The sequence below is a fragment of the Ovis canadensis genome, chromosome 5 (genome assembly GCF_042477335.2).
Source record: "Ovis canadensis isolate MfBH-ARS-UI-01 breed Bighorn chromosome 5, ARS-UI_OviCan_v2, whole genome shotgun sequence".
NCBI classification, from domain to species: domain Eukaryota; kingdom Metazoa; phylum Chordata; class Mammalia; order Artiodactyla; family Bovidae; genus Ovis; species Ovis canadensis.
This window is the reverse complement of record NC_091249.1, coordinates 47,025,648-47,314,005: the sequence shown is the minus strand read 5'-3', so window position 1 is coordinate 47,314,005 and position 288,358 is coordinate 47,025,648. Positions and strand designations below refer to the sequence as shown.

The 288,358-nt window shown below is 40.6% G+C and overlaps 2 protein-coding genes, 2 long non-coding RNA genes and 1 pseudogene across 12 annotated transcripts in view; 3 read left to right on the top strand and 2 right to left on the bottom strand.

The window, feature by feature from the left end:
* TNFAIP8 (TNF alpha induced protein 8) overlaps nt 1-113,899 on the top strand; it is a 144,315-nt gene extending 30,416 nt beyond the window's left edge. Inside the window, exons 1-3 of one of the 8 annotated variants that reach the window (XM_069591705.1) lie at nt 38,693-38,829; nt 40,227-40,370; nt 112,177-113,899. In XM_069591705.1, coding sequence (XP_069447806.1) covers nt 40,358-40,370; nt 112,177-112,742 — 579 coding nt within the window. In that variant the 5' untranslated portion in view covers nt 38,693-38,829; nt 40,227-40,357 and the 3' untranslated portion in view covers nt 112,743-113,899. Of the gene's footprint in view, nt 1-32,212; nt 32,427-38,692; nt 38,830-39,919; nt 40,371-65,407; nt 67,926-112,176 lie in introns of those variants that run through there. The other 7 variants (XM_069591708.1, XM_070292416.1, XM_069591704.1 and 4 more) reach the window with 7 other exon arrangements.
* Nucleotides 113,900-124,067: 10,168 nt separating this feature from the next.
* On the top strand, nt 124,068-149,981 carry LOC138441159 (uncharacterized). 2 transcript variants are annotated; one of them, XR_011257269.1, is made up of 5 exons: nt 131,864-134,154; nt 134,237-134,451; nt 140,395-140,564; nt 147,399-147,547; nt 149,589-149,981. It is a non-coding gene; the product is annotated as an uncharacterized lncRNA (long non-coding RNA). The 2 variants fall into 2 exon arrangements; XR_011257270.1 differs by lacking the exons at nt 131,864-134,154; nt 134,237-134,451; nt 140,395-140,564 and adding an exon at nt 124,068-124,458.
* On the bottom strand, nt 148,541-159,830 carry LOC138441158 (uncharacterized). Its single transcript, XR_011257268.1, has 3 exons — nt 159,707-159,830; nt 158,282-158,372; nt 148,541-150,639 (listed from the first exon to the last, which is right to left on the bottom strand). It is a non-coding gene; the product is annotated as an uncharacterized lncRNA (long non-coding RNA).
* Nucleotides 159,642-267,486, top strand: HSD17B4 (hydroxysteroid 17-beta dehydrogenase 4). The gene is made up of 24 exons (XM_069591700.1): nt 159,642-160,097; nt 168,617-168,670; nt 179,118-179,225; nt 189,899-189,958; nt 191,796-191,817; nt 191,924-191,970; nt 193,460-193,544; nt 194,684-194,871; nt 203,793-203,884; nt 206,587-206,611; nt 208,105-208,233; nt 214,751-214,854; nt 219,549-219,785; nt 222,460-222,511; nt 228,542-228,613; nt 230,939-231,042; nt 232,838-232,903; nt 236,968-237,037; nt 237,691-237,797; nt 242,896-242,982; nt 245,503-245,589; nt 247,047-247,185; nt 256,251-256,378; nt 264,990-267,486. Exons 1-24 carry the CDS (start codon nt 160,040-160,042, stop codon nt 265,077-265,079), a joined length of 2,211 nt encoding a protein of 736 aa, XP_069447801.1. The 5' UTR covers nt 159,642-160,039; the 3' UTR covers nt 265,080-267,486.
* Nucleotides 267,487-280,480: 12,994 nt separating this feature from the next.
* On the bottom strand, nt 280,481-281,517 carry LOC138441156 (heterogeneous nuclear ribonucleoprotein A1-like; annotated as a pseudogene).
* Nucleotides 281,518-288,358: the final 6,841 nt, after the last annotated feature.

Here is a 288,358-nt window from a genome sequence, read left to right as displayed (position 1 = left end):
AAAAAAACTGAGATATTATTGATGTACTAGATGTACAGTATTATATAAGTTACAGGTGTACTTATATAGTGACTCACAATTTTTAAAGGTTCTAGTTCACTTAAGACTATTATTATATTTTGGGGCTATATTCCTATCAAGTCATTTGTAATAGCTCTTCCCTTTACCTCAGCAGGCCGTTGAGAAAAGCATGGTGACCACGTCATCAGAAAGGTGGTTTCATTTTTACAGCATGTTCTGTTTAAGTAAGCGTTACACATTTTAGAGAGGATAAAGTTAAAATAGGCTTTCCAGCGTCACAGGGAACCCTCCATCTTCGAAAAGTAGACCATCTAAAACCATGTCATTTGTAATAGTTATCACTAGCTAGATTTTTTTTGTACTTAAATCTTAGAAGCAATATCCCATTGCAGAGGCTGTCTGTTGTCAGACGTGGGTATAAGGATGAGTATTATTCTTCTTGTTTACTGTTCGCTTGTGCGTGTATGCGCACTTAGTCGCTTCACTCACATCGGACTCTGTGACCCTATGGACTGTAGCCTGCCAGACCCCACTGTCCATGAGATTCTCCAGGCAAGAATACTGGAGTGGGTTGTCATTTCCTTCTCCGGGGGATCTGCCTAACCCATGGGTCAAACCCGTGTCTCCTGTGTCTCCTGCATTGCAGGCAGATTCCTTACCCACCGAGCCACCTGGGAAGCCCACTGTATACTTGTACAAGGATCTGTTTTTAAACATAATATCAACATTCTGAAGATCGCTTTTTTGTTCTTATTTTATGATGAGAAAAGTTAAGGCCAAGGAAGCTGAATAACTTGCCTGAGATCAAGCAGCTAGTTAATGTTCAGGCTGGGACCACCTGAGACTCTATAGAGTGTGCTCTCATTGGTTTTATTCTCGTGGTTGTATTGGAACATAGTTTATGTCAGAGGCCTTTCTTCCACAAACCTCAGGCTAACCTGTGTGGTGCACTCCCTTAGTGGAGTGTTCGTGAGGTGGATGAGAAAGAGGACGAGGCATTCTTCTGGGGTGAGGCTATATATCCTCAGGGTACATGTTGATCCCTGTTATGACAGGGACCATCCTGGTGGCAGGTTTTAGGCTGCCTCATGCTAAAAATGTCACAAATGATTCCCGAGCTTTGATTTGAAAGTGCTGGAGACACTTGTCTGAAAGTCAGATCCCTGTATAACCATGATTATTATTTCTCACTTGTCTCTTGGCTTCCAGTCCATTCTTGAACTTGCCACCCAGTTGTGTTACTTCCATGTGTAAAAAAACCATCAATTAATAAACCTCATTGGCTATGGAGTAAAGTCTGAAATCTTTAGTGTTCAGAGCTCCTCATATTTTGCTTCACCCTGTCTTTCTACTTTCCCTCCCTTTCCCATCGGATACCCTATGCCCATGACATCTGGTATATTCCACAGTTTGTACTCCTTTGTGTATTGTTTTGTTCCTACTGACTATCCTTCCCTGATTCCCCCTTCTCTACTCGGCTAGCTCCTATTCAGCCTTCAAAGCCCCAGTGAAGCATCATCTCCTATGGGAAGCCTTCTCTGATTTTTCTCTCATCAGCAATAAGCTCTTCCTTCTCTGGATCTTCATGATACTTTCTACACACCTAAATTACATGTGATTTTTGTAGTTCTGTATGTGCCTCAGCTCCTTCAGGCTGGAGACCTGGTAGCCCCATCTTTGTGTCTTATCACCCACTTCTAAGTCTGGCATTTACTAGGCCCTCAGGGAATGTTGGTAGAACTAATTTTTCCGCAGAAATCTGATTTATACGTTTTAAAGACTTTTACCCAATGTCTTTATGTGGAAAAGAAATGGGAACTGGCCTGGAAGTATCAAGATAAGATACTTAAAATGGATCAGAAATACAGTCCTATTGCTTAAGGTAAAATGTATTCCAAGTATCAACCAGGATGCTAATATTTCCACTATGCCCTCTTCCCCCTTCCAGTGTCTCATCTAACTGTTTTTGTGGGGGAAGGTGTAGTCAAATGAGAGTCCAGGTACTGGACAGGGGTGAGAAAGATGTGCCTAGGAATTTTCCAGTTTATCATAAGAAAGAAGACACCACTTAGATGAAATAATTTGTAAGGTCCCATCAAGCTCTGAAATATTTTTCATTGTTTTGCTCTCCATCTTTTAGCAAATAAGGGAAAGGAAATTTTGGTTCATCACTGACTAGATATTTTGAATCATAGGACCATATGTGGTGACCTATTTGGGGTCAGACTTGCTAGGTCTTTGAACTTGACCTTCAAACCATCTGTTTGAACCATCCGTATGTACAGATCATTTGGTTCTCAGCTGTAGCTCGTGTGACTGCTTACTAGTATTTTATGGACAAGAAGATTCGTGTGCTTTCATGGTGATAATCCCAATAGATTTATATTTCAAGGGAGATAGGCTAGAAACATGGACTTTTTATGAGAGAAAATAATTTCTAGAAACTTGAACAGTTTTTTTCCCTCCTCTGCTTCTAGTATGTTTCCTGGTAGTCACTGGGTAAGTGTTACAAGCAAAAATTCACCTTTCTTTGGGAAGGATGAGCTGAAAATGATCTCTGTTTCCCTTGGAAAACTGGTTTGCAGAACTGTCAGATTACTCATCCATATTGAGTGGGAGAGCCATCTGGTTTTCCATGGTGCGTCCCCCTCCTTTTCCTCATCATCGTTTAGTGGACATTTTATGAGCTCACGTGGAGGGTGTTGCTCTCCTGACCATCATCTTTTCATCTGGGTTAGCTGGCTCAGTGCATTAATTTCCATTCTTAATTAACACTTTAGGCATATGAGCTAAGATGGTTCACCTACAAAAACAAATGAAAATGCCAAACTGCAAAGCAAAGCAGGTTTCCTATCATGTGCTGGGGAGAAAATAGCTCTGAACTTTTTCCCTGCCCTTCTTTTGCATCACCCTTGAAGGAGAGAGACTTCCTAGTTGGATTTCCCGCTTCTCGTTTCATATTTGATATTGTACATTATTATACTTTGAGCCATTAAAACTATGATTTCTGCCTGCATTCATTTGATTTTTATTATGTTTTAGAACGTTGCATGGGGAGATCTACCTGTCATGCCTGCCATATCCTACTCTGCTTCTCTTCTCTGAAAAAGACAGTTTCTGTGCCCTAGAGCCCTGCAAAGCAGAAACCACAAAAACGGGGAAAAGTGGGGAACTGGGGCCTGGTTTCTGGGTGAACTCCTTTAGGGGAACAGCTCTGCAGCCAGAGTAAACATTCCACTTGGGTAGAGATAACTACTTGGTTTTCCATTACCCACGCCAGTGAGGTCATAAAGAGTATGGTTACTTTAATGAGCGCCGTGTTTTGTTTAAAGTGTGTATTGCTTGGTAGAAAATGCTCAGAGTTCAGAATGCTCAGTTAATGTTTTGCTGCTGATAACAAGTTACGCAGAAAACACTTGGCCCCCTTCCTCCTCCCTCTGCCCTCTCTTGCCGTGCATAGAGTGAGGAAGGCTGTAGGGTGGGCTTGGGTAGATGGATGTGTTCTCGGGAGGGCCAGCACCACTATGTATCTTGACTCGAATCTCACAGCCCTCAAAGATAGGAGACAGGGCTTTCTCTCCCATTATCCTGCGGGTGCAAGAGAGTGAAGTAAATCCAAGAAGATGTATGTGTTGTGTTAGTGGCTCAGTCTTGTCTGACTCTGTGCTACCCCATGGACTGTAGCCTGCCAGGCTTCTCTGTCCATGGGATTCTCCAGGCAAGAATACTGGAGTGGGTTTCCATTTCCTTCTCCAGGGGATCTTCCCGATCCAGGGGTCAAACCCAGGTCTCCTGCATTACAGGCAGATTCTTTACCATTGAGACACAAAGGCAGAAGGCTCGGTGAATGCTTGCTTCAGAGAAAAAAAAATACTGAGAGGAAAAACAAGTTGAATTCAGTAGAAGGTCTGCGCAGGAACCAGAATAACCATGGGCAGAACAGGAAGCAATGGGAGGGAAGGGTGAGCCTGTTCCAGCCCTGGCACAGGCGTTCCTGAGAGGATCACCCTGCCCGTAAGTTCTAGCCCTTCACATTGTGTAAGTGAACCCAGTGGTGAGAAGCAAATAGAAAATAAGTTTCTATCACCTTGTGTAATAGTTTCCCACCATTGTTTGGGGGTGAAATAGTTCACCTAAGTAAATTTACTGGGTAAGTGGTTTCCACCTGTCAACATTTCAACCAGCAGGAATGGAAATATTCTCTACCTTTCTGCCCTCTGTCTTCTGAGTACAAACTGAGGAGAGACTGCCCTCCATATTTCTGCCTCCTGCAGGCTCTTTCTCAGACATGAATCCCATCCTGTCTCACCCAAGCTTCAAATGCTAGAAATTGGCCCCCCTACTTTCAGAATCAAGTTCAGACTCCTTCACTTAAATATGAAAGGCCTCATTAACTGGTTCTGGTCCAACTCTCAAGTCTTATTTCCTTCCGCCTTTCCAGAGGCATTCTGTACTTCAGCCATTCTCAACTATTTCTTACACTTATGTACGTTATGTGTGCCTAGTCACTCAGTCATGTCTGACTCTTTGCATCCCCATGGACTATAGCCCGCCAGGCTCCTCTGTCCGTGGGATTTCCCAGGTAAGAATACTGGAGTGGGTTGCTATTCCCTTCTCCAGGGGATCTTTCTGACCCAGGGATTGAACCCGGGTCTTCTGTACTGCAGGTAGATTCCTGTCTGAGCCACTAGGGAAGCCCTTCTTACAGTTAGTTGAATTTAAGCTTTCACACATATTGTTCTTTCTGCATGGAGTGCCCACCTGCCTCATTGATCTGCATTCCTGATGTGAGATGTTCCTAGGTGTATCCTCCTCCTCTCAGCCCCTGACTCCCCCACATAAATAGGATGATGCCCTTCTGGATTCCCCCAGGGTGTCTTATCACAGAATTCTCTACTGTACTGTAACTGTGGGCCTACTGGCCTGCCTCCCCAACGATGGTGATTACAGCATTTAGTGCTGCTGCTGCTGCTAAGTTGCTTCAGTCGTGTCCAACTCTGTGTGACCCCATAGATGGCAGCCCACCAGGTTCCCCCGTCCCTGGGATTCTCCAGGCAAGAACACTGGAGTGGGTTGCCATTTCCTTCTCCAATGCATGAAAGTGAAAAGCGAAAGTGAACTCGCTCAGTCGTGTCCAACTCTAGTGACCCCATGGACTGCAGCCTACCAGGCTCCTCCATCCATGGGATTTGAGCAGTTACTAAATATTAGGTGCTTTTCTAAGATTTTAATGTGTATTAACTTGTTTCATCTTTATAGCAACATTTTTCAATAGATGCTATTATTTTCTCTACTTTAAGAAGGAGTAAATTGAGTCACAGGACACTGTACAACTCACCCACGGTCTTGCTGCTACTGTTGATAGAAATAAGATCTTTTTAAAAGGCTTTTTAGCCATTTTATTTTAAACTGTTTTAGTTATAACATTTTTAAAAAATTAATTGATTTTTTATTTTTTGCTATGCTGGGTCTTTGTTGCTGCACGGGGGCTTTCTCTATTTGCATCTAGCGGGTGCTACTGTCTAGTCATGATTCATAGGCTGCTCATTGCGGTGGCTTCTCTTGATGCAGAGCACAGGCTTTAGAGCAGGGGCTCAGTAGTTGTGGCACAGGGGCCTAGCTGCTCCATGGCAGGCGGAATCTTCCTGGACCAGGGATTGAACCTGTATCCCCTGCATTGCAAGGCAGAGTCTTAACCACTGGACTACCAGGGAAGCCCTGAGGTAGGATTTGATCCCAAGCACATTGGCTCCGCAGCCTGAATCACTATACCCCCTGCCTGTCTGTAGTGGCTGCACCCCTCATTAGGGAATGCAGTGGGCATGCTGTGTTTAAGGCAATAAAGGAATGAGTGAATGCAGTTATGCGTTGAGCTTACAGAGGCCAGTTGGTCTAAAACGAAGATCTACCAGATTGTCATTTAAACATCTTCTGTTTAGCTTGACTGCCTCCTCTTTGTTGGTTGTCAGTTTTTGATGTGATCCCTGCTAATCTTACCTTCAGTCAGTTGAGTCACTCAGCCGTGTCTGACACTTTGCAACCCCATGGACTGCAGCACGCCAGGCCTCCCTCTCCATCACCGACTCCCAGAGTTTACTCCAACTCATGTCCATTGAGTCAGTGATGCCATCCAACTATCTCATCCTCTGTCATCCCCTTCTCCTCTGGCCTTCAATCTTTCCAAGCATCAGGGTCTTTTCAAATGAGTCAGCTCTTCGCATCAGGTGACCAAAGTATTGGAGTTTCAGCTTTAACATCAATCCTTCCAATGAATATTCAGGACTGATTTCCTTTAGGATGGACTGGTTGGATCTCCTTGCAGTCCAAAGGACTCTCAAGAGTCTTCTCCCACACCACAGTTCAAAAGCATCAATTCTTCTGCGCTCAGCTTTATAGTCCAACTCTCACATCCATACATGACTACTGGAAAAACCATTGCCTTGACTAGATGGACCTTTGTTGGCAAAGTAATGTCTCTGCTTTTTAATATGCTATCTAGGTTGGTCATACATTTTCTTCCAAGGAGTAAGCGTCTTTTATTTCATGCCTGCAGTCACCCTCTGCAGTGATTTTGGAGCCCCCAAAAATAAAAGTCTGTCACTGTTTCCACTGTTTCCCTATCTACTTGTCATGAAGTGATGGGACCAGATGCCATGATCTTCATTTTCTGAATGTTGAGCTTTAAGCCAACTTTTTCACTCTCCTCTTTCACTTTCATCAAGAGGCTTTTTAGTTCCTCTTCACTTTCTGCCATAAGGGTGGTGTCATCTGCATATCTGAGGTTATTGATATTTTTCCCAGCAATCTTGATTCTAGTTTGTGCTTCATCCAGCCCAGCATTGCTCATGATGTACTCTGCATATAAGTTAAATAAGCGGGGTGACAATATACAGCCTTGACATACTCCTTTTCCTATTTGGAACCAGTCTGTTGCTCCATGTCCAGTTCTAACTGTTGCTTCCTGACCTGCATACAGATTTCTCAGGAGGCAGGTCAGGTGGTCTGGTATTTCCATCTCTTTCAGAATTTTGCAGTTTGTTGTGATCCACACAGTCAAAGGCTTTGGCATAGTCAATAAAGCAGAAATAGATGTTTTTCTGGAACTCTCTTGCTTTTTCGATGATCCAGCGATGTTGGCAATTTGATCTCTGGTTCCTCTGCCTTTTCTAAAACCAGCTTGAACATCTGGAAGTTCATGGTTCACATATTGTTGAAGCCTGGCTTGGAGAATTTTGAGCATTACTTTACTAGCGTGTGAGATGAGTGCAATTGTGTGGCAGTTTGAGCCTTGTTTGGTGTTGCCTCTCTTAGGGATTGGAATGAAAACTGACCTCTCCAGTTCTTATTGTCTTATTGACCTTTTCCATTCTTATTGTTTTCCTGAATAGAACTGTATAGAACTGGCTAGGGAAAAGAGCTTGTGAGGAAAGGCTAGAATGATGACTGGTGCAGAAGACAGTGATGGCCTTTTGTAAACTTGTGGCCCTCCCTGACCCACAGGGAAACGCTTCATGGTGCAACCAAAGTCCCCAGAGCCTGAACTTCGGAATCCTTATCATTATCTGAGTACAGTGTGTAGTCAACACAGTTACCATCTTATTGGCGATGTTGTGAAATCAAAGACCCTGATTACAGGAACTCATTTTTCTGAGATGAAACTAACTTAACTATCCCTGTTTTCTTGTAATTTCCTTTCAATAAACTGATAGTATCCTTTTAGAAATTATTTTAAATGATCTTCTCTACCAATCTTGTAGCACACGTTTCCCTTTTGGGTGTTTCCACAAGCAAGACAACACATCTCTGTTTAATATAAATTGATTTAAGTGATACCTTTTCCTAACTTCTAACCCGGTGTTGGAAACTGTGCTGCACCAGAACAAAGAAGTCTGGAAGGAATGGGGAGGCGAATATTATCATTGAAAGAGTACATATTATTAAATCATTTACAAGTAAGTCAATGTAATGTGCCTTCCATCATGATATAAAGAGAAAAATAATGCCACATTGCTTAAAGGGAGGGGGCAGTAAACGTAAATCTTTACATTCCAAACTGTCACAACAGAGATGGAGGCATTTGAAATGTAAGTTCTGGCGCTGTGGGCCACTCAGGTACGGGCTCCCCCTGTGAGCAGAATTCAAGTAAGCTGATTTGCAAAAGAAAATGGAAGGTCTGAGGAAATATAGAGTATTTAAAATATTTTCTTGATCATCATTTTAGGAGTTCCTCCCCTCAAAAGTGAACTTAGTTTTCAAGTGGCCATTTTCTTAATTGATTAAATTGGGTAGGGGGAGAGTATACTTTGTAATCAGGGAATGAAATTTCTGAATGTTTGCTTTGCTTTATAACAAGTGTTAGCATAGTAAGATCTTAATCTCAAAAGATTTAGGTCCTTTATCTCAGAATGGTATTATCAATTCTTGTTTTTATGTTTTATTTTGCTTTTATTTATTTATTTTTTTCATTTCCCCTTTTTCTTTTCAGTTCTAATCTTGAAAATCGTTTGGAATAAATTTTTTTAAACTGTGAAACTTCTAATCTATTCTTTATGTGTTGTAAAGGATACCCACCTTATGTGAAAATATTCAGGTCATGGTAGCTCAGGCTTCTGCTGGACTGCTATTGGGTATTTCTTTGCCTTAGACCCAGGTAGGCCAGAGAATTATTGCCTTCCCCCCCAATCCCCGCCACCTTTAGTAATCCCAAGGATGGAGGACCTTAAGGTGAGAATCACTGCCGGGTTTCACCTTCTGAAGATCCTGCAGGGACCTAGCATACCTGTGCTCAGGACCGGTGCTGGTCCTTCCGGTTGCCATCCTCCCCTGGTGTTGCCTGTGGCCAGACTTGGCCTCCCACCCATGCACCCGCTGCTTTCTCCCTCAGAAAACACTTCCTCTGCTTCGCTGCTCTATCTTCCCAGAGGGCAAGACTTCCTCTGAGTTCCCAACCCTTTCCCCACCCCGACCCCCGCCCTCCCTGCCTCCACCAGTCTTCCAGCATGAAGGCCAAGCTAGAGCTTTTGGCAGTACTTGCCTCAGTGATCAGAAAGGAAGAAACATTGCTATGTGCTCAGGATTTCTTAGTGAACTTCTCTCCTCTTCGATCCTTGCTTTTCATTTCTTGTAAAATAAAAAATCTCCTGGGGGTGGTTTCCCCAAAAGGAATAACCTGTCGCAATGATTATCCAAACCACTGCTTTTTAGGAACCTGCAACTACTTATAGGTGGTTTGTTTTGTTTTTATTTGGAAATAATATGTGTTCCAGGAAACACCTCAAACCTTCAGAAAAAATGTAGAATAAAGTAAAATAAAACAAAGAAAACATCTTTTGCTTCCCTTGTGTTATAATTAGAAGTAATTTTCTAGAAAATTGTTATGCATGTTCAAGCATGTGTATTAATATGTACAGAAATAGTATTGTACCGCTCTGTTTCATGGATTCTAAGATGCCATTGCTTGTACAGCAGTTTCTCAGATGTTAAGACATGAAGAAATGTGCATTTTACAGTCAATAAGATACAGAATATTACTCTTAAAACTGAGACCTTTCTTTTTTCACACATATTCAATATCTCGAGCATCAGTCCATATCAGCATTTTTTAATGACATGGTATTCTACATTCCCAATCTATATTCAAATACACCTGTGCATACATGTGCTTGTGTGCTGAGTTGTGTCCGACTCTTTGCAACCCTATGGGCTGCAGCCTGTCAGGCTCTTCTGTCCATGGGATCCTCTAGGCAAGAATAATGGAGTGGGTTGCCATTTCTTCCTCCAGGGGATCTCCCTGACCCAGGGATTGAGCCTGTGTCTCCTGCACTGTAGGCAGATTCTTTACCACTAAGCCACCTGGGAAGCCCATTCAAATACATATTCCATATTTCAAATCCACAGCTGTATCATTATTTAAGAATTTTCTTATTGTTGAACATTCATGGTTTTATAGGTTTTCTATATCAGTTCTTATGGAAACATAGATTCTTTATTTTTATTTTTTTAATTAAATGAAAGAGTCTTGAAATTCTATAATGTTTTATAGTTTTCAAAAGTTTCACACACATGATTTCATATAATCCCATAATAACTATCCCTCCACCTTTATATTGCCCATCCCCTCTCCTCTCCCAACTGGTAACCACTAGCTCTCTATATCTGTGGCTCTGCTTCTTTTTTGTTTTATACGCTAGTTTGTGGTATCTTTCAGATTCCACATATAAATGGTATTATGCAGTGGAATATAGGTTTTTATATTCCAATTAATACTACAGTAAACCTCCTTGTTTATATGTCACTGTATTCAAGCAGTTGTAAGTTTCTCAAAGTAAATTGTTGGGTAGAAAGGTATGCACCTTCATTGTACTTTTTTTTTAGTGCAACTTTTATAAAAATTCTTTTAATAGCTTCTGTGTTTTCAGTGTGAGGAAGGAGTCAAACACCCTGAGGCATAGCTTCTGCTAGTGATCCCCTGTCAAGAAAACCTGGAAAGATGGATAGACACATCTAATTAAGCATCTATATTTATCCATTTATGGGCTTCCCTAGTGGCTCAGATGGTAAAGAATCAGGCTACAATGCAGGAGACCCAGGTTCAATCCCTGGGTCCTTGGAGAAGGGAATGGCTACCCTCTCCAGTATTCTCGCCTGGGAAATCCCATGAACAGAGCAGCCTGGCAGACCATAATCCATGCAGTCACAAAGAGTCAAACACAGACTGAGCAACTAACACTTTGACTTTTTTTTTTTCACTTTCACTGTAGTCTTTCATTCTGAGGTGCCTGTTTTTTCATTTTGAACAATTCTAATTGGAGATATGTTATAATGTAGTCCTTCCCCTATAACTCCTGCTTTTAAATTGTATTTCTTAACAATCAATTGTGAAGAAGACAATGGCACCCTACTCCAGTACTCTTGCCTGGAAAATCCCATGGACTGAGGAGCCTGGTGGGCTGCAGTCCATGGGGTCGCTAAGAGTCAAACACGACTGAGCGATTTCATTTTCACTTTTCACTTTCATGCATTGGAGAAGGAAATGGCAACCCACTCCAGTGTTCTTGCCTGGAGAATCCCAGGGACGGGGAAGCCTGGTGGGCTGCCGTCTATGGGGTCGCACAGAGTCGGACACGACTGAAGCAACTTAGCAGCAGCAGCAACAATCAATTGAATCAAGATATGATGTATTTGTGTGTGTGTGTGTGTGTGTGTTTATACGTATACATATGTAGATGCACTTCAAGACTTACTTGGAAATGATTCTTATTCTAATTTAATGATGAAAATGTAGTTGTTATTTTCCCACTGAAGCAGTCTTGCCACTAACCAGAGTTTTACAGCTACACTGTGTTTATCTAGCATCAGCTACTCCTCTCCTTTAGAGTCTGCACATGTAATTTAAAAACATTCATTTACTGAAGAGTACCTTCTCAAGGAAAAATCAAATCACAAACAGCACCTTGAGAAATGCTAATACCATTTCACTTAGAGTTAAAGCATTTAGAAGTTGATTCCAGCCACCTTAACTTACAGAGGAGGAAGCTCATGACTTAACACATGGTATCTTGGGCATCTTGCCCAACTGATAATTGACAGTAAAAAGAATATTATTAAGTGAATATGGCGGAGCTTGAAGGCATACTTGAGTCATGAAATGACAGCTTTGGTGCAGATGACAGCCTTCCCTCCTGTCCTGCTGACGTACTCACAAATATTCTACCTGCAAACATTTTTCAGGGTAATCTGCTTCATTTCTTAGGAGCTTGGCATTGGCGAGCCTGGCCCCTCACACTTGTTTCTCGCTTTCTGCTTAATTCATATAAATCTCCTGTATTTTTCTGTGTAGCACTCTTCCTCTACCTTAATTTTTTAGTTTCCTAGCTGGTGTGCAGTATATCATACAGGCTGCCCTCTCCTGACTTTTGGTGCCAGAAGGCTTCCAGTACATCAGAAGTGGCGTTGTGAGTAGGTCTTAAACAGTTGGCACTTAATGAATGTTGTTGATTGTCTTAGCTTGTTTTTGGTCTCTCTTAAGACTGTTCCAGTAGTGCACTGGCAGGGTTTCTGAGCCAGTGTATTCCTCTGTGCCCCTTAGAAGTTGACTTATTTTCTTTCCAGTGATTGATCATTTACCTAGTCATTTACCTAGTCAAAAGCAGTCTTGCACGTGTATAATAAAATTGTTAAAACTACTCTCTTGTTATTTGTCACCCGGTATGGAAGGAGACAGTTATTTACATTTTCAGTTGCTTTTTGTGAAACAAAGATCAAAGACCTCTTCTGCAGTTTCCTCTTCTGCTTAAACCACAACTTCCTTCCTCTGTATTAAAAGCCTTGGTAACATGCATTAGTATTAGACTTTCTCACCCTGAGTGGCAGATAATAATTTTGTTAGACCAAGATTACATGTGGCCACTTCATCTGTGGGTGCCCCTGTATTTCTGAATGGAAGCCATTGCAACATATTTAGAGGTCTATGAAAAAGTATATTTTGTTTTTATTTCTTTCAGGGAGAAAGACTTTATGGGGGTGTGTCTCACTAATTTTCAATCTTTTTCTGGTTATGGACCCTTCTGAGCATCTGATAAAATCTTGAGGTGGGTGAGGCTTGGTAGCTCAGGACAGCCATGGTTCATTTCAGAACTTCTCTGAAAGTGATTCCCTTTCAATTGTTGTTTAAATAATATGTTAACAAGATGACTCCTCAGGATAATGAAAAGATAACAGTAGAGGAATTATGGTCAGAGCAAGGGTGGGTAGTTCTACGCTCAGGGGCTCTTGGGGGTCTGCAGGCCTCAGGTTGGGAAGTTCTGCTCTCAGGCTTGATGGGAATTACTTTCTTAGATCCAAGAAACCTGGAGTGGGCGTGCGGCCATTACCTGAATTTCAGCTCATGCTTCCCAGGTGTGAGGCCCTGCCAGTCAAGTTGCTTCACTTCTTTTAAGTCACTGTTTTCCCACTGAAAGTGGAAAGAAATAAAACCAGGCACACAGGATGGTGGGAGGCCTAACAGGGATGCCATGAATAAAGCACCTGCCACGTTCAGCTGGTGGCTTTTCTTTTCTCTTTCTCCATCCATCTTTGGTTTCTTTTGTGGGGAGTTTTCTTCCCTAAGGAGATAGATTTCACAGAGTAACAGAAATCACTAGCTGTACTGAGGCTGCTATCAGAGCTCCAATGCCTTTGCAGAGGTTGGGAAATGGATGTCACTCTTCAACCTCCCACCCCACTTCCCCCTCCTCCCCCCAGGACCCCGCCACCAAAGACACCCCTGGGGGTGCTGCACCAAGACCAGAAAGACAGTGGGGCCATCCTCAGAGGACCCTGAGGGGAGGAGGGAGGGAGCACAGTGCTCACTGACCAAAATGGAACCTCTCTCTAGGGCAGTAACAACCATGGGAGACACTCTGATGGGGAAGGTAAGGCAGGACAGCGCCCCCAGAGGACTCCAGGACAGCTCTCCACAGTGGAGGGAAGGAAGGTCCCAGAAAGCTTGGAGAAGGTAGAGAGACAAACCTGGTCTGGGCCAAAGACTGGTCTTAAACCTGATGACTGCTCCGAGAGCAGGGCTTTGTCTTTCCCTTCCTTCTTGTCCTTCTCCTTTTCTTCAAGACCAAAAAACCCTATATTCCCAAATCTTAAATATTCCTAGCTTTGTTTGGTGTTCATGTTAAAGGGAATTAAAGGAGGAGAAGGGGGTGACAGCAGATGAAATAGTTGGATGGCATTACCGACTCAATGGACATGAGTTTGAGCACTCCAGGAGACAGTGAAGGATAGGGAAGGATACAGTGTGCTGCAGTCCATGGTGTGGCAAAGAATTAGACATGACTTAGCCACTGAACAAAGGAGGAAATGGCGGCATGGATCTTGAAAGATTAAATGAGTATGACCCTAATGCATGAACACTTTTATATCAATGTGAGGAGGAAATAAGGTGATTGGAAAAATGGAGTAAAATTAGTAAGGAATGCGGATGAAAGGACCTTGTGAGTGTTCATTCAAGAAGGAGGAATGAAGTTCAGGTTTGTGGAGTTTGAGTGTTCATCAGAGGAATAAAAATATCTGTTTGGAGGAGGAAATAGCAACCCACTCCAGTATTCTTGCCTGGAAAATCCCATGGACAGAGGAACCTGGTGGGCTACAGATCCTGATAGGAACAGAAAGAGTCGGACACAGTTGAGTGAGCACAAACAAACAACAAAAATAACCTACAGACTTGTGGTCCTTTTGAGGTTCAGCAGAATGCTACATCAATTGTTTCTCCAGGACAATTTAGAAGTATGGAACTGGCTTCCTCCTTGCAAAGTATTGATTGATTCTTCATCCATCATATCCTTGAACCACTTCTTCCCTCTTTGAATTCTCTTTCTTCTACATCCTTTGTATTTCTTTCTTTCTTTTCTGGACTCTTTTTGTTGTGCTTTTGCAAAATAGATTTAGCCTCATAGTATGGACTGTTGAACATAGCACTGAATGATAACCTTATAACTCGAAATTGGTGTAAACTGATTTCTTATCTAGAACATTTTCAGTGGGAACCCAGGCATTGGGTTTATCAAGGGGGGAATCGAAGTCCTAGATCTGTTTGCTTTGGGATGTTCAGTTCCGTTCAGTTCAGTCGCTCAGTCGTGTCTGACTCTTTGTGACCCCATGAATCGCAGCACGCCAGGCCTCCCTGTCCATCACCAACTCCTGGAGTTCACCCAAACTCATGTGCATAAAGTTGGTGATGCCATCCAGCCATTTCATCCTCTGTTGTCCCCTTCTCCTCCTGTCCCCAATCCTTCCCAGCATCAGGGTCTTTTCCAGTGAGTCAACTCTTCGAATGAGATGGCCCAAGTATTGGAGTCTCAGACTCAGCATCAGTCCTTCCAGTGAACACCCAGGACTGGTCTCCTTTAGGATGGACTGGTTGGATCTCCTTGCAGTCTAAGGGACTCTCAAGAGTCTTCTCCAACACCACAGTTCAAAAGCATCAATTCTTTGGCATTCAGCTTTCTTCACAGTCCAACTCTCACATCCATACATGACCACTGGAAAAATCATAACCTTGACTAGATGGACCTTTGTTGGCAAAGTAATGTGCTATCTAGGTTGGTCATAACTTTTCTTCCAAGGAGTAAGCATCTTTTAATTTCTTGGCTGCAGTCACCATCTGCAGTGATTTTGGAGCTCCCAAAATAAAGTCTGACACTGTTTCCACTGTTTCCCCATCTATTTCCCATGAAGTTTTGGGATGTTACTTTCTACTTACCTGATAGAGTTTGATAAGACCCAGGGTTGGAGGGCAAGTGGGCAAACATGGGAATTTTTCAAATACTATTTATACATTTCTCAAATACTATTTATAAGATTGCAAATTACAACTTTCTGGGGAACAGTCTGACGATATGTATCAAAATTTGAAATATGTATGCCTTTTGACCCTGCCATCCCACTCCTAGAAATTCATTTTTTTCCCCCTAGGAATCCATTCTTAGGTAACAGATAGACACATGCAGAAATATGTTAGGCTCAAATGTATTCTTATGATATCCACTACAATAGTATATGTAACAGAAAAGAATTGGAAGCAGCCTAAATGATGATTAACCAAACCTAGTTTAACTAAAGGGCTTCCCTGGTAGCTCAGGTGGTAGAGTATCTGCCTGCAATGCAGGAGACCTGGGTTTGATCCCTGGGTTGGGAAGATCCTCTGGACAAAGAAATGACAACCCACTCCAGTATTCTTGCCTGGAGAATCCCATGGACAGAGGAGCCTGGTGAGTTAGATTAGTTATGAAACTTCTACTTGGTCAACTAGTGTTGAGCCATGACAGGAAGAAAAAAAACCTATATATTCACTTTGGAAAATACTCATAATATATTACTGAATTCTAAACTAATGTGTATGATATGCTTTAGGTAAGAGTAAAGGCATTCAGGCAAGGAGTAGACATGCTTGTTTGGCATTTAAAATTTGGAAAGAGGGAGGTGGGTGAAACCCTTGAAGGTGGTCAAAGGAACAAACTTCCAATTATAAGATGAATAAATTCTGGGGATGTGAAGTACACATCATGGTGACTGTAGTTAACAATACTGTATTGTGTGTCTGAAGGTTGCTAAGAGACTAGATTTAAGAAGTTCCCACAATCAAAAAAAAAAAAGTGACTGTGTGAGGTGATGAATGCATTAAGTAACCTTATTGTGGTAATCATCTTGTAATCTGCGCATTTTTGAAATCAGTATGTTGTACATCTTAATGTAGTACAATGTATATATCAATTATATATCAGTAAAACTGAGGGAAAATTTTAGAAGGAAAAAACAAATGTTATCATCGATTCTAACTGGGGAAAGATTGGGAAGAATGCTATGGTTTGCCACAACAGCTTGAGCTAGAGTCTGTATTTGTTGCTGTTTGTTTGTTTTGTTTTTTAAGTTATTTGTTATTTGAGCCAGGCTTTGAAAACAGGGATCTGGATTCATATATCATGGCCCTGCTCTTTCCTAGAGTTGTGACTTTGACATTGTACTTAACCTCTCTTCCTCTGGGCCATGGAACTCATCATGGCTCTGACCTCATTTTGTGAGGATTAAAAATCAGATTAAAAAAAAAAAAAACTTAGTTCAACACTTGGCACGTGATATATAGTAAGTGTTCAGCCTACTGTAATTTTTATAAAGAAAATTACGGAAAGCTATTTCGTGGGAAGTGGTAGTTTGTTTTAGAAGCTTAAGTAATATTCTTAGGAACTAGAATGTAACCGCCAAAGGGGACAGATTTATTAACAGGGTAGAGTAAGAACTTGTCAGCTTTGTGAAATACAAATGTGAAAGAATATCAGAGGGCAGAGGGAACCTAAAGGCAAATGGGGTAAAGTTCTGTAAACACTAAATAGGATACAAATCTTTAAAGAGATGTTAAAGTTAATTGGAACAATCTGTACTTGGAAAAAAAAAACTATTCAATAAAAACCAGGATAAATACTTGTTTTGTCACTATAATCTTTGGCTTCAATATTAAAAGGGGTTAAATATGTTGAAAGGATATTATATAAGGTAAAAAATGGTTGACAGTACTCAGAAATTTTCCATAACAATTGGATAAGAAGTGAGAGCTTTGTATTCATCATTTTTATCATTGATAATTAGTTCAAGGCTGAGAATTTAGATTTGACTTTAAAGTTATTTAAAAGCTCCAAAGAAAATTATTTTCCACTTATTTTAGAAGTCCACTTAAAAAAAAAATTAGCCACAGTCTCAAAGGATTTTCATGAAAACCTGTGAGACCATTGGGAGTCTCAGAACGCTCAGCTTTTAAATTGTACCAGGCTTGGAGCGAATGTCATCTGGATTAAGGTGAGGTTGGAAGGCAAGCGGAGAGCAGGGAGATCATCACGGGCAGACCTGCCAGGGTGCCGAGGCTTCCTGAGGGATCTCATAGTAGGCACAGGTTTTACCATTTTGTTTTATTCCTTAGGTGTCCTACGATAGGGGAGGGTACATTTGCTGAAGTTTAACACACTGTAGAATATGGTAGCTGCCTTATTAACCTGTGGTTGATTAATAGAATTCTCAGCACCTTTAATAACTTCATTAAAGTACAGACAGTGTATGCTATTTTTCTTTTTTTCTTTTTTCCCAGTCTTACTGTGATATGATTGATATCTAAGACTGTGTAAATTTAAGGTGTTCAGTGTACTGATTTTATATATGTATGCATTGCAAAATGATTGCCACAATAAGCTTAGATAATGCATTCATCATGTCACATAGTTATAATTTTTTCCCCTGTGGTGAAAACTTTTAACATCCAATACAGTGTTGTTAAATTTAGCCACCATGCTGTATATTACATCACCATGACTCATTCGTCTTGTCACTGGAGATTTATACCCTTCGACTACCTGCACCTATTCCCTTCTCCACACCCTCCCCACCAGTCTGCTCTTTGTTTCTGAGTTTAGGGTTTTTTTTTGGAGTCTGTGCATAAGTGATGTCATGCAGTATTTGTCTTTGTCTGTCTGACTTATTTCATTAGCTTAATGCGCTTGAGTTTCTTTCACACTGCTTCAAATGGCAGGATTTTCTTTTTTACGTTTGAATCATTTTGTTCACCCATTCATCCACTTAGATTTTGACAATTGTAGATAATGCTGCAAACGTGGAGGTGTAGAGAGCTCTTCAAGATAATTTCATTTCCTTTGGGTATAGCTCAGAAGTGCATCATATAGTAGTCCTATTTTTAATTTTTTGAGAAACCGTCCTACTGTTTTCTGTAGTGGCTGCACCAGTTTATAGCCTGACTAACAGTGCACAAGGCTTCCCTTTTCTCCATATTCTGTCAGCAATATCTTGTCTTTTTGATGACAACCATTCTGATAGGTGAGAGGTAAATCTCTCATTGTGGTTTTGGTTTGCATTTTCCTGATGATTCATGATATTGAGCATTTTTTTTGTACCTGTTGGCCATCTAAATATCTCCTTTAGAAAAATGTTTATTCAATTCCTTTGCCCATTTAAAACTCAGATGATTGTTTTTATTAAGTTGCAGGGGTTATGTATGTACATATGTTTGTATATGAATCGAACTTATCAGATATATGGTTTGGAAACAGCAGACATTTTCTTCCATTCCATATGTTATCTCTTCATTTTGTTGATCATTTCTTTTGCTGTACAGAAGTTTTAAATTTGACATAGACCCACTCGTTTATTTTTGCTTTTTTGCTTGTGCTGTTGGTGTCATATCCATGAGATCATTTCTAAGGCCAATGTTAAGGAGATTTTATTTTATGTTTTTTTTTTTTCCTAGGAGTTTAAAGTTTTAAATCTTACATTTAATCCATTTTGTGAGTGGTGTCAGAGAGCAGTCTAGTTTTATTCTTTTGCATGTGATTATTCAATTTCCAGCACCATTTATTGGAGACACTGTCAAATTTAAAAGCTTTGTTATTGAATCTTTTTGGTGTCCTTGTCAAACATTAGTTGACTCTATGCATGAGTTCATTTCTGGGCTCTCTATTCTGTTCCATTGATCTATGTGTCTGTTTTTATGCCAGTACCATACTGTTTTGATTACTATAATTTTGTAATATATTTTGAAACCAGAAAGTGTGATGCCTCCAGCATTGCTTTGGCAATTTGATGTGTGTGAGTGAGTGAGTGTGTGTGTGTGTGTGTGTGTATTCCATATGAATTTTAGGATTGATTTTTCTTATTTCTGTAAAAAAAAAAAGCCACTGAAATCTTTATAGTGATTGCATTGAATCTATAGATGGCTTTGGATAATATGGACATTTTAACAGTTTTAATTCTTCCATTCTTAGTACAGGATATCTCACCATTTATTTGTGTCTTTAATTTCTTTCATCAATGACTTATAGTTTTCAGTGTAGAGTTCTCTCATTTCTTTGGTTAAGTTTATTTTTTGATGCTACAATGAATGTTTTCTTAAATTCTGTTTTGTGTAGTTCATTGTTAGTGTTTAGAAATGCAAGTGATTTTTGTATATTGACTGTGTATCCTGCAACTTTACTAAGTTTATTAGTTCTAACAGTCTTTCAGTGGAATCTTTAGGATTTTCTATATAAAGATCATGTTATCTACAAACAGAGACATGTATGCTTCTTTTAAATTCTGAGTTTGTATTTTATGAAGCAGCCTTAAGATGGAATGGTTTCACTTGGTACAAATAAATAGAACATGATCCTTGTGCTTAAGAGGTTTATACTCTGGGAAGACAAAAGCTAAAGCATGTGAAACATTTTCATACATCTAGCTTAGTTTGTAAACTAAGTGCTAACTTGTATAACATTGGTTGATTAATTTTTCAACAAATACGAGAGTGCTTAGTATGTGCTAGGTATTTGTATATCAGGTTGGGGTTAAAGTCTAGAACAAAATTTTGTTTTCTACACTGTAGAATGTGTTGTTGAGTTGCTAAGTTGTGTCCAACTCTTTGTGACTCCATGGACTATAGCCCACTAGGCTCCTCTGTCTATGGGATTTCCCAGGCAAGAATACTGGAGAGGGTTGCCATTTCCTTTCCCAAAGAATTCTTCCCAACCCACGGATCAAACCTGTGTCTCCTGCATTGGCAGCAGATTCTTTACCACTGAGCCACCAGGGGAGCCCACACTGTAGAATAATTATCATTAATATTATCCTAGAATAATAAAAATTACTCCATACTGTTGAATAATTTGGTCAAGTGCAATTAGCAGACACTTTAGTGGAGGCAGTGTAGCCTAGTGATTAAGAATGGCTTATGTCTGTTTTGTTCACCCATCAATCTCTAGCAAGTGGGACAGGAACTGTTTCATAGTAACCATTCAGTAATAGCTGTGGACTGAATTAATGCTCATAGCAATAGTCCATGCCCTTTGGGAATTTACAAACTAGTGGTAAAAGCAGTTTTTCCTAGGAGATACATCCTGTAGGATTTTTCTTTTTTCTTTCTCTCTCTCATGAACACAAGCAGGTTTCTCTGATGACTATTAGGTTGAAGCAAGTAACCTAACTCTGTTCTGCAGGACTTCTCATGTTCATTCCTCAAGAGCGTGCTGGCTGTGGCACACAGCATCTACTAAATTCATTTGAACATTAGAGTGTATGGTCCTGGCATCTTTGGGAGATGTAGCTTACGTGCATGCTCAGTCACTCAGTGGTGTCCGACTCTTTGTGACCCTATAGACTGTAGCCTGCCAGGCTCCTCTGTCCGTGGGATTTTCCAGGCAAGCATACTGGAAGGGATTGCCACTTCCTCCTGCAGGGGATCTTCCCATCGCAGGGATCAGATGCATCTCTGCATCTCCTGCATTGCAGGTGGATTCTTTACTGCTGAGCCATCCAGGATGAACCTGGGAGAGGTGGATTTGGCCATAAATGTCCTAGGAGGTTTAGAGAAGAAACAATGCCAGGAGTACAGGGAACTTAGCTCTTATACTGTCTGGTCTGTCTCCACACCCAAAACAGTGCTTGAAGCTGCTAAATAAATTTTGAGGGAGGAAGGAGAGTATGCCACATCCAAAGATGGGAGTGTCTCAATAAGGTAGTTTTGCCTTAGACGTCAATCCTGATATCTGTCTATGAATAGATGAATACAATAAAGGATTCGAAGTGAGGGAAATGGGTCTTGATTCAGACATGGAGAATGGGACTCTCAGTACCAGGTCACAAAGTTTGATATCACAGAGAGTGTTTTGGGGAGGTGCTGGAAGTTGGTCTGACTTAGAGTTTTCATTTTTTAATTTTAGTTTTTGAAATATTTGTTTGGCTGCTCCAGGTCTTAGCTGTAGCATGTGAGATACAGTTCCCTAACCAAGGATCAAACCCTGGCCCCCTGCATGGGGAGCACCAGTCCTAGCCACCGGACCACCAGGGAAGTCCCTAGAGTTTTGAGATTTTGTACTGAGAAATAGTGAGGAGAATTCTGGATGGTAGAAGCATTCAGAGGTGTGCCGAAGAGTTGGGGGTATCTCAAAGAGGGAACTCTTGCACATTTTTTAGCAGAAGAGAGAAAACTTGAAAGTTGCATTGAAAGGTCTGACATCTGTGTGCAAGATGGATTGCAGTTATGTGAGCTGGTGTAAGCCAGTTCAGAGGCACTTGCAAATCCAAGAGGGAGACATGAGAGAATCTTAGCACGAACAGTAGACTTTTAGGGAGAGACTTGAAAGAAGAATCAGTAAGCATGCTGAGTGTGAGGAGTCAAAGCTGAACTCCAGGGTTAATTCAAGGCAAGTTCAAAGACATGTACAATGTCCTGTGATTTTGTTGATGCAGTCTGGGATGAAACTGGATATCACACATCTTCTGTATCTGGGAAATTTTCTCCTATCCTAGGATTTCTAACCCAAATCAATGAGAACTTGAAACATTAATTACTGGTGGAGTTTAAGTCCAAGTTCGAGAACCATGGTGGGCAGGATTATGTGGCGGTTAAGACCAGGGGCTTTGATGCCCCAGAGAAATGTATCCAAGTCCTGGCTTGGCCTTGGATAAGTTTCTTAAACTGTATAAGCCTCAATAAATTTTTCTACCAAATGGAGACAGTACTAGCATCTCCTTTATAGTACTGTCAGGAGTCAGTGAGATAATGTGTATACAGCTCTTAGCAAAGTATTGTACATATCATAGATACTCAATACAAATTGCTGGTTAGTGTCCTTGCTGAACTGGCAGAAGAATCACTTTCATGTTTGTGTGCATGTGTCTACTTGCTGTTTTTCCAACTTAAAGAACAGCAGTCAGTCTGTCAGCCCAGCTGATAGGTTGGCACATGGTTGACCGGAAAGCCACAATCAGAGACCAGGCAGTTAGGGGAACAGTGCCTTCTGGGGGAGTGCCATGCCATTCTCTGCAAAAGTTGGAACTAAGCCTAGAGTTGAACATACTGAGGCTGGCAGAGGATGCAGAGGTATAAGTGAGGAAGAGAAGACTTGGGGTTGTTTGTGGCCGTGAAGCTTTTGTGCAGGGCTCCAACTTTGCTGTCAGCTCCAGGTAGGTCCCTGGTAATGTCATCTATTACAAGCATGATCCGACCAGAAAGGGCTTGATTTCAGTTCCCATGTGGGTTCTCTGAGTGTCTTTCCAGCCCACAGATTGTTTGCTTGTGTATTGTTTTTAATGAACTCTGCATTTCTCCAAGGCCAGTTTAGTGGTGCTCATTAAAGAGATGGCAACTCCAGAGTGTCTTCATTGTAGAGCTGGTGTTTTCACCCTGTGAGGACTTAGTTCTGTTTTTCCTGTCTGTGAAGCTTGGCTTCTAAATCACCCCATCTGTGTTTGAAGATACAGCATTAAGATTCAAGCAAGTCTTTTTGCTCTTGTTCCTGTCCAATCAAAATGGAAAAGAAGTTGTCAGATCAGGACTACAGTCAACCTTTTTCCATTTCCTCTACTGGTTTACTATAATTGTATAGATTCTAATACCAACATAAAAAAATACTCTTAATTTGGAGGAAGCTTCCCTGGTGGCTCAGAGGGCAAAGAGTTTGCCTGTAGCGTGGGAGACCCAGGTTCGATCCCTGGGTTGGGAAGATCCCCTGGAGAAGGAAATGGTAACCCACTCCAGTATTCTTGCCTGGAAAACCCCCTGGGTGGAGAAGCCTGGCAGGCTGCAGTCCATGGGGTCGCAAAGAGTTGGACACGACTGAGCAACTTCACAATAGTGCATCACAATGCATTTTTGTGTAGCCTTAAATTGGTTCAATGACTTCCTTGATATCATTGATAACTCTAGGGCAGATATCCTCACACTTGGCTGCATAATTTAGAATCTCCTGGCTTTCAAAGCTTCAGATGCTCACCACTCAGCCCAAATGAATTAAATCAAAATCTCACGTGGGGATGGGGGTGGGGGCAGGTGGGTAGGACTTGGAAATCACTATTTTTCAAAAGTCCTCAGATCCTTCCAATGTGTAGCCAAGAATCAGTGCTCTAGAACGGTGTCTCTCAACCAGGAAGAGTTTTGCGCCTGCTTCCCTGCTTCCCAAGGATCATTAGCAATGTCTGGATACACTTTTGATTGCCACAACTAGGGGAGGGATCTGCTTCTTGGTATCTACTGGGTAAAAACCAGAGATGCAGCTAAACAACATGCAATTCACAGACAGCTCTACTGTAACAAAAAATCATCACGCAGAAAATGTCAATAGTACCGAGGTTGGAAAACAGCGCTCTAGAATAATCCGGCTTAAGAAATGAGATATGTCAGAGCAGTGGATAAGGCCATTGTGATGAAAGCCTAGCATGAAGAAGTTTACATTTTTGGCCTCTCAGCAAGATGAGGGGAAGGGAGTGGCTTAGCAAATGCCTCTACTGTGCCTGCCGTACAGGGGTCTGATGGTGTGTTCCTGGCCTGTCCTTGTAGCTGGAACATCACCTGGGTCTGATTTTTTGGACAGGCTGTCTTCTTGTGGTTCTCTAAGTTTATTGCATTTGAATGACTTGGAAGAAAACTGAAGTTAGGAAAATTAAACCTATTTAAATTGGCCAAAATAAATAATTTTTAAGTAGGCTTTTGAATTGATTGTTTCTTACATATGAAGTTTTCTAAAATCAGAGAGGGAATCATTTGAAAGTGATTATACATGGGCTATAAGAAATATGATTTTATGTGCTATAGACCTTTATTTTCTCTTCTTTCCTTTTGATTGGATATGGGGAAGGTAGGAAAGGCACTTTTAATTTCAGTGCAGGTATCATTTGCTCTAATTCTGAGACACTCAGAAATACTTTTCTAGCAGTTTCTTTCATCTATATTTATTATATTGTATAATTAATTTAATGAACTTTATCTCCCTCTGCACATACCCAGTTTTCTAGAGCATAACACACATAAAAGATATTTGCCATAAAGAAGTTGAATTTTCCTGGGTACACTTGTCAAATTTAATTGAGGTGGTGAAATTCAATATTAAATATAAACATAATATACTGAATATACTCAAAACTGTGTTTCTAAAAACCTATGAAAATGATAGTTAAAGCTCTTGAAGTAGCTCTGAATTCATTGATCCTTATGCAAGTGGTCGACTACCAGTTTTTAAAAAATTTTTGTCTCTTTACAGAGATTTCAAGAGATTTTAAGTAGTACCTTTAGTGTTCTACATCAGCCTTTTGTACTAAAGTTAAATTCATGTTTATGAATCTGGAGTTATGTCTATAATAGTTTTCCAGTTTTTCTCTTCTTTGGGGTTGAGGGGCCCTTTAACTCCACGTAATGCAATCTATTCATTTACTAAACATTTCAGGGCCTATTAGACATTAATAAATAAAATAATTTTAAGATTGTTCAGTCTAGTTTATTGCAATTTGAGGCATTATGCCAATACTCTTGTGTGCTGGGTCGATTTTACACCTAGTGGTTGGAATGTTTTAAATTAAGACTAGAAGAATAACAACTCATGTAATATTTGGCATGAATACTCCAAATGTCTTTGTTGAAACCCCATATCCTGTTTCTTCACGAGTTTCAGCAATAACTCCATAATCTAAGGAATACTTTAATTTTAATCTAAACATTTTTTTTGTAGCTATGGTTTTAAATTAATTTATAATTGTAATTTTTAAAAAGTACTCTTTGGATAGCTAAACACTTATGTTTTTCTTCTGACTTTGGAGTTTTATTGAATGAAGTCTGTAAAAATTAATCCAAATTTATAGTATAGCACTTACTAAAAACTGGACTGCTATGAGAATCATGACAAGGCACTTAATGACAGTTGTATTTAATAGTAAATGGACCGCATTCTGCTGAGAGTCAGAGTGTGCATATGTGGTGGATGTGTGTGTTGAGGGGAGGATTGGGGGACAGGATGCGTTGGAGAATTAAATTAGTGCTTAAGGATTGAATGGATCAAGCCAAAGCTAGAGGGAGAAATCACCGAGAGCCATTCTGGTTTCTTGGAAACCAGGGCTATTGTGGGTAATTCGTACACCTATGGGTGTAACTTTTACTGCAGTATGTTTGCCTACAGCTTCATCATATTACAGAACAACTGGGTTGATTGGTAGCCCCTGTCTAGACATTTCCTAAAATGGAGACCTGTTTGTCAATACATAAAAAAGAATTGATTTGGTTTGGGAGTATGGGAATAAGAGAGTGGAGCAAGAATTAGTCATTTCCCAATGTTTGAAAGACATAAAAGAGGAATTAGACGTGTTCTTTGTGTCCTGAACATATGGAACCAGAACCAGCGGATTGACATACAGGAAAATAGCTTCTGGCTAAGTTCAGGGAGTGTCCAAAAATATCATGAACCATGGAATTGTGAAGTATAAGATGGTTAAGTGAAGAGGTATAGAAAGTCCCTTTCAATGGAGGTTGTGAGGAAGACCACAGATGGGAAGGGAAACAGGGGATTTCAGCTGTGGATTAGTAGTGGACTTTGGATAGGATGATCTTTAAGTCCCATTCCTGTCTAGCCATCCTGTGATTTTTAGGACATATTACCTCCCGTGAGTAATGAAAAATGAAGACACCTGGCATTTGAAGGGGAATTTCAGATTCAGGGTCCTATTATTAATGGCTTTTTCTCTCTACCTCATGCAAGTCCTCCTGCAACTAACCCCCTCTTATACAACATCCTTTTCTTTCTCCATATGGGAACAATCCTCATCAGTATCAGAATATGCCTTTTTGTCACTCATCTTAAAAAGCAGATGAAAGCAAATGATGCAGAGAAGAATGCACTTGTGCCAAAAATGTTAGCACATTGAGACTCAGAAAAACAAATGAAATGAAACTTCCTCAATCTGAAGTAACCTTCTAACTCTCACCCTACTTCTCTGCTCTGGGTTCCAGTGGAACTTTCCCATGGAAGTATCTCTGCACGTGATCTCCCCTTCTTACTGCCCTCTTCACTGTTCCCCTCCTCCAAAATTGCTTCTGTTAAGGTCAGCAGAGACCTCTTTTTTTTTGGCAGAGAGTAGATCACACCACATGGATTATGGGATCTTAGTTCCCCCAACCAGGGATGTATCCCATGTTCCCTGCATTGGAAATGCAAAGTCTTAACCACTGGACTACTAAGGAAGTTCCAGAAACCTCTGTTTTAATGAATCCTGTGGCCCCTTCTCCATCCCCTCCACCCTCAGGCTCAGCAGATTCAGCATCCTTCATCCCTCCCTCTTCCCAGAACACTTTCTAGACTTGGCTTCCAGGGCATCACAACCGCCTTTTCTCCTACCTCTTTAACTCCTCCTTCCAAGGGCCTTTTCTGTCCTCACACTCTCTGGGCAGTGCTTCTTTACCTGACGTGGGTAGAAAAATGAAGGAGGGGCCAGGTCTCACACAAGTCTGATTAACTTAGAATCTCTGGGGAAGACTCATGGGCATCATTTTTAAGAAAATTAATTTTGTTGAAATACAGTTGATTTTACAATGTTGTGTTAGTTTCAGCAAAGTGATTCAGTTTGGATTCGGAATCACTGCATGTTTGGAAAAGAAATGAACAGGACTGGCTGTTGGACTAGCTGTGGAATGATGAGGGGGTCAAGATGCCACCTAAGCTTTTAGCCAGAAAGCTCAGTATACAAATATGCTGACAGAGAAGGACAAAGTGAAGGTTTGGGTTAGAAGAATGGCTGTGGAATCAAGCCATTTTTTGGATTCTTTTCCATTATACATTATTATAAGATATTGAATATAGTTCCCTGTGCTATTCAATAGGTCCTTGTTAGTTATCTCTTTTATATATGTTGTTGTGCAGTTGCTCAGCCATGTCTAACACTTTGTGACCCCATGGACTGCAGCCCCCCAGGCTTCCCTGTCCTTCACCATCTCCTAGAGCTTGCTCAAACTCTTGTCCATTGAATCAGTGATGCCATCCAACCATCTCATCCTCTGTCATCCCCTTCTCATGCCCTCAATCTTTCCCAGCATCAGGGTCTTTTCCAGTGAGTCGGCTCTTCGCATTACATGGCCAGAGTATTGGAGCTTCAACTTCAGCATCAGTCCTTCCAATGAATATTGAGGGTTGATTTCCTTTACAATTGACTGGTTTGATCTCCTTGCTGTCCAAAGGACTCTTGAAAAGTTCGCCAGCACCACAGTTTGAAGGCATCAATTCTTTGGCATTCAGCCTTATTTATTGTCCAGCTCTCTTATCTGTACCTGACTACTGGAAAAATCATATCTTTGACTCTGTGGACCTTTGCTGGCAAAGAAATATCTCTACTTTTTAATACGCTGTCTTGGTTTGTCATAGCTTTTCTTCCAAGGAGCAAGCGTCTTTTAATTTCGTGGCTGCAGTCATCATCCACAGTGATTTTGGAGCCCAAGAAAATAAAGTCCATCACTGTTTCCATTGTTTCCCCATCTATTTGCCATGAAGTGATGGGACTGGATGCCATGATCTTTGTTTTTTGAATGTTGGGTTTTAAGCCAGCTTTTTCACTCTTCTCTTTCACCTTCATCAAGAGGCTCTTTAATTCCTTGTCACTTTCTGCCATAAGGTTAGTGCCATCTGTGTATCTGAGGTTATTGATATTTCTCCTGGCAATCTTGATTCCAGCTTGTGCTTCTTCCAGCCCATCATTTTGTATGATGTACTCTGCATGTATGTTAAATAAGCAGGGTGACAATATTCAGCCTTGACATACTCCTTTCCCAGTTTGGAACCAGTCTGTTGTTCCTTGTCCGGTTCTAACTGTTGCTTCTTGATTTGCATGCAGGTTTTGCAGGAGGCAGGTAAGGTGGGCTGGTAGTCCCATCTCCTCAAGAATTTCCCAGTTTGCTGTGATCTACACAGTCAAAGGCTTTAACATAGTCCATGAAGCAGAAATAGATGTTTTTCTAGAACTCTCTTGCTTTTTTGATGATCCAGCAGATGTTGGCCATTTGATCTCTGGTTCCTCTGCCATTTCTAAACATCTGGAAGTTCTCAGTTCACATACTGTTGAAGTATAGCTTGAAGGATTTTGAGCATTACTTTGCTAGCATGTGAAATAAGTGCAATTGTGTGGTAGTTTGAATATTCTTTGGCATTGCCCTTCTTTGGGATTTGGGGATGCAAAGTATGTAGTAGTGGGTATATTTTAATTCCAAACTCCTGATTTATCCCTGCCCCTCCTTTCCCCTTTGATAACCATAAGTTTGTTCTCATAAGTCTGTGAGTCTATTCCTGTTTTATAAGTTCATTTGTATCATTTTTAAAGTTCCACATATAAGTGATATCATATGAAATTTGTCTTTTCTATGTCTGACTTCACTTAGCATGATAAACTCTAAGTCTGTCCACATCGATTTAAATGGTATTATTTCATTCTTTTTAATGGCTGAGTAATATTCCATTGCATATATGTGCCACATTGTCTTTATAGGAATAGACGTCTTGATTCCATGGCCACTCTTTTAACCCAAACCTTCTCCTCCCTGGCTTTGTGCTTCTCTGTCAGCATATTTGTATACCGAGCTTTCAGGCTAAAAGCTTAGGTGGCATCTTGACGCCTCATCATTCCACAGCTAGTCCACCAGCCAGTCCTGTTCGTTTCTCTTCCAAACATGCAGATCTCACCTCTCTCCCCTTCCCCTGCCGCCACCGTTTCTCATCTTGATGGCCTCAGTGGCCTCCAATGCCTCCTGTGCTCTTGCTGCACTCCTCGCCCCCGTCTACTTCTCAGGTCATCTGAGTATTCTCAGAAAACCCAGCAGACTGTCACTGCCTTGCTCTAAACCCTCCTGTGCCTTCCCATCACAATCAGTGAAGTCCACCCTCCTTGCCCTGAGCTGTGGGGCTCCCTGACCTGGCCCCTGGCCCAACTCTCCCGTGTCATCTCTTACCATCCCCACTCCTCCTCTCCCGTTGGCCCACATTCCCTTGCTGCTTCCTCAGACTTTCCGAACTTGATCCTGCCTCAGAGCCCTTGTATCCACCCTTCCCTCTGCCTGGAAGGCCCTCCCCTTAGCCTGTTCCTTATCTCTTTCCCCTACTCTTCTCAGTTTTCTGCTCAGGCACCACCCCATCCAGAATGCTCCTCTCTCCCAGTCATTCTTCCCCTTGATTCTGGTTTGTTTTTCCCTCCCACAGGGAAGGAAAAACATTTATTTCTGCTTGAAATCCTGTTTTTCTGCCTAGGGTTTTGTCACCGCTCCACGCCCAGCACTGTAGGCAGTGCCTGTACATAGTAGATGGCCAGTAAATACTTTGGACGGAACAACAGAATGCCACCTGTGTAACTTCATGTTTTGTGACTTCTGTGGCCTTTGGCCCCTTTTCCAGCCCCTGATCAGATCCCATTGGCTTATGTCCAGGATCTCCTGCCCTGTTTATCTCAGAACCTTCTTTCTTCTGCCTCCTCCTGTTTTAGCCCCTGCCTGCTCACAGCCAACTCCAGAAATATCAAGGGTGGGGAAGAAGTGGAGCAGCATCTGGCATTTTGATGGTGGGTGCACAGCCACCGTTCACTTCCTTCTTGACTGCTCAGTGCAAATCACTACTGTTCTTGTTTTCTTCTTCTTTTTTTTTAATTGGAGGATAATTGCTTCACAATGTTGTGGTGGTCTCTGCCATACATCAACATGAATCATTCATGATTATATATACACAGTGAAGTAAGTCAGAAAGAGAAAAGCAAATATCACATATTAATGCATATATATGGAATCTAGAAAATTAATGCTGATGAACCTATTTACAGAGAAGAAATGGAGATGCAGGCATAGAGAATGGTCTGATGGACCCGCTGCTCCTATTTTCTATACGCAGTCCCCTCCTTGACAATCCACCCTCCTGATTTCTTTCTTTTCTGCCTCTGTCCCTTCTCAGTCTCCACTGCAGGCTCCTTCCTCTTCTTTGTCCATCCCTTAAATGTCAGTATTTCTTAGGGCTTTGTCTGGGTCCTCTGCTGTCCTCTCTTTTTTCTGGCCATGACATGCAGCATGTGAGACCTTAGTTTCCCAGCCAGGGATTGAACCCATGCCCCCAGCAGTGGAAGCGTGGGGTTTTGACCAGTGGACCACCAGGGAAGTCCCTCTGTGCCCTGCTTATTCCACTCTTTCCTTAGATGACCCCATCCATTCCTGGGATATCAGAATCTCTACCTGGTAATGACCATCAAAGGTATATTTCAAGCCTAGCCTAGACTTGTCTGTCCAGTTGTAAAGTGTTTATCAATACTTAGACATCTCACAGGCAACTCAAATGCGATAGGAAGTCAGCTGAACTTACCTTCTCTTTGCATTTTCCCCTTAGTAGTGATCTAAGTGACTATCTGGAAGCCTGGAAGGCATCCTCCTCTACGTCAGTCAATTGCCAATATTACCAGTTCTCCCACTCAATAGCTGTAGAATCTGTACACTGCCTGTCCCAGCCTACTGCCACCAACTGAGACCAGGGCGCCACTATCATTTCTTACCCAGATTCCTTCAAGGACACTTGACATGCCACATGCCCCCGCCTCCGCACCAGTCTGACTTCCTGTGCTCTTATTGGTCTTTACAAAATAGCCACCTGATTGTGCTGCTGCTGCTAAGTCACTTTAGTTGTGTCCGACTCTGTGACCCTGTAGACGGCAGCCCACCAGGCTCCGCCGTCCCTGGGATTCTCCAGGCAAGAACACTGGAGTGGGTTGCCATTTCCTTCTCCAATGCATGAAAGTGAAAAGTGAAAGTGAAGTCGCTCAGTCATGGCCGACTCTTCGAAACCCCATGGACTGCAGCCCACCAGGCTCCTCTGTCCATGGGATTTTCCAGGCGAGAGTACTGGAGTGGGGTGCCAGTGCATCCCCTGCTTAATGCCTAATTACGGTTTTGAGAAAGTCTAAATTTTTACGTAGGTCTTATAAGATCCTTAATAACCTGTTCTCAAACTGACCGTGGCTGTTAGAATATCTTGGAAGTAATTGTCTCCTTTCCTCCCTCCCGTCCTTCTGCCCATCCCCTCTCCCAGTCCTTCATTTACCTCCTCTGGCCCCTTTGTTTATCATTCATTCTGAGGGCTACTGGGGGCACAGGAAGGCCTCAATACATATGTATTGAATGAATGTGGGAAGACAGAGGCCCTGGATAATAACTGTCAGTGTCCTCAATCTCTGATTTAATTTGTCTTAAAATTTTTAAGGTTCCCAGAGTAAAAAAAAAATCTACTTTCATGTACAATCCCATGTATTTAGTTCCCTCAGCTCTGTGGCTTCCAGGGGATTATTAAAAACAGAACTAAAAGAAGTATGTGGGATTCTGCTAGTAAATCATTTTCAACGTATGCTCTTTGAGTGGCCGTTAAGTGCTGAGCTTAGAACCAAACAGGACAGGGAACCAAACCACCCCTGTGACCCAGGGGCCAGCAGGGAGGCACGCTGGCTGAATGGGCCTCTGCGGTGAACGTTTTTCACCTTGGGCATTCACAAACTGGCATCAAAATACCTGAGACTTGTTGGGACTTGTCTAAATCGTTTATTACATTTTCAAACCTGTTCGGGAAGAAAGCCTACGCGCCACAGCGTGTTTGGGGGCTTGCACAGTAAATCTTATTTAAAAGAAAGAGACAAAAATGTAATCATGTTTAACCTGTAATAATATAAGTGAGAGTGTTTGACTCAGTTGTAATGAATCTAAAGAAGAATGGGAAAGGCTTTTCCCTTAGAAGGTCCAGGTTGGCATTTCAGACTTCAGCCCCAGGGCTGGGAGCTCCTGGGCGAGGTTTCCAGGTCTTCATCCTGTCAGAGCACCTATCTCCAACTTCTTCGTTGTGAGGACCCGAGGGGCCTGACAAGTCAGTACTGAGTCAGAGGGATCAGCGAGAAAGGAATGACACACTTCCTGCCTGAAGTTCTAGGGAGTTTTGTTTTGTTGTTTTGTGTTTCTGTTTTACTCTGAAGATTCCCTAAAAAAGACAGAAGACTGCCCTGGCCATCTCTTGATCAGCGGCCTTTGTTATTTATAGGAAATCTACTCTGCTATACCTTCTTGTTACTAACAGGTTTGGGTGTTTTTGTTTAATAATTTTATTTATTTATTTATGGCTGTGCTGGGTCTTCATTGCTGCGCTGACGTTTCTCTAGTTGCAGTGTGCGGGCTTCTCATTGCAGTGACTTCTCTTGCTGTAGAGCACAGGGAGTGCACAGGCTTCGTTAGTTGTGGCATGCAGGCTCAGCAGTTGAGGCTTCTGGACTCTGGAGCTGAGGCTCAGCAGTTGAGGCTTCTGGACTCTGGAGCTGAGGCTCAGCAGTTGAGGCTTCTGGACTCTGGAGCTGAGGCTCAGCAGTTGAGGTGCATGGGCTTAGTCACTCCACGACCTGTGGGATCTCCCTAGATCAGGGATTGAACCTGTGTCTCCTGAACTGGCAGGTGGATTCTTTACCACTGAGCCACCAGGGACGCCCCCCTAACAGGTTTTTGAAAACCTTTTTCCCCTTATAACAAAAGCATCACATGGTAGTGTAGTATATTTATCAATTATAATTTGACAAAAAAGTGAAAAACGATAACAAAAAAGTTACTCTTTAACTTCAGCACTCAGAAAAAAATATTTTGTGACTATAACTCTGGGCTGGTTTCTGTATGCCTATAGTTTTCTCTATAAAAATTGCATAGTAGTTCATATGATTTCTTTTATATATTGCTTTGTAGCCTTTGTGAATAGTTCGCATGTTATTAATTACACTCTAAAATCATTTTTAAAGACTGTATTATGTGCCATTATATAGCTATGCCATAATTCACTTCACCAATCTCCCATGTGGATAAGTGAACTGTTTTTAATCTTTACCACTGTCATAACACCACACAACTGCCTTGCTTTTAGCAGCTGTCCACACTTGTCTCTGTTTCACTGGATGCGTTCCTGGAAGTGGTTCAAAGGACATGTGGAGTTTGAAGGTTTTGATCTTTATTGCCACTTTGCCTTCCAGACATTTGTCCTGCTTTCCATTCCCACCACGTAACAGAAACTTCTGACTGTGCTGTGTGTGGCCTCACCTCTGTGGGCCTTTCCCCGACTCCCAGCAACTTGTTCCTTGTGCATCCAACACTGGTGCCACCCTGGCCCCCTCTCCTCTCCCTGGCATGGGCCAAGCTTGTCCTGTCTCAGGCTGGAGTGCCTGTCTTCTTGCTGCTTTTCCTGTTGTTCTTCTGGCGCTTGGCCTCCAAGGCCACCTCTGCCAGCGCAGTCTCCATCAGAACTCCTGGTTCATTCCCATCCCGGCACCTCTTGAAATCTGCCCTTTAGTTATTCACGTCTTTATTGACTGCCACGTCTTCACTTGACTGCCACGTCTTCCTCCCACTGAATGTCAGTTCTTGTGTTTTATTTCCCACAATGAGCCTGGCCCCTAAGTCGGTACCTGACGTTCAGTAGGTTCTGGATAAATGTGAGTTGATTTTCTTGAATGAATGAAGCAATCTCCTTGTCACCTAGAAATGTGCAGTGTCATGGGACGATGAGACATGTATAACAGTGCCTCTCCCTTTGAGCAAAATGGGCTAAAGTTTGTAAGGAAGCTTCCAAGTCGCATAGGGAGACAGAGGAAGAGGAGCTGGCTTCAGGCATCGTGATGGGCTTCCTGGTGGCTCAGTGGTAACAAATCCACCTGCAGCAAAGGAGATGCAGGTTCAGTCCCTGGGTTGGGAAGATCCTCTGGAGGAGGAGATGGCAACCCATTCCACTATTCTTGCCTGGGAAATCCCATGGAAAGAGGAGCCTCGCAGGCTACAGTCAATGGGGTCACAAAGAGTTAGACCCGACTTATAGGCATCATAATGGCCTTGTGTGAACTGAGCCTTGGGAGACTGGCAGTATTTTGTAGTTGATGATGGTGGAATGGACCCCAGAGGCCAAGGAAAGTGGGTGAACAGGGGCCCAGAACTAGAACAGTGCTAGGCCTGATGGGGGCAGGGCTAGGGAGCATCTTGAATCCTTTGCTGACAGTGTGGACTCTGATCCATGAGCCAGCTGGGAAGTGCTGCACACTCTTCATTGGGGAATGACGTGGTAAAGTGAAGATTTTCAACTCAGTTCTAGGCACAGATGATGATGTGGTGTGAGAAGATGTGCCATGAGGGCAAGTAAGTAAAGGAGCAGGAAGCTGAGGCCTGAGATAGGATGGGGCTTTGGAGTTGAAATGAAGGAAGGCAGAGGCACTCTGCAAGGGTGGGGAGACATGAGAGCTTGGTGGCTGGAAGTGGGGGAGGGAGATCCGAGATGGCACTGAGGCTTCAAGTCTGAATGGCTGGTGGGAAGATGAGATATGCAGTGCAGCAGGGAAGCTCTTTGGAGACGAGTCATATGAATCTGGTTCTAGCCCATCCTTTTACTGTATCAGGGGGCATTTTCTGGATGAAACTAGCCCACGTGCCCTCCTTTGTCCTGAAAGACTTTGGGTGATGAGAGGCTAGAGGTGGGGAGACAGAAACGTAGCACAGGATAGGAAATTCTGGGCTCCTGTGGCCACCTCCTTGTCTGGAAGAATAGGACCACTTAGTGGGATGGGAATACAGGGCTCTCACATCTCTCCAGGGGTGAGAGGTGTGTGCCCGGCGATGTCTGCTCTTCAGTCACCATGTGGCAGGAGCTTGTTTGATGTCAGCCTGCCATTCAGTCACTTTGTTCAGTTGTGAGACTGAGGAGGATGGGGCGGAAGACAAGTGATGATTGCTGTCTGCCTGAGTGCGGGGCTCTGGGTACCAATGGGATAAGGCCCCAAACAGGGTGATCATCCTTCCCCTGCAAATGGTCAAAACTGGTGTGTGTATGTGTTTCCTGGGGGCCAAAAATCAAGGAGAAACCTTACTCAAGACAGGGTATAATTCCTGATGGCTCGCTAAACTGAAACATTTCTGAAAGTTGGGTTTTTGCTTTTAATACAGGTTTCAAAATAGCCACGTGGGTAAAACTACAAAATGACAAAGCTCACTGTCATCTAAAGGGGGATAGAAAGTATAACTGCTTTCATGGTCTTCTCTGGAAAGCTGTCTTTTTAAGAAAACATCTTCTGCCACCTTGAATGCACAGGTTTTAACAAAATCCAAATGAGAATGAGAGAAGCACAGATGGAAAGACAGCAGAACTTGGTGAATGAGAGACCGTCCAAAGCAAGAGAGGAATCAGCAATGACTGGGGGATGATGGGATCCATAGAGGTTAAAACAGAGAGGAAAATGATCAGGTTTGGTGACAGGAGGTTAGGAATTCAAATTGGGAAATACCGTGTGTTGGATATTCACTAGAAATTTATAGAGAAATTTACTCTACCATTGGAGAGTTTTTCTTGGCAAATTTAGAGTTTAATTAGTGGAGTATTTTATTATGAGGGCTCATGTTCAGTTTCACATGAAGGTTTGCAATGCAAGAATGCTATAAAATGTCAAGACTCTGTTTATACTCAGCTCAGCAGAAAATAAACCACGTTCAAGTGCCAGCATATTTATTGCAACAGGCACTCAGTGTTTCTGTGCTTCCTAAAGGCTGATTTAATGTTTTCGTTGGTGGTGTGAGTGTGAAGAGAGGTTTGAGCGTCCTAGGACAACAGACATAAATGCTCATTCTAGAGTGCTACGATCTGGCTGTTGACGTCACTGTACTGCAGCTAGTAGTGAGTTGTTTATTCATTTGTTTGCCTGCTTCTGAGTAACATTTTATAAAACTTATACTGGAAACTAAGAAATACTATGTGATAGAAAAATGTGCTTTCCCACACTTCTTTTTTATGCAGCCCCTTGTGGGGAGGCTGTGAAGGGCAATCAGTGTGAGGATGGACTTGAGAAATCTGCCCCCCAACCCTCCTGCCCTGCGGCCGGCACTGGCCCCCAGCAGCTCCAGTTCACATTGGTGAACTCACTGCTCTGCCTGTCCTTAAACGGTGGGCTGCCAAGTGTTCTCTTTATTTTCCAGACAGTCCCCTGTGTGTGCTCTCTGGTGAACCATATCACCCTTTCATGATATGATACGACAAGGAAAAAGCCAACCAATTTGGAATAAGAGATCCCGTGTACCCATGCTGGCCTTGCCCTGAGCAAGTATGTTACATTTATGGAGCTTGGTTTCCTCGGCTACAACCCAGGAATCATGGTGCCCACCTCCCAGGGTTTCAGGGAGAGTGAGCGAACACAGGGAAATCACACACGCTGCTCAGCATCTGGTAGGGTTTCTCTGCTCTCCTCCAGGCATGAAACACGTGCTCCTGTTGGCACAAGCCTTTTCAGGTAAGAGGTGACCATTTGCTGTCTCTGTGATAGCATTCAGAAAGTGCTTCTGGAGCACTTTACCAGACTCAGGCCCTGGAATAATCCCCCCTCAGCCTGCCTTCTTCCCTCGCCAATGACTCCTTCCTCCCAGAAGAGCTGAGGGACAAAGGGAATCAAGTTGAGTCAAAGAGCAGGCCCTGTTTGTGGCACTGGTTTTAGGGAGGCCATTGAGAGGGCTGCGATGGCAGGAAGAAGACTGAAAAGGGGGGTCTAGATAGGATTGACGGGAAGAGGGAAGGGTTGAATGAAAAGAAGATAGCAGTACTCTTGTCACCAGACCATGCCCTAGGGACTAGGGAGAAAATTGGAAATGCCAAAGCATGAAGGTCAAGGTGTTTCGCAGACATTTCCAGTTCTGTCCTGGAGACTATAGCATCTGTTGAAATAAACAAATGGTGCACATTTTCATGCAGCCATCAACTGCATTATCCTTGTGTTGATTTTGTCGAATGCACTGCTGATAAGGATGTGGGTAGCCATAGAGGAAGTGTCTTTCTTGGGGTGTGTAATAAGCAGTCAATGAAACTAGGCCAGAGAGAGCGCCTGTGTTTGGAGATGGTTCTGGGTCTCATGGCTTCTCTCTCGGTCCTGCCCCAGCTTGCAGGGCCTCGTCCAATAATCTGCTTAACCTCATTGAAATTGTGCTTGTCACCTGGTTTCTCTGGGCGTGGAGACAGTGAAATGATTGAAGTGATAGTGCCTTGCTGTGAGATGCCCAGATAACGTGGAGAGCGTGCACGCTCAAGAGAAGCTGGTGTTCTGAAAGCCACTGTTATGTGGTTGCAGATAGATGGAGGAGAAATACAAGATAAGACATACCCAGACTTCCCTAATGAAATGGCTTATGTACTGTCACTGCGAAGCTCCGGGGTGCGTCCATCACCAGCAATACCACTCACACTCCCGGGGTGGGGCCTGGGGGTGTTGGGGTGCTGAGCAGAACCTTGCTTCAGCTGCAGAGCTAAGCTTACCAGAAAGAGATAGAGAACCACGGCTGCATCTGAGCACCAGTCGCCTTTGTAAGGGATTGGACAGATTCCTCCGCTGCCAAGCTGTCGCGCTGTTTCTAGGGCTAGAAGTCGCAGCTGCTTCCTCTTTTCCTGTCTCAGAGCACAGATGATGCTCCGGCGTTGGGTATCTGTCACAACTGTCGATCCTTAAATCTGTCGAGAATGTCCTGATTTCCTAGTTACAAGTCCTAGGGAAGCATAGGAGAGTTGCCTTCATATCTCCAAAGGCAAGTGAAGTGGGTTAGATACTGTTCAGTTCAGTTCAGTTCAGTTGCTCAGTCATGTCTGACTCTTTGTGACCCCATGAATCGCAGCACACCAGGCCTCCACGTCCATCACCAACTCCCGGAGTTCACTCAGAATCACGTCCATCGAGTCCGTGATGCCATCCAGCCATCTCATCCTCTGTCGTCCCCTTCTCCTCCTGCCCCCAAACCCTCCCAGCATCAGAGTCTTTTCCAATGAGTCAACTCTTCCCATGAGGTGGCCAAAGTACTGGAGTTTCAGCTTTAGCATCATTCCCTCCAAAGAAATCCCAGGGCTGATCTCCTTCAGAATGAACTGGATGGATCTCCTAGCAGTCCAAGGGACTCTCAAGAGTCTTCTCCAACACCACAGTTCAAAAGCATCAATTCTTCAGCGCTGAGCCTTCTTCACAGTCCAACTCTCACATCCATACATGACCACTGGAAAAACCACAGCCTTGACTAGATGGATCTTTGTTGGCAAAGTAATGTCTCTGCTTTTCAATATGCTATCTAGGTTGGTCATAACTTTTCTTCCAAGGATTAAGCATCTTTTAATTTCCTGGCTACAATCACCATCTGCAGTGATTTTGGAACCCAAAAAAATAAAGTCTGATACTGTTTCTACTGTTTCCCCATCTATTTCCCATGAAGTGATGGGACTGGATGCCATGATCTTTGTTTTCTGAATGTTGAGCTTTAAGCCAACTTTTTCACTCTCCTCTTTCACTTTCATCATGAGGCTTTTTAGTTCCTCTTCCTTTCTGCCATAAAGGTGGTGTCATCTGCATATCTGAGGTTATTGATATTTCTCTCGGCAATCTTGATTCCAGCTTGTGTTTCTTCCAGCCCAGCGTTTCTCATGATGTACTCTGCATAGAAGTTAAGTAAGTAGGTTGACAATATACAGCCTTGACGTACTCTTTTTCCTATTTGGAACCAGTCTGTTGTTCCATGTCCAGTTCTAACTGTTGCTTTCTGACCTGCATACAGATTTCTCAAGAGGCAGGTCAAGTGGTCTGGTATTCCCATCTCTTTCAGAATTTTCCACAGTTTATTGTGATCCACACAGTCAAAGGCTTTGAGGACTGCTCTACGAGCTCCCTGTCTTTAGCTTCTGTCTATAATTTTTCTTTCTTACCAAAATTGTTCAGAAGGTGAAGTAACTTGCAAGTCTAAAAAACTAGGAAGTGGCTTGGCTGAAAATTGAACCTGACCTAGCAGACTGTTAAGCATTTGTCCATTGCATTCCACTCGGTATGGTTTCTGCTGTGTGCAGAAACAGACTCAAAGCAGAGTGTTATTGCTGCAGAAGATAAGAATAAAGTCAAGAAACTTACTATGGAGTTGAAGATAAGATAGATCACCATAGATCACATAAGGACAGCTATGAAAAGATCCCAGAAAGGAAGCTCAGGTGAGGTGCTGTGGGGATTAAAGGAAGAGGCTGAGATCCTAACACCCATTTGGGATCTTTAGGAAAAGGATTCACAGAGGAAGTGCATGTGAAGTGGGACTGGCCAAACCGTGCCTGGGGGGATGGATGAGGGAAGGACGTGTGGGTGATGATAACTGTCAAATGCCCAGATTAATAAATAAGCTTCTAAACAGACTATTAGAACGCACATGTGCCTGTATCTCTATGTATGTACCTGTGTGTATTGCATGGGCATGGATGCAGGCATACATACATTCTTTATAAAGACCTTATATTCTCTTCAAAAGCAAAAGGCTAACGATTTTAAGTAGCAAAGTTGTCTGAACTCTGTTCTCTAGCTCTCTTTAGAACCAGAACACCTTTAAGCAACACTTACTATTAATAGACATTCATGTTTCTACAGGCCAGGAAGAAATGAGTTTTTTAAAATTTTTTCTGGGCATCTATGATTAGGGCTGCTCCCTTTTTTTTTTTTTTTTTTTGAAGTATCTGCTCCTCTTTTCTTGCATGTGGAAACATTAGACTTCCTGTTTCTGCTTGATTTTGAAACTGTCTCCCGTCCTCCTATCACAGGTGATCCCTGTGTCCCCGTGCAGTCATAGTTTATGGGTAGCGAGTGCAGGCAGCACCCAGTCCGTCCCTGCTGTGGACATTAAGACCTCTCTGGATTCACAACAAAAAGCTACACAATGCATTCCGCTACAGGTGACGAAACCCGGCTTCCAGAATAACAAGCAGGACAACTTTTAAGTGACTGTTGTTGACCAGTGTCTTCCGTGCATTGGTTTGGTATGCTTATGGTTGGTTTTTTGAAAGGATGGGACAAATTCTTTGAATTATTCTCAGGGAAGACTGACTCCCTGAAGGCAGTACAGATGCTGTGGAAAAGACATCGGCAGGGTGGCTATGTGTGTTCCTCTGGTCTGTGTGACTGCTGAGACTCTGGGAAGCTGTTCTTCTGATTGATACGGGGGAAAATGCCGAAACTAGGTGAGTTAAAAGTGCCCAGACTAATTTGGTTGTAACACCTTTGTCGGAATTGATGACTAAGCACCATGGTGTTGCTGTCTACAGGGAAATAACCTTTGGTCACAGCTTTCAAGTGGTTGTGTTCAGAAAAATCACTGTTTTTCTTTTGCAAGAACTCTGAGTGTGGAGGAGCGTTAGGAGGCTGAGGGCTGTTTGAGGACTGTTGGTAGAAAAGATGGCTTCTGGAGTTTGCATGTAGACCGTTTTCATTTCTAAGTGGATGAAGGATTGAAATGCTTCAGAAATGGGGCTCTGAACTGATCAAGAACTTTGCACATGAAATTTCTCCTTCTCACAATTTCTGTGTGTTTGCTAACTCTCAGACGCCCCTGGATCCCAGTGATCTGATAGCGTCAGGAACACCTTGGAGAGACCTGCAAACCCAACGGTGTTTATTTGTGTTCTCCCATTATGTAGGGGTTTGTCAGAATATTGACACTGCCATTTCCTCTAACAGCCAATAAGCAATTTGAACTCACAAACAAGGCCTTTTGTACTTTAAAATACACCTTAGGCTTGTTTTTAGCCTTACTTAATACTTCCACAAGTAGATTTCATTTTATTTTGCAGGTAGATTGGAAAAATTTTCATGGATTGAAATACAGAAAGCATTTCAAAATAGCTTTAAAAGTTATATTGGTATTTACACACTCTTGTTCAAGTCTATACATCATATTTTGTCGAGGTTTATCTGAAGTTTTTTGGCTCAGAAGACTTCCTGGACCTTAAATTGAATACTAGGAAGGAATTCAAACTTGGAAGACATAGATGAATGTTAACGTATCTAGTGTCTTGACCCATGAATTAAACCTCTGGCAGCTATGCTATTTCATAGAGCCATGACTACTCCTGTTATATGGAGTGTGGTCACCTGCAGATCATATATGTAAAATGTACATTTGCCTTCCAGATGCCCAGAGCTGTGCATGTGATTCTCTGTCAACTATATATGTATATACACACATTCTATCCAATATATGAAAATAGTTATGCAACTGACTATATCACAGCGCATATATACAGTTGGAATCAGAGCCAGGCTTGGTTGGGAAAGTTTTGTGGGAGAAGTGAGGTTTTTTTTTTGGAGCCTGAGGCTGGGCTACGTAATGCATTAATACTTTGGCAGAAAGAAGCAGACGTAACAATTCCAAGGCTGGAGTTAAATGCACTCATGATTAAGCATGAACCATTTAGGAGCAGATTGTAAATTACCGGTTGAAAATAACCAAGCTAAAAGTGAAGAGGCGGCAAGGAGATAAGTGTGGAAAAGAACAGGAGGGGTGTGTGGGAGCTTCTGTAGCCAGTGTGGCTGGCAAATGTCAGTTTTGGATACCAGCACGCCAGACGATGCTGCCATCTAGTGGAACTGGCTGAAATCACTGCCTCCTCCTCACTCCCTGTTAAAAGCAATGTGGTAGGTATCTTGACCACAGAGAAACTCACTTTTCTTCCTCCTGGGGATTTTAGGTGAAGAATTTGAGAAAGGAGATGGATACCACTATGCTCCCTCAAACGGTATTAATTTTGACTCTAGAAAATGGAGCTGAGTACCAATATAAAGAATTTCCCATAGACAATTTTAAAAGCTGTGATCTCTTTTTAAGATTAATTTTCACAGCAGTAAAGTTGCTTTACAATGTTGTGTTAGTTTCTGGTGTGCAGCAAAGTGAATCAGCCATACATATACATATTCCCTCATTTTTGGATTTCCTTCCCATTTAGGTCGCCACAGAGCACTGAGTAGAGTTCCTTGTACTGCACAGTAGGTTCTCGTTAGTTATCTGTTTAACACGTGATGCGGCAGAGGCGGTGGTCTCGCTGAGAGTGGTGTGCATGGCCCTTCAGTTCAGAGCATGACATGCAGGAAGCAGCCCTTGAGAGGGTCTACAGCTGAGTGAAAGCGCACCCATGCAGCTCTGGGCTGCCTTGTTTCACGTGCAGGGGCGACAGAGGAGAGCCCTCCGATTGTAGACACCGCAGCCCACAGACCTCAGAGCTGGCACAGAGCTGTTCTCCTCCTCCCCTCCCTTCCAGCCATCTGTTCAGAAAAACTTAACTAAATTTATTTTCTGCATCAGGGACCCTTCCAGTTACCAGGCATACACCAGTGGACAAAGCAGAGAGAAATCCCTGCCCTTGGAGAACAGACATTCTCCCAGGAGAGACAGACAGTAAGATAAATAAGTTAAATACATAGTAGGTGGTGGGATACTATTAAGTGCTAAGGAAGAAAAAAAAATTAAGCTGAATAGGAGGATAAAGATTGGGGTGTGTGTACGATTTGCAATTGTGTGTCATCACAGAGAATGTGATATTTGACTCACTTGAAAGTTGTGAGGAAGGCTTATGGGTGAGTATCTTGGGGAAGAACATCCTAGCCAGAAGGCAAGCATATACAGAGGTCCTAATGGGCAGTGGGCACAGTATTCCAGAAACAGCTAGAGTGCTGATAAGGAAAAGGACAGGAGATAAAACAAAGAGATGGTGAAAGGCCAGATTCAGTGGCATGTTGTGGACAGTTAGGGGCTTCCCAGGTGGTGCAGGTGGTAAAGAGTCTGCCTACCAAAGCAGGAGATGCTGGTTGGGTCCCTGGGTCAGGAAGATCCTCTGGAGGAGGGCATGGCAACCCACTCCAGTATTCTTGCCTGGAAAATCCCATGGACAGAGGAGCCTGGAGGGCTTCAGTCCACAGGGTCACAAAGAGTTGGAGATGACTGAACCAACTTAGCACTCAGCACTCTGTGGACAATTATAATGAATTTTACTTTCACTAGGCATAAGATGAGAAGCTGCTTGATTTAGTCTAATATTTTCATTTTACAGATGAAATTTAGGACAAAGAAATCAAATCAAGTATCCGTGGCTATCCGGCATCATACTGCCAAAGCCAGGATGGGAACCTGTTTCCTAACACCCCTGCCTGCCGAGGTCAGGTGCACAAGCACACACAGGCCCAGACTTCCAAGTGCAGTGGTCTGCGAGGAAGCCAAGTGCTGTTGGCTCCTTGGGCAAGTGTTTGGTTGTTCTCACAGCATGAACTACCTACCTATAGAGGACCCACAGCAAACACAAGAAAGGATCAGGCCTCTTAACTCAGAAGAGTCCTCTGCTAAAAATGCCTGAGTGTAGAGAGAAATCCTTCAGATTTTCCCAGTGCTTAAACTCAAGAATCTACAATCTTGTAAAGCTTCTCTGTGTTCATTTCTAAGTAATTGGATAGAGTTAAGAGATGATTTCTGTATTCCCAAGTGTTTGATCCCAGTTCTCAGTATCACTGCTCACCATAAAAGTTAGTAAGATTGAATATCATATTACTTAAAATGAATTTGAAAACAGGATTACCCGCTGAAGAGAGAGCGAGAGGTTATCATCAAACATAGTCTGACTTGAACTAATTTTGCCTAGCATTCTTGCTTTGCTATGAGCTAATGCAAGCCTTTCCCCTCCCTCTTCTTCCGTCTCCTTCAGATCTCGTGACAGTTGTCCTCTGGATGCAGGCCAAGCCCTCTAATAGCGCTTTCTGATGAAGGTTGGGCCGGTGCTAAGTCTAGAGGAGAATGGCCTTGTACTGTTGTCTGCATCATCACACGTGGCTTGTGTCTTGTGCCCGGAACGTGAGGTCTTGCATAAGGTTGTGCCATCTTGTGGAGGCACTAATTCATCACTAACTCTGTCCCCCTTCTTTCATTTCTTTTCTTCTAAAACGAAGCTCCCATTACAGGTAGTGTGAAATTTACAGCACCATCTTATCCTGCATTTATGTTTGTTTGCATAGTGCTTTCTCTTTCACGTTGTCTCTTTTTGCCAAACATGGTATTTCATAACTTGTGTATGTTGTCTGTTAATGAGCATGCTCCTCATTCACTGCCTAGAATTTTATACCCGTTATGGTTCTTCTTGTGCAAAAAAGGAACCCTAGTTTAGACTGGCTCATAACAAAGTGGACTTTTTATTAGCTACATACTGGAATGAGATTTGATTTAGCAGTCCTGTGATGTCCAGAACCCACTATTTTTTTCCCCAATCTGCCTCCTGTGGTTGGGTCTCATCCTCAGCTGACTTCTTTCATGCTGGTTAAATGTCCTCAGCAATCCTAACTGCGTGCCCACAATCCACTGTCCAGAAGCAGAGAGAACTGGCTTTTGAAAACTCTATCAGAGTGACCTTTCCCAGAAGCCCCCAGCATATGTGTGATGTCTCACTGACCCAAACTCAGCCAGGTGCCCAATCTTAAACCAGTTTATCGACTAAGAAATGTCCTGTGTTGACTGGCTTTAGGCTTGGGTTGCCTAAACCAGTCTTTTTGTGGTGAGGGGGATGGGATCACTAGACTGGGTGGAAATGGTCAGGGCTGAACCTGAGAGCTGGGGGCTGGGGTCAGTTTCTCCCTCAAACAGTGTGCTGCTCCACAAGGATGGAGGGATGGAAGCCATGGCGAGTCGGCCACAGTGTCTCCTCCACGGGCTTCCTTTCACTGTGTTATTTTTTCCCTGTTGCTTCTTATTTGGTGACTGGCTGTGGTCTAATACAGCAAATGGAGCCCCGCGTATTGGCTTGCTGACCTCTTCCCCCACCCAATGACGAATGGATAGATGCTCTCAGGGAGAACAAGGACGCAAACTCCGTGAACCATAATAGCACTGCAGGTCAGAGAGGGACAGTCTCACCCCCAGACCTGGCCTGGTAAACGCTGAACAATGAGAATAGGAACAGAGAAAATTAATTACAGGCAGCCCTTCAACCTATAGTAATTATAGGCTCCCACAGGTCACTGGAGTCCAATATAAATTTTTTTTTAATCATTGTAATACACTTTTGTGCATCAATTACGCACCCATGAAAATATTTCATGAAAGCCCCTCAATGTTAATTACTGTTGTTACTATCTTTTAAATAGCTGCTTGATATTTCGTGATGTATATTTTGTTCATCTGCTCCTCCTTAGGGATGTTCTTTTGCCACTATAAACCATGTGTCAATACATGTTTGAATAAATATATTAATACTTAAATAAAAAAGCAGTGTAGTAAATCCATATGTTCCTGTAAAGAATACCCTTACACTTTTCAGATAGGAGCTTAATTATCATATTTTATTATTTTATCTATTTTAATTGATATTGCTGGGCTCTGGATAATGTAAAGACTTTGAAGCTGCACTCAAGTAAACAAAACAGGGCAATTGGTTGTAAGGAATTTCCTTTAGTTTACTCTAGATGAGAGCCCCAGGAGAATGGCTGTCTAGGGCAGGTTATGGGGCTGGGGCAACATTCAGAGGGCTCTTGAGAGAGTGAAAGTCATGGTGAGGTAGAGAAAACAGCACTTTTGTGATGAGTAAGTTGGATTAAAAGAAGTACCAGTTTGTCTTTGTAGATGAGCTCTGTGGCTAGGGTATAGCATTCTACTCTCCAACCAGCCAGTATTCCCTGCCATATCCCCAGGGGAATCTATGCACAGAGGGCCTATCAAAGCAGGGGAACCCCTTTATTACCAGAGAGCTTTGACCCAAACCCTAGTGATGACCTCGAACTAGGCTGCCCACATGGGTCACAGAAGTCAAGTCCAGGAACCCTGGGCTGGGCTGCAGAAGGACACGGAGGCTGCCTCGAGGGGCTGATCACAGACAGGACACCCTCATGGTGGAGGTCTCAGAGATCTACATTCTAGTCCTTTTTAAGATGCTTGTGTGATGAGCCTTTGGACTGGTCATATCAACTTACTGGGCCTAATTTCTCATTTGTGAAGAAGTTTGAGGAATGAGGAGATTTAGAGGCTATCACAGGCTTTTTTGAGCACTAGCTTTCTGATTCTTGGATTCAATGCCTGGGAAGTGTCATGTGGAACTGAGGTGAGTTTAGGGGTGAGGACCTAACTCCTCTTTGCCTGCACTTGCAGACAGACAAGGGATGGCACAGTTTCTGTATTACATGCAGTAAATGTCTTAAATAGCCACCGAGTGGCTTGGCTGGCTGAGCGCCGGGCGCGAATTGCTCCAAATTGAGTGTTGTTCGTTGGATCCTACAGATGCTGCGGTATAGCCACAGCTCACTGAATAGTGGGATTGTTCCCTATGCCAAGCCAGACTCGGATTTTGGCTGCCAGGCTTGTGTTCTGGGACATCCAGATGTCAGGGATCTTGTGGGAGCAGTGAGAACAGACGGTGACTCGTGGCAGATGCTTCTGTTCTAAGGTGATTTCAAAGCCATGGTCACGGGGCTTATCCTGGGATGAATGAGCCCCACTGGTGTTCCAGTCTCCTGTTTTGTTGAGAGTCTGATTGCAAGGGGTGCTGCACACTGTTGTGGTTTATTGATTTTTAGTGATCCTGTTACTCAGTAACCCCAGCATGCTTAAGTGTTAAGCCCTGAGCTCTGCCTTAGTAGGACAGGTAGTTTGTTTCTAACAGCACTATGTATAAACCGGTGGTCCCAAACTCAAATGTCTACAAGAACTAGGCAAGAAATATTAAGTAGTGCTTTATATGGGCTTCCCAGGTGGCATTAGTGCTAAATTCAGGAGACTATGAAACACAGATTTGATCCCTGGGTGGGGAAGATTCCCTGGAGAAGGGCATGGCAACCCACTCCAGTATTCTTGCCTGGAGAATCCCACGGACAGAGGAGCCTGGTGGGCTATAGTCCATGGGCTCTCACAGTGTCGGACATGACTAAAGTGACCTAGTACACATACACTCAGCTGGTAAAGAAGCCGCCTGCCATGTGGGAGATCTGAGTTCGATCCCTGGGTTGCGAAGATCCCCTGGAGAAGGGAAAGGCTATCCACTCCAGTACTGTGGCCTGGAGAATTCCATGGACCGTATAGTCCATGGGGTTGCAAAGAGTCGAGCACTACTGAGCTACTTTCGCTTTCACACACGCACTCACAGTGCTTTATATGAACAGCTGGAAATCTTGAGGCCTCTGGCAGACTTGCAGAGAACAGTTCTTATCTAAAGACATGAAAGTTCAGATGAAAAACTTACGTGACACAAGAAAACTGTGAGTTGGATTCAGTCCTAAGGCTACCAGTTTGTGATTCTTGGGCTATAGGCCACCTAGCTTCAGCTGTTGTTGATAGGTCTGCTGAGCTTCAGAGAGGCCAGATTTTCTTGATGTGAGCCTTGTGTATTTTTGTTTTTGTAGTAGACTTTACCTTTTTACCTTAGATTAGAAAACTAACTATTACTGGAGTAAAGTGGGCCACCATGATTTTTACCCACAAATTGCACATACTCCAAAAGAAACCATGTCCTCGATAAAAAGAATTTCTTTCATTCAGTAGCCTTGGGAGACTGAATCAATTTAGAGAAGCAGAGGTGGAAATCTCAGTCTAAACAATTCTGAATATTTTACCTCATTAGAAGGATTTGTATCACTAAAGGTAATGAACCCTAGGCATTTGAAAGTCCTACACCTGTCTGGCAAGTTGTCTGCTGGGTTTTACTCCTCTTTGCCTTTTCCTGGTATGAGGCAGGCAGGAGGTTAGTGAGCTGGGTGGGGTTGGGGGTGGGATCAACTTGCATTCACTCTTTTCCCAACCCTCCAAGCCTCCCCACACTCTTAATTTCTGCATTCCTGCTACCTGCCCTGTGAAGGAACAAAGAAATTGGTGAATTGCTTTGCTTTTTCTTTTGGCTACACCATGCAGCATGCAGAACTTCCCTGACCAGAGATCAAAGCCATGCCTGCAGGGAGGCACAGAGTATTAACCACTGGACCATCGGGGAAGTCTTTCATTTACTTTTAGATATTCGTCATCCACGGGCCTCTCCTCCAAGGGATGCTTGTATTTTTAAAAGAACTTGAATGGAGGAACAGAAAACAGGGCAATGTTTAGCGCAAAGTACCGCCTCTCTAATGAGAGTGTTTCCTGTAATGCTAAGAACATAATTTGAGGCTTGGGAGCCTCCCAGGCGTCTTAGAGGTAACATTTTCTGTTGCCCTGCTTCAGGTAAGACCTGCTGGGCTAGCATCAGCCACTGAGCCTGGAGAGTGAGGTTTGACTTCATTCTTTTTTATTTGTGTAATTGAAACTTGTGTGAGAGTCCATGCAAACTATTGCAAATGTGTTTTTGTAAGAGATTGATGGCACCCTGCTTCCCTGTGTCTGGTATTGGCCAGTGGGAGACTGTGACTTGAAATATTCCTTCAGCAAAACCACTGAAATCAAGTTGTGCTAAAACTGTGTTCTTCTGATAGTGTTTTCTCCTCAGAGTACTCTCCCGACTTACTCTTTTCAATGGGATTCCGTAAGTGAATAGTCCACCAATCCTTCCTCTACTGCCTTACGTGCGTGCGTGCATGCATGCTAAGTCACTTCAGTTGTGTCTGACTCTTTGTGACCCTGGGGACTTTAGCCCACCAGGCTCCTCTGTCCATGCGATTCTCCAGGCAAGAATACTGGAGTAAGTTGCCATGCCCTCCTCAAGGGCATCTTCCTGACCAGGGATCAAACCCACATCTCGTGTGTCTGCTGCGTTGACAGGTGGGTTCTTTACCAGGCGCCACCTGGGAAGCCTCTCCACTACCTTAACACCAGGTTATTCTGCAAGTCCTTGCAATGTGGCTTTTACCTCTAGTTCTGTTACTAAATGGTCTTTCTCAAAGATCCCGGTAACCAAGTGATTATCACGTCCATTGGTCTTCTCTTTAACCTTCCTTTCTGACCCTTTATTCTTGCCTCTGTAGACCATTACACATGTTGTTAGCTCTACCTGGAACTGTTCCTCCTTCTCTCTCCTAACCTCCCTTTCTTTGGCTAATTCTTCGACCTTCAGATCTTAGTTTAGAAATCACTTCTCTCAGGAAGCCTTCTTCGATGACTCCCTCCTGCAGGTCCAATTTAGGTATTTGTCCTTTGAATCTTCATAGCACCCATACTTCTGTGCTATTCACTTGTCCTCAGTTCAGGTCAGTTGCTCAGTCGTGTCCGACTCTCCCTGTCCATCACCATCTCCCGGAGTTCACCCAGACTCACGTGCATCGAGTCAGTGATGCCATCCAGCCATCTCATTCTCGATCGTCCCCTTCTCCTCCTGCCCCCAATCCCTCCCAGCATCAGAGTCTTTTCCAATGGGTCAACTCCTCGCATGAGGTGGCCAAAGTAGTGGAGTTTCAGCTTTAGCATCATTCCTTCCAAAGAAATCCCAGGGCTGATCTCCTTTAGAATGGACTGGTAGGATCTCCTTGCAGTGCAAGGGACTCTCAGAATCTTCTCCAACACCACAGTTCAAATGCATCAATTCTTCAGCACTCAGCTTTCTTCACAGTCAAACTCTCACATCCATATGTGACAACTGGAAAAACCATAGCCTTGACTAGACGGACCTTTGTTGACAAAGTAATGTCTCTGCTTTTGAATATGCTATCTAGGTTGGTCATAGCTTTTCTTCCAAGGAGCAAGGATCTTTTAATTTCATGGCTGCAGTCACCATCTGCAGTGATTTTAGAGCCTCTCAAAATAAACTCTGACACTGTTTCCACTGTTTTCCCACCTATTTCCCATGAAATGATGGGACCAGATGCCATGATCTTCGTTTTCTTTTTTTTGAAAAATACTTTGAAATGTATTTATAATCTGACAGGAAAATGAGGCACACTCACAGCATTAAACTTTTATCAACTTTCCCATTAAAGGCATTAACAAACTGGGAGAACTAGAGCTTCTATTTTTATAAGTCAGCAGGGCATAGGGAACAGCAAACACACTTGCTGGCTCTGACAAAGTCAGAGCCCACCAGCGACAGGATTCCAGAAGGCTGCCAGAACTGCCTGCCTCAAAAACCAGCACTGAGTAGAGGGGAGAAAGTTTTACTAAAAATTTGTAACCACAGACAATTCTCACATGGACTTTGAGTATGAATCGTCTGTGTGGTTGGTCCCCAAACCTCCACCTGAGAATTTTTAAGTCCTTGCTTTACAAATTGGTGATGATCCCAGGCTCTAAGGAGAAACAAATGCAAAATCTAGCAAAATTCACCTTCAGTTCACACCTCAAATAATTCCCACTAGTAAAGTCTCAAAAAATAATAATAGTACGGTTCAGTTCAGTTCAGTTGCTCAGTCGTGTCCGACTCTTTGGGACCCCATGAATCACAGCACGCCAGGCCTCCTTGTCCATCACCAACTCCCAGAATTCACTCAAACTCACGTCCATCAAGTCGGTGATGCCATCCAGCCATCTCATCCTCGGTCGTCCACTTCTCCTCCTGCCCGCAATCCCTCCCAGCATCAGAGTCTTTTCCAATGAGTCAACTCTTTGCATGAGGTGGCCAAAGTACTGGGGTTTCAGCTTCAGCATCATTCCTTCCAAAGAAATCCGAGGGGTGATCTCCTTTAGAATGGACTGGTTGGATCTCCTTGCAGTCCAAGGGACTCTCAAGAGTCTTCTCCAACACCACAGTTCAAAAGCATCAATTCTTCGGTGCCCAGCTTTCTTCACAGTTCAACTCTCACATCCATACATGACCACAGGAAAAACCATAGCCTTGACTAGACGGACCTTAGTTGGCAAAGTAATGTCTCTGCTTTTCAACATGCTATCTAGGTTGGTCATAACTTTCCTTCCAAGGAGTAAGCGTCTTTTAATTTCATGGCTGTAATCACCATCTGCAATGATTTTGGAGCCCCCCCCCCACCAAAAAAATAAAGTCTGACACTGTTTCCACTGTTTCCCCATCTATTTCCCATGAAGTGTAGGGTCAGATGCTATGATCTTCGTTTTCTGAATGTTGAGCTTTAAGCCAACTTTTTCACTCTCCTCTTTCACTTTCGTCAAGAGGCTTTTTAGTTCCTCTTCACTTTCTGCCATAAGGGTGGTGTCATCTGCATATCTGAGGTTATTGATATTTCTCCCGGCAATCTTGATTCCAGCTTGTGTTTCTTCCAGCCCAGTGTTTCTCATGATGTACTCTGCATATAAGTTAAATAAGCAGGGTGACAACATACAGCCTTGATGTACTCCTTTTCCTATTTGGAACCAATCTGTTGTTCCATGTCCATATCTAACTGTTACTTCCTGACCTGCATATAGGTTTCTCAAGAGGCAGGTCAGGTGGTCTGGTATTCCCATCTCTTTCAGAATTTTCCACAGTTAATTGTGATCCACACAGTCAAAGGCTTTGGCATAGTCAATAATGCAGAAATAGATGTTTTTCTAGAACTCTCTTTCTTTTTCGATGATCCAGCGGATGTTGGCAATTTGATCTCTGGTTCCTCTACCTTTTCTAAATCCAGCATGAACATCTGGAAGTTCACGGTTCACATATTGCTGAAGCCTATCTTGGGGAATTTTGAGCATTACTTCACTAGTGTGTGAGATGAGTGCAATTGTGCGGTAGTTTGAGCAATCTTTGGCATTGCCTTTCTTTGGGATTGGAATGAAAACTGACCTTTTCCAGTCCTGTGGCCACTGCTGAGTTTTCCAAATTTGCTGGCATATTGAGTGCAGCACTTTCACAGCATTATCTTTCAGGATTTGAAAGAGCTCACCTGGAATTCCATCACCTCCACTAGCTTTGTTCATAGTGATGCTTTCTAAGGCCCACTTGACTTCACATTCCAGGATGTCTGGCTCTAGGTCAGTGATCACACCATCATGATTATTTGGGTCATGAAGATCTTTTTCTGTACAGTTCCACCTCTTCTTAATATCTTCTGCTTCTGTTAGGTCCATACCATTTCTGTCCTTTATTGAGCCCATCTTTGCATGAAATGTTCCCTTGTTATCTCTCATTTTCTTGAAGAGATCTCTAGTCTTTCCCATTCTGTTGTTTTCCTCTATTTCTTTGCATTGATCCCTGAGGAAGGCTTTCTTATCTCTTGTTATTCTCTGGAACTCTGCATTCAGATGCTTATATCTTTCCTTTTCTCCTTTGCTTTTTGCCTCTCTTCTTTTCACAGCTATCTGTAAGGCCTCCCCAGACAGCCATTTTGCTTTTTTGCATTTCTTTTCCATGGGGATGGTCTTGATCCCTGTCTCCTGTATAAGGTCATGAACCTCATTCCATAGTTCATCAGGCACTCTATCTATCAGATCTAGTCCCTTAAATCTATTTCTCATTTCCACTGTATAATCATAAGGGATTTGATTTAGGTCATACCTGAATGGTCCAGTGGTTTTCCCTACTTTTTTCAATTTAAATCTGAATTTGGTAATAAGGAGTTCATGATCTGAGCCACAGTCAGCTCCTAGTCTTGTTTTTGCTGACTGTATAGAGCTTCTCCATCTTTGGCTGCAACGAATATAATCAATCTGATTTCGGTGTTGACCATCCATGTGTAGAGTCTTTTCTTGTGTTGTTGGAAGAGGGTGTTTGTTATGACCAGTGCGTTCTCTTGGCAAAATTCTATTAGCCTTTGCCCTGCTTCATTCCGTATCCCAAGGCCAAATTTGCCTGTTACTCCAGGTGTTTCTTGACTTCCTACTTTTGCATTCCAGTCCCCTATACTGAAAAGAACATCTTTAGGGGTGTTAGTTCTAAAAGGTCTTGTAGTTAGTTCTAAAATACTGTTGCCCTACTGTATTTTAATTAGTGTCCTGCCCTCTGTACTCCCCCCTCACTGTACTGTGGGCTCTGTGAGAGCAGGTACCATGGTGGTTTTATCTACACTGTTTACCTTATACCTAAACACAGTAGATGCTCAAAAAATATTTGTAGCATGAAGAACTGCAGAAATGAAGATGACATCTGAACAGCAAAGTCTGCAGCTTCCTATAGAATAGATGATAAGCCCCTGATTTTCTTTATCACCCTTTGGTTCTCCCTATGTCCCTGGACCTCCAATTAGAAGTTGTCAAGGAGTTGTTAGATGCCATCAGTAAAATATGACATCTGACCCTGAAGAAGAAGAGAGGTGTCAGGAAATCCTTACCATTCCCATTTAGCCACTCATGACCAGGCAGCAACTCTCTGTGTTGCTTATGGTGAACAAGTCAGGGCCACCTGTTGTTGAAACCAGTGGAAAGAATGAGTTTTAAGGATTCTGACCACCAGCAGAATGGGAAACACGTTTTTCAGGAGACCAGGCAAGTTGGTTGTGATGATATTATCATCAGCATGAAGGAAGAACTTAATGTCTGATTGGCAACTGTAGAGAAACACAGACTAAGAGAGGAACTGATAAGTATTGTGTAGATGGTATTGCGCTTTTCAGGTTATTTAAGAAGTTTTCAAGATCATTTTAACTATTTGCAATTTCATGTTACTGATTTTAGAACCCCGTGTCCCTCCTCTCAGTTCTGAAAACATTGTTCTACTATATTCAGAGCGTCACATCTGTGTGTAGATCTGTGTGTTGGGACAGGCTTTCTAGAGCAATTAAAAAGAATGTGAAATCTTGATCACATGTTTCTTCTTGTCTCTTAAAATCGGGTAAGAATTGTTGACCAGGTATAAAGACAATGAAAAAAGACAGATTTATGAGGGAAAGTTTAGTGAGAAAATGTAGGCTCTTATCTGTATTACAGAAGAGTGTGATTAACACTAGTCGATTTTTTAGAGAAAAAATAAAGTATGTTCCATACCCTTCGTTCCATGAAGAGGAGAGAGCCTATGCAACCTGTTGTAGAAATTGTGTCTTCAAAGGCTCTGAGGGCTGGAGGAGCAGCAGCGCTCCCCGAAGAGCCTTGGTCACCTGGGAAACTGGTCTGGTAGAACCCATCCCCACTGGGTGCTCAGACCTCAGACTCAGGTGTGTGAGTGGAGACACCTTCCCCACTATCACACCTGTTCCGCCTCTGGACTTCTTTGCTGTTCACATCTGGCTCCCTCTTCCTCCAAGTCAGGCAGGCTCTGAACCTCTGAATCATCTCTGCTTTCTGATCTCTCTGTATCTTTCTTCTTTGGGGGCATGTGGCCTATTTGCCTTGAATTATAATAATTTGTGCTCTGCTCATTCAGACACATCCTAGGATGGAGGAAAATAGCCTGGGATGAGGTCAGAGGACCCTCATTCCAGTCTCATTTCACATTCAGTCCCAGCTAAGTGACCTAGGGCCAGCTGCTTCCTTTCTCTGAGGATCTGTGTCCTCATGGTTGGATAGCATCACTGACTCAATGGACATGAACTTGGGCAGAGTCTGGGACATGGTGAGGGACAGGGAAGCCTGGCATGTTGCAGTCCAGGGGGTTGGGCAGACTATGGGAGATGGTTAGGGATAGGGAGGCCTGGCATGCTGCAGTCCGTGGGGTCGCAAAGAGTCAGACATGACTTGGCAAATGAACAACAACATCTTCATCAGAAGATTCCTTGCTTACAGGATTATTATGAGGATCAACAATGATGTATGCAGAAGCACTTCAAGAGCTAGAAAATCTCACCCTCCTGAGGTGCAGTAGGAGCAGAGATATGCTCTGTCAAGTGCATGGCATAATACCTAGCACATTGTAGGTGCTTGATAAACTACACTTATTAGCTAATGATATTAAGAAATAAGCTTCATTTAAACACATAAATTGCTTGCTACTAAACTGCATTGCTGGTTCCGAATGTGGGTCTATGGCCAAGGAGGATATACTCTCCTTCTTCTGGTCCAGCTAACAGGATATTTGGAACCACCAAGGTGCTGCCTTTTCATTCATGGGCGAGTTTGATCCATTAAGAAGATAGGTGACAAAATTAATTACATATTGTGCAACCATGGATCCCAAATTGGCCTTAGAAAAACGTAGCATGTTGTAAATGCAAACAGCCTCTGAGGGAAAGCATGTTCCTAAGAGGCTTGCTTAATAGAATGTTGATCGCCTGTGAGGAGTTCATGCCTTGAGTAAAAGAGGTGTCTGGAATTTCCATCTGACTTTATTAGTATATATATTCAGGTGGCCCAGTGCTGGATGTTAGTTCTTAAAGGAAACAGTGTTCTCACTCTGAAGAATTTAAGGCCGCTGCTCTTTGCGAGTGGGCAGCTTCTGCTTGTACCTTGCTGGCCCTGGAAATTCCATCACCTGAAGTGGAATTTTGTTCAATCCATCTTATTCGTGGCTCCAAGGACAACTGTGGTGGGTTTGATAGGGGGCTAGTGAGGTTGCCTCTGTAAAGATAAGAACAATTCATTAGTTGAAGCCTACACCCCAGTGGCTTCTACTGGGGCAGTTTGCATTTGCTCAGCACTCTCTGTTTATGAGAATGTTAAGAGGAAGTACATCCATTCTGTGCAGTTTGTAAAACAGAAGGCTTGCAGCTGTCAGAATTATTTTCTTCTTGGCTCCTTATCTGGTAGAGTTTTGGATTGTTGCAGATTAACAGCCTCAGTTCTCCAGATGCAATGCAAATTTTCTTGTTTTCTGTCTTTGAAGATAACAGATATTTATGTACACAGTTCCTTGTAACATACTTTCAGGATAAGGAGAAATTAGGCTTATTCCTATATGTTGTCATGATTCAATATTATGAAATGAGTAAATGATTGTTTTATTAGTTGTATAGTGCATTTATAGAATCCAACATATTCTATTCTCTAGAAAGGAAAAAAAAAAAAGCCCACAAGATACAATCTTCTGTTCCAAATAGCTTACAAATCTGCCTCAGAGACAACGAACAATGACTTTGTGTTAGAAGTTCACAGTGAAAGTTGAAGTTCACTGTGCGCTCCTACTGAAGCTTTATGGAGGGATTGAGACCCGAGCTAGGCTTTGGGGTAAAAAGAAAAGAAAAAAAAAAAAAACAGTGTAACAGAGCAGAAAAAGTAGACCTGAAGCCTTGTTCCAACAGCATGGCTGCACACGATGTCGTGATGTGTCTTAAGGTTTGTTTCCAGTAATTTCCAGTTACTGAGAACAAGTGTCAGAGTTTCTGAACGATTACTTGCTTTTCACATCATTCATATCTATCTGTCTCTGGGGGGCGGCACTCAGGATTTTGCCACCAACAGTGTCATTTACATGCACTTGCATCAGCAGTGCTTTCGTTGTGAGGGAGAGGTCAGTGTTCCAGCTGTGTCCTAGGGCACCTGGCTCACAGCCTGCTTAGCTCAGCTGCCTTCACGGGGCAGGGACTGTGGCAGGTACGAATTGTTGTATTTCTAGCCTCAGTGGGCATTTGAATTCTCAACCCGTGGTCTCATTTAAGGGAGACCAGCTTGAGTCTGTTAGATAATACTAGCTCGAGATGACAGACTAACAGCTGTGGGAGCAGCGGGGGAAAGGCCTCTTCAGGAAACATTTAGACGGTGGGACTTAGTGAGATGAGAAATAAGGGAACAGTAAAAAGAAAAAGAAAGAAGAGGGACTTCCACGGAGGTCCAGTGGTTAACACCTGCCAATGTTAAGATCCCACATGCCACGGGGCAATGAAGCCCAAGCTCCACAGCTGCTGAGCCTGTGTTCTCTAGAGCCTGGGCTCTGCAAGCAGAGAAGCTGCTGCAATGAGAAGTCCAAGCACCACAGCCAGAGTGCTGTACACTCGCCACAACTAAAGCAAGCCTGCGTGCTGCAGTGAAGACCCAGCACAGCCAAAAGCAAATAAATAAATGCTTTTTTCCAAAAAGAAAGAAGGGGCCACAATGCAGCATAAGTCACTGATAGTCATAAGTTTCTAGCTACCATTGTCTAAGTAAGCACAAATGTAATATTCTGAAGAAAACCAGGATGTTGGGAGCAGGGAAGGGATCTATCTATACCGTCAAGTATAAGGATTCTCCCTAGATGAGTATCCTTCCAAGATGAGCCTAAGGAACCTTCCAGGCAGACAGTTGCTGAGAGTAGCTAGAAACACATAGGTGGGAGCAAAGGTTCCCAACAGCTTCACTTGTGGAACCCACAGTGTCTCAGGAATTGTTTCATGTCATTCCCAGGACACAAGAGGTATCTAACAGTTTCACTTGTGACGTGTTAGGTCCCAATTACTTAATAAGTATTCATGTACTAATAACTTTGTAGGCATGTGAAAATACACATAAATTGAAATGTTCAGAAATAATATTTTTATTTCATTCTTTACCGGTTACTTACTGATGGAATGGGTGCATCTGTTGGGCCTTGCGTGTTTCAGTCAGGATCCAGTCAGGAGATAAACCACATGATAATCTGAGTAGGAACATGTGATATAAAGAAATGCTAGCTAGTGAAACAGTATGGCAGCTCCTAAAAACTTAAAAGTAGAATTACCATCTTCTTGTTTATTCAGTAAGTCATGCCTTGACTGTTTGCGACCCTATAGACTGTAGCCTGCCAGGCCCCTCTGTCCGTGAGATTTCCCAGGCAAGAATACTGCGGTGGGTTGCCATTTCCTTCTCCAGGGTATCTTCCCAATCCAGGGCTTGAACCCGCATCTCCTGCTTGGCAGACGGATTCTTTACCACTGAACTGCCGTTATGACCAAACAGTTTCCATTTCTGGATGTGTACCCAAGAGGATGGAAAGCAGAGACTTGAGCATGTATTTGTATACCCATGGTTATAGCAGCATTATTCACAATAGCCAAAAGGTAGAAGCAATCCAAGTGTCCATCGATGGTTGAAAGGAAGAAACAAATCATGGTATATACACACAATGGAGTATCATTCAGTTTTAAACACGAATGAAATTCTGACACTTGCTCCAACATGGATGGATCTTGAGGATATTAACTTAGTGAAATAAACCAGTCACAGAAAAGACAAATACTCTGTAATTCCATGTATATGGAGTACCTAGAGTAGTCAGATTCAGAAAGAAAGCATAGGATGATGATTGCCAAGGGCTGAGGAGAGGGGAGAAGGGGGAGTTAGTGTTTAATGAGTATAGAGTTTCCATTTTCAAGAGGAAAAGCATTCTGGAGATGGATGGTGGTGAGGCTGGAACAACAAAGTATGTGTACTTAATCCTATTGAACTGTATAGCTAAAAAGTGATCAAGATGGTGGTACTTTTATATGACGTGCATTTTACCATAATTGAAAATACTAATAAAAAAAGTTAAATAAATATTAATTTTGCTGAGGGCTGGCTGTTAGGAAGAGAACTCTAAAGAATAGGGGGATAGCAAATATAAAAAGCAGCCCCGTCCCGTGGGCTTGAAACAGGGCACCAAACCCAAACTTCCTCTCTCTCCTACTCTAGACCTTGGAGAGAAGGTGACTGGCCTTGGCTCCTTGAGTGGCAGAGAAGTCACAGCAGTGCTGTGCAGGTAGAACTTGCTGGAAATCCGTCCTCTAGGATGCTGAGGAAATCCGTTCATGGGGAGGTTTTTCACTGAAGGTGCTCTGCCACAAAACTCCCTAAGGGGGATGCCAGCAGAAGCTGCTGGAGGCTGGTTGTTGCTGACCACCATGTACAGCAGGAGCCAGGTTTTGCAGAAGGTGCCTGGATTACACGAACTGGGGGCTGGAGAAGTCATGCGTGCTTGTGGCAGCTTGCAGCCAGAGCACACCAGAACCAGGAAGCAAAAGCCCTTCTTCCTGTACTGTCTCTCCACGGCACTCCAGTGACAAAGCTTAGGATAGCACCAGCTGCAAAATAAAAAATCTCTAAAGCCTCATCTTTATTTTTTCAGAGCAGGTAAGGTGGCTCAGTGGTAAAGAATCCACCTGCCAATCCAGGAGATACAGGAGATGCAGGTTTGATCCCAGGGTCAGGAAGATCCCCTGATGGTGGAAATGGCAGCCCACTCCAGTATTCTTGCCTGGAGAATCCCATGGACAGAGGAGCCTGGTGGGCTACAGTCGATGGGATCGCAAACAGTCAGACAGGACTGAGCATGCACGCATGAATGAAAGGTGAATTGGAGCCATGAGACAATAAACTGATAACTGGCCACCTCATAACTTCTTAAAATCAAATTGGATCCACTACCCTCATTTCTTCTTTCATGTTACTTTTCAGATAATATTTGCTTTTTAGTATAGCAACTGCCAACAACCTAGCTTTGCACAGAAATGACATCAAAAGAAATGTATTACAGTCTAATGTTAGGCAATGAACTGGCTTGAACTAGTAGTTTATGCAGTGTCTGAGAGACATTGAATAATGCTATGTCTTCCTCAAAAATTTAAAGTATCCTGTAACACCCCTGTGAGTTTGCTGTAGTGCTCTCAGGCACCATGGCACAATTTGAAGATCTCAGGGCTAAAAACGTGAGACTCTTTAACCAACTCTGACCACATCACTCTCATATATGAGAATCTAAGGTACTAATTTGCTTAAGAATACAGAAGAGTCATGTGTAGTGTAAAAATTGTACAGGGTCAGTATTACTTCAGAAGATCTTTCAGGAAGTTACCAGATTGGAGACTTAACATACTGTCTTCCAGTAAGTATAGGACTTACAGTAAGCATTTCCTCTAGCATTGGAGCAGGTTCCTGTTTCTTTAGGACTGGATGAAATAGTTGCCTTGTCTTCCGAGGCTCTTTGACATGAAAAAATCCATAGCCTTAGCTACAGCATTCATCATCAGTATGCATAAGACGCTCAGTGTAAGAGGCAATGCTGAGACAAGGCTCAGGGAGGGAACAGCAAAGTCCTATCTCTGTCCCATGCTTACTCTGCAGCATAAAATCACTCACTGGTGGCTGATGGACCATTTAGATTGTTATTTCCTCTCTTCCTCTGTCTGTTTTGGGCTGATGGTACATAGTTGAAATTGAGAAAGTTGAATGCCATTCAAGAGGACTTTGCTGAATTCAATAGTAAAAATTCTATTGAGATAGTTATGTATGTATGCATGTATGTGAGTGAACTCAGTGAGACACTCAGTCGTGTTTGACTCTTTGTGACCTCATGGACTATAGAGTCCAAGGAATTCTCCAGGCCAGAATACTGGAGTGGGTAGCCTTTCACTTCTCCAGGGGATCTTCCCAACCAAAGGATCAACCCAGGTCTCTCACATTGCACGTGGATTCTTTACCAACTGAACCACAAGGGAAGAATGTTAAAAAGTTAGTGTTTTTTTAAAAAAAGCTTTTGGCTTCCTGATAGCTCAGATGGTAAAGAGTCTGCCTGCAATGCAGGAAACCCGAGTTCAATCCCTGGATCAGGAAGATTCCCTGGAGAAGGGAATGGCTACCCACTCTAGTATTCTTGCCTGGAGAATCCCATGGACAGAGGAGCCTGGCAGGCTACAGTCCATGGGGTCGCAAAGAGTTGGACACGACTGAGCGACTTTACTTTCACTTTTCTTTATGTTCTAGTAGAAACAGAAAAGTGAAAGTGTCAAGTTCCTCAGTTTACCATCTGAGCCACCAGGGAAGTCTAGAAAATGGGTGGACTTAATACGACCTTATATAGGTAGGTAGGCAGGCATACTGTTCATGCTATTGGTTTCCCAGAAGAATCATTCATTTTGGTGATGTTTAACAATTTTGTGAATCATAATTGATACATGTTTCTGTATAACTTTTCTTTAAAGAAAAGCTGAATAACTGAAGTTTGGTAAGCTGACCCATTCAAAAGGACAAACTTCTGATCCATGCCTTTCAGTGCTACCTGCAAAACAGCCTTCCCTTTTCCCCCGAAACACTGTTTGGATAAGTTCTGTTTTGGTTCACGTTTTCACCTCCTGCTAAGTTTGTAGGCTGAGTTTTAACCTTGGCTGCTTTCAGTGGGCAAGCCTGTCTAGCCCTGTAGCTTCATCTCCTGGTGTTTTCTGTCTCTTAAGCAGTGATGGGTTGGCAAAAATATTAACTTGACAGAGATTCTACCCATGTCAGAAACTCACTATTAAAAGCCGAGTATGACACCTTGGAGTGGATTAGACTTTCAAACAGATATCCGAACAGGAGTCTGTGGTCCAGATTCCACATATGAGCACTACTTCTGTTTTCTTGTGGATTTCAAATGTTGTTCAGAAACTCAAATAAAGTTCATAACTGCTTGTTGGGATCAAGCAGGGCCATTACCCTCCCTGTCTTGGCCGCCTTTTCTACCTCCTTAGAGTAGAGTGAACACACGGGAGAGAAAGAGATTGTCACTGCTGCTGCCTTAAGCAAAGCTGCTTACTTCTGAATTCTTCATGATAATCAATAGCAGATGTGTGGCCAGCCCTGGAAAGTTGCATAACTGTCTCACATTGCATTCAACTGCAATCGCTAGCCAACATGAGGGGGTCTCCATTAGGCAGTGGAAAAAGAAAATTTTTGTTTATCTTATCATAAAATTGTTTCCTTGATGTAAGTGGTAAAAGCAGTAGTTAGGGTGGAAGTAATTGGAATATCACTGCCCTTAAACATGAATTTCAGTTCATGATAAGAGGAACTTTCTAATGACTAGAGAGGAAGTAGGGCTTTGTTAAGGCTGTGAGTCTCTGTTAATAGAAGTAATCAAGGAGAGTCTGGATGAAGGCTTGCTGCCTGTGATGCGTCCAGGAGATGGCTTCACAGCCAGTAGAGGATTAGAATAAGTGACCTGTAAGTTTACTTCCCAGTCTGAGTTTCTGTGACTATGATCATTGATCATTTTTCCTCCTGTTCCTTTTCTGAAGATAAGTCAGGGATGTAATCACTGGACCACACACATTAAATCACCCACACCTATGTGGAACTTCTGTACAGTCAGCATTTAGGGCTTCCAAATGGATGCTCCACCACCTAAAATAATCTGGCCTTATTCATGAAAGTGACTAGGGGGATTTCATGATTTTCAGTGCTTCATCACATTTATGACTCATTTTTATTTTTACTACTTTGTGGAACAAGTGGCATTATTCCCATTTTACAGATGGGCAAACAGAAGCTCAGAGAGGCTAAATGGCTTGCAGATTTTAGAAGAAAAGTGATAGAAGAATGAAGAGAAAAATCAAATCCTATTGTCAGTGAGATAGTGCTTACTGGGTTTATGGTAATCAGGCCCAGGTCTCCCGAACTGAGTCTGGTTTTCTTTGCCCTGCTTCTGGCAGCCTTACATCCAAGGGAGTTTCGTTGGGGTCTTGACTGAACTTTTAATTAAAAAAAATAGTATTTGTAGTTTCATGTAGCTGAATAAATAGAAGCTATTAAACTTATGGCTTATTTAAAGCATTGAATATCAGGAATGGGATATTTTGATTTGAGGCTGTGATCTAAGCCTGTGAACAGACCCATCTGAGCATTCCACCCTAGAATCATGACCAACTCAAACTCTTTGAGAATCTCCCAGTACAGCAAACTTTGAATTACTCCTCTGCAAAATAAAGGTCTTGAATTTTACATGAGTAGTTTAATAGAGTGAGAAAGTCTGGATATAGAAGACAGGAGGCCTGGTCTGCATCTACTGTGGTCTCAAGAACATTATTACCTAGTTTTGTGACCTTGAGCAAATTGTATAGCCTCCCTTTCTTTAATTACATGTCTGTAAAATGAGTATGATGATCCAAGGGAGCTAATTGGGAAGTCTGCATAAAGCCTATGCAAGGCATAGTAAATGCAAGGCATCCTAGCTAAGTATTACAAAAGAAAGATCCAAAGTCATAAATTCTTCAGGTAATATTTTCAGACCTGATTTTGAGTGTGTGTGTGTTTCATCATCTGCTAAAAGTTTTTACTTTTCTCCTAAGAAAGATTTCTTAGGAGAAAAAGAAAAGCAAACAATGAGAGCCTAGGAGACAAGTGCCTCCCAGATGTACTGTTTTCTCCCTGTGTCTGCTCACCCCAGATGTCAGCACTTCTCATTTCCTCAGAATTATCCACTCACACCCAGAGCGGTAGTGAGCCTGGAGGATTTAAGGAAAAAGCCATAGGGAAGACTGAAAAGAGGGTTTACACAGAACAAACTTCTGACTCCCAGGCACGGCCCCTGGGAGGCAGCTTTTCCCCATCGTTTGACTCAGCACTCATTGTGAGCCTTCTTCCTTGACTCATAGCACTTCTGTCCTGCCTCCCAACCTCCCCTGCCTTATCCCAGTACCAGCAATGCGTAAGCAGGAGGTCACTTGAGGCTCAGGGCTTGGGCTCCTGAGAAGTTATGTGAGAGATTTCCACTGTCATTTGAGTGGCCCTTTCTCCACGTTTGGTAAATCAAACTTTCTTAAGGTATGAAGAGTGAGATCACTTGGGCTAGGCAGGGACTCCGGTGAGATACCCAATTAGCCCCACTCCTTTTGGAAGGTTAAGTGCAAGATGTCTAAGGAGGTTAAGAAGGATGCAGAGCCCGCAGTCACAACCAGATGAGGCCAAGAACACAGGTCCCTCTGTGAGGAGAGGGACTGAAAGCCAACTTTATATATAGAGCATGGAAGCCTGTAAAGACTCTCGAGGGAGTAGACATAAATAATACAAGAATAGATGAGGAAAGCTGCAAAGTCAAATAGGAGAAAGCCACTTTTTATACTAAGTAAACAACTCTTTTTCACCTCCCCCCTCACTGACTCAAATGTTGTTTGTATAGATTCAGCCTGTCAGCAAGGCAGAAATAAAAATATCTATAAAATTACCTTTTTTTTTTTTTTTGGTATGGAATTCTTAGACCTAGAAGCTCTAAGTGAAAGTCACTCACTTGTGTCCAACTCTTTGCGACCCCATGGATTATACAGTCCATGGAATTCTCCAGGCCAGAATGCTGTAGTACTAGCCATTCCCTTCTCCAGGGCTAGAAGCTATAGGTCTATACAAATTGACAGAGATGCTTAGTCTTTTTCGCTGCAGAGAACTTACCACATTCTCTAATGTGAGCAGAGTGTGGTTCATCCTGATTGAATTGTACCTTCTCTTCCCAATTCTGCTGGTCTTCTCTTCTAAGTCTGAACACTTGCTGACCTTCCCTGTTCTTGGCAGACATCTGGGCGGATGTAAGGAAAAGGCCCAAAGCCCAGGCATTTTTCCAACAGCTTTATTGATGCATAATTTAAAAGAAGATGTTTCTGCTGTTGTACGATAAAGTTCAGTTGAGAGGTGGTGTTAATATCTTCCTTAGAACCAAGGTCACTTGGAAGGGTGAACTCCAAGTCTGTGATCAAAATTACCAAAATTTGCCAGGAAGCTCCAGGTGAGCAGAGTTCTTTTACATCTGACTCATGTAAATATTTGGTAATGACTGATTGAAAAAAAAGAAAGACAAAAACTACCAGAATCTTGGCGGTGATGGTGTAGCTAAGTCCTGTCTGACTCTTGCCAGCCCAATGGACTGTAGCCCACCAGGCTCCTCTTTCCATGGGATCTCCCAGGAAGAACACTGGAATGGGTTGCCATTTCCTCCTCCAGAAGATCTTCCTGACTCAAGGATCTCAGATTCTTAGCTTGCATTTTAACTCAGGTGGTGTGCTAGTGGTAAAGAATCCACCTGCCAACCCAGGAGACTTAGGAGATGTGGGTTCGATCCCTGGGTTGGGAAGATCCCCTGGAGGAGGAAATGGCAACGCGCTTCAGTATTCTTGCCTGGAAATTTCTATGGACAGTGGAGCCTGGTTGGCTACAGTCCATGGGGCCGTAGAGAGTCAGACATGACTAAGCAACTAAGCTCTTACCTACACGAACGTAGGTAAGCTACTATTTTTAGGCTACTATACAGAGAGTGTTGTGGAAAAAATAAACATAGAAAGCTCTGGACAGTTTTTCTGATGATTTCATAGAACATGTACAAAATACAAAATTTTAACTGACATTCTGATGTTACATATTATACAGTTGTAGTTCAGAGGAGTGAAGTGAGAAGTCAGAAAGAGCTAATTAGAGGCAGACACTGAACTCATACCTTATTTTACTAATACAGTCAGCTGGTTTCTCCTTTTAGGTGGTTAAGGAAATTTAGATAAATTTGCAGTTAACCACAAAACAAAGGAATAAATGCTTCCAAATAGTAAAACAGAGGTCTATAAAACTTCTGAGAAGGACGCAGATGCTTTCACATGGGGAAGTCATAGACTATCTGGAAATTTGGATCCTAAAGAAGAGTGGTTTTGGAGGAAGATAGGACAAGATGGAGAGAGGCTAAGATACACTCACAAAATAAACCGAGCCTGCCTTGCACTGGAGCTAGATCGGGACTTTGTTCCTCAAGGTGACTGCTGGGCTACATTTAAATACAAAAGAAGTTTCTTGCCAGGTTTCTTGAGGACCCCAGTGAAAGTCAAAGATCAACCTAGCTGCTAAAATGATTCTAAATTGGATTAAGAGGCTGACACAGCAGCGCTTGAACTGTTCACTCAGCAGTTGTTCTCCTTGGCTAACCTGAGCAAAGCTGAGGGCCTTTTTGTGAACCCAGCGTAAAAACAAGTCGGACGTTAAGGACACGTACTTTAACACGCCGTGTGTGGTTTGAACGTAACTGGGCTTGCAGAAGGACCTTTTATAAATCACTCTTATGGGGGCACTTTCTGAAGGAAGAGGGTAAAAGTGAGCCCTTCCTGTGACTGGTGAGACCGGACTTTGGGTTGTGTGAATTTGCATAATCATCACCTTGAAAAGGTGTTGCGTCTTACTCCAATTATGGATGAATGGGAGCTATCTTTATGAAGTTCACAGCCCTGGTGAGATGCTGTTGGGCTCCTGGCAGACATCTGTGGAAGTCTGGGCTGCCATGGGGGAGGGCAAAGGACAGATGGTGTGTGTGGGGTGGGGTGGGGGGACTTCCAGAATGATTCCTTAGACAAGACAGGAAAGGTCGCTTCTGACTAGTGAGGGAGCGTGTCTCAGAATGACCTTCATGTCTCCTCGGTAAGTCTGAAGTTACAGAATGAAGTTACTAAGTTATTGCATGTTAGCAGCTCAGATGTGTGGCACAGGGGACCTTGGAATTAACTGGGACTTTCAGAAGGGTGCAGCCTGGTGAGGTCAGCTTCCGGAAGGCTCTACAATACTGATACTTTCCAGATGTTTCTCCTCTTTTCTCCTTTCTGACCGGCTATGTCTTCCTCTCATCATTCTGTCCTGTCCTTTCAGGGAATTGAGATGAAATACTGCCGGGGTGTCTTAGGTGTGATAGAATCACTCAGCAGTAGGAAGTGATTTAATATCTTATATTAATATTTATAATAGTCTTCACTGCTTGTGACTCGCATAAACACGTTTTTTTTTTCCTGTTCAAACCCAATATTGGAATAACACGCTAGAGTATCTTTTAGAAAAAATTGCTTTTAATGGTCCAGTAGTTTGTAATAATCTGTGTAGGAGTTTATGGTTTTCAAAGCACTTTTTGCTTATATTACCCTATTTAATCCCCAGCATAAATCTGAGGAGTAATTAATATTCTTTAAACTCTCTTTTTCCAGATGAGGAAAGGGAGGCCCAGAGAAGTTAAATAATTCACTCAAGGTCATACAAATAATAAATGGCAGAACTAAATCTTAATTCAGACTCTTTACATCTGTATCTTTTGTATATTCTTATCATTAAAGTTATATTTACTATAGAGCCTATTCACTAAATTTACTATAGAGCCTCTCTTTTGCCTGTATAAAACGAGGGAAATGATGGAAAGGAAAGCAGCTGGAAAATAAATTTATCAAAAGAATGTAACTTTTCTCACAGTTTCCTAATGGATCTTTCAGGTATGTTATTTGAGGACCTGTTGCCTTATATCTGTAGTAAAACTAGTGCTCTGCAAATTCCTCCATTAAGACAGGTATGTCGGCGGCAGCTCTTGTTCCCCCTTCTCCAAAGGAAAAACTAAGGCTTCGCAAAACTGTGACGTCTTCCTCTCAGCTGGTGGACCCGACCAGGGGGCAGAATTGAGATCTCCTCTAAGGACTCTCCAGCCTCTTTATTCTATCAGCGTTTCAGAAGCCTGAATACCTCCCCGCGCCCCCTCCCCCCACCCCCCACCCCGACCCCCGCCTTTGGCTTGTATTCTTCGGAGAGTGGTGCCCCCTCCGTCTGGAAATGGCTCTTTGGGGTAACTGCAGAGCACTTAGTGCACCCAGGTTGGGGTTTGAGTAAGGTCTGAGTAAGTCATGCGGGTTGTACTGAATGACTAAGCCTTCTGGTCTGCTTTTCCTGTGCAAAGGTAAGGGGCGGAGTTCCCGCCTACCCGCACCTTTCTTCAAAATGCCCCCATTCCTGGGCTTGTGCCCCAGGTCCTTCCAGCGTCGTGGACCAATATCCACGTTACTTTATTGCAAAAAAATAATGTACAAAACCCAGCAGCTTTAAAATCCTTCATTTTGGGCGTTTAAGACCCCAAGAAACAGAAAGTTAAATGGGCGTCGAAAAACGGAACCTAAAGGTGGAGGTGCATGTCTGACCGCGTCTGCATTTGTGATTTATGTAAAACAACAGAGCTGTGCCTTTCTTTTCTTCCCTGCATATCGATTTCCCAGGCGTGGCCCATCCTGGGTCCCGGCGGCCGGCGCCCCTCTGCCGGGCCCCGCCGCAGATCAGCCCCACCTGCGTGCGCCCAGCCACGAGCCGCCAGGTCGCCCGCCTGCGACGGGCTGGGGCGCGCGGCCCCGGGGGCGGACTCCCGCCGCCCAGCTGAGACGCGATTCGTCACTCTTGCAGAACTTTCCCCCTGAAAATCCCTGCACCAGAACCAGCCCTCCCGCCCCGCGGAGGTTTTGATTTTAGAAGCTTTCCTTCCTTTTTATTTTCTGTGTGCTGGTTTTGGCTGCCAGCTCGTGCGAGTACATGTCCGCGGTCGTCGCCCCTGCAGCCGCCTACCCGGACACCATGCACTTCGAGGCAGAAGAATCCAAGGAAGGTACGATTTGGATTCTGCGGAGGAATGGTAGGGCGGCGGGGTAGTGGAGCCAATACGAATTTAAAAGTGAGAGATGGGTACTTTGTCCGTTCTGACTGCGCCTTCGCTGCTGGTTTCAGGGCGACTGTGCCGAATACACTTCTCACCCCGCGGCCGGTCAAAGGGGAGGGAGGAAGAGTCCGACCTGGCTCTGCCAGCCCACTAAACTCTGCTTTCTAGATCTTTCTGGAAACGAAACAGCCACAGTATTGACTCCAAGAATGCGAAATGTACTTAGAAGAGCACTGCCTGCCCACAGTCGGGACAGTCGAAAGCTGGATCCCTTGGAAGAGCCCTAAGAGTCCAGGGTCCCTTCAAAAGGGATTTCAGAAATTGGAAACTTTGTGTGTTTCCGGTTAAAGGGGGAAGCTGCGTGCGGGGGAGAAGTGAAAGATCTTTGTTTGAGAAATAGGTTTGGTTTTTTTTGTTTTTTTTTTTTAATCCTTGCTGGCTTTTCAGCAGTGAATTTATTTTGTTGGGGGGCTTTAAGGGGGCTGAGAGATATGAGGGAGGGCTTGTGCAACTTGAAACTGAGAAGAGTTTTGTCTGTTTCTAACTTTGCCAAAGCAAAGGGTTTCCATTTACTCCTAACAGAGAGAGTGACAGGGCTGGAAAAGCTCCAACCAAAACACAATTATACGCTGGTGTTAGTTCGGGGAGTTTATTTGTGTGTGAGTGTGTGTACGCTTTGTTTCCTGAAACTTTATGTATACAAAAGTCCTCTTGTAAGTGAGGTAAAAGTGGGGGAAATGAGAGAGTAAGAGAGCAGCCTGTGCAAGATTGTGAAAGTTCTTTCTTTTTAAGTAGTCTCTTGGGAAACGGGTAAATTTCGAGTCAATCATAGCAGCTCAGGGAGCCTGAGGAGCAGAAAAGAACCCCATCGTTTCTCAGTTTGGTAGATACCAGTCAGGGAGAGCCCTGGAAATTTGTCCTCTTCTTTTCCTGATTCCCATCCCTAAAGTTAAGCCCTGTGTTTCAAGATGTGGTCTCTGTGGGCTGACATTTCCTTTATTGTGCTGTGTGAGGGAAGCAGTCAATAAAAAGCAGTCTTGTTTAATAGAAATATGGGACTGGTGTGAATGAGAAATGACACTCAGGTGCATTGCTTTTGAGCTTGATGTGGGAATTGGGGGGATTAATGTTTCTTTGCTGCTGTGGAGTCTGTACTGATGGAGCTTTGTGCTGTTGGAGGCTTTTCTTTTAAACAGCGATGTACAATTAGTCACAACTGGGGTTGAAGGCACATGAGCTGAGAGAAGCCAATAGTGAACTTTTATATGAATTACAAGTAGCACTTACATTGGTATTTTTCTCCCAGGCATGTTTTTTTTTTCTTTTTTTTTTTTTTTGGGGGGGGGGGGGCGAAAACAAAACAGTGAGGAGAAAGTGGAAAACCAGTATCCCAATGCTTTGGGATACATTCTTTCAGCCAGCACCCACATTCTTCTCTCCAGCCCAGCCCACCCATTGCAAGCCTAAAAACTGGAGGTGAAGAGGTGCCTTAATGCCCGCCTCCTTGTTCCTAACCTTTCCCTTCCCCTTGCCATCACTTACATTCTGCAAATCTGTAGCAAATTATCCTCCTTTTGTTATTTACTGAATGTTCAACATGTTTCTTTTTATATAATATGAGGTGCTTGAGTTTTAAATTGATGGCAGTTAGAATAGGATGTAGAATAACTCTTGAGGGAGATTAAACAAATACTTTATTAACAAATAGAATCATAGTAGCTTCTACCAGGAAATAAAGGACTAGTGTATATGTGTATATTTGTGTTTGTGTGTGTGTATGTGTGTCCTGGGCAGTTCTGACAAGATTGGTTATTGCCTGTGATCTAGAATCCTCTGTTTAGCTACCACCACTCAGAAAGGAGCAATGCTGTTTACTTTTATTTTTTACTTTTGATTTTTAAAATCAAAAGATTTTTTGATATGGACCATTATAAAGTCTTTATCAAATTTGTTACAATATTGCTTCTGTTTCATGTTTTGGTTTTTTGGCCCCAAGGCATGTGGGATCTTAGCTCCCAACCAGGGATCAAACCCTCACCCCCTGCATTTGGAGGTGGTCTTAACCACTGAACCACCAGGGAAGTCCCTCAGTGCTGTTCAAATAGCTCAGTTATCTTTATTGTCTATCCTTATTAATTCTGTCCCTTCGCCTTAGCTTTTTTTTTCTCTCCTTGTGGATTTATGTATCCCATCTAGTGTCAGATCACACAAGCTCTTTACAGTGTCTGCATTGCAAGCAAATTGCCTTCCAATGCTTCATGCATGATTTGCCATACTGGGAGATACTTTAAATCATTAGTCTGAACTGTAGTGAGAGACTAGCATATTTTGTTTAGGGTTGAATATGAAACAAAATATCAAGTTGAATTCAGAAATCCTTGGAGGCCAACATATTTGTGTATGTGAGTGAATGTAGAAGCAAATGACTGGGGATATTGTTCAGCCACCATAGCTTAGGACAAACTTGACTGTGTGCCAGGAGTGCTGAACTTCCATCCTCAGTCAAAAGCCACCTCCTAAAGAATCAATTTAATTTTTCCTGCTTACAAATGAATAGGTGATTGTGCTTGAGCATTAAACAGAGAAAAAGAACTCAGACCTTGCTCGATTAGAAGCTGAGTGAGTTTAAGATATCCTGGCATAATATGAATAGGAAAGAAAGGGAGGAAGAATAGGAGAGAAAGGGAGGAAGAAGCCTGCTTTATTGAACAGGGGAAGACTGTTGAAAAAAGAAGATCAACAGTTTCCCGTGGATGGGGCCTTCCTGAGGAGATGTGTTGATGCCCATATTTTTGGCATTTAATTGATTCCTGTTGAATAAATTACTTAATTATGAGGTAGGAGAAATGAATCGCAGTTAAGATCTCTGCAGATCTTTCTAGTGCTAGGCATCAAGGGGTCTGGGGCTCCTCTGGCTTGGTTATTGAAGCTTTGGTACCAAGCAATGAGGAAGCCACTATTAAGGAGTTGCTTTGGGACGGCAGAGCTGTGAGTGAGCTCGGCTCCTCCTCTCTTGCCCATAATAGTACTTCCCGCCACCACCTCCCCTAGTTCCCTCATGCCTCGTCAGGACTGCTATTTCACAAAGAAAACAGTGGCCATTAGACAACTCCCTCACTTCCTGCTTTCAGACTGACAGACTCACCTTTACCCACACCCATCCTCCCAGTGTCTGTGGAACAGGCGTGGTTCCTGCTGGAAGCAGTGGAAGGAAGCCTCCTTCCACTGTGGGCTCCTCACTGCATCGGTTGGCCTCACGTCTTTCCTGGCTCCTTCCCTTCTGTGTATAGATGGGCCCAAGCTCCCTACTTTGGGGCTGTTGGTACTTGATGGTCTTTCTGCCTGAAATTCTTCTCCCCACCTGACCCCCTTTCCCTGGTCAGGGTTTTGGGTTGGAGAGGCTCTTTCTGAGCCTCCGACTTAAAATCCCTCGCTGCAGTCTCAGAACACCTAACCTTTTTGTGGCCGATACCACATTGTTTAGCGTCTTTCTCTAGACCACGAGCTCTTGAGGGCAAGACGATGTCTGTTTTATTCCCCACTGGGTCTCCAAGACCTATGTAATGAGAGGTGATCATTCAGTATTTATAAAATGAATGAAAGATCTTCATTCTTTAGAGGTAATCCTCGGTACTTTGTTAATTTTAGGCATATATTTCTCTTATAAAATGAACCTGCTGCTTTTTTTTTTCTTTTTCTTTTTCACCTTTTGCCTGATGCCTACTTTCTCACTCTTCATCATCCTTCATCCACTGAAGTCTGTCTTTTTCTCCATTACTCCACTGAAATTGCCCAAATCACCAGTGACTTCCCAGGTGCTAAAACCACCAGTGACCTAGCATTCATATTTTTGTCCTGCTCTTACTTGACTTGGTTTTGCAGTGCTTGACACTAGAAGACCAGTGTCCTGGCAGTCCTAAACTCCTCCCTTAGTTCCTATGCCTCTGCACTCTCTAGCTGTTTCTTTCTAATCCCTTAGACTGCCAGTCTAGGCTTTTCTAAAAGTTACCTGTACAGCCAGCTGCCTGGTAAACACCATGCTTTTTTTTTTTTAAAGTGAAGTATAGCTGGTTTACAGTGCTGTGTTAGTTTCAGGTGTACAGCAAAATGATTCTATATGTGTGATATATATATATAATGCTACATTTAATATATTAATATATATTATATTAATATATTAATTTATATAATATAATATTCTCTTCCATTATAGTTTGTTGTAAGATATTGAATATAGCTCCCTGTGCTATACAGTAGAACCCTGTTGGTTATCTATTTTATATATAGTAGTTTGTACCGAGCTCCTAATTTCTCCCTCCCATCCCTTTTCCCCTTTGGTAACCACACGCTTGTTTTCTATGTCTGTGAGTCCCAGTAAACACCGTACTTTGACTGTCATATGGGTATGTCACATTCAACAGGTCTGCACTGAGCCTGGCATTTCCTGCTCTTCACAAATCTCACCCTCCTTTTGTGTCATCACTGAATGTCACAGGACTCTTTTTAGCCTCCAAACTGTAAATCTGCTAGTTGTCCTTAATCCCGCCCTCTTCTTCATCTTCAGCTTCCACCTGGCACTTCCTCCTCCTCGTTATCTGTTGAGTGCATCTCCTCTTCATTTTCCTGGACCCTGCGTTGCTTCAGGTCCTCAGTGTTTGTACCTTCATGAATACAATAACTACTCATCAAGGTTCTTGGTTGCAAGAAATGGAAATTGATTCCTGCTATCATGAAGAGGCATGGACAGAGGAGCCTGGTGGGCTGCAGTCCATGGGGTCGCTAAGAGTCGGACACGACTGAGCGACTTCACTTTCACTGTTCACCTTCATGCATTGGAGAAGGAAATGGCAGCCCACTCCAGTGTTCTTGCGTGGAGAATCCCAGGGACGGAGGAGCCTGGTGGGCTGCCATCTATGGGGTCGCACACAGTTGGACATGACTGAAGCGGCTTAGCAGCAACAGCATCATGAGGAATGGATTGAAATGAAGAATGTCTTGAAAGTATATTGGATGCGTTCACACATCCCCAGAAAGAATTAGCCTCTGAAAGATACATCAGGAAATGCAGCCAAGAATCTCCTGGTTAGGACCTCACGATGGCCTTGGCCTCCTGTGTATTTTTCAGTTCCGTCTCAGATGGGACTCCAGATGTGCCTGAATATTTAGTCATGCTCCACATTTAAAAATCTCAGAAATAAGCCAGCTGATGTGTCAGTGCGAGGTTGTGTCCTTGCCCTTGCTGCTTGTGGGAGAGATATCCTCTGGTTCCAGCTTTGCTACAACCACTTGCAAATGAGGGTTTCTTCAGAATTAGGAAGGGACTTCTGATGTGGATCACCAAAACAGCAACAGACATCTACCACTCCATGGGACTGGTCCATTCGACCCTAGCACTACCCTGCGTGTTTACTTCCTTGTTCCCTCAGCAAACGTTTCCTTTGTTGGGCTCACTCTCTTGCCCCTCCTCAAGTGGGTAGCGTGTCCAGCAGGACCCAGTCTGGAGTCGAGGCTCTTTCACGGCGTTCCCATAATACCCTGTACTTCCTGCAGCTGTTGGTTTCGTGTATTACAGCCATTAGTCTTCTTTTCCTTTGCCTACTCTGCACTATGAGTTGTTTTTTTTTTCTCTTCAGTAAGCAAGATTTGTACATGGTTAGTTTTTGCTTGACCTAGGACCTCTATTTAGGAGGACCTAAAAAGCATTGTCAAATTAATCAGTTTAAAAATGAGATTACATGACATGATGAAAGTTTTTAGAGCACTGCTTAGAGATCATCCAGCCTTGCTTTTATAGGAATAGTGCCTTCCAAACCTAGAGAACAAATCTATATAGTGTTTCTTAAATTCTCCACTAAAGTACTTTTAATGGCAGAGGCAAAACAAGCATGTGTCTTTAATCACGGGCATTGGGGCCCAAGATGGCTTGTGAGCATCTCAAATTGCCTTGAGGACCAAAGAAGTGATTTTGAAGCTAAAGTGTATTGAGTACTTTCCTGTGTCAGGCACAGTGCTAATTAAGCATCTGATTATGTATATTATCTCATTTGATACTTGTCTAATAACCCTTAGTTTTAGTTCTGCATAATGATTAAGAAAACTGAGGTTCAGAGAGGTTAAAAACCATGCCTGAAACCACAAAACCAGAAAAGGTAGAATCAAGATTTGAATGGAATCCCTCTATCCATAGACCCTGTGATGTGGTACTTCCAGGGCTCTCGCCCATCCTCTAGTAGTTTGGACACCCAGGAGAATGCTGTCTGTGAGTCCTGGGTCCACTTGTACCCCATTTCTGAGAAGACAGGAGTGGAGAGACCAGGTATCTTGGAGGAGAAAGAGAAGAGCGCAGGCACATGGGCAGGGAGTCTTGAGAGCATCCTTCTACCCCTGATGCAGGAGATCTAAGAACCCAGCAGGGCTGGGTGGGAGGTTCTGGAGCCTACACCAGCAAGAGAGACCAGAGTACCTATGGGAGAGGAGAAGGGACCTCACTTTCTGAACCAGAGGACAGCTTGAGAATGGAGAGCTTGGACTTCCCAGGTCACTGGGGATGTGTTATGTTATTACAATAGGGTGACTTTGTAGCATCCACTGTCTCCAGTTTCTTTAAAATCTGCTAGGTGTACAGATACATGTGAGTGAGTCTCAGCAGAGTTGCGTTCCACTCACTTATTTGTCATCTCTCCTGATAACATGTTAACTTGTTAGGCACATTCACAAGCATTTACACTCTCAATCGTAGCCCTCTTCAGTGTTAGTGTCACTTAACAGGTGCCTAACCTGTTCCTCAGTGCTTCTGCTGTGGTTTCTCCGCCCACCGGGTTGCCTTGAGTTCCTCTCACCAGAATCTGCCAGAGCTGGGGTCCCAATTCCTGGTGGGTTTTTAGGAAACCAGTCCGGATCACAAGCTTGCAGTCATACAACTGAGATCAGTCAAATGCCAGGACAATGTCTGAGCTTTGCCCCCCAGCACATGTGCTAGCCTTGTAAAACCTTCCGGGAACCTCATGGTCGGCATTGCCCCACCTCCCAGAAATTTTAACCCTTCAAAAAGTAGAGACTTCCACTACAAAGGAGGGGACCAATATCTGTCAGAGTATTGATCATAGAAAAGTTCGTTTGTTCCATGGTGGCGGTTTATTAATATCTTCTATCATCAAAAAGCTAAATGGTATCATATAAGCTGCCACACCCAGGGGTGCCTTCCCTGTTTTAACCTCACGTCCTGTGGCAGCTTATAAATCAAGTTCATTGCTAAGCATCACTTTACCAGTGTTCTTCCCCCTTTCCCCAGCCCTGCTTTGCCCAGAGAGTGATGAGTTCAGAGGTGAAGCTGTAGCTCAGCTCTGATGAAATCCATAGCCCTTGGTACAGCTGACCTTGATGTCATATATAATGTAGAGGGTGCAGCCCGTGCTTTAAAACACCGAACTTTGATGTGATTATGTTTCCTTTTATATAGTCATTAGCCTTGGAGTGCAGTGTGCTGACAAGGACTAAAAATGGCAAGTCCATTTAGAGATCCATGCCATACTGTCTCCTTACAGGGTACCTCACTGGTAACCTGGTGTTGCCTGACCCCCCACCTCAGCTCTGTAAGCGTAATTATCCTGGGGCCTTTTTCTTCCTCACTTCTGAAATTTTCATCAGACTGAATTTGCCTCACACCTTTCTTGTCCTTGCATGAGGATACCCTTGGGAGGACCAGGATAACATGGCTGATGAAGTTCCCCGCTCCTGGCAGTTGATAGATAATCCAGGAAGTAGCAAGAGAATGCAGTAGGGTGAGACAAAGTCTCAGGACCCAGTGATTTCAATTCAGAATAAGGCAGCGCATCATTTCATTAATAATGCAGAATAATCCTAGAGGTGCCACAAACCACTTATTTGCCAACATTTCCATCTGTGTGAGAAAGATGCTAACAACTTGGGAGACAGTGAGATAAACATGGCTGTATACTTCTCTTCATTCAGTACATTGTACTTAAAAAGATAGTATAAGCTGAAATTAAAAAAAAATCAAATCATTATATATATGTGTGTAATATTTAAGCTTTTTGTAATGAAATTGCCCCCTACAAATACAAGTAGAATCCCCATGACTGAGACTTAAAAGCAGCTCTGAAGGGCCTTCCGTCTAACTTCTTTATTTAGAGATGAGGAACCAAGGCCTAGAGAGGTGGTGTTTAGGTCCTTTCTGTCCACCTTGTGCCTGTTTGGCAAACGAGAAATTTCACAAGCCTAGGTTTTAGCATTGCGGATTTTTGCATGCAGTCTCCTGGAAGCAGGACAGCCTAATTTGTTTGTGGATGTCCTACACTGCCTTTTGGGGGAATTTGCCAAACCTAAATGGAATGGTTGAACACACAGAAATTTACGATGTCACCTTCTCTTATGTGTTCCTCAGGAAAGTGAAAGATGAGGAGGTACCGTAAAATAAAATTTCGCTCTGCAATAGAGCCTTCAAGATCCCTGGTTTTCAAAGTGGTATACTGAGTGAGAAGTGATTAAGAGTGAGCTTACTTGTTTTCATTCCTTTGAGAACATGGTTCAGGAAAATTAGCTCAATAGCTGCTGATGGGGCAGGGGTGTCCTTCCTTGGGGAGAAGGTTTGCATGTATGTGGCCGAGGAGTGGGTGGGTGTTTGGACACCAGACATGCAGTTGCTGGAGCAGGTGGGTGGCTCACAACCAAATTTTCCCCAGAGCCCTGGGAGCCCGGTGCAAGCTGGGGGTCAGAACACATTGTTTTCTGAGAAGCAGCTCAGTGTTCCCTCAGCCGTTGATCAAGATGCCTGAAAGACCAGTTGCTTGGATCTTTTTTCTTCCAGTTGTATTAAGATATAATTGACATGCAATGCTGTCTAAGTTTAAGGTGTATGGGATAATGATATGATGTACATATATCATGAAATGATTATCACAACGAATTTAGGGGAGATCCGTCATCTCATATAGGCTCAAAGTTAAAGAAAAAAATTGTATTTTTCCTTGTGATGAGAGCTCTTAGGATTCACTCTCTTAAAAACTTGTATGTATAGCCCATAGCAGTGTCAGTTATATTTATCACGTATCTTAAATCTTGTTCGAAGGGCTTCAGAACCTTGAGGGAGAGTTAGGTATGGAGCTGGTGTGTGTGATGAGTGAATCACTGCTGAGTGATTGCTCTGGGAAACTGTAATTCCTGTGTTGTTAGGTTGGTCCTTATGATATTTATGGTTCTGAAGATGTATGGGGATTTGTGTTTGTGTATATAGCACTGTCTGTGGACTTACATGGGAATACAGTCTCCAGCTTCATCGTGACAAACAAGATTTAACTGTATAAATAACTGGGAGTAAACTTCTTCCAAGGAAATGCGGAAGCAAAGAGGCCACTAAGCTGAGTGTCCTAGGTGACCACGTCAGCCTGAGGCCTGAAGCCTTCAAGACTTCATGTGCCCACACCAGGGTTGCCTGTCAGGAAGAGAATAAGCGATTTACGAACTTTGCTTCCATCGTGACCTGCCGTGTATCTAGCTGTCAGTTCAGCTGGCCCATGTATGTGTTTTCATGTGCACCCCCCCCTCCTCTAGGCTGAGGAGCTGGGGATCAGAGTCCCCAGAGCACAGGCTGTTCTGCTCACTATGGACAGTCCTGCTTCCTGGGTGCAGCCTCTCTCCCTCCATCACTGCCACCTTCTCTGGGCCTTGGATACTCACAGCAGCAAATGCTGGCTAAGTTAGTACTTCTTCTGTATGTGTAGAGAGCCCAGCCCTCAAAGAACTCCTGGTTCGGGCATCATATGCACCCCCGTGTGCATTCATAGTACAGAATGCATGATGGGGGTTTAGGCTGAGTGCGGGCCAGGGGATAATACAGTAGACCCTTTGAGAATCCAGAGACTGTTTTCAGCAGACATCACAGGCAGAGGTGCCTTCACAGAGGGGTTAGCTGGGACTTCAGTGCGGCCCTTTAGGGAAGATAGTGGAAAGAGGAGTGGAAGAAGGTTTAGAGCACCATGGAGTGGAGGGCTCATGGCAAGCCTTGGTGGGCCATGTTGCAGCAGTCCATGGCGCCAGCTGAGAAGCCAAGCTGCCCAGAGGGACACTCTGCAGCAGACAAGGCACTGGGCATCAGGAGACCAGTTCTCCTCCTGACTTTGCCCTTGGTTGTCTGTGCAACTCTCAGTCATGGATGAGTCTCTCTGAACTTCAGCCTTCCTCATTAGAAAAGTGCAGGCATTGACCGTAGACTGAAGCATGCTCTGTATAGTGAAGAACAGGGAAGCCCAGTGTGCTTCATTCCTCGGGGTTGCAGAATCAGACATGACTTAGTGACTGAACAGCAACAAATGCCCCATATACCATTTAGGAGACAAACAAGATTATTATAAGAAACTGTGGCATTTGAACTGGAACACGGCAGTTGCAAAGTAGTGTTTTAGGAATACTAAGTGGACGAGTATCGTATCTTTTTGCCTTTTCATACTGTTCATGGGATTCTCAAGGCAAGAATACTGAAGTGGTTCACCATTCCCTTTTACAGTGGACCATGTTTTGTCAGAACTCTCCACCATGACCTATCCGTCTTGGGTGGCCCTACATGGCGTGGCTCATAATTTCATTGAGTTAGACAAAGCTGTGGTCCATGTGATGAGAAAGTGAAGAAAAACTAGAGCTTCTTGTTGAAAGTGAAAGAAGAGAGTGGAAAAGTTGGCTTAAAACTCAACATTCAGAAAACTGAGATCATGGCATCCAGTCCCATCACTTCATGGGAAACAGTGGAAACAGTGACAGACTTTACTTTTGAGGGCTCCAAAATGACTGCAGATGGTAACTGCAGCTATGAAATTAAAAGATGCTTGCTCCTTGGAAGAAAAGTTATGAGCAACCTAGACAGCATATTAAAAAGCAGAGACATTACTTTGCCGACAAAGGTCCAACTAGTCAAAGCTATGGTTTTTCAAGTGGTCATGTATGGATGTGAGAGTTGGACTATAAAGAAAGCTGAGCACCAAAGAATTGACGCTTTTGAACTGTGGTGTTGGAGAAGACTCTTGAGAGTCCCTTGGACTGCAAGGAGATCCAAGCAGTCAATCCTAAAGGAAATCAGTCCTGAATATTCATTGGAAGGACTGATACTGAAGCTGAAGCTCCAATACTTTGGCCACCTGATGTGAAGAACCGACTCATTGGAAAAGACCCTGATGCTGGGCAAGATTGAAGGAAGCAGAAGGGGATGACAGAGGATGAGTTGGTTGGATGGCATCACTGACTCGATGGACGTGAGTTTGAGTAAGCTCCAGGAGTTGGTGATGGACAGGGAGGGCTGGCATGCTGCAGTCCATGGGGTCGCAAAGGATTGGACATGACTGAGTGGTTGAACTAAACTGAAGCAGACAAGAACCCTAGATTGGTCTGGAGGACCAACCGAACCAGGGTAAAGGAGCCCAGGCAGAAAAGTGTGTGCATCTTCGGTCAGAAGAGGAGAATAGGTTTCCCTGATGTGAGCTGTGAGGGAAAGATGGAAGAGAAAGGTGAGGGCTGGTCTGTGGACTTAGTCTCTGAGAATGCCCACTTTTGTAAGGGAAAGAGGTAGATGCATCCAGTAAAGGAAATAGAAATGGAGGCACTCGGTAAGTAGGAGGAAACCACAGAGAGAACAGGGCTTTAGAAGCCAGGGGAATGAGAGCCTCATGGAGGCGGTGGTCAGCCATGTCTGAGGAGAGGTGCTGTAGAGAATAGCTTTGCTGTTTTCTCCTTAGGCCTCAGTAAAAGCTGGGAGCCTGTGTTTGAAGAGCTCATCTGCTGAGAGCCCCTCACGAGTGTTCAATCAATATTTAGTGTATAAAGACACAACATAAAATTTACCATCTTCACCATTTTAAGTAGACGGTGGGAAGTGGGGGCAACCCAGGTGGCATAGTAGTAAAGAATCCACCTGCCAGTGCAGGAGATGCAGGAGACATGGGTTCGATCCTGAGTTGGAAAGATTCCCTGGAGTTGGAAATGGCAACCCAGTCCAGTATTCTTGCCTGGAAAATTCCACAGACAGAGAAGCCTGGCAGGTACAGTCCATGGGATCACAAAGAGACAGACATGACTGAGCACACGCACATATGGGGGCCAGGGGATGGCTGCCCCAGGTGTGAGCAGGTGGCCAAGCTCCCGAGAAAGGAAGACTTTGATTATCCAGGACCTTCCAGGTCCTAGTTGCCTGGAGATTCCTTCCTGATCTCTACCCCCTTCACCTCTGACCTCTCCTTGTGGCATTGCCCAAACTCAGCCCTGGTGCATGAGGCTAAGAAGTGAATATAGGTGTAAAATTTAATCCAGCTCTTTGTACTGCAGACTGTAACTGCAGCCGTGAAATTAAAAGATGCTTGCTTCTTGGAAGGAAAGCCGTGGCAAACCTAGATAGCATATTAAAAAGCAGAGACATTACTTTGCCAAGAAAGGTCTGTATAGTCAAAGCCATGGTTTTTCCAGTAGTCATGTATGGATGTGAGAGTTGGGCCATAAAGAAGGCTGATTGCTAAAGAATTGATGCTTTTGAATTGTGGTGCTGGAGAAAACTTTTGAGAGTCCTTTGGACAGCAGAGAGATCAAATCAGTTAATCCTAAAATAAATCAACCCTGGATATTCATTGGAAGGACTGATGCTCAAGCTGAAGCTCCAATCCTTTGGCCACCTGATGCAAAAAGCCAACTCATTGGAAAAGATCCTGATGCTGGGCAATATTGAAGGCAGGATGAGTAGGGGGCAACAGAGGATGAGATGGTTCGATAGCATCACTGACTCCAAGGACATGAGTTTGAGCAAAGTCATGGTGTTAGTGAAGGACAGGAGAGCCTGGTGTGCTGCAGTCCATGGGGTTGCAAAAAGTTGGAGATGACTTAGCAACTGAACAACAACAGCAGCAACCTACTCGGAAAATGTTTGGTCCAGTCTGAGAATTAGAGAGTTTTTCTCTCTTCCCTTTCACCTACCTTCACTTCCTGTCTGCCGAACTGTTTTCTTCCTGTAACAGGAACACAAGTCTTGGAAAACCACTGATGGTTCTGCCAGGGATACCCTAGATCTGACATGTGGTATGAAGCTATGAGGATTTTGGTCTTATACATGTTAAATAGGATTTGGGCCATGCTGGTAAACTGAACCACCCTGAGTAATTTTTAATTTCCCTTGAGGTCAGAACCAGTGAGGCAAGGCTTTTGTCGGTGATTAGACAGCTTCACCCAGGAGGTGCTGGATAAATAAGATTTCCCTGGTGGCTCCCTGCAATGCAAGAGTCCTGGGTTCGATCCCTGACTCAGGAAGATGCCCTGGAGAAGGGAATGGCAACCCACTCCAGTATTCTTGCCTGGAGAATCCCATGGACAGAAGAACCTGGCGGGCTACAGTCCATAGAGTCGCAAAGAGTCAGACACGACTGAGCGGCTAAGCACAGCACGTAATCACAGAGACAAAACCAACTGGGGCCTGCCTGTGATGTTTACCTGATTGAGAAGTACTATTTCCCGTTCTGTAAAAAGCAGTCAAGGATGGGCTCGCTCCAAGGAACATTTTCCTTTTGTAAAGTTATCTGATAAAAGTGCACGGACTGTTCTCCTTACTGTAAAGCGCATACAAAACCATTTTCACTTTGGGGTTTAATATCACACTAAGTCAGTTACGAAACAGCTAGAATGAAAATGCACCCCTCCCCAATATCACAAGCGTAAAAGCTGGACTCAGGTTATTCAGCAAAAGGAGATAATTTAAAAAGGAGTCTCTGTTTAAAAAAATAAATCTTTTAATTAAAAATTTAAAAAGAAAAAGACCCTTTCTCCAGAGAGTTTCTGGGAAGGTAGAATTCAGGGCCAGTTTCACCAATAAAAGGGAAGGAGAAGAACCACTGGGAAACCAGAGCAGTGAAGGAGGTCTAGGGAGTGGTGTTCTGGCAGGTTTTAACATTGCAGGGGAACAATGAGGAAGAAAGAGTGAGTGGGAGCGAGGGGGAGTGGCAGGAGGTGGCAAGCACGGGGTGGGACCCAGGCCTGATGCAGAGCCTTCAAGGAGAGAGAGAGGAAGGGAGGAGTAAGAAATAACTTTAAAATGGGGGGAAAAAAAGGTACTTCATGCAAAACCAGAGAGGTGAGCAGCAGTACAGGCAAGAGACCACTGTGCCTGAGGGGAGGCATTTCGGCAGTCTGTTTATTTTGTTTGCTGGTGCAGTTAACGGGGTATGAAAGGGTGCTGGTCTCCAAAGCACGGTGCAGACTTGGAGCCCCTGAAATAGTGGTGTTCGGAGGACACACAAGCTCCCCAGTTCATCTCAGGCAGGATCAACACTGGGGCCCATAAACAAGGACGTGACGTTGAGGAATGCCGATGCTTATCCACCAGCCAAATGGGGGCCTGTCAGAATCAAGGGCTGTGTTGTGCTGACTTGGATTCCTATGGACTTTCTTACTGGGTTATAAAAATGATTTCCTCAAAAAGCTTGCCAGTGGCAGATGATGAATTAGAAAAGCAGTAATGCCAGCCCTGGGGAGGCATGTCGACGCTGTGAGCTGTACTGTGCCATCCATTGGGTGGAAGGCCAGTGGGATGTTTAGTAAATGGCTGTTGGAGGAGCGGACAGCTGTCACCCTGTCTCTCAGTGAAGCTGCACCCAATTTTGGGGGGGTTCACTCATTAAAAAGTCTGATGGTTAGCAGGCTCACTGAAGAATTTCAGGACGAGGGTTTTTATGAGCTGAACCGCTATAAATTATTTGGCTCACTCGACCATTGGTCTGACTTGATCAAGGTGAGAACCCAAAAGTGTGTGGGCGGTTCCCTGGCATTCCTGTTGACGCTGTCCATCCCAGCATGCTCTGGGGCTGCCCTTCTGTGCCAACTCTTGGGGCGTGGGGGAGGGGAGGTGTTCCTCCTGCTTCTTGGCGGTGGAACTTCAGTGTGCTTGTCTCAACATGTATAAAGGTTAATCGGGTAAATGTAATTGCTGCTGAGAGAGGCAGCCTAGCTGAAGCCTGACATAGCCCTCAGAGTTGCTAGGGAAAGGGTCATTCTTATAGTCCTCGGTTGTTTTCCTCTCTTTCTCAAAGATGGATTTTTAATGTAACATTATGATACTAGAATCCCATGGACAGATCTTCCTTGATTCAGTCAGTAAAGAGTCTGCCTGCAGTGTGGGAAACCGGGGTTCAATGCCTGGGTTGGGAAGATCTCCTGGAGGAGGGTATGGGAACCCATTCCAGTATTCTTGCCTGGAGAATTCCACGGACAAAAGAACCCAGTGGGCTACAGTCCACAGGGTCACAAAGAGCCGAACATGACTGAGTGACTTTCACTTTCATGGTGTTAGAATGCCAGGGACAGAGGAGCCTGGAGGGCTACGGTCCATGTGGTTGCAGAGTCAAACACGACTGAGCAACTAACACTTTCATACTTTGACATGGTGTTACACCAGTGCATAAAGACATTCCTGATCTATATAGTTCAGTCCTTTGTATTTTTTCTTTAAAATTCTCAGGCGACCCTTCGTTTAAAATATAATTAAAATGAAATTAAAAGAAAGAAAGAATAAATTGATTCTGTTGCTTAGTTCTTGAGGCCTTCTGCGTCTTCAGGTTTTTCTGTGAATGAAGATATGGAATGTCATTTTGACTGTTCAGTCCAGAGGGGGAGTGGGAGAAAAAGTTATATTTGGTAGCAATACTGGAATATCACAGAAATTAACAGAAAATAGTCTCTTAGAGTAACATTGTTGTCTTTCTGTTCTGTTTTCATGTCCCCATCTATCCTTATTCAGTGAAATAGTCAAACCTGTTTTCACTGCATATCTTTTACAGCTTCAGTCAGCCAGATTTAAAAAATATATATATCTGATGCTGTTTTTTATTCCATGAATGACTCAATTGACTGAATGTAGCAGCTACTAAACTTGGCAGTTTGTTGCCATCGTCATGCCCCTGGACAGGAAGTGTTCAGTATAGATATGACTAACCAGTTTCCAGGCTTAAAAATAAAGTGGGGGATTTCTGGACAGAATAAGTTTTTGTCACCCAGTTCAACATGCCTGACAAATCTGAAGCTCACAGCAATGGCTTTGCTTTCTCACTTTTTCCAGGCCAGCACTTCACCTGACATTTTCTGTTATACAGATTGAAACTTACTTTATGGAGTTTGGTGGGTTTTGTTTTGTGTTAAATAAAGTAAGAGGACATTTGAAGAGTTGTGAGAATCAGCTACAGTCAGTATTCTCTCCTTGTTACTTCTTTTATTTTTAGCTTCTTTTAAATCATCACCCTCCTGAGATAGGTGATGGGGAAAAATAACCTTCATTTGCCTAGGTAGCAGCTTAAACTCAAAGCGTCAAGGATATGCCACAACGCTGTATCCTCAACACTTGTCTTCTTGAATATAAGGATCATTTGAAGCAGTACTTTTCCCCCCAAAGTTACTTCCAATCATTTTAGCGATTCTTAAGATTTCTTTTGTCAGGAAGAATTTATACTATTTTGACAGATCCCCAGAGGTTTTTCAGCATCTCTCTACCTACAGTTATTGTTTTAGGACTTCAAAGATAAACTTTATATTTTATTTTACCTTACTGTCTCCCTAAATAATGTCATTTTCCCTCTTAATACAAGTTTTTCTCTCCTTTCTTATTCTAAACAGCTGTTTAGTTTGTGTGTGTGTGTTTTTGGGGGGGGGCCTCTTAGGGATTTAAGTATAAAAACCATGTTTTATGGAAATGTTAAATTAGATACATTTATTAGATGAGAGTGTCTATAACAACAGCAAGGTATTTCTCTTAACTCTGTCCAAGTGTTTGTCTCTGAGCTTCTATTTGTTTTTCATATAAGAAACTCTGCCAGAGAATGATGATTTAAAATACAAAATGCATGCAAATATTTTTAGTTTGGGTTAGGGTGAGGTCAGTAATGATTCTTTGGGACAACTCAGATTTATTTGCCAAATTTAGAAATCCAAATCATAAATTTATAAAGAATGGGGTTATAGTTACTATATTTGAGCTGAATGTGGCTGTGACCCTGAAATGATACTTCTCCTATGCTCCTCCTTACCACCTCCTCTGTTTTCAAGAGTGAGGCAGGAAAGAGTAAGGTAGTCCCTGCTATGGCTTGGATTAGAACTTGATAAAAATCAAGTTTATTGAAAATATAGGCTCCTGTGCTCCAAATAACCTACACCTGTTCTAGCAAGATGTTTTCAGGGGAAAGAGGGAGCTGTGTATACAAGCTAAACTTTCACTGAATAAAATGATTCCCTGAGGTTTTTTTTTAACTTGAATATCTTGCCATTTATTGTTTGAATGTTGAATGCATAGAATTAGAACGTTGCAGGCACTGGCAGGGTGATGTTTTTTCTTTTTATTTTGTTTCTGGCATGTGCCCAATTTGCCTTGTCTATCTTTTCATGAAGCTGCTCAGTCTCTCTTCAAAAGAATAAGTAGAGTCTTCGTTTGTGTTTGTCACAGCAGGGTATTACTCATAAATTAGGCCTCTGCTGTGGTGATTCTCTGATTTGAAATGTTAATCTTCTCTATCTTTTTTTTGCGAAGACTACTCTGCCTTTGTAGCCTTGTTATGGCCAGACTCTTTTAGTATTTGTGATATTGGACATGTAGGCAAACGGAAAATGCTTGATAATGAAGCACAAGGGTAGACATCGTCTAGACGGTAAAATATCTTGCAGAACTTAAACCTCTGCTATTTCATGAGATTGATGGATCATCCAAACACTGATAATGAGCCATCATCTGGCCTTCCGTCTGATTTTTAGGTACAGCAGGGCACTGGGCTCTGTAGGTGATTTATCATCCATGGTGCCAGCTGTCAGCTGAGACCAAGATGGACATTCAGAATGTACTCTGCATATGAGGGGCATTTAAGAAGCCCAGTTAGGACCTTCTTTTTGCTGGTTCTTTTGAGGCCGTGGAGGTGATAACCAGTCTCTTAGCTAGCATTTTGAATCACAGTGGTCATGCTTAGGCTCAGCACAAAGCCATGATGGACTTTAACCAGCTCAGATCTGTCCAGGTTGATGGAGGATGTTACAGGCTAACTTACTACTTTATCAAAAAATGGAAAACTGGAGAGTTGTCTTTCAAATTTGGGTCAGTTGGGCTCTACTATCAGAGCATTTTTGGTACATCTTGTGGGGCAATGGAAAAGGGAGTGTTTTAGGCAACTCTTGTGTTTTAAACTGCAAGGAGATCCAACCAGTCCATTCTGAAGGAGATCAACCCTGGGATTTCTTTGGAAGGAATGATACTAAAGCTGAAACTCCAGTACTTTGGCCACCTCATGCGAAGAGTTGACTTATTGGAAAAGACTTTGATGCTGGGAGGGATTGGGGGCAGGAGGAGAAGGGGACGACCGAGGATGAGATGGCTGGATGGCATCACTGACTTGATGGACATGAGTCTGGGTGAACTCCGGGAGTTGGTGATGGACAGGGAGGCCTGGCGTGCTGCGATTCATGGGGTCGCAAAGAGTCGGACACGACTGAGCGACTGAACTGAACTGAACTGAACTGTGTTTGAAATGCCTTTTTTTTTTCTCTTAAACTAGTGTTTAGTTGTTGTTCGTTGTACCACAAAAACATCTCTCCATTTGAGTTCATTGGAATTGTTGATCTGTGGAGTTCTTCCTGAGTTCCAGCCATTGTAGCTTATTACTAGTTAGATTTTATTTAAAATAAAAAGAAATTTTAGAAGAAAGATTAGAGAAGAAAAAGATGTTGATTGAGGGACAGAGTAACAGTGGGTAGATCCAGATGTAAAACTCTTTGGGGCTCCATAAGGCCTTTTAACAACTAAAATCTTAGCTCTCACTTGTTTGGTTTATACCTGGCAGATAAGAAATGAACTTAATCAGACTTTGACAGCAAATTAAAAGGCCTCAGCCCTCTCTTTAATCGTGCACATACATGCTCGGAAGTTCTATCAACTAATGGATGATAAAAGTAAACTGCTAACCAGAATGATGTGAACTGTGCCTAAAAAGAAAATTTTGTCTCTAAAACCAGAAGGACCCCCAAAATGGCCACCACTTTGCCTTGAGCCCAAAGACAAAGGAATAGCTGTTACTAAGACTTGTACTGACCCAACACCAGCTTCCAACTAATGTTGCAGGCATCTTCGCAGCGATCCTTCATGATGGAAAAAAATACTATATTAAAATATTTCAGATTCTTTTTCCTCCATCAGAATGCAATGAGCTGTAAGTCAGCTCAAGAAAAGATGACCCAACCCCTGACCCCTTGGTACTTTAGAAGATGCCATTAAAATCTTGAAGACCCCAGGCATTATTGAGGCCAACATTTGGAATCTTAATCCAAGAGTTCTAAAACATCTTCTTTTTTTTCCTCTCCTTGGCCTGTATCTAAGATTGCTCTGTTTTGTGATAATACCAATTTAATGGAAGAAAAATATTCAAGATGCTAGACACTTGCTATTCAAGAATTAACTTTCTTTTCATTAGCTAGAGTCTCTAAACATGGTTTAAACATTCATTTAAACATGGTTTCTAAGTTTCAGGAGGAGGGGGATCAGTATGACATATGTTTATTATTATGATTCTGTATGATATAGTGGGGAAAGATTTCATTTTAATTCATCAACAGGAAAAATGTGGTAGTATTCATTTTGGGTGTTTGCTACAGAATGTGCCCAGCATTGGAATGTGGGTGGAGTTCTGGCATTTTTATATTTGTATGTTTCAGGGAATTAAAGGTACAGAGAAGCATTTGTCAGTTGCCTATATAAAGACTAACTATACAGCTGACAGCTTAAAAATACTGTATGGGATGACATTTCATGTCCAACAGTAGCATCTGTTTCCTTAATTCTGAGATTAACAGATGACATTAAAGATGGATGCTGAAAAGAGGAAAGGCCCTTCTTTTTGCCAAATTTGTTCACTCCTCTCACCATCCTTTTCAAGGCAAGAGTAGATTGAATGACATCAACTGAAAATTAACAAGAGATCAGTTCAAGGGGAAAACTGTTCAGGTAGGGCAGATTTACTTTTCAGATTTAGAAACAGACTCAAATTATATTCTCTAAAGGTTTGATTCATCTTTTTTCTAATCGTGTTATCTTTATAGACATCTACCCTGGTGGCTCAGATGGTAAAGCATCTGCCTACAATGTGGGAGACCTGGGTTCAATCCCTGGGTTGGGAATATCGCCTGGAGAAGGAAATGGCAACCCACTCCAGTATTCTTGCCTGGAGAATCCCATGGACGGAGGAGCCTAGCAGGCTATAGTTCATGGGGTCGCAAAGAGCTGGACATGACTGAGCGACTTCACTTTCACTTTTCACTTTACAGTATACATTGTCTCATGTCTTAGAGATAAATTCAACATAATTTTTCTAAGATATGTTCTATTTTTGCAGCAATGAGAATATTAGAAATCATATGAAGAAAAAAATCAATAAAGGTAGATTGCCACAAACATATAAAAGCAGTGTTTACTAAACTAATATTAAAAATATATAAAACACTGCTTCTATATGCCTGTGGAAATCCTTGTCCTGTGTCTCTTTACCAAGTTGAACCAAGTAGTGTGAACTGGTTTTTCCTGGGCATGTGTGACATCTGGAGTCATCCCGGAAGGTGCTCAGCCCCTTTGCCCACCCCAGAAACAAAGCCTAGACACTTGTAGCTGCCCCTTTCCCAGCTTGCTAGGCATACTCACTTCTCTTTAAAACCAAACCTGACCTAAATGACCCTGTTGCTGGGAAAGATTGAGGGCAGGAGGAGAAGGGGACGACAGAGGATGAGATGGCTGGATGACATCACTGACTCAATGGACATGGGTTTGGGTGGACTCCAGGAGTTGGTGATGGACAGGGAGGCCTGGCGTGCTGCGGTTCATGGGGTCTCAAAGAGTCAGACACAACTGAGCGACTGAACTGAACTGAACTGACCTAAATAGGATAGGTCTTACTTAATACACCCATAGTCACTGTTTTAAGTTCTTTATAATATCCTCAAATTTAAGAAAGAGCAACAGTATACAGTTATGTGTCCCTGTGTCTTTCACCACATTGGACAGTTTACCTGTTAGAACATGTTTCAGTTCATTTAGAAACTGGTTTGCCATTTCTTAAAAGTTCCTTCACAGCTCTCTCACTGGGGTTGTCAAGACAGGCGTCTGCTAAGAATCTAACCAGGTGTAAGTTAATGCCAGTAGCTCTCACCACAGAAGATAATGCAATACAGAAGACCCATCTCTGCCCTTGAGGAGCTTTCAGTCCAGAGGAGATATCAGACATGTGTATGAAGAAGTACATGCAAGGGGATGCCATGTTCGGGTTAGAGAGGTTCAGGAAGGGCTGTCTGTGGCTGGGATACCTGAGGCACCATTGTTGAGATGAGCAGCATTGATAGGAAGATTTGGACAGGACTGGATAGGATTTCTGGAACTACGGTGCCTGGACATCGGTGGTGGTACAGTACATGATTTTAGGAGGCCCGAGGCACAGAGCCAGCTAGTCTTCAGCAACTTTACAAGGCCATTAGTCCCTTCCAGCTCCCTTGGAATCCATTGCCTCATTCCCAGTGAAGGCCTATGTTTGGGGTTGTGTGACCTTTGCCTCCTTGCTCACACTGACTCATACTTTTTGTACCATGCAGGTAGACTAGGGGCTCCTGGCCTTTGGCAGTCAGCAATCTGGCTAGAAATGAAGAGTACTGGGGATTTTCTTCTCGTTGAAATAATTCTTAGGATTTAAAAAAATTTGAATGAGTTTTATGCTTATGGTGCATTTAGGGGAAGAGTACCACTTTTCATTCACATTGTTTTTATTGGTTCCTTTTAAAATAATTTTTAAAAAATAACATTTTAAGTAACCAGAGAGAAACAAAAATACAGATAGTAAGTGGAAAATAAAGGCAAGCATTAACATGGCTGGACTTGGAGGCCATTTTGCTAAGTGAAATAGATCAGAGAAAGACAAATACTATATAACATCACTTATACATAGAATCTAAAAAGTACAACAAATAGTGTATATAATGCAAAAGAAGCAGATTTACAGATATAGACAACAAACTAGTGGTTACTGATTAAGGGGACAATACAGAGGTGGGGAAGTGGCAGGTACAAACTGTTGGATATAAACAGGTTCAAGGATTTATTGTACAACATGGAGAATATAGCCAATATTTTATAACAACTGTAAATGGGAAGTAACCTTTTAAATAGTATAAAAATTATTTTAAATATTAAAAAAAAAAAACAAAGGCAAGTTGTGTTGGTAGTGCTCAAAGAATGAGCATTTAGATTGTTGCTCAGGTAAATACAGGATAGCTTCAGGGGTGAAGAGAGAGATTCTCAGCAAGTATGCTGTGGTGGAAGATGCAAGGCATTTTGAAGGAAAGGAGAGTCTAGAAGGTGGTGGGAGCCTGGAGAGGTGTTGGCAAGTCAGAACTAGGAAGCCTTCTTACTCAACCAGATTGCCAGCCAGGGGAACAGAGGGCTGAGACTGCACTCACTCTTGGAGTCACTCCCAGATCTGAAAAGTGACTCAGAAAGGTTTGAGTCCCTGAACCTCTAAAGCAAGGTGGTTAACTCACATGTCTTAGCTAATTTCCTGGCCCCTGTGGGCCTGTGACAGATGGTAAACTGAGCAAAACCTGTTTCTTACCCCCTTGTACCCTCTGCCCCCAGATGTTACAAGAAGGTCAGATTATTCTTGAGAAATGGGAAGTGTGAATCTTTAGGTCAGTGCTCCCAATTTTCACATCTTTTTACTAATTAGAAAAACAAAATTAAAGCATTATGAGGGCCCATTTTGGGGTTGATGAAAGTGTTCTGGAATTAGATAGCAGTGATTGTCACCTGTTGTGAATATAATTTTAAAAAGTCACAGAGCTTTACCCTTTTTAGATGGTTACAATGGTCATTTTTATGTGATATGAATTTTGTCTCAATTAAAAAAAAGTTATGGGGGTCCAACCAAAACATGTTGCCAGCCCAAAGTTTGTAAGCTCTGTTTTAAATGAAGGAATTACTCTCTGCTACTTTTAGCACAATTTAGAATCCCAATGTAAAGTACCTTCTCACAGGGGAGCCAGAGACCAGGAGGTAGAGGGTCCCGCTGTAAATTTGCATTAGCCTCTGGGCCTCTTTCTGTGCCTGTGGTCTCCATGGCTTCTTCCATCCCTGAAAGTAGGGCTGGCAGTAGACATGGGGAGAGGTGAGATGGCTTAAATTCTGAAGGACTGAGTGAGTGGGTGGAGAGGCAAAGCTTCACAAAGGTGGGGGCTGCTGAAGTGTTTCAGAGAAGTGATTTATTTTGTTATTTGGCAGCTAGTGGTAAAATTGATTGGTTATTTTATTTGCCAAAGTTTGTGTTACCCAAATATCTACCATTAGGGAAGTAATCCATCTCGCAGACAGCAAGTTAATGTACTTAGGGAAAGGTTTTTTAGTTCTTAAAAGAGATCGACTATAATGGCCTTTTATAGTTATTTTCTTAACTGAAAAATGAGTTTAATATACCAAGTATGACTCAACATAAAAGGATTATGATTATTTTAACAAAACTATTTGGCTTTATTATTTTTAACTCTTAAGTTAGACAGCTTCAATAAGTACAAAATAGAAAAGATTTTTGTGTTATAACCCTAACTTAATTTTCAGCTTTTTCTTTCTTAACAAACTAGCAAAGAAAGGTGGAGTTTCTGCCTTTTTAAATTTCTAGTTTCTTATGAATTTATCCTTAAAAAAATGCCCTTTATAGTCTTAAAAAAAAGCAGCATCTGTCCTTAAAACAGAATTGTCTTATCTCTGCAGAGTGTGGGTTATTCAGTAATTTTTACCAGTTTCAAATGTTATCAAAAGATGATTTTTTTTTTCTGGATGCCTGTCTCTAGTTATGAATTGACTCATTTAAAATAAACTTTTCCCAAAGGACTATATTGCAATATTTGTTCCTTAGGTAAATTTGGGCTGTGACATTTTAGGTATAATACCTAATTAAAATAATATAATTAATTTATAGTTTCTCGTGTTATATCTTATTTTAAAAACCAGTACTGTTTTCACATTCCTCCCTTGGCTTTCTTTTCCCCCAGAACAACCTAGGAATTTATTTTGACCCAGCAGATGCATTTTAAAGATTAATTGAACATTTATTATGGATAAGAATAAATAATTATAACCAACCCCAAAGATTTCACTTTCAGGGAAAATGGAAGGGAAAATAATTATGATTCAAAGCAGTTTGCAAAAACAAAGTTTTTGACAGGATTAGTCAATAAGCACTTCAAGGAAGAGGTGATATTTGGGAAGCATCATTGAGGAATGGATAGAATTTCACCCAAGGTGGCTCTCCCTTGTTTCCATCAAGTTTCTGCTCAAATGCCACCTTTCCATAAAGGCCTTCCCCAACTACCCTGGAGGAAATAACATAGTCTCTCCGCCACCCCTACTGTTTCCTCATCCTCCCCACCCCCACCAACACATACAATCCCCTTAATTTTTTCTGACCCCTGTCAGTGTTTGACATGTGTGTATATACACTTGTTAATTCGTGTCTTAGGGTCTGCCTCTACTAGCATCTGTGCTTCTTGAGAGCAGGCACTTTGGTGCTCAGTAAAACATGTGTCAAGTGAATGAATGAGTAACTGGCCGGGAGAAGGCTGTTCTGCTAAAAGTCTGTTTACTGTTAGAGCTCCAAACTGTATGGAAAATCCAAGTTCAACTTTTTCCCAGGATATTTATAAGTTTGGCACATTCGCCACCTCTCTGAGACCCAGCGAACACATTCTGTAGAAATTAGGGAGAGATTTTGATGCCTGTAACTAAATAGCAAGTGTTATGAACACAAATTCTTATTACTCTTAAATTTCCTACCTTTTTTCCCAAGCAAACTTTCCGTAAACATTCACTAACTACTCATAATTTAGGTTTAAATTATTTCTACTTTAAACTCTCACATGTCCTTTGGTTTCAGACGTACAGACTCTGCTGGGCAGAATTCTGATTTCTGAAAAGCCAGTAGGGATTCTATAGGTTGGCTCTGAAATGTAGTCACATTTCCTTCTTTCTTTTTCCCCTATTTTTTGACTGCACCATGAAGCATGCATGATCTTGTTTCAGTGGCAAGATCAAAGCCCTGCCCCTTGTAGTGGAAGCACTGTGTCTTAACCACTTACCTTAACCAGAGAAGTCCCTATTCGTATTGAAAAATGGCTCCAGAGCCTGGAAACTGAACATACCTGTGTGAAGATGGGCAGGGCAGGCCTGTGGTAACCCAGGAAGGATAGCTCCTTCTAAAGGCGGACAGCCACAGTTTACCTCAAGACCCACATGCTTGCCATGTGGGAATGTGGGCCCGTTTTGGTCAGGGCTTATGATTAGCCAAAAGAAAAGTCAGAAACACAGAATTTGAAGCTACATTTTTCAAGTTTTTAAATGACCCACTAATTCTAAGAATACAGTTACCATATGTGAAATAGATGACCAGTGCAAGCTTGATGCATGAAGCAGGGCACTCAAAGCTGGTGCTTTGGAACAACCCAGAGAGATAGGGTGGGGAGGGAGGTGGGAGGGGGGTTCAGGATGGAGGGACACACGTACACCCGTGGCTGATTCATGTCGATGTTTGGCAAAAACCACCACAATATTGTAAAGTAATTAACCTCCAGTTAAAGTAAATTATTTAATTAAGAAGAAAAAAGAATACGATACTATATGGGCCAAACAACAGGGTGTCTAGGTTGCAACCTCTATAAGGCATCCTAATCTAAATAAAGAAACAATGGAGGATACCTGAGCATTAGGAGCAGGGAAAGGATTAGAAAGAGGGGGTAGAAATCACTTCACAGAGAACCAAGTGCCACTCTGGAGGTAGCCAGCAGTAAGCACATTGCTTCTGTATACCACTAGGGTGGTTTTTTTTTTTTTTCCTCCTAGGTTATACCCTGTAATTTTAGAGCTTCAGTATATCTTGATATTTGGAATGAGATAATTTACTTTAAGACCCAGCAAATCTCATCTTACCATTTGCTTACCTTTAATGGAATCTAGCCTCTTAGGACTTGACATGGCTCTAAAATGCTTGACTAGCTTAACCTTATCAAACAGTTATTGGGGAAAGGTTTTGACAAGAATGTTGGGAGGCTGTGCCAAGAGGCATAGTTGAGAGATGCCCAAGCTGAGGGCAAAAGGTTACTGCTCCTAAAATACTCAAACAGATGGGTTTGGGATATTTTCATGAAAGATGCCAGAACATTTGCAGTACAGATTCAGTTAGCTAAATATGGTCACTTCGCCAAATAAAAGTGGCTGGTTATTCTGTATGTTTTGGCAAAAGACGAGAGAAAAGCAGTAGACCAAAAAACAAGAGAGAGAGAAAAGAAATGAAAATGCATATCTCTTATATAGATTATTCTTCTTTAAAACAAAAGGTATTTAACATCCCACAGTTGGGACTATGTTTTTGTCCATGGAGTATAAGAAAATCCACTTGTTAAGCTCTAGACACAAAAGAAGACTCTACACATGGACATCACCAGATGGTCAACATTGAAATCAGATTGATTATATTCTTTGTAGCCAGAGATGGAGGGGCTCTATACAGTCAGCAAAAACAAGACCAGGAGGTGGCTGTGGCTCAGATCAGAAACTCCTTATTGCCAAATTCAGACTGAAATTGAAGAAAGTGAAGAAAACCACTAGACCATTCAGCTATGACCTAAATCAAATCCCTTATGACTATACAGTAGAAGTGAGAAATAGGTTTAAGGGACTAGACCTGATGGACAGAGTGGCTGATGAACTGTGGACGGAGGCGTGTGACATTATACAGGAGACAGGAATCAAGACCATCCTGAAGAAAGAGAAATGCAAAAAAGCAAAATGGCTCTCTGAGGAGGCCTTACAAAAGCTGTGAAAAGAAGGGAAGTGAAAAGCAAAGGAGAAAAAAAAAAGATATACCCATTTGAATGCAGAGTTCCAAGAAATAGCAAGGATAGATAAGAAAGCCTTTCTCAGCAATCAATGCAAAGAAATAGAGGAAAGCAATAGAATGGGAAAGACTAGAGATCTCTTCAAGAAAATTAGAGATACCAAGGGAACATTTCATGTAAAGATGGGCCTGATAAAGGACAGAAATGGTATGGACCTAACAGAAGCAGAAAATATTAAGAAGGGGTAGCAAGAATACACAGAAGAACTGTACAAAAAGATCTTCATGACCCAGATAATCACAATGGTGTGATAACTCACCTAGAGCTAGACATCCTGGAATGTGAAATCAAGTGGGCCTTAGGAAGCATCACTAGGAACAAAGCTAGTGGAGGTGATGGAATTCCACTTGAGCTATTCAAATCCTAAAAGATGATGCTGTGAAAGTGCTGCACTCAGTATGCCAGCAAATTTGGAAAACTCAGCAGTGGCCACAGGACTGGAAAAGGTCAGTTTTCATCCCAATCCCAAAGAAAGGCAATGCCAAAGAATGCTCAAACTACTGCACAATTGCACTCATCTCACACACGAGTAAAGTAATGCTCAAAACTTCCAGATGTTCAAGCTGGTTTTAGAAAAGGCAGAGGAACCAGAGATCAAATTGCCAACATCTGCTGGATCATTGAAAAAGCAAGAGAGTTCCAGAAAAACATCTATTTCTGCATTATTGACTATGCCAAAGCCTTTGACTGTGTGGATCACAATAAACTGTGGAAAATTCTTCAAGAGACGGAAATACCAGACCACCTGACCTGCCTCTTGAGACACCTGTATGCAGGTCAGGAAGCAACAGTTAGAACTGGACATGGAACAACAGACTGGTTCCAAATAGGAAAAGGAGTACATCAAGGCTGTATATTGTCACCCTACTTATTTAACTTCTATGTAGAGTACGTCATGAGAAACACTGGGCTGGAAGAAACACAAGCTGGAATCAAGATTGCTGGGAGAAATATCAATAACCTCAGATATGCAGATGACACCACCCTTAAGGCAGAAAGTGAAAAAGAACTAAAAAGGCTCTTGATGAAAGTGAAAGAGGAGAGTGGAAAAGTTGGCTTAAAGCTCAACATTCAGAAATCGAAGATCATGGTATCTGATCTCATCACTTCATGGTAAATAGATGGGGAAACAGTGGCTGACTATTTTTCTGGGCTCCAAAATCACTGCAGATGGTGATTTCAGCCATGAAATTAAAAGACGCTTACTCCTTAGAAGGAAAGTTATGACCAACCTAGATAGCATATTAAAAAGCAGAGACATTACTTTGCCCACAGAGGTCTGTCTGTCAAGGCTATGGTTTTTCCAGTGGCCATGTATGGATGTGAGAGTTGGACTGTGAAGAAAGCTGAGCGCTGAAGAATTGATGCCTTTGAACTGTGGTGTTGGAGAAGACTCTTGAGAATCCCTTGGACTGCAAGGAGATCCAACCAGTCCATCCTAAAGGAGATCAGTCCTGGGTGTTGTTTGAAAGGACTGATGTTGAAGCTGAAACCCCAATACTTTGGCCAGCTGATGCAAAGAGCTGACTCATTTGAAAAGACCCTGATGCTGGGAAAGATTGAAAGCAGGAGGAGAAGGGGATGACAGAGGATGAGATGGTTGGATGGGCATCACCAACTCAGTGGACATGGGTTTGGGTGGACTCTGGGAGTTGGTGATGGACAGGGAGGCCTGCCGTGCTACAGTTCATGGGGTCACAAAGAGTCAGACACGACTGAGCGAGTGAACTGAACTGAACTGAGATAAGTGACGTGGAGTTGATTCCCTGATACGTCTTGATGAATTACTGGTAAAGATAGTGATAGGTTCCAGGGAGGCAGACAGGAGCAGTGGACTTTGTCTCACTCCATGGAAGCTGGAAGGCACGTGTTAAGCACGCTGAAGAAGAGAGAGATGCATAGACAGAATGGTCCCTTAGTTGTCAACGATCATGATCAAGTAAGCTAAGACAGAAAGTTAACTCTCCCACAAGGCAGAAAATAGATTGGAAGAGGGAACGTTTTATTCTTTCCTTTGGATTTAGATTACTTTGCCACTGTACTTTGGAAAAACTTGGAAGAGGTGGCATTTAAGCTGAGCCTTAAAGGACGAGCAGGACTTTTTCAGGAGTGAAACATGGTGGACACATCGTTTTGCTTTCCTTTTTTTTCCCCTCTCTCTTCTGATGTGTAAGACCTAGCCTCTATTTTTTTTCTTTTTTTTTTTTTTTAGTTTGAGGAATTGCTTTATCTTGGGGAGTAGATAAGCTCTAAGAAGTGAGATTATATAGCTGGCTCAGTTGCCTCACAGCATTTGATAGAAAACTCATGAAGAGTATACCTTCTCTTAATTTCGCTTTTCTTACAGAGCAGCCATGCACCATAATTGACTGCCGTGAACGCTAGCTCTGCCCCTCGCTAAATGCCCTTGGACAAGTCCCTTGACTATGGAGCCCCAATTCTCTCATCTGCTCCCTCAGGGTTACACAATAGTCAGAGGACCAAACCAGAACAAAGCCGTTCATGAACACATGGAAGTGTTATCCTGAAAGTATTTTGCAGACTATGGAGTGCCACGCAAATGTCAGCTGTAATTGGGCTGTCTGGTTGTCTGTGTTGTATAGCCAGGAGCAGTCTGAGGAGACCTGAAAGGGTGTGCTGATCACCATTTCCAGTTTTAGGGGTGGCTCCGTAGCTAAACTGCACTCTAGTGTGTTGGCATTTTAAGTCTGTCACTGGTTTTCGTAGCGCAGGAGTGAATATAAATATTCATGAGGAGCCAGGGCCTCTGGCAGGATGGGAGAGCTTAGGGGGTGGAAAAATATAGAACATCATGGGGCTTGTTTAGAGGACTTTCCTCTGTAATCTGGCAGAAGCTTGGCTTATATCAACAATGGAAAGGCTTCATGTCCTCAAGAAGGTATGTAAATAAACCCAGCTTAATTGAAAAATCTTTAAGAAAAACATAAAGTATCCTAATCCCATATAATAAATAAGGAAGGTTTCATTTAATTTAAAAAGAAAAAGAATAGCTTACTAAAGTCAGTTTGGTATAAACACTTGTAGGATATTTTTATTTAATTTCAAACTCATGTGAAGCCTAGTGATAGAGTTAGGTCCTGTTCAAGTTTTGATTAAAGTATCATATAAAGAGGGTAACTTTTCCGTTCTCTTTGAGGCCTGAATAGAGTAAGCTCTATTGTGAAAATATTTTCTCTGGATTCTGTGTGCAAACTCACATCTAGTTTGGGGTGAAAAAACATCTGTTCATATGCTTCCGTAGTGGCTCAGATGGTAAAGAATCTGCCTGTAATGTGGGAGACCAGAGTTCGATCCCTGGGTCAGGAAGATCCTTCTGGAGAAGGGCATGGCAATCCACTGCAGTATTCTTGCCTGGAGAATCCCATGGACAGAGGAGCCTGGCAAGCTACAATCCATGGGGTTGCAAAGAGTCGGACACGACTGAGGGACTTATACTCTCACTTTCACTTACAGCTGTTCATAGGCTATTTACAGCATGCCTTAATGGCCAAAGTATGTCTGTTGAAAATTATGAAGTATTATGTTGTAGAAGTACACCTCAGAATAGGGATCTTCCACCATTACCCTCCATCAGAACCATCCATCAGGGTGCTTCCTCCAAGTACAGCCACTTAGACTGCAGTCCTGAGGATTCTGATTCAGTAAGTCCAACAATGCATTTCTAGAAAGCTTCAGACCTTCTGATATTCATAGCCCTTGCCAAATAGATTGCTCCCAATTTCCTGCTGTATCTGTTCTTTCCCTACCAAAGCTTTCTCAGAAACTGAGTACCATTGTAGTAAATTTTCCTGGCCTTGACAACAAATTATACATAGTTTGAGTTTAAGGTTTCTCTAAACTGATTACCTAGTGGGATGAGATGGTGGTGGGGGGCACAGGGTGAGAGGGAGGTGCAAGGCAGAGGGGATATATATATACTTATAGCTGATTCACATTGTTGTTCAACAGAAACCAACACAACATTGTAAAGCAATTATCCTTCAATTAAAAATAAAAAAGTTTCTCTAAAACCCATAGGACCCACATGCCTCCTTGGGTTTCTCACATACGGGTACACTGCTGGGCAGACTTTTTCATTCCTAACTCTCTTGTTGAAATTCTGTAGGCCAGCTCTGGAATGCAGTCACATTTATTTCTGTTAAGTCAGAATCTTCTTTTTCTTCCAAGGCTGCCTCTTGGGTCAGTCTCTTCTTGTGAAACCTTCCTCAAAGCTAATTTCCTCCCATTCCAGCAAAATTATCATTTCTTCTCTTTGCTACCATTGCTTTCAGGATTCTGCTGAGCTGTGTAACCATCTGCTTCCTGCCTCCACTCCACCTTAGACTTGAGTGTCTGGGCAGAAAGGATAGGTTGTTTATCTCTGAAACTGCAGTATCTGATACATTATAAACACTCAGAAGTTTTGTTGAATGATTCACGTCTTTGGGTTAATGTCCTGTCATCTCTCCTCACTCCTGTTTCACAAGTCATGATCACAAGACTCTTCTCATCCCACACCAGCTGAATGTCAACAATACCTACCTACCTTAAGAATAGGGATAACAACATTAATGACAATAGTAATGATAGTTCACATCAATTGATGTTATTTTTTAACACCTGGTGCTCCCCCAAGCACTTTGTATGGATTATTCCCATTTAATCATCATAAAAACCTCCGGTATCCTCATTTTCATGTGGGGAAACTAAGGCACAGAGAAGTTAGGTAACTAGCCGCAGAGACCCAGCACTCACTCAATAGCCAAACTAGGCTTCTGACCCAGATAGTGAGCCTCTGAAGCCCAGGCTCACGGTCACCACCTTGCTTGTCTTTTTGCCTGACTGCCTGTCCTGCCTTCCCCTATTTACAGGAGACAATTATGAATCCATTCCAGAGGAATAGGAAGAACTCAAGTCCATTTGTTAGCCAATAATTTTCACTGATCTTAGCCTACAAATTTGTTAATGGGTCATCTGTGTAGTTTGAAAAACCTGAGTAAGTAAAGTTAAAATGTTCCTTTACTCCACTAATCCTCAAGACCTTTAATATTATTAATCCTTTTTTTGCAACTCAAATGGGACCCTTGTCCCTCATATACACTGTTTCCCAAACTTATCTAGCTAGAGGGAATTAGCCCGCACCCCTCACTTAAGACTCTTAACTTCTTGAAGAATTGGGTTTTTGTTTTTAACATAATTCAGAATAAAAGCTGGCTAGTGCTCATGTGGGGCTCCCAAGAAATTTCTCAGGTCCTAAATATTTGGGTAACCCTGACTTTTGACCCTTTCTTATTTAGCCTTGAGTGCCTTTAGTGCTTCAGTACTTAAGTAGTCTTTAGTGACCACTTACATTTACCTGCTGGAAGAGGCACAGATTTGTTGTCCGAGCGTACCTGCTAATAGTACCCTTTGCAGAGGGATCCCATTAGGATGATAAACTGCACAACTTCTCTCATCATAACCTCCCCCTGCCCCAGTTAAGTAAAGACCTGTTTCAACCTTACTACCTTCCCACCACTCACTGAAAGACTCTTATTGCTATCACGTGAATGGGAATAAAGGTAACAGCCATGTGCCTCTGGCCTCTCACCATTTTATGTCCTAGTTGTGCAAGGAATTAAAGAATTTCATAAATTGGAATTACTCGGTTTAGTCTCTCATCACTCAAAAATAGCATTAATAAGAATTACAAACCTGTAAGACTTCTTAATGCCTCTTGATGAGGGTGAAAGAGGAGAGTGACAAAGCTGGCTTAAAACTCAACATTCAAAAAACTAAGATCATGGGATTTGGTCCCATCACTTCATGGCAAATAGAAGGGGAAAAAGTGGAAGCAGTGACAAATTTTATTTTTTTGGATTCAAAAATCACTGTGGACAGTGACTGCAAATTAAAAGACACTTGCTCTTTGGAAGGAAAGCTATAACAAACCTAGACAGCATATTAAAAAGCAAAGATATCACTTTGCCGATGATAGAAGTCTGTATAGTCAAAGCTATGGTTTTCCTGGTAATCATATACGGATGTGAGAGTTGGAGTGTAAAGAAAGCTGAGCACTGAAGAATTGATGCTTTTGAATTGTGATTCTGGAGAAAACTCTTAGGAGTCCCCTGGGCAACAAGGAGATCAAACCAGTCGATTCTAAAGGAAATCAACCCTGAATACTTATTGGAAGAACTGATGCTGAAGCTGAAGCTCCAACACTTTGGCTACCTGACGTGAAAAACTGACTCATTAGAAAAGACCCTGATGCTGGGAAAGATTGAAGGCAAGAGAATAAAGGGGAGACAAAGGATGAGATGGTTAGATAGCATCACCAACTCAGTGGATATGAATTTGAGCAAACTCCGGGAGATAGTGAAGGAACAGAAGCCTGGCATGCTGCAATCCATGGGGTCGCCAAGAATCAGACACGCCTTAGTGACCAAACAACAACAAAAACCTCTTCACCCTGCTCAGTATCTGTCTATCCATATATGTGCTCATCTGTGCAGTGAAGACAGCAACTCTGAAAGGATAACAAAAGGATAGCTGTCTCTGGAAAGCAGTGGTCAGGGTCAGGACTGTTCAGTGGGTAGCAAAGCTGAAAGTGAGACTTCTCACTTTAAATATTTATATTATGTCTTTTGAGTAATGTAAGCATAGTATTTCTTTTAATTTCATTTTAAAATGTTTTGAAACTACTCTGGATTTTCCCTAGAAATACAGGTTATTTCAAACCCAGCTGGATTGATCTATTTTATTGAGTCCATTTCTTACCCCTGGAGAAGACCTGGTATCTTTTTTTATTTTTCTTTTATTTCATTTCACTTTATCAAATGTTATTAGGTCTTCCCATTCCCATACTTCAAGAGAGAGTTTTTTTGTTGTTGTTTTGTTTTTATGCTTGTATGGTGTAGCAGCACTCTTAAGAGAATAGGTTGGAGTTAGACATATCTGGGATCAAGTTCATCTCTTCCACTTACTGACTGTACGACCTTGAGAAAGCAACTTAATTTCTCTGGGCCTCATTTACTATATCTGTAAATGGGGATAATAACCTCCCCCTGAGATTGTTGTGAAGCTTCAGTAAGATAGTGCAGATTCTAGGCAGTTCTGGGGATAATGTGATATTAAGTTCAAAATACAGTGACTAGCCAGTGGGTTCTTGTGACTGTTAACCTCTCACTCTGAGTAGCCACAAAATCCACTTCTATTCCTGTAATCTCTGTTCTAATATTTACAAAACTGACATTCCATGGAATCCAACCATACCCCTTCATAAAGATATCATCAAACTTTCTTCCAACCCTGGTATTAGTGGATCTAGACGTGTTAGGCATATCTTGTCAGAGTTTATGCTTTCTAGAAAGCGATCAAGTCATCTCATGATTTATGGAGCAAATTAACTGGAAAAAACAAAACAATAACAAAAAAGCAGAGATGGAGTCTAATATGGAGTTAATGGTATTGAAACTTAGGAAATGACATTTTCAATTTCGAAATCATCACAAAATTAAGCCACAGGCATCAGAAACATACAGTTGAACCCAAAATCAAAATGAAAAGATTCCAGAATTAAAACAACAAAAACAGTTCAAGACCACACAGGGGAAAAGCTTCCCAGTGTTTTCTTCAGGACATAATTTCTCTTGTCCACAAATTTGGAAAATAGAAGATATAAGGAGAAACGAGTAGAAAGAACACAGTGTGTGCAAATATTGGATTTGAATTCCTGCTTCTCTACCTCAAGTGTATTAAATAAGGAAGCAAAACTCAGTGTGTGTTTGTGATCTGTAGTCATGAACCCAGAAGCACACTGCTGGAGTTTTCTGACTTTTAATGATAAAGAACCCACCAGCCAATGCAGGAGATATAAGAGACCCAGGTTCAGTTGCTGGGTTGGGAAAATCTCCTGGAAAAGGAAATGACAACCCACTCCAGTATTCTTGTCTGGAGAATCCTACAGACAGCGGAGCCTGGCAGGCTACAGTCCATTAGGTCACAAAGAGTCAGACACGACCGAATGACTTAGCACACACGCACAAATCTAACTTAAGCCAGACCACCTTGAAATGATGCCCTGCTTAGTAGATGAGAAAACTAAATTGCAGCCAAGTCTAAAACCCAGGACTCTTGACCTTGATCTTTTGTTTCCGTCCATGCTGTTCTCACCTGGCAGGAAGCTCTGCCTTTGCGTCTCTGGTTCTCTGGAAAGCTTTGGAAAGTCTGGGGGTGAAGCTGTGACTTCATGGAGTAATCTTGTTGTCTGCTGTGGGTTTTCACTTTGGCTTTATATTTGGCCCATTTCCTTTTAGATTTTACCCACTATCACACAGCTTTGTGAGGATGTTTGATACTGTTTGTCTGTTTTCCTCTCCTCAGGGTTTGATTCTGTTCTTCATGGGCCAGTTTTCCCTAGATAAAATATATTTGTGTTACCTATCAGAGTCCTGGTGGTACTGAAATCTACCTGAAAAAAAAGAGAGAGAGAAAGAAATTCCCTGATAAAGAAAAATTTAATATATGTTAGGTTTTTTAAATGTCATCATGGAAAAGATTCTATAATTCATTATTCACTTAAGTATGTGAAGTCTGTGTCTTCATACAGTCATCAGGCATTTTGCATTTCTAAGCATTTTGTATTTCCATATTGAGTCCAGGAGGAGTTGATTGATTTTCACCCAATGTCATTCAGTACTAGGGAGTGTCAGAAGGTATTTGAAGTTTAATTTGTTGGCTTCTTTGAGCACACCTGTGGAGGAAACTTCTGTGCCAGGTATTCTGTGAGATCCTCCTTTGTGGTCCATGTCCGTTTATCTTTGCAGCAACTCCAGGTGGTGGGGATCATTAATCCCATCTTGTAGATAGAGAAATTGAGTCTCAGTAATAGCCCTGTGCCTGCGTGCTCCATCACTCAGTTGTGTCCAATACTTTGCAGTCCCATGGACTGTAGCCTGCCAGGTTCCTCTGTCCACACGATTTTCCAGGCAAGAATATTGGAGTAGGTTGCCATTTCTTCCTCCGGGCAATTCACTATCCAGGGATTGAAGCCGCGTCTCCTCTGTCTGCCTGTAGTAGCAAGCAGGTTCTTTACCACTGAGCCACCTGGGAAGCCCATCGTATCCCTAAGCACTATGGCTTCATGGAACCGTTAGCTACAGAATATTGGACTTTTATTAATACACTCTTCCAGGACCCTGGAAAAATCAGTTGCCATAGAAAATGTGTATGAGTTCTCTCTAAAGAATGATATGTACTGCAGTTTTGTTTTGTTTTTACTTCACATGGTTTTGAGGGAAAAATTCTATTATGTGTTAAAGGGTATATTTTTAAGAAGATCAACTCATGACTCATACAAAAACAAAATAGACATGACAAAGATATTCCTTAACTCGTTCATTAATGAGGAATCAGTAAGCTCTGATGATCGTTTCAAAGGAGAATGCTATGTGCCACACAGGCAGACAAGAAAATGAGGAAGCAATTGCACCTCCAGTAGACAGAATTTATCTGTATCTCTGTGGCCAAGAGCCAACTGCAATACTACCAGACTTGCTTAAGAGCTGTGAATCAACTACGTGCAGAACAAGGAAAGGAATCTGCAAGGGGGTGCTTTACAATTTCCAGGACTCCATTAAAAGCCATCCAGTGATTTATTTTTTCTTTTGCCCTCCTTTAAAGTCACTGTCTTCCCTGACATTTGTCTTCTTTAATATGTTGCCTTTTAAAATGAGCACGTGCTTTTCTAAAAGGAGGAGACACAGAGTGAATGACTTAGCTTGTCCCTGTGATGAGGCACACCACTGGTTTTCAAGCACTTGGGGTCAGCAAAATGCATGCTCCCCCAAATTTGCATTCAACATCAGGTTAAGAACCTTAGAAGTACTGATTTTCCCAAGAGTACATTCTTCTGTGTTAGGGTTCCCGTCTGTGTGGCCTGAAGGTGATAAGGGATTAAGGTTCCTGGCACTCGTCTTTTCTGTCTGGATAAGACTGCCTCTGCTTGCTGCCGCGGTCATTGCTTCTGGCCCTTCCAGGCTCAGCCCCTCTCGCAGTCTGAATCTCTGCTGCTTCTGCTGGCTGTGGCCCTCTCCCCACCCCTCACTCTCTTTTTCTTTGTTTTGTTGTTGTTTCTTCTCCATCCTGTTGAATTTTCCACCCTGGAATGTTTGTGTGGAGGCTGGTGTCACAGATACATCACCAGGGACTCCACAATTCCTTTCTTTCCTCCTAGAGCGCTATCAAATCCTGATATAGGGGGTCAACTCTTAGCCATTTGCCCTCTTGTGAAGTGTTTACTGTTGGTTATGGCCACTTGTATATCCCCAAAGCAGTCTTTTTACTAAGCCCTATTTAGATTTGGAGTAATTCAAATGCAAGAGAGCTAAGGTTTTACACGTTAGTTTAAAGAACTTCTGTTAACAGACCACAGCAGCCAGACATGCTGTCCAAATTGTTTTCTTTTCCATCCTTCCTAATACTGGGCCCACTGGATCAAATTTTAACTAGGCAAGAATTAGTAATGACATATACATGCATCTGTAGTCACCATTTCAAAGTTCCAAGTATAACAAATTTCATGGGTAAAGAAATTATGTGTTTGCAGGTGAGGTTATGAAGAAAGTGACTTGAGTACTTCACTATATTAGCAATTTCTTAATTGGGATAACGTTATGTGTGTGTGTGTGCAGTCACTTCAGTCATGTCTGAATCTTTGTGACCTTGTGGACTACAGCCCACCAGGTTCCTCCGTCCATGGGATTCTCCAGGCAAGAACACTGGAGTGGGTTGCTGTCGCCTCCAGGGGATCTTCCCAACCCAGGGATCGAACCTGCATCCCTTGTGTCTCATGCACTGCGGGTGGACTCTTTACCACAGAGCCGCCTGGGAAGCCAATGTTACGGGTTTTGTGGTTGTTGTCCAGTCACTCACTCATGTCCGACTTTAGGTGACCTCGTGGATTGCAGCATGCCAGGCTTCCCTGTCCTTCACCATCTCCCAGAGCTTGCTCAAACTCATGTCCATTTAATTGGTGATGCCCTCCAACCGTGTTGTCCTCTGTCATATCCTTCTCCTCTTGTCTTCAATCTTTCCCAGCATCAGGGTTTTTTCTAATGAATTGGCTCTTCGCATCAGGTGGTCAAAGAATTGGAGCTTTAGCTTCAGCATCAGTCTCTCCAATGAATATTCAGGACTGATTCCCTTTAGAATGGACTGGTTGGATCTCCTTGCAGTCCAAGGGACTCTCAAGAGTCTTCTCCAACACCACAGTTCAAAAGCATCAGTTCTTAGCACTCAGCCTTCTTTATGGTCCAACTCTCACATCCATACATGACCACTGGAAAACCCATAGCTTTGACTAGATGGACCTTTGTCGGCAAAGTAATGTCTCTGCTTTTTAATATGCTGTCTAGGTTTGTCATAGCTTTTCTTCCAAGGAGCAAGCATCTTTTAACTTCATGGCTGCAGTCACCATCTGCAGTGATTTTGGAGCCCAAGAAAATAAAGTCTGTCACTGTCTCCATTGTTTCCCTATCTATTTGCCATGAAGTGATGGAACTGGAGTTGACTCATTGGGAAAGACTTTGATGCTGGGAGAGATTGGGGGCAGGAGGAGAAGGGGACGACAGAGGATGAGATGGCTGGATGGCATCACTGACTCGATGGACACGAGTCTGAGTGAACTCCGGGAGTTGGTGATGGACAGGGAGGCCTGGCGTGCTGCGATTCATGGGGTCGCAAAGAGTCAGACGTGACTGAGCAACTGAACTGAACTGAACTGAACTGATGGAACTGGATGCCATGATCTTAGTTTTTTGAATGTTATGGGTAACTGTTGTTAATTTCAGAAAACTATAGGTTTTCATTCATTAGTGTCATGAAAAGGTTTGGGTTTTTTTCCCCCTTCTGAGCACTTTTTTTTTCTTGTATAAAGGGGTCATTATAGTTTTGACACCAGTATTTATCTCCAAATTTATAATTGTTGATACTAAAACCAGTATTCCCTAAAAATCAGTTTGCCTTACAACAAACATTGCTGAAATAGACTATTTGATTAAGCTAAGAAAGGAGATGTAAAGACATAGAGGAGAGGCAGCGAGATAAGCAGATGTCAAATTGCAGTCACACCTATTTCTGTCAACTATCTTAAATAGTTTTGACGTTATGGTAATCCTTTATATATATATAAAGCATCATTTCTCATTAGTCAACAACATATATGTGTATTCTCAAACTCAAGTAAATCAGTGCTTCTAGCACTTTCTTCTTTGAGAACATTTATTCATATATCTCAGTTGCTTCCCAGGCACACCTTTGGTTCTATGTTTCATCACAGATCCAGACAGAGGGAAAGGTGGGTGTATGTTTAATCTTCCACTGTAGCTCAAGACAGAAACACTGTACCCTGCTTTTACACTAAATACTTGTATTATTGTCCTTCGAGGTTTTCTCATTGTACATATGTCTTTCCTCTTTATTTTTTAATGTTTACATTTTTAAACAATTATAATTAATCTGCAAAGTTATATTAGCTTCACATGTACAGTAGAGTGATATATATTGAATTACATATGTTCAGATTATTTTCCATTATAGATTGTTATGAGACAGTGAATATAGTTCTCTGTGCTGTTCAGTAGTAGCACATATATATTAGGGGCTTCCCAGCTGGCACAGTGGTAAAGAAGCCACCTGCCGATGCAGGAGATGCAAGAAACGTGAGTTCGATCCCTGGGTTTGGAAGACCCCCCGGAGGAGAAAATAGCAACCCACTGTACCATAGTGAAGTATTCTTGCAATGAAAAATTCCATGGACAGACTAGCCTGGAAGGCTGCAGTCCACGGGGTCACAAACAGTCAGCCATGACTGGGTGACAGAGCACACTCACACACGTATGTTTATCTCATATCCTAGTTCATTCTCTCCTGCATCCTCTCTGGTAGCCATAGGTTTATTTTCTATGACTGTGAGTCTATTTCTGTTTTGTAAATAAGTTCATTTATATAATTTTTTTAGACTCCACACATATGAATGATATCATATCACTTAGTATGATAATCTCTAGGTCCATCCATGTTGATGCAAATGGTAATACTCCTCTCTTTTTATGGTTGAGTAATATTCCATTGCGTACATGTACCTCATCTTTATCCGTTCATCTGTTAATGGATACTTAAGTTGCTAAATCTTGCTCTTCTAAAGAACTAGTTGATGACAATAAGAGAAACCACAGTCTGAGGTGCACTTCAAAAGAAGAAAACCACATATTTAACCAGGTGAAGAAGATATCTGTTTCTCTAGCTTAACAACAAGCACCCACATATGTATTTAGGGCTCTCATTTTTCAGGTCAGCATGTTTTCATGGAGAGGTATTTAAAGATAGTGAAGAGAGAGGGGCAGTTAACTTCTGCTTCTGTCAGACGCGTCAGGTCCCAGGCACTCTCGTTGGCCTAGAGGGGCAACGCAGTGAATACGATATACAACTTCTGCTCTCAAAGTGCGTAGATTCCAATAAAATAAGACAGACAATGAAAATGTAAGCAAATGATGAAGATTTCAGGAGCAAGGAAGTATGATGGTTAGCAGAGAATTTAAGTGAAGCATCGTTTTCAGATTTACATAAAAACCCTGGCCGCTGTGTGGGAAGAGATTGGGAAGGGGCTTGGATTGGGGCTGTGGTCCATGGAGACAGAGGGAAGTGAATAGAATTTAGAGAATTGGAGGAAGGTAGAATGGAAAGAACTTGGTACTGGACTAGGTAAGGGAGGGGATGGTATGGTGAACAACTCCCAGGTCTCTGACTTGAGCACATGGATGGAAGGGATGCTATTAATTAAGATAGTAAAGAGTGGGGGAGTAGCAATCTGGGGACAGGAAGGAATCAAGGATTCAGTTTTGGACATGGTACATTTGAGATGCCTGCACAATAGCCAAGGAAAAGAAAATCCTTGAGTGTGTTTGCAAAATGAGTCTGGAAAGGAGGTCAGGGCTGAGTTGCAACGGTGGAGTCATTGGCCTGTGGGTGATATCTGAAGCCCTGGAAGTGGATGAGATCACTCAGGGACGAGGATTGTGAAGCAGAAAAATGTGGTCCAGGACCAGCTGTGAGATACACCAGACATTGCATCGATCTAGTGGAGGATGTAGCACTGAGAAACAAGCCTGAGCAGGAGTGGCTAAAGGCAGTTAATTTGCAAGGGAAAAAAGCAATCATATTTCATGATCACAGACCACACAATCCTGGCCAGCAACTCTCAGCCGCAACTCCCAGCTGGCCCTGAAAAGGCCTTCACTAATGGAAAGAAATGTACTGCATGTGTGTCTTCCCCACGGAGCAGGGAGCAACAGCTTCATCCTCATTTTCAAAGATGACTGTACTGGATATAATCCAGAGGGTAAAATGCAAGTGTGAAGCTGCTGCTGTATTTCTGGAGCAGGGTTTGAAGTTCCTCTGAAACGAATGTGAAAGCCTCAGAGATCAACTTCTCTGTCCTGGTTCAGATTTGGTTCTCAGTAAATGAGGAACAATCTTGCTTCATGGGCAGCAGCCTTTCTCTTGCAAGAAGTTAAATGTGCTACACCAGAGAGTTATTATTGTCTTTATTTGCAATTAAATGGGACATTTAGGTTTAATTTTAAAAAGTAGCCTACTAGAGGTACAAACTTGCAAGTCCAGCCTTGGGAGGAGCACAAGAGAGTCTTTCGAACTCTCTCTCTCTCTCTGGTTTGGGTTATTTCAGAATGTATTGTATTGCCATTTCATAGGCATTGCAGTAAATTCCTGATGGGATGTTTCTAGACTGTGCCACATTCTAATCAATTAAAAACAGAATAGCTTTTCAAATTTATATAAAATAAATTGCTGAAATCCTAATTAGTTACTGTGTATCTGAAAGTTTGGGAGTATCCCTTCTTATATAGTGTATGGGCTTCCCTGGTAACTCAGACAGTAAAGAATCTGCCTGTAACGCAGGAGATCCAGATTTGATTCCTGGGTCAGGAAGATCCCCTGGGGAAGGGAATGGCAACCTATTCCAGTATTCTTGCCTGGAGAATCCCATGGACAGGGGAGCCTGGCAGGGTACAGTCATGGGGTTGCAAAGAGAAACAGAATAACCTTTCAACTTTATATAAAATAAATTCCTGAAATCCTAGTGTGTCTGAAAATTTGGGGGTATCCCTTCCTATGTAAATCAGGTTTATTATTTGTAGAGGTCTGTGTCTTAAGTTCAGTCATGGAAGATGGTCCTTGGTCTTATTAATTTGATAATACTAACTACATGAATGAGCTACATTCATTTTGACACAAATTCTTTAGTGTGAGGCCATGCACTCTTGCAAACCATTGAAAAGTAAGAATGAATAATGAACTACTACTTAAATGATCAAAGTGTTAAAAAGCCTGAAAACTTTCAACAAGCTGGCTATTCCTCGTGCCTTTTCACTTTCCATTTCTTTCTCAAAATCTATTTCAGTTCTGCAGTTTCAGTTCATGTTTCACGAGTTTAAACATTGACATTTGTGAGAGGACCATCTCTAGTTCCATCAAGATATTTTTTCAGGGTGTATGGCCGTGTAAAGTTCTGAATGACATCCTGGTAATTAGGTAACTCACAGCTACCTGCACTGTATACCATGAGCTACTTTTGGCCCTGATTTCAAATCTGACATGGCAGTTCCACATCGAGGGAGTTACTGCTTATAGACCTTCCCAGCCTGGACTTGGAAAGCAGCTACCTTTTTTGTTTTCTAATGTTGCTAACATGTTCAAGCTAGAAATAATTTCCTAATTATTTCTAATAATATCACTGATGCCCTGACTCATTCCTGCATATCTGTATTTTTAAGCTTTTCATCTTTCATTACAGAGTGACCGCTTTCCAACACTCGGGCACCTCGGAGAAGAGGGAGGGAGCGTGGTTGTAGTGAAGCAGCATGCACAAAGTGGGGGAGAATTCTGGAGAGGAGAAAAACTAAACTTGGTTTGGGGACTAAACATTTATTGAGCATATTCACTGACTGGCTGTAGAGAGCATCACAGTGTCTTATTAATACTTAATACATACAGCTCTAATTGTATGTTTAATCTCTGACCAGTTAAGTTAGGGTAATTCCAGAAGTGAACTCTAAGGATCTGCTTTCTCAAAGTGTGTTCTTCATGTGGCACATTTCATTGCTCATACCGAAGGGTTATTTCCTCAAATCATATAAAAATGTAAAGGGCACAGTGGCCATTCATTAGATATAGCAAGTGACAATGAGTTGTCCAGAGAATCTTTCTTTCCAACGCTCTGCTCTGGAGAGTTGACACTGAGTGTGGTTAGGATGATCAAACTGGTAGGTGCTGACCAGTGGCTCAGGAAATTTGACTTTTTGCAAATTTTGGACTACAGAGCAAGGTTTTCCTTTTGATTAGCCTCCAAATTGAATTTATCAATTTATTCAGTATCTTGGCTGTGTCACTTTTTTCCTTTTACATTTAAAAGGATTTCTTTAAATTGTTCCCAATTACTGTTGCTCGGAGAACAATTGTGGAGTTGACTTTATATTCCTTATGTGATTCTTATAAAATTTAAACTAGGGAAAAACTGCATAAAAACTTACTCCTCGTGAGACATACTATCTTTATAATCAGAGCCCTTTAACTTCCTTTTTAAAAATTGTAGCTTTTTAAAAATATTATTGGAGTATAGTTGATTGACAGCATTATATTAGTTTCTGGTGTACAGCAAAGTGATTCAGTTATACATATACATATATTAATTCTTTTTCATTTTTTTCCTGTATGGATTGTTACAGAATATTGAGTAGGGATCCCCGTGAGAGGGTACTTGGTGTGTAAGTCCTTAATCATGTACTTCATATATAGTACTGTGTGTGATAATCCAAAGTTCCTTATTCTTCTCCTACCCCCCTCTCCTGGAGCCCTTTAACTTCTAAACGAAGTATTGGCTATAAAGCAGGGGGTATAAGTAAAATACTTGAATTGCCAGAAAATCTTCAAGATTATGCATAGCCATCCATTAATTTCACCAGTGAGAACCTAATTCTGCCCCCCAAATGTAGGAAAATTATTTTAATTCCTTTCTGAACCCAGAGCTAACGTTTAGTAGGTGGGAGGCAAACCACAGAGTGGGAACATCAGAAGGAAAATACTCCTCCAGATGAGATTTTTAATTTGCTCCTCTCACTGATCTTCACTGAATTTTTATCTCCCCTCCCCTTTTTGTTTTCAGTGGCTACAGATGTCTTTAATTCCAAAAACCTGGCCGTTCAGGCACAGAAGAAGATCTTGGGCAAAATGGCATCCAAGTCCATTGCAACCACCCTCATCGACGACACAAGCAGTGAAGTGCTAGATGAGCTCTACAGGGTGACCAAGGAGTACACCCAGAACAAGAAGGAGGCAGAGAAAATCATCAAAAACCTCATCAAAACCGTCATCAAGCTGGCCATCCTTTACAGGAACAACCAGTTTAACCAAGACGAGCTGGCACTGATGGAGAAATTTAAGAAGAAAGTTCACCAGCTTGCAATGACGGTGGTCAGCTTCCACCAGGTGGACTTCACCTTTGACCGGAACGTGCTGTCCAAGCTGTTGAATGAGTGCAGAGAGATGCTGCACCAGGTCATCCAGCGTCACCTCACCGCCAAGTCACACGGACGGGTTAACAACGTCTTTGATCACTTCTCAGATTGTGATTTCTTGGCGGCCTTGTATAATCCCTTTGGAAATTTTAAACCCCACTTACAGAAATTGTGTGATGGTATCAACAAAATGTTGGATGAAGAGAACATATGAGCATGTGAGTTGAGGTTGTGACTGCTCATGATTTATTTGAAGATGGAGCACTGCTGATTTATGAAGGAAAAAAACAAGAAGAATGTTTTAAAAGATTACACATATTTCAGAAAGACTTTGCCCAATTCAGTTGTCAGACATTAATGGTAATGTTTTATGAGGCTTGTTTTATTTGAAGAAAAATGTATTGCCAAATATTCTGGTTAAAAGCTTCCCAACAGTTAACAGATCCTGGGAAAGATGTATGATTGCATGATGCAAATACAGAGTTATATAAAGAAAGATACATGTGGCTCCAAACCTCAAGACATCTTTTTTTTAGGGCAGTTGTTGTGTTGGTGGCACATTGGATATTTCTAACGTGTACAGAGTTGTGTATTTTGGTTCACCTTTATTCCTTACTGTGTATGTGTACCTCTTTTAAAAAGCCAAGAACCCTCTGTTACTGTCATTTCTCCTTTTGAAACAATTCCATTTTCAAGTTTACCTTTTGTTAAAGATTCTTTTGTTAAAGAGTTTCTAATTGACATTCAAAAATTCCATCTTAATTAAGAACTAAGACATTCAAGTATTAAGACAGTCAAATTGAACCCTCAGAAAAATAGAAAACTGATTCTCTGAAATCAATATTCTAGAAATCAGTTATATTTGACATTATGAATAATTTAGTCTAACGTAAGACTGTGCTTCCAGAATCCAGTCCTGTTTCTTAGTAGCAACAGTAATACTTCCTCAAACATGAAAATTCCCCAAAATGACATGCCATTTGCCTTGAAATGCTTGCTGAGGACTTAACTTGTATGTCATCTTGAAAATGTGCTGATGGAATCTCCATTTTTCATATCTATTTTAAATGTAAGAAACAAGAGAAAATGTAGATCATTCCTGATATTGGGACTATAAAAAGTAAGTGCTTCTAAGAATGATAAAACAATCTATACTTTAGTGATGAGCCCATCAGAATAATTTAATTTAGGAGGAGGAGAGGCAGAAGGGAAGAACGAATCTTGCTACAAGAACATGAGAATGAATGCATTTCAATGTTTAGTAAGGTTTGCTAGGTAAAGAAAGTGTTACTTTTTTATTTAACTGATAAGATTTTGCTGTTTTGTTATTTGCTGTTTTGATGAGTAAACCAAAGAATATTTGCATTCCAAGCAGTTTGTGTGTTGTTTGTATATAATTTTGTATGTATGAATGATAAAGTAAGCATTTGCTTATTTTGTGAAAAAGAAATAGAAACCTGCTGGCTAACTCTATCTCCTAGGAAATAACAGACTTGGTCACCAGCATTAAATATTTGCATTGTCGCTATGTGATTTAGTGTACTCCTTTGCCTTGAATTTGCCTTCCTCCCAGAATATTTATGTTAAAATAATAGGTTACCAGCAAAGATCCTACAACTAAAATTTACTATAGGATAAAGGAGGTGGTAGCTTTCTCTGGGACCCTCACGTGCTTGTCTGAGTCAAGCAACAGAGGAAAACAGTCTCTTCCTATTTGGTATTAAATCCTGACACCAAAATTTGAACTGAAATTACCCTCCTCCCTTCCCCGGGCCAGTAGGTGACCACTGTAAGTTATAGCAATGGCACAGTGATTGCAGAATTGGTCCCTCTAGCTTCAGAGACTGCTAAATAGCTTACAGATTTAGTTTAGCAGCCTTTCTTGACCAGCTCTGGGAAAACCAAGAATGTGTTATGTGGAAGCTCCTGACCTAGGGCATTCTGTGTTCTACCGGATTCCCTCAGCAGGGGCAGTGTGGAAAATGGAGTACCCAGGCAGCTGGCGGATGCTTCTTGCTCATCTCTAGCCATAAACAGGACCAACCAGAGAGCAACAACACCTAGGAATAAATTTAGATGAGTCTGGACACTTTGGGATCATAAATTTGTACCTTCAGGATGGCAGTCAGATGTGTGTGGGTTAGGGGACGAGCAGCCCTGAATTTTACATGGAAGGAAGGCAGTGAGGAGTATCTTGAAGCAGGGGAACCTGTTTGCTCCCCTGTTTCAGCATCATCTTCTGAGGGAACCCATCTCCTTACCCATCCTGTGCCTGGAAGGCATGACTCAGAAGGATCAGTGTCAGTTTTCATCAGCAAGTTCATTTCTGATGCAACAGGACTCCCTTTGTGCATGAGCTTATTTGAGCTGGAAAGCTGGAAAGAATGCAGATGTGCTTAGGATAGATAATTTTGAGCCAAGCTCATAGTCATTTTAGGGTCTTATGAAAAACTGAATATTTTTATTACATTTTGGAAAAAAATCATGAATTGTATTATAAAATAGATTTTTTAAAAATTCGTTCTGATGGCTTCTCTGCAAACTTTATGAGCTAGTTTATTAGGTGAGTGATAATGCTACTGTTAACAACTGACATTACAGAGTAGATATTATGTACCAGGCATAGTAACTCATTCAGTGCTCACCACAACCTTCACTGTTCTACAGATGAGGAAACTAAGGCAAGAGAAACTAGGGAATTTGCCTGAGGTCACATAGGTCTGGTGTCAAAACCAGTTTATATTAATAAAACCTTATTTTCATTTAATGATATAGGGAAAAAAAGTCCTAGAAACATCATTAGCTCAGAGACTAGTGGGCAGTGTCCTTCTGAAATGGATTTTAACATAGTAGCATTTAGAAGGTATTTAAATGATATAGACTGACCTGCTCTGGGTATGGTTTTATGCAAAGAAATCTTAATGAAGCTTTCAACGTGGCTCCTAATTTGGGGGCATTTCATGGTTCAAATTTGTGGTCCCTTCTGGAACTTCAAGGTGCTTCCAATTAACAATGACTTTGAACATTGACCCCTGCAGTATGGTATGCCTCCCCCCAAGGTGGTCTTTCTGCAGCTACACATGGCACTCTATGTGCACGCAACCAAGACAAACAAGTTCACCACCATATTCCCCAGAAAAGGTATGGCATTGATTTAAAACTTCAACATTATTTTCCAGGTTGAGAGACTGGAAACATTGGAGCAAGTAAGCCTAAAAATAGCCTTGTGTTTTTCTGGTTACTATATCTTTCATATAGAACTCAAAATTAGTGAAAAGAAGACCAAATGTTAGGAACTTTAATGGCACAGAAATAATGCTGCTTTTTTTGTCTCATAAACCAGTTCTTTTTTTAGATTTTTTTCTCCCACCACCATGTTACTGCTTAAAGAAAAGACAGAAAATTTAAACTTTCTAGTGGATTCCTCCCCATTGAAGGACTAAAATCGCATTTTTCTGTGCTCTGTACGTATCAATTGGATTCTTACTGAGCATTTTAATTTATCCTTGAGATACTTGATGAGAGCACCTAAGTTATAATTTATCATACAGATAAAAAATGTAAGATGAATGTGCCCATCCATATGATGAAATATTTGTAGTAAAAAGTTAAGTACTACTTAACTGCTAGGAAATTAAAATATCCTAATAAAAGCAAAATTAGTGTGTTAATAGTATTTATACTGTTTTTACATTTTTATCCAGTCTTGCATTTCCAAACTAGCATTATCTAAATAAGTTGAACTTTGCAGTGTTCAAAAAAATCACTGGTTTACTTGATCTATTGCATTGTGGGCATAAAGCTTCTATATTATTTGTTTGGCTCAAAGCAGGTTTTAGTACTCAGTGTTGTTTATGACATACAATTTTATTCTAGCTCTGAAATAATTTTCCTCGCTGTGATTCAATTTTAAGTCTTTATAGAAACCCCTTAATGAATCACTGAGTCACTAACTGGAAAAATGAGTTAACTTTTTGCTTGCAAAACAGGACAGTAGGAAAATATTTAGGAGCTTATAATCTCATATCACCATCATGGCAAACTATTGGAAATCCATTTTCTCTTTCACTGAGGTGTCCTGCTGGTTACTTGCATGTGCCCAGAGCCAGAAAGACAGGTTTCTCTCTGGGAGCTTCCCAAAATGGAAACATTTTTGTATAATATTGATTCATGTCTGTCTAGCCAAAGATGTATTTTCCATCTAGCAAGAGTCATCAGCCCCAAGTTATAGGGGTACAAGCTACTCCCAAGACATCCTGTCTGCTGAGCCCTGAAAAAGGATATAGACAAGTCAGCCAGCGTTCACAGTTAAGAGAAAAACATCTGTGCCTCGGAAAATATTCTTAAGTATAGAGCATTGTGCTCTGTGTCCACCAAATTTCCATGCAGTCTTTGTAAGGGTAGCCAGCCAGTGGATAAGGCCCCTCATCTTCCTTCATGGGTGGCTAAGGAAATTCTTTGCCTTCTCCACCAACACTGCATAACTGTATTTTTGCCTCGTGGAAATAATTGGCTGATCAGGCACTTGGGGTTTGTTCTTAACACAGGGAAAGAATATTTGATTTTTAAAAGTATGTGTTTGATTTGCAGAATGATCCAAAACAATATACTTCTTTGTACTTTGGTCTCTCCATTTAAAAGCTTACAGATGCATGAAGTCATTTGAAACTGCCTGATGTGAGGTATAAACACAAGACAGAGAAGTGAAAACTCTGAGTTTACCTACCTAAATGGTCACCATTATCTGGGATGATTGACATTTTATAAGAAGCTCAGGTTTCATTTTCCTGGAAGTGGGCTTTTATCAGCCTACCCTCACCCATCCTAAGTGACTTGTTAGCTCTCTTCTAAGACCACTTGTTTTCACTAAAGGGTAAATACTTGCCAAGCAAATTTGCAAATATTTATAAGACATCTAATGTCCTAGAGGAAGACTTGCTGATGATTAGATAAAAGGGCCAGGATTATTGCTGTTCCCCAATCGCATGGACTTTGTGCTCTCATGACTGAAGAGGCACGTTTTAACTTGCTAAAATAGTCACTGAACAACGTGCAGTGAAATCCGTGAGTAGAAACGTTCCGTAGTATTTTCAGACATTATGTGTCTGAGCTTGGCATCTTTTCCTCCTGGGGACTTCACTGTAGGGTGACCAGGGGAGCCCAGCAGCATCCAGAGGGCAAGTCTGGAGCAGTTGAAACCACTGTTCCCAGCTCCTTGTCTGCCAGGGAGCTCTCTTTCCTTATCTTTAAATTTTGGATGAAATCAACTACCTCATAGTTTCATTTTAAGGATAAAATTAAATAAAACACAAAGAGCTTTGAAACCTCCTAAAGACTATTCCTGTGTGAGGTATTGTTTACATAAGCTATGAAAATAAGCCTGGAGCCTAAAACAAAATATACAACTTCTGCAGCCTGAGAGAATTTTATTAAATCCAAGTCCTCTTTAAAAAATGTTTCTTGCTTTCAATTTAGGAAAATTGTTTTGAGTTGAATTATTAAAGTAATCATTTGTGACAGTTACTTATGTGTGATCTCTTAGCCAGTTAAATTCTGAATGTCTTCAATTATTTTATCATTCAGCGGTTTCAGTTACCTGGTGCTACGTAGCAAGCTACAGCAAAATGTAGTGTTTTAAAAAAACAATTTTGTTACGGCTCATGATTCTTTGGGTTAACTGGGCAGTTGTCTTTGATGGGATCTTGCATGGTTGCAGACAGCCAGTCGCTGAGACTGATATCTTGAGAGATTTGACTGTGCTGCTGGGCTGGCTGAGCCTTTCCTCTTCCTGAGCTCTCTAGTTACTATTACTCAGGACATGCTAACTGCAGGAGCAGAAGTTTCTAGGCCTTCTCAAGGTGTATACCCAGAACAGGCACAGTGTCACTTCTGCTTCATTCTGCTGGTTGAAGCAAGTTACAGGCTCTGTGTAGGGTCCTCGAGACTGCCATCAGGACTGCAGCTTCTCTAGAAGAAAAGAACTCAGAAATGCTATCATACTCACAGTTAAGATTTACTCCAGTGAAAGGGCACAAGTTAAAATCAGCAAAGGGAACAGGAGCAAAGAGCAGAGCCCAGGAGAAACCAAGTGCAAGCTTCCAGCTGCACTCTGCCAGTGGAGAACACAGATAACACTTAATTGTCTCAGTACCGATGTGTGATAACACGCACAAAGTGTGGCCAACCAGGGAGCTCACCTGAGCCTTGTCCAAGGTTTTTATTAAGGGTAGTCTCATAAGCATAGAATGTCCACATGATTGATCAGTTACTCGGTCTCCCTATCCTCCAGAGGTCAAACTGATACAGATGGGTTCAGAGTTCGAGATGTATACCATCAATCACACAGTTAACATGAACTATCTGGTTATGACTTAAGGCACTGGATATACACAGGGACTCTTATCAGAAAGAATTTGGCAAGGTCTTAGAGATTACCTCCCAGGAGATAGTCAGAGGTCAGTCCTCTCCTTAAAAAGTGCAGAATCTGACCATCTCAAGCCTGCTGAGTTATTCCTTTACTATGTATGGGCCCAAATCCAGTTTAGTCTAGGAAGGACCACAGAAGGGCACGGATTCTAGGATGAATGTGAATGATTCTAGAATGATTGTGAGAGCCATCTTTGAAGATTCAGTTTAGTTCAGTTCAGTTCAGTCGCTCAGTCATGTCCGATTCTTTGCGACCCCATGAATCGCAGCACGCCAGGCCTACCTGTCCATCACCAACTCCCAGAGTTCACCCAGACTCACGTCCATTGAGTCGGTGATGCCATCCATTCATCCCATCCTCTGTCGTCCCCTTTTCCTCCTGCCCCCAATCCCTCCCAGCATCGGAGTCTTTTCCAGTGAGTCAGCTCTTCGCATGAGGTGGGTACTGTATCATTATCTTCCCCCCATGGCTTTAACAGAGACAACAGAGTATGTAGGGAATCTGGATTTCTTCATGGAATAGTTTAACTGAAAACTAAATATTTACACATATATACACATTTATATACATTTTTATTTATATAGTTATATATATTTATACGTATATAAAATGAAATAATACAATGAAATGGGCTAAAGTTGTTGTCCATGTGAAAATGTGAGTCCCATCTATGCCTGATATAATCCTTTCAATTTAAGAAGTGATGATTGAACACCTATTAGGTGCCCAATGTCAGGCTGGGCTTTGGAACTACACAATAACTCCTGGTTCCTGTGCCTGAGGAGTTTACTGACTGATCCGGACACTGACAATGTACAAGTAAGTTACCAATTCCAGGGATGAAGAGGGGTCCAAGGATTTGTTAGCTTCACATAGGCTTTCTGGCTTTAACATTTTCAGTTTCTTGAGTGTTAAATGCATATCTTACAAGTAATAAGCTCAGAGACTTCCCTGGTGGTCCAGAGGTTAAGACTCTGCTTCCAATTCAGAGGGCATGGATTTGATCCCTGGTTGGGGTACTCAGATCCCCAATGCCATGGCGTTGCCAAAAAAACAAGTTTAAAAGCAATAAGTTCAAAGCAGTGGCAGATTTCTTTTTCAAAATCAATGGAATGTGTGTGTGTGTGTGTGTGTGTGTGTGTGTATAGCTAAAAGAAAAATGTTTACAGGCCATATTTTTTCATTCGAAATAAAAATGTTTGTAAATAAGTCCATGGCAAAATATTGATTACAAGCTATACTGAATGGAAGAATCTAAAAGAAAACTAAGAAGCAATGTTTTAATTAGTGCTTAATTAATTATTTTATTTCTTGGAAGTATCTGAGAAATAGCAATAGGAAAGACTTTTTTAACTTTATGGAGGTATTGTTGATTTAAAATATTGTGCTAATTTCTGCTATATTGAAAAGTCATTCAGTTATACGTATATTCTTTTTTCATATACTTTTCCACTGTTTCACCCGGGATATTGAATAGAGTTGTATTTTAGATTCCATGTATAAATGATTTCATGTGGCATTCATCTTTCTCTTTCTGACTTTGCTTAGTGTGATAATTTCTAAGTCCATCCATGTTGCTGCAAATGACATTATTTCATTCTTTTTATGGCTGAGAACTATTCCATGTGTGTGTGTGTGTGTGTATACATATACACCACAACTTATCCATTCATCTGTCTATGTACATTTAGTTTGTTTGAATGTCTCGGCTATTGTAAATAGTATTAGTATGAACATAGAGAAGGAAAGAATTTTTAAGTCTTTTTTTTTTTTTTTCCAGAAATAGATTGCAGCCCAACTTGCAAAGTTAAATAAACTCTGGTTTCATATCCTCATCTTCAGTGATGTATATCTCTGTCCCTTGAGGTCTCAGGCCAGGACACAGAAATATATGATTGAACTGACCCAGGGAGGATGACCCTTCCATGTTTCTTTCCAGCCACACCACTGAACCAGATCTCATGGGTCCTGCCCATCATTTGGTTCTGTCTGCTCTCTTATCACTGATCACTACCCTGAGATCCTTGAGTCTGGGAGAAGAAACATTGACAAACAGCACGTGATCTTACTGGCAAAGGAATGGAGCAGGCCCGGGAACACAGCCTGAGGATGAAGCCCTGGGTGGGGTTTAGACGCTGTTTGTGTTCCATCACCAGTGGTTTTCCTTGTGGCTCTACACAAGGTAGAGGTCTTTTCCTTTTCATTGGGTTACATTCAGAGAGTTGGTGTCCAAAGTCCTATTTGGGTAAATCACACTTCCCAATACTTGCTAATGTGACAGAATTTTTAAATTTCTCCTGATTACAAAATATGGTCTTGGAAGTTTTCGTTTGTTTTATCTATCCTTTAGAAAGATCCTGATGCTGAGAAAGATTGAAGGCAGGAGGAGAAGGGGACGACAGAGGATAAGATGGCTGGATGGCATCACTGACTCAATGGACATGGGTTTGGGTGGACTCCGGGAGTTGGTGATGGACAAGGAGGCCTGGCATGCTGCAGTTCATGGGGTCTCAAAAAGTCGGACACGACTGAGTGACTGAACTGAACTGATCTATCCTTTGACTAACCACACAAATTCAACCAAGAATGAATACTATGTAAACATGACCAATGGCTGAAAAACCTATCCTTTGTTTTGAACTATGTTCTAAAAGTTTGGCTTTTATTCATTAGCAGGCCAAGAAGGACAATGGCATCTCTAATATGCATTAAAGTCGAGTTTGCCACGCTCTCCTCTCCCAGACTTTAAAAGCAGCAATCTCACTGATGATACATTGGCTCCTGTTCCTTTTAGTGTCAGGGAAAGGAAAGCAGCCATCTTGGCGAGAGGCTCTCACTTCCTGGTCGCTGTCAGTAGAAAGCAAATTTGGAATCTGAGACAATCTAAACTTCCCAATCATGTTCCAATGGTGGTATCAATGCAGATGCTAACCCTAGGGGCTTACCTTTAATTATTCTGTTTGGTTCTCATATTTTTTATAATTAATTTTATTGGAGAATAGTTGCTGTACAGGTTCCCATAATATTTAAGAAAACCATTCTACACATATGTGAAGAGTATAGTTTTGTGAAAGGAACCTGAAATTCTAAATTGGTGTGAAAACCGTTATGCAAATCATACAAGAGAGAGAAGCCAGTGAGTCTGAACACATAGTTTGGTTGCTCTTTTCCCTCGCCATTTGAGGGTATTTTCTGTAGATGTACTTCCACGTGAGGATTGTATGTTTTCGTCTGACAGTGCTTGACACTAAGGTAGGAATTCGAGGGTCACAACCTTTCCTGAGGGGAGCAGCTTTTGCAAGTATGTATGGGAATAAACTGGGTAGGGTCAAAGACTTTTTAAATTTTTTTATCTTTTAAGCTTTTCATTTTAAATTAATTGTAGTCATAAAGCATTGTAAAGATAGTGCAGAGAGTCCTTTGTACCTTTTATGCAGCTTGGTCTATGGTGACCTGTTGTATAGGTGTAGTACAATTCCAAAACCAGGAATTGGCATTGGTACTAGATAGTGACTTTATTTAGTTTTCACTGAATACGGTTCATTTTTTCTGATCTGCATGCATGTGTGTATGTGTGTGTATAGAGTTCTATGTTGTTTTATCCCATGTACAGATTCCTATAACCACCATCATAATCAGGATACAGAACCACAAAAGAATTCTCCCATGCTACCTGCTCCAACTCATTAGTCTTGCTCTGTACTCATACCTGTTCCCATTCCATTCCCTGCCCATCCCTAATAACCAATCATCTGTTCTCCACCTCTAATTTTATCTCTTTGAGAATGTTATGTAAAAAAAATAAACTATTTGAGACGGACCTCTTTTTCACTAACATGTTGGACCCCTTGCATGTATCAGTAACTCATTCCCTTTATTGCTGAGTAGTATTCCATTATTTGGGTATATTAGAGTCTATTCAACCATCCACCCACTGGATGACTCCTGGGTTGATTTAAATTTTCATTCATGTCCTTTTGTCTTTATTTTGTTTCATTCTTTCCTCCTTCTTTACTTCCTCCTCCTCCTCTTCTCAGTAAACTTACTGAAGTATAACATACATGTGGAAAATTATAAGGGTACAGTGCTATAAATTTCCCACAAAGGGAACACAGCTGGTAAGCAGCACTCTGGCTAAGAAAAAGAACATTTTGGGAATTCTCTGGTGATCCAGTGGTTAAGACTCTGGGCTTTCACTGCCATGGGCCTGGGTTCAATCCCTGGTTGGGGAACTGTGATCCCACAAGCCATGTGATGTACGAGAACAAAACAAAACAAAAAACACAAGTGCTACCCAGAAGTGCCCCACCCAAGGCATCCAGTATTTTGACTTCTAGTACTAGATTAGTCTTGCCTATTTTTGAGCTTCATATAAATGGAATCATTCAGCACATACTCTTTCGTATCTGGCTTCTCTTGTAAGATTTATCAAGTATTCTCTTGAACCATTTCTAAGAATGACTGACTGCCAACTTTAGGAAGCAAATACCAATGTGGATACTCTCCAAGGTATGTCATAGTTATATATGGCCTAATGTCAGCTGCCAACCAGTAGCAGTTCTGATGTCTAACAAGCAGCAATGATGAGGATGATGCTGTGATCTAAGTAAGTTCTGGAATATGTACTACTGTGTACCAAACTCCTACCCTCTCCTCCTTCTTAGTCCATCTTTTCAAGGAAATAAGAGTCGCTTTTATGGAGGAATAGTTTTGGTAGGGGGAAGCAGATATTACCAAGGAGCAAGACTAATGAGTTGGACCAGGGATCATAGCCCTGAGCAGTGATGAACCATCATCATCAGCTTCTTGGTATCGCAAGAAGGGGCACCCTAAAGGTATCAGTCAGTCGCCTGATCTGTGCCTCCAACCCTCTCCCCCACATTTCCTCCCCTTTAACAGAACTGCTGCTGTGGTTATAATTTAAAAACCCTACATGCAAGTAAGAGTGGATCAGGGAAATGATGGAAGTTCTCACAGATGATAAAATTGTTCTTTGCTCCAGAAAAGAGGAAGTGGTTATTTCCGTCAAGATTAGTTCTTGAGGAGACAGAATGGCTATCTCTGAATTTAATCCTTTCCTGTATTCTTGTGAATTTTCTGTTCCTCTTGCAGATATCATCTATTGATCATCTTGGGATTCAGACTTTCCCACACTGAATATGATGCTGTCATGAAGCGTTTGCTGGGGCTAACATGCCAGGTGGCTCAGTGGTAAAGAATCCTCCTACCAGAGCAGGACACGTGGCTTCGATCCCTGGGTAAAGATCCCTTGAAGTAAGAAATGGCAACCCACTCCAGTATTCTTGCTTGGAAAATCCCATGGAAAGAGGAGCCTGATGGGCTATGGTCCATGGAGTCGCAAAGAGTCGGACATGACTGAGTGACTGAGTATGCACACACGCTTGCAACGTAACATAGCTGTTCTGTACTGTACTTTCTCACTCTGTTTTATACAAGAAGAACTAACACTGAAAAGATAAGAAAATTTCCCAGTGACTCAGTGGTAAGTGGTAGAGCCAGGTCTTGAACCCAGGACCAACACTGAGAGCCCTACTCTCTACACAGCCTGCAACAGCTCCCAGAAAATGGGTCTGTGGCTGAGTTGAATCGAGTGTTCAGTGGCAGAATGTTCTGTGATAGGTCAAAGAAAGTGGTTGTTAAAAAATTGCCTAAATCATCTTAGTCCTGTCCTTACCTATGTGAGGCTTGTTCGTGCGCATCCAAATTCAAATGCTGACAATTATTAGAAGTAACAACCAACGTATTATTGAAAGCAAGAAAATTGAGGTCCATGCTATCATATCCACAAATCAGATAACTGGGTTAAACATGTGGGTGACGGAGCCCACTTGCTGTGTAGGTTATTATTTTTTCCATCTTTTGTTACTTTCGTCTGTTAGGTCAAGATAATATTTTTTAAGTTAATTAATTTGTTTTCAGCTTATTTTGATTGGAGGATAATTATGATACTGTAAATTTTTTTTGCCATACATCAACATGAATTGGCCACAGGTATACATGTGTCCCCACTGTCCTGAACCCCCTCCCACCTCCTTCCCCACCCTATCCCTCTGGATCGTCCCCGAGCCCCGGCTTTGGGTGCGCTGCTTCACTCATTGAACTTGCACTCAACTATTTTACATATGGTAATATAGAAAATAATTGTAATACTTAAATAACCAGTGTAAAGCACTTGGGTAAAGAAGAGTGTTTAGCACCCTTGGGCTTGGTTCTTGTTAGCTGCCATTGTCGTCAGCATCACCATTTCCTGGAGAATGTGGACAAGGATGTGAAAGTGATGGGAGTGGTTTGGAGTGTGACCCGAGGCTGGGTTGCTGGGCTAAGATACCTCTGTAGTTAGTAACTGCCTTGTCTAAGAAGGCAGTTACTGCTAGTTGCCGAATCTTATATTTGAACAAGCTTCATCATCCAGGCTGTTTAATGAAGAAGGACTCTGATGCACACAATTTATTTAGGAGACTTGGTTAATCCTTGGGGCATTTAAAATGAACAATTTATATTTGAGAAAGATTCCTATTTGGAGATAAATATTAATACTCATTTTGAAAATATTCACTAGCTATTGTGTTGCACCTTTCTCTTTACTTTTGAAATATGATAACGTATTCAACCAAGCCTACGAGGGCTGTGCTAACAGTTCCATCCAACCAGAACCACATTCCGTCTTACCAGTCCGCCACTCCCTTCAACAACGACCCCTCTCATTCCTGGTGCTCTGCTGAGGCTGTATTCCCAGAGGCTCTCAGCTCTAAGAAAGGTGATTGGTTGGTTCCTTCTGCATCGTCCTTGTCCCTGGCTGTAGATTTGACTTAAATCTCATGTACCCTATATGTAAACCATATGGACACCATCTGAGAAGAGTCTTTCTTCTCTGTTAGCTTTTCAGCGCTAAGCTGAAACCTTCTGAGCCTGCTTTCCTCTGGCCCCTTCAGTCTCTGTTATGGCTCGTTTGTTCTAAATCCTGGAATTTCCAAGGTCATGACAAAGTGAGTGTGGGGGTGGTTGACACTTGTTACAGTACTCTGGATTCACAGGTATTGACTCTGGCAAAACTTCACTGTTGAGTGAGAGATGCTTTATGTTAACTGTTTAAATCTATACTTCGCCAGAACATGGGATCTCTGCCCATATGTTGGCAATGATTATCTGGCCAGGGTTTCAGGAATTGTTCTGACTTCTAACGTTATGTCTTGCTGTCATTCACTGGCCCAGAGTTGTGTTAAGAATACATGTAGTCAAGTCCCTGGGCTCATAAGGTATTAGGACCTATCGCCATCTAGGTTGTGATCATTTACATTCTGCCGCTCAGCCTCCATTCTCTTTCTGTTGTTAATGAATCTGTTAATGACCTCTGTAGGTCAGGAGTACCACCTGCCCCCAACTCTCTTTCCAGACACTGATGGCACCTCTGACGACAGCTGGGCACATGACCTGGGTCTGGCTGATCAGAACATGTCCTCCCTTTTGCATCAATGATTGATTCAAGGTTGATTATATAATACTCCTTTGCAATGAGGCTCAACTGTAAATCAGCCTAGCACCTTTGCTTGAGACACAGGTCAAGAATCACCCTTTCTCCTCACTGGACTTGAAACTGTGAGGCTATGAGTCTGGAGCTTCTGGCAACCAGTGTGCCTCCCTCAGAAGCAGACGGAGGGAGATGAAGTGAGCTGTGATGCTCTCATCTGAGGCAGTACTTCCAGTCACATCTGCAGTCGCCTCTTCCTGGACTTATTCAGTTTCAAGAGCTGATATATTTACTTTTATTTTATTTTATTTTTTTTTTGGTTAAGCCAGTTTGAGCCATTTCTTTTCTATAACTGAAAGAGTTCTGACTGATGCTAGATGATTGCTAGGTTGGTTTATATTCCATGTGGGAAATTCTTGCTATTTTAGAGAAGGGAGAGGGAACCTAAGAAACTTTAGTGCCGGAAATTTTGCCTAGAAACAAATCAGTGGGCACTGGGCCTGGTCAAGGGAGGCAGACCAGCTAGAATTCAGAATTACAGTCTGTCCTAAACTATCATGAGGATATACTAATTCAAATTAAAATATATTATTTTTAAGCATTTGTGATCATTTACAGTATTTTGGGGGCTGGTGGCTCAGTGGTAAAGAATCTTCCTGCCAATGCAGGAGATGTAGGTATGATCCCTGGGTAGGAAAGATCTCCTAGAGAAGGAAACGGCAACCTGCTCCAGTATTCTTCCCTGGAAAATCCCATGGACAGAGGAGCCTGGCAGGCTACAGTCAATGGGGTCACAAAGAGTCGGACACAACAGTTTCCTCATCTGTATAATGGGCATATCCAGAGTGCCTATCTCAAATAATCATTAAGGCACATCGAACAGAATGTCTAATACCTCCTCCATAAATATAAGCTATCACTATTAATAATGCTCTGAACTTTTTCTCTTGGGATTGTGTGATGCATCATCTTATGTCTCTGAACCAGAACTAAGAGTCAAAATAATGTAAACTAGAAGTACAAGCTCTCCAGAAAGAAGACATTAGGGTTTTTAAACATTCCTTAGGCTAACTAAGATTTGTTCGCCAGCTCTTCCAAGTTGGTAAGTAAAGGGAAATCTAAGCACTGGTTGTTTTCTTCTGTTTAGTGACGGACAAAGTTGTCTAATGATTGTTCCTCTTGCTCGGTTTAAGGCTGCTCTAAGTTGTCCACGACAGTCCTTCTTCCTGATGGAATTAAGAGTTCAGACCCAGCTTTACCTCCTGGGCACTTAAAAACACAATGAAAAACAAAACCAGAGCACAAATCAAAACCCTCGTCACATTCAATTTCTCTCCTTAGTACTAAGGGTAGGAACTCTTGTCTCCATTTTATAGGTGAGAAAATGACGTCTCAGAGAGGAGGGACTGTTGGGCACAGCTGGTACCTGGTGCAGCTGGGACGGTGGCTGCCCTCTTAGCCACCGCATGTGCCGCCCCTTGCCTACGGACTCTCCAGTCCAGCAGGGTGAAGTCCTCAGCCTCTGGCTCCTGAGCCCACATTTGTTCAGTGCAGGTCTGAGAGCATCAGCAGGCCTAGTGCCTAACAGTTAGTACCCCCATGGCCACCTGAAAGGCTGATAGTGGGATTTTCCAGTGGCAAACTACAGACTGTGGGGACAGAGCTGGATCACTCTAAGGAAAAAAGACGTCTTTCCTGGGAAGAATTGTTATATTCTCGTTACATCTGCCTGCTGCTCTGAAAATTTGGAGAAGATGTCTCACCATGGAAGGGCAATCATTCTTTCCTAGTGAACCACTCAATAATTGATTTGATTATACATGGTTAATATAGAAATCAGACGTAGGTAAAATGTACCTACTCTTTTTTTTTAATGCCGAAAAGGGGGAAATAGAGATGTTTTATTTGAAACAAATGGTTTATTTTACATGAATTTTTGTATAGATGACATGCCTTGTTCTATGATGAATTTATTTATAAGATGAATTTAAAGCAGTGGTAATGAACACTTTCCATCACCCTTACCATCTTTGAAGTGTCCCCTATCACAGTGATGGCTGTTATCTGAGGTCTGTTATTACTGTTAGATGTTATTATTGGCTTGCCTTGTCTCCCTGTGATGTGTGTGTGTGTGTGTGTGTGTGTGTGTGTGTATGGCGGGGGTGGGGGTGTCACTTGGTGACAGTAGAAATTAACAAAAGGCATGAGCAGAGACTGAAACAGCATTGACCAAATGAATGCTAGTGATCCTCATCAGACAGCAATGACCAGGGGTGTGTTCTCGAATAGTCAGGACCACCGCACTGCACAACACCAAAGGTTCCATTTGCAATAGATTCAGACATCCAAGGTTCCTTAGAAGCCAAAGGGGGACTGTGCTAAGATATGATGGAGAGGGAAGGGCTGAAATGTGGTGGAGGTGTGCATGTGTGGCTTCTTGGCTGCTCAGAGTTCATTCACTCTATTTCTAATAGCTTCTCACTTTAACTGGGAATCTACTCTCCTACTCCTAATGTAGATAGAGCAGTCAAAGCTTCATCTTCCCCTGACTGCAGAGACGGGCCGTGACAAGCCACTGGGACACACATTCCTTGGTTGAAGCTTCTGAGATAGAGTCTGACAGAGAGACTTAGCCTGAATACAGGCTGGCCTGCTCCTGAGAAATTTCTGAGCTTTTGGAGCCCAACTGTAAAACTGTTCTGATTTGAGCAAATCTAAAGCTAAGAACTGGACATGGAACAACAGACTGGTTCCAAATAGGAAAAGGAGTACATCAAGGCTATATATTGTCACCCTGCTTATTTAACTTCTATGCAGACTACATCATGAGAAATGCTGGGCTGGAAGAAACACAAGCTGGAATCAAGATTGCCGGGAGAAATATCAATAACCTCAGATATGCAGATGACACCACCCTTATGGCAGAAAGTGAAGAGGAACTAAAAAGCCTCTTGATGAAAGTGAAACAGGAGAGTGAAAAAGTTGGCTTAAAACTCAACCTTCAGAAAACAAAGATCATGGCATCCGGTCCCATCACTTCATGGGAAAGAGATGAGGAAACAGTGGAAACAGTGTCAGACTTTATTTTTGGGGGCTCCAAAATCACTGCAGATGGTGACTGCAGCCAAGAAATTAAAAGACGCTTACTCCTTGGAAGAAAAGTTATGACCAACCTAGACAGCATATTGAAAAGCAGAGACATTACTTTGCCAACAAAGGTCCGTCTAGTCAAGGCTATGGTTTTTCAAGTGGTCATGTGTGGATGTGAGAGTTGGTCTGTGAAGAAAGCTGAGTGCCGAAGAATTGATGGTTTTGAACTGTGGTGTTGGAGAAGACTCTTGAGAGTCCCTTGGACTGCAAGGAGATCCAACCAGTCCATTCTAAAGGAGATCAGCCCTGGGTGTTCTTTGGAAGGAATGATGCTGAAGCTGAAACTCCAGTACGTTGGCCACCTCATGCAGAGTTGACTCATTGGAAAAGACTCTGATGCTGGGAGGGATTGGGGGCAGGAGGAGAAGGGGACGACAGAGGATGAGATGGCTGGATGGCATCATGGACTCAATGGATGTGAGTTTGGTTGAACTCCGGGAGGTGGTGATGGACAGGGAGGCCTGGTGTGCTGCGATTCATGGGGTCGCAAAGAGTCGGACACGACTGAGGGACTGAACTGAACTGAACTGAAAGCTAGGAAGAAACATGGATAACAATGGCAGGAATACAAGTTTGTAATGAGATAGAGGCATAGATTTCTCTATAATAAATGAGCATTGTAGAAGAGGGACCAGTGTTCATAGCAGAAGAGTATTAGGGAGAAGAGTCTGGGGAACTGCATCATGAGAAGTTCTGGATCTGAAATCTGTTGGAAGATAACAAGATTCAAGATGCGATGTGTCTCCCAAGTTACAGTCAGCTCCAACAAGCATTTGAGATGGCTATGGCGCATGGCTGTGGCTGTATTCTCACTCCTTTAGCTTAGCTGAATGTTGTCGGGTCCAAAGATTCCACCAATGCTCTTTCTCCAGTCATCTAGGGTCATCTTCACTCTTTAAGGCATCTTGGTTATGGTTTTCCCATCTTTTCTCCCAGCACATCATAACTAGATTAAGCTTGGCCTCTGACAGTGTTTAGAAAAAAGAAACATTTCTATTTAGTACAACACTTTGAACTCTTTGGAGAAGTGTTATCATAGATCTGGTAGAAGAGTGAACTTTTGTGACAGTAATTTGATGATTTATTTTCAAAAAATTTTAAACCGCAGTTTGGAAAACTGCTCTATTGAATCTGTGTATCCATAAACATTAGTCAGTACTCAAGGAATAATATTTCTGTTGCCATACGTTACCTCCCATTGTATTTACTCCTCCTCCCTGTACTTTTTGCCTCACATTCTGCCTGCAGCATCTGACTAACTCTGCTGAAGGGAAACTATCTTACTCAGCTCTATTCATCATTTTTTTTTCCCCAGGCTGTGCTAACAATGAAAAAAAAAAAAAAATCCCCAAACACCCCATATGCTTAACTGAGTATGAATGTGCTGCCACTTATGGAGTTGAGTGTTTTAGAACTTCCCCAGGCGCAAAGGACTCAGAAACGATTGTGGATTATAACAGAAGATCTCTATTTATGTCATTCCAGGAAAGATGTGTTTTCCTAGGCTCTAAGTCTGACCTTTCTCTGCTTATTGAGTCCTTACTGTTGGCCTCTGAAAGTTATTCATTGACCACCTGTATCACCTAGTTATAGTGATAAGTTAATTCAAGGATTACTTGAATCACAGAACATGGCACGTATACTCAGAAACCAGATATCTGGGCTCAGGCAGAAAATTGGAGAGCAGAGGCAGGCACTGAAGGGCGCCTTCAGCATTAAGATAGGAACCTGTTTCAATTCTGTGTGACTCCGTATGGGGAGTGCTCCATGGAAAGTCAGCCTAGGATAGCACAGGAGAAGTAAGCTGCTTCCGCTTCTATTTCCCTTGTCTCTATAGAGGGATCTGAAGGCACTGGCCCTGTCTTTGGCCAGAAGAAAGTCTCTGGATTATTAGACCAGGAAAGAGGGTGAGGGAAATAGAAACAGTCAAACTTCTGTTTTCTCTAGAGCGCTAGAGCCTAGCTCTAAAAATACTGACTGAGATGCTTTTGTGGCTCTTTACTCCCTCTTGTGGTGAGGTGGTGCCACTGTTTTCTAGCTATCCTAGGGATTTTTGTTTCCACCTGAGGCAGAAATCATTCATCATTTAACATGAGAACATACTTAGGTTGGATGTAACTATCCAATAAGGCAATGAGCAGAGGTTCTGTGCTGCATGTGGGCACATCTCTCAGAGGGTTAAGGGATTCATCTGTTAAAAGTTTCAAGCATGTAGATTCACTGTTCCCACCGAGAGACGGTTTAACAAATACTTTTTCCACCAACTGTTGGATTAGTTGGGGGATTTTAGGATCTGAGGAAGGAAAAAAGCACCATATATCACCCTTCCATACCAACTGAGGTATAAATAGTATAAGATTGCCCTGCAAAAAAAAAAATGTAGAATCTGATTTCACATATACATTTCAGTGGTATTTTATTGATTTATATATAAAACGTCACAAATATATGTATTTTGCTATGAGTAGTGGTAAATATTCTTTACTTAAAATTTTCTACATTATTGTTTAACATTACATCCAAACTTTTAGCAAGCAGGTGCCTACTTTGTGAAACCGGATATTTAGTTCATCATCATTTCTGTACAGATTTGTAAGTAGATATATGTGATATAATATATGCAATAATACTGGAGTCATCTTACTCATTGGATATTTTGTCTTCTATTAATATACTTCATTTTGCAGCACGGGGAGGAGTGGAATAAATGGCACAGTGTAATTGGGAGGCCCATTTCTTAGAAACTTGAATGGGACGGGCAGTTGTACAAGAAAATGTACCAGAGGAGGATTCTATTTTTCCAGTAAAAATGAGCTGGCAGAAAATTTTACAGCACTGTACGTTGCTTTAGGATCATTCTCAATAGGGCCAAGAGCATTCATTGTGTTGCTCAGTAGTTCTTAGTACTTCGGTAAATTATGCTACAGAAAAACAAAAGCAGAGTCTTTGCAGCCACAAATTCTATAAAGGCATGGCTTTAACTGGCGTGGCTGCTTAGGCGTGCTCAAGTTAGCTCTAAACATTTATCTCCTCTGGTGTGGTAGGCAACCTCTAAGATAAAGTCACTCCCTTGTGTAATCTCTCCCTTTTGAGTGTGGACTGGACTTACTGATTTGCTTCCAATAAACTGAATGCCACAGAAGTAATGGGTTGTTATTTCTAAGATTAGATGACAAAAAGACTAGGCTTGCCAAGGCTTGGTAGCAACCAAGATGTCCTTTGATAGATGAAAAGGTAAATAAACAGTGGTACCTCCAGATAATGGAATATTATTTAGAGCTAAAAAGAAGTGAGCTATCAAGTAATGAAAAGACATGGAGGAAACTTAAATGCATATTTCTTAATGATAGGAACCAATAAAAGTTACCTGCTGTCTATGATATCCTGGAAAAGGAAAAAAACAATAGAGACAGTAAATGATCTGTGGTTTCCATGGGTTAAGGAGAGGGAGGGATGAACAGGGAGAGCCCAGAGGATTTTTAAGGCAGTGAAACTGTTCTGTGCAGTTCAGTAATGGAGGATACCTGTCAGTATACATTTGTCAAAACCAATAAAATGTATATCACCAAGACTGAACCCTAATGTAAAATATGGACTTTGGGTGATAAGGGTGTGTTAATGTAGGCTCATCAGTTGTAAGAAATATACCACTCTGGTGGGAGATGTCAATGGTGTGGGCGGTTGTACATGTATAGGGGAAGAGGGTGTATAAGAAACTCTGTACTTTGTGCTTAATTTTGCTGTGAACCCAAAACTGTTCTAAAAGATAAAGTCTGGTGTGTTTTTTGGTTTGTTTGTTTTTTAAAGAAACACCATGACTTCAGTTTAGATGCCTTTATTTGCTCACTCTGAGGGAGGCCAGCTGCTGAGCTGGGAGTAGCTTTATGGAGAGAGGCCCACATGGCAAGGAACTGATATCTCCAGCCAATAACCAGTAATGACCAGAGGTCTGCCAGTGGCCACAGCAGTGGGCTCAGAGTGGGTCCTCCCCAAATGGGCCTTGAGCTGACTGCCGCCAATCGAGACCTTGATCACAGCCTTGCGTAGGACGTTTTGAGAGGCTCTGAGTTGGAGGTACCCAATTAAACTATGTCCAGATTTCTGACTCATAGAAACTGAAGTAATCAATAAATATTTGTGAATTTTAACTGTTTAGGTTTTGTAGTAATACGTTGGGTAGCAACAGATAACCAATATATTTAAAAGGAATGAAATCAGAGTATGTTGTCTGATAGTAAGACATTCAGCTCAAAATCATCGACAAAAAGATTACTAGGAAATTCCCTTATATTTGGTATTGAAAAATACACCTGTAAAGAACTCATGCATCAAGAAAGAAAAGATCATAGAAACTAAAAAGCATGTTAATCTGGAAAATCTCAAAGTTTTCTAGGAGTAAAAAAGAAAGGTTTTTAGAAGGAAGAGAGAAGATTGTGGATTATAATGAGTCATGAAGTAGTCTAAACAAGACAGAGAAGACGACAGAAAGAAGCTCTGCGTGTCAAGAGAGAGATACAAGTGATGTGTTAGAGGTCACGTGACAGGAAAGGATTCTGCAATGTGAGTACTTGAGCCCAAAGGTAGAATGTTTGCATGTAAATTGCAGAACTGGTGGCTAATCACTTGTAACGAATATTTTCAGGGTATGACAATGGAAGGCAATCGCCAAAGCTGACTGGACAAAAACGTCACTGGAAGTGATGGCATTAAGCAGCTAGGCAGGGGGTGCTGGAGTCTCCAAGCAGAATGAAAGGAGATGAAGTGAAGAGTCGCACATCGGAACATAAGCCATGTGATGAACGAGAGGTTGTGAACAGGGAGGAGGAAGATTGAAACAGTGAGATACGACAGTGTATAGTAAGTCCCAATTGGCTCAGCTGTCATGGGAGTAGGTGCTGGAGATAAGCCAGGTTTCTTCTAAAAAACATTTCATCAGGTCATTCTACAAAGAAAGATGAAAATTGGCAGTAGCTCACTATATACTAAAAATGGTTTTCATAGTTTAGACAATGCCTAGAATTATCCGTTGCTTCCTACTGGAAGAAGCCAGCCAAGTTCTTACTCTTTTTCTATTTTTTACAATGAAGTATGCTGAAGCTGAAGCTCCAGTATTTTGGCCATCTGATGAGAATAGCTGACTTGTTGGAAAAGTCCCTGATGCTGGGAAAGACTGAGGGCAGAAGGAGAAGAGGGCATCAGAGGATGACATGGCTGAATGGCATCACCTATGCAAAGGTCATGAAATTGGGCAAACTTTGGGAAATGGTGAGGGACAGAGAGGCCTGGTGTGCTGCAGGCCATGGGGTTGCAAACAGTTGGACACAACTAGGCGACTGAACAACAACAATACAACAGTAGTTAACTTACAATCTTGTGTTAGTTTCAGGCACATAGCAAAGTGATTCAGTTACTCATTATCTTTCCTGTTTCAGATTCTGTTCCATTATATGTTATTACAGGATATTGTTCCCTGTGCTATACAGTAAGTCCTTATTGTTTATTTTACGTATAGTAGTATGTATCTGTTAATCTCAAATCCTAATTTATGTGCCTCTCATCCTCTTTGGTAACCATGTTTGTCTTCTATGTCTGTGAGTCTTGTAAATAAGTTCACTTATCGAGTTCTTACTTCCTATTTGGGTTTTCTTAGCCTCACAATCAGCTTTACTTATCTTGCCTCTTCTCAGTCTTCCCAGCTTCTCCCTAAGACATTCTGCTTGCTACATAATACACATGATAGCCTGTGGTTTCGCTAAGGGAGATACACACACTGTGATTCAGTTTGTGTCTGAAGAGTTCACAAGTTCCACAAATACGTGTTTAATTCAGAGTGATGAAACTGCCTGTAACTGAGTAGGTTTTAAGCTACACAACACATATGGGATTTTATGGAGCTCAAATTATTTTTAAAAGTTATTCATTTGTGTAATAACAAAAGTAGCTTTTCAGGTAAAAGACAGGTAAAGCCAGATCATTGTCATGATGACCCTTGATCATTGCCATGGTCTCAAACCACGCCCAGAATTAATCACTTAATCAGGTGGTATGATCTCAAGGGCTTTTTTTTCCCCCACGCATTTACATTCTTTTAAATGTACAGTGGGGACTGTGTAGTTTTGCACAGTGGATCATTTTACTCCCCTGCTTCTGAAGTGCTCCCCATTCTAACTAGAATAAAATCCATACTCCACACTGTGGCCTCCAAGGCTCCACACAAACAGGTCTCTGCCTCCCTCTGTGACCTCCTCTAGTGCCGGGAGGTATGAGGGTGCTCTTTGCACAGGGCCTTTGCATGAGCCGTTCATGCTGCTTGGAGAGCTCTGTTCCAATCCTTGCTTGACTGTTTCTTCTCAGTTTTCAAATCTCAGCTCTAAATTCAGCTCCTGGTAAGCCTTTCCTAGATGCTCTCTCTAAATCAGTACCTCCCTCTTTTGATTCTGTTACCTTGTTTCATTCCGGAAACAGAGTTCTACCTCTGGGCTTCCAATCCTCTCTTCACTATATGCTTGCTAAATTACTTCACCTTTTTGTGCTTTATGTTTCTCATCTAAAAAATGAGGATAATTATGTACCTACTTTTTAGGTTGTTATGAGTTAATATTTGTAAAATACTAAACAGTGCTTCGAACGTACTGAGCTCTGTTTGATAAATTGATAGCAGTTTTTCTTTAGCACTTGCAATGATAGGAAATTACTTACGTGTTATTTATCCTCTTTCTTCTCTAGAACATAAGATCTACTAAGTGCAGGGAACCTGTCCGTTCTGTTCTTAGGCCAAGAACAGTGCCTGACTCATGCACCCTTAATAAGACTGAATGCATGAATGTTCAGATCTTACCTCCCGCATAGGGTTCTGAGTGTGTGAGAGAAAAGTTTAAAATGGAAATCATGGTCCTGCTTTTATTGAAAACTTTTAACTTTTATACACTGACCACTGTAAAGTGTGATCACCATATCTTGCTCTGTTATACTAGAAATGGATGTAACTCCTCTAAACTCCACAGTAGGCTTAACCCAACTGCAATTCTCTCCTGTGTCTTACTTTTCCAAAGAGTGCAACAGAACAAAGACTGCCACCGTGTCCTGCCTGCTGTCCTTTGCACATGGTGGTGTGTCGCTCCAGGACCTTGCTTTACATGTGTAAGATACCCCATCATTGAACCATTGATGTCTTTGTTGCTGAAAAACAAACAAACAAAAAAACAAAACAAATAACAAAGAGTACAGCCTACAAAAAGTTAGTGTAGCAGCAGCCTCGCCCCCATGATGTTTAGGAAAACACTTGCAGCAGTCATCACAAGCAAAACTGACATTCCCAGATTCCAACAATTCCAATCCAAACCTTTATTGCAATTGCCAGCCAACTTATTTAAGATTATCTGCAGGGTGGAAGAAAGAGAAGAGCTTCTTGTCGGAGCTTGTCAGGTTACCAGTCATACTGTCCTGGCTGGCCAGGGTCTGTGAACCTAAACTCTGTTGGGAGAAATCTTCTATAGAGAGGTTGAAAAGTGAAAGTTGTTCAATTGTGTCTGACTCTTTGCGACCCCACGGACTGTAGCCCACCAGGCTCCCCTCTCCAAGGGATTCTCCAGGCAAGAATACTGGAGTGGGTTGCCATGCCCTCCTCCAGGGGATCTTCCCAACCTGGCTAGTTGTGCTTTCATGTGCTTCTCTAGCAGAAACCCAAGTTTTCTCCCACTGTGCTGCAGAGACCACGCTTCACAGGTACAGGAAGGCCGCATGGACATAAACTTTCCTACTCTGAAAGATGCATTAAAAAAAAGATTTCTTTCCTGTAGGTATTCTCTCTTTTTTTCCCTTGAAATTGTTTTCTTGCTGCATTAGGTCCACATTGGATCATCTACCCAAAAGTAGGAACCAAGGTAAAAGAAAAAAAAATTTGCAAAAAATCCATTCAGTTCAGTTGCTCAGTCGTGTCCAACTCTGCGACCCTGTGAATCGCAGCACTCCAGGCCTCCCTGTCCATCACCAACTCCCGGCGTTCACTCAGACTCATGTCTATCGAGTCAATGATGCCATCCAGCCATCTCATCCTCTGTCATCCCCGTCTTCTCCTGCCCCCAATCCCTCCCAGCATCAGAGTCTTTTGCAATGAGTCGACTCTTTGCATGAGGTGGCCAAAGTACTGGAGTTTCAGCTTTAGCATCATTCCTTCCAAAGAAATCCCAGGGCTGATCTCCTTCAGAATGGATTGGTTGGATCTCCTTGCAATCCATTAGACTGCTACATACTAAGTTGAGCTTGAGAAAAAGCCAGGTCTGAGGTGCTTTGTTCCTGGTGTTATTAATGGGTCTTTATTTAAAAAAACAAACAAACTATAATTGATTTACAATGTTGGATTAGTTTCAGGTGTACAACAAAGTGATTCAATTATATATATATATATATATATATATATATATATATATATATATATATATATATATATAAGGGTCTTTTCCCTTATGGGTTATTACAGAATACTGAGTATAGTTCTCTGTGCTATATAGCAGGTTCTTGTTGGGTATCTATTTTATATATAATAGTGTGTACAGGATAAATCAATGGGTCTTAAGTTCATGCACATTAAGGCTGACTTTATAGTTTAGGGTCCCTTAGAGAACTTGTGATTCCAGGGGGAAAAAAATTCTATCTCCATCCAAGACTTGATCTTGACTTACACAGTCTGAGTTCCTGGAAAGCCTGTGTTGGTTCCCAAGTGAATCTATTTTCATATTAAACTTGGCTACTGTGGTCTCTCAGCGTTAAATCACCCTGCACAGCTGCAGTCTCACACCAGCTGCAACTCCGTGACAGCTGACCAAATCTCCAGGAGGGCTAGCCAGTGAGGTCAAGGGCTCTGCAGCCAGGAGCTGTGTCCCAAGTGGTCTAGGGAAGATCCCATTTTCCTTGCAGATATTAGATGCCACCACTCACCCCTCTGATACCACTGCCATTGAACCTTGCCCACTGCCGCTAGAAGTAATACCAGTGCTGTTTCTACCACTTCTCACCAGAATGGAGTCTGTAGAGCTTGCCATTCTCTCCATCCCAATTCAAAGCCTTGGGAGGAAGTATCTGATTGGCAGAACTTGGAATATGTGCTATGCCTGCTTGCAAGGGAGGATGGGAAGGTATCTCTTATATTCAGCCTCTGAGGTGGGAAATGAGTGGAGGCATTCTCCAACAACAGGAAGCAGGTTCAGAGATTCAGCAGCAAAAGAGAGAAAAATACTGTTTCCCTATCTCTTCATGATCTTCCAGCTCTCCACACACCATCAGGACTAAGTTACAAAGCTTAATGTCTCCCTTGTAAGACTGAAAGTGTTAGTTGCTCACTTATGTCCTATCTTTGCAACCCCATGGACTGTAGCCTGCCAGGTTCCTCTGTCCATGGGATTCTCCAGGCAAGAATACTGGGGTGGGTTACCATGCTCTTCTCTGGGGGGGAATAGAAACTGGGTCTTCTGCATTGCAGGCAGATTCTTTAGCATTTGAGCCACCAGGGAAGCCCCTTTAGAAGAGTAATCCCTTAGAAAAGAGACAAATTTAGGAGGAGTTTGGATTCCTCTTAAGAAAAGACTAAGTACAGTTCTCACTGGGAAAGGGAGAAAGATTAAGAGGGTAGATAATAGGGGGTGTGGTTGGTGTGAGGTTTTCAAGTACCCAACACCCTTCCCTGCCCAGGGCCTGAAGAGGTGGGGGAGTGAAGAGGATAGACACACCAGACAGATATTGACTCTGAGAAGACACTGTTGTGCAAGTGACTCTGAATAATCAAGAAGTGACTATGCCAGAAGGTTAATTGCCTTGTTGATTTATTCAGTAGTGAGCGTAAGGTCCTATTCCTGTTTCCCTTGGCTCCTGGCTAGCACGGGAGAGATTCATTTTTGTTTGCTTTAAACATTTATTTGAATATTTAAAAAATTTGAAATAATTTTAGACTCACATAGAAGTTGCTAAAATAATTTCGAGAGTAAGAGATAATGCACAGCAGATTCTAGGAATACCTGAACACATGCCCTGATGTAAACAGGATTCAGAGGCTGCATAGACTGGAGCTGGGACTAAGTGCAGGTAGGCTGAGGATCACTGAGACTCCTTTGTTATGTTGAAGGAACTTTTATCTGCCACATGCTTTCTCAGTAGCTTGGGGGAGCAGCAGAGGCCAGCAGGACTTTAAGCACCACTCCTGCCCCTGCCAAACCTTTCTTGTATGATGTGACCTTTAGTCTAGAAAAGGGAGGAGGAAGAAATCCTGAAAGATTGCATTGACCCCCAAATAGACTGTTAACTTTAATTGGTAAATTTAAGTCCCTTCTTTTGCACGGGCTTCCCTGGTGGCTCAGCTGGTAAAGAATCTGCCTGCAGTGTGGGAGACCTGGGTTCGATCCTTGGGTTAGGAAGATCCCCTGGAGAAGGGAAAGGCTACCCACTCCAGTATTCTGGCCTGGAGAATTCCATGGACTGTATAGTTCACAACCACTCCCCCTCACCCCCATCCCAGCCAATGAATGAGGACTTGAGAACAAGAATTAGAATAGGGCACACCAATAAAGCAACCCTCTTTGGTACTGCATTATACACCTCACTCTGCAACTGGCCTAAGCCAGTGGGAGCGCGATAAGTGGAGTATTGGCTTCCCAGCAGTGGTTGAGAAAGCCTTCATTCTCAGTCTTGTTGCGGGCCTGAGGCTGAGCACATCTCCTGAAGATCATAGTGGGGTTGGTCTTGCACTTACATTTCTGAAAGTAAGAATAATGCACACAGCCTTTCTTTCTTTCTTTTGTTCTTTTTGAGGTGGCTGCTGCTTCTTCTTGTTGTTATTTTAAACAGAAGAACGGGGTTACTGGATTAAGCAAAAAAGACTGCAACACAAGACTGAAACAAATACCCAGCATGAAGATCTGGGCGCTTGCACCAGGTGGAGCCTGGTGAAGGAGGTGCTACTCAGCTCGCTAGGCTTCCTGGTGAGATTTCGTTTGAGGAGGTTTGGTGCTGCTCAGTTGTGGTAGCTATAGCCTTAAGCATGGAGACCACAGTTCACTGAGTTGTCACACTGGCTCACCCCTGACGGTAAGGGTGCATCCTGGTCCGAGTCTACATTCCAAATGCCCTAGACTTCCTTGTGTGCAATAAGCAAAGAGGCTCGCCATTGGCCTGATGCTAGGATAGGGTACCCCTGATACCCAACCCCCCTGAGAAGAGAGCTCCGCTTTCAGGCAAACCAGCCCCACTGCTTGGAGGCAGCACTGGGCAGGGTGATGTCCTGGCTTAAAGCCTATGAGTGAGCTTTCCTATAACAAGGGCTTTTTTATGTTTGAGTGCCAAGAAAGCTAGCCTTACTGCATTTTGGCGAGCAGCAGTATTAAAATAAAGGGTCAAAAGGCAGATGTGGACAAAGAGCAAGGGGCGGGCGTAGGAGCAAGCTTTCAGTGACAGGACTGCTCCTTGGAAATGTAGGCTTGAATTACAGAGCGGCTTTTCCTGTTCTGCTCAAGAGTTGAGACCAAACTCTCAGAGTTGTAGAGCCATCAGTGTCCACTCTGCAGCTCCAGTCATAGCTGCACTTCCCTTTCTGTAGGCAGTTTGCCCAAAATTGGAGTCATGTTCCCACCGAGAGCTCATATTCTCCTGCTATTCCTTATTCTGATGAGTGGCCCACCATAACCCAGATTCTTCAGCTAGAAATATGGGGGTTATTTCTGTCGGATTCTCAATACATCCAAGTCCAATTCATCAAAGGCCTATTGACTCCGTTTCCAAAAGTAGATAACTAATAAGAACCTACTGTATAACAGAGAGAACTCTACTCAATACTCCATAATGACTGGGAAAAGAAACTAAAAAAAAGAGTGGATATATGTATAACTGATTCACTTGCTATGCAGCAGAAACTAAAACAACATTGTAAATCAACTATACTCCAATAAAAGTTAATTTTTAAAAATCTCCAAATTACCCACTCATCAACATTTCCTCTGCATTACTTCTGGTCTCCATGATTTTTCTCAATAGATTTCTATCTGTTCCCCTTGTCCACCTACAAGCAATTCTCAATAATGAGACAGAGTGATTTTTCCACCATGTAGACATTTTTCTGGAGTAATCCTGCTTAAAATATTTTAAGCACAAAATTCAAACACCCAAATGTGTTCTGACTCTGCTCACTTTCATGCCCTTGGCCCCTACCCCAATCCAGCTAGTACTTCTGTTGCCTATATAGTGCTCAAAGTAGTTCTCAATGCCATATAGTATCCTTGTTGTTTATCCATTCTATTGATTATATAATATTTTATATCTACTAACCCCAAACTCCCAATTCATCCCTCCCCCAGCCCCCACCCTCTTTGCAACAACAAGTCTGTTCTCTATTTCTGTGAGTCTGTTTCTGTTTCATAGATAGCTTCATTTGTGTCACATGTTAGATTTCACATATGTGATATCATATTTTTTATGGCTGAGTAGTATTCCATTGGATATATATACCACATGTGTCTGTAAGATTATTGTTGTTGTTGTTTAGTCACTAAGTCATGTCTGACTCTTTTGTGACCCCATGGACTGTAGCCTGCCAGGCTCCTCTGTCCATGGGATTTTCCAGGCAAGAATACAGGAGTGGGTTGCCATTTCCTTCTCTAGGGGATCTTCCTGACCCAGGGAGTGAAACCACAGCTCCTGCTTGGCAAGTGGATTCTTTACCACAGAGCTACTTGGGGAGCCCAAGATTACTGTACTGTCAGATTTAAAATGTTTTTTTTTTTTTTAAATGTACTACTTGTGTGAAAAGTATTATAAATCTGTTTATATCGGTGTACCCAGTAAAGTGTTAGTTGGGTACCTAGGCTAACTTTGTTGGACGTATGAACAAATTGGACTTACAAACATGTAATTGAAATGGAAGTCATTCAACTGTAGGTGACTTAATGTAATTAACAATAGTAAGCATCTTTTCATGAGCCTGTTGGCTATCTGTATGTCTGTTTGGAGAAATATTTATTGAGTCTTTTTCCTGTTTTTCTTTTATTAAATATTGAACTGCTTGTATATTTTGCAAATGAATTCTTTGTTAGTAGTATCCTTTGAAAATATTTTCTCCAAGTCAGTAGATTGTCTTTTCATTTTGTTTATGATTTCCTTTGTTGTAAAACAACTTTTAAGTTTAATTAGGTTTCATTTGTTTGTTTTGTTTTTGTTTCTAAATATTGCTATAGGAGACAAATCCAAAAAAAGCATTACTGCAACTTATGTCAAAAATTGTTCTGCCTACGTTTTCCTCTAGGCGTTTATAGTATCCAATCCTTCATTTAGTTCTTTGATCCATTTTTAGTTTATTCTTGCACACAGTGTTAGACAATGTTCTAATTTCATTTTTTTACATGTAGCTGTCCAGTTTTCCCAGAACCACTTACCAAAGAGACTATCTTTTCTCCATTGTGTATTATTGCCTTATTCATCGTATATTAATTGACCATAGTGCATGAGTTCATCTCAGAGCTTTCTATCCTGATCTATTAATCTATATGTCTGTTTATATGCCAGCATCATATTGTTTTGATTGCTGTAGCTTTGTAGTATCATCTAAAGTTGAGGACCATGATTCCTCAAGCTCCATTCTTTCTCAGGATTGTTTTGGCTATTCTTTTGTGTCTTCATGCAAGTTAAAAAAATATATTTTTTGTTCCAGTTCTGTGAAAATATGCCATTGATAGTTTGATAGGGATTGCACTGAATCTGTAGACTGCCTTGGGTAGTATTGTTGCAGGAAGGCGGACCCCTTCCAGGGCCCGAAACTGGGCTCTTGTCTAACATCGGAAATGAATTGTCCGAGGAGACACATGGGCTGACAAAGCAAGAGACTTTATTGGGAAAGGGCACCCAGGTGGAGAGCAGTAGGGTAAGGGAACCCACGCTGCTCTGCAGCGTGGCTCACAATGTCAGGTTTTATGGTGATGGGATTAGTTTCCAGGAGGTCTCTGACCAATCATTCTAATTCAGAGTCTTTCCTGGTGGTGCACGCATCACTCAGCCAAGATGGATGCTAGAAAGAGGGATTCTGGGAAGTGGACGGACATGCAGTATCTCCTTTAGACCTTTCCCGAACTCTTCTGGTTGACGGTGGCTTATTAGTTCCGTATTCCTTATCAGGATCTCCTGTCATAAAACAGCTCATACAAATGGTTACTATGGTACCTGGCCAGGGTGGGCAGTTTCAATCAGTGTGCTTCCCCTAACAGTATGGTCATTTTAACAATATTGAATCTTTCAAATAAAAAACCAGGGTATATCTTTCTATCTGTTTGTGTGATCTTCAGTTTCTTTTATCGGCATCTTACAGTTTTTTTGAATATAGGTCTTTTGTTTCCTTAGGTTTATTCCTATTTATTATTTCTTTTTGATGTGATGGTAAATGAGACTGTTTCCTTAATTTCTCTTTCTGATACTTTGTTGTTTGTTGAGGTCCTTTAATGGACCGGAACCTGGTGGTCCAGAGTCAATGATGAGAAAGTGAAAGAAGGAGAGAGGCTAATATTTCCTGGGTTATGCAGCTGGCTTTTGTGTTCCAGGAAATCAGCCAGAAATAGAGAGATGGAGAGAGAGAGAAAGGAGAAAGACACGGGGACCAAAGCTCTGATGGAGCAAAGGTGTTTTAATCAGCATAGTGTGAGCATATATACTATCTTCAGTTCAGTTCATTTCAGTCGCTCAGTCATATCCAACTCTTTGCAACCCTATGAATCGCAGCACGCCAGGCCTCCCTGTCTATCACCATCTCCCGGAGTTCACTCAGACTCACGTCCATCAAGTCGGTGATGCCATCCAGCCATCTCATCCTCTGTCGTCCCCTTCTCCTGCCCTCAATCCCTCCCAGCATCAGAGACTTTTCCAATGAGTCAACTCTTCACATGAGGTGGCCAAAGTACTGGAGTTTCAGCTTCAGCATCATTCCCTCCAAAGAAATCCCAGGGCTGATCTCTTTTAGAATGGACTGGTTGGATCTCCTTGCAGTCCCAGGGACTCTCAAGAGTCCTCTCCAACACCACAGTTCGAAAGCATCAATTCTTCAGCACTCAGCTTTCTTCACAGTCCAACTCTCACATCCACACATGACCACTGGAAAAACCATAGCCTTGACTAGACGGACCTTAGTCGGCAAAGTAATGTCTCTGCTTTTCAATATGCTATCTAGGTTGGTCATAACTTTTCTTCCAAGGAGTAAGCGTCTTTTAATTTCATGGCTGCAGTCACCATCTGCAGTGATTTTGGAGCCCAAAAAAAGAAAGTCTGACACTGTTTCCACTGTTTCCCCATCTCTTTCCCATGAAGTGATGGGACCGGATGCCATGATCTTTGTTTTCTGAAGGTTGAGCTTTAAGCCAACTTTTTCACTCTCCTGTTTCACTTTCATCAAGAGGCTTTTTAGTTCACTTTCTGCCATAAGGGTGGTATCATCTGCATATCTGAGGTTATTGATATTTCTCCCAGCAATCTTGATTCCAGCTTGTGTTTCTTCCAGCCCAGCGTTTCTCATGATGTACTCTGCAAATAAGTTAAATAAGCAGGGTGACAACATTCAGCCTTGACGTACTCTTTTCCTATTTGGAACCAGTCTGTTATTCCATGTCCAGTTCTAACTGCTGCTTCCTGGCCTGCATACAGATTTCTCAAGAGGCAGGTTAGGTGGTCTGGTATTCCCATCTCTTTCAGAGTTTTCCACAGTTTATTGTGATGCACACAGTCAAAGGCTTTGGCATAGTCAATAATGCAGAAATAGATGTTTTTCTGGAACTCTCTTGCTTTTTCCATGATCCAGCAGATGTTGGCAATTTGATCTCTGGTTCCTCTGCCTTTTCTAAAACCAGCTGAACATCAGGAAGTTCACAGTTCACATATTGCTGAAGCCTGGCTTGGAGAATTTTGAGCATTACTTTATTAGCATGGGCAAAGGCACCCCACTCCAGTACTCTCGCCTGGAAAATCCCACGGACGGAGGAGCCTGGTAGGCTGCAATCCATGGGGTTGCTAAGAGTCGGACATGACGTAGCGATTTCACTTTCACTTTTCACTTTCATGCATTGGAGAAGGAAATGGCAACCTACTCCAGTATTCTTGCCTGGAGAATCCCAGGGATGGGGGAGCCCAGTGGGCTGCTGTCTATGGGGTTGCACAGAGTTGGACACGACTGAAGTGACTTAACAGCAGAGATGAGTGCAATTGTGCGGTAGTTTGAGCATTCTTTGGCATTGCCTTTCTTTGGGATTGGAATGAAAACTGACCTTTTCCAGTCCTGTGGCCACTGCTGAGTTTTCCAAATTTGCTGGCATATTGAGCACAGCACTTTTACAGCATCATCTTTCAGGATTTGAAATAGCTCAACTGGAATTCCATCACCTCCACTAGCTTTGTTTGTAGCGATGCTTTCCAAGGCCCACTTGACTTCACATTCCAGGATATCTGGCTCTAGATTAGTGATCACACCATCATGATTATCTGGGTCGTGAAGATCTTTTTTGTACAGTTCTTCTGTGTATTCTTGCCACCTCTTCTTAATATCTTCTGCTTCTGTTAGGTCCAGACCATTTCTGTCCTTTATCGAGCCCATCTTTGCATGAAATGTTCCCTTGGTATCTCTCATTTTCTTGAAGAGATCTCTAGTCTTTCCCATTCTGTTTTTTTCCTCTATTTCTTTGCACTGATTGCTGAAGAAGGCTTTCTTATCTCTTCTTACTATTCTCTGGAACTCTGCATTCAGATGCTTATATCTTTCCTTTTCTCCTTTGCTTTTTGCCTCTCTTCTTTTCACAGCTATTTGTAAGGCTTCCCCAGACAGCCATTTTGCTTTTTTGCATTTCTTTTCCATGGGGATGGTCTTGATCCTTGTCTCCTGTACAATGTCACGAACCTCATTCCATAGTTCATCAGGCACTCTATCTATCAGATCTAGGCCCTTAAATCTATTTCTCACTTCCACTGTATAATCTTAGAAGGTAGTTATTCTCAGCAAAAATAAAGATTAAAATTCCAGACTTACAAAACTTAAGGCGATCCATACTAAAGAGAGAGAGTTGTAAACAATCACTTTTACTGTATGGTTCATAAGAAGGAAGAGGGTACTTATCACCGTACTGGAAAACTAACGAAGGAAATGCCTGGATTCCTCAGCCCCAGGAGAGGCTTGCCTCTCCTCTTAATTTCTGAATATTCAGGAATTAATAAGGAACAGAGGATTCCTGACAGATACAAAACAGCACACAGGAAGCCTCCTGTTAAATGCTTCCTGACAATTGTTCGTTTTCAGTATATTAGTTTTGTATCCAGCAGCTTTATCAAGTTCATTGACGAGCTCTAGTAATTTTCTGGAAGTCTTTAGGATGTTCTATGTATAGAATCATTCCATCTGCAAACAGTGACAGTTTTACCTCTTCCAATTTTTAAAATTCCTTTTTCTTCTTTGATTGCTGTGGCTAAGATTCCCAAAACTATGTTGTATAAAAGTGGTAAGAATGGTCATTCTTGTCTTTTCCTGATCTTAGTGGAAATGCTTTCAGCTTTTCACTGTTGAATATGGTGTTAGCTATGGATTTGTCATATATGGCCTTTATTATGTTGAGGTAAAGTCACTTTTTCTCCCATTGTGAATTATTTTTTTTAATCATAAATAGATGTTGAATTTTATTAAAAGGTTTTTCTGCATCCATTGAGATGATCATACGGTTTTTATTCTTCAGTTTGTTAACATGATCTAGATCTATCACATTGAATTTGTTACCGAGCCCGAGTTCACTTTGTTTGCCACACTACAGGTTAATAAATTGGAGATGAGGTGTTGTGGCAAGAAATACAACTTTATTCAGAAAGCCAGAAGACTAAGAAGATGGCAGACTAATATCTCAAAATCATCTTATCGGGGTCTGGATGCCAGATTCTTATATAGAAGAAAGAGAGAGAGGAGGTAAGGAAGCAAAGTAAAAAGGTCATAAATCTTGCAAATATCTCCTGGAATGGCCATCCTTGGGGAGGGGATATGTTCATTTCTTCTTTTCAGGTGGGCAGGGTCAGACTGTCTCTCTTTGAGTTGAACAAAGCCTAGAGGGGTAGGATTGCCTGTGGCAAGCCCTTATCTATAGCTTCCTTTGTCGCTCAGCTGGTAAAGAATCCACCCGCAATGCAGGAGTCCTGGGTTTGATCCCTGGATTGCAAAGAACCCCTGGAGAAGGGAAAGGCTACCCACTCCAGTATTCTGGCCTGGAGAATTCCATGGACTGTATAGTCCATGGGGTTGGAAGGAGTCAGACACGATTGAGCAAGTTGAAGTGGGATAGCTATAGATAGTGATTATAATAACAAAAGCAGTGAAACATAAAAGTTAAAGTAAAAGAAATAGATCCAACAAGGAGTTAGAATTTGCACTTCCCTGTTACAGTTTGAGGATATTAAAAAATCCTTGCATCCCTGGAATAAATCCCACTTGATCATGGTACATGATCAACAGTATTATAGCCAATTAAATTATCACTTGATACTGAGGTTGAAATGAATATTTTTTCAAGTAAAAACTGTAAGAGTTTATCAATAGTAAACCCTGTCAGTAGTGAACTGTGTTCCCTCAAAATTCTTTGGTTGAAATCATATCCCCTAGTACCAAAGAATGTGGGTATATTTAGTGATAGTGAAACTGTTAACCTCAGATTGGGACTTGAACCCTTGTGCCAGGACTCAAACCCAACCAAAATGCTGCATGGGACTCTAGCCCATATGACCTGGACTCCAACCTGGCTGAAACGCAGTTTGGGACTCTAATCCACATGGAACTCAAACCCAGTCAAAACCCTTCTTGGGACTTGAATCCATGATCTTTTAACTAGAATCACTCACCTGATATCTGGATTTACAGAGGCTCAGGTTTTTGAGTCTCAGCACAGAAGTAATTCAGCAAGACACAAAGTAATAGGCAAGAACTGGATTTATTAATAAAGGATGCTTGTAAAAGATAATGAAGGAGGAAACAAACAGAACAGGCTCCATCTTGAAAGCAGGACTCCATCTTGGACCAGACTGTGGACTTTGAGTTATATGCTTACTATCTATGGAAATGACATACCAACTGGAAAACCAGATCCCCAGGATGGAAGAGCCCCAGGGCTCATACCTAGACCCTCAAACACCTAAAAGAATACACTAATTATCTGTGTAACCGAATAGAAAAATAAATTCTATTATGCTTATTGGGGTATGACCATAGGCCTATTGATAATTGCCCACTGTTAACTACCTAGGCTTAAGGCATGTGAATCAAGGGTTAACTTGGATTGTATCGATCTTTTCCTTTATTCAGACTAGTTTCAGAAAATTTAGGGAGGTGGGTTTGAGCACGTACACTTAGGGTATATAAGGTTTTCACAAAAACTGGTCAGGGTCCTTGGCTAAGAGGAGACTCTGCCTTGGGCCTGCTGGTGTAATAAACTGCACTCCGCTATCTGCATTGTCCTTCTGAGTGAGTTTGTTTCCCAGAATACATGGCTACAACATTTGGTACATTGGCCAGGAAACTCCTCACTTTGAGGAGACAAGTCCCGTTTGGGACTACTCCAAGGCCTTGCAGCTCGAATCTTCTAGAAGGGGGAAGGCACCTCGCCCTTCTGGAAGCATTCTGCTTCTCAATGCCCAGACCTTTCACGTTAGCAGGTGGTGGACGGCAGCAGGGGAACTGAGTGCTCAGGTGAGGAGGAACCCACCCAGCAGGGTGGAAGAGGGGCCTGATCACCACCCTGGGAGGGACTAGAAGGGGCATGGACCCACAGGAGCCTGGAATAGGCAGATGGTGGCGATTGCTTTGTACACAGGTTGACAAGTGTGTTAGGGCTTAGGAAGGAAATTTGTGAATGTCATTTAGGAGGTGGTGTCCACGCCATCTTGGGGAAAATTATTATTAAGCAGTCACCAGGGGATTCTTAAGAGAAGAAACTTGGTCTTTGTGTGCTCGTATTTTGCAGGCGTCCCATCTGCTGTGAAATTCTTGGTCCCCTCGGAACTGGCATGCTAGAAGGAGGGGATACACAAATGAGTACGACCTGGCTTTTCTGGATACGGCCTGGGATGTGGGATATTTAACCCATATGTGTTTTCATCCGCACCTGATCAAGGCCACCAAGGCAGAACGGACTTTAAAAGTTAAGGGAGAAACAGTCTTGGATCACGTGGTGTTCTGGTTTGGCCGTGCTGACCAGCAGGTGAAGACATGCCGATCCCCTTTCTCCCTCTGGGATCTGGCAGGTAAGGCTCTTCTCACCCCAATTAGGAAGGAGGTGGAATGGCAATTTAAGTGTCATTGATTGGAAATATCAAAAGTACATAGGGTACTGAGAACTTCACAGGCAGAAAGAAAAGGAAAAGTAGAAGAAGATCCAAGAAGGTAAGCAAGATGGGGGGAAGTGAATCTAAGGCAACTGTATTGCAGTGCATGATTAAAAATTTAAAGAAAGGGTGGAGGAGACTATGGGTAAAGATGATGCTAACCGCCTCCACATACTCTGTGAGGCCGAATGGCCCCTCTGGGAGTAGGATGGCCACCAGAGAGCACCATAAATAGTGGAAGCAATCTATAGAGTAGTCACAGGAGAGCCAGGACACCCGGATCAATATCCATACATTGACTCACGGCTAGGGTTAGCTCAAGACCCTCCTACTTGGACAAGGTTCTGTATCCAGAAGGGAAAGGGAAAAATATTAATGGCACAAAGACTGACTGATGATAAAAAAGGAAATTCCGCAGGATTTGGACAGGGATGACCTGACCCCTCCCCAATACTGGATAATGATGCACCCGCCTCCAAGTGCTCCACAAGGACCAGAGGCCGCCTTAATGCCCAATGCAGGGCCAGGTGAAGTCCTGCAGGAGCCACTGATCCTCCGGAAGCTCTCCCGGAGATCGTAGAGCCGCTGTTTCAGCAGGCTCCAATCCCAGCGATGGAGACCTCTGGTCAACGCCCCCAGGATTCCACCTCAGCTAGATCTCCTAGATTGTATCCATTCTCCTGGTGAGTACTGACAGGAAGGGGGAAGAAAACATAGGAATTAGATAGAGGCTGTGCTCCGCCAAGGAACAGCATAAAAGAACCCCACTGCAGATGCCCCTCAGAGAGCTACAACAGCCTCTGGTTCAGGACGCATGTGGGCACTACCATCAGCCCCCTGTAGCTTATTATTACCAGCCATTTTCCTCTACAGATATATTAAACTGGCAGAGACACACTCCACCACACTAGGGGGAGCCACAAGCCCTGATTAGGCTAATGGAGACTATTTTTCAAACCCACCGCCTTACATGGGATGACATAATCCAACTACCAGTCTCCCTTTTCGGCACTGAGGAAAGACATAGGATCCTGAGGCCAGAAAATGGTTAAGAGAAATGGCACCTGGGGGTACTGCAAACCTGCAGCGGTGGGCAGAACTAGCCACCCTCGATGAGAGGCCCAACTGGGACTGTAACACAGAGGAAGGGAGGGGCCACCTGGAGAGATATCAGGTGAGGCTATTTTACAAGGTCCCAAGAGGGGGGGCCCAAAAACCTATAAGTAGGCCAAAACCCTCTGCAGTGATTCAAAGGGAAAGCAAATCACTCTCTGAGTTCTACGAAAGACTGTGCAAGGCCTGTGGACTTTACACATCAATAGATACAGAGGCTGCTGGGTCTCAGATGGTGACAAAGGCCCCTTTGCGTCTCAAGCCTACCCCGAAAATGTCAGATGGGGGGACACCAAGTGACTCATGAATTTTTATACATCCTGAATGCCCAGTACCTTTGTTGGGAAGAGACTTCCTGTCTAAATTGGGGGCACAAGTGACCTTTCCCCACCACAAAAGAACCACTCTTTGAGTGGGCTCAACCACCTATTTACTCTTCCTCTCGGTAACCCCTCAGTATGAATAGAGGTTGCACAATCTCTCGGAAGGGAAACTGGATGGGCTAAACAGTTGAGACAGAGTTAACTCAACAATTCCCTGAGATCTGGGCAGAAGAAACCCCTCCTCCCCCACCCCCCAAAGTTTGCAAAACAAGTCCCACTGATAATAGAACTTAAACCTAGTACAATTACGTCAGCACTCGCCTTGGGCCTGCCAGGCCTTGCTAAGCTGTTTATTCTACATGACTGAAAAGGACAAGGTGGCTATGGGAGTATTGTCCCAGATTAAGGGGGCATGGGACAGACCCGTGGCTTATCTCCCAAAACAGCTGGACAATGTTGCTACTGGGTGGCTGGTATGCTTACAGGCAGTTGCTGCAGTTGCCTTACTGGTTCGGGAGGCAACCAAGCTGACTTTGGGCCAAGATTTGATCATGAAAGTCCCTCATGAGGTCAACACTCCTGCCAAGGGAACCCCATAAATGGCTGTTGACATCCTGGATTACTCAATATGAGGGACTGTTATGTGAAAACCCCCACGTTAGTATTGAAGCTTGTCAGGCCCTGAATCTGGCCCTGAATCTCTTTGTAAAGATGGACCCTCATATGATTGCAAGGAAATATGCCAGTAGACCTGACTTGAGAGACCAGCCAATCCCGGACCCAGATTTGGTCCTGTACACCAAAGGCACCAGCCTGGTGAAACAAGGACCACGACTGTCAGGATATGCAGCAGTCATGGAAGAAACCATCCTTGAGTCTAGCTCTCTGCCATCACACTGGTCCGCTCAACAGGCTGAACTATTTGCTCTAATCCGGGCCCTCCAGTGGTCAAAAGGTAAGAAGACAAACATTTACACAGACTCCAGGTATGCTTTTGCCACACTACATGTACACAGGGCTCTGTATAAGGAAAGAGGCCTTTTGACAGCTAGTGGAAAAGATATTAAAAGTAAGGAAGAAATTCTGACCCTATTAATTGCTGCCTGGGAACCAGAAAGGGTTGCAGTCATACATTGCCGAGGACATCAAAAAGAGGATACCCCCTGGGCTTGGCAAAACAGACTGGCAGATAAGACCACTAAACAAGCAGCCGAGGGCTTGAGGGTAACAAGTCAAGCCCCTAAAAAGCTCTTGTATTGGCGGAGCTGCCTGAGCTAATGCTGGACTCTCCAAAATACACTGAAGCCCAAAACCAACCAGGCAAAGAGGAAGGGGCCATCAAGACTGAAAAGGGATAGTGGGAATTGCCAAGTGGCAAATTATTGATGCCAGAGGAGCTGGCACCCACTCTGGTAAGCCAAACACACTAAGCGATCCACCTAGGCCATGATAAACTGGAAGAGCTGATTCGAAAATATTTCTTGGTTCCCCACCTCTCTTCCCTACACAGGACAAAATCTCAGAATTGCACTGCCTGTTCACAGGTCAATGCTGCCTCTCAGCACAGACAGAAACCTTCGGGGATTCAGCTAAAAGGCACGCTGCCCACTGAACACCTGGAAGTGCATTTCACTGAAATGAAACCTCACCGACACTACCCTTACCTGCTGGTCATGGTGGGTACTTTCTCCGGATGGGTAGAAGCTTTTCCTACCCGAACTGAAAAAGCACCAAAAGTAGCCTGGTGCCTGTTTAGGGAGATAGTTCCCAGAACTGGATTTCCTACCAGCATTGGATCAGACAATGGCCCGGCTTTTGTAGCTGATTTAGTACAACAAGTAAGCAAAACATTAAACATCAAGTGGAAATTATATACAGCATATAGGCCCCAGAGTTCTGGGATGGTGCAAAGACCCAACTGGACACTTAAAGAGACATTCTCCAAGTGGATCATAGAGACCGACTGCTCCAGGGTGGACTTGTTTCTGACGGCTCTGTTCACACTCAGGATGACCCCCTGGTCCCATGGCTATTCTCCATACAAAATTGTGTATGGGAGGCCCCCTCCCATAATAAAACAGGTGTTAACAAATTTGCCTCAGGTAAGGGGAGATGGAACAACTGGGTAAGGTAATAAATCAGGCAACTAAGTTTGTACAAGAAAGGGTGCCGTTCCCCCTAGGGGAACAGATTGACAAATTGGTGCCCGGGGATTTGTGTCATGGACTGGCAACACGACTCCTTGGCCTCACATTGGAAGGGTCCATATACTGTTGTTCCAACCACCCCTACGGCAGTTAAAGTTGCAGGTGTCACTCCCTGGATCCACCACATGAGGGTGAAGAGAACATACCACGCAGACCCAGAAAACGCTGAGTGGGCTGCACAGAGGAACCCCACTGACCCTCGAGAGACTAAGATCATCCTTAAGAAGAAGGAAAAGAAGATCCTGGACGAGCCCCTTCAGGATATGCCGCATAATCAACTCCTGCTGCTTGGCCTCATCAACGTGATTTTGAATTTAACTTTCGTTTCAACTCAGGACAATGTTTCCGTCTCATGGGCACATTCCTACGTGGACTTCCACAGCACCTGCAACGGCTGGCTAAGTGGGGCTATGCCTCTGTCTGTGATGGATGGACTTCCTTGGGTGTCACCGCTCCACCAAGGAGATTTTAAACCTGCTCTTTTCTGGGACAACAAAAAGAGACTTTCCTTTCTCTTGTCAATCATAATCTCTCCCTGCTCTCTTGGTGTAAGCCAGACCTACAGTCAATAGACTCGGGTCATGGGGTTACATTTGATGTAAACACCAGTTTCATAGGAGTAACAGAAGCCTATACCTCATAGTTAAAGAACAAAAAGGAAAAAAGCCCTCTGACTGGCAAGGCAGGACAGGCCTCTAGGTATGTTGAATAATTATACCAAGTCTGGGATGAATATTTTTGGATGACCCCAGAAAATAGTCAATTAATTACTCCTGCTGTCTATGGGGTCACACAGAGTCGGACACGACTGAAGCGACTTAGCAGCAGCAGCTGCTGCTATATGCTGGGAACAGAAAGAACAAAGGGTAGGGTTTGGTGACCTCCATTAGACTGAAAAGAACTAAAATATATGGGGTACCTATCCCCCGAACAATGTAAATGAACATTCGAGGTCACATACCACCCCAACCAGTCCATCCATTGGCCAGGCTCTGATTGGAAATATAACCCTGAAATTCCCTGGGTGGCATGCAATGAAACCCAATGGCTTTGTGGGCCTAAACTTTGGCCTTGGTTACCAATCGGCTGGGTAGGCTGCTGCACACTGGGATTCACTTTTGCCCATGGCAGCATAAAGCCTAACCTACAACAAGCCCTGGTAAATCTACCTTATTTACATGCTAGGTGGACGAGGTCTGTGTTTCAATGGTATGAGTATATTGCTGCCTTATTTGTACCTTCTATAGGGACAACAGATATTATGATTAAAGTAGAGGCCTTGACTAATTTCACAAAACAGGCCCTCCTAGATGGTGCTAAAGCCATCCAAGCCTTAAATGAAGAACAAATCCAAATGAGAAAAGTGGTAATTCAAAATATAATGGCTTTGGACATGCTTACAGCTGCTCAAGGAGGGACCTGTGCTATAATTAAAGTTGAATGTTGTGGCAATGTATCAGCTGCTTTAGATGACATGAAAAACCAGGTAAAAGCAATATCAAATGAATAGATTCCTTTCTGGACTTCGGTCCTATCCTGGGTGAAGGTGATTGGTGGAAAACTGTATTTACCATTGTTAGAATTGCCTTGATAGTTCTGCTTTGTGGACCCTGCATTTTACAATGTTTTATGTATGGATGTAAGAGTTGGACTGTGAAGAAGGCTGAGCGCCGAAGAATTGATGCTTTTGAACTGTGGTGTTGGAGAAGACTCTTGAGAGTCCCTTGGACTGCAAGGAGATCCAACAAGTCGATTCTGAAGGAGATCAGCCCTGGGATTTCTTTGGAAGGAATGATGCTAAAGCTGAAACTCCAGTATTCTGGCCACCTCATGCGAAGAGTTGACTCATTGAGAAAGACTCTGATGCTGGGAGGGATTGGGGGCAGGAGGAGAAGGGGACGACAGAGGATGAGATGGCCGAATGGCATCACTGACTCGATGGACGCGAGTCTGGGTGAACTCTGGGAGTTGGTGATGGACAGGGAGGCCTGGCGTGCTGCAATTCATGGGGTAGCAAAGAGTCGGACATGACTGAGCGATTGAACTGAACTGATGAACTTTGTAACCCAAAGGTTGGTGTCGTTCTCCCAAATTGGTGGTCGGAGAGCTAGGGTGCAATATATCCCTGTGAGTGATGCTCATACTATGAGATAAGAGCATCAAGAAAGGGAAATGAAGGAGGAAACAGACAGAACAGGCTCCATCTTGAAAGCAGGACTTCATCTTGGGCCAGACTGTGGACTTTGAGCTATATGCCCAGTATCTATGGAAACGACATACCAACTGGAAAACCAGACCCCCAGGATGGAAGAGCCCCAGGGCTCATACCTAGACCCTCAGACGCCTAAAAGAATACCCTAATTATCTGTGTAACTGAATAGACCACAAGCCTGTTGATAATTGTCCACTGTTAGCTACCAAGGCTTAAGGCATATGAATCACTCACAGGTTAACTTGGATTGTATCTTTCTTTCCCTTTGTTCAGACTAGTTTCAGAAAATTTGGGCAGGTGGGTTTGAGCACGTACACTTAGGGTATATAAGGTTTTCACAAAAACTGGTCTGGGGCTTTGGCTAAGAGGACACTCTGCCTTGGGCCCGCTGGTATAATAAACTGCACTCCACTATCTGCATTGTCCTTCTGAGTGAGTTTGGTTCCCAGAAACTGTGGCTACAACAATACAAGCAGCCTGGCCAGGAAGCTCTGCTTGAGGATTAAGTGGGCTACAATTTTATCGTCAAAGTAAAGTGAGGGAGGGGGAAAGAATCCTTTTCTTGAGCAGATGTCAGGCTTATATCACAAACCCTGCCTTCCTATCAGGCAGGAGAGTGTCTGACCCCATGAGGTTAAATTAGGATTGTCATAGTGCTTTGGGTTCCCTGGTGGCTCAGACAGTAAAGAATCTGCCTGTAATGCAGGAGACCAGGGTTCAGTCCCTGAATTGGGAAGATCCCCTGGAGAAGGGAATGGCAACTCACTCCAGTATTTTTGCCTAGAGAATTTTCTGGATAGATGAGCCTGGCAGGCTATGGAACAACAAAGAGTTGGACATGACTGAGCAAATAACACACAAATATTATAGTGCTTATTCAAATCAGTAGAAGCCTGTTGAAATTTTTCTTTCATCTTATGGCCTGGGGCATAGCTCATGCTTTTATTTACAAGTTTATAGTTAAGCAAGCCTGCTTCATTCCACAACATTTCAATCGATTTCTTGAGAGATCCTTAACTTACAGTGGTCTCCCCAAATTTCCTAAGTTTTCTTCTCTATCTGTAGTCCCTTACCGGGACTGTGTAACTATCCGGTACTGCCTGTATAACTATCCTTCCTATTCCTATCAATAGAGCCTTGAAAATGAAGATTAAGTTAAAATGAAGCTCTAAGAGTGGGCCTTAATCCAATGTCACTGGTGACTGTGTGAGAAGAAGAAATTTGGACATACAAAGGGACACCAGAAGTATCTGCTGCAAGAAAAGACCACATGAAGACACCATGAAAAGAGAGTTATCTGCAGCCACTAGGAAAGGCTTCAGAAGAAACCAAACCAATTGACAGTTCAGTCACTCAGTCATGTCCGACTCCCTGCAACCCCATGGATTGCAGCACGCCAGGGCTTCCCGGTCCATCACCAACTCCTAGAGCTTGCTCAAACTCATGTCCATCAAGTCGGTGATGCCATCCAACCATCTCATCCTCAACCAATTGACACCTTGACCTTAAACTTCCCACCTCTGCAACTGTGAGAAAGTAAATTCTATTTTTTTCAGCCATTAGTCTGTGGTATTTGTTATGGCAGCTCTAGCAAGCTAATGTAGCCTCTTGTACCAAGTACTGGGGACTTCCCTGGTGGTCCAGCGGCTAAGACTTTGTGCTCTCAATGCAGGGGGACTGGGTTCAACACCTGGTTGGGGAAATGGATCCCACATGCTGCAACTAACCATTAGTATGCCATAACTAAGAGTTTGTATTCCACAACTAAAGATCCTGAATGCTGCAATGAAGACCAAAGATCCTATGCACTACAACTAAGACCCAGTGCAGCCAAATTAAAAAAAGAAAAGTACTGATACTTTAACTCTCAAATATTTTCAAGTCAGAGCAAATGTATGAAATATTTCTGAAGTATGCTGACTAAAGTACAGTTGGCCCTTGAACAACACAGGGGTTAGGGGAACTGACCCTCTGTGTAGCTGAAAGTCCAAATATAATTTATAGCTGGTCCTTCATATCTGTGGTGCCACACCTCAGATCTTGTAATACTGTTGTATTTACTATTGATAAAAAATTCACCCATAAGTGTACTAGCACAGTTCAAACCCATGTTGTTCAAGGGTCAACTCTAGATAAGAATGGTCATGGGCCAGAGATCAGCTAAGGGTTTTGAGCTATTCTGTTCCCCATGGCAACTGTAAGGGTTGAAGGTATCAATATGTCATGCACATCTGTAACTCATTCGTGACACTTCATCTGGGAAGCTCTTTTCCAAAGGATAAATTCTAGGAAGAAGTAAAATGATCTCATAAGGAATGTCTGACATTCACAGGAGAGGTTTCTTTCTATAATATATATGCTCTGAGCCCCAGGCAGAGTTTCAGAACGGCTATCTAAAAAAAAAAAGTATTAAATGGAAGGACGCTACCTGATGACTTCTCACTGAGCCAAGCTCTAATTTCTCTTATCACAGTTACCTTCCAGCTATACTTTTTCTGCTTCTCCATTTGATTCCAGTGTGAGGACAGATCTGTGAGTATAGCCACATTCTCTCCTTTGGGTTTCTCTCTGAAAATACAAAGATTTTTATCTTATGTTTGCTCCTAGCTTTATAATTCTCTTTTTATATTTTATTTATTGTCACTATGTTTCGGACAGAGACAATGTGTTGAGAGTGAACAAACGGAGACATCTTAATCAGAAACTCGACATAGCCATTATTTAAAAGGGTTCAAATTCCTCTTTCCCTAAGATATTGGCTTATGAGACAGTACATGAGGATTCATGTGTTCGATTCAGCTATGTTAAGGTGCATGAAAATACCCCAAATGAAATTTCATGCTCGATAATTGGACAATATAGAAGAATATTTAGTAACTATTTAGAAAGCATTGTTTACACCTTGGCAAATAAAGATTAAAGTTTAATTTTCCTAGCAAAACAATGTTTCCTAAAATGTTAGTTCTGAAGCTTACTTTATCTTAGTATAAACTAGTGCTCTCATTCGGGGTTATCCTCACCCCACTCCAACTGAGGACATTTGGCAATCTAGAGACAATTTTTAGTTTTGTGACTTAGGGGGTGCTACTAGTGGGCAGAAGTCAGGGATGTTGCTAGACATTTTACAATCCATGGAATAACCCCACACAGCAAAAATTGTTGTTCAGTTGGTGAGCAGTGTCCGACTCTTTGTGACCCCATGGACTCCAGCATGCCAGCCTTCTCTGTCCTTCACTGTCTCCAAGAGTTTGCTCAAGCTCATGTCCATTGAGTGCATGATGCTATTTAATCATCTCATCCTCTGCTGCCCTCTTCTCCTTTTGCCTTCAACCTTCAATCTTTCCCAGCATTAGTGTCTTTTCCAATGACTTGGCTCTTTGCATCAGGTGGGCAAAGTATTGGAGCTTCAGCTTCAGCATTAGTCCTTCCAATTAACAAAAAATTATCTGTCCCCAAATTTCAATAGTGCTAATTGTACTTGCTTCCCTAGAGGTCCAGGGATTAGATTCCCAGAAATCGTTTATCTATTGGTGAGTGTGCCTTTACTTCTAAGGGCTATTTCTGAAAGCTATTACCAGAGAGGAGCCGCAATCTCGCCTACATCTAGGAAACACTTGCTGAGTGAATGACAAAACCATGGAGTAGAGGATAAATAAAGTGAGCAGAGTCAGCCATTTTACCAAACAGATCTTGCTGCTGCTGCTGCTAAGTCGCTTCAGTCTTGTCCGACTCTGTGCGACCCCATAGACGGCAGCCCACCAGGCTCCCCCGACCCTGGGATTCTCCAGGCAAGAACACCGGAGTGGGTTGCCATTTCCTCCTCTACTGCATGAAAGTGAAAAGTGAAAGTGAAGTCGCTCAGTCGTATCTGACTCTTAGGGACCCCATGGACTGCAGCCTACCAGGCTCCTCCGTCCATGGGATTTTCCAGGCAAGAGTACTGGAGTGGTTTGACATCTTACGAGCTCCCATTACTTCCTGCGGCAGAACTGGTCCTTTTCAGTCAAGTCTCCCGAGCAGGGCCGCGACTGGAGGAATATTGGACTACATTTCCCAGAGTTCCAAGGGATCTCGCGCAGGCGCGCTTGGAAAACTACGGCGTCCCTCTCCTCAGAAGCTGGCAGGTCGCTACCAGCCTGCCCCCGCCACTCCCTCAGTTTTACCTGCCTCGCAGTCTAAACTCCACTCTGCACTGCTTCTGCTAGTGTGTGTGTGTGCCACTGCAGACTAGACTTATGGCCTCGACGTTGAGGTTCAACGGGAGGGTGGTACTGGTTACTGGCGCGGGGGGAGGTGAGTACGTGAAGGCTGGAGGGCGGGTGTCCAGCTCACTGTCCTTCTGGGAAACCCCCCTACCCCCTTCCCCCCCCCCCCCTTTTTTTTTTCTTTTACCCTCTTTGGTCTGGGTTACGCACGCAGCTGTAGCTGCGGTCCCAGCATCTGGGCTGCGGGCCGCGGTGACTAGGCGGCTTGGGGAGCGAGCGATTGGACTCGGGGGTGGGGGCGGGGAGGAGGGGAGTGGGAGTGGGAGGACGGACAATGACTATTCTCGGGTCGCCAGATCTCCTGAGGGTGGAGAGGTGGGGCTGGCCAGCCTTGAGTGGGGACCCAGAAACTCCCGGTGCAGCTCTCCTCACCTCCTCCCACCCCCTCCCCGCGCCCCCTGGTCCCTCAGGGCTTTGGATCTGGAGAGGACAGAGGCCGGGCTGGGCTGCGGGTTGCAAAACTAGGTGAAAATTCATTCCAGCGCTCATCTGTGCATATAAATGGCAACTCTTCCTGTCAATAGACTCTCTAGGCCTCTGTCAAGTCTTTTAAACATGGCAGAAAAGCCATCTAGTGATTGGAATCACTCCCCACCCCTTGCCCCCAGTAGTAGAGATGTCAGCCCCTTGCCTTTGAAAAGTCAGTTGTCATTTCCTCTGACTTTTAAGCTCTTGAGAGGGCCTTCTTTTTAAAAAAGGCATCTGGTAAGAGTTCTCCTTTTGCTTATCAAGCCAAGCACAGTACTGTCAAGTCCACTGGAGTCTTGGCATGGAGTTGTAAACTCTAGCGACTGCTGGACTCAGGCAGGCGATAGAGGAGTAAAGTGAGTGTGGGGTGGGGCATTAGGAACTGGAGAGCGGAGGTCTTTCTGAAGTGGGCCCAACCTCCCTGTATTTCAGAAGCAACGTGAAGATTTGTTATGTGAAATAACTCCTATTTTTAAAGGACAAAAATTAAAACAAACTACTCATACCTACATGGATGCTTTGCAGTGAGATTTTACACTATTCCAAGTGTCCAGACTATTCCAGTCTGTCCAGTCAAAGTTACGGTTTTTCCAGTAGTCATGTATGAATGTGAGAATTGGACTATAAAAAAAGCTGAGTGCTGAAGGATTGATGCTTTTGAACTGTGGTGTTGGAGAAGACTCTGGAGAGTCCCTTGGACTGCATGGTGATCCAGCCAGTGAATCCTAAAGGAAATCAGTCCTGAATGTTCTTTGGAGACTGATGCTGAAGCTGAAACTCTAATACTTTGGCCACCTTATGCAAACTGATTAATTGGAAAAGACCCTGATACTGGGAAAGATTGAAAGTGGGAGGAGAAGGGGATGACAGAGGATGAGATGGTTGGATGGCATCACCGACTCAATGGACATGAGTTTGAGTAAACTCCAGGAGTTGGTGAGGGACAGGGAAGCCTGTCGTGCTGCAGTTCATGGGGTCTCAAAGAGTCTGACACAACTGAGTGACTGAATTGAAGTGAACTGAAGTGTAAGAGGCCCATACACTTTGATTATACCCACTGGTAGTGTCTTGGTACAAGACTTGTCTTGGTATAAGACTTGGTATAAGGCTTGGTATAAAGCCCAACTTGACGTTATGGGGCTTTGATTACCCACTGGTAATGTCTTATACCAAGAATGGACCTAATGCAGAATTAATTTAAATTATATATCAAAAGTCACAATGGAGTTCTGACAGTTGAAGTGAAGTCAGTCGCTCAGACATGTCCAACTCTTTGGGACCCCATGAACCAGGGCTTGCCAGGCTACTCTGTCCATGGGATTTCCCAGGCAAGAATACTGGAGTGGGTTTCCATTTCCTTCTCCAGGGTATCTTCCCCACTCAGGGATTAAAGCTGGGTCTCCTGCCTTGCAGGCAGACTCTTTACGCTCTGAGCCACCAGGGTTAAATCATACATATTTTCATATTTTCATTTATAAAATGGATTCTCATGCTTCCTTTTAGAAAATGTTTTTAGTATTAATTAGTGGCCAAATATTTTATATCCATAGCTATTTTCATTCTGAAATGATCATATGTTTTTGGGGAAAACATTTTATTTACAGTTAGTTTTTGTTGAAAATAAGTAATATACTCATGTTTTAAGCCATTTTTTGACAGTGAGTGATTCACAGTATGAAATAACCGTTGTATGCCAATACCCAGTATACACACACAAACACACACACGCACACACACATACACAATCTGTATTTGAAACATAGTATATGCAGTGCACTTTGAACTTTTCTATTCTATTTCATTAAGTAAATGCAGATTACAACTCACTAAATTGATTTCGTGAAGTATTAATGAGTTGTTCACATGGACCACAGCCTTGTCTAACTCAGTGAAACTGTGAGCCATACCATGTAGGGCCACCCAAGACGAACGGGTCATGGTGGAGAATTTTGATGAAACGTGGTCCACTGGAGAAGGAAATGGCAAACCGCTTCAGTATTCTTGCCTTGAGAACCCTATGAACAGTATGAAAAGGCAAAAAGATATGACACTGAAAGATGAATTCCCCAGGTTGGTAGGTGTCCAATATGCTACTGGAGAAGAGTGGAGAAATCACCGACTCGGTGGACATGAGTCTGAGCAAGCTCCTGGAGTTGGTGATGGACAGGGAAGCCTGGTGTGCTGAGTCCATGGGTCGCAAAGAGTCAGACACAACTGAGAGACCGAACTGAACTGAGTTGTTATTAGACAATGGTGGATTTAGCGCCTCTTGTTAATAAACTGATACATATTTTAAAGAACCTGGATTATGTTACAGTTATTAGCCATTAAATTTGAATACTGATCTGGAGCAAATACATGTGGGAAAGTTGAGAGTTACATTTGGGTGTCATTAGAAAAGGAAGACTGAGATCTGATTGCAGTCCCGTAACACAGACTGTTGCCCTTGAGGCCTTGGCGTTCTCCTTTAAGGATATGTATCTGTAGAACGGTGTCACTGCTGAACATCCCAGGAGGGTGGCTGTGAATGCTTGCCAGGCCTGTGTCTGGGAATTTGTCTGACTCCAACTCACTCGTATTCTGAAATGAAAAGAAATATCTTGGCACTATTCAGGTGTTGTTGTTTAGCTTGGAATGTTGAAGAGTTTATTGAGTGACTTGGAAGAAGTTTCAGAATTATCTGCTGCTGCTGCTGCTAAGTTGCTTCAGTCATGTCCAACTCTGTGTGACCCCATAGATGGCAGCCCACCAGGCTCCCCCGTCCCTGGGATTCTCCAGGCAAGAACACTGGGATGGGTTGCTATTTCCTTCTCCGATGCATGAAAGTGAAAAGTGCAAGTGAAGTCGCTCAGTCGTGTCCGACTCTTAGCGACCCCATGGACCGTGGCCCACCAGGCGTCTCTGTCCATAGGATTTTCCAGGCAAGGGTACTGGAGTGGGATGCCATTGCCTTCTCTGTCAGAATTGTCTAGCCAGTAAACAATTTTGCCACGATGGGTGGTGTAATAGGAAGTTGTATTTGTTAGCAGATGGTAGTAGCGGTTGCTGGGGATGGAAATGTGAGAGTGGTGGAACTGGGCAGTGGGAGAGGGAGTCTGGCCATTGTGAATTTGAGATGGTTATAAAATAGCAAGCTGTAGGCCTGGAGATAGTAAGAAGTGTGTGAGTAGTTGGAAATTCTGAAGTCAGGAGGGACTTTGAAGTTGTTTGACTTCCTTTGGGTAAACCTAGAAAGTGAAATAGTCCAGGAAGCTAGTCTCAGAGACTGTTAACTTGAAGCAGAGGGCAGTCAAACCCATTGAGAAGAGCACTGAGCAAGCACTGTGCAAAAAGATCAACTGATTTTTGACAGTGCGGAAGAAGTTAAGGTCAGAAGAGATGGGGAAGAGAGGATGGTTGACAGTGAATTTAGGTGCAGGAGAAAGTTAAGACAGGCTTTGAAAGAGGATTAAGAGAAAAATAGAGGCTCTTGAATTTAATTTTTTTGTGCATTTTGACTCTACAGTTGTGCTGGCCATTGTGGGAAATGCAAACGAATGACATAAATCTCATCCTTTAAGAAACTTCTAGTTTATTTGTGGAGACAGACTAACACATAAAGTATCTAAATGATGTTTATATAAGCATAGACACGCAGACATGGGAGGACACAGTGAATCTGTGAATGGACTAGCGGTGGTGTTAGAAACAAGAGAGAGAATTTAACTTTTAACTTGATGTACAGATTTGTGTACAGTTTGCTTGGGCCTTTATGATAAAAGTAGATTATTCACATACCTTTTCAGAGAACTGTATAGCTTGGTTTTGAGATAATACTCTGATTAACTGAGATCACTCGCTACTAGAGATGTGTCCCGTTCCTTTCATCTGATGATTTTCTACTTTGTTACCATTTTTTGCATTCTGGTCATGAGTATTGATTTCATTGAAAACCTCATGTTTAAATCTAGTGCTTCAACCTTGATCTGATAAAATATGAAGCGGCTTGATTTACTGTATTGGCTGGGTCCTTGCTCATCCATTTAGAGTAGATTACATTTTAAAGTAAATTATTTGCTGATCTTTTAGTTTTGGAAAAAATTTATAATTTGGGTTCTTTATAGAAGAGCTTGATAATTTAGCTGTCTCCTTTTGTTATCTATTTACTTATTATGAATTAATTTAAATTCAGCTCAGTTCAGTTGCTCAGTCGTGTCTGACTCTTTGCAACCCCATGAACTGCAGCATGCCAGGCCTCCCTGTCCATTACCAACTCCCGGAGGTTATCCAGACTCATGTTCACTGAGTCAGTGATGCCATCCACCCATCTCATGCTCTGTTGTCCCCTTCTCCTCCTGCTCTCAATCTTTCCCAGCATCAGGGTCTTTTCAAATGAGTCAGCTCTTTGCATCAGGTGGCCAAAATACGGGCGTTTCAGCTTCAATATCAGTCCTTCCAATGAAGGACTGATCTCTTTTAGGATGGACTGGTTGAATCTCCATGCAGTTCAAGGGACTCTCAAGAGTCTTCTCTAAACCACAGTTTAAAAGCATCAATTCTTTAGTGCTTAGCTTTCTTTATAGTGCAACTCTCACATCCATAACATGACTACTGGAAAAACCATAGCCTTGACTAAGTGGGCTTTTGTTGACAAAGTAATGTCTCTGCTTTTTAATATGCTGTCTGGATTGGTCATAACTTTCCTTCAAGGAGTAAGCATCTTTTAATTTCATGGCTGCAGTCACCATCTGCAGTGATTATGGAGCCCCAAAAAATAAAGTCTGACACTGTTTCCCATCTATTTGCCTTGAAGTGATGGTACTGGATGCCATGATCTTCGTTTTCTGAATGTTGAGGTTTAAGCTAGCTTTTTTACTCTCCTCTTTCAATTTCATCAAGAGGCTCTTTAGTTCTTCACTTTCTGCCATAAGGGTGATGTCATCTGCATATCTGAGGTTATTGATTATTTCTCACAGCAGTCTTGATTCCAGCTTGTGCTTCTTCCAGCCCAGTGATTCTCATGATGTACTCTGCAAATAAGTTAAATAAGCAGGGTGACAGTATACAGCCTTGATGTATTCTTTTTCTTATTTGGAACCAGTCTGTTGCTCCATGTCCAGTTCTAACTGTTGCTTCCTGACTTGCATACAGATTTCTCAAGAGGCAGGTCAGGTGGTCTGGTATTCCCATCTCTTTCAAAATTTCCACAGTTTATTGTTATCCACACAGTCAAAGGCTTTGACATGGTCAATAAAGCAGAAATATATGTTTTTCTGGAACTCTTGTTTTTCCATGATCCAGTGGATGTTGGCAATTTGGTTCCTCTGCCTTTTCTAAAACCAGCTTGAACATCTGGAAATTCATGGTTCACATATTGCTGAAGCCTGGCTTGGAAAATTTTGAGCATTACTTTACTAGTCTGTGAGATGAGTGCAGTTGTGCCATAGTTTGAGCATTCTTTGGCATTGCCTTTCTTTGGGATTGGAATGAACTGACCTTTTCCAGTCCTGTGGCCACTGTTGAATTTTCCAAATTTGCTGGCATATTGAGTGCAGCACTTTCACAGCATCATCCTTCAGGATTTGAAATAGCTCAAGTGGAATTCCATCACCTCCACTAGCTTTGTAGTGATGCTTCCTAAGGCCCACTTGATTTCACATTCCAGAATGTCTGGCTCTAGATGAGTGATCACACCATCATGATTATCTGGGTCGTGAAGATCTTTTTTGTACAGTTCTTCTGTGTATTCTTGCCACATCTTAATATCTTCTGCTTCCGTTAGGTCCATACCATTTCTGTCCTTTATCGAGCCCATCTTTGCATGAAATGTTCCCTTGGTATCTCTAATTTTCTTGAAAAGACCTCTAGTCTTTCCCATTCTGTTGTTTTCCTTTATTTCTTAGCATTGATTGCTGAAGAAGGCTTTCTTACCTCTTGTTGCTATTCTTTGGAACTCTGCATTCAGATGCTTATATCTTTCCTTTTCTCCTTTGCTTTTGGCCTCTCTTCTTTTCACAGCTATTTGTAAGGCCTCCTCAGACAGCCATTTTGCCCTTTTGCGTTTCTTTTCCATGGGGATGGTCTTGATCCATGTTTCCTGTACAGTGTCCTGAACCTTTGTCCATAGTTCATCAGGCACTCTGTCTATCAGATCTAGGCCCTTAAATCTATTTCTCACTTCCACTGTATAATCATAAAGGATTTGATTTAGGTCATACCTGAATGGTCTAGTGGTTTTCCCCACTTTTCTTTAATATAAGGCTGAATTTGGCAATGAGGAATTCATGCTCTTAACTGCAGTCAGTTCCTGGTCTTGTTTTTGCTGACTGTATAGAGCTTCTTCATCTTTGGCTGCAAAGAATATAATCAATCTGATTTTGGTGTTGACCATCTGGTGATGTCCACGTGTAGAGTCTTCTCTGGTGTTGTTGGAAGAGGGTGTTTGCTATGATAAGTGTGTTCTCTTGGCAAAACTCTATTAGACTTTGCCCTGCTTCATTCTGTACTCCAAGGCCAAATTTGCCTGTTACTCCAGGTGTTTCTTGACTTCCTACTTTTGCATTCCAGTCCCCTATAATGAAAAGGACATCTTTTTTGGGTGTTAGTTCTAAAAAATCTTATAGATCTTCATAGAACCGTTCAACTTCAGCTTCTTCAGTGTTACTGGTTGGGGCATAGACTTGGATTGCCGTGATATTGAATAGTTTGTCTTGGAAACAAACAGAGATCATTCTTCGTTTTTGAGATTGCATCCGAGTACTGCGTTTTGGACTCTTTTGTTGACCATGATGGCTACTGCATTTCTTCTAACAGATTCCTGCCCACAGTAGTAGATATAATGGTCATCTGAGTTAAATTCACCCATTCCAGTCCATTTTAGTTCGCTGATTCCTAGAATGTCGACGTTCACTTTTGCCATCTCCTGTTTGACCACTTCCAATTTGCCTTGATTCATGGACCTGACATTCCAGGTTCCTATGCAATATTGCTCTTTACAGCATTGGACCTTGCTTCTATCACCAGTCACATCCACAACTGGGTGTTGCTTTTGCTTTGGCTCCATCTCTTCATCCTTTCTGGAGTTATTTCTCCACTGATCTCCAGTAGCATATTGGGCACCTACCGACCTGGAGAGTTCATCTTTCAGTGTCCTATCATTTTGCCTTTTCATACTGTTCATGGGGTTCTCAAGGCAAGATAAACTACCAGTAAGTTTATCAGTTCAGTTTTTAAAAATGTGTACATGTTTAAATGATTTAAAAAATACATAAGTAAGCTTTCCACTCCTTGTTGCTAATCACACAATTCTGGTTCTCAGAGGTGAACCACTAATTCCCAGTTTCTTATAGTCTTCCAAAGATATTCTCTGCCTATAAAGGTTACATAGGTATGTATCCATTTTTGGATGTATAAATTTATACCCTATAGCTTTGAATCTGAATTAAGTATTTTGTGTGTGTATGTGGTGATTATATAGTCAAGGATCAAAGCAGAATGTAAAAACTGTTAGATTTTGAAACAGGAAAGGACTCAGTAGAAGCAGTTGGCTTTTGTAAAACTGCTCCATTAGTGGAGCCACTATCTCTGAGGCTGCCCTTGGAATTGCCACCACCCAAATAGTCACTGGTCTAGGAACCTAGAGAATGGAAGTTGCCATCCAGAGATTAGGGAGCTTGATCTAGAAGCTGCCAGTATATCCAGTTAATACCTAGGAAGCTTCAAGAAATTGGCTTCCTAACCAGCAGCACTGGCCAATTGTCACAGTACAGTGACTTCTGCCTAATTTCCTCCTTCCAAATTTCATTTCACGTGTGTTTTCGTGCACATGCATTTAATGGTGGAACATAGATCGCATCTAGCATCCTAGAAGCTAGGTAGAATATAGGAAATGGTAGGTAAAATGAGTGTAAAGTATAGTTTTAAGTTTTCCCACTCCTAAAATTAGAAATAGGTACAGTAGAGGCTGATAGTACCAGTGAAGCCCACTCTTGTAATTAATTGCACATCAGTTACTTTTATAGGGATTGGATTGAGTAGACCAAAAAAATTATTCTAACATTTGCTCAACTTTATGATTTTTTTTTTCTTTTTCTTCAATAGGATTGGGCCGAGCCTATGCCCTGGCTTTTGCAGAAAGAGGTGCATCAGTTGTTGGTAAGTTGATAGATTTTTCTTTTCATTAATACCTAGGAACTAAAATACAGTCTTCACAAGACAGATACCTTTGTATTTACATCAAATAATTTGTCAAGGTCAAAGTTTATCACCAATTTTTTTTCTTCTGCCAGCAAAATCTTTTCCCCATTGAGGCTGATTTTGTAACTTACTTTTTATTTATTTTTTTGTAACTTACTTTTTAAAGTAAACTAGAATTTGCAACTCAGTAGAATTGAGAAAGATAAGCAGGCTTTCATTATAAAATTCTTGAATTTGGTATATTGTGGGCTGTAATTTTTTCTTGCAGCAGACTGGTAGAAGATGAATCCCTATAAGTGTAAATATATTGGTAAGGAAAGAAATAGTGCATTTTCATAACTGGAAGTTTGAAATCAGGAAATCCAAAATATGTTTTTTTTTGTTTGTTTTTTAATTTCTTTCATCAAAATTTTTCAAATGGGAGCTTTTATAACAGTTTAAAAAATTTTAATTGAAGGGGCATTTACATGAGTTTTACTGTGGGGATTAAGCTGGAGGATGGGGTATTTGAGAACACACTAAATGTGGGGGGTTTTAGTAATCTCAGTGGTTTGCCTGGTGTGCTTGGCAGTTGGTGTGGACGTAGGAGTGGGTTTGTCTACAGCCACGTCTTTGTGGGGAGTAACTAAATGGATCTTCGCTGCCAGGTAGGTATGTAGGGCAGTTGTATGCCCCAATATTTATTCATATCTTTCCTGGGCTTTGGCCTCCCAATCACAGTTTTCCTACATCTTACTAGGGAATACAGAGAGAGAAATTTCTCCCAATTTGTTTATGGAGACATGTGTAACAGACTTAACAAGCAGCCAGGTTTTCTAAACCAAGAAGACCTACGTGGGATATTGAATATACTCTTCTCCCTCAGTGTGTATGTGTAGTTTATCTTTATGGAAGTTACACAGAGATCTTGGATGTTGTTTAAGGTCATAACCACAGTGTGTTAATCCAGTCTGCTTCTTGTGGCAAGAACACGTCAACACATTTTGACATTGTGATATTTTGTCAGGGGTGTATCGTTCAGACCTTTTTTTTTTTTTTGCCAGATTGTCCCAAGAATGTGTCATGTCAGGGCCTGTTTTTCTTTACTTTCTTTACAAAGATATTGCTATTAATTTATTAATATTTTTACTCATAACTTTTTATTTACATCTTTGCACTCAGTCATAAATGCTAGGGTCTCTTTTTATCTTTTGTATCTCCTAAAGGACCTAGAATATTGCCTTTTATAAAGAAAGGACTATTCATTGGTTCTTTTACTGTTGTAGCCGTTTTTTGGGGATGGGGTGGGGTGGGGAGTGGTTGGTGTGACTTTGAGATTGGTTGAGTAAATTTCCACTTTTTTGTTTGTGGCTGAGTTATAATCTTAGTTTATAAATTTGTTTTGTAAAAGCTTTTGCAGCAATATGTGTGTGTGTGTGTGTGGATCAGAATTCCTATATTTATTACTTTTGAATTTGTTGAACTCAGGTTGGACTTTTTCGGTTCTAAGGAAATGATAAACAGGGATGGTGTGTCTCTTGTCATTGACCCAGGGATGGTATTGCAGCAGGTGCTTGTTAAAGTCCAAAAAGGTAGAAAGTTCATGTTTTTGGAAAATTATTTACCAAACTTGGCTGGAGAGCCAGATATAGTTTAGTTTATGTGAAAGTGCAGAACTTTTCTACCACTTGTTGGCCTGTGAGCTGGCTGTGGATTCTCTAGGCTACCAATGGTTTTCGTTCTTCTAACCACCACTACCCTGTGCTTTAACTTTTTAAAACATAGATGCCCTGCTTCCAGATTGCTTTATGTGCACTGCCATTTCTCCTGAGTTAATTTTGTTCTGCTCAGCACAAAATTCCTCTGTGTACCTTACCCGAGGAAGCAAAAAAAAAGGAAACAGGAGTAAGCACATTTAGGATTTATGACAGAGTAGCTTGTTTGTGGTAAGATTACTGATCAGTTAATCTTATGACTAGCTCAGAGGCCAGTAAGAAGTAAAGCCGGAAGACATGGAGTAGCTTGTTTCTCACGTGAGAGAGCTTTTGCTTGGTTATGCTGAGTTAACAAACAAATCTCATTGATTTATCAGAATAAAGGATAGTTTCACACTTACCTGATGGTTCACCTCTGGTCAGTTGTCTTTCTGCTCTGTGTGTCTTACTAATTTCAGGATCTCAGCTGAAGGAGTGACTCTCATCATGGCTGTTCCCCATGGTGGTGCTTAAAGCTTCTGTTTAGAAGTGGCATGGCACTTCTACTCACATTTCACTGGCCAAAGGAAATCACCTGGCCAAGCCCAAAGTTAAGGGTAAATTTTGAGTATATTTGGAAGGTAGGTATGGCAGGATTTGGTTATTTGCTGATGTGGGTTGAAAAGGAGAGAGAATAGAGTGAGATAGAAAAGACTGGAGGAGGGCCAGATTCCCAGAGAGGGGACATTCCTGTAGACTTTCAGATGAGGCTAGTAAGTAGACAGTGGGACATAGGACTCTATAGCTGGGGGGAACATTGAAGCTATATAAATCTATTTTCAGTTCCCAGGTGGTATTTAAAGCCAGGAGACTAGATCAGATGACCCAGGTGGTGAGTGCAGATAGACAGGAGATGGAGTCCCAGGAGGACTCAGTCGCTCACTTTCAATTTCTTCTTCCTTTAAAGACACCCTTGGTGCCATCTGGTTGAGACAGATTCAGTCCCTTAAATTAAGGGGACCTCATTTAAGATACTGCTTTCTAAACTGTTACCACATTTTGGAGGCCTTCAAATATTTAGATACATTTATGGCCATGGGAACTGAACTGATGTAGCTCAGTCAATAAAGGATCTGCCTGCAGTGCAGGAGACCCGGGTTTGATCCCTGGGTTGGGAAAATCACCTGGAGAAGGAAATGGCAACCCACTCCAGTATCCTTGGCTGGAAATCTCATGGACAGAGAAGCCTGGTGGGCTGCAGTCCATGGGTCGCAGAGTCGGACACGACTGAGCGACTAATGCTTAATGCTAATGGCCATGGGAAATAGATGGGCAAACAGTGGAAACAGTGTCAGACTTTATTTTTTTGGGCTCCAAAATCACTGCAGATGGTGACTGCAGCCATGAAATTAAAAGACGCTTACTCCTTGGAAGAAAAGTTATGACCAACCTAGATAGCATATTTAAAAGCAGAGACGTTACTTTGCCAACAAAGGTCTGTCTAGTCAAGCCTATGGTTTTTCCAGTAGTCATGTATGAGAGTTGGACTGTGAAGAAAGCTGAGTGCTGAAGAATTGATGCTTTTGAACTGTGGTGTTGGAGAGGACTCTTGAGAGTCCCTTGGACTGCGAGGAGATCCAACCAGTCCATTCTGAAGGAGGTCAGCCCTGAGATTTCTTTGGAAGGAATGATGCTAAAGCTGAAACTCCAGTGCTTTGGCCACCTCATGCAGAGTTGGAAAAGACTCTGATGCTGGGAGGGATTGGGGGCAGGAGAAGAAGGGGATGACAGAGAATGAGATGTCTGGATGGCATCACTGACTTGATGGACTTGAGTCTGAGTGAACTCCTGGAGTTGGTGATGGACAGGGAGTCCTGGCGTGCTATGATGGCCATTCTGGAAAAGACTCCTGATAAACTAGGGTGATGGTATCTTTCTGCCAAACGATGAAAATATAACGGCAACTCTGTGTTTTGCACTTTTTCTTTGACTGTCCGGAAGCTTAAGGGTAAACCTGACACTGTCCTCAGCTAGGTAACCACCATTAGCCCATGCTTTGAGTAGGCTTCTCTTTCTCTGATGTGACATCTTCTTAATTTTTCCATTTTTTAATAGTCCTTGCATGTGCCTTTTATATTTAGGCACTTTAAATACTTTCTGGTAGCAATCAAGACAGAAACAGAATACAGGAGGAAATCCCCATTGGGCCCACTGTATCAATGAAATGATTCTTAATGCTGTTGTTTGCTATCAGAAACTTTTCAGAACGGGAGGAAAGGCATCAACATAGAAAACAGAAATGCCTGGAAGGACATCTGAAAAATGGTTAATAGCAGTTACCTCTGGAATAGGACACAGGTTAGAAGGGGCTTTTTGAATTTGTAGGGTTTGAATTTCTTAAAAGCATTAAAATAAATAACCTCTCCAAAAAATAAGTACACTTGTAGTATAATATTGCCTTTGTCATCTTTTTATACACTTCTCAGATTACTCATTGTAAAGCATGTCATGTGCAAAATCAGTGCATATAAAAATTATTTCTATTTTATAGATTTGGAAGCACCATTTTACTTTGGAAATAAAAGTAGTTTATAGATATGTCACTAAGTCATAGATATGACTTAGCTGGTGTCAAATCCTTGGATTGAATAAATATATGAACAGGAATATGTGTAAGCACGGTTATGGAGCACTCTTCAGATACAAAGCATTATTAACATTATTACTCCTGATAATTCAGTGGGAACTTAGAAATTGCTATATAAGCAATTTCCCAGAGAGGAGGAACTACTTATAGTAAAGTGAAACAGTAAAGTGTGGTCAGACTTTAAGGGATCTTGAAAGTTAGGCAGTGAATGATAGGATTCTACTGCAGATTTTCAGTGGGGGAATGACTTAGTTTAAGGCTGTTGTAGGGCCATTACCCAGCAACTGGCTGCTAGCAGCCTGGAATGATTAAGATTGGAGGGAAAAGGCCACTGGGGAGGCACTTACAGTAGTCTGGGCATGAAATGATAGAACAGGAAAGACATGGCAATAATTGGCTCCTCAGAAGAACTGGAAACTCCTCAGCACACAAACTATCTACCTTCCAAGCTCCAAGCACCAAGCCCAGTGCTGGCTACAGAGTGTGAATAGAGTGACTATTTGAAGAATCATAATGAAATGGATGTCAAGCCTTGATAGCTTTGTGGAGTGTACTGTTCAGAAATGGGAGAAAAGAGAGAATACCTGGGAAATGACTTAGCCAGCAAAGTGCTGCTGAGAGGGTGGGACAGTTTGCGGAAGATGATGATAAGTTTGATTTGCATTTTTTTTCCCCGACACACTAAAAGTGATATATGTTGCCTCAGCTGGTTTAGCAGTCCTGATATCAGGAGACCCAAAACATGTTTCTTGCTCTAGTCTTTGAGGCCAGTAGTCAGGGCTGAAGTACAGCATGAGAGAACGGGAAAACCAACTTCTGAGAGCCAAGCCCTGTACACAGATAGGATTGCTAAAGACAAATCCAGATTTCTCAATCTGGTTTATGTAACAATATGTTAAAAAACAATGTACGTAATGCTATCAAATAATATTAATGCTCTGCTGTTTCTCTTTCAACATTTCAATAAAAGAATTTATAATTTGTAACATATATGATAAAAAATTAAAATCTTTTATAAATAAGTGACATGTACATGGGGCTTCCCCGGTGGCTCAGAATTTACCTGCTATGCAGAAGACACAGGAGACCAGGGTTTGATGCCTGGGTTGGGAAGATCCCCTGCAGGAGGGCATGACAACCCACTCCAGTATTCTTGCCTGGAGACTCCCATGGACAGAGGAGCCTGGTGGGCTGCAGTCCATTGGGTTCAGTAGAGTCGGACGTGACTGAAGTGACGAGCATGCATGCATGCAACATGTACACATCTGCACGAAAAATAGGCACCTCAAATGAAATGCTATTTAAGCAGACAAAACAGTAAACAGAAATATGAATGACAAGCCTATGAAAATAGTGTGACTTCACTAGTGCTAAAATAGTGGGCTACAATTTATAATCATTTAATTGTTATATGGAAGAGAATGATAATGTCTAGTGTTGGGAGGATATGGGAAAACGGCCATTCTCACAAACCTGGTACTGTTTTCAGGCTTTGTTAGCTGATAACTCAGTACTTTGTGTTTAGGTATCCATTTTCCTATTTATAGGGTACTTTTATAGGCTCCAAGTGTGTTTATAATTTTCTGGATCCTTATGTCCCTACTCTAGTTGTTAGTGTATAGTAAGTAGGTGTTTAATAAAAACTCAGAGTGGATTTTTAATTTAAAAAAACTTACATAGTCTTTAATAGACTATCCAAGTCATTGATTTATTTAAAATGATGGAAATAGGCAAAAGATTTTACATCTTAAAAAAACAAAACAAAAAACTCTTCAGAGCTATAAGCTGGATTTTATATGGAGGATTTACAAATATACCACTTTGGAGGGTATTTTGATGGTTTTAGCTGAAAAGACTCTAACTATCATAATCTTACCAATAGGTAGTAAAAATACTGTGTACTTTGAAGCTGTTTGAGTGTGGCTGATTTATTGTTTCTTCTGTATTCTCTCCAAGCAAACATGACTTATTTTTTAAAGTGGAAATAATCAGGATAAAAGAAACTTGTTCACAGCTTTAGAGGAGGAGAGTGGTATTGTGGTGGGTCCAGGTTCTTGTATGAATTTTGCTATTTCATGCAGCCTTGGAGCCTGAACAAGTTACCTAACTTTTCCTAAACTCTTTCTTCTTCTGTAAAAATAGGAGCAACTGTTCCTGCCAAATTCCTAGAAAACTGTATGGAGCTCAAATGCAGCAATGTACAAAGTTGTGTCTTTAACAGTAGGTGGTAGGGATATTTTAAATTTTTGTTATAATTGGAATATTCAGTCAGTTCAGTTCAGTCGCTCAGTTGTGTCCAACTCTTTGCTACCCCATGAATTGCAGCACGCCAGGCCTCCTTGTCCATCACCAACTCCCAGAGTTTACTCAAACTCATGTCTATTGAGTCAGTGATGTCATCCACCATCTCATCCTCTGTCGTCCCCTTCTCCTCCAGATGTATCTTTAACAGTAAGCGGTAGGGATATTTTCAAATATTGTTATAATTGGAATATTCAGTTCAGTTCAGTTCAGTATCTCAGTCGTGTCCGACTCTTTGCAACCCCATGAATCGCAGCACGCCAGGCCTCCCTGTCCATCACCGACTCCCAGAGTTCACTCAAACTCAAGTCCATTGAGTCAGTGATGCTATCCAGCCATCTCATCCTCTGTCATCCCCTTCTCCTCCTATCCCAATCCCTTCCAGCATCAGAGTCTTTTCCAATGAGTCAACTCTTTGCATGAGGTGGCCAAAGTATTGGAGTTTCAGCTTTAGCATCAATCCTTCCAATGAACACCCAGGACTGATCTCCTTTAGGATGGACTGGTTGGATCTCCATGCAGTTCAAGGGACTCTCAAGAGTCTTCTCCAACACCACAGTTCAAAAGCATCAATTCTTCAGCGCTCAGCTTTCTTCACAGTCCAACTCTCACATCCATACATGACCACTGGAAAAACCATAGGCTTGACTAGACGGACCTTTGTTGGCAAGGTAATGTCTCTGCTTTTTAATATGCTATCTAGGTTGGCCATAACTTTTCTTCCGAGGAGTAAGCGTCTTTTAATTTCATGGCTGCAGTCACCATCTGCAGGGATTTTGGAGCACATAAAAATAAAGTCTGACACTGTTTCCACTGTTTCCCCACCTATTTCCCATGAAGTGATGGGACCAGATGCCATGATCTTCGTTTTCTGATTGTTGAGCTTTAAGCCAACTTTTTCACTGGAATATTAGTCATATATATATAAGTGATGACAGGGTCACATAGTATAAGTACATTTCTCTTTGTTTACAAACAATCTTTTAATGTTGCTGCTGACTAAGCCCTTCAGTGTGTAATCAGTGCTTTCCTAGTTAAGGCTGTAATCCCTGTGAATTAGCTTTGGTAGGGTAACTGAGTAGCGTCAGTGTTAAATTTGTCCTCTCTGAAGTGCATACTTGTCTTGATAAATCTATTTTGATACTGTTTCACTGCATTGATCATTGATCTCAGTAATTATTTATTCAGGCTTTAATGTTTACCTTTGATTGCAGTTGGAATAGTTTGCACTTGGGGATAGTGTTTCATTTCACAATTGAACATTTCTTTCTTTACTTCAATATTGTTTTCATCAATTTGCTTTTGAACTTTTCCTTGCTTGGGTAAAAAGGGTCTTAGAAGACTTTTAGTTATATATTTCAAAATCTTGATTTTTTAAATTGTTTATTTCCTGTTATTTAAGTAACTGTACTCAAATAATGAATAGTTAATAGGAATTTAGTCTTGAGAATCTTAAAATTTTAATAAAATTCTCTGAGGGATAATGTAAGCCTTTCCCCCATTATTTTTTGTCTTTGTAGGTTTTTTTATTTGCAATAAGACTGATAAGACTATATGGTTAGAAAAAATATACCTCAGTCCACATTTTGAAAAACTAATTTCCTTTAAACACAAAAACACATTTGAATAGTTTTTCTCTGAGTCATCCCTTTATCTCCTTTTACTGCACTACCCCAGTTGCAACCCTCACCCAATTCCCCCCCTAAGAGAGTTATACTTCAAAAGAAGAAAAGATTTTGTGCACTTTTTTCCAGGTATGATAATCATCAATTTGATCATATTAAGAGAGTTTAAATTTTAGCCTATATCTCTATGCCATTATTAATTAGTAATTTTAAAATTATTATATTTCTCATGGTTTATGCAATAACCCTACAAAAATGATCACTTTGCAATGCAAGTTAATTCTTTGTCCCCAGTATTTGTCTTAAGATGTTTGGCATTGACCTATTGTGGCTCAGATGGTAGGGAATCTGCCTGCAGTGCAGGAGACCCAGGTTCTATCCCTGGGTCAGGAAGAAGCCCTGGAGAAGGGAATGGGAACCCACTCCAGTGTTCTTGGCTGGAGAATTCCATGGACAGAGGAGCCTGGTGGGCTACAGTCCATGGAGTCGCAAAGAGTTGGACATGACTGAGTGACTGACACATTATTTATCTTTTCATTTGTTTTTGCATGTTATTTTGTAAATTCAACTTTGAATGATTGTGTAAATTACTTTTGTTATCATATTATTTAGTTATGTTGCCTTTATATACTTATGATACAATTAATGCAATAATATAGTTACCACATACTTAACTTTCAGTACATTATAAACTCTTTGAGGATAGGCACCATTCTTATACATCTGTAGATTTCCTTGCAAATAGTAAATGTTCAGTTAATGTTTGTGTCTGTATATACAGGAATATGTAAAAATGTAATGAAAGTCACTCAGTTGTGTCCAACTCTTCGTGACTCCATGGACTGTAGCTGGCTAGGTTCCTCTGTCCAAGAAATTTTCCAGGCAAGAATACTGGAGTGGGTAGCCATTCCCTTCTCCAGGGGATCTTTCCAACCCAGGGATCAAAACTATTCTCCTGCATTGTAGGCAGATTCTGTACCTTCTGAGCTACTAGGGAAACATATAAATTACATATATGGTATAAATTAGTGACTGAACACATGTTAGTTGTGTGTGTAGTTTTTGACCTTTTTCAATCAATAGTTTTTATTTCTTTTTTGGTAGATCGTGACACATTATGTTTTATAAAAATTCACCAGTGTGAATTTAATATGCTTGTTCTTTATCACCATTGATGTAAATGGCTTTCTTGACATGGAGAATATATGTCACATTATGTATTTAACCTTTCTTTTCTTTTTTTCAGTCGTGATAAGAACTCTTAATATGAGATCTACCCTTTTAAGAAATTTTTAAGTGTACAATAGAGTATTATTAACTACAGGCATTATGTTGTACAGCAGATAAGATCTTTAGAACATTTTCATTTTGCATTATCGAAATTTTATGCCCACTGATTAGCAACTCCCCATTTTCTCTTCCTGCTAGTCTCTGCAACCACTATTCTACTCTCTGATTCTGTGAGTTTGACCATTTTAGATACAATCATGCAGTATTGGCCTTCTGTGACTGGGTTGCCTTGTTATCTTCAAAGTTTATCCATGTTGTTACATATTGAAAAATTTCCTTCTCTGTTTTTAGAGGCTAAATAATAGTACATTGTATGTATGTGCTGCTTCTTCTTTATCCATTTTGTCTGTCAATTGATATTTAGATTGCTTGCACATCTTGGCTATTGTGAATAATGCTGCGTTGAACACTGGAGTTCTTTTATCTCTTCAGTTCCTGATTTCAATTCTTTTGAATAAATACCTGGAAGTGGGATTGCTGGATCATATGGCAGTTCTATTTTTAGTTTTTTTTTTAAAAGGATGTCCATACTGTTTTCCTCTGTGTTTACTCTTAAAAGCGATCTTTTTTTCTTTTCCTAAAAATAGGTTGAATCAGTCTTTTGCTTTCCAAAAGAGAAACATTGAACAGTTAAAAATTTCATGGCGTGAACCTGTGTTTAAATATTTTCACTGCCTCATATCTATATTTAAAAACAAAGAGACATGTTTTGAAAGTACATATATCATGGTGTCTTCAGTAGGATGAAAATACAGTAGGAGGGAATTAGGAAGATGACTGAAAACATTTGCTAATAATATAATTTCATTCCACCTCGTATTATTTAATGTCTAGAACTGAATTCTTATTTGTTTATTTTTGCATTGCAGTGAATGACCTAGGAGGGGACTTCACAGGAGTTGGCAAAGGCTCCTTAGCTGCTGATAAGGTTGTTGAAGAAATAAGAAGGAAAGGTGGAAAAGCAGTGGCTAACTATGGTACGGTATTTAAGAGAATTATACTGTTTCTTTTATTTTTCCTCAACTGATGCTATTTCTCATGTTAACAAATCACTGAGCAAATATCTCAGCATTCCAGTGTAATTATGAAATTAGATTTTATCTAAGTTCTGCCAAAGGTGTTTAGCAACAGATTTTATATGTGAAATTTTTTTGATGTAGATTATTTCATAAGTCTAAATTTTATTCATTTGTTTACTTAGTGTTTTTAGTAGTGAGCATGTGATATAACCAGTACATTATTGTAAATGTGGATATGAATATGCTCTTGTGACTGCAGTGGGTCTTAGTTGCAGCTTGTGGGATCTCATTTCCTGACTAGGGATTGAACCTGGGCCTTCTGCATTGGGAGCTCAGAGTCTTAGCCACTGGAAGTCCTTACTCTTGTTCTTAAAAGCTAAAATATCTCTTATATTTCTGTAGAATTACATTAAATTCTTAAAGAAATTTCTTTTATATTTCTTAAAGTAATATAGTGTAAGAAGTGAAATGCCCCAATTCTGTACCCAGCTTTCATATTCCATTCTGCATAGGAAATCATTGCTATATGTAACTTTCTTATCTTTATAAAAACTTAAGAGTCAAAAGTAGGCATTAAGAATAAATAAAAAATCATGAAAAACAGCAAATACAGCTTTTATGTTTGATACATTGATTCTAATAGTATTTATTTTGTTTTGTTTTAAATTGATTTATTTTAATTGCAGGCTAATTTCTTTAAAATATTGTAGTGGTTTTTGCCATACATTGACATGAATCAACCATGGGTGTACATGTGTTCCCCATCCTGAACCCCTCTCCCACCTCACTCCCCTTCCCATCCCTCAGGGTCATCCCAGTGCACCAGCCCTGTGCACCATCCCAGTGCACCATGCATTGAACCTGAACTGGCAATCTGTTTCACATATGATAATATACATGTTTCAATGCTATTCTCTCAAATCCTCCCACTCTCGCCTTTTCCCACAGAGTCCAAAAGACTTTATTATACATCTGTGTCTCTTTTGCTGTCTCGCATATAGGGTCATTGTTACCATCTTTCTAAATTCCATATATATGTATTAGTATACTGTATTGGTGTTTTTCTTTCTGACTTACTTCACTCTGTATAATAGGCTCCAGTTCCATCCACCTCACTAGAACTGATTCAAATGCATTCTTTTTAATAGTTGAGTAATACTCCATTGTGTATATGTACAATATACATTGTATATACATTTCTTATCCATTCGTCTCCTGATGGACATCTAGGTTGCTTCCATGTCCTCGCTATTGTAAACAGTGCTGCGATGAACATTGGGGTACATGTGTCTCTTTCAGTTCTGGTCTCCTCGGTGTGAATGCCCATCAGTGGGATTGCTGGGTCATATGGCAGTTCTATTTCCAGTTTTGTAAAGAATTTCCACACTGTTCTCCATAGTGGCTGTACTAGTTTGCATTCCCGCCAACAGTGTAAGAGGGTTCCCTTTTCTCCACACTCTCTCCAGCATTTATTGTCTGTAGACTTTTTAACAGTAGCCATTTTGACTGGTATGAGATGGTACCTCATTGTGGTTTTGATTTGCATTTCTCTGATAATGAGTGATGTTGAGCATTTTTTCATATGTTTGTTAGCCATCTATATGTCTTCTTTGGAGAAATATCTGTTTAGTTCTTTGGCCCATTTTTTGATTGGGTTGTTTGTTTTTCTGGTATTGAGCTGCATGAGCTGCCTGTATATTTTTTAGATTAATTCTTTGTCCGTTGGTTCGTTTGCTATTATTTTCTCCCATTGCTTATAGTTTCCTGCATTGTGCAAAAGCTTTTAAGTTTAATTAGTTCCCATTTGTTTATTTTTGCTTTTATTTCCAGTATTCTGGGAGGTGGGTCATAGAGGACCCTGCTGTGATTTATGGCAGAGAGTGTTTTGCCTATGTTTTCATCTAGGAGTTTTATAGTTTCTGGTCTTACATTTAAATCTTTAATCCATTTTGAGTTTATTTTTGTGTATGGTGTTAGGAAGTGTTCTAGTTTCATTCTTTTACAAGTGGTTGACTAGTTTTCCCAGCACCACTTGTTAAAGAGATTGTCTTTTCTCCATTGTATATTTTTGCCTCCTTTGACAAAGATAAAGTGTCCATAGGTGTGTGGATTTATCCCTGGGCTTTCTATTTTGTTCCATTGAGCTATATTTCTGTCTTTGTGGCAGTACCATACTGTCTTGATGACTGTAGCTTTGTAGTATAGTCTGAAGTTAGGCAGGTTGATTCCACCAATTCCATTCTTCTTTCTCAAGATTGCTTTGGCTATTCAAGGATTTTTGTATTTCCATACAAATTGTGAAATTATTTGTTCTAGTTCTCTGAAAAATACCATTGGTAGTTTGATAGGGATTGCATTGAATCTATAGATTGCTTTGGGTAGTATACTCATTTTCACTATATTGATTCTTCAGATCCATGAACTTGGTGTATTTCTCCATCTATTAGTGTCCTCTTTGATTTCTTTCACCAGTGTTTTATGGTTTTCTATATATAGGTCTTTTGTTTCTTTAGGTAGATATATTCCTAAGTATTTTATTCTTTTCGTTGCAATGGTGAATGAAATTGTTTCCTTAATTTCTCTTTCTGTTTTCTCATTGTTAGTGTATAGGAATGCAAGGGATTTCTGTGTATTAATTTTATATCCTGAAACCTTACTATATTCACTGATTAGCTCTAGTAATTTTCTGGTGGAGTCTTTAAAGTTTTCTATGTAGAGGATCATGTCATCTGCAAACAGTGAGAGTTTTACTTCTTTTCCAATCTGGATTCCTTTTATTTCTTTTTCTTCTCGGATTGCTGTGGCTAAAACTTCCAAAACTATGTTGAATAGTAGTGGTGAGAGTGGGCACCCTTGTCTTGTTCCTGACTTTAGGGGAAATGCTTTCAATTTTTCAACATTGAGGATAATGTTTGCTCTGGGTTTATCATATATGGCTCTTATTATGTTGAGGCATGTTTCTTCTAATCCTGCTTTATCATAAATGGATGTTGAATTTTGTGAAAAGCTTTCTCTGCATCTATTGAGATAATCATATGGTTTTTATCTTTCAGTTTTTTAATGTGGTGTATCACATTGATTGATTTGCAGATATTAGAGAATCCTTGCATCCCTGGGATAAAGCCCACTTGGTCATGGTGTATGATCTTTTTAATATGTTGTTGGATTCCGTTTGCTAGAATTTTGTTAAGGATTTTTGCATCTATCTTCATCAGTGATATTGGCCTGTAGTTTTCTTTGTTTGTGGCATCTTTGTCTGGTTTTGGTATTAGGGTGATGGTGGCCTCATAGAATGAGTTTGGAAGTTTACCTTCCTCTGCAGTTTTCTGGAAGACTTTGAGTAGGATAGGTATTAGCTCTTCTCTAAATTTTTGTTAGAAATCAGCTGTGAAGCCGTCTAGTCCTGAGCTTTTGTTTGCTGGAAGATTTCTGATTACAGTTTTGATTTCCATGCTTGTGATGTATCTGTTAAGATTTTCTATTTCTTCCTGGTTCAGTTTTAGAAAGTTATAGTTTTCTAAGAATTTGTCCATTTCTTCCAAGTTGTCCATTTTATTGGCATATAATTGCTGATAGTAGTCTCTTATGATCCTTTGTATTTCTGTGTTGTCTGTTGTGATTTCTCCATTTTCATTTCTAATTTTGTTGATTTTAATTCCTCTTCCTTTTTTTCTTGATGAGTCTGGCTAATGGTTTGTCTATTTTATTTATCTTCTCAAAGAACCAGCTGTTAGCTTTGTTGATTTTTGCTATGGTTATGTTTCTTTTTCATTTATTTCTTCCCTAAGTTTTATGATTTCTTTCCTTCTACTAGCCCTGGGGTTCTTCATTTTTTCCTTTTCTAGTTGCTTTAGGTGTAGAGTTAGGTTATTTATTTGATTTTTCTCTTATTTCTTGAGATAAGCTTGTATTGTTATGAACCTTCCCTTTAGCACTGCTTTTACTGAGTCCCATAGGTTTTGGGTTGTTGTGTTTTCATTTTCATTCATTTCTATGCATATTTTGATTTCTTCTGTGATTTGTTGGTTATTCAGAATTGTGTTGTTTAGCCTCCATACGTTGGTATTTTTAATAGTTTTTTTTTCCTGTAGTTAACAGCTAATCTTAATGCATTGCGATCAGAAAAGATGCTTGGAATGATTTCAATTTTTTTGAATTTACCAGTGCTCAATTTATGTGATCTATCCTGGAGAATGTTCTGTGTGCACTTGAGAAAAAGGTGAAATTCGTTGTTTTGGGGTGAAATGTCCTATAGATGTCAATTAGGTCTAACTGGTCCATTGTATCATTTAAAGTTTGTGTTTCCTTTCTAATTTTCTGTTTAGTTGATCTATCCATAGGTGTGAGTGGGGTATTAAAGTCTCCCACTATTATTGTGTTACTGTTAATTTCCCCTTTCATACTTGTTAGCATTTGCCTTACATATTACAGTGCTCCTATGTTGGGTGCATATATATTTATAATTGTTATATCTTCTTCTTGGATTGGTGCTTTGATCATTATGTAGTGTCCTTTGTCTCTTTTCACAGCTTTTATTTCAAAGTCTATTTTATCTGATATGAGTATTGCTACTCCTGCTTTCTTTTGGTCTCCATTTGCGTGAAATATCTTTTTTCAGCCCTTCCCTTTCAGTCTGTATGTGTCCCTTGTTTTGAGGTGGGTCTCTTGTAGGCAGCATATATAGGAGTCTTGTTTTTGTATCCATTCAGCCAGTGTTTGTCTTTTGGTTGGGGCATTCAACCCATTTACATTTAAGGTAATTATTGATAAGTATGATCCCGTTGCCATTTACTTTGTTGTTTTGGGTTTGAGTTTATACATTTTTTCTGTGTTTCCTGTCGAGAGAAGATCCTTTAGCATTTGTTGGAGAGCTGGTTTGGTGTTGCTGAATTCTCTGAGCTTTCGCTTGTCTGTAATGCTTTTGATTTCTCCTTCATATTTGAATGAGATCCTCTCTGGGTACAGTAATCTGGGTTGTAGGTTTTTCTCTTTCATCACTTTAAGTATGTCCTGCCATTCCCTTCTTGCCTGAAGAGTTTCTATGGAAAGATCAGCTGTTATTCTTATGGGAATCCCCTTGTGTGTTATTTGTTGTTTTTCCCTTGCTGCTTTTAATATTTGTTCTTTGTGTTTGATCTTTGTTAATTTGATTAACAAATTGTCTTGTTTTTTTTTGCCTTGGGTTTATCCTGTTTGAGACTCTCCAAGTTTCTTGGACTTGGATGGCTATTTCATTCCCCATTTTCGGGAAGTTTTCAACTATTATCTCCTCAAGTATTTTCTCATGGCTTTTCTTTTTGTCTTCTTCTGGGACTCCTGTGACTCAAATGTTGGGGCATTTGACATTGTCCTAGAGGTCTCTGAGGTTGTCCTCGTTTCTTTTAATGCTTTTTTCTTTTTTCCTCTCTGCTTCATTTATTTCCACCATTCTATCTTGCACCTCACTTATCCTATCCTCTGCCTCAGTTATTCTACTGTTGGTTCCCTCCAGAGTGGTTTTGATCTGTTATTGCATTATACATTATTGATTGACTCTTTTTTTATTTCTCCTAGGTCCTTGTTAAACATATTTTGCATCTTCTCGATCCTTGTCTCCAGACTATTCATCTGTAACTCCATTTGGTTTTCAAGATTTTGGATCATTTTTACTATCATTACTCTGAATTCTTTTTCAGGTAGACTCCCTGTCTCCTCCTCTTTTGTTTGGTTTGGTGGACATTTGTCATGTTCCTTTGCCTGCTGAGTGTTTCTGTGCCTTTTCATCTTGTTTAGATTGCTGTGTTTGGAGTGGCCTTTCTATATGCTGGAAGTTTGTGGTTCCTCTTTATTGTGAAGGTTCCTCTCTGTGGGTGGGGTTGGACGAGTAGGTTGTCTAGGTTTCCTGGTTAGGGAAGCTTCTTTTGGTGTTCTGGTGGGTGGAGCTGGATCTCCTCTCTGGAGTGCAATGAAGTGTCCAGTAGTGAGTTTTGAGGTGTCTGTGGGTTTGGTGTGACTTTGGGCAGCCTGTATATTAAAGCTCAGGGCTATGTTCCTGTGTTGCTGGAGAATCAGCATTGTGTCTTGGTCTGGAACTTGGCTCTTGGGTGGGGCTTGGTTTCAGTGCAGGTGTGGAGGCTTTTGGATGAGCTCTTATTGATTAATGTTCCCTGGAGTCAGGAGTTTTCTGGTGTTCTCAGGTTTTGGACTTATGCCTCCTGCCTATGGTTTTCAGTCTTATTCTTACAGTAGTCTCAAGACTTCTCCATCCATACAGTTCCGATGATAAAACATCTAAGTTAATGGAGAAAAGATTCTCCACAGCGAGGGACACCCAGAGAGGTTCTCAAAGTTACATGGAGAAGAGAAGAGGGAGGAGGCTGATAGAGGTAACCAGGAGGAGAAGAGGGGGAATCAAAAAGGGAGAGAGCAGTCCAGGCAGTAATCAAATCCCTGTGTGCTCTCCACAGCTTGGAACACCCAGAAAGGTTCATGGAGTTCCATAGAGAAGAGAAGAGAGAGGAAGGAGATAGAGGTGACCAGAAGAAGAGGACGGGGAGTCAAAAGGAGAGAGACAGATCTAGCCAGTAATCAGTTCCCTAAGTGTTCTCCACAGCCCAGAATACCCAAAGAGATTCACAGAGTTGGGTAGAGAAGAGAAGGGGGCAGTGAGGAGACAGAGGTGACCTGGGGGAGAAAAAGGAGAGTCAAAGGGGGAGAGGGCAATCAAGCTGGTAATCACACTCCTAAGTAAAAATGCAGAGAAGGCAATGGCAACCCACTCCAGTACTCTTGCCTGGAAAACCCCATGGGCAGAGGAGCCTGGTAGGCTGCAATGGGATCGCTAAGAGTCAGACATGACTAAGCGACTTCAGTTTCACTTTTCACTTTCATGCATTGGAGAAGGAAATGGCACCCCACTCCAGAGTTCTTGCCTGGAGAATCCTAGGGATGGAGGAGCCTGGTGGGCTGCCATCTATGGGGTTGCACAGAGTCGGACATGATTGAAGCGACTTAGCAGCAGCAGCAGCAAGTAAAAATGGGTACTGAAGATTGGATTCTTAAAGGTACAAAATTGATAACAAATAACAAAAAGCAAAGATTAAAAATCTAGAGTAGAAGTTAGACTCTCAAAAATACAATATTAAAAAAACAAAATCACAAAAATTATAAAAAGTATATATGAAATTTGCTTTAAAAAAGGGTCTTTTTTTGAAAGGTAATGGGTTATAAAAATTAAAATTAAATGAGTAATAAAGGGCTTAAAAAATTAAAAAACTTAAAAAATGATAATAGTAAAATATATCTAGGAATTTCTCTGGAGCTGTTGCGGGCAGTGTGGGGTCAGTTCAGTTTCAGATAGTTCCTTGTTCAAGCTTATACTTCTCAAGGTCTATAGGCCCCTTCCAATGTAGTCAGTGCTAACGACATGGTTCCCTGTCACTTCCAAAGCAGTTCCCTCTGTTTATTTTGGCTTCTTCTGTTTTGTAGGTCTCTTCAGTGTCTAATTTCCGCCCTGACCTATTTAGGCTCACTTTTTCAGTTGTGCTGTGGGGAGGGAGGAACAATGCAAATAAATATCACTAGCGTGTGTGGGGCGTGCTCGCAGTGTCTGGGCCACACTGGGTTTGCCCCCACTCACAGCATGTGTGCTTTCCCAGTCTACACTGCTCAGGCTCCAGGTTGCTCTGCAGGGAAACTGTCTAAAGCAGGCCCTGGGTTGTGTGCATTTCCCAGGTCTAAGCCACTCAGGTTCAGGTTCTCGGGTACTCCACAAAGGCACACTTGGTCGGCCTGCGTTTTGTGCCCTTCCCAGGTCCGAGTAGCTCAGGTGACCAGGTGCTTAGTGAGTGCACTCTCCCCAGGTGTGTGGTGTGTCTTATCACCTCCCCGTCCCAGCCTCTTGGTTTCCTGGGTGTGCAGCGGGAGCACCGTCTCAGGTGTGCTGTGTGTCTCCTCTGGGGAGCTGATCTCTGGCTGCGACCCTCCTGGCAGATGTCAACCATCCAGGATCCCAGGAAGACTTGGTTAACAACTGGGAGACTGGTCGCAGTTTGGTAGAGGATGCTCTGGCTGTCACCCACCTGCCTCTCTGCCTCCAGCCGGCAATGGGCGTTCCGCAGCGGGCTATCTATCCTCTGGTATTCGCTCAGTCCTTTGTTCGGTGAGTGGGCTGGTAGTGCCTTAGGTTAGAGCTTTTCGGAAAAATTCTCTCTCTCTCTCTCTCTCTCTCTTTTTTCCTCCCTCTCTGGCTATCCCACAGTTTGCGTTGCTGTTTCATGTTAGCTTCCTCAGATTGTCCTCAGGGCATTCAGGCCTGGTCCTTACCCTAAGCAATGCAGCCTGTGCCTCCCTTTTCAGCCCCCGCTTGCTGGTGGCAGATGCGAGCTTCTGGGCTACTTCTCCACTGGGAGTTGTGGTTAGACACGTAATCTGTGGGGTTTATTTATTTATTTATTTTCCCTCCTGGTTATGTTGCCCTCTGAGATTCCAGAACTCCCCACGGACCCACCGGTGAGAGGGTTTCCTGGTGTTTGTAAACTTCTCCTTTTTCACGACTCCCTCCCTGGGATGGGTCTCCATCCCTAACTCTTTTGTCTCTCTTTTTATCTTTTATATTTTGTCCCACCTCCTTTTGAAGACAATGGCTGCCTTTCTGGGTGCCTGGTGTCCTCTGCCAGCATTCAGAAGTTGTTTTGTGGAATTTGCTCAGTGTTAAAAAGATCTTTCAATGAATTTGTGGGGGAGAAAGTGGTCTCCCTGTCCTATTCCTTTGCCATCTTAGGACCACCTGATTCTAATAGTATTTGTATTCTTCTTGAATAGATGTACTTTTAAAAAGCTAGTGTTTAGTGATTTTTCTGCAAATTAGATTGTTTTTGTGGGCCAGGGAGAAAAGTAAATTGCCTGTGTCTTTATTTTGAAATTTTAGATAGGATACGATTTGTTTTTCATGCTCAAGGGAATAATGAGACAGATATTTTAGTATCTTATTTCTGCTTTGAGAGTCTAGAAAAGTGTTTTCACCTTTAGAAAAAAATTCTGGGGTTTTAGAACCTAATTTTTAAAGATAAAAATTTCAGACTCTTCTCTCCACCCCTCAGTTTTGATATACAAAGTATATTAGTCAGGATTCAGTCAGGAATACAGAAGCCCCTCTTGGTTTTCCCAGAGTGAAGGGTTTTATACAGAGAGTTAGAGACTTACCATTGGAAGGTCTGGGCTAGTGCACGTCAGTGAGACTGGAGGAGACCATCTCAGCCTGTGGCAGGTGGTTCTCGAGCCTGCCTGCATGTGCTGCCAGTGTCACGCTGCAGCCTCCTCATGAAACTGCCTGCCCCTGCAGTCTCCTACTTTTCTACCTTTTAAGTGAGTATCTCTTTTTGGAAGATCTAACGCAGGACTGTATGGGCCTCGGAGAAGGGCCCTGGCTCCTCCTGTGACTGCAGAGAAAGTAGAAAGAAACACTGGTGATGTTGAGTTGACAGCTGACCATTTGAAACACAGCTCTGGTGATATCAGCCCTTCTCCTGGGCTGATTAGCAGAAAATAACAAGGCCATAATATTTCATTGAGCTTTGCTTTTTGTGGTTAGTATTATATTATAAAAATGGGCTTCCTTGGTGGCTCAGTGGTAAAGAATCTACCTGCAATGTATGAGACGTGGGTTTGATACCTGCATCGGGAAGATCCCCTGGAGGAGGAAATGGCAGCCCAATCAGTATTCTTCCCTGGGAAATCCCGTGGACAGAGGAGCCTGGTGGGCTCCACGGGGTCTCAAGAGTTGGACACAACTTAGCAACTAAGCAACAACAACATTATAAAAACAGTAGGTTTGTTTTCCAAATGTAGTCATATAGACTTGATCATGCTTTTTCAAATTAAATACATTCCTCTTTCCCTCCCTCTCAAATTCTCATTTGCATCCTTAAGGAGAAGTCCTATGTGACAACTTAAAATTCAGTAGAAATGAACTAATAATCAATTTGTCATCCTAGCCACATTTCAAGTGCCCAGTAGCCACATGTGGTTCATGGCTACTGTATTAGACAGTGCAGAAATAGGGACATTTTCAAGGCAATGGCACCCCACTCCAGTACTCTTGCCTGGAAAATCCCATGGATGGAGGAGCCTGGTAGGCTGCAGTCCATGGCATTGCAAAGAGTCGGACAGGATTGAGCGACTTCAGTTTCACTTTTCACTTTCATGCATTGGAGAAGGAAATGGCAGCCCACTCCAGTGTTCTTGCCTGGAGAATCCCAGGGACGGGGAAGCCTGGTGGGCTGCCGTCTATGGGGTCGCACAGAGTTGGACACGACTGAAGTGACTTAGCAGCAGCAGCAGCAGCATTTTCATAAGACAAAGTTCTATTAGACAGTGCTGTCTTTGATATTATTTGTCAAATGCTTGTTATTTACCCAGTTCCTTTTTTTTTTTTTTTGGTAGGCTAAAGAATTGTCTTAGGGACTAAATTTCTTTTGTAACATAGATCATCTATATTGTAGTTTGTTATGTGCCTACAATATAAATGTATTTTTCCTGGAAATGAATTCTGTTGAATGAATTGTATCCGTCATGTACTCTGATCCACAGAATTTAGAAGCCGTTTGTGAAGATTATTACTGAAGTTTTGTCCTAATTTCCCTTTCCTTCAGATTCAGTGGAAGAAGGAGAGAAGATTGTGAAGACAGCACTGGATGCTTTTGGAAGAATAGGTGATGTTTCTTTACATTTATGGTACTCACAGAGCAGCTTCTACCTTTCTAATGAATTATTTTTATTTTACTTTTGTTTGCTAAAAACTCTTTCTTGGTAATCAAATTTTTAGATTTGTTTTAAAAGTTAATTCTTTAACATACCCTAATCTTATTCCACAAAGGGCTTGAGGTGACAGTTTGTATGCATGTATGTGTTGAATTGGTTGTTTGTTTTTTGTATTTTAAGGGCCTTTAGAAAAACTTAAAAGCATTCTCTAAGTTTCTTTTTATAGTAATTTAATCATATCCCCGATATATAAAAATACATATATAATATACAGTAATTTACATGATTATATAATTACTTAATAACTATTAAATGTATTATAATTTAATCATATCCCTAATATTGGGGGTATGATTATATATGTATATCAGAAAGAAAGAAAGAAAGAAAGAACAAAAGAGAAGTCGCTCAGTTGTGTCCAACTCTTTGTGACCCCATGGACTGTAGCCTACCAGGCTCCTCCATCCATGGGATTTTCCAGGCATATATATCAGCTGCTGAGTCACTTCAGTTGTGTCCGACTCTGTGTTACTCCATAGATGGCAGCCCACCAGGCTCCCCCGTCCTTGGGATTCTCCAGGCGAGAACGCTGGTGGGTTGCCATTTCCTTCTCCAATGCATGAAAGTGAAAAGTGAAAGTAAAGTCGCTTAGCCGTGTCCGACTCTTAGCGACCCTTGGACTGCAGCCCACCAGGCTCCTCCGTCCATGGGATTTTCCAGGCAAGAGTACTGGAGTGGGTTGCCATTTCCTTCTCCATGTATATCAGAGGTATGATTAAAGTATTATAATGCTTATTTAATAGTTACTAAGTAATTATAGGGGCTTCCCTGGTGGCTCAGATGGTAAAGCATCTGCCTGCAATATGGGAGACCTGGAATCAATCCCTAGGTTGGGAAGATCCCCTGGAGAAGGAAATGGCAACCTTACTCCAGTACTCTTGCCTGGAGTGATTCTGTATCTTGCAAATTAAGGTGAATTATATAAAAGTTCATTTTTAAGAAGTATTTCAATGTATTGTTTAATCTTCCTAATTTAATCCCATACATTGTAAAAGGTTATTGAATTACTGGAGGAACCACCCAACATGTTTCTAGTCTGAAAAATGTTCATTTTTATAGTTTGAATGTGTTCACCTTCCTTTTTTTTTTGGTCTACCATGTATATTTTTTTAGCTATGTTTGGTTGAGTTGTGGGAGACATGTTCACATATTGTCTGACACAGGGATAGAAGCCCTAAAGGTTTGGAGTCATAAAATGAAGATAGCCACAAGATGGTGGTTGAACCTTAAAAAACAATCCCTTTCTTTTTATAGTGAGGATGCAATTGTGTATCCATATAGGCTGTCAGTTTCTAATTCTAATGGTTTCACTTTTGACTTCATTGGCAAGGAAAATTTTTTTAAACTTTTAACTTTCCCTGTGAATTTTGAAGTTGCTTGAGGGATGGCATATGATTACTGCTGAGTTCTAAGAACTTAAGTTATGTGACTGCTAATTCTGTAAATAAGTTCATAGAATTTTGGCAGAAAGTAGAGACGGAAAAATCTAAAAAATGTTTAGATATGTAGGTTTGAAAGGAAAGCACTAATGTAATGTGATTCTTATGCTTTTGTGAATCAGATTTTTTTTGCTATAGGTATAAAATTTTGTTTTGCTAACACTTGTTGCTTATTATATCTACTTACCCATGGGGAGAAAAACACTTTTGAAAGAAATGTGAGTTTTAAGCAAATGCAAATTAATATGCTTGCTTTTATATATGTGACTTGGACATTTTTATATTGTAGATATTGTGATCAACAATGCTGGGTGAGTATTTCTTTTTTCATTTCCAATAAAGTAATGTATTTGCAAAGTTTTTTTTTTTTTTTAGTGTTTACTTTCTAATCTCAACAAACATAATATCAATTTTTAGGATTCTGAGGGACCGTTCATTTAGTAGAATAAGTGATGAAGACTGGGGTAAGATGTTTTAATATTCTCTATGGAACATACTTATCCATTTAGCTGTTTAATACTTGATGCACTTACACACTTAAGGAAAATCTTGCTTCTTCCTATTCTTCCTTCTACTAATGTAAGTGATTATTTCAGGTTTATGATGGAAAATGATGAACATTTAGGAGTAACCTATTTGTAAACATTCGAAAAATTTAAAAAAATTAAAATCTGTTGGCAAAAGTTATCTAAAAGGTTTTTGTGCTTTTCATCTTTTTTTTTTGATCTCTGAGAGATTGTCAGCATTTTCTTGCAGTATTGTTGTTTTTAACAGCTTTTTATGTTTTTGTCTGGCTGTATAATTGTTATTTCAAGCAAGAGAAGGCTGTGGAAGAGTGAGGCACTAAAAATGATGGAAATCTGAGAACTGGGTGGGAAAAGTCTAGATATAATTTTGAAACTTCTAATAAGTAGGAAAATTTTTCACTAGGAATGTCATGTTGGAAAAATTGAGTTTAAATAGTGAACAATCACTGTTATGAAAATGTTTTTCCATATTTTCTCTTTTTTGTCCTTACTTTCATTAGCTACCAGGACTAAAACAATCTGAGACAGTGGCAGACGTAGTAACTGAGGTGAATTATGTCTTTGTTTATAGAGCGTGTTTCTGGGAAAGATTGCCAGAAGTCCTTTTGGAAGAAGCAAGCTATCTCTGTGATGTAGAATTAAGCAAAGACGGGCTTTTAGTTTTCCTTTCCCTTGTAATAACTGAGTAAAAGAGAAGCTGAGCAAGATAAGTTTTGTTGGCAAAGGAGACTTACCTTGGTGCTTTGCTTTGAGCTCTGATGGGGCTGCAGTGGTTTCATCAGGATAAAATTAAATCTAGAGTTGTCTAACTGAGTCATCTTCCAAGTTTTCTGTTCATTAGATTGCCATTTCTAAAAGCAGGCGTCTCTTTCTCTCTTTTTCCCTCTTTGCCTCCCCCTATTTCTTCCATCTCTTCTACTCCTCCCCTCAACTCTTAACTCATTTAGTAAACCCTGGTAAAAATAGGGATTAAGGGATATTATGAATATTTTATAAACATTTCTTGATGATAAAGTGGATGATTTTTGATTATGCTTTAATTGATGTTTGTGTTGAGTCCTAATTTACATATGTAGATTTCTTGGGTATTTGTATTAATTAACTTTTATATAAAATAGGCATATATTAAAGATGACATTGTATTTAGATGTGTGTACAGGCATCATATTTCGATGGCATTGTATTTGTGATAAAGTTGTAATAATCTAATCATAATTTATAGACAAAATAGATAAGAATTATTGATTAGATATATAATTGAGACTAAAGCAAAAATGATTACTCAGAGTACAATGTGACAGTAGTTGAATTTGAATGCTAGGTATAAAAAAGAATATCTTTGTATAAGTAAATCATTGCTAATGTTGATTCTGAAATAGGTCTATCTAATTTTTGACAACATTCATGATAAAATTCCTCATTTTAGACATCATCCAGAGAGTTCATTTGCGGGGCTCATTCTTGGTGACCCGGGCAGCATGGGATCACATGAAGAAACAGAACTTTGGAAGGTAGAGTTGTATGTGGGTGTCAAGGGAGATTGGAGATGTTGTATGGGTTCTTGTGTATAGAGGAAAAGAATTGTTTTGATATTGAAAAATGTACCTCCAGATATGCACAGGCTTTTTAAGTATAGTTTTGGCACATGCTTCCCCATTAAATTGGCATCAGTCACGGATGAGCTGAGCCGGACAACTTTTGTATTTCTTTTTACCTCCTACTTTTCATTATTAATGATTTTCCTGCCATTTTCTGATATTTTAGCAGTACAAACATGGAGGATTCAGCTGTGATTTATTCTCTAACCAAAATATCATTTTGTGTGTCCAGTGACCAACTGGGGAGAGATGAGTAGTTGTTTTCTACCAACTGGCACTGCTCAGACATGAGTTAGTCTTTATTGACCAGGAATGGTAGGACTCTTACAGTTGCATCTGTGTGACTCAGATGTGACAGACCTAGTAAGTGGCTCCCTGCTCTCTAATGTAAAGGCTATTCTTATTTTCTTTAAGGCTATTCTTATTAACTTAGAGTTCACATACATCTACTAGAAGTAAATTGCTTGTGATGTATTTTCTTATTGGAAACTTCTGGTGTATCCTGATATTAGCAGTTTCTGAAAGCAGATGATGATTTACTTCGCTTGTTCTACTAAGTAGTATAAGTAAGATTAGGTCAGATTTTCAGATGATATTGTTTTAATATGAGGCATTTAATATTATCCAGACAGGGAAAGGAGCAAAGTGATAAGGACTAAAGAATTAGGATTTCATGATCTAATATTTCTTACTAAGATTTTGACTTGTCAATTGGCAGTTTATTTTTTGTTTGTAAATAATTATTGTTGTTTTCAGTAGATAATGAATATATATTCTTACACTTGAATTCATTTGTTCCTGACCAGGGATCCCTTTTTTTTTTTCTTTTTCAGAGATTCTTTTAAAACAATAAAATCTTATAGTTGAATTTTGAGAGATTACTTTTGTTATTAATTTAGGTATATTAATCGTGACTTTAAGAACCCAATGCCAGTATACAGAGTTTCTTTTGATAGGTATAATAGTAATGGAAAAGAAAAAAAAGTGCTTAGACTTGCAACATTATTAAAACATAGAAAAGATGATGTTGAGAGATTGATTTTTCCTTTTAGAATTATCATGACTTCATCAGCTTCAGGAATATATGGCAACTTTGGCCAAGCAAATTATTGTGCTGCAAAACTGGGTCTTCTGGGCCTTTCAAACTGTCTTGCAGTGGAAGGCAAGAAAAACAACATTCATTGTAACACTATTGCCCCTACTGCTGGATCACGGATGACCCAAACCGTTTTGCCTGAAGGTAAGTTTAAATTTTTCAGTGCTGTTCTCCATATATCTGTGTGGAGTGAACTTTGCCAAAGTATTTAATTTTTTGAGTAACTAAAAAATTTCCTTACAATTTAAAAAAGCATGATGTGTAATTTATATTCATTATATAAAATTTAGGAAAGCACAAACAGGAAAAATAAAAAAATGACCCATAATTTTAACACACTGAGGTAAGCTTTCTCTTTGTCTAGGTAGACATACATATTTTTTTAACAGAATGAAGTAATAGCATTCTTACTGTTTTGTAATAATTATTTTTAAAAATTTATGTGAAAAGGAATAGATTGTTTTTAAAAATGATTTATAGAAGAATTGATCAGATAGTAAAGAAAGTGCTCATGTGCTCCTCCTCCCACACAGTTACCCATATTTTTATTATCCTATGTCAGTGCGCTACATTTGTTAAAACTGGTGAACCAGTACTGATCCCTTCTTACTGGGTTGACCAAAAAGTTTGTTTTGGTTTTTCCATACCATCTGATGGAGAAACCAGTGTGAACTTCTTGGCCAACTCAATATTACCTACAGTTTACTTTAGGGCTCATTCTTTAGGTTGTCCAATCACATAGGTTTTTCACAAATGTGTAATGTTCTGTACCCACCATCACAGATCATACAGAATGGTTTCACTTTTTGGAAAATCCCCTGTGTTCTGTCTCTTCATGCCTCTCCTCTTTCTCCCAAATGTCTGAGAGGATTGAAGCAGTTTCTTTTTATACTGAATAATATTACATGGTATGGAGGTGCCCCAGTTTGTTTATGCATTCACCTACCAAGGAATATTTTGATTATTTCCAATTTTTGACAGTTATAAATAAAGCTTCTGTGAACATTTGTGTGCAGGTTTTTGTGTGGGTGAAGTTTTCATCTCATTTTGTTAAATATTAGGAGGACAATTGCTGGATTGTATGGTAACACTAGCTTAGTAAGAAATTTCCAACTGTCTTCCAAAATGACTGTATCGTGCTTCATTGCCACTGGCTGTCTGTGAGAGTTCTTGTTGCTCCACATCTTGGCCAGCATTTATTATTGTTAAGTCTTTTGCATTTTAGTTCTTCTAATAGGTATGTATGGTATTTCACTGTTTTAATTTTCAGTTCCTTAATGACACATGATGTATATTTTTTCCTGTGCTTCTTTGCCATTTATTTGTCTTTTATGGTGATGTATCTGTTCATATCTTTTGATCATTTTTAAATTGGACTCTTTGTTTTCTTATTGTTGAGTGGTAAGAGTTCCCTGCAGATTTTAGAAACAAGTTCTTAATCAGATAAGTGTTTTGCAAAATATTTTTTCCCCATGTATAACAAGTTTTTAAAATTCTCTTAATCTCTTTCACTTTTGAAGCATAATTTCACTGCTACAGAATTCTGGGTTTGTAATTTTTTTCTTTCAGCCCTTGAAATATTTCACTCCACTCTTCTATTGCTAACATGGTTTTTGAAGGAGAGTTTGACATAATTCTTTGCTTGTTTCTTTATGCATAAGGTATGTTTTTTTCCCTCTGTATTCCTCCAACATTTTCTCCTTGTTTTTATGCAGTTTGAATATAGTATGCATAATAATAGATGTAGATTTTTGCTATATGCTACTTGATATCCTCTGAGCTTCCTGGATCTATGGTTGGTATTTGTCATTAACTTTGGAAAATTCTCAGCCATCAGTGCTTCAACTATTTCTTCTTCCTTTTTATTTTTTTTTCTTTTTTCCTTCCGTTTCTGGTATCCCATTATTTGCCTATTTATCTTTTATAGTTACACAATACCACAGTTCTTTTTTTCCTTCTTTTTTCTCTTTGTATTTCATTTCAGTTTGGGAAGTTCCTGGTAACATATATTCAGGCTTACTGATTCTTTTTTTCATTTCAGAATGTTACGTTGTGTTTTAGCAGTTCCTTTTGATTTTTTTTCCAAAGCATTTCCTTCTGTCTGCTTATAGTAGTCATCTGTTCCTATAAATTGTCCACTTTTTCCCCTTAGAGCCCTCAGCATGTTAATTACAGTTATTTTAAATTCTGGATTTGATAATTCCAAAATCTCTGCTATATTTGAGGCTATATCTCTGGTTTGAGATTCTGTTTTGTTTTTTGGCTGCACTGTGTGGCATGTGGGATCTTGGTTCCCTAATCAGGGACTGAACTCATGCCTTCTGTAGTGAAAGTGCAGAATCTTAACCACTGAACTGCCAGGGAAGTCTGTTGAGGCTGGTTCTCATGCTTGCTTTGTCTCTTCAGCCTGTGCTTTTCTTGTCTTTTAGCAGGCTTTGAAATTGTTGAAAACGGAACATGATGTGTTGAGGGAGTAGATAGAAAGTGTGGTATGTTGAACTTTATTGTGAGGTTTTATGTTTGTCTGGCCAGGAGTTAGATTGTGTTTATTGGTTGCTGTAGCTGTTGGTGTCAGAAACTACATTTTCCTCTTTGTCCTTGTTTTTGTGTACCCTGTTGTCTTTGGGTTTCCTTAGATACCCTTTATTAAAGAGTGTGTATGTTTGCAGCTCTCTCAGTTGTAGTCTGCTGTTGTTATACTGGAGCCCTGTTGAAGTGACTGTAAGTTAATGGGAGGGGGTGTGTTCTCTAATCTTATAGTTACATCTCCATTTTTTTAGAAGATCAAAGCCCCTTTACACTGACTTTTAGAAGAGTTTCTTAGCCTTCCCCCCTCACCTCCTTTATTTGAGACAGGAGACTAGAGGGGCTTCACTAGTCTAATTGAAGCTCTGATAGTTTCCCTTAAGGATAGGCCTTTGTTAAGGAGAACAGAATGCTCTGGGCATATTTCAAAATGATTTTATTTTATTGACTTATTTTGTTACCCTCTCCCATTTTCTCTGTGATATTTCAAAGCAAATCTTAGGCATTACTTCTCACCTAATATATACTTGGAAATGTGTCTCTCTATCAGATACGGACATTATAACCACAATGCCAGTATCACACTAAACTAATAATTCATTAACACTGTCTAATACTAAGTTTATATTAAAGCTTCCTAGTTACCTAAAAAGTATCTTTTTAGAGTTAGTTCATTCTACAAGGATCTAAACAAAACCACAGGCATTTTGTTACTGTGCGTGTGTGTGTGTGTGTGTGTGTATGTGTGTGCGCGCGCGTGCTCGATCACTGAGTCATGTCTGACCCTTTGTGACCTCATGGACTGTAGCCCACCAGGCTCCTCTGTCCATGGAATTTTCTAGGCAAGAGTTCTAGAGTGGGTTGCCATTTCCTACTCCAGGGAATCTTTCTGACCCAGGGATAGAGCCCACATCTCTTGTGTCTCTAGCATTGGCAGGTAGATCTTTCTAGAGTTGGTTTATTCCCCAAGGATCTAAACAGAGCTCATAGGCATTTTGTTACTGTTTCTCTTCAGTTTCATTAACATGTAATAGTTCATTCTCCTTTAAAAAAAAGTGCCAATTATTTGCTGAAGGAACTACCAGTTCACCTATTCTATAGACTGTTCCTCATTCTTGATTTGAATTGCCCTTGCTCTTCTCTCGAAAATCAGCTGATCACATATGTGTAAGTCTATTTCTGAATTCTCTGTTCTGCTGTATTGATCTATGGGCCTGTCCTTTTACTAATACCATGATGTTTTGATTACTATAGAGTAAGTCTTGAAATCAGGTAGTGGGAGTCTGCCAACTTTATTTTTTGAAAACATGAAACATAAATTTTTAAATTAAAAAATTTAAATGTATGATTGAGAGCCAATGCTGATTTCAGTCAGTTCAGTTCAGTCACTCAGTCGTGTCCAACTCTTTGTGACTCCATGAACTGCAGCACACCAGATATCCCTGTCCATCATCAACTCCTGGAGTTTACTCAGACTCATGTCCATTGAGTCAGTGATGCCATCCACCTTCAATCTTTCCCACCTTCAATCTTCCCACTTCCTGCCTTCAATCTTCAATAAATGCTGATTTATTTGGTTATATAATAAATAGAATATTTGACTGGTGTAAAACTGTGTATAGTTTCTGATACTTCTGGCTTTAACATATGATTTAAAAAGAAAGTATCTATAATACTTTAAAAGTAGCTTTTGCGAAACAGTACAAAACAATTGATGAGTGAAACTATTTTAAAATTAGCTGCTTCATGGAATGAAAGTGAAAGTGGCTCAGTCATGTCTGACTCTTTGAGACCCCATGGGCTATACAATCCATGGAATTCTCTAGGCCAGAATACTGGAGTGGGTAGCCTTTCCCTTCTCCAGGGCATCTTCCCAACCCAGGGTTCGAACCCAGGTCTCCTGCATTGCAGGTGGATACTTTACCAGCTGAGCCATAAGGGAAGCCCAAGAATACTGGAGTGGGTAGCCAATCCCTTCATGGAATACAAATGCTTATTCACAGTACCATTTTACCTTCTGCATTTGAGCTACCATTCGTTTTAGAACTCACTGGCTTTTTCTAAGAGCTGTGCCTAACCAGTTTGCTTTAGTGTTGAATAGTTATTTGTACCTGAGATCTAATTTTTTTCCTTTTCCTTGTCAACATGGCCATTTAAAAAAGCCTTATTTAAAAACTCTCTATATTCTCATATCTTACTGAAGGAATTCTTGTTACATAACTAGATTATATGATGAAGAGATACAATTCACTTTTTTCTCCCTTTTAAGCATATATATATATACACACACATACACACAACAGCTACATACATATATATGCACAACAGCTTATGTTACTGGTAAGAAATAAAGCATCAAAATGTAATCACAGTCATGAACTTGCTGCTCAGCCCAAGAACTGAAACATTACTTGCATCTAACTTTATACCGTCTTTTCCTCTGCTTCATGCCAAGAGATAACCACTGTTGAGATTTTTATGCTTATCATTTCTTTGCTAGATTTCTACCTTAGTCACTTTTTGCCATCAACTGTAGACTTTCTTGGGAAAGCAGCAAGTCTTCAAGAAAATATTGAAAACTATAGCTTTTAAATTCGCTTTCCTTAGAGAATGTAATTTCCATTAGTTTGGACATGTCTGTACCTCTAGAGAGGAGAAGGCAATGGCAATCCACTCCAGTACTCTTGCCTGGAAAATCCCATGGATGGAGGAGCCTGGTGGACTGCAGTCCATGGGGTCGCAAAGAGTCGGACACGACTGAGCAACTTCACTTTCACTTTTCACTTTCATGCATTGGAGAAGGAAATGGCAACCCACTCCAGTGTTCTTGCCTGGAGAATCTCAGGCACGGGGGAGCCTGGTGGGCTGCCATCTATGGGGTCGCACAGAGTTGGACACGACTGAAGTGACTTAGCAGTACCTCTAGAGAAGTTAAGTCAGTGTTTAATGTAGTGTCTTTATGTCCACCAAACTCTACTGAAAGATATTGGGAGAATAAGATCTACTTTAGACAAGTAGCTTAATCTTTCTAGACCTGTTTTCTCTTCTGTAAAAGAAGAGAATTATTGTAGGTCAGTTTATTTTTTCATTTATTTATTTATTTTTTTGAGATTTTATTTTTTTTTATTTGTTTTTTTTTTTTTTTACTTTACAATATTGTATTGGTTTTGCCATACATCAGCATGAATCCGCCACAGGTATACATGTGTTCCCCATCCTGAACCCCCCTCCCATATCCCTTCCCATACCATCCCTCTGGGTCACCCCAGTGCACCAGCCCCAAGCATCCTGTATCCTGCACCGAACCTAGACGGGTGATTTGTTTCTTATATGATATTATACATGTTTCAATGCCATTCTCCCAAATCATCCCACCCTCTCCCTCTCCCACAGAGTCCAAAAGACTGTTCTATACTTCTGTGTCTCTTTTGCTGTCTCACATACAGGGTTATCGTTACCATCTTTCTAAATTCCATATATATGTGTTAATATACTGTATTGGTGTTTTTCTTTCTGGCTTACTTCACTCTGTATAGTCGGCTCCAGTTTCATCCACCTCATTAGAACTGATTCAAATGTATTCTTTTTAATGGCTGAATAATACTCCATTGTATATATGTACCACAGCTTTTTTTTTTTTTTTTTTTTTTGGTACCACAGCTTTCTTATCCATTAGTCTGCTGATGGACATCTAGGTTGCTTCCATGTCCTGGCTACTATAAACAGTGCTGCAATGAACATTGGGGTACAAGTCTCTTTCAGTTCTGATTTCCTTGGTGTGTATGCCCAGCAGTGGGATTGCTGGGTCATAAGGCATTTCTATTTCCAGTTTTTTAAGGAATCTCCACACTGTTCTCCATAGTGGCTATACTAGTTTGCATTCCCACCAACAGTGTAAGAGGGTTCCTTTTTCTCCACACCCTCTCCAGCATTTATTGCTTGTAGGCTTTTGGATCACAGCCATTCTGACTGGCATGAAATGGTACCTCATTGTGGTTTTGGTTTGCATTTCTCTGATAATGAGTGATGTTGAGCATCTTTTCATGTGTTTGTTAGCCATCTGTATGTCTTCTTTGGAGAAATGTCTATTTAGTTCTTTGACCCAATTTTGATTGAGTCATTTATTTTTCTGGAATTGAGCTGCAGAAATTGCTTGTATATTTTTGAGATTAGTTGTTTGTCAGTTGCTTCATTTGCTATTATTTTCTCCCATTCCGAAGGTTGTCTTTTCACCTTGCTTATAGTTTCCTTTGTTGTACAGAAGCTTTTAATTTTAATTAGGTCCCATTTGTTTATTTTTGCTTTATTTCCATTATTCTGGGAGGTGGGTCATAGAGGATCCTGCTGTGATTTATGTTGGAGAGTGTTTTGCCTATGTTCTCCTTTAGGAGTTTTATAGTTTCTGGTCTTACATTTAGATCTTTAATCCATTTTGAGTTTATTTTTGTGTATGGTGTTAGAAAGTGTTCTAGTTTTATTCTTTTGCAAGTGGTTGACCAGTTTTCTCAGCACCACTTGTTAAAGAGATTGTCTTTAATCCATTATATATTCTTGCCTCCTTTGTTGAAGATAAGGGAAGTTTTGGCCACGGCAGTCAGAGTAGAAAAAGAAATAAAAGGAATCCAAATTGGAAAAGAAGAAGTAAAACTCTCACTGTTTGCAGATGACATGATCCTCTACATAGAAAACCCTAAAGACTGCACCAGAAAATTACTAGAGCTAATCAATGAATATAGTAAAGTTACAGGATATAAAATCAACACACAGAAATCCCTTGCATTCCTATACACTAATAATAAGAAAATAGAAAAAGAAAACAATTCCATTCACCATTGCAATGAAAAGAATAAAATACTTAGGAATATTGCTACCTAAAGAAACTAAAGACTTATATATAGAAAACTATAAAACACTGGTGAAAGAAATCAAAGAGGACACTAATAGATGGAGAAATATACCATGTTCATGGATCTGAAGAATCAATATAGTGAAAATGAGTATACTACCCAAAGCAATCTATAGATTCAATGCAATCCCTATCAAGCTACCAGCGGTATTTTTCACAGAGCTAGAACAAATAATTTCACAATTTGTATGGAAATACAAAAAGCCTTGAATAGCCAAAGCAATCTTGAGAAAGAAGAATGGAACTGGAGGAATCAACCTGCCTGACTTCAGGCTCTACTACAGAGCCACAGTCATCAAGACAGTATGATACTGGCACAAAGACAGAAATATAGATCAGTGGAACAAAATAGAAAGCCCAGAGATAAATCCACACACGTAGGTCATTTTAAAAATACGCTTTAGATTCTAACTTTTTCTTATTTTAAATTTTGATATTATTACTTTTTTATAGTTTAGAGAAAGCCAAAAATTTATTTTGCCTCAGTGTTTTTCTTCTCTTCTTCTGAAATATTCACTTACAGGCTATCAAAGGAATTATTTGTTAAAGAACCAGATGTTCTGAGTAATGTGTGGAAACATCTGTAATTTCATTTTCCCCTTTGAAATATATTTGATCAATGGAAAGTCATATATGTAGCTTACATGTTTGTTACATGAAATGAGATATAATCTTAGGATGAATACCCATGAAGTTCCCAAGTTGTATTAGTTATTTACTGCTTTGTAATACATTACTTCAAATTTTGTGGATTAAAACTATATAGTATCTCACAGTTTCTGGGGTCAGGAATACCATAAAGTAAAAGGTTTTTAGAGCTGCTCTTTCATTTACAGGGACTGTAAATGTCATCTTTGTCACTTCAAAATGTAAAACTGTATTTTGTCATTTCACAATTAAAATTTACATTTATTTGATTCTTTAAAGTTTATAAGCTGTGTTAACAAATTACATCTCTTTTGAACCTTGGAACAACTTGGTAGAATGGGCAGGTAAAGCATTTTGACTACCATCTTACAGATGCAGACACATGCCCTTGAGAGTTAAGTGATGTTCTCAGTGCCCTAAGTTGCCTATGTGGCAGGGCCGGCAGTAAAATACAGGTGTTCATGCTCTTTGTGTAGCACCTTTCTGCCTGTTAAGTTGCTCACAGAAGGTATGCAACAGGAAGATATTTCCTACCCTTTGTGACTCATCAGTCATGGCTGCATGGTCCATTTTACATCATTATCTTACTGTCAATACACTTGTCAGGGCTCTTTTATAGTTTTCTAGCTCCTGGGAGAGCAAAATAGTTTTGTGAATAGCTGGTATCTAAGTTCCTTATGCTGTGTATGCCCTTGCTCACCAGTCTTCGCTGAGACAGCTTTAACTTGTCTACTAAACAGAATGTTACTGACCTTGGAAGGGTATGTCTGATGCTTTCTGTGTTAAAAACCTGAAAGTCTCCATTGGGATGAAAAGATTCTTCTAAAAGCCTTGGATGTTAATACTAATTCATTTTGTATATTTGATTTTTTTTCTTATTTAAAATGTCTCTGAATCTATAAGTAAGGAATTTTTAGAAAGTAAAGTAATTGATGGAATATGTATATATTCTTGTTTGTAAGGATTTTTTTGCTATATATTTCAGATCTTCTGGAAGCCCTAAAGCCGGATTACGTGGCACCCCTGGTCCTTTGGCTTTGCCATGAGAGTTGTGAAGAAAATGGTGGCTTGTTTGAGGTATTCTGCACCTTTCTACTTTTTCCCAAAGCAGTATTTGTATAATAAAATATAAAAAAAAGATTCAACAATTCATATTTTTCAATTGTTTATGCCTGTAAAAGTCTATATCAGTTGATATCACTTAGGTGTTTTTTAAATATTATGTCTATGTTATAATTAAGGAACAAATATGACTGATATCCTTTTTTGAGAAAGTAACAACAACTTGTAAATTCTGTTTTTCCCTAGTTATTTTTTTCTGATGTTATTGTCAGATGAAAGATTGTGATTGGTATGGTGCATTTAGTCATACAGAAAATCTTATTTTTTTAATAATGAGATATTGAATAATTTTGATATTGAGATATTGAGTAATAAAGTGAAAGGGTAGAACTGATGGTTTAAAGTCAGCCAGGTTGTATTTTGATTTCTTGCTCTGGTAATTGCTGAGTCTCTGGAGTAATGTACAGATTAATCTCCCTGAGTTCAGTTTTCTTGGGGTTTTGCTATGAGAACTGGAAATCATATTTTTAAACTCTTAGTATACATAGCAGTCACCCTTTAATTTTAACTATTATATCAGTATAGCAAGAATTCAGTCTGGTTATGATAGATCAGTAAACATAAATTATTTAGTTGTATTGCCTTTAAAAAGAAACTTTTCTGTTTTTCCCTGTTGCAACGCTTTATAAATGTTATAAAAATAAAAATCACACATAATCACACCATCCAGTGAGATACACACACACGCACACACAGACACACACACACAGACACACACAGATACACACAGACACACACAGACACACACACACTCTTTGTCTGTGCCTGCAGCATATAGGATCTTAGTTCCCTGACCAGCCACAGGCCTGCCATAAAAGTCCCTGTATTTCTGAGTCCTCATTTGAGTTTGATCTTTTTTTCTTGTGTAGCATGAGCTGTTATGTTTTAGATCATCCTCCTTTGTTTGATTCTCTGTGGTAATATAATAATAAACCTATTGTATGTGCAAATACATGACTCCAAAACTATTTCTTGGTAGCAAAATAACCTGGCTCAGTTTGAAATTAATGATATATTAGTCTGATTTATTTGAATAAAAAGCTGTTTAGTAAGTGAAAAGCAGTCTATACAGGTCTAAGCAGAGGTAGATACCTCCACTGTCTTAATCACAGTCACAATTGATTGTGAATTGTGAAAATTAAAGGTGGAAAGAACTTTATGACCTAGGTTTATAGAAGATAAGATTTAATAATATGAAGCCATGTGGAGCTCTAAATTTGTCCTGCGTGTCTTATCATCTTATTAAGGGAGTTTTAAAAATCTATTTGTCTTTTATGTTTATATTTGTTAGTAATTCTGTGAACAAAAATAACATATGCTTTTTTTTTAGAAAACTTCAAATATGCAGGGGAATATGTAGAAGAAAATAAAATCATCCACATTACCACTATCCAGAGATTATTCCTATTCATATTTTTATGTATATTCTCTCCCAGTCTTTTATTAGATGTGCATTTTACATGGGTAGTCTCTTTTTTTAGATATGCATTTTACACACACACTCATCCATACACAGATAATTAGGATAATGCTGAGTGAAGTTTTTTGTGTTATTGCTTTATTTTACTACATCGTGGACATTTTTAGCAAGGGACACTGGGTATGCAAAATTGAGTACAAAATACGTAAGAGAGGTGTGTAATATCCTGACTTAAACCTGGAATGTAAGTTGCCACTTTGTTTGCAAAGTTTTGATACATATCTAGAATGGCAGAGATGTTTTGGGTTAATTGGAGGTATTGTTTCTTAGCACCTGAGATGAGTTTGCAGCTTGTGGCTTCACTCCCCATTGCCTCTTATCAGTGCCATGCCACCGACAGCATCAAGGCTGATTGGCCTATTAATATGTATAAAGGAAAGGGTGATTAAAAGGCACACTCTTAAACCTAGAGCCACTGAGAAGTGTGTTGTTTGGTGATAATATCTTCTTTTATATGCATTGGAACACTGTAGTTGTGGTGTTTGAGGATAGCACAAAAAGGTTTTCTTCCGTCAGACGTTTTCTTCTGAGGATTTCCTTGAATGACTTTTGGAAAAAAATATCATCTTTCTGCATGGTGATTAATGTATTTGGTCATTTGCCTTATCTATATATAAAGGTGTTTCATTAAAATGACTATGTAGTTCATAAGTCAAATGCTGCTTTTGTTTTTTGTTAACTTTTTATTTCTTTATTTTTATTCATTAAGTCTTTGTAGAGGGACATGTATTTCAAGTGATGCCCTGGGCACATTTGGTATTTATGTTGTTTAGCCTTCATGGTTACCTCATGGAGAGTGTATTATTATCCTGATTTTACACAAGTGGAATCTTGGGTAGAGGGAAGTCAAATAGTTTGACCAGGATCGCACAGCTAGTCAATAGAACTGGTATCATACCTTGCAGAGTCATGCTTACTACCTATGTTTCTACTGTAGCTGCTGCTTAAGTTTTCTACTTTGATAGCATAAATAGTGCAGTCATGTGGGCCAGTGGGCTTTAGTAGATCTGTAGGTTCAGTAGATTTAGCTTTTTTAGTAGATTTAGCATGTTTTTTCATCCATTGTCATCTGGCATTCTGAAACTCTTAAATAGCTGTCTGTTTTTTTTTTTAAGTTTGAAAATTCTATTAGTAGTTCCACATTAGATGGTATAACTTTGTCCCCCTCTTTTTGTAGGTTGGAGCAGGATGGATTGGAAAATGTAAGTGTCTTTTGATTTTTGGTTTGCTGTACATTATTTCCATATTTTTAAACCTGTGTATCCAGTTAGAGCTGTCAAGTGTCTAACCATTGGATCTAGTGCACGCATAATCAAACTCAAACATTGTTATAGCAAACCCGTCTTCTAAATGAAGGAAGTTGTCCTGCATGCCTGTACCATTTTCAGGGATCTTTTCAGTTTTTTTTCCTGTTGGCAGTCCTTATTCAGTATGTCTTCTTCAGAGCTGGCTGTTTCTTCAGACAGCACAGTTTCTGTATTGATGTTTGTCTTTCCATGTCTCTGACACACCCCACATGATTGTTCAGCAGAGGAGTGAGTGGGAGGGAGAGCATTTTTTGAAAAGATGGGAGAAGCTGGGTCCTAGATGGCTCAGCTGGCAGGTTCTCTACTTCTCTCATTGACTCTTTCCTTCCTTGGAGCTATTCTTCTTCAGCCCAGTAGTAAATTCATCAGGCTTCAATCCTTTCTTCCCCCAGTTTTTAAATGCTGTGAGCTCCAAACTGGATAATTACTTTATGGCATTTAAAAAAAAGTTGTGAACATCCCAGTATCCCAATTCAAGTTTTCAGTTGGATGTTGGTATTGGAATTAATTGAATTATTTAATAGTCTGCCATTAGTGGATGACATGGTTACAGTAGAGTATTATTAATGATCTATCCAGTTATGAAATAACTTATATTATTCAAACATTTTTAAGTATCTTGTGATATCTTAAAGAAAGAAAGGTTAGGTATTGCAATAAAAGCCATATGTGGAACTTTATCAGTAGGAAATCTCTAGAGGCTTCTGTCATTCCCCAAGACAAATCTTCAATTTAGTCATCATCAAAATCTGACCATTATGTTTAAATAAGGTTACTAGTGATTATTTATTTCTGAGGCCTTTTAAAAAAGAAACAATGTTAAAAATCTTAGAACTTATGCAGCAATGATGATTTTTGTGAATCTGGACAATCAAGTTGACTTCCCCTGGATAGAGAGGAAGAGCAAAAGGAGGAAAAGAGAATTATTTGGGGCTGTCTGATACATTAATTTGATTATATGGAGTCTCTGACCTGTTATCATTTGAGTTTGCTATCCAGCAATGCTCTATTCTGTTCTGTTACCTTGAAGTGTAGTATCTAAGTGATCTGTGGTGATGAAGTCAGTCTTTTTGTGTGATTATATATAATTTAACTTTTCTGATTCAGTAATTCATCCTACCTTTAGTAGTATCTGGCATAGTCAGAAGAAAAAGAGGTTTTTTGCTTTAGCTTTAAATATTAAAAAAAAGAAATTTAATGCTGTCTTAGTGGGTTTGTTATTTTAAGAATAAAATGCCATTTAAGGCTTGTAGTAAAAGTCTTTAGAAGTTAGAATCTTCTTTCCAAATTCCATCTTTCTTGAAGTAAAAAAAAAAAAAATTCATCGGACTCATGAATTCTGCTTTCTGTCTATGTGTTCAGCATCTCAGTTTTGTTTCTATAACCAGTACGATGGGAGCGAAGCCTTGGAGCCCTTGTGAGACAGAGGACTCAGCCAATGACTCCTGAGGCAGTGAAGGCTAACTGGACGAAGATCTGTGATTTCGATAATGCCACCAAGCCTCAGAGTATTAAAGGTAAAGAAGTGAGTTCAGTCCTGCCTGGGGAATCAGAGGCAATAAAGCATTCTCTTCCCTTATGGAACTATCTTCTTAACTGTGCTAACTTAGGTGCTCGAATCACCCATAGTACATTTTCTGCTCCAGTAACTAGAACTCTCCAGCTTCAGATGTGTATGTTGCTCCCACTCTCAGTTTATCAATTTTCTTTTTTTTTTTTTTGTCCTGTTACCTTTTTTTCAAGCCTCTCTTTATTTTTATTTATTTTAAAAATATGAGCATCCAGTGGTCTTTTTATTTATTTATTTTTTGTTTTGTTTTGTTTTTTTAATTTTTAATTTTTACTTTATTTTACTTTACAATACTGTATTGGTTTTGCCATACATTGACATGAATCCACCACAGGTGTACATGCGTTCCCAAACATGAACCCCCCTCCCACCTCCCTCCCCATAACATCCCTCTGTGTCATCCCCATGTACCAGCCCCAAGCGTGCTGTATCCTGCATTGGACATAGACTGGCGATTCGATTCTTACATGATAGTATACATGTTTCAATGCCATTCTCCCAAATCATCCCACCCTCTCCTTCTCCCTCTCCCTGATGACCCTGTATGCAAGACAGCAAAAAAGACACAGATGTGTATAGTGGACTTTTATTTATTTATAATTGTGCTGGATCTTCATTGCTTTTGCATGGGCTTTCTCTAGCTGCAGAGAGTAGGGACTGGCTACTCTTTGTTGCAGTGCCGGGGCTTCTCATTGTAGTGGCTTCTTTTGTTTCAGAACACAGGTTCTAGAGCAGGTGGGGTTCAGTAGTTGCAGCACACAGGCTCAGTAGTTGTGGCTTGTGGACCCTAGAGCACAAGGGCTTCAGTAGTAGTGGCATGCGAGCTTAGTTGCCCCTTTGTATGTGGAATCTTCCTGGATCAAGCATCAAACCTGTGTCACCTGTATTAGCTGGCAGATTCTTATCAGCTGTGCCACTAGGGAAGTCTAGTTTTTCCAGTTTTCTTATGATCCTAGTTTTTCAGTACATGTGTGATTGAGGGATGGTAGAAAGTGTTTACCCATTTGTGCTCGATGCATCTGTTCCGCATCTGATGGTTGATTTCAGTCTTGCCATATCTAATCACATGCTCCTTATCTGACTTGATTTTTTTTTTAATTTCCTCAAAAGTTTAAGTCTAGTTTGTTTAGGCTTAGGGCTTTTCTATCTAGTGAATAGATTTTGCTTTCTTTTAGCACTTTGTCCTTGTTACTGTTTCTCTGCCTTTCTAAGATGTTCCTTACTCCTTTTATTACCTCTGCTAATCTCAGTGCTTCTTCAGAAAAACTGAAGCCCTAGATGTTCAACAAAATCTTCCCAGATATTCTGGCTTTCATGGATCTCTCTCTTAGTTGAGCTGTTCCGCTTGAGCATCTAATCACAACTGCTTTCCACTGGTTTTTTTTTTTTTTTCATAAGTAGGTGGTTTCTTAACTGGAGAGTTCCTTTGGAGGCAGAGACTATATCTTGTGTGTCCTTCTTTTGTATTTGGTGCTAGGGTAGTGCTGAACTCATAGAAAGCGTTTAGTAAATGCTTGTTATCTTGAGTTACTGAATCGTCTATGGTATGCCACAGGAAATGACCAATAAAAATTATATTGTTTTTGCTAGTATAAATCATGTATGTATATAGTATATGAAGTTTAAAGGGCCTATCTAGGAAAGATCATGAATTGGAATTCTTTACAGGAAAATTATTTTTCCCCCAGCATTATATTTAATATTCAACAGAAGAATATATCTGAAAAATGACTAGCCTGTTATTTTTCTTTTTATCCTAATGATTCTTCCCTGTCTGCTGGTACACTTGCTGAAATTTTCATTATGCTTTTCTCAATCAGAGTATGATTGTTATATCATTAGCAGTATCATTTTCTGTATTCTTTTTTTTAGTATTTGAGGTAAATTTAGTCTATGAATAGCAATCACCTATCAATGAAAATGAGGAAAAGGAAAAAAGGAAGAAATACCTTAAAAACTTTTCTCTGATGTCAGAATTCCACTTTATTGCCTTAAAAATATTAGACTAATTCTTTGTCAGTTGCTTTGTTTGCTATTATTTTCTCCCACTCTGAAGGCTGTCTTTTCACCTTGCTTATAGTTTTCTTCATTGTCAAATGTTTTTTAAGTTTAATTAGGTCCCATTTGTTTATTTTTGCCTTTATTTCCATTACTCTGGGAGGTGGGTCATAGAGGATCTTGCTGTGACTTATGTCAGAGAGTGTTTTGCCTATGTTTTCCTCTATGAGTTTTATAGTTAATCTCAAAAATATACAAACAACTCCTGCAGCTCAATACCAGAAAAATAAACAACCCAATCAAAAATGGGCCAAATAACTAAACAGACATTTCTCCAAAGAAGACATACAGATGGCTAACAAACGCATGAAAAAATGCTCAACATCACTCATTATCAGAGAAATGCAAATCAAAACCACAATGAGGTACCATCTCACGCCAGTCAGAATGGCTGTGATCCAAAAGTCTACAAGCAATAAATGCTGGAGAGGTTGTGGAGAAAAGGGAACCCTCTTACAGTATTGGTGGGAATGCAAACTAGTACAGCCACTATGGAGAACAGTGTGGAGATTCCTTAAAAAACTGGAAATAGAACTGCCTTATGACCCAGCAATCCCACTGCTGGGCATTCACACTGAGGAGACCAGAATTGAAAGAGACACGTGTACCCCAATGTTCACTGCAGCACTGTGTATAATAGCCAGGACATGGAAGCAACCTAGATGTCCATCAGCAGATGAATGGATAAGAAAGCTGTGGTACATATACACAATGGAGTATTATTCAGCTATTAAAAAGAACACATTTGAATCAGTTCTAATGAGGTAGATGAAACTGGATCTTCTTATACAGAGTGAAGTCAGTCAGAAAGAAAAATACCAATACAGTATATTAACACATATATATGGAGTTTAGGAAGATGGTAATGACAACTCTATATGTGAGACAACAAAAGAGACAAAGATATAAAGAACAGACTTTTGGACTCTGTGGGAGAAGGCGAGGGTGGGATGATTTGACAGAATAGCAATGAAACAGTATATTACCATGTGTGAAATAGATGACCAGTCTAAGTTTGATGCATGAAACAGGGCACTCAAAGCCGGTGCACTGGGACAACCCAGAGGGATGGGATGGGGAGGGAGGTGAGAGGGGGGTTTGGGATGGGGGACACATGTTCACCTGTGGCTGATTTATGTCAATGTATGGCAAAAACCACTATGGTATTGTAAAGTAATTAGCCTCCAATTAAAATAGATAAATTAATTTTAAAAAGTATTAGACTAATATAAAGAAAAAGCTAACTAATGAATTATATACTTATAAATGAAAAGATACCCCTAGTATTTGAAGTACAGTGAAAAAAACCTTACATTGTTTGTAAAATCGAGACTTTCCAAGCACCCATATCAGTGTTCTCATTTTACGGATGATGGAACTAAATTTCAGAAAAGTTGAATAAGTGGGCCTCACTTTCTCAGTGTTTGAGCCAAGAGTTAATTCAGGTGGTCTGTTTGTGAGTTTAGTACTGTCAGTCTGTACCAAGGTTGTTGTTTAGTCGTGGAGTTGTGTCCGGCTCCAGGAGAAGCTCCTCAGTCCATGGGATTTCCCAGGCAAGAATACTGAAGTGTGTTGCCATTTCCTTCTCCAGGGGATCTTCCTGACTCAGGGACCATACCTGCATCTCCTGCCTTGGCAGGCGGGTTCTTTACTACTGTGCCACCAGGGAAGCCGTGACGCTTCCTGGCCTCCTCTCTAGGCAGCAACCTAAATGGGGTGGTAAGAGAAACATTAGTAGGCAAGAAACTTCTCCACTAGCTTCACCAGGAATGGCAGAAACCCTTGGTCATCTCTGCAGTCTAGGTACCATTTTTGTCTGAGTTTAGGAGGAGGCCCATGTTTCTAAGGTTTGTTGGGAAGGTCCCAGAGCGCTTGGAATCTTAGTGCACGTGTGGATGCTCCTTGAGTCTCTTTAGTTAACCTTTTAGATCTTGGCCTAGCAGCTTCTGATCTCTCTCTGGAGTCACTGGTCATAATGGGTGGTTTTCTGTGGAAGAATTTTCAGTAATATTTTCTGAGATTACCTGTATAGAGACCTGGGGGGTAATCTTGACATGGTTGCATCCTGGAGGAGGGGTGATGGTGGGGAAAGAAGGGAAATTAGTTTTTCCTCCACCAGCTTGGAATTGTATGCCTGCGGACAAGGGTCCCACTTTACAGAATTGTAAAATTGCTCAAGAGACTTTGCAAAACTCTGAGCCTCCTTAGAATCATAACCTGAAGAGAGTATGGAAACACCCAGTTATCTTGTCTGCTCAGTCTTTCACATTTTTTTCCTGTAATAATAGCCTGACATCATATAGTCAGTTCATGAATGCAAGTGAAGTTTCTGTAGTAGGTTTGCTGGATATTACAGGCGTGATTGTCTAAAGCATAGTAGTTTTTCTTAGTCACATCTGTAACAAAAGCTTTTTTTTTTTTTGTAGAAAACATTTATTTGGATTTCACCAGGGGAACATTAGCTCTTTATGACTCTTGAAAGGTGATGCTTTTGTGATCTTTATGTAATAGGTTCACCAAAGCACTCTGTCTTATTTAAATTCCAGTATCCTAAAGAGAAAATTCAGTTTGTGCATCTTTAGTTATCCTACAGTTGAGGGACTTGAATTTCATGACTGAAAATTCTTTTCAGTACAAATGAAATAAAGTTCTATATAAGAAAAATCTGGAAGTTTGTTATGTATGTCACTTTTTTTTTTTTTGGTATACCACTATTTAAATGGTGGTGTGCAATAATTGGCTAGATGTTTCACATATGCAAATATTTTTCCCATACCTTAGTGGGAGTGGTATTTTTAAATTTATTTTTAATTGGAGGACAATTGCTTTATAATGTTGTACTGGTTTCTGCTATACAACAACATGAATCAGCTCTAAGTATACATATATCCCCTCCCTCTTGAGCCTCTCTTCCACCTTCCCTCTCCCCTGGACCCCATCCCTCCCTGTCATCACAGAGAAGCAAGCTGAGTTCCTTGTGCTATATAGAAGCTTCCCACTAACTATCTGTTTTACACATGGCTACTTGGGCTTCTGTCTATGGGGTCGCACAGAGTCGGACATGACTGGCGCGACTTAGCAGCAGCAGCAGCAGCAGCAGTGTATATGTCGGAGAAAGCAATGGCAACCCACTCCAGTACTCTTGCCTGGAAAATCCCATGGGCGGAGGAGCCTGGTAGGCTTCAGTCCATGGGATTGCAAAGAGTCAGACACAAGTGAGCGACTTCACTTTCACTTTTCACTTTCATGGGTTGGAGAAGGAAATGGCAACCCACTCCATCGTTCTTGCCTGGAGAATCCCGGGGACAGCAGATTCTGATGGGCTGCCATCTCTGGGGTCGCACAGAGTCTGACACGACTGAAGCGACTTAGCAGCAGCGGTGTATATATGTCGATGCTACTGTCTCATTTCGTCACCTGCCCTTCCCCTGCTGTGTCCACAAGTCTATTTTCTATGTCTACATCTCTATTCTGTCCTGCAAATTGGTTCATCAGTACTGTTTTCCTAGATTCCATATATATGCATTAATATATGATATTTGGGCTTCCCAGGTGGCACTAGCGGTAAAGAACCTGTCTGCCAGTGCAGGAGATGTAAGAGACGTGGTTTTGATCCCTGAGTTGGGAATATCCCCTGGAGGAGGCCATGGCAAACCTCTTCAGTACTCTTGCTTGGAGAATCCCATGGATTGAAAAGCCTGATGGGCTACAGTTCATAGGGTCGCAAAGAGTCAGACATAATTGAAGCAACGTAGCACATCACATATGATATTTACTTTTCTCTTTCTGACTGACTTCACTCTGTATAACAGGCTCTAGGTTCATCGACCTTGGAGTGATTTTTAAAAATTAATTTTTATTGGAGTATAGTTGATTTATAGTGTTGTGTTAGTTTCTGTTGTACAGCAAAGTGAATCGGTTATACATGTATCCACTCTTTTTTGGATTCGTTTCCCATTTAGTCATTATGGAGTACTGAGTAGAATTCCCTGTGCTATACATTAGGTACTTATTAGATACGTGTTTTATGTGTAGTCGTGTATATACATCAATTACAATTTCCCAGTTTATCCCTTCCCCTCTCCTCTTCTCCCTTGGTAACCACTGGTTTGTTTTATACACCTGTAACTCTGTTTAATAAGTAAGTTCATTTGTATCATTTTTTTTTTAGATTCTACATATAAGTGATATCACAGGTATTTGTCTTTCTCTTTCTGACTTACTTCACTCAGTATGACAATTTCTGGGTCCACCCATGTCTTTATTTAACATTATTTCAGTTCTTTTTATGGCTGAGTAATATTCCATTATATATATATATATATATATATGACATTGTTACCCATTCATCCATTGATGGATAAAAGCATTATTATTATTATTTATTATCCTTTTTGTTTTTTTAGAGTCCATTGGCAGTATAGTTGAAGCTCTAAATAAAATAAATTCAGGTGGAGAAGTTTCAGCAAATCCTACCAGTCGTGCAACATCAGCAGCCGCATCTGAATTTGTAAGTGGAGGAGAAAACCTAAAACTGTGCCTTCTCTAAAGATTTCTTCTTTTCTTTCCTTTTTTCTTTCTCTTTTCTTTCATGCAAAAAGTGGTTTTCCAAGCTATTAATTTATTGTTAAATAGGAAATATAAGTGACCATAAAACTTTATAAAACATGTACTAAATATGTATGAAATTTGAATGGAATTAAGGTTAAAATATTAAATATAACTTTTACTTACTCTTCTTCAGTGTGTCTTTTGTTATTTTGGAGCATTTTGATAATCATACTTTCATCACTTTCTAACTTTTTAGAAAAGGATATTTAGTGCTTCTTTAGAGTCATGTCTTTTAAGAGAAAGCATTGACAGATTGTATTTTGGAAATATGTCAACATGGCTGCAAGTAAAAAGTCCCCACTGTGTCAGAAAGTCTAATAGAAGTCTGGTTATAGCTCTTGGGAAGTTTACTGATAAACTATCTCTGGTGCATCTCCTTTTTTTTTTTAATCGTAGTGCATAAATAAGAAATAAATAATTTGACACATTCAATTGTGGTATTCTGTGACTCATGGCAGACATAGTGATAAAATAAACAATCTAATTTTAACTCTGAGAATATGATCAGTTTATAAATATGACTTTACTCTGTTGGCCCACTTTTTGGTTAAAGGCCAGATAGTAAATATTTTAGGCTAGATGGACCATACACGGTTTCTGACACATAATCTTATTTTTCTTTTCTTAGACCACTCTTAAAAGATGTAAAAAATCATTCTTAAGTCTTGGCTGTTGTTTGTTGACTCCTGCTTAGAATGAAAGTGATCAAAAATTGGACATCATTCTTTTATAACCTAATATGCTTCACAAATTAGCTAGGCAGGTCATCACTAAGTAGAAAAATACAATATCCAGTTAGATAAAGAACAGTCCTGGGTAACAACTTAAGGTAAAAATCTAATTTTAAATCCACCCATTATGAAGGAGTCTAATTTATAATAAGCACTAAGCAGTGTTTTGCTCTACTGTTTATACTGACTTTTATATAATAGAGTTTACAGAGCTGTTCACTATTCCCCTTTAAAATAAAATTATTTTTTATAATTTTGAGTAGCTAACAATCACTGAATTAATAGGGTTTTTCATTGTCAGAGACAGGAAGGTTGAATGAGATATCCTATCTGTTAGCAAGAAGCAGGCAATAAAAAAGTCAGTCAGTCATTTCAGTTCAGTCGCTTAGTCGTGTCCAACTCTTTGCGACCCCATGAATTGCAGCATGCCTCCCTGTCCACCACCAATATCCAGAGTTCACTCAGATTCACATCCATCGAGTCAGTGATGCCATCCAGTCATCTCATCCTCTGTCATCCCCTTCTCCTGCTGCCCTCAGTCCCTCCCAGCATCAGAGTCTTTTCCAATGAGTCAACTCTTCACATGAGGTGGCCAAAGTACTGGAGTTTCAGCTTTAGCATCATTCCTTCCAAAGAAATCCCAGGGTTGATCTCCTTCAGAATGGACTGGTTGGATTTCCTTGCAGTCCAAGGGACTGTCAAGAGTCTTCTCCAACTCCACAGTTCAAAAGCATCAATTCTTTGGCGCTCAGCTTTCTTCACAGTCCAACTCTCACATCCATACATGACCACTGGAAAAACCATAGCCTTGACTAGATGGACCTTTGTTGGCAAAATAATGTCTCTGCTTTTCAACATGCTGTCTAGGTTGGTCATAACTTTTCTTCTAAGGAGTAAGCGTCTCTTAATTTCATGGCTGCAGTCAACAATCTTCAGTGATTTTGGAGCCCCCCAAAACTAAAGTCTGACACTGTTTCCACTGTTTCCCCATCTATTTGCCATGAAGTGATGGGATCAGATGCCATGATCTTCATTTTCTGAATGTTGAGCTTTAAGCCAACTTTTTCACTCTCCACTTTCACTTTCATCAAGAGGCTTTTTAGTTCCTCTTCACTTTCTGCCATAAGGGTGGTGTCATCTGCATATCTGAGGTTGTTATTTCTCCTGGCAATCTTGATTCCAGCTTGTGCTTCTTCCAGCCCAGTGTTTCTCATGATGTACTCTGCACAGAAATTAAATAAGCAGGGTGACAATATACAGCCTTGATGTACTCCTTGGCCTATTTGGAACCAGTCTGTTGTACCATGTCCAGTTCTAACTGTTGCTTCTTGACCTGCATACAGATTTCTTAAGAAGTAGGTCAGGTGGTCTGATATTCCCATCTCTCTCAGAATTTTCCACAGTTAATAGTGATCCACACAGTCAAAGGCTTTGGCATAGTCAGTAAAGCAGAAATAGATGTTTTTCTGGAACTCTCTTGTTTTCTCCATGATCCAGCTGATGTTGGCAATTTGATCTCTGTTCCTCTACCTTTTTTAAAACCAGCTTGAACATCTGGAAGTTCACGGTTCATGTATTGCTGAAGCCTGGCTTGGAGAATTTTGAGCATTACTTTACTAGCATGTGAGATGAGTGTAATTGTGCAGTAGTTTGAGCATTCTTTGGCATTGCCTTTCTTTGGGATTGGAATGAAAACTGACCTTTTCCAGTCCTGTGGCCACTGCTGAGTTTTCCAAATTTGCTGGCATATTGAGTGCAGCACTTTACAGCATCATCTTTCAGGATTTGAAATAGCTCAAGTGGAATTCCATCACCTCCACTAGCTTTGTTCATAGTGATGCTTTCTAAGGCCCACTTGACTTCACATTCCAGGATGTCTGGCTCTAGGTGAGTGATCACACCATCGTGATTATCTGTGTCATGAAGATCTTTTTTATACAGTTCTTCTGTGTACTCTTGCCACCTCTTCTTAATATCTTCTGCTTCTGTTAGGTCTATACCATTTCTGTCCTTTATTGTGCCCATCTTTGCATGAAATGTTCCCTTGGTATCTCTAATTTTCTTGAAGAGATCTCTAGTCTTTCCCATTCTGTTCTTTTCCTCTATTTCTTTGCATTGATCACTGAGGAAGGCTTTCTTATCTCTCCTTTTGTATTCTTTGGAACTCTGCATTCAGATGCTTATATCTTTCCTTTTTTCCTTTGCTTTTCACTTCTCTTCTTTTCACAGCTATTTATAAGGCCTCCTCAGACAGCCATTTTGCCTTTTTGCATTTCTTTTCCATGGGGATGGTCTTGATCCCTGTCTCCTGTACAATGTCATGAACCTCCATCCATAATTCATCAGGCACTCTATCTATCAGATCTAGTCCCTTAAATCTATTTCTCACTTCCATTGTGTAATCATAAGGGATTTGATTTAGGTCATACCTGAATGGTCTAGTGGTTTTCCCTACTTTCTTCAATTTAAATCTGAATTTGGCGCTAAGGAGTTCATGATCTGAGCCACAGTCAGCTCCTGGTCTTGTTTTTGTTGACTGTATAGAGCTTCTCCATGTTTGGCTGCAAAGAATATAATCAATCTGATTTCGGTGTTGACCATCTATTGACGTCCATGTATAGAGTCTTCTCTGGTGTTGTTGGAAAAGGGTGTTTGCTATGACCAGTACATTTTCTTGGCAAAACTCTATTAGCCTTTGTCCTGCTTCATTCTGTATTCCAAGGCCAAATTTGCCTGTTACTGCAGGTGTTTCTTGACTTCCTACTTTTGCATTCCAGTCCCCTATAATGAAAAGGATATCATTTTGGGGTGTTAGTTCTAAAAGGTCTTGTAGGTCTTCATATAACCATTCAACTTCAGCTTCTTCAGTGTTACTGCTTGAGGCATAGACTTGGATTACTGTGATATTGAATGGTTTGCCTTGGAAACGAACAGAGATCATTCTGTCGTTTTTGAGATTGCATCCAAATACTGCATTTCGGACTCTTTTTGTTGACCATGATGGCTACTGCATTTCTTCTAAGGGATTCCTGCCCGCAGTAGTAGATATACCGGTCATCTGAGTTAAATTCACCCATTCCAGTCCATTTTGGTTTGCTAATTCCTAGAATGTCGATGTTCACTCTCGCCATCTCCTGTGTGACCAATTCCAGTTTGCCTTGATTCATGGACCTGACATTCCAGATTCCTATGTAATATTGCTCTTTACAGCATTGGACCTTGCTTCTATCACCAGCTACATCCACAACTGGGTATTGTTTTTGCTTTCGTTCCGTCTCTTCATTCTTTCTGGAGTTATTTCTCCACTGATCTCCAGTAGCATATTGGGCACCTACTGATCTGGTAGTTCCTCTTTCAGTATCCTATCATTTTGCCTTTTCATACTGTTCATTGGGTTCTCAAGGCAAGAATACTGAAGTGGCTTGCCATTCCCTTCTCCAGTGGACGACATTCTGTCAGACCGCTCCACCATGACCCGCCCATCTTTGGTGGCCCCATGGGCATGGGTTAGTTTCATTGAGTTAGACAAGGCTGTGGTCCTAGTGTGATTAGATTGGCTAGTTTTCTGTGAGTATGGTTTCAGTGTGTCTGCCCTCTGATGCCCTCTTGCAACACCTACTGTCTTACTTGGGTTTCTTTACCTTGGACGTGGGTTATAAAAAAGTACTTATTTGTAAATGAAGTCTTTTTCCACGTGTTTTTAATTGTTTTTATTAAAAAATGAAATGTAGTGAAACATATTCCATCACATTAACTAATATACCATTCTATTTACAAAACTATGTAACAGTTAATAGTTTTGAAAAGTTAAAATTTGATAAGAATATCAATGAAAAAATGATTTTCTACAATTGATCCACAGGCTGGAGCTATTGGTCATAAACTTCCTCCATTTTATTCTTCTTATGCGGAGCTGGACACTATTATGTATGCCCTTGGAGTGGGAGCATCAATCAAAGAGCCAAAAGATATGAAATTTATTTATGAAGGGAGTTCTGATTTCTCCTGTTTGCCAACCTTTGGGGTTATTCTTGCTCAGAAATCTATAATGAATGGAGGATTAGCAGAGATTCCTGGGCTTTCAATCAACTTAGCAAAGGTATGCATAATAAGAAATCTTTATTTTGTTTTTCTGTTTCTTGTAATATGATTGATAAATGTCACATTTATCAATGTGTGTATGTGTGTGTGATGCATTAATGCAATAGTATGTAGTGGTTGATTCAAGAATAAAGATTTAACATGTCTTTTGATTTTTCTTTTTAAGAACAGAAGGGTAGGCAGTTGAAAAGGCAAGCAAAAAGAAGAAAACAACAATTATGTACAGTCCTGCAACCTTGGCATAATGTTATTAATTCTCTCTCTGTCATTAGTTGCTATTTGACCAAGAGTAAATAGCTTCTCTAAGCTTCAGTTTCCTTATATATAAGTTCTGTATGATAGTTATTACCTGATCATAGTGATGAAGGAGCAAGAGGAAAGAGTACATGAAACAGAGAGAACAGGTGAAAAACGCCCAAGGCAGGCACATACTTAGCTTATTTTTGGAACAGCAAGGAGGTCAGTACAGCTGTAAATGAGCAAGGGGGCAGTGATAGGAGAAGAGGGCCTTGTAGTCACTTGAGAATTTCAGCTCATACTCTGATTAATATGAGAGGCCATTTGTAGTGCTTTGAACAGAGGAGTGATATGATCCGGCTATGTTCACTCACAGGCTCATTTTTGCTCCTCTGTAGAGAATAGATTATATGGGGGCCAAGTATGGAAGCAGAGAAACCAGTTTGGAGTTTATTATAGTAATTCTAGCACGAGGCTTGATGTGCATGGAAAGAAAGAGGAGTCAAGGATGAAGGTTTTTTGGTCTGGTTAACTGGGATGATGTATATGCATATATATCTATGTATGCTGCTGCTAAATCACTTTAGTCATGTTCGACTCTTAGTGACCCCGTGGACTATAGCCCACCAGGCTCCTCTGTTCATGAGATTTTCCAGGCAAGAGTACTGGAGTGGGTTGCCATTGCTTTCTCCTATCTATGTATGATTTATAATTAATTATATACAATATATTTAATATGTATGGTAGTTACATATGACATATTACTATGTATAATAAAATAGATGTGTACAGTTAATTAAAGGTGGGGATGATCAGGAGTTGGTTTTAGTGGAGATCAAAAGTGGGCAGTTGAATATATGAGTTTAGAGGTTGGGGGATGGTCCTCCTGGGATTCTTAGCATTCTTAGCATTTAAGATTTAAAGACATGAAACTAGGTGAAATCACTAGTGTATGAATATAGGTAGCGAAAATCCTGAGTTTGGGGATCCTGTGATGAATTCAGGTTGACAAGATGAGGAGGAGTTAACAAGAGAGACTGGGAAGGAGTGAGATGGAAGGAATGAATGAAAAGGAAGGAATGGGAGGAATGAGACTGGGAAGAAAGAGACTGAGTGAGGTATGAGGAATGTCAGGAGAATGTGGTATTTGAGAAGCAGATACCTTCCTTCTTGCTCCTTTCAAGAAAGAAGGAGCAAACAAATGTGAGAAGGTTTTTGAGGTAGCATATATTTTATTTCTTGAAGTAAGGTTCAGGTCATAAACCCAATTGATAACTGTTGAATCATAGACCCTTAAACTGATTTCTGTGAGTTTGATTGATTGGAGAACCCATTTAACTAGAGAATTATTAGTTCATTGCTTCTCTGAGTCCATGAGAATCTACACTTTTTTATTAATTGATGAAGTTGGGAGGGAGGCAAGAAATATATGCCAAGCAGTTTGTTGTTTCTGTCACTCTACCATGGCATTTGTTGCATGCAGTTCTCCTGTTTGGATAATGTCCTTGTGAACAATTAAAGCCGATATTTCAGAATTCTTCCTTGGAGTTGAAAGGAATTGGACATCACGAATGGTATTCAAAATATGTGACTGGAAATGATAGCCATCTTTGGATCTGAATCCCAGTCTTCCCAGCCTTGAGCTTCCAGACATGATATTGAGGCTATCCTTCATTTGTCCTCTCATCACTATCCTCCTCCCCATTCTGTTTCCTTTCTGGGTTCTGAGGAAGACTGGGAATTAAACTGTCCCATAGCAGTGGAGTGTGGTCATTTGAATATGTGGTCAGGTTTTTTTTTTTTTTTCTTTTTTTGTTCACTTGTTTTCCTGTATTATATTCTTATATTCTTGTTTTGATAAATTGAGGTTAATGTGGCTGTGAAATTACACAGGGTCTTTAGTATTTATTCTTAGTAGGTAATTTGTAAGACATAACACTAAGGAAATGTTGACATTGATAGTGCTTTTACTGTAACCATGGCTTTAGTATTTATCTTTGTGTTTTGGTCGAGTCTTTTGTATTTGCCAGGTATCACCTGAAATTACTAGTACTGACCAGTTTGTTTATTTTTATTCAGTAGATATGTAGTGGATAACCAGTATGTTCCAAACACAGTGATGAGCCCTGGGAATATACTGAGTTTAGTGTCTCCATGGCAAATAATCCACGATTATCACTCAGCAAGGATTAAGAATGTCAAGAAAGAAGACAGTATATCTTCTCTGTTCCAAAGAGCCAGTAGTCTTTAAATTGGAGGACTGATGATTTCTGAATAATATAGTTAAGGAATAAGAGCCAAACTGAGATAGATAGTTTGAGGGAAGTAGTCATGTGAACAAGTGGGCAATAAAATGCCTTAGGATTAGCAGTATTCATAGAAGAGCCTATGGAGTAAGGAAGTCTACTGACAAAATTTTGCTTACCTTAATGTAGATTCTTCATGGGGAACAGTACTTGGAGTTATATAAACCAATTCCCAGAACAGGTGAGTTCTTGATCATACCATAAGTTTATGTTCTGACTAACCTTCCAAACTGTGTCAATGTGTTAAACTGGCAGAGAAGTGACTAAATAAATTCCATTCTAAGTTATTTGTGCGCATGTCAACCATTAGTGTATATTGATGTTGTTTTTTGTTTAGTCACTAAAATCATGTCTAATTCTTTGCAACCACAAGGACTTTAGCCCGCCAGGCTCCTGGGTCCATTGGATTTCCCAGGCAAGCATACTGCAGTGGGTTGCCATTTCCTTCTCCAGGGGACCTTCCTGACCCAGGGATTGAACCTGCGTCTCCTGCATTGGCAGGTGGATTCTCTCCTGCTGAGCCACCAGGAATCCCCATATCAATGTTAACTAGTACTTATTTTGGTTACTTAAATATCATCCTATTTGAATAGTTTTATTTAATAAAGTACTTCAAAAAACTACTTAAAATCTGAACAGCAACTGAAAGGAGAATTTTCTTTTTATATCTTAAACTTAGTGTTTGTGTATAATCAATCATGGATGTGTATAATCAGTCCCATGGATTCTTTGTTCTTTTCTCAGGTATTTGTGTTGGTACTGATTTTCGTAAAGTAAAGAATGTTAAAAGATACAGGATGTTTTGTAATTAACTTTTTCATATTTTCTTTTAGAGTAAGTAAAATCAAGTCTGTCTTAATAATCAGTTTATTTTTCTCAGTTATATCTTACTTGTTGAGTAGAGCTTCTCATTTTTTCACTTTAATTTGATGTATTTGTTTTGTGTTGCTATTCTGATGTCAGAATATTTATATGCTGACTGTATAAGGTGGTGAAACACAAAAAAAGTCTATCATTTCATATTATGTAATGTAGAGATTAGCAAATAACTAGAATTGTACTTTAATTTTTTTCTAAATCTTTTTATTTTATTTTGGAGAAGGAAATGGCAACCCACTCCAGTATTCTTGCCTGTAGAATCCCATGGACAGAAGAGCCTGGTGGACTATAGTCCACGGGTTCACACAGAGTCGAACGTGACTTAGCTACTAAACAACTTTATTTTATTAAAAATTATAAGATTCTAATTGCTTAAGGCTGAATAGTTCTATTTCAATGTTAGTGTTACTTGTTTCTGGTTGTTCTTGTAGTCTTCCCTGTTTTTTTTTTTTTTTCCTTTTAAGTTTCTTCCTTTGTGGTTTTGTGCTTTTCTTTTGCTTGTGTTCCTTTTTATTTTGTTTTCGGGTATCTGTTGTAGGTTTTTGATTTGCAGTTACCATGGAATTCATATACATTGATCTACAGCTATATTTGTTTTAAACCAATCCTTTAAGTTCAGACACATTCTAAAAGAGCTACAGTTTTTACTCCCTTCCCCCACACTTTGTGTTTTTGATGTCATAGTTTACATCTTCATGTTTATCTCTTTACTTATTGTTGTAGTCATACTTGATTTTACAGGTGTTTGTTTCTTAGACTTTGTACTAGCTTATTTAAGTATTTGAGCCTTTGTCTTTCCTATATATTTGCCTTTACTAGTGGGATTTTTTTCCTTTTCTATACTTAATTCTTGTTATATCCTTTCCTTTTCTATTTAGAGAAGACCCTTTAACATTTATTTTAGGGTTGGTTTAGTATTGATGAACTCTTGATTTTTGCTTATCCAAAAAGTTTTTTATATCTCCTTCAATTCTGAAGGATAATCATGCTGAGAAGAGTAGCCTAGGTTGTAGGTTTCTCTTTTGGCACTGTAAATATATCACTCCTTTCTGGCCTGCAAAGTTTCTGCAGAAAAATCAGCTGATAGCCTTATGGGGATTCTTTTGTATATGACCCTCTCTTTTTCTTTTTGCTACCTTTAGAATCCTCTCTTTAGCTTTTTCCATTTTAATTATGGTATGTCTTAGTGTGGGTCTGTTTGGATTTATCTTCTTTAGGGTCTTCTGTGCTTCCTATACCTAGACGTCTATTTCCTTCTTCAGGCTTGAGAAGTTTTCAGCCAAATTTCATCAAATAAGTTTTTACTCTATTCTTCTTCTGGGACCCCTATAACGTAATGTTGGTATGCATGATATTACCCAAAGATCCCTTAAAATGTTCTCTGCTTTTTACTTTTCACTGTTTTGATTGAGTGAGTTCCAATATTCTATCTTCTAGATCACATACGTGTTTTCCTGTATCACCTCAGTTCAGTTCCCCTCAGTCGCAGTCATGTCTGACTCTTTGCGACCCCAGGGACTGCAGCACGCCAGGCCTCCCTGTCCATCACCAACGCCCAGAGCTTGCCCAGACTCATGTCCATTAAGTTGGTGATGCCGTCCAGCCATCTCATCCTCTGTCCCTTTCTCCTCCTGCTCTCAATCTTTCCCAGCATCAGGGTCTCTTCCAGTGAGTCAGTTCTTCACATCAGGTGGCCAAAGTATTGGAGTTTCAGCTTCAGCATCAGTCCTTCCAATGAATATTCAGGACTAATTTCCTTTAAGATGGACTGGTTGGATCTTCTTGCAGTCCAATGGTCTTTCAAGAGTCTTCTCCAGCACCACAGCTCAAAAGCATCAATTCTTTGGCACTCAGCTTTCTTTATAGTCCAACTCTCACATCCATACATGACTACTGGAAGAATCATAGCTTTGACTAGGTGGACCTTTTGTTGGCAAAGTGATGTCTCTGCTTTTTAGTATGCTGTCTAGGTTTGTCATAGCTTTTCTTCCAAGGAGTAAGCATCTTTTAATTTCATGGCTGTACTTACCATTTGTAGTGATTTTGGAGACCAGAAAAATAAAGTCTGTCACTGTTTCCGTTGTTTCCCCATTTATTTGCCATGAAGTGATGTGACCAGATGCCATGATGTTAGTTTTCTACATGTTGAATTTTAAGCCAACTTTTTCACTCTCTTCTTTCACTTTCATCAAGAGGCTCTTTAGTTCTTCACCTTCTGCCATAAGGGTGGTATGCTGTTAGTTCCTTTTAGTGCATTTTTGTTTTCAGTTAGTCTGTTCTTCAGCTCGGATTGGTTCTTTTAAAAAATTTCTAGTTCCTTGTTAAAACTCTCATTGTATTTGTCTATTCTCTTTCCTAATTCAGTTAGCATTCTTATTACAAATGCTTTGAATTCTTTGTCTAGTAAAGTATTTATTTCTGTTTTATTTGTTGTTTTTTTCAGGAATTTTCTCTTGCTCTTTCAATTGAAACAGACTCCTCTGTATTTTCATTTTGCTTATCTATTTCTTTATCTATTGAAATTAGGTGAAACAATTACTTACGATTTTTCTTTTGTGGGTGTGCCCCTATACAGTCTGCAGGTGCCCAGTGGCTTTGATGGGAGAGCTAGATTTGATGGGAGCACAATTTAGGTCTTTCCTCAGGGTGTGCTGACAGTTATCACCTTTGTAGGGGGTGGGGCTGGAGATGGAAGAGTAGAGTCAGATGTTAGGTGGGGCTTTGCCTTAACTTGGTTGCTGTCCCCCCACTCCCCCGTTAGTGGCAGGGGCAGATCTCTAATTGCTGGAGCAGAAGCCGTGAGGGTTGGGTCTGAGCTGGTTCAGTTCTCTTTAAGTGTGTGCTCTTCCCACTTCAAGCACTGACACCCTTGCCCCAGAGAGGTTCAGTAGAGGAGCAGGAGCAGCTGGTATGGGTATTTCAGTGAGTGCTGGAGCATAAGCTTTGTTGGCCTGGCCACCATTAGAGACCTGGGCCCCCTGTGCATTCACCAGTAGTGGCTGCCCCCTCCCTGTTCAGGGTTTGGATGTCCTTGGCATCCTATAGCTGAGCCTCTTCCTTGATCATGGCAGCCTAGACTGTGGAGCTGTGATGTGATGTGAGTGGTGCTGGAGTGTTCCCTTGGCTCAGACTGGGAACCAGAGCAGTTGTAGAAAACCAGTCAGCCACCCAGGTGGTTTCAGTATGCCCTCTCTGCCCTGCCTTGAGAATAAGTAAGTGTTCACTCACTCCTGGAGTCCAGGCTTCCCATAACCCTCTTGTCCCAGTGGCCTTCCAGCCAGCCATGGGGGCTTGTCTTCCCTTTGTTGGACACCCAATATATGGCTTAAATTTCTCAGTCCCCCAGGAAGGTCTCTCCCTATACCATCTCCCTTTTCCTTTGAGTCCTCTCCCACAGTCCTTACCTGTTTGCTTTTCTTCACTTCCTACCTGATTACCTGTGGGTCTTTCTTATAGTCTTGGCTATATAGGAGTCTTTCTGTTAGTCTCCACTTAATTTTCAGTGAAGGTGTATTTTTGATGAGTTTATGCGGGAGGGGAATTCTGTGTCCTCCTACTCTACCATCTCAGTTCGAGTCTTCAGTTTGGTATTACACCCTGTTTTTACACAGTTCCTTTTATCTGAGGCAGTGTGCAGTGTGTGGTTATGTGAGGAAGTTTGGCGTTAATTTTAAAGACAATAGATAACCACTGAAGGACTGTAAGGAGAGATATGATCAAATGTGGATTTTAGAAAGCATCAACTCTGGCTCCTGTTTGTAATGCTTGGATTGCTAAGGGAATGAGATGGAGGGAAGGAGGTTTTGTAAGAGACCTTTGTAATAATCTAGGTTGGAGAATGTGGTTGATTGAAAAGGATTGTAGGCATCAATAGGGATATAAGTGGAGAAACTGTAGGGATATGAAAGGAGTAGGCTTGGTATTTGTTTAAATGTGGAATTGATTATCTCGGGATATCATCTGCAGTTTGACAGTTATTTATCAGTTGCTTCCTAACATCTAGGCTTTCTGTCAGGGTTATGAATAAATGGAAAATGAAACAACTCTAGACTGTGCCCGTTTGGAGCATATAACCTAGTTGTTGGGGAGGGCAGCCTATAATTAAAAAAAAAAGCACACAAATAAATGTATAATTACAACTATATGTGATAAACAGTACAGATGAAACATACTTGATACCATTAGAACTTAAAATGGAAGGATTTGGCATAATCAGATTGACTCTGGGAAAAAAATAGCTTCAGACATAATATTGAGCATGTGTTAAAGTTGGTCAGAGTGAATGTGCAGGTAACTAGTTAGAAGTCTGTTGTGGTAGTTGAAATAAAATGATGGTAGCTTAGGCGAAGGTGGTGGAGAGATAGAAGTGGAAGAATCAGAAGCAACTTAGGAGATGAAAGCGACAGGAACCTAGTTAACCTCAGCATTATTTTATTTTATTTTTTTAAATCATCTTTCATACCCAGGCAGGTACCAAGATCTTTGATTTTCTCCTTTCAGTGCATTTAGGATCCTATTTCTGTCTACCTCATTTCAATCACCATTATCTCTCATTTTCCAAGTGTTCTCTCTGCCTCCATTCTTGCTCCCCTCAGATCTGTTCATCTCACTGTAGCCAGAATATTATTTCTGAAATGTAAGTATATTTGTCACTTCCCTATTAAAAAGCCCATATGGCTATTCGTAGACTTCAGGATGAAGTAAAAAACTTTTTATATCTTCTGACTTCTCTCGATGTCTGCCTACTCAAGTCTTGTCACATATTTAGACACTAATTTATGAGGCAGGTGTCATGCTGAAGTTTCTGCCATGGCAGTTGGGTGGATAGTACCATTCTTTCATGTAGGGAACAAAAGAGAGAAGCAGGTTGGAAAAAAAGATTATGGTTTCACTCTCAAACAAGGATAATACATCAAGAGGTCACCAATTAAATGATGGAAGGAAGAGTCCATGAAAGAACAAAATGGTTAGAAGGAAACATTGTCTCATTGAAGCCAATAGAGAGGTTCAATAAGGAATGGAGTAAATGGTGTTGACTGTTTGCTTAACAAATGTTCATTGAATGATTGAAAATTGTTACTTTTTACCACCTAATTTGTCAGAATTACTAATATTTCAAATTGCTAACTCAGGCATTATGATTGCTTTTAATGTTTATGACTCAGCATCATATTGAAAATTGTTGTAAACCATGCATTTATTTAGTTATGCTGAATTTCCAGTGGAAGCTATGTTTAAATTCTCTCATGTCTTCATATAATATATTATTTATGGCTTTTAAAACAGTCTCATTTATTTATTATACATTTATTATTTTTACTTTCCATTTTAGGAAAATTTAGATGTGAAACAATTGTTGCTGATATCCTGGATAAAGGATCCGGTTTAGTAATTCTTGTGGATGGTAACTAATTTCCAGTTCTTATAATAATATTGTTAAATTGATAGCCTTTGTATGCAGTATACTTTACCATAGAAGTTGACAAATAAGTTTCTATTTATCTTCCAATTTGTGAGAAAGCAAAATTAGCATTCTAAAAATTTATAAACTCTTTTAGAAAATAAGAGGTTAGGAGAGTGGGACATTTCAGGGGATTTGTGACAACATAACCAAAGCAGAGATGAGAAATGTGGCTGGTCTAGTGAACACAGTGGGGAATTATGCTTTTGGAGTATGTTTTAGCAGGAATGAATACAAAGACAACCCTCAATTGATAATTAGGCTGTGTTGTAAATATTCTTTCGTATGTTAGCTCTTTGGAACTGGGAACCTATTTGACCCCTGAATCATTCTTATAAATGGTAGTTAGGTTTTTAACCTTGCACATTCAGACGTATTGAATGTGGTTCAAACACCATAGCCACATTTTATTTGCAGTGGAAAAAAAGATTATAGTAGTTTAATAAATATTGAAATACTAGTAATTAAACATAAGCCAAAGATACCTTGTTTAAAATTTATCTTTTAAAGTTTAAGAACAAAAACAAGAAAGATTATAAAAAATTTTGGAAATGGCAGTGGAAAGTTTAATATTAATCTGGTATTTGGAATATAGGTTTTATCATTTTGTTCTAATACATACCTAAGAGGTTATACTGAATATGTTGTAAAGAGGAACAGCTATCTTTCATTTATTACTTATTCACTAACGTGCTCACTCGTGTCATTTGTTCATTGATTCGTTAATTAATGCATATTTATTAGGTGCTTTTTCTGTCCCCGGTACTATTCTAATTGCTGGGAGTAGATATGAGCAGAAGAGTCACAATCCTGCCTTCCAGAAGCTTATACCTTCATTCTTGCTACTTCCTCTTTTATATTTCAGGCTCTATTGAGGGCTTCAGCAGAATGTTTGAAAATTTTAGAGTGTGGTTATCTGCATTTTATTTTTTAATCTTACTAAATTTTAATGGATTTACAATGTTTTGTTAATTTTTCTTGTACAGCAAAGTGATTCAGTTATACATATATACATTGTTTTTTGTATTTTCCATTATGGTTTATCACAGGATATTGAATATGGTTCCCTGTGCTATACAGTATGACCTTGTTTATCCATCCTGTATATAGGATGCATCTGCTAATCCAAACTCCCAATCCATCCCTTCACCACCTCCTCTCTCCCTAGGCAACCACAAAGTCTGTTCTCTGTATCTCTGAATCTGTTTCTGTTTTGTAGATACATTCATTTGTTTTGTATTTCACATTCCACATATAAGTGATATCGTATGACAGTTGTCTATCTCTCTCTGACTTAACTTTGCTTGGTATGATAATCTCTAGGTGCATCTGTGTTGCTCAAATGGCATTATTTCATTCTTTGTAATGGCTATGTAGCATTCCATTTTGTGTGTACACACACATTTTGTGTGTGTGTGTGTGTGTGTGTGTATAAGGCATTATTTCATTCTTTTTTATGGCTATGTAGCATTCCATTTTATGTGTACACACACATTTTGTGTGTGTGTGTGTGTGTGTGTGTGTGTATCACATCTTCTAAATCCGTTTATCTGTTGGTGGACATTTAGGTTGTTTCCATATCTTGGCTGTTGTAAATAGTGCTGCTATGAACATTAGGGGTGTGTGTATGTTTTTGAATTATAGTTTTGTCTGGATATATGCCTGGGAGTGGGATTGCTGGATAATATGGCAATTCTATTTTTAGTTTTTTGAGGAACCTCTATACTGTTTTCCATAGTGGCTGTACCAGTTTATATTCCCACCAACAGTATAGGAGGGTTCCCCTTTCTCCGCTCTTAGTCTAGCATTTGTTATTTGTAGACTTTTTAGTGATGGCCATTTTGACCAGTGTAAGGTACTTTCTCATAGTTTTGATTTGCATTTCTTTAATAATTAGTAGTGATAAAAAATCTTTTCAGGTGTGTTAGTCTGCTTTTTATAGTGGAATTGTCTGAAAAGTTTGAGAAGGAGAGAACTGAAGTATGAAGGGCAGTTGGGGAGTTTTAGAAGAAGGTAGAGGAACTGCTGTTTCATAGATAAGAAAGGATTTGTCAAGATCTTCCTTTCTCTGCCTTCTAGAGACTGGTAGTGTGTACGGTTAAAATGAGTGTTCTGTAACCCAAACTTGGGTGTCTTTAAGTTGCGAAACCTTTTAGTAATTGAATTTCGTTTCTGAAACATTTACAGGGATTGCTGATCATGTATTGGTTAACTGGTTATACCTTTTGATAATAACTTCTTTTCTTTCTTCTTTCATTTACTTTTCAGTCTACACTTACTCTGGGGAGGAACTTATATGTTATAATCAGTTCTCCATCTTTGTTGTTGGTTCTGGAGGCTTCAGTGGAAAACGGACATCAGACAAAGCCAAGGTAGGCTACAACTTCATAAATGACATACGTGTTGTCATTAAGGATGCTTATCTGTATTTTGAACTTACTATATGTATAATTTCATAGAGTAGGGCTTTAGTAATCTATACTTCCTTGAATCAGAATATGTTCTTGGATTTGAAGTGCTGACATGAGATAATTACTGGAATATCTTTACTTGTGCAAACTTTGTCTGTACCCAAAGCTCTTTAGAAAAACCTAACATGTACAAGAGATCCTGGTATAAATGAAAATCTTCACTCATTAAATGTCTAGAATATTCCTTATGAATAAAACAATTCAAATTATTGTTGAGTTCTCAAAATCTGCCCCAAACCATATTTTTCCCAAAAATATTTTGTAATTTGGATTTTACTCCAGTTTAACCTGGCCTTCACCTCTGCCCTCAGCTCTCAGAATAGGGCCACACTATCTTCCTAGGTAGAGCAGGCCACTCATTTTTCTTATTCCCCACGCCTGCCTTCCCTAACTTATGAAGCAGAAGCTCTATTACAGGTAAAAGTGGTCGAGAGTTATGGGGTTCTCTTCTTCCACCCAGCCCCCACTTGTACTGTGGAGAGTTGTTCTACGATGGCATGTTAAGAATACTAGGGCTCTGATAACTCTTGCCCCAGCCTGCTCATGGGATGAGGGTTCCCTGCTGCTAGAGGCAAGCTGAGAAGACCAGAAGCTCCTACTCCTGCTCAATCCCATTCTTGTAAAGTGAGGATGTCACTTGGAGAGAAGTGGGCCACTGTCCTTGCCCTCATCTCTGTTGCAGTGGCGCAGATGTTTTGCCTGGGGGCCAAGGCAGGCTCTAAAAATAGAGCTCTGAAGCTCTTCCCAAGGAAACTGACTCATTTTGGAACCAAATAATTGAACCAAAAGTAAGGATGGTTTCAAAAACAAAGTTACTTTAGTGATAATCAAGAGGAGTCTGGTAGCTCCATGGAAGCAGTAAGTAAACTAGTCCAACTAGAAGTTTGCTAGAGAACCATGCCAGGAGACAGCTAAGAAGAGTTGTCATAGCATCATTTTTGTTGTTCATTTGTTAAGTCATGTCTTAACAGTTCCATGAACTGTTAACTGACTCTTGGCAGTTCCATGAACTGCAGGATGCCAGGCTCCTCTGTCCTAAACTATCTCTTGGAGCTCAAATTCACGTTCACTGAGTTGGTCAAACCTCAAAGACTGATCTCAAAGACCTCCCCTGGAAAGAAGTATTCTTTTCCATTGGGAAGAGTCCCTATGTTTGTTGCCTAGAGAATGGACCTGGTTATATAATTCCTTTCATTATACAGAGTCATTTCAGGGAAATCACAATGTAGACGAAGCTCACAGTTACAGAATTTTAAAGGTCATTATGTGCTGAATGTATTAAAAAAATCTGCTTTTTATCCAGCTTACAGATTTCATTACAATCAGCCCTCCATATCCACAGGTTCCACATCCGCAGGTTTTGCATCTGCAGATTAAACCAACCGTGGATCAAAAATATCCAGAAAAAAAATTTCTAGAAAATTCTCAGACTATTTACACAGTATTTACATTATAGTAGGTATTACAAGTAATCTTGAGATGATTTAAAGTGTATGGGAGGATGTGCATAGGTTATATGCAAATACTGCCCCATTTTGTATAAGGGACTTGAGCATCTGCAAATTTTGGTGTCCTGGAAACCGAGAAACAATTGTACATTGAAACATGGTTGTTTGTCAAATACCAATTTCGGTAAAGAGACTAACAATTATTTTGTTAACTGTTTCACATGTCATTTTTTAAAAATTAATTTCAGGTAGCTGTAGCCATACCTGATAGGCCTCCTGATGCTGTACTTACAGATACCACCTCACTTAATCAGGTAACATGGTGTTTTTGAAAAATGGTAAAGCCACCTGGCTCCTGGCACTTAACTTGTAACTCTTGATACCCTGTAAATCCTATGAATTCAAAAGTAGTCCTAAGAACTCAAAAGAATTCTACATAATAGAAATAATGGCATATTTCTGTAGTTGAAATTCATTCGTTGTGAATTTTACTTAGTGGTTGTTTTTCTCCATTAGATATCAAAAGAAAATAAAAAGTGGTTTTCACAAATCAGTTGAGAAAGCATCATGTTTTGTTGGTGTGGATTGCTTGCCTTAAAGAGATTGCCTAGCTTTGCGAAGAATTTCGTTAAAACTTTAGAGAACAGGATAAAATAAAGGGCAGATTTCAGTTATCCTCTCTTCTGTTGGAAAAGAAAGCTGAGCTGCACTGTGTAGAGACAGATTATTTTATGCCAACTTTAGTGGACAGATACAATAAAGCATCTTAGAAGGATTAGGTGATTTAATCTATTCTGTTTGGCATGAATAGTATGTTTTCTGATGAAGGAGATAAAATACCCTGTCAGTTAACAGATACTGTAAGCATGCAAAGATTTATTTAATAAACAAAAGGTGACCTTGAAGATGAAAACAGCAACTTTGTTTTTGAGAGTTATGAAGGTTCTTCTTTAAGATGGCCAGAATACTAATCATGCAGATATAGAACAGAATACATAAAGCTCTGAAGTAATGCAGGTAATGACAGCAGATTATTTATAAAATTCACTTATTTTTGGATACTAATTTTGACATGTTGATATGAGAACTTCTGTAGGATTTATGTTTGCTAACAAATAGAAATATAATTTCATGAGCTAGAAAGAATTAAGTTTGAAATGTAGTAATTGTGTTTTTTTTAAACACTATATAATTGGGTGATAGAATAATACTTTTTATCTCAGATTAGTTTTTGCCTTTAAATATTCTTCCCATCCCTATTTCTTATCAATTTCTTAAGAAAACACTCATATTTATATTTAATTAAAGCTTCATAGTGAAATTAATTTTTATTGTGGCACTGAAGAACAGAAAAGATTTTGTGGTTTCATGGTTCACAAAGCCCAGTGATGCTCCATTATTATTCTTGGGTTTCTGAAATAATAAAATGTATCTGCTGTAGATAAGAAAAGCTGAATAGTTTCCATGACTTGAGTTTCTTTATACAGTAAGCAGAAAGATTTTCTTTTTCTGGTTTTTCAGATGAATAGAACTTTTCATTAGCTTTTAGCCAACTTTAGTATCTTGCTGTGTGACAAAGACCAGTTTATAAGTTAACACATATTTTTTGTATGAATAATGGGCACCCATCATTTCACAGAGGTTCCTGGCCATTTGTATCACATGGTCATTTGAGAATGTGATTAAAAACTATATACAATTTGTTTAAAAACATTTTGCATAAAATTTTACATAAAGTTCAGGGGATTTATGAGCTGTTTTAAATTAGATCTGTACTGTAGGAGACACAAATCAAGAAGTGTGATCTATTGACAAGGAACTGAAAGTACACTTAGAAATAATGTGTATATGTCTTAATAACTAGGGCATCTATTCTAAGCAATGAATGATTAAAGACAAGGCTTTGAATTGTAGAGTAAATGCTGTAGACATTCAGAGAAGTGTTACTTATTAGAGAATGATACTCAAAAGAGTTTGGTAGGAAAATGAGACTTCTGAACTAAATTGGTGTATAGATATTCTCTTACCAGAGATGTAAAACTTGCCTGAATGGGGATAAGAACTTAGTAATGATAGCAGATAAGAGCTTGATGTATGTACAAGGAGTAAGAATTAGAGAACTCGCATTGGAGAGTGGCAGGAGGTGATTATGGATGAACAGGCCTTTAAGGAGAAGTGGGGATGGAATGGATTATGCCACTATAGCATAAACTGTTTGCCAGGCACTTAAATTAAATGAGTCATTTTTTAGTCAGTAAGAAAACTGGCAATCATAGTTTTAGCTCTACCAGTGTCACTTCTGGAATATTTTGTTTTTCATTTCTCTAGGAGAATTTCTTGATCTGCAAATTCATATGCTATTACAAGTATGGTTCATGGTTTGTCATAATTAATAAAGAGAAAATTCATCCCCAATAACCTAGAAAGACCAAAGAATAGGAAGGTAACAGATGTCAGACTTTGTATTTGGAAAGAAAGAAAACACATATCTTCAGTTTCCCCAGTTACATATCTTATACTACTTATTCTAACAATTAGAATTTTATCTATCATCTTTGTTAAATAAAGTTAATATTTGGAATATTGCTTATGCTATCCATTAAAACTGTAATTCTTTATTAAATTACCAAAGGACAAGGTGTCAGACACTGAATAGATTATTGGTTTTGGCATCAGACAGCCTTAAGTTCAAATCCAGCTCTGGATATGGGGTTTGAAGTTCGTTATTTTTTCTATTTATATGTAACATGATGATGCATATTTGCCTAGTGTTTTATTTTTTTTTAAATTTAACCCTCTACAACTTATCAGAATCTTGTAAATCACATCTATTTGATAATTGTTGATTTGATTTAATTATTTTCAATGCCATGTAAAGGGAAAAAACACTGGTTCACTGAAAAAGTGAATAATTTAGAAAACTATCATATGGAGTGATGGGAAAGAGAAAGAGTTTTTTAAAATTATATAAAACATATTAAAAAGTAAATGATATTTTCCTGTGAATTGTAGGAAATGTTATTTTCTGTAGATAAAATTTATTAAAAAAGAATAATCAATAATTAAAAATAACAAACACAAGGAAAATCAGGTATGCTGACATGGCTAGCCTTTGCACAACATTTTAATAGTCTTGGAAAGCTTAACATAGCAATTGATAAAGTTCTTGAGGCAGACTCAAAGTTAATACACAGATACATTAAAATACTTACTCTAAGCTTTTTTTGAATTGTCTTTCCTTCAGTACTGAAAAGTACTTTTTTTTTCATTTGACCAGTACACAATTTAAATGCTGACAAGTATAGTGAATTTTTGATCCTGCTGTTACCTTTGTGTGTGTCTGCTCAGTTACTTAAGTCATCTATGACTCTTTGCTACTCTGTGGACTGTAGCCCTCCAGGTTCCTCCATCTATGGGATTATCCAGGCAAGAATACTGGAATGGGTTGCCATGCCCTCCTGCAGGAGAATCCTCCTGATCCAGGGATGGAACCCTCATCTTCTGTATTGCCAGTGGGTTCTTTTCTGCTGAGCCACCTGGGAAGCCCTGTTGTCTCTTTTTGCTAACCCTACCTTGTCTAAGTACAGAAGTGATGTGAAGATCTGGACTAAGCAGAAATGTAATCTTAATGGCAGGCTACTAGTCTGTTTTTTTTTTTGCAGGATGAGCTGATCTCAGGATTTAGTGCACCCAGTCGATTGAAAGTTTATTAGAAGTGTTTGATGTTTATGTGTCTAGTATTGGGTTATAGGCTTCAATTTAAAACACCCCACTAGAAAGTTGGCATAAATTTTGCTTGTTTAGAAGAGGCTATACTCAGACGGTAAAGCATCTGTCTACAATGCGGGAGACCTGGGTTCGATCCCTGGGTTGGGAAGATCCGCTGGAGAAGGAAATGGCAATCCACTCCAGGACTATTGCCTGGAAAATCCCATGGACAGAGGAGCCTGATAGGCTACAGTCCATGGGGTCGCAAAGAGTGGGACACAACTGAGCAACTTCACTTCACTTCACTATAAACATTTACACCTTGTCTTCATTGTGTTTTAATGAGAGTAGATTGATGGATTCCTTTTTATGAATTTCTCCTTAGGCAGTGGTAACCAGTGTTATTCCCAGATGTAGTTCTTGGTTCCCATTGCTATTTTTGCACAGTCCTCATCCCTTCCCAACTGATTTCAGTGGCAGGTGTTACAAAAAGCATTTGATTTACACTTAACCTTTTTTTGTTAGAAATAGTTATTTTTTAATCAAAGCTAGAGTTAGGTATATTATGATGCATTTCTCATGCAATAACCAGTCATATTTCTGTTTTTATCTTAATGTATTATAAGAAAGCACTGATATGCTAGTTACTTGTAAAATTCTCTCTCTACAGGCTGCTTTGTACCGCCTCAGTGGAGATTGGAATCCCTTACACATTGATCCTAACTTTGCTAGCTTAGCAGGTGAGTTGCTAATAATATGTGCCAATGAAAATATTAGCTCAATTATCTAAATAATAAAGACATTGCTACTTCTGACTGGCAGTTTAACTGGTGACATTTAAAAAATAGCCCTTTCCTAATATGTTTATGCAAAGGATATGGAAAGGTAGGAAGTAGTATTCAGAAAATGGTGTCCTTGAAATTCAGATTATGGTGGAAGGTAGCTCCTGCTAGGGCAAGGTCTGTGATAGGACCATGGGGATGAATATCTGAGTTATGAAGGACGAGGTCATTGGAGGACAGAGCATGAAGGGCAAGGTCATTGGAGGGGAGAGCAGAAAACTGAAAGATTGAGGAAGTATCGTCTGCATACATGGATATTGAAATCACCATGGAAGATTTCATGGTTACAGCCAAATCTAACAAAATAATTCTCTGTGTCCCCAGATCTCTGACACTCCTTTCTTGTTTTTTTTTTTTTTCTTTCTTTGTTTATTTTATAATTTTTCCCCCAGGAAGTATTATTTATAAAATATTTTTCATGTTTCTTAAAATACATGGTATGAATCAGGTGAATGCAGTTTAAAAATTATTTTTGAAGTTCTGAATTAACCGTTGTTGGTTTTTAAACATGAAATGTGTCTTTATCTAACTAAATTATCTCTTATTTTTAGGTTTCGATAAGCCTATATTACATGGATTATGTACCTTTGGATTTTCTGCCAGGCATGTTTTACAGCAGTTTGCAGATAATGACGTGTCGAGATTCAAGGCAATTAAGGTATATGTAAATTATTAATTTAAATATTTGTTCCTTTTTAGTGTTAGAGAAGAGAAGGAGTCTTCAGTTCAGTTCAGTTCAGTCGCTCAGTCATGTCCAACTCTTTGCGACCCCATGAACCGCAGCATACCAGGCCTCCCTGTCCATCACCATCTCCCGGAGTCCACTCAAACCCATGTCCATTGTGTCGGTGATGCCATCCAACCATCTCATCCTCTGTCATCCCCTTCTCCTCCTGCCCTCAATCCGTCCCAGCATCAGGGTCTTTTCAAATGAGTCAGCTCTTTGCATCAGGGGGCCAAAATATTAAAGTTTCAGCTTCAACATCAGTCCTTCCAATGAACACTCAGGACTGATCTCCTTTAGGATGGACTGGTTGGATCTCCTTGCAGTCCAAGGGACTTTCAAGAGTCTTCTCCCAACACCATAGTTGAAAAGCATCAATTCTTCAGCACTCAGCTTTCTTCACAGTCCAACTCTCACATCCATACATGACCACTGGAAAAACCATAGCCTTGACTAGGTGGACCTTTGTTGACAAAGTAATGACAAAGCTTTTTAATATGCTTAGTCTATATTAAATTTATAAATATATATAAATATATATTATATGTAACTAAGAAGGAGTCTTAGTGACTTCATTTAAAGTAGGTACTTCCATTATGATTATACAGAGGTTTTCACTGGTTCTATTTTTCTACTGTTATTGACAAGCATGTAACACTGACTTTATCCTACATATAGTTGGCGTTTCAAATAAATGGCTTGGATAGAAAAAATAAAGAAAGAAAGTAGGTACTGTACTGAAATTATTATTTTTATTATTTCATTGACTTGGTATTCAGCAAGTTTTCTTTTCATGGCTATAAATACCTCTAATACACATGTAACATGAAGAATATTTTTAGCAGATTGAATTATATTGAATTAATTAATTAATTTAGCAGATTGAATTATTATTGAATTATATTTTTAGCAGATTGATTATTATATAAATTATCAAGTAGTTAGGAGCATACATATATCAATGTATATGCCTTAACAAAAATTTGTGGTTTACCTTTAAAAAATTATTGTTATTATTTTGTTTTAATATTTTATTTTTTAATATAAATTTATTTATTTTAATTGGAGGTTAATTACTTTATAATATTGGTTTTGCTATACATCAACGTGAATCCGCCACAGGTATACACGCATTCCCCATCCTGAACCCCCCTCCCTCCTCCCTCCCTGTACCATCCCTCTGGGTTGTCTCAGTGCACCAGCCCCAAGCATCTAGTATCCTGCATCAAACCTGGACTGGCAGTTCATTTCATATATGATATTATACATGTTTCAATGCCCTTCTCCCAAATCATCCCACCCTCGCCCTCTCCCACAGAGTCCAAAAGACTGTTCTATACATCTGTGTAGGAGAAGGCAATGGCACCCCACTCCAGTACTCTTGCCTGGAAAATCCCATGGATGGAGGAGCCTGGTAGCCTGCGGTCCATGGGGTCGCTAGGAGTCGGACATGACTGAGTGACTTCCCTTTCACTTTTCACTTTCATGCATTGGAGAAGGAAATGGCAACCCACTCCAGTGTTCTTGCCTGGAGAATCCCAGGGATGGGGGAGCCTGGTGGGCTTCTGTCTATGGGGTCGCACAGAGTTGGACACGACTGAAGTGACTTAGCAGCAGAATACATCTGTGTCTCTTTTGCTGTCTCGCATACAGGGTTATCATTACCATCTTTCTAAATTCCATATATATACGTCAGTATACTGTATTGGTATTTTTCTTTCTGGCTAACTTCACTCTGTATAATAGGCTCCAGTTTCATCCACCTCATTAGAACTGATTCAAATGTATTGTTTTAATATTTTATTATTTACCTTAATTCAATTAAAAATGTTAACTGGCTGCATTTCAACGTTAATAAACATAAACCTATATCAGTATGTTAGCTTCAAGTTTTCATCCATTATAAATTACAAAGAAAACTGTCTCTGCACAGTATCTTTGCATAAATCAAGACATACACTTAAAAAAAATCATTAAGACAGTGTCAAATAACTCCAAAAAGCTTTATCAGTTTGTATTCCATGCAGCAGTGGAAATTTATTTTATGATGTTTTGTCTTTGGTAACACTGATTATTCTCGTTATTAAAATCATTTTATAGTGATTATTATAAAGTTTTTATTATTGTCCAATAATATGTACACAGAACAAATAAAATCATGTAGAAAATTATGAAATAGAAAGTAGAATTATTCTTTCCTATATGCCAACCCCAGATCTTATTCCCCAGACTTAATTAGTACCACTTCTAATTGCTTCCTTTTAGTCGTACTAATATAACTTTGCTTAATGTAGTTATTCTTCTGTGTCTTGATTTGTCAAGAGTGAACTATTTATTGATTCTATACTTAGAAAGACAATTAACTTATACTAACTATAACCTTTTTTTACTAATTTTATCATATTACTGTTTTTGTGAATTTTAGTATTGTCAAACCTATTTCTTCCTTTTATGCTCTCCAACCTCCACCCAAAACTACCTCCCTCCCCAAATGGAAAAACTTTATATTAAAACATTTTTAACCCTTAAACACATTTTCTATTTTTTTTGTTATTTTTAGTTTTTTATTTTTAAAATTTTAAAATCTTTAATTCTTACATGCGTTCCCAAACATGAACCCCCCTCCCACCTCCCTCCCCATAACATCTCTCTGGGTCATCCCCATGCACCAGCCCCAAGCATGCTGTATCCTGTGTCAGACATAGACTGGCGATTCAATTCTTACATGATAGTATACATGTTAGAATGCCATTCTCCCAAATCATCCCACCCTCTCCCTCTCCCTCTGAGTCCAAAAGTCCGTTATACACATCTGTGTCTTTTTTGCTGTCTTGCATACAGGGTCGTCATTGCCATCTTCCTAAATTCCATATATATGTGTTAGTATACTGTATTGGTGTTTTTCTTTCTGGCTTACTTCACTCTGTATAATCGGCTCCAGTTTCATCCATCTCATCAGAACTGATTCAAATGAATTCTTTTTAACGGCTGAGTAATACTCCATTGTGTATATGTACCACAGCTTTCTTATCCATTCATCTGCTGATGGACATCTAGGTTGTTTCCATGTCCTGGCTATTACAAACAGTGCTGCGATGAACATTGGGGTACATGTGTCTCTTTCCATTCTGGTTTCCTTGGTGTGTATGCCCAGCAGTGGGATTGCTGGGTCATAAGGTAGTTCTATTTGCAATTTTTTAAGGAATCTCCACACTGTTCTCCATAGTGGCTGTACTAGTTTGCATTCCCACCAACAGTGTAGGAGGGTTCCCTTTTCTCCACACCCTCTCCAGCATTTATTGCTTGCAGATTTTTGGATTGCAGCCATTCTGACTGGTGTGAAGTGGTACCTCATTGTGGTTTTGATTTGCATTTCTCTAATAATGAGTGATGTTGAGCATCTTTTCCTGTGTTTGTTAGCCATCCATATGTCTTCTTTGGAGAAATGTCTATTTAGTTCTTTGGCCCATTTTTTGATTGGGTCGTTTATTTTTCTGGAATTGAGCTGCATAAGTTGCTTGTATATTTTTGAGATTAGTTGTTTGTCAGTTGCTTCATTTGCTATTATTTTCTCCTGTTCAGAAGGCTGTCTTTTCCCCTTGCTTATATTTTCCTTTGTTGTGCAGAAGCTTTTAATTTTAATTAGATCCCATTTGTTTATTTTTGCTTTTATTTCCAGAATTCTGGGAGGTGGATCATAGAGGATCCTGCTGTGATTTATGTCTGAGAGTGTTTTGCCTATGTTCTCCTCTAGGAGTTTTATAGTTTCTGATCTTACATTAAAAAGATCATACACCATGACCAAGTGGGCTTTATCCCAGGGATGCAAGGATTCTTCAATATCCGCAAATCAATCAATGTAATTCACCACATTAGCAAATTGAAAAATAAAAACCATATGATTATCTCAATAGATGCAGAGAAGGCATTTGACAAAACTCAACATCCATTTATGATAAAAAACTCTCCAGAAAGCAGGAATAGAAGGAACATACCTCAACATAATAAAAGCTATATATGACAAACCCACAGCAAACATTATCCTCAATGGTGAAAAATTGAAAGCATTTCCCCTAAAGTCAGGAACAAGACAAGGGTGTCCACTTTCACCGCTACTATTCAACATAGTTCTGGAAGTTTTGGCCACAGCAGTCAGAGCAGAAAAAGAAATAAAAGGAATCCAAATTGGAAAAGAAGAAGTAAAACTCTCACGGTTTGCAGATGACATGATCCTCTACATGGAAAACCCTAAAGACTCCACCAGAAAATTACTAGAGCTAATCAAGGAATATAGTAAAGTTGCAGGATATAAAATCAACACACAGAAATCCCTTGCATTCCTATACACGAATAATGAGAAAGTAGAAAAAGAAATTAAGGAAACAATTCCATTCACCATTGCAATGAAAAGAATAAAATACTTAGGAGTATATCTACCTAAAGAAACTAAAGACCTATATATAGAAAACTATAAAACACTGATGAAAGAAATCAAAGAGGACACTAATAGATGGAGAAAAATACCATGTTCATGGATCGGAAGAATCAATATAGTGAAAATGAGTATACTATCCAAAGCAATTTACAAATTCAATGCAATCCCTGTCAAGCTACCAGCCACATTTTTCACAGAACTAGAACAAATAATTTCAAGATTTGTATGGAAATACAAAAAACCTCGAATAGCCAAAGCAATCTTGAGAAATAAGAATGGAACGGGAGGAATCAACTTGCCTGACTTCAGGCTCTACTACAAAGCCACAGTCATCAAGACAGTATGGTACTGGCACAAAGACAGACATATAGATCAATGGAACAAAATAGAAAGCCCAGAGATAAATCCACACACATATGGACACCTTATCTTTGACAAAGGAGGCAAGAATATACAATGGAGTAAAGACAATCTGTTTAACAAGTGGTGCTGGGAAAACTGGTCAACCACTTGTAAAAGAATGAAACTAGATCACTTTCTAACACCGCACACAAAAATAAACTCAAAATGGATTAAAGAACACATTTTCTTTTAAAGGTTCGTTTTGCAAAACCAGTATACCCGGGACAGACTCTGCAGACTGAGATGTGGAAGGAAGGAAATAGAATCCATTTCCAAACCAAGGTATGAGTGAGGTGGTTAGAGGTACGTTGTTTCATTACCTGCTTCACCGTATCCTGTAATTATGTTCTATCCTAGCATTCTTTTGGTTGATAACTATGGATATCAAGTGAAACTTAGGAATTAAAAAAAATCAGTGGTAATTTTCAATTGAAAATAAGATGACTCTGTACCTTGTTTTTTATTTTCTGTTTTATTCTCAACTAAATTGGTGCCTGTTAACATAACAATTCTGAAAATCCAACCAACCATATCTTTTTGGCTCAACTTATCATTCAGGTTGTCAGAATATAATCTTCAGAACATTTTAGGCATGATTCATAGACAGATATAAAATGAAAACGTGATGAAACTTTAATTCCTTAATGGGAGTGTTAGCAAGATGATAAATCTGGTTCAAAGGAGAAGTAGTAAAAACAGGGTTTATGTAGTCCAATGGGGAAGGCATTCTAAAATAATTTTATTGCGTTAAGAGATAAAACAAGTTAATTGTTCTATAGAACAATAAAACTGTATCCTTTATGGTTATATTTTCTACTAGACAGAAATCATATGCATCTTGATCATATAGAAACCCACAAATTAACATCTTATGTCACAGAATCTGAGCTTAATCAATAGTAAGTAACGGCAAATTAAAGTATATCTCCCTATAGAGTTAAGTGCTTTTGGGGGTGAGGCTGTTAGCAGTGCTCCAGTAAAATACTAAAAGGACATACAGTCCTCCTTTTATAAGTTTTTTACAGATAATTTTTGTTAACACAGTTGACCAGGCTGATACCTTTTGGCCTGATCATTTGTACTACATAAATGTCATGTGTTGAGCAGTTTAAGTAACACCACCAACAGTAATAGCTGCTTATAGTTACTGAGTACCTATGAACAGCCTATCCCATTATCTCTACTATGCATCACAACTCTACCTTTAATTTGGGAAAATATAGGGTCAGCTCTTTTAAATAATTTGCTCATGGTCACATGGAAAGTGGTAGAGCTGGGATATACGCCCGGTCTGCCTGGCTCAGCACTCAGTTCCTAGGTCCTCACTTTTTTTTTTTAAACTGTACCATGATTTCTTTCATATATAAATATCTTTCCAGAACTGTTCTTTGTATGGCTGCCTTACTCCTTATTACTTCCTGCTGCTCTCAGTATCATTTTCCTGATTCATTTATGCACACTGTTTATTTCACTTTTCAAATTTCCTTTGTCTTTTCAGCATCAGTTGAAGCTCTGCCTTGTCCTCAAAGGCATTCCCTTACCACTCCCCTTTCCCCCATTCATACAAACACACATCCTGGCTTTCCTCTGAAATCCTCTTGGAATAAATGTTTGTACCACATATTTCGGAACCCTCTTATTTTCTAACTATTTCATGTAAGTTTATTTTTTGAATAAAATTATGAACTCTAAAAGAATTAAGGACCATGAAAACAATTATGGGCTCTATTTTCTCATAATGAACAATATAGAAATAATTCATGTAGATAAAAACTTAAAGAGTTGAGTAATAGTTTAATGTCTAAATATAATACATTCTTGTATTTTTAATAAATTCTAAGCACATCTTCTTATCTAAACAGTATATTTGCTATTTTTTCCCCCAGTGATTAGAGGTATTCTTTTTCTATTAGCTATTTGTGGAAATCCTTTCCCTTCCTTAGTTACAAGAGAGTAATTTTCTAAAGTGTATTTTGTTCATAAATTGTTTCCTTTCATGCTTTCCACTGTATATAATTTGAAATAAAATGAAGAAATTGTTTGAAAGATCTATTTTTCTGAAGTATAATGGAAAATATGGGAGAATGATCTTCCTGATTATTAAAAATCAGTTTTAATAAGTGCTACCTTAAGTTTTAGACATTATCCTTTACATTTTAGCAATACCATAATTTTATAAAAGAATACTATTGGAATAATTTTAGGTGCCATATTAGGAATTAGAATTTGAGTTCTTTTAATGAATATTCTGAAAAAAGGCTGTTTAGGTGTTTACTTTGTGTTGTGTATAGTTCCTATTTGAAATAGAAGGTCTGTTTCTACCCAGTTTTGTTGTGTATTAACCAAACAAATACACTTTGAGTACCCTGCCTCATGTGAATTTTGTGCCATGCCTTTTACTATTTATAAGAATTAAGTAATTCTCATCCTGGCTCCCCACTAGACATACTTATATTGCAAAATAAATCCTCCAAATACCAATGCTCAGACTCTACCTCAGACCATTTAAATTGGAATCTTTGGAGATGGGATCTGGTCATAAGTATTTTTGAGAAAGGCTTCAGTAGATTCTATGGTTAGGGTTAATTACAATTTTAGTAAGTCAGTAAGCTTTCATGTTTATTCCTTTTGACATTTAATTTATGAACTATTTATTTAATTTGGATGATTTTCTCTTTCATATGAAGAAAAATGTGAATTTCTTTTAAAAGACTTCATAGTGTTTCACAATAAAATTTCATTTTCATTGGCCTCATCAGAGTGAGCTGTTTTCTGCCCCTCCCCCCTCATACCCTTTATAAGGTCCAAGGAACTGGAGACATCGTCATTTCAAATGCATATGTGGATCTTGTGCCAGCATCTGCTATTTCAGCTAAGACACCATCTGAGGTAGGTTATAACCACTGATATCCAAGTCATGGCCTTCTCTGGTAGCTCAGCTGGTAAAGAATCTGCCTGCAATGCAGGAGGCCCTGGTTTGATTCCAGGGTCAGGAAGATCCCCTGGAGAAGGGATAGGTTACCCACTCCAGTATTCTTGGTCTTCCCTGGTGGCTCAGACAGAAAGAATCCGCCTCCAGTGCAGGACACTTGAGTTTGATCCCTTGGCTTGGGAAGATCCATTGGAGGAGGGCATGGCAACCCACTCCAGTATTCTTGCCTGGAGAATTCCCATGGGCAGAGGAGCCTGGCGGGCTACAGTCCATGGGGTCACAAAGAGCCTGACAGGACTGAGCGACTAAGCACAGCACAGCATCCAAGTTATAGCCTGATTTATGAATTTCAGTTGAGATCACTTTAAGAGTGTTCAATCTACTTTAGAAAATTCAGAGCTATGGAAGATTCTTAATTCTTGAACTGCTGCTGCTGCTGCTGCTAAGTCACTTCAGTCATGTCCGACTGTGTGCGACCCCATAGACGGCAGCCCACCAGGCTCCCCCGTCCCTGGGATTCTCCAGGCAAGAACAATTCTTGAACTAGAGACCCTTAATTCAGAACTGCTTGGAAGAAAAGGAATATTTTGAAAATTACAAATTTCTAAAAAACTTTTTTTGTAGTGATACTAGAGTATCTTTTAAGAGAATATAATTGATTTTCTAGTTTTAGAGTAAATAAATCACTTGTTTAATAAGAAATCTTAAGTAAATAGTATTTTGGAGAAAGGTTAAAAAGTTAAATATCTTGTACCTTTTTTTCAATTTAAAAATTTGTATAAAGTATTCAGTGCATATATAAAAGCAGTAGCATATATTATTTATTAAAACATTTATATTACTGTCTATTAACATGCTGAAATTAATAAAATATTTATATCTGTCTCTAGAATATTAACTTTGTAATGTTGAAGTTTTCAAATCCATATTTGTGTTTCATTAGCCATATTATCACATAACTGAATGAAAATTAAAATCTCTTTAAAAAGAATCTAAGATCAAAAACGTAAGAAATTTTAGAGCTAGAAAGAAATTCAAGTTTCATGTAAGTTAGTCTCATTTTACAAATGAACAAATGAGATCATAGAAGTTGATTAATTTGTCCAGTATCTTCCTGCTGAAGTCTATTAGGATATAAGTTGTTAAGTTAGTTCCTAGTCTACTTGTAAAATATTACTTCTGAATTCTGATAAAAGTAAAATTCTTTTATTAAGGGGATCGAGGTTCTGGATGACATAAATAAATAGAAAGGTGTGAAAGAAGAGTAGGGTAACAAAAACCAGTTTGCCTTATTTATGTGCAGGTTTTTAAAAAAATTACCTTATTGCCCATTGATTTTGTGATAGTTTTTCCCCTTGAGTCATTTTTTACATATCTTTTAAAATGAAATGATTATCTTTTCTGTTTTTGCTAGGGTGCGGGGCTTCAGAGTACCCTTGTGTTTGAAGAAATAGGTCGCCGCCTTCAGGGTATTGGGCAAGAGGTGGTAAAGAAAGTTGGTGCTGTGTTTGAGTGGCATATCACTAAAGGTGAAAATACTGCAGCCAAGTGGAGTAAGTCCTGTCCCTATAATATTCTAAGATAACTCTTAGTCAATAGGAATAAAGTATCCTTGTTATAACTAAAGCCTGTCTCTTTGAAGGTAGGTACCTTCTTCAGTAAGGTGTTTTGGTTTTTTTTTAATGGGAAATAACGAGTTTCATGGGCTTCTCTTGTGGCTCAGCTGGTAAAGAATCCGCCTGCAATGCAGGAAACCTGGGTTTGATCCCTGGGTTGGGAAGATTCCCTGGAAAAGGGAAAGGCTACCCACTCCAGTATTCTGTCCTGGAGAATTCCATGGACTGTATAGTCCATGGGGTTGCAAAGAGTCAGATATGAATGAGCAACTTTCATGTTCAATGGGTTTCATGGCCCTCAGACATGTATGTTTTTTAGAGATGAAAAAAATTAATTAAAATGAAAATAATCTGTTTTGAAGATTTCATTGTAACACCCAAAATTAGTACTTTAAACAGTTGCCTTAGCTGTATGCTTCTTTAATCTTCAAATTCCTCTTAAACATAAAGAAAGTACATCAAGTTAAATGAAATATTTTAAAATTTTGAGTAATTATCATTATATTTTAACAGCTTTAAAATCATTTTTATTCCTCCCTCCCCCAAATTAACATTTTGGATTACCACCCTTAATTATCAGTATGAAATCATAATTGTTTTCTCAGTATATAAAACTGGCAATCAAAGGTACTATCAGAGTGCCATTAGCAACCTGGCAAGGTATCCAATATAAGCCAAGTTGCTGCAGAGAGAAAGCAGTCATGCTTCCATTCACTTACATGGAGCTCCAAAAGAACCTTACTACCATTTTATGAAGAAAGAAAAGTTAGGTGTTAAAGAGAGAAAGGGAGAAGAAATATTTTTTGCCATATCTTTTGTATCTGTTGTGTAACTACATTCTTAATCATGGCACAAACTTTTCTGTTCTGTGGCCTATTAAGAGACTGCAGGGTCCAATTTTAATTTAATTCTTAAAGTAAAGTTGGGGAAGGTAAGGTGAAATTACTAAAGATGAGTAAAAATATTTTTCTAGATTAGAAAGTTTTCTCTTTTTTTATGTCCACATAATAAAAGCACTAACACTTTTGTGGACTCGCTTTGCTAGTCAGCCAGATCTGTCAGCATGTTTTTAAGTATCCAGTGTCTGTCGTGACAGAAAAATGTGTAGCTTTTTCAGGTTTCACTGTGTTTCTCTATAGGTGAAAGGACAGTGAAGTGAGTATACATCCATTCTCTTTCTCATCGTCAGTCATACAGACTGAGAAGCCATTGCTTCTAACAATGAGGGTATCTTAGTTCAGGATGCTGTAACAAATATACTATTGACTGGGTAGGTTAAAGAGCAGAAACTTACTTTCTCGTAGTGAGGAGGCTGGAAGGTCCAATGTGAGAGTTCCAGCAGGGTTGGGTTCTGGAGAGACCCCTCTTCCTGGGTTGCAGATGGCTTCCTTCCTACTGTTTCCCCACAAGGCAGAGAGAAAGATCATCTCTCTCATGTCTCTTCTTAGAGACACTAATCCCATTATGGAGGCTCTACTCTTATGACCTCATCTAAACCTAATCGCCTCCAAAAAGCTGTTTCTAAATACCATCATTGTTTGGAGATTAGGGTTTCAACATATGAATTTTGGAGGGATACTAACATTCATTCCATAGCTGACAGTGATTCATATTTTGAATCATGAAACATGCTATTAATAAACTTTCACCATTGTTTCTTTACCTTTATTTTATAGACTATTCTAGCCTTACTTTGATCTGTAGAGCATTCTTTCTTTATATTCTACTATATGTTTATTTTATAGAATATTCTAATCTCTAGAGATGCTGGAGAAATATGGTATCCCAGTGAATGTTCGCTGAAAATTTTTGGATTTTCATGTGTTTTGTCTTGAAGTCCCAAGTGATAGGATCCTTTTATTTGTAGTCAAGCATCTATCTACCAATGTGGTATAGGGAGCATTCAGAATAGTTTTTATCTCAAGGATTTTCCCCTTCCTTCATAATCGTGAACTATTACAGTGAGATATCATGTAGTTAAGATGGGCTAAGGAGCCCCTGGAATGCTGAGGGGCTCCATGAAGTGGCCTATGACTGGCTTATTTATACTCTAGGATCATATAGACTTTTAGGCCCATCTCAAGCCTGGTTGTAATCCTTCTCATAGTATACTACTATGAGTATAGTAGTATACTATGGTGGTACCTGAAAGCGAGGATTGTAGGCTGTGCTTCTGCAGGTCCCACAGCTGATGGTGTGAACTATCTTCATTCATTATTTGTACACTACATATCATGCAGATTATGTGTCTATACAGACTTTTTTTTTTGAAGAAAAAAATCTTTAGGTTTAGGATTTTACTTGCACAGTAGAAACTGCTATTTTGTAGATCTTTATTGTTTTTATTCTAAGATTACTGTTTTAGAGTGCCTGTTTAAGTACCATGTAAATCAGACTGTTTTATTCCTTACTACAACCAAAGATCACTGTAAATGTTTGTTAATACCAAAAAATTAAAGATGTATCTCTAAATCAACTGAAATTTTTTGAGACCATCTTCTATTATATATTCCTAGAAAACATTTTGAAGTTTTGCTTAAGTGATTTTGGTTTCATACAGGTTTCTTTTTAATATGACAATTCCTATTCCTTTTAGGGACTGTATTTTCATTATGTAAATTTTGGTATATATAAGTATAAAGTGGGAAATACAGATGTATAATCCCACTACTCACAATTAACATTTTTGGTGTTTGTCCTTCTGGAAGACATTTGTGTTTATGGGAAGTTAATTCAGAAGGGGATAAAGGAAGCCAAACATGTAATATGTATTTCAGTTCAGTACAGTCGCTCAGTCCTGTCTGACTCTTTGTGACCACATGATTCGCAGCACACCAGGCCTCCCTGTCCATCACCAACTCCCAGAGTTCACTCAGATTCACGTCCATTGAGTCAGTGATGCCATCTAGCCATCTCATCCTCTGTTGTCCCCTTCCCCTCCTGCCCCCTATCCTTCCCAGCATCAGAGTCTTTTCCAGTGAGTCAACTCTTCTCATGAGGTGGCCAAAGTAGTGGAGTTTCAGCTTCAGCATCATTCCCTCCAAAGAAATCCCAGAGCTAATCTCCTTCAGAATGGATTGGTTGGATCTCCTTGCAGTCCAAGGGACTCTCAAGAGTCTTCTCCAACACCACAGTTCAAAAGCATCAATTCTTCAGCTCTCAGCTTTCTTCACAGTCCAACTCTCACATTCATACATGACCACTGGAAAAACCATAGCCTTGACTAGATAGACCTTTGTTGGCAAAGTAATGTCTCTGCTTTTGAATATGCTATCTAGGTTGGTCTTAACTTTCCTTCCAAAGAGTAAGTGTCTTTTAATTTCATGGCTGCATCACAATCTTCAGTGATTTTGGAGCCCCCAAAAATAAAGTCTGACACTGTTTCTACTGTTTTCCCCTCTATTTCCCATGAAGTGATGGGACCAGATGCCATGATCTTCGTTTTCTGAATGCTGAGCTTTAAGCCAACTTTTTCACTCTCCTCTTTCACTTTCATCAAGAGGCTTTTTAGCTCCTCTTCACTTTCTGCCGTAAGGGTGGTGTCATCTGCATATTTGAGGTTATTGATGTTTCTCCTGTCAATCTTGATTCCAGCTTGTGCTTCTTCCAGCCCAGCGTTTCTCATGATGTACTGTGCATATAAGTTAAATAAGCAGGGTGACAATATACAGCCTTGATGTACTCCTTTTCCTATTTGGAACCAGTCTGTTGCTCCATGTCCACCCTAACTGTTGCTTCCTGGCCTGCATATAGGTTTCTCAAGAGGCAGGTCAGGTGGTCTGGTATTCCCATCTCTTTCAGAATTTTCCACAGTTGATTGTGATCCACACAGTCAAAAGCTTTGACATGGTCAATAAAGCAGAAATAGATGTTTTTCTGGAACTCTCTTGCTTTTTTGATGATCCAACAGATGTTGGCAATTTGATCTCTGGTTCCTCTGCCTTTTCTAAAACCAGCTTGAACATCTGGAAATTCATGGTTCATGTATTGCTGAAGCCTGGCTTGCAGAATTTTGAACATTACCTTACAAGCATGTGAGATGAGTGCAATTGTGTGGTAGTTTGAGGATTCTTTGGCATTGCCTTTCTTTGGATTTGGAATGAAAACTGACCTTTTCCAGTCCTGAAGTCACTGCTGAATTTTCCAAATTTGCTGACATATTGAGTGCAGCACTTTCACAGCATCATCTTTCAGGATTTGAAAGAGCTCAAGTGGAATTCCATCACCTCCACTAGCTTTGTTCGTAGTGATGTTTTCTAAGGCCCACTTGACTTCACATTCCAGGATGTCTGGCTCTAGGTGAGTGATCACACCATCGTGATTATCTGGGTCGTGAAGATCTTTTTTGTACAGTTCTTCTGTGCATTCTTGCCACCTCTTCTTAATATCTTCTGCTTCTCTTAGGTCCATATCATTTCTGTCCTTTATTGTGCCCATCTTTGCATGAAATGTTCCCTTGGTATCTCTCATTTTCTTGAAGAGATCTCTAGTCCTTCCCATTCTGTTGTTTTCCTCTATTTCTTTGAATTGATTGCTGAGGAAGGCTTTCTTACCTCTTCTTGCTATTCTTTGGAACTCTGCATTCAGATGCTTATATCTTTCCTTTTCTCCTTTGCTTTTCACTTCTCTTCTTTTCACAGCTATTTGTAAGGCCTCCTCAGACAGCCATTTTGCTTTTTTGCATTTATTTTCCATGGGGATGGTCTTGATCCCTGTCTCTTGTACAGTGTCATGAACCTCCGTCCATAGTTCATCAGGCACTCTATCTATCAGATCTAGTCCCTTAAATCTATTTCTCACTTCCATTGTGTAATCATAAGGGATTTGATTTAGGTCATACCTGAATGGTCTAGTGGTTTTCCCTACTTTCTTCAATTTCAGTCTGAATTTGGCAATAAAAAGTTCATGATTTGAGCCATAGTCAGCTCTTGGTATTTTTTTTTTTTTTAGTTTTTTATTTTTTAAATTTTAAAATCTTTAATTCTTACATGCGTTCCCAAACATGAACCCCCCTCCCACCTCCCTCCCCATAACATCTCTCTGGGTCATCCCCATGCACCAGCCCCTGTGTAGAGCTTCTCCGTCTTTGGCTGCAAAGAATATAATCAGTGTGGTTTTGGTGTTGACCATCTGGTGATGTCCATGTGTAGAGTCTTCTCTGGTGTTGTTGGAAGAGGGTGTTTGCTATGACCAATGCATTTTCTTGGCAAAACTCTATTAGTCTTTGTCCTGCTTCATTCCGTATCCCAAGGCCAAATTTGCCTGTTACTCCAGGTGTTTCTTGACTTCCTACTTTTGCATTCCAGTCCCCTATAATGAAAAGGACATCTTTTTTGGGTGTTCGTTCTAAAAAGTCTTGTAGGTCTTCATAAAAGTATTCAACTTCAGCTTCTTCAGCGTTACTGGTTGGGGCATAGACTTGGATTACCGTGATATTGAATGGTTTGCCTTGGAGATGAACAGAGATCATTCTGTCGTTTTTGAGATTGCATCCAAGTAGTGCATTTCGGACTCTTTTGTTGACCATGATGGCTACTCCATTTCTTTTAAGGGATTCCTACCTGAGGTAGTAGATAAACTGGTCATCTGAGTTAAATTCACCCATTCCAGTCCATTTTGGTTTGCTGATTCCTAGAATGTCAATGGTCATTCTTGCCATCTCCTGTTTGACCACTTCCAATTTGCCTCGATTCATGGACCTGACATTCCAGGTTCGTATGCAGTATTGCTCTTTACAGCATTGCACCTTGCTTCTATCACCAGTCACATCCACAACTGGGTGTTGTTTTTGCTTTGGCTCCATCCCTTCATTCTTTCTGGAGTTATTTCTCCACTGATCTCCAGTAGCATATTGGGCACCTACTGACCTGGAGAGTTCCTCTTTCAGTATCCTATCATTTTTCCTTTTCATACTGTTCATTGGGTTCTCAAGGCAAGAATACTGAAGTGGTCTTCAGACACCAAATTTCAGTGTCTGTTTTTTTTCTAAAAATCTTTATCAATTAACAGCGACTGGCCTTTCTTTCTTCGTTCTGTCCTTCCTTCTGTCTGTCTATGACGGAATTCTACCTTTTCCCTATAGGTGAAACTATATTACAAGTTGAGTTATAAATATAAAGCACAGAATTTTTGAAGATACTGGTCATGGAAAGGAATGAGACAAGAGTGAGAAAAGTTGCTGGAATTGTGTGTCTCACAGTTGGCAGAATAGAACTCTGTAGAGATTTATAAAATATACAAGTGATTCATTCTGACAAATATGATAATTTTCTTAAATATAGTTCAATAACCAATTAATATTTTCACCTTATCTTAGTGTCACTTGCCTTGTAGACAGTATTAGAAAACGTGCTTACATTTAGTAATTGCCTTTTATTAACCGAGGCAAAGGTTTTTTTCTTATATTCCACCTCAAAATTGGAATATTTGAATCCTATTAATACTTACTTATAATTGATGCCTGTGGCTTTTGTTTATTTGTTATTTCATTTATCTTCTTCCTGTCCTAATTTATCAAAACTAACAATCAAATTGGATCTTGAAGCTTTCTCTGAAAGTGTTCATTATTCTCTTTAGTTATCTGTCTTTGATTTGATTCTAAACTGTGTGTATCTCTTTTTCAGTTCTAATTGTTTTCTTGCAGTCTGTGTCACTGAGCTAAATCAGAGCTGGCAGCAGTAGAAAGTACCTAAGATTTTTGGCTTACGATGTTTTTTATGGGACTTCCCTGGTGGCTCAGAAGATAATTCCATGTTGGCATCTCTTTTTTGCATCTTGGTGCTTAATGACATAAAATAGGTGACTAAATACCTTGACTTAGGGAATACCTTTCTTTTTTTTTTTTTTTTGCGAGCTGTTTTTAAACTGTTTTTCTAAACATTTCAGTTGTCCCAGCCTTGTTCATATTATGGCAAACGCAAACCTGTTTAGAGAGAACAGGCTCAGCTACTTTGTTCACCTGTGGAACTGGGGTTACACAGAGTGACTACCATTAAGCAAGTCTAGAAGCTAAGAGGTTTGCACTCAGTGGCCTGAAAGATGCATCCCAACCAAGAGATCCTCGACTGTGCCCATCTTCCCAGCTCCTTCCTGTATCTCACCATCTAGACAACACGAACAGTGAATCGCTGGGCAGAGGTGTGTCTGTGTCGGGATTTTTAACAACCAAGTTAGTGTGTGTCTAAAGAGAATGAGGACAGTTCTGGTACAAGGCTTGGTTTTGGCTGTGGAGAAGGAGGCATCTTCATTGTGTCTTTCAAGGTTAGGCCCCTCTGAGGCCTGCTGTGCTTGGTCATGTAGGAGCTGGGGGGCTGCCTGAGCGAGGACCAGTGTGGTCTCTGCCTTGCTGGGCTGAGGTGGTCTGACAGAGGCTAGTCTTCTTGCTAAGAACTTTCCCCTTTTTAGCCCTTTTTTTGTTTATCAGCACTAGTTATTAGCTTTCCACAGAAAAAAGTTTCATTGCTTTATGAGAATCTGGCTGTGAAGCACCAAGTAAAACCGAGTGAGTGAGAGGGCAGGTAGATAGCACTTCATTAGAAGGGCCTTCATTAGCTAAGAGATTTACTGCACACTGCAGTATTAAGATTGTGTGAGTCTGGTTTTATTCCTGAGCAAGACTAGTGCATACAGTGGGCCTTAGACTCACTTGTGAAGAATTAAAACGGTATCTGTTGAATGTCAGAGGTTTGCCTTTCTTTAGTCTTTCCTTTCTACCCTCTGACCCCCTCCTATTAGTCTCTCCCTGCTCCTTCCTTGCCTGCCTTCCTCCTTCTTTTATTCTACTTTTGTTTTTAACTGCACAAATAACATGGAAAAACATGTTTGTAATATGTATGTGCCAGTAAGAACAGAGCCTTTGTTCTTCACGCCTTATTCCTAGTATCTTGCATATTGTCTGAGAACCATAGAAGAAACTAAACAATGAAGTGAGTGAATGAAACAAAGCAAAAAGTTCCCCTTCTTACCCTTTCTCCTCCCCAAGGTAACCGTTAGTAGTCATGTTATTTTTAGTTTAGTTTAGTTGGCAAAATTATCTTCTGTGGACAGTGGGAGTGATTTAATTCTGTCTTTGCAGCAGAACTTGGCTAACAAGTCTATATAATTTTTCTTACATGTGTGTATCTTTTCTTGATCCTAAGTTGGGAGTTCCCTACACACTCTTAGGGAGAGTGATGTGATCATAGCTTCTTTGCAATAGTAGAGAAAGCACATTCAAGAGGCTAAAGCTGGATGAGTGGAATTGGCCTTTCTGGATGAGTGGTCTTGGTCACATGTATGACAATGAAAACTTTGTAAAATGTAACTTTAACGTAAAGCTCTATGCTATACAGAGAGTAATGAAGGAGGTAAATTTTTAATATCTTTTCCGGTTACCCAGCCTGTTTCTGGGACACTTAATCCTGCTATCCAAAACAGTTAAGGGAAAAGATTTTAATTTTAACCTTTATTCACAACAGTTAGGGCAATAAGAATTTTATAAATATATGACTAATTGAAATACTTTAAAATTTTTAATTTTACTATCATTTAATTCATATGGAAGAACCTTTGATGAATTCAAGTTATTGGAAAGTGATGAGTGTGCATTCCCTTCCCCAACCCCAACCAATATGCAGTTGTTTTAAAATTCCATTTTCTTCTTTTATTGACTATAGAGTCTTTATTTGAATCTAAAGACCTTAATCATATAACTTCCAACCTCTTAACTTCATTATATTATTCTACATTGATTCACTTTTCAAATCTCTGTATTGTGTAAACTTCTTCAATGAAGGAAAACTATTATTGATTTGATTCTTTTGAAAATCATATTCTTTATAAAAAGGACATCTCAAAAAATAAATGATTTAAAAAATTTTTCTAAGTGATATGTAATATATAATGTAGAATAAACACCACAGTAACTCTGAAACTATTAAAAATGTCTGCATTTATCTGGTTCATTTTAGTCTCAAGTTGTAAAGATAAAATGACTGATATTGGTTTCTTCCTATTTTCCCCAGCTATTGACCTGAAAACTGGTTCTGGAAAAGTGTATCAAGGCCCTGCAAAAGGCTCTGCTGATGTAACCATCACACTTTCAGATGAAGATTTCATGGAAGTAGTCTTGGGCAAGCTTGATCCTCAGAAGGTAAAGTTCTTACAATGTTTATTTATTAGTCATTGTTTTTTCCTGTTTGACAGTTGCAGTTTTTGGCTGACTCCAAAATTCTAATTTATAAGACAGATTTTTTACAACTCTGAAGAAAGAGTTGATAGCAGTATTCAAGTTGACAGATCATATATTTTTCTAATGGAGTTTTTCAGTCAATAACTTGTTAAAAATAAAGTTTTGAGTGAAATTCTTCTTCAGCAGATAAACAACATAAAACTCATATCTAGACCTTTTAATTTATTGTTATTAGTTCAGAGGTGAAAAACCATATGATATTTCATAAAATTAGACATTCTTCCCTGATATATAAGATTAAGAACTTGTCTTAATCATCATGGTAAACTGAAAATAGAAAGATGGAACATAATAGCCAGTATCTTCCTGAGGGTAAAACATTTAGAGACATTTCGGTAGAAAATCATGATTAAAACAAGAGTACCTTCACTGACCATTATGAGTTAATATTGTTCTAAAACCTCTGGGTAATCCACAGACACACAAAATTAAAGTAACTGATGTAGCAACTAGAAGGGAGGAGGAAATTTTGTGATTTTTGAATCATGATTATGTAGCTAGAAATCCCAAGAAGATCATATTATTCTTACATCAGAGGAGTTCAAACAAATGGTTGATTGCACAGTAATTATTTTAAAATAGCTTTCACATAGCAGCAACACCAACCAGAAGATATAATTTAAAAAATTTGTTTATAATAACTGCCCAAAGTTCCAAGTATCAGTGAGTACCAAAACAATAAAAGCACAGTGTTTATTTGCAGAAAACAATACAACTGTACAAGTTACAGGACAATTTGAGTAAAGGATAAAATGTTCAATTTCCTTGGATAGAAAGACTAGTTTAAAAAGAATTATAACGTTGTATCGTGGTTAAAAATACATTCTTTTGGGATCAGATAAACCTGAGTTTCAATCTTAGCTCTTACATCTACTCTCTAAACCTTAATTTTCTCATTGTAAAATGAATAATGAGAATCCCAAATAACTAAATGGATGATAACTAAATCCACTAATATTCATGAAGAGCTTACTATAATGCCAGGTACTGGGTGAGCTCTCAGTTAATTCTTTCCCAGGAATTTATTTAGTACCTCCTTTTATTTGGGTGCTTGATGTGGCTAAACAAGACAGTGCCCCTCTGGGCAGAGCTTAGTTCTAGAGGGAAATGGAAAAGAAATATAATTTCAAATACAGAGAAAAATAAGTCAGAGTTATGGGTTACAGTAGTGGTTGGCAAACTTTTTCTGTAAAGGGTCCCATTGTAAATATTCTAAGCTTTGCAGGTCAGATGGTCTCTGTTGCACCTATTTGGTTCTGCCATTTATAGAGTTAAAGTAGCATGGATTATATATATGTATATATATAACCAATGGATGTAGCTGAGTTCCAATCAAATTTGTTTATGACCGAAAACAGGCAACAGACTGGTTTTGGCCTTTGGGCTGTAGTTTGCCAACTCTTGGATTAGAATGTGACAGGATGGAGGCACTATTTTAGATAGGGTTGTCCAAAAAGACTTGATAGAGACCTGAACAAAGTGAAGATGAGGGAATGAACCATAAGGCTAAAGAAACAACCAGTGCAAAGGCTGGAGGCACCAGTGGCTCTGCTTATTGGATATAATAACTGTGAGGAGGCCAACAAAATGAGCAGTGGGGAGAGAGACATGAGGGGAAGAGGGAAAAGTAGGCATGGGTTAATCATACTGGACCTTGTAGATGTTGGTGAGGAGTTTAGATCTTATATGTGATAGGAAGCTGTTGAGCTCTGGATTGTGAAACATGTATACTATCATGTAAGAAACGAATCGCCAGTCTATGTCCGATGCAGGATACAGGATGCTTGGGGCTGGTGCACGGGGATGACCCAGAGAGATGTTATGGGGAGGGAGGTGGGAGGGGGGTTCATGTTTGGGAACGCATGTACTCCCGTGGTGGATTCATGTCAATGTATGGCAAAACCAATACAGTATTGTAAAGTAAAATAAAGTAAAAATAAAATTAAAAAATAAATAAAATAAATAAATGTTTCAATGACAGAAAAAATAAAGGTCATTATGGCTACTCGGATAATTAAGTGTTCTTTTGTAAGATATACTTGAGATGCCTTTAAAGGATTAAATGTAGGATTTAGGGAAACCTTTTGTAACATTTGTATAATCATTAGGAATATCAGGTCTTTGGGGGTGAATGATACTGGGAAGTTGCATAGTAAACGATAGTGCTTGTGTCATTCTGTGTACCATTCTGTCAGTACCAGACAGAATGGAATTAAATGTGAAATAATTAAAGCAGAGGCAAAACTTGACAAAAACATAGCTGTTTATTATTCTCAAAGATCTAGTCTTTATAGAAGTTCTAATTAATACTAGAGGTTTTCTAAACTCATTTGGCTCAGTTATGTTCTGCCCCACCTTGGTGCCATCACCCCTGTTCTTCAGCTGTCAAACAGCTTATATCCTAGTATACAGTCTTCTCTCTGCACCAACTCTTGTCAACCTTGGTGGCTTCCTTCAGCATTCAGAAAAATGACTTCTCTAACCAGATGACTCTTAGTTTATTGATACTATTTCAAATTATCTTTCAGTCCATTCTGTATCAGCTTTTGTCTTTATTGGAAGCATAAAACTTATAAATTCCAATATCTATTTCAAAACGTCACCATTTTCCAGTACCATCCCTTGCTTGTTTTTGTTTTGTGAGTCTTACTACTGCAGTTGAACTTCAGACGCCTCCAGTTTGTTGACACCACAACTTTCTGTCCGTCAACGCCATTCTGTCTTTTCGTCTCTTCTTGTTCAGCTTAGATTTTGTGGTCCATCATAATATCTCCCTTGAAAATATCCTCATCTCCCTGTATATCTCTCATCTTACTTGGGTGGAAAATTCCACCCTATTTTAACTCTACTCTCTGCCATCTTTCTATCTGTACCAGAATAGAGGAAGGAGTTAGGAGGAAAACCGTACAACTAGACAAGTTGGATTCCCTTTAAAATTTTGATTTTTGTTGTTTATTTGCTAAGCCATGTCCAACTCTTTTGTGACTCCATGGACTGTAACCCACCAGGTTCCTTTGTTCATGAGATTGTCCAGGTAAGAATATTGGAGTGGGTTGCCATTTCCTTCTCCAAGGGAATCTTTATGACCCAGGAATTGGACCTGCGTCTCCTGCATTGGCCAGCGGGCTCTTTATCACTAAGCCACCAGGGAAGCCCCAAATTTTGATTACAAATCTCAAATAGTCTTTAAGCACTGTCTAGCAATCTTACCGTGATTTTCCACTAAGCTTCCATTCCTATTGTCTGAGATGTGTTTTTCATATTTGTCTTCAGCTGCTGACCTTTCTTCATGCTTCTTTGGGGAAAAAAAGAAAGACCTCAGATGAAAATATTTACTTTCCTATCACCAGATCTATTCTATTGGCATTTACATGTGTGTGTATTAGTTGCTCATTGTATCTGACTCTTTGTGATGCCATGAACTATAGCCTGCCAGGCTCTTCTGTCCATGGAATTCTCCAGGCAAGAATACTGGAGTGGGTAGCCATCCCTTCTCCAGGGGATCTTCCCGACCCAGGGATCAAACCTGGGTCTCCCACATCGCAGGTGGATTCTTTAGCATCTGAGCTATCAGAGAATCCCATCAGCATCTGCATTGATCTTCTTGTTTTCCTGTATATTACATTGAAGGAAGTCTCCCTCTTTCTGTCAAAGACGTCTTCATTTCTCATCCAGGTATATACTTAAAGTCATTGTTGCTCTCCTTCCGCTTTTTTCTACATCATTCTCTTTCATTTCATGATGTAAGTGTCCTACAGCACAGAGGCAAGCTAACACAGATCTTAAAGCAATCCCCATCCAGCATGCCATATCAAATCTTTTTCCTTTTCACAAAAGAATTGTCTAAACCAGTGCTGTCCTGGTTTTAATATTAGACACATGTTAAACATATAATGTGAGCTACATACGTAATTGAAACCATGGGATTCTCCAGGCAAGAATACTGGAGTAGGTAGCCATTCCCTTCTTCAGGAGATCTTCCCGACTCAGGGATTGAACCTGGGTCTCCTGTGTTGCAGGCAGATTCCTTACCATCTGAGCCAAGAGGTGAAGCCCCATATAATAATGTGAGCCACATATATAATCAAAAATTACATAGTGGCTACGTTTTAAAAAAAGGTTAAAAATAAACTCAAAAGGACTTGAAGACTTAAACATAAGACATGACACCATCAGTTCAGTCAGTTCAGTCACTTAGTCATGTCTGAATCTTTGTGACCCCATGAATCGCAGCACGCGAGGCCTCTCTGTCCATCACCATCTCCCAGAGTTCACTCAGACTCACATCCATCGAGTCACTGATGCCATCCAGCCATCTCATCCTCTGTCGTCCCCTTCTCCTCCTGCCCCCAATCCCTCCCAGCATCAGAGTCTTTTCCAATGAGTCAACTCTTGGCATGAGGTGGCCAAAGTAGTTGAGTTTCAGCTTCAGCATCATTCCTTCCAAAGAAATCCCAGGATTGATCTCCTTTAGAATGGACTGGTTGGATGTCCTTGCAGTCCAAGGGACTCTCAAGAGTCTTCTCCAACACCACAGTTCAAAAGCATCAATTCTTCAGCGCTCAGCTTTCTTCACAGTCCAACTCTAACATCCATACATGACCGTTGGAAAAACCATAGCCTGACTAGACGGACCTTAGTCGGCAAAGTAATGTCTCTGCTTTTGAATATACTATCTAGGTTGGTCATAACTTTCCTTCCAAGGAGTAAGCATCTTTTAATTTCATGGCTGCAATCACCATCTGCAGTGATTTTGGAGCCCCCAAAAATAAAGTCTGACACTGTTTCCACTGTTCCCCCATCTATTTCCCATGAAGTGATGAGACCAGATGCCATGATCTTCGTTTTCTGAATGTTGAGCTTTAAGCCAACTTTTTCACCCTCCTCTTTCACTCTTATCAAGAGGCTTTTTAGTTCCTCTTCACTTTCTGCCATAAGGGTGGTGTCATCTGCATATCTGAGATTATTGATATTTCTCCTGGCAATCTTGATTCCAGCTTGTGCTTCTTCCAGCTCAGCTTTTCTCATGATGTACTCTGCATATAAATTAAATAAGCAAGGTGACAATATAAAGCCTTGACGTACTACACCGTAAAACTCCTAAGTCCAGTGAATATTTCTCTGTCTAGGTCTTTCTCAGCCTTTTAGTAGCATTTAACTTAGTTAACCACCAACTTTTTGAAATAATTTCATCCATTGCCTTTTATGACACCTTATTTTCCCATTTTGCTTTTTCCACCTTTGGCTCTTCTTAATCTCCTGTGGTGTCTTCTTCTTTTACCCCCAGCCATTGGGTTTTGGTATTTCTGAGAGCTCATTTCAGGACTCTTCTCTAAATAATACTCCTAAATGAGTCCATCTATCCTAAATGAGTCCATCTATCCTGTGGTATTTAGGGCCATCTATATGTTGTCATCTTGCAGATTTAATTGTCTCACTCAGTCATCTTCTCTGAGTTCCACTCTCTACTTGCATCTCTGATGGGACACTTTATTATGCCCCATTTAGAACTTGGGATTTAATTTTCTCCCGAGTCTGTTTTCAGGAAATGGCACAATTATCTGTCTACTGAAATTAGTATGCTCAATAATACAAGAATTGTCTTGGCTTTTTTCTTTACCTTTGTATCCTTTCTATCCTTAATCCTGTTTGTTATTTCTCCAAAATGTGTCTTTAGTATTCATTTTCTTCTCTTCATCACTAGGGATATCATCATGACCCTAGTTTCCATCATCTCTCACCTGGCTTTCTGACTGGTCTTAACTACACTTAGTCTTGCCTTTCCACCAATCTGTTCACACGGGAGCCAGAATAATCTCTTAAGAATAAAATCAGATTATCAGTTATTCCACCTGATAAAAACCTCCACGATTTTCTTTTGCACTTAACTTAGATAAAATCTAAACTACCTGTTATCATATTGTTTGTGATGCTTCCCTTGCTCATCTCCCAGCCTCATCCTACACTGCTTGCTGTATCAATTATACTAAATCAGTTTACATTGCCTTCCTCTTAGTTCCTTCCCATCAATTTTTATTCCTTCAATGTCTATATATTTGCCTTTTCTGGAATTTCGGTCCCTATCTTTTTGTAGGACTGGCTTTGTTTTATCCAGAGGAGTTCCCGCCTGTTATAGTTTTTCATAACCTCCTTAAATAGCATTTATAGGTCTTTAATTACTTGTTCACATTTTGTTGTTTTGACTTCCCTATTGTAATGTTAGCACCCTGAGAACAGGGAGAGATGTCTCTTTTCTAGCATAAAATATTGTCTAGGGTACTTTAGATTCTCAGTTAATACTTGAATAGATAAAGCAAGGGTAGAAATAAGGAACATAAGCTCAATAATAGTAGTTTAGGCTGTGTAGAAATGTAAAACTTCTGCTTGTCAGACTCCCTCTATAAGACATTCCATAAACCTCGGGAGAAAAATGATGGTACGTAGTATATTGGTGTCAATAACCTATAAAAACTATGAGCAACACCAAGACCTCAGTGTAAAAAAATGAGCAAAAGACATGAACCAATAATTAATGAGAGAGAGAAATGACTAACATACACGAGAACAATGACTAATTTTTCCCAGTATCTAAAACATGCAAATTAAAGCATGTCATTTTTGCCTCAGATTTTTGCCTCAGAAGATTGGGAAAATAGTAGTATTAAGGTTGGGATAAAAGAATTTACACATAGCTAGAAGGAATATTAATTTGATGCCATCTTTCTGGAAAGCACTGTGAGAGTTTCCCTGACTTCTTTTATGGCAACTTAACAGTTCAGTAAAAAAGTTTAATGGCATTTCTAGGCTAAAAGAAATACCTAATGGTTCAGTTTATTAAATAGATCTAAACAAGAGTAGTTTTTTGTTTTTTGACCAATGTCACTGTATTTCCTTCAAAAAGTTTAAATACGCCAAAGTGTGTTTGAGTTCACTGCAGTGCCCTAGTGCACTGAGGAACAAAGTTTGAAAACCATGATAATGGCAGTATGGTCAAGAAAATCTAAATGCCATGATTCAGTAATTCTTCTTCTAGGAACCTGTTCTAAGAGTCAACTAGGAACAGAGATTTATGTACAAAATTCTTCTACTCGATAGCAACCACCAAATATTGGTGTACTTACTTCAAGGAAATAGGTGTTCTTATTGGTTGGTAAGTCCCTCTCAGATTATAGCACCTGGCAAGCAGGTCTCAGTAGTGACTCTCTGCAGGAGTTGCAGACCATCATTTCTGTAGCTTCACAGTGAAAGCAGTCTTAGTTTTAAAATTCCAGTCTCCAGTTTGGAAGCTTAGCACTTGATCCTGATTGAATGAAATTATCCTTTATTAATTTTGGGATAAAAAGTTTTAAGTAGTTTTTGCTTTTCCTCCAGGTGGTGAGGATTTGGTATGCAGATTAAGTTGCTGCTAGTTAATGATCAGGAGACACTGTTAAGCAGAGAGCACCCAAATTCAAGTCCTGGCCTATTTGTTGCTGGCACTATGGTCTTGAGCATGTTTTTAAGCTTTCTGAACATCTCTTTTGCTGGTATGCCCAGTTCAGGTTGATGGCTGTGCTTCTCAAGTGACATTTTATTTGTGGGGCCGCTTTGTAATGTTAAGTATGCATGGATATTACTATTTTTTTCAATGTAGCTAAAAATCTAGAGACTTCTTTTCACTTCATATTCCATATCTTATTTTCTCATTAAGCTATATGTGTTTTGTCATTTTTATTTTACTGTTAGCGAACAGTAGAAATTGAACAGAGCAGAACAGGAGAAATTGCACAGATTTCTTTTGTCAGGTCAGAAAAGAACTGGAGCTCTTAGTGTTTTAACATGACGGCCTTTTACTTGTAATAATGAGTTTAGTACCTACTTTCATGTAAGGCACTAAGCAAAGAACTTTACACACTGTTTCATTCAACTCATACAACAAAGCTGCTATTTAGGTGCTGTTGTCATACTCTTTATAGATAAAGAGGCCAGAGCTCAGAGAGGTTAAGTTGTTTGTCCAAGCTTACCTTCCACTTAGTGGCAGAGCCTAGATTTTAACCCAGGCATTCTGATGCTACAGCCCAGGATCTATGTACCACTTTGTTAGACTATCTTATTTTGCCACTATATGGCCTTCTGTTTCATGAATATATAGTAAATATTTTAAATCTATTTTTAAAAGTTCTGAATTGAATGTTTTTATTGTTAGTAATACAGCAAAGCCTTTTATTCATATGGTCTCAAATTCACATTTAAGAACATAGATTAAAGCCAGTAGCATAGGTTGAAGCAGAACCACCAGATCTTTCCATTCTATGGTTTTCTAAAATATACAAGACATTGTTATTTTTTCTTAGATATCTAAAAATTGGGTGCTATCTATAATCATTAAACTATCATTGCTAGATAAAAGTTACCTTTGTTGTCTGGAGTTATTAACTCAATTGTATTCAGTCTTAACAACGATCTTTTTTAAAAAGATAGAAACTGTGATATAACAAAGGTTGGTACTCTGTTTTCCCTTTCTCCTTTCCAGGCGTTCTTTAGTGGCAGACTGAAGGCCAGAGGGAATATCTTGCTGAGCCAGAAGCTCCAGATGATTCTTAAAGACTATGCCAAGCTCTGAAGGATGTACTATGTTCTTAATCACAACAGAAAAATTAAATACTCTCTTTACCTAAATATGCAGAAATAACCCAGCAAAAATGATCAAAATTAAGGTACAGGGAGAATTGCTTAGCATTTTCAGAATCCAGATAACTTTCAGATTTTTATTTTCTACTAATTTTTCATGTTATTATTTTTACAAGGAATTGTAAGCTGGCACATGATTATCCTTCTGTCCTTAGACCAATGTCTTCATAATAAAAATTTTTCACCCAAGTCTAGTCTCTTTAGAATTGGGATAGCATTTATAAGTTGTAAGGAAAATTAAATGAGTAGAGGCTACTTTGATGTCTTTTACACTTCATTATTTTCTCTTTGATTTATTGATACCCCAATTTTAACATGAATTTTCGTATTGTACTCATTTACATACGTTGCTATAATATAATTCCATTTTAAGGTAAGATAAAGGTCTTTGTGTGTTTTCAGATTTTCTTTAAAAATTTAGCAGTCATTGATTTATAGTATCAACTACTTACAAAACAGTAAGACAGTAGGCTCTGAGAGAGGATATCAACGGGCAGACAGACTGAAACCCCAATCACAGAAAACTAGCCAATCTTATCACATGGCCCACAGCCTTGTCTAACTAAATGAAACTAAGCCATGCCATGAGGGCCACCCAAGATGGACACGTCATGATGGAGAGTCCTGACAAAATGTGGTCCACTGGAGAAGGGAATTGCAAACCACTTCAGTATTCTTGCCTTGAGAACTTCATGAACAGTATGAAAAGGCAAAAAGATAGGACACTGAAAGATGAACTCCCCACGTCTGTAGGTGCCCAATATGCTACTGGAGATCAGTGGAGAAATAACTCCAGAAAGAATGAAGGGATAGAGCCAAAGCAAAAACAGCACCCAGTTGTGGATGTGACTGGTGTTAGAAGCAATGTCTGATATTGTAAAGAGCAATATTGCATAGGAACCTGAAATGTTAGGTCCATGAATCAAGGCAAATTGGAAGTGGTCAAACAGGAGATGGCAAGAGTGAACGTAGATATTCTATGAATGAGTGAACTAAAATGGACTGGAATGGGTGAATTTAACTCAGATGACCATTATATCTACCACTGTGGGCAGGAATCCCTTAGAAGAAATGGAGTAGCCATCATAGTCAACAAGAGTCCAAAATGCAGTACTTGGATGCAATCTCAAAAACGAAGAATGATCTCTGTTTGTTTCAATATCTCGGTAAACCAAGTCTATGCCCTAACCAGTAATGCTGAAGAAGCTGAAGTCGAACGTTTCTGTGAATACCTAAAGACCTTTTAGAACTAACAGTCAAAAAAGATATCCCTTTCATTATAGGGGACTGGAATGCAAAAGTAGGTAGTCAAGAAACACCTGGAATAACAGGCAAATTTGGCCTTGGAGTACAGAATGGAGCAGGGCAAAGGCTAATAGAGTTTTGCCAAGAGAACACACTGGTCTTAGCAAACACCCTTTTCCAACAACACCAGAGAAGACTCTACACATGGACATCACCAGATGGCCAACACCGAAATCAGATTGATTATATTCTTTGCAGCCAAAGATGGAGAAGCTCTATATAGTCGGCAAAAACAAGACTGGGAGCTAAGTGTGCCTCAGATCATGAACTGCTTATTGCCAAATTCAGGCTTAAATTGAAGAAAGTGGGGAAAACCACTAGACCATTCAGGTATGACCTAAATCAAATCCCTTACAATTGATTATACAGTGGAAGTGAGAAATAGATTTAAGGGACTAGGTCTGATAGAGTGCCTGATGAACTATGGACAGAGGTTCATGACATTGTACAGGAGACATGGATCAAGACCATCCCCAAGAAAAATGTTGCAAGCAAAATGACACAAAGACAAGACACACACACAAGAAACAGACAAAGACAGAGACATGGATCAAGACCATCCCCAAGAAAAATGTTGCAAGCGAAATGACACAAAGACAAGACACACACACAAGAAACAGACAAAGACACAACTCCGGCCGGAGGAAAAGAACCTTGCAAACAAGCTGCGGTTTATTTTTATAAAAAGCCCCCTTGGCAGAATTCCAGACTGCATGACTAAGCCTTCTCAGTACAGCACATGTGTATACATGTTATTGTACAGCAAAAGGGAGTGAAATTCTTGTTTTCTGCAGAGTCTGTCCAGAGCCCTTTCTTCCTCCTTATCACAGGAAGGGAATGTTCCCTCGTTTGCAAGGGACCATTAAACTCAAGGCTGTGTCCAGACTCCTTGGCAGAACATCTTGTTTGCAAGCACCTTCTGCCCGAGCAGAGTCCCATTTGCAGGCACATCTCCGCTTCCCTATTGTGGCCGTATTAACTTCCTTCATCTCCCCCTTTTTTATTTGCCTTAATAAATTGTAGCATGGTCTGGATCTTCTCTGCCTTGTGCTTTAGTTGTTTCCCTTTCCGCCATCGCTGGAAGACTAGAAAAGCAATACAACATAAAAGTAATATAAACACAGTGTTCCCAAATGTGGTCCCAATTAGTGTGGATACATGCCCTAATGGATTTAAGTTATTCATTCCCTCTTAAAGGTTTTTCAGCAAATCAGACCCCGTAATATCAGGTAAAGTCCTGCTAAAAGCAGACAAAATTTGTCGTTCCAGGTCCATAATCTCCGTAGTGAGATTTTGATGCCCAGTCCAAGATCGTTTTACTCTTTCCCATCCCTCACTCATGTTAAATGGTACAGGTGTTATACAAAACAGAAGAATTTCAATCACATCTAAATATACTTCGTGTAGATAAAACAGTTAATTGATCCCCCAGCCAGGAAACGGTGTGTTGAAAATTGAGCACGTTGGTAGCAAGTTGTGCATCCAAATCTTGCTGTTGTTACCATAACAAATGAGAGTCTTTATGTCAGTCCCAAACAAAATCAGCTGTTTGAATTCCTTGGTGTAATGCAAGGCCTACCACTGCTGCTGTTGCAGTTACTGATGCAACTGCTAGAATTGAAGCAATGACCACACCAAGCATACGTCGAGATCGATGTAGCAAAGTCTGTACAGCGGTTACTAGATGAGAAACAGCAAAAGAATCTGACCACAGACGAGTCAGATTTATAGGTAACCATACTTCTGTCTGAGTTTTAACAATTACTAACGAAAAATTGGAGTTATTAGCTTGTCTTTCAAATTCTTCCCACCAAGACTGATTTACACATTGAGTTAAATTGCAGTAGTCACATGACTCAGACCCCGCAGTATCATTCCAAGTCCAATTCCCATATAACAGTGTAAAAGGATATTTTACACATGCCATTGCGGAATAAGATTTATTAACATGTAAATTAACATGAAATGGACCCAAGGAGTCGCCACTATCCAAAGTGTAGTTTCCTGACCATATAGTGAGATTACCAGAAACTGTCCATAGATTCCAAATATCCCCTTGAATGTGCGGATATCCTTGCAATTGTGATTGAGGAGGGGCAAGTGCAAGTTGCTGCCATTTAATTGTTTCATTACCATTGCCCATCAAAGTACTATTTGCATGATGCCACCTAAGAGATTTATTTGACCATTTTTCTAAGAATTGCCCATGATCTGGACTCCAATCTACAATGATAGACCCAGAATAATTCATGACTTTAAAGGGTCAATGACCTCGGCAACTTTCCCCTTCCAAAGATTCTAAAGAAGGAGCAAAAAAGTTAACAGGACATAGTGACATATGTATTCCATTATGAATGTCTATCGGTTCTGTTGAGGTGTTAAATCCCCTGGTGGAAACAAGCACAGTAAAAGTAGCAAAATGATAATTATTATACTTTACCCCCCATGTATTATAGGGATGATGAGAATGTTCCCTGGTGGACAGACAAAAAGGATGTTCTCCTATGCACAAAGGAATACCTTCCACTGCAATGGTCAAATTTGTTGTTTATGATAAGATACTTGTTCTATTCCCCCGCAAGCTGGCGGGGGAAAGAAGGCAGTCTCATTAGTGCATACCTGCACTTCTGGTTCCCCCCAGGAAACTGCTCTTACTAATGGGGGATTAGGTACATATGCCCAATATGTATAATTACTTGCTGATACACTGATTACCTGAGATGTTACCACCGCCATCATGGCAAGCAAAAGGTTGGTAGAATTCAGAGGTTGCCCCGCCTTCATTAACATCTTCTCTGCTTCCTGGGTCAACTTTTTCATTTGACCCCACGTAGGAGGTGTTGCTTCCCTTTTAAGGAAAGTAAAGCTTTTTTGCATAGTAAGCTCTTCAAATTTTTGAACAAAGGGATCAGCCATTGTTGATTTTGATCAATCTCGCTGGGGTCCAAAACCTGTAATTATTAACAGAAATGAAAGCATACCCTTGTCCCAGATATATTAATGATGCTGGGATCCAACCTTTCTCTTTATCTTTATACCAAATAGGCATATTCAAGATCTTCCTATCCTCTTCTTTCCCTTGAAAATGCAACTCTGCTGCTGATAGATTTCCCTTGCTCCAAATATTCAAAAAATTTAGGGTAAGTAAGGTTTTATTCAGAATGTCTTTTGGTTTCATAAATCTCTCCTGCTCCCCCTTTTTTATTTTTTTGAGATATTCATGCAAGGTACGATTAGCCCTTTCAATGATAGCTTGCCCTTGACTATTGTAAGGAATACCAAAAGTACGAGTTATATGGTATTGGGATAAAAAGTGAGCTAATTTTGCGGATTGGTAGGCAGGTGCATTATCAGTTTTCAGTTCAGTTGGTAGTCCCATAACTGCAAAACAAGATAACAAATGAGTAATAACAGCGTCAGCCATTTTAGAATGTAATGCAGTGGCCCATTGAAAATGTGTGCAAGTATCTATAGTATGATGCACACATTTTTGTTGTCCAAAAGAAGAAATGTAAGTTACATCCATTTGCCATATCTGATTTGCTTGTTGTCCTCTCACATTGACACCTGGTGGGGTAAACGGCAAAGCAAAGGGTGCACATATGGAACAAGAATGAACAATATTTTGAGCTTGTCGTCAAGTAATAGCATGAGATTTTTGTAACCCTTTGGAATTGTTGTGCTGTAAGAGATGTTCTTGTTTTGCTACTTCTATAGGATAAAGTAAGGCATCAATTGTAGCATTTCCGAATGATAAGGGTCCAGGAAGGGCACTCACGGATGTGAGTAAAGAAAATTAACTCTGAACAGCTGCAAGAGCAATTGTTGTACTTGGTAAAACAATTTGTCAATAGCTGTTTTAAGAGTCAGCAGAAGGGAGACATGGGGAAGCTGTAGGCAAGAGAGAACAGCATATGGAGAATCTGAAACAATGTTAATAGGAAGTTGGGGAAAATCTTGCAAGACTAAATAGATAGCCCACAACTCAGTGGGCTGTACAGAAGAAAATGAGTGGGGGAGAACCTTAGAACTTTCCGGGGTCCAATATCCAGCAGTATTTTTATTTGCATCAGTAAAAATAGTGGGTCCCTTAACGGGAACATCTGAAATTGGGGATTGAGATATCATAGAGTTAGTTCGAAGAAAAGCAATCAATTTAGATGAGGGATAGTGATTAGAAAACTAACCAGGAAATGAGGCAAGAGAAAGCTGCCAGTTTTCGTTAAATTGTAAACATCGAGATATTTGAGCAGTTGTTAATTGAGTAACAATCTGGTGTGGTTCACATCCTGACAACTGTAGAATACGATGGCGACCTTTCTGTATAAGGAATGCTAATTTATCCATATATGGAGTCAGTTTTTTGGAAAAGCTGTTAGGTAAGAAAACCCATTTTATTAATCCTTTTTTTTTTTTTTGAGCGATTACACCAGATGGAGAATAAGGGGTATGAACTATTACAAATGAAATAGGTTGAGACACATGTAAGTAAGTCAAAAAGCCTTCATTTAGTCGTTGCTCAACAAATTGAAGTTCCTGTAAAGCCAATGGGGTTAGTGTCCGGGGGCTATCCAGAGCTGTATCTCCCTCTAAAGTAGAAAACAAATGTCGTAATTGATAAGTAGGAATCCCAAGTACCGGTCATAGCCAATTGATATCTCTCAATAACTTTTGAAAATCATTTAAGGTTTTGAGGTGGTCTCTTTGAATTTGCAACTTTGGGGGCCTTATTTTATGTTGTTCTAATACCGTCCCTAAATACAAAATAGGAAAGTCTTTTTGAATTTTTTCCGGAGCTATTTGCAAATTGTATTGTCTTAAAGCCTCCTGTACTTTTAGAAAGAATTCATCACGTTTAGCAATACTAGGAGCTGCTAATAGGAGATCATCCATATAGTGATATAAAATATAATTGGGATATTTTTGACGGATGGGTCGTAAAGAACGAGCTACGAATTTTTGGCATAAGGTAGGACTATTTATCATTTCCTGTGGTAAGAGTGTCCATTGATAACGCTTAACAGGCTGAGCATGATTAAGAACAGGAACTGAAGAAGCAAATTTATCTCTATCTTGCAATTGTAGAGGAATGGTGAAAAAAAAACAAAAAACCAGTCTTTAAGATCTATCACCATTAAGGACCAATTTTGAGGAAAAAGAGCTGGAGAGGGGAGTCCCAATTGTAATGCTCTCATAGGTTTAATACATTTATTAACCTCTCTTAAATCGGTTAACATTTTTTATTTTTTAGATTTTTTTTTAATAACAAAAACAGGAGAATTTTAAGGGGAGGTAGAGGGTTTTATATGACCAAGTTGGAGTTGTTTTTGTACTAATTGTTTTAACACCTCGAGCTTCATATGTGGTAATGGCCACTGCTCAACCCATTTTGGAGTATTGGTTAACAATTTTAATGGGAGTGTTCGAGGAATTTGAGCAGGGGCTACTAGTTTTCCGATGGGATGGTTACAGAATCCCCCAAAGGAGACAGAAGATCTCTTCCCCATATATTGATAGGTATGTTTACAATATAAAAGGTAACAAACACTGATTTTCCGTTATGGAATTGGCATTGCAAGGGATGGGTACTCTTCCAGACATCTGCAATTGAGCCCAGCCCCGTCAGCATTAGAGGGCTTTTTTTTTTTTTTTAATCTTGGGGCCATTGTTGAGAAGAAATGACTGAAATGTCCGCCCCTGTGTCTACTAGTCCCTCAAAGTTTTTTTTTTTGTATAATCAGGGAGAGAACAGGGCAAGAATCTTTGATAAGCATTTTCCAAAATATATGTCGCCCAGTACGTTTAAAGCCTCCTGTTCGTTTATTAGGAAGAGCCAAAAAAGGATGATAAGGTAGGAGAAGTATTTGAGCAATATGCTCCCCAGCCAACAATGAAAGCGTGGTAGAAGTAGAAACCATAATTAAAATTTTTCCAACATAGTCAGAGTCTATTACCCCAGGAATTATGGTTAGACCTCTCAAAGCCACACCGCTATGGCCTAATATCAAGCCAAAAGTGCCCTTAGGCAGTGGTCCAAATACATTTGTTTTTAACTTGTAAATGTTTCCTCCTGGTGACAAAAGAACATTTTCAGGTAGTGGCAAATCAGCAGCAGCACTCCCTGAAGTAGCAGACCGCAAATCTGAAATCATCATTTGAGGTCCTTTTAATGGGGCATTGACTCGTAATGGTTGTTGGAGGGGAACAGGGTTGGGGTAGGTAGGACGGCAGGAGGGCAGGGAGGAGAAGTCCCCGGTATTGTTTTTGGGCCCCAAGGACTTAGGCCCGCAGGATAGTTTTCCGGTATCGGGTTGCCCATTTTGTCTGTTTTAGATTTGCACTCATTAGTCCAATGAAGCCCCTTCCCACACTGACGGCAAGGTCTAGGAGGAGTCTTATTTTTTCCAGCAAGAGATCTGTCTTTAGGAATTGCATCTTGATCAACTTTTAATTTTTGACATTCTCTTTTCATATGACCAGGTTTTCCACAATGGAAGCAGTTACCTCCCTTTTGTGGTCTCATAGCTTTGGACAAAGCTGTAGCAAAGACATTAGCCTGATGCTCTGTTCCTCCTATTCCTGAGCAGGCTCTGATATGTTTAGCCACAGATGCACCCTGTCCCTTTAACGGTCCCAGTATACGCTTACATTTAGGATTTGTATTTTCAAATGCTAAGGTTTGTAATAATATCTCTGAAATTTCATCCCTCCCTACAGCTCGTTTCATAGCTACCCTCAATCTTGCTAGAAAATCAGTATATGGCTCATTGGGGCCCTGCATGGTTTTGACAAAGGAAGGCTGGGCGTGGCCAGTAGGCACCACATGGCGCCATGCTGGTAAAAAGACCTGGTGAACTTGTTGTAAGTCCTGGTCAGAGTATTGAGCCTGTTCTCTTAAAGCTCGATAATGGCCCTCTCCCATTAGCTTGTCCTCGAGAGGAACAGGGGGATTTTGTGTTTTATTAATCTGAGCTTGCTTTTTAGCTTTTTCTTCTCACGAAGTTGCAACCATTGAGAACCCTCCAAGACAGCTTGGGCAATGGATTCTCAATCTAACGGAATAATTAATTTGCCTTTTTCCAATGATTTTAACATAGCCAAAACAAAGGGGGATTGAGGACCATATTGCACTACTGCAGCTTTAAGATCTTTAAAAAATTTATATTTTAAAGGAGTATATTGAACATTTATCACATTGGCATTTTGCTGTCTCTGAATAGGAAATAATTGTGGAGGATCGATAAATCCACCAGGGGGAGCAGGCAAGTCATCGTCATGAAGCATAGACAAAGGAAAGGAGAACTGACAATGTTCCCTGCCCACATTGGGCCGATTAACTGCAGTGGGGAAAGAGAAGCACAAGGAGGAGCAGAAGGTGTAAATTTCTTCTCCTCTTTACGGGATCTCTACCACTCCTGGAATAGATGGGTCATTTTTTTAATCTCTTTGCCCTCCTCTGACGAAACCGAAGAAGCCTCCAAATCTGATTTTGAACTATCAGATGTCTCACCATTTACAGGAGGAGGCTCACCTGTATCCTTACCTTCAGGCGGTGCAGAAGCCCCACCAACGTCTGGCACATCCTCATAAATTGCCTCTCCCTTCATTGAAACATTAGATTTAGTTTCACTATCAGTAGAGAGCAAGGTCAAAGCCTGTGTTATAGCACTACATAAAGTCCATAACCTTAAAGGGATCACATTACCCTTCTGATGTTGCTTTCTCAATCTTTTTTTGAATTATTTTCCACTCCTTCAAATTTAACTGTAACTTAGTTTGATATTGAAACCAATAACAATATTGCTCCACCAAGCGAAAGAGCTCACTCAATTGGCGAGTCGAGGCCTTAACGCCTATGGAGTGGAGAAGTCCTTTGACTAACTCCGTGTATTGTGTCCATAATGATGAGGAATTCCCCATGATTTTCCCGAAAGTTCCCCTGCTATGGATATAAAATCCTCCCGGGGTTACTTACCCTTTGGGTTTCACTTGAGCCCCACGTTGGGCGCCAGATGTTGTGAGCGAAATGACACAAAGACAAGACACACACACAAGAAACAGACAAAGACACAACTCCGGCCGGAGGAAAAGAACCGCACAAACAAGCTGCGGTTTATTTTTATAAAAAGCCCCCTTGGCAGAATTCCAGACTGCATGACTAAGCCTTCTCAGTACAGCACATGTGCATACATGTTATCGTACAGCAAAAGGGAGTGAAATTCCTGTTTTCTGCAGGGTCTGTCCAGAGCCCTTTCTTCCTCCTTATCACAGGAAGGGAATGTTCCCTCGTTTGCAAGGGACCATTAAACTCAAGGCTGTGTCCAGACTCCTTGGCAGAACATCTTGTTTGCAAGCACGTTCTGCCCGAGCAGAGAGTCCCATTTGCAGGCACATCTCCGCTTCCCTATTGTGGCCGTATTAACTTCCTTCAAAAAAGAAATGCAAAAAAGCAATATGGTTGTCTGAGGAGGCCTTACAAATTGCTGTGAAAAGAAGAGAAGTGAAAAGCAAAGGAGAAAAGGAAAGAGATACCCATTTGAATCAGAATTCCAAAAATAGCAAAGAGGTAAGAAAGCCTTCCTCAGTGATCAATGCAAAGAAATAGAGGAAAACAATAGAATGGGAAGACTAGAGATCTCTTCAAGAAAATTAAAGATACCAAGAGACCATTTCATGCAAAGATAGGCTCAATAAAGGACAGAAATGGTATGGACCTAACAGAAACAGAAGATATTAAGAAGAGGTGGCAAGAATACACAGAAGAACTGTACAAAAAAGATCTTCACAACCCAGATAATCATGATGGTGTGATCACTCACCTAGAGCCAGACATCCTGGAATGTGAAATCAAGTGGGCCTTAGGAAGCATCACTACAAACAAAGCTAGTGGAGGTGATGGAATTCCACTTGAGCTATCCTGAAATAGCTGATGCTATTGAAATAGCATGATCCTGAAATAGATGATGCTGTGAAAGTGCTGCACTCAGTATGCCAGCAAATTTGGAAAACTCAGCAGGGGCCACAGGACTGGAAAAGGTCAGTTTTCATTCCAATCCCAAAGAAAGGCAATGCCAGAGAATGATCACACTACCACACAATTGCACTCATCTCACATGCTAGTAAAGTAATGCTCAAAATTCTGCAAGCCAGGCTTCAGCAATACATGAACCATGAATTTCCAGATGTTCAAGCTGGATTTAGAAAAGGCAGAGGAACCAGAGATCAAATTGCCAATATGCGCTGGATCGTGGAAAAAGCAAGAGAGTTCCAGAAAAACATCTATTTCTGCTTTATTGACTATGCCAAAGCCTTTGACAGTGTGGATCACAATAAACTGTGGAAAATTCTGAAAGAGATGGAAATACCAGACCACCTGACCTGCCTCTTGAGAAATTTGTATGCAAGTCAGAAAGCAACAGTTAGAACTGGACATGGAACAACAGACTGGTTCCAAATAGGAAAAGGAGTACATCGAGGCTGTATATTGTCATCCTGCTTATTTATTTTATATGCAGAGTACATCATGAGAAACGCTGAGCTGGAGGAACCACAAGCTGGAACCAAGATTGCTGGGAGAAATATCAATAACCTCAAATATGCAGATGACACCACCCTTATGGCAGAAAGTGAATAAGAATTAAAGTGGCTCTTGATGAAATGAAAGAGGAGAGTGAAAAAGTTGGCTTAAAGCTCAACATTCAGAAAACGAAGATCATGGCATCTGGTCCCATCACTTCATGGCAAATAGATGGGAAAACAGTGGAAACAGTTGCTGACTTTGTTTTCTGGGGCTCCAAAATCACTGCTGATGGTGACTGCAGCAATGAAAAAAGATGCTTACTCCTTGGAAGAAAAGTCATGACCAACCTAGACAGCATATTAAAAAGCAGAAATATTACTTTGCCAACAAATGTCCATCTAGTCAAGGCTATGGCTTTTCCAGTAGTCATGTATGGATGTGAGAGTTGGACTATAAAGAAAGCTGAGCACTGAAGAATTGATGCTTTTGAACTGTGGTGCTGGAGAAGACTCTTGAGAGTCCCTGGACAGCAAGGAGACCCAACCAGTCCATCCTAAAGACCAGTCCTGGGTATTCATTGGAAGGACTGATATTGAAGCCAAAACTCCAATACTTTGGCCACCTGATGGAAAAAGCTGAGTCCTTTGAGAAGACCCTGATGCTGGGAAATATTGGGGGCAGGAGGAGAAGGGGGAAACAGAGGATGAGATGATTGGATGGCATTACCGACTCAATGGACATGAGTTTGAGTAAATTCCGGGAGTTCACGATGGACAGGGAGGTCTGGCGTGCTGCAGTCCATGGGGTCACAAAGTCGGACACGACTGAGCGACTGAACTGAACTGATTTACAATATTGAGTTAGTTAGGTGTACAACTTCAGATTTTTTTCTTTATAGGTTTTTACAAGATATTGATTATAGTTTCTGTGTGTGTACTCAGTTGCTCAGTTGCGTCTGACTCTGACCCCATGGACAGAGCCCACCAGGCTCTTCTTTCCATGGGATTTTGCAGGTAAGAATACTGGTGTGGATTGCCATTTCCTCCTCCAGGAGATCTTCCTGATCCAGGGATCAAACCTGCATCTCCTGCATTGGCAGGTGGGTTCTTTACCACTGAGCCACTTGGGAACCCCATCCCTATGCTATATGGTAAATCCTTGTTTGTCTATTCCATATATAGTAGCGTATGTCTGTTAATCCTATACTCCTAATTTCTCTCTCCCTCCCCTTCCCCCTTTGGTAACCATAAGTTTATTTTCAGTGTCTGTGAGTCTATTTCTACTTTATAAATAAGCTGATTTGTAGTGTTTTTTAGATTCTACATGTAAATGATATTATATAATGTTTGTCTTTCTTTGTCTTACTTCACTTAGTATGATAATCTCTGAGTCCATCTATGATGTTGCAAATGACAATATTTCATTCTTTTCTATGACTGTGTAGTATTCCATTGTGTGTGTGTGTGCTCCACAGCTTCTTTATCCATTTATCTATTGATTGACATTTAGGTTGCTGCCTTGTCTTGGCTATTGTAAATAGTGCTGCTATGAGTGTTGGGGTGTATGTGTCTTTTCCAATTAGAGTTTTCATCTTTCCTATCAATCATATGGCAACTCTATTTTTAGTTTTTAAAGGAATCTCCATACTGTTTTCCATAATGGCTGCACCAGTTTACCTTCCAATCGTTTATGAGAGTTCTCTTTTCTCCACACCCTCTCCAGGATTTATTATTTGTAGACTTTTTGATGTTGGCCATGCTGACTGGTATGAAGTCATTTTGATTTTCATTTCTCTAGTAATTAGTGATATTGAGCATTGTTTCATGTGCTTATTGACTGCTTATATTTCTTCTCTGGAGAGATGTCTATTTAGGTCTTCTCTCCGTTTTTGGATTGGATTATCTGTTTGTTTGGTTTTTTTTGATATTGAGTTATATGAGCTATTTATATATTTTGGAAATTAAACCTTGTTGTTTGCATTGTTTGCAAATATTTTCTCCCAGTCCATATGTTGTCTTGTTGTTTTGTTTATGGTTTCCTTTGCTGTGCATAGGCTTATAAATTTGATTAGGTTCCACCTGTTTATTTTTGCTTTTATTTCTATTGCCCTGGGAGTTTGAGGCAAGAAAATATCATTGTGATTTATGTCTGAGAATGTTTGCCCTGTGTTCTCTTCTAGGAGTTCCGTGGTCCCTTTCGTGTCTTATATTTAAACGTTTAAGCTATTTTGAGTTGATTTTTGTATATGGTGTGAGGGAGTTTCTAACTTCATTGATTTACATGCATCTGTCTAGCTTTTGTAACACCAGTTGCTGAAGAGACTGTCTTTTCCTCCATTGTATATTCTTGCCTCTTTTGTTGAAGGTTTATTTCTGGGCTGTCTGTTCTGTTCCATTGGTCTGTGTATCTGTTTTTGTGCTAATACCAGCCATTTTGGCTGCTATGGCTTTGTAGTATTATCTGAAGTCTGGGAGGGTTATTCCTCAAGCATTGTTCTTTTTCCTCAGGGTTGCTTTGGCAATTCTTGGTCTTTTGTGATTCCATGTATATTTTTGCATTATATGTTATAACTCTGTAAAAAAATGTCATGGACAATTTGCAAGGGATTGCAGTGAATCTGCAGATTGCTTTGTGTTGTATATTCATTTTAACAATATTAATTTTTCAACTCTAAGAGCATGGATTATCTTGCCATTTCTTTGTATCATCTTCAATTTCCTTTATCAGTGGTTTTTAAGTTCTCAGTATATAGGTCTTTCCACCACCTTGGTTAGGTTTATTCATAGATTTTTTTTTTTAAATGTGATTTTTAAAAGTGATTTTTTTCTGATGTTTCATTGTTACTGTGAAGAAACATACAGATTTCTGTATATTAATCTTGTATTCTGTTATCTTGCTGAATTCATTTATTAGTTCTAATGTTCTTGTATAGAGTCTTCAGAGTTTTTCTAAATATAATATCATGTCCTTGGCATTGAAAGCAAAAGGAGAAGGGGGCAGCAGAGGATGAGGTAGTTAGCTAGCATCCCTGACTCAATGGGCATAAATTTGAGCCTAACTCCAGGAGATAGTTGGAGAAGGAAATGGCAACCCACTCCAGTATTCTTGCCTGGAGAATCCCAGGGACAGGAGCCTGGTGGGCTGCCGTCTATGGGGTCGCACAGAGTCGGACACGACTGACGTGACTTATCAGTAGCAGCCAGGAGACAGTGGATTACAGCGGAGCCGGGCATGCTACAGTCCATGGGGTTGCAAAGAGTCAGACATGACTTAGCAACTGGGCAACAACAATAGCCTCTTCAAATAGTAACAGTTTTACTTCTTCCTTTCTAATTCGGATGACTTTTACTTATTTTCTTGCCTAATTACTGTGGTTGGTAATTTTAACACTGTGCTGATTAAAAGCGGAAAGAGTGGGCATCCTTGACCCTAGTCTTATAGGAAAAGCTTTCAGCTTCCTACCATTGTGTATGATGTTAGCTCTGTACTTGTCATATATGGCCTTTATTACATTGAGGTATGATCCCTCTGTATCCATTTTGTTGAGAGTTATTATTATAAGTGGATGTTGAATTTTGTCAAATGCTTTTCTGCATCTATTGAGATGACCATACAATTTTTATCTGTACATTTTGTTGATGTATGGTGTATCACATAGACTAATTTGTAGATATTGAACCATCTTTGAATGCCTGGGATTAAATCCCACTCAGTCATGGTATGTAATCCTTTTAATGTATTGTTGCATTTGTTTTGCTAATATTTTGTTGAGGATTTTTACATCTATGTTAATCAGTGATATAGATCTGTAATTTTATAGTGCCATTCTTGTCTGGTTTTACTATCAGGGTTATGCTGGCTTTGTAAAATGAGTCTGGAAGAGTTTCTTCCTCTTCTAATTATGGAGATGTTTTAGAAGGATTGATATAAATTCTCCTTGGAGTGTTTGGTAGAACTCACTGTGAAGCTGTCTGGTCCTGGACAGTTTTTGTTGGGAGGTTTTTGAATACTAATTCAACCTCCTTACTAATAATTGGTCTGTTCATATTTCCTATTTCTTCATTATTCAGTCTTGGGGCATTGTACATTTCTAGGAATTTATTTATTTCTTCTAGATTATCCAGTTGTTGGTGTTGTTCATGGTAGTCTCTTGTGATCCTTTTTTATTTCTGTGCTATCAATTGTAACATTTCCTATTTCATTTCTGATTTAAAAAAAAAGACATTTATTCAGCGTCATGATCAGACTATTACATTTAGCAATCAACAGCATGGGTGCAAAAAAAAAAAAATCTACATTAAAACCCTTTGTTGGAATGCTTTACACTTTCCACAGAACAGAAACTAAAATAACCTGTTATACAATTAGTCACAAGTACAGTCCTCGAGTTTTTTGCCCATACACATGAGTATTGTCTAAAACATGTCTTCTTTGTAGCAGTTAGGCCCTGCCACCACTGTGCTTGGCTGAGTTCACAAATCTGTTGTAACCTGTAGCTTCCCTGTCACTTCTCTGGCTCTCCTCTCCTGCTAAGCTTTGTTTCCTGGCAGTAATTAAAACCTTCTGCCACTGCCATAGCTACTGCTGCTGCTGGAGCCACGATAGCCACCTTGGTTTCGTGGTTTGGCAAAGTATTGGCCTCCACCACCATAGGGGCCAGAACTTCTCCCTCCAAAATTTCCTCCTTTCATGGGTCCAAAATTTGAAGATTGATTGTTGTAACTGCCAAAATCATTGCAGCGTCCACCACCTCCAAAATTGCTTCCATCATTACCAAATCCATTATATCCATCCCCCTGCCACCATATCCGCCACCACCGTGGCTGCCACCAAAGCCACCTCTACCACTGAAGTTTCCTCCACGACCAAAGCTGTCATTCCCACCAAAACCACCTCCACGACCGCCACCAAAGTTTCCAGAACCACTTTGACCTCTCTGGCTGGATGAAGCACTAGCCATCTCTTGCTTAGACAGGGCTTTTCTCACTTCACAGTTGTGGCCATTCACAGTGTGGTATTTCTGAATGACAATCTTGTCTACGGAGTCATGGTCATCAAAGGTTACAAAAGCAAAGCCTCTCTTTTTGCCACTGCCTCGGTCAGTCATGATTTCAATTTCTTCAATTTTCCCATACTGTTCAAAATAATCTCTCAGGTGATGTTCTTCAGTGTCTTCTTTAATGCCACCAACAAAAATCTTTTTCACAGTTAAGTGGGCACCAGGTCTTTGAGAATCTTCTCTTGAGACGGCCCTCTTTGGTTCCACAACTCTTCCGTCCACCTTGTGTGGCCTTGCATTCATGGCCGCATCCACCTCCTCCACCGTGGCGTATGTGACAAACCCGAAGCCTCTGGAGCGCTTGGTGTTTGGATCCCTCATTACCACACAGTCTGTGAGCGTTCCCCATTGCTCAAAATGGCTCCTCAGACTCTCATCGGTTGTTTCAAAGCTCAATCCTCCGATGAAGAGCTTCCGCAGCTGTTCGGGCTCTTTGGGAGACTCTGATTTAGACATGACGGCAGTGGAAGCAGGGAAGACTTCAACGATGCTTTCTCGGTGGCGTCCACGGGCAGAAAAAAGCTCATTTCTGATTTTATTTGTGTTTTCTCTGTCTCTTTTTTGCGAGGGTGAGTCTAGGTAAAGGTTTGACCCATTGTTCAAGGGTCAAGTATAGTTTCTGCAAACACATGCCCAAAATAAACATGTGATCTTCCTCTCCACTCCTAAGTCTGTCTTTTCTTATTTTGTTTTAGTTAAGAACGTCACCTTTTGCTGAGTTAAAATCAGAGTGATCCTTGACTTTTCTCTTCCTTACACCCCACATTCAATCTTAGCGACTCTTGTCACTTCTACCTCCTGAATATTCAAGGATTTTTCTCCATATCACTGCAACCCACGTACTGGCAGTATCGTACCTCATACTTGATAGTTCATTTTAGTGGCTTTCCAACTGGTCTCTAGTCTTTCACCACCACCCTCTTACCCCTCACTTCCCTGCAGCCTCTGGAGGTTAACACATCTGAACTTCCCAGGTTAACACTCCCCAGCTTAGAAACCTGTGATGATTCCTAGTCGGTTATATTAACTGTCAGACCCTTTAGCATGGTTCAAGTTTGCATCAGTTGGAATTCTTTCAGTGGGAAGTAATAAAGCCAATTTGAATTGGCATGAAACTTTTTCATCAAATTGAAAAAAATCTAGATGGGTAGGACTCACTTTGAAGTGAAATTGCTGAGTCAGTGTTGTACATGCCTGCCAAGTCACTTCAGTGGTGTCCAACTCTTTGCGACGTTATGGACTGTAGCCTCCCAGGCTCCTCTGGCCATGGGATTCTCCAGGCAAAAATACCAGAGTGAGTTGCCATACCCTTCCCCAGGGGAATTTCCTGACCCAGGGATTGAACACATGTCTCCTGAGGCTCCTGCATTGCAGGTGGGTTCTTTACCACTGAGCCACCAGGGAAGCCAGGCCCAATTCCTTGCCATCTCTCTGCCTGCTTTATCCACAAGCTCCATGTGGTATCACCCCAGTTCCAGGTTATTTTCCTTGTTGTCACAAGACGTTAGCCAAGAGGTGCAGCCTCATAGTCCCATTTCTGATTAATCAGGAGAAGAGAGACCACTGGGTTCTCCCAGAAACCCCAGCGAAGGTCTCATCTGGTCACACTAGCTGTGGTTGTGTTATAAACCAATCCCTTAACTCATCACAGTAGCTAGAAACGGTGGGTATGCTGACTGGCCTGCATCTATCAGGGCCCATGCATGTAAGCTAAGGATGGTGTGTTGGGGAACCCCAAGATTTCCTTCAGATTTGGTGATTTGTTGGCAGGACCTGCAGAACTCAGCATGTAATTTTATACTTATGACCATGATTTATTACATCAAAATAAAGCAAAATCAGAAAGGCCATGTGAATGAAGTCCAGAGGAAATCAGGTACAAGCATTCAAGTGATCCTGTTAGACATAATTTTATGTCTTCTTCCATGCTGTTCAAGGGTTCTTTCCCTATACAGTCATCCAGGACATGCTTCATTTTCCCAACATCAGATCATGGTGACATGTGAAATGTCTACCAAGACTCAGTGTCTAAGGTTTTCATCGGGATGCTGGTCACACAGGCATCTTCTGCCAGACTTCATACTAGAATTCCAGACTCCTAAAAGGAAAGCAGGTATTTAGCATCAACTGCATTGTTTGTACAGTTTGGGCACAGGGAGCCACTCTTCTCAGTGAGGGAATGTTGGGAACCTCCTCAAAATCTACATTCCCAGATCTCAGCCAAGGGCCAAACTTGCAGGCAAATCTTTCTAAGGATAGCAGTCTTACGCCTGACATGATGACTCTTTACTGATAGGATTAACCCCAACCAAACTACAAGGCCTGAGAGTGAATCAGAGGAAATTTAGAGTGCAGGGAACCAAATCTCAGAAGTCTACCTCAAAGGTGCTTTAGTTCTCCTAAATCACTTTCTCACCTCATCACCTGTAAACACCTCTGTATCCTTAAGCCTCCCCAGTGTATTCCCTGTGCCAAGCTATTCTTAATGCACAGTAGTAGAATGGTCTCTTGACTCCTCCCAGAACTCTCTGTGTTTGTTTTAAAGCAAATAATCTGAGAAAGCTGAATTTTATATTGGAGAGAAACAGATTTGAATAATAACCAATTTAATAATACTACTATCCCAACATTAAAGTTATCCTTTTTAAGTCAAAAATATTGCTGCAAAACTAAATGATAATCCCATGGAGGAATTCTGAAGTTGAGAGATCCCCAAAGCTGAAAGTTATAGAAAGTGATTTTCTGAAGAGCAGCTTTTAGGACAATGTGGACTAAGCTATTTAAGGGGGGGGGGGTGGATGGGGAGGAAAGACAATAAGCCATTAAAAAACCCCTAAATAGGCAAAGTAGAAAAATTGTGAGTGTTGGCAAAATCTAGATTTATATTGCATATGCCTGCAGTATATTGGGTGAAGTTTCCTGTGCTATGCTGAGCGACCTGCTCAGTCATGTCCAACTCTGTGACCCCATGGACTACAGCCCGCCAGGCTTCGCTGTCCATGGGAATACTCCAGGCAAGAATACTGGAGTAGGTTTCCATGCCCTCCTCCAGGAATCTTCCCAACCCAGGGATCAAACCCAGGTCTCCCACATTGTGGGTGGATTCTTTACCATCTGAGCTGTGACATCTAGCTAATAGAATTATTACAGCTTAAAAGATAAAAAGATACATGAGGAGATAAAATGTTGGACCAAAATTCACAATTTACTCATGGAAGAGCTATTGATAGCTCCATCCAGAAGCCATGTTTGAGAGAGTTTGGTTGCATAATTTTGAGTCCTCAGCTGATAGAAAATAGAGAATTAGAAAGCATTGTGAGTTGGGGGAGCATTGGCCCAGGCAAGTTTTTGAGGGCAGCATGGAAGAAGACATAAAATTATGTCTCAACAGGATCACTTCAAGTGAATTTTATGACGGGAGATTGAACAGCTCCTATTCCCTAATCTATTTTGAAATTATAAGCATGTCAGTAAAAACGATGATGGGTTAAATCAGCTGTCAGCAAGCATTTTCTGTAAAGACCTAGATCGTAGTATTCTAGGCTTTGTAGGCCACATATGGTCTCTGTAGCATATTCTCTTTTGAAATCAACTTTCTAAAAAATGTAAAACCCTGTGGAAAAACTTGGGAGGAGGAGAGGGAGTGCATATGGCCTGATGGCTTGGGTGCTGAGAGTGCCAGTTTGGAAAAAAAATTTTGAACTGTCACTTATTTGCTTTAAACATTTATGAAAGTATGAATTCATATGAATTATGAAAGTATGAAAGGCCTTCTCCCACTCTCATGCCCAAGCAGGTGAAACCACATAGCAGATGCACTGGCTGTGCTCCTACCAGCCACACGATGCATTCCTTAGGTCAGTGAGCGGCACTGACATCTTCTCAGTTTTCTTAACCAGCAACTCTATTTTCTGAGCGCCAAAGAACTGATGCTTTTGAACAGTAGTGTTGCAGAAGACTCTTGAGAGTCCCCTGGACAGCAAGGAGGTCAAACCAATCAAGGAAATCAACCCTGAATATTCATTGGAATGAAGAACTGATGCTGAAGCTGAAGCTCCAATAATTTGGCCACCTGATGTGAAGAACTGACTCACTGGAAAAGACCCTGATGCTGGGAAGGATTGAAGGCGGGAGGAGAAGGGGGCAACAGATGATGAGATGATGGCTGGATGGCATCACCTCAATGGACATGAGTTTGAGCAAGCTCTGGGAGTTGGTGATGGACAGGAAAGCCTGGCATGCTGCAGTCCATGGGATCACAGAGTTGGACATGAGCAACTGAGTAACAACGAAACTCCATTTTCACCTTGATCTTCCTTTTCATCTTCATCAACATTCATGACATACCCTCGTCCTCAAAATACCCTCTATTTAAACATTGCTGTTTTAGGTATTTTACTTCTGAACTGTTTTCTTAGACAAAGCTTTTAGGAGTAGGATTATTTGTTCAAGAGGTAAGAGAAGCTTTGTGATAGTCCTTTATGGCAACAAAGTTTCATTTGTGCTTATCCCACTTTGAGAGGCAAGGAAAGGAGAGCAAACATATCAGCATGTTTATGAATAGCAAGTTCTATCACAAAAACCAAAAGTGACAGCCTTATGCAAGTCAGTACCTGCTGACTGCATCAGTCCCTTGGTTCCTAATGTGATTAAATCTTGTATCACCAACCAAGAGAAAGCAACTGAAGCAATGTCACTTAGATTCAAATAGGTGTCTTGTGGGAGCAACTTACTCAAGAAGCAAATACTGCTGTGTGCAGATGCTGGCTCAGGAGGAGTAGGCCCCTGCATCTGATTGAGAACAGGTCCATCATCAGAATACACAGTCCTGTTTACAGAATGTATGGTGAGAAGGTAGGTAGGACTATGCATTTCAATGATTTGAATCTTTTGCCTTTTTGAGCAATCAGCTGAAGTTGGGATTCATTGGCAAGCAAGCCAACACTTTGGCCCATGTCCCAAGGGAAGACACCTGGGCAGTAAGGTTATTTCACCTTAGATTGGGAGATTAGAGAAAGGAGTGTGCAAATATAAGGAAAAGAGCCAGGCCAGTGGGGAGGAGGGGGAATTGTCACATTAACAACAGACACACACAAAAGGGAAGAACCCCACCCACCCAAACCACCTCCCACCCCAGAATGTCTCTCTGTGAACTATCTACAGGAAGTGAGGTGGGGAGATCAAAACCACAAAAACCAAATTCCAAACAGAGACTTTGAGGGGAAAGCGGGGACAGGGCAACAAGTGGACCTCAAGTGTGGCTCCCCTGCTAGGCCGCACTTTTCCCCGACCCCGGTCCCCAGCACACAGCCCAAGACTACACAAACCATGCACACTGGAGGCCGGGGCTCGCTTGCCTTCACACACGCATATACCCGACACGCTTGCACACACGCCACGTACATCTGCATCCCAGATGCATAGGGATGCCCGCCCACAAGACACACACAGAGTCTGAGGCACGCACGTGAGTGCCCTAGCACCGACAGTTCACCGTAAGACTGCAGAATGTGGGGCCCAGAGAGGGAGAAGGAGTGAGATGGCCTGGGGCCTCCCTTCTCAGAGGCCCCTACCTCGGTACGTACCAGATGCCCACCCTTACCCTCTCTTCAACCCAAGTCCACCGGGCCCAAGACTATCTGGGTGCAAGCTGTGTAATAGCCAAGGATGGCGCCCCTGCACCCCAGGCTGAGCAAAGGGGGAGATCACGGCTCCCATTCTCAGACAGAGTCCAGCAGGAGTTAAAACCGGCTGGAAGGAAGCCCTGGGAAGGCTCGGGGCTAGTGGGTGGGAAAGCCAGCTCCAGAAGGTTCCTCCTGCCTCATCCACAGGGTCAGGAGAGCAGGCGAGGGGCTGAGTAGACAGGGCTCAGAGGCGGCACCAGAGGCTCTGAGCCAGCTCCTGGCTTCTCACGGGGCAACGCGAGCCCCGTCCACTAGGGGGAGCCCGAAACCCAATCCTGAGCGCGGCTTCCACGGGGCCGCGCCTCCTTCCCACCCAGGCCACGGACTTGACCTCTTTTCTGACCGAGAAGGGAGCTGGACGGCCCCAGGCCGCTCCGAACCTCACGACAGGGCAAGGAAGGTGGCACAGGGCCCTGTCTACGGGGCAGCCACCAGAAGGCAGCCTCTGGCAGGAGCAGCAACGCAGAGGCAGGCTGCCGTGGGCGCCCCAGTCAGAAATTCAGGTAGGCCCCACGGCTCCACGCTTTGCCCTGCCAGGGGTTCTGTTGATTAAAGACCAGAATCTCCCCAACTGCCCGAAGGCCTGGTCCTGGGGCAGGCAGTGGAGAGTCTCCCAAATCCTGGTCTGGGCACAAGACAAGATTCTGGAGGCAGGGCCCCTGGGACCGCTGAGGTGAGTTTGGCAGAGGACTGAAAGAAAAAAAAAAGCAAAATAAAACTGGAAGCGGGAGTAATGAGGATGGGGACACGAACAAAAAGGCAAAATAAGAAGTTAAAAAAAAAAAAAAAAGGAAAGCACCCCCTCCACCCCCACCCCAGGCGGTGATGGAAGCTGTGCACGTGCTCTGTGAGGCAGGCCGGGCGCTGCTCGCTCAGGGATGCTGGGAGACCTGGGGGAGGGGCGTCTGCTGGTCCGGTTCCAGTGAGCGCAGGCTGTCATAGCGGTCCAGGGCTGTGACTGTGATGGACTGGGCTGTGAACTCGTCAGGGTCCCTTGTGTCGACCTGAGACGTGACCTGAGGTTGTAGTTACCTTCTGGCCCACTGTCCCCTATACAAACTGATCTGTTTTCTTTTTTCTCTCGCTGGTTAAGAGTTGTTGTTCACTTGCTAAGTTGTGTCGGACTCTTGGCAACCCCATGGACTGCAGGATGCCAGGCTTCCCTGTCCTTCACTATCTCCTGGAGTTTGCTCAAACTCATATCCATTGAGTTGGTGATACCTCATCCAACCATCCCATCCTCTGTCACTCCCTTCTCCTCTTGCCTTCAATCTTTCCCAGCATCAGGGTCTTTTTCCAGTGAATTGGCTCTTCGCATCAGGTGGCCAGAGAGTTGGAGCTTCAGCTTCTGCATCAGTCCTTCCAATGAATATTCAGGGTTCATTTCCTTTAGGATTGACTGGTTTGATCTCCTTGCTGTCCAAGGGACTTTCAGGAGTCTTCTCCAGCACCACAACTCAAAAGCACCAATTCTTGAGTGCTCAGCCTTCTTTATGGTCCAACTCTCATATCTACTGGAAAAACCATAGCTTTGACCATACGGATCTTTGTTGACAAAATTAAGAGTACTCAGTTTTATTAGCCTGTGGATTGAGTTAGGACAGATTGGAACAAATTGTTCACCCCATCCTTCATCTTTCAGC

Coding starts and splice junctions, on each gene's coding strand:
- HSD17B4 (XM_069591700.1), top strand. CDS start 160,040: ATGGCCTCGACGTTGAGGTTCAACGGGAGGGTGGTACTGGTTACTGGC. Junction 228,614..230,938: donor TTTAGTAATTCTTGTGGATG/GTAACTAATTTC, acceptor TTTACTTTTCAG/TCTACACTTACTCTGGGGAG. Junction 256,379..264,989: donor GCAAGCTTGATCCTCAGAAG/GTAAAGTTCTTA, acceptor TCTCCTTTCCAG/GCGTTCTTTAGTGGCAGACT.